The following is a 211278-nucleotide window of genomic DNA, read 5'->3' on the forward strand; positions in this document are numbered from 1 at the left end:
CATTCAGGTAATTGAAATTGATGGAGAAATCATCATAAAAAAAAAATAGACCATGCCGAAATTTTGCTTACTTTTCGCGTAATGAGCGGAATGAAAAATCTGCCTCTTTGTTTATAAACAAACTATCTAAATTTTATCAATTATACGACTGTAGAGTGTTCAGAGACGCTTTATTTGAGCCTAATACGAAGTATTTTCGTTGATTAGTTCAAAAATGAGAGCTGTTATAGTGTTATAGCAAAAATTCAAAAAACTAAAAACTTCTTATCAAAATAGGGCCAGTAAGGGTCAGAGATAAAAATTTGAAAAAATTAGAGCATTTTTTTTGCCAGATTTAGAACCAATATAGGGGGCGTCGCACTCAAATTTCGCCAAAAAGAAAAATAAGAACCACCCTAATATATATACATATTTAATTCATTTTCAAATGGCCAAACCACTTCCGGGAATCGGCATTTTTCCACCCGAACAAATCCTCTTATTATACACATCTTCATTTCATTCCCCTAACTCCTGAATAACAACAAATTCGAAAATAGGATTTCTTTGATTGTAACTTACACACTTTTATTTAAAAAGAAAAAAATAACTCAAACAAAACTAAGTTGGAGTTTATCTTAAGTTATTTAAGAAGATTTCTCCCCAAGGTCACTGATTTATTCATCTAAAAGATGTTTAGTCTTAAACTTTCCCTAGGGTAAATTTATCATTCAACTCGCATTATTATTTTTTTTTTTTTTCATTCATTCTTCTGAGCCTTTGAGAGTTTTTTTTGGGCCTTAAATCAACTATGTTTCTTCATTTTATGATAAGACCATTTTAGAACTTTTATATGCAAGGAACTTAATAAGGGTTGTTCATTTCCTTTATCATAAAATTCTTGAGGGTTTTATGTACGAGTTGATGTGATTGTTAATATAAAATCTCATGTGCAGAAATAATTAAAGTTAATCATTTTTATAACGTGTTTTGGCTTAAAACTTTATAGCACAGACATATTTTTAATGCAGTATATTCTGTCCAATCAAACAGAACGCATTTAATATAATTAAAATAAAGTTGAAGTGGTTTTCTATTTATTCCACTCTTGCGTTTTAAAAAATCAATAAGGCTCTAGATTAGAAGTTAGAAGTAAAAATTATGTAAACTAAATTACTGTGATTGTTTCACCGCAAATTACTGACCTATCGAATATACAACACGATTTCATATTAGAATCAGGATTTACCAACTGTTTGATAAAACAGAACCATGATTTTGCATATAAATTGAAAAAGGTTAGTTGTAGCTTATTTATATTTAAATTTTTTAGTTCATAACCAGCACGCATCCAATTACAGCGGGTGGAAGAAAATAATTACTAACGAAATTATAATTTTACTTTTTTAATTTTAATATGAGTTTATTAGCTATAGCCTATAAGTCTACGGGTAAGTATACTCTATGAGTGGAAAGCCTTACTAATGCATTTGAACACGAAATCATGATAAACGGAATGGTGGAAAAAGTTTTTGCCTTTATTTTTATGTAGGCGTTAGGAGCGTGAAGAAGTAAAACTACTCGAATGACTGTAATGGATGTTAATGGCCTGACTTATAATAATACTTAAGACGAATTATCGCAGAAAGTTTTTAATTGCACACATTGAACAATCCGAACAGTGATTTTTTTCTCGTTCTCTGTTTCAAATGCATACAATGGATTTCCTTAAATGTATATTTTTTTAAAAGGAGTAGAACCTTAAAAATTTAAATAAATTAAAATCTTATATATAAAAAAGAGTTCATTTAGTGTGTGTGGCCGATAAACTCGCGTTTGGCTGGTCCGATTTTGTTAATTTTTTTTTTGTTTGAAAGGTATTAATATGTAGATGGTTTGTATCAAAAAAAAAAATAATACCTTTTCTCGCATCTTTACATAGCTGTCAATTTGTACGAATAAAAAAACACTCTCGCTTTTTAAAAATTTTAACTAAGCTTAATTTGTAAAGCTTTCAAAATATTTAAAAACGCCTGGGGTCGTATCACCGCACACGATTACGATCATACTTTAACGTTTTGACTATTTCTCTCTCTATTTAATCAAAACAAAAAGATAGAGACACATAGCAACCATACGATAACGAACGTATGTCGTAGTTCGACCCCTGATTTGAGTGAAACAAATAATTATTCTTCTTGTGACATTAAATCCACATATCGTGAAACCAGAAAAGTGTGTGTGTATGATGACACCATCAATCAGAGTTATGGTTTGTATCTATTATATATATTTCTCCTGTGCGTTTGTTTGTGACCTTACTCCTAAACGACTAGACAGATTCTTCTGAAATTTTGTGTGAAATGTATGTGAAAGGGTCCATCCGAAACAGGTTTTATTTTATAATTGAACCCGGTAGGTGGTTCTGCTGTCAAGTTATAGGCAAATTCCAAATTTGGGGTCGAATATCTGGACAGATTTTTGTGAAATTTTGTGTTATGACAAGGTTCACTCGGGACAAGTTTTGTTTCATGATTGGACCCAAGTTGGGACTGTTATCAAGTTTTAGGAAAATTGCATATTTTGAACTAACGACTGGACAGATTTTTGTGAAATTTTTTGTGTCTGATAAAATTCATTCGAAACATGTTTTGTTTCATAAATTGGACCCGGTACGTGGCGCTGTTGCCGAAGTATGAAGAGACAAATTTCATATTTGGAGTCCAAAAGACTTGACAGATTTTTGTGAAAGTTCGTTTGTGTGATAAGATCCATCCATGTTTTGTTAATTATAATTGTATGCGGTAGGTGGCGCTATTGTCAAATTATAGGCAAATATTCGATATTTGGAGTTCGAAAGACTCGACGCTGTTGTTAACTTATAGTTAAATTACACGACGGCTGTATAAACTTTTATGAAATTTTTTGCGTTTGATAACAGGGGCCGAATTACGGCACACGATTACGATCATACGATAATGTTTTGACTATTTCTGTCTCTATTTAATTATAAGAAAACGAAAGGGACACATAGCAACCATTCGTTAACGAACGTATGCCGTAATTTGACCCCAGGTTTTGTTTTATAGTTGGACCTGTTACATGGCGCTGCTGTCAAGTTATGAGCAAATTCAATATTTGGGGTTCAAAGAGCTTATATTCAAGGCTAACAAAACAAACATGATTTAACTTTTTAAAATGTTATTTCCTCAAATAAAATTGTTTACCACTAAGCTATCTCACAGTTGAAAATTGGTATGATAAACTGAAACTTAAAATTTGTTTAGGTTGTTTCAACTACCAATTTATTAATACAATTTCCGCATTAATTTAAAATGATTTAATCTTTTTAAGAAAATGTTTAAATATTTAGACGTATGTATAGAATTAAGACGGAATCTTTTCATTTTAAGTCGGTTTTTTTTTTTTAATTTACAAAGAAAGATCGCTACTTTTTGAATTTCCTAAATAGCCAAAAAATATCAAATTTTAGTAGCGATTGCAAGTGATTGAAAGGATTTCGAGGCACATAAGATTTTGTTTTTAAAAACATTTTTTTTACTATTTGACGCAAAAAACTCTTGCCAATAACAGAAAAAAACAGTGGCATGCATACAACATACATATCGCCTGGGAAAGCAAAACTATTCTAACTCAATAGGATCTTTTAAGGACATAGCACCATTTTGCTTTCCCATGAAGATTTATGTTGTTATACCTTAATAATAATAGGTGTGTTTTTTTGTTTATCTATATAGATTTTGTGCAAAAAAACGACATCGGGATTTTTGAAATCCATGCAAACATTTGGCACCACTGTACATATACTTTGGCAGCTGTCTGTCAAAAATGTTGCTTTTGTTTTTTTTTTTATTTTAACTCCGAAGTGGGAAGGCCATTACATCCATGTTGGATGCAAACAAAAATTTTCATATGGCCATGGCATCCATGTTGGATTCAAAAAAATTGTTTTTTCACAAAAAACCAAAAATTATCTGTATATTCTTAGCTACATTTTAAGACCATGACCATTAACATTAGTTGCGTCGTTCTTGTGTTATAAGCGTTTGAAGGTAGCCATATTGAATTTTTTTTCGATTTTTTAAAAATCAAACGTGAAAACTTTTTTATTTTTATTTCTAATTTTTCGAAAAAACTTTGGTAATTTTTTATACATATCTGTTCAACAATCTTATAAGGATCCATTTAAGACTTTTATCTGAAAAGTGCATTGCGTATATCTCGAGATATTAACATTTCAATGCAACCATGTCAAACAAATTTGTAATTATTTTTTTCTATGAGAGTTTTTTTCAAACCTCTTTTTCTCCGCTTTTTTTTTGTTAATATTTTCAGATATTTTTGTATGAACACAACAAATAAAGTACCTTGGCACTACTGTTTTTATCGAGAGAAAGTAAAATCTGGATAATTATCTGGATTTTTCAAAAATCTATACAGATAAAGTTTTTGTTGTTTTTAACACGTAAATTGTTTTGATTTCAAAAATCTCGATGTCGTTTTTTTGCACAAAATCTATATAGATAAACAAAAAAACACACCTAATATTAATGAAACTTCATACACATTCCAATTAAAATTATAATAGCTGTCAAACAAACGGTTTGCTTTTTTAATACTTCATACAATTTTATGTTTGTGCTCCATATATCAAGTTGTGGCCCGATTATTTTGTATTGGAAAAGGTTAACACATTACAAAGCCAAAAATTGGAAATAAATACTAAAAAATGCGGAACGAAGTCCGTCGGGTGAGCTAGTTAAATATAAATACAAAAATTTCAAAAAAAAATTCAAAAAAATTGTGTATATAAAATTGAATATTTTGATACTCCTTAATATTATGGCTAAACAAATGCTTCTTTAAAAACAAATTCGTTGTATTCGGTTATGTTATTTAGGAGAAAGTTAGAAATCAGGAAAACTATTGCAGGTAACCATAATAATATTTAAAACAGTATTTGTTTTTATTTCAAAAGTTAGGACCCTATTGAACGAAGTCTACTGATTGATATTTTTTAATAAAAATTTATAGGGTTGTTTTTGTATGGCTGCTAACGTTAATTTTGGTCTTATAAATTAAATTTCATTTACACCACCATCAAAACTCTTAATTTACAAATTTGAAACAACTCAATTCAGTAAATTGGGCTACAGCTCGAGATAGAGTGATGTCGTGTCTGATTTTTTATCTCAAGTTCGTCACTTGAATAGAAACATGCGTCACTTGAATAGAAACAACAATTTTTCTTTAGAAAATAGCGATTGGCGCTTCGGTAAGGTAACTTAGTAGATTTTTGGTTTTGCATTTTCAAAGAGGAACTTTTAACAAACAATGTTGTAAAAACAAAAAACCCAAAACAGAAACCGTGTGGCTACTAGTTGCGTTTTTCGCATTACTTCACAAAAAACAGTTTTATTTTTGCGTCACTTGAATAGAAACAAGCTCTTAAATTATATAAAAATGATGAAAAATCATGGACAACACTAATTTTAGTAAAGCAGTATTAAAATTTGACATTATTTGCACATTATAACCAATTATGGGCTACGAGCTACCATTAGGCACCACAGAAAATGCATAAATAGAATGAAACATTGAAAATGCACTTCTACTGTACACAATCGTGGACCTACTTGGAGAAAGTGATAAAAGTGTTTGGTAACTTCTTACAAATTAAGAAAATGACATTTTCTACAATTTAAGGTTTGAATAAGTGAAATAAACTTTCGTTTTCATCCGGAATGCATCTGTTTTGTTTCTATTGCGTTGTTTTTTTCTGGAACTATCCTTGTGCAATCTCTAAGAGGGTTGTTTTTCCACGTTCCTAAACTTCCCAAGAGCTTCTTCCATTATTTCTTTGTAAAAGTTTGCATCTTTTTTCGAAGCGTGAAGCTTCAATTTTGCCATTGCACATCATAAAAACAAAGCGTATTACTATAACACATTTTAGTGCAGTTTGGTGGCGTTATTCTTTCATAAACCAATGAAATAGGACTAATATTAACGTGGTCCATATGAGTTGGTATGTTTTCCTTTAAAAAAACACTCTTTACCTCACTTCTTTTCAGTTCGAATGCAATTATAAAATAGTTAACTTTTTTGTAATCTTAGTAGAACTTAAAATGTTGTTATTTTGCATTTTGAGGCTTTTTAAATGTTGTGCACCTTTTATAACTTCCATGATGGAACAAACCAACACATTACCATCGCACTAACACCACGTTTTTGACCGATTTTAGCGGGAAAGTGAAGGAAATTGCTGTTAGTTTTTAAATTATTTTTTTTTCTCTGCTCTTGATTTGGGTCTCAACTGTCTTATTTTTTTAATCACTACTTTACGATATTTTAAAAATGTTCTCATCCAACTACTTTACGATATTTTAAAAATGTTCTCATCCAAATTTGGCAAATTTTCCAATATCTTTCGCGATTTTGCATAGTGCAAGTGCATTTCCAATGCTAGCTGCTATTTAAGCATTTTCTGTGATGCCTAGTGGTAGCTCGTAGCCCATAATTGGTTATAATGTGCAAATAATGTCAAATTTTAATACTGCTTTACTAAAATTAGTGTTGTCCATGATTTTTCATCATTTTTATATAATTTAAGAGCTTGTTTCTATTCAAGTGACGCAAAAATAAAACATTTTTTTGTGAAGTAATGCGAAAAAACGCAACTAGTAGCCACACGGTTTCTGTTTTGGGTTTTTTGTTTTGCAACATTGTTTGTTAAAAGTTCCTCTTTGAAAATGCAAAACCAAAAATCTACTAAGTTACCTCACCGAAGCGCCAATCGCTATTTTCTAAAGAAAAATTGTTGTTTCTATTCAAGTGACGCGAAGTGTATGTAGCACCTATAAATCGTAAGTAAAAATACTTTGCATTTTTGATGAACCAAACTCATAATCAAAAATATCAAAAAAACCACTGATGAGAATTGTGCATTTTTAAGTCCAATTACCTTGAATTCTCATAATCTTTTTCCAGTTTTTTGATATTTTTATTTGAAACAGTGAAAAAATATTTTATGAAATAATTTTTTTCAATAGCCAAATTAATTTTTTGTTTTGTTTTGTTTTTTTTTTATAATTTAAAAGTGTCACTCTTCTTTCTTATTTGTCCTAAAGGCTTTAAACTATTTGCTTATAATTTCAAATTGCTTTTTTAAGACCGCAATAAATACAACCATTTTTTAATAAGATACGATCTTTTGAAAAATTGTTAAAGTTGAAAAAACATGTTTCCAGACTCCAGAGTCCTTTTTAGTAAAATCAATGTGTGTGGTGTAGCGTGTTGTTATTATTTTTAAAATGTATTTAAGTAATTTTAAGTAGGTTATTTTAATTTTAATTTAAAGGTGTTTCATGTTAGTTTTTTCAAATTTGATCATATTACATATTAACCCTCTGTAGGCACACCTCTTTTTTGTGACGTGATAGGCACACGGGTGCGAATTTGGTTGATACTTTTTCATGTCACTAGAACTTTTTTCGGTCACAATATTTTATAGAGAATCAAGTATGAAATTGATTTAGAATATTCCGAGGAATTCGAATATTGTATTCACAATTCCGAAAAAAAATATTTTCACCCTTATAAAGAGACTTTTTTTTGACCACTTTTTTGAAAAATCGTAATTTTTTTATTTTTGTCCTGCCAAATTCGCACCCGTGTGCCGACAGAGGGTTAAAACATTTGATATTTTCTATCGAAATTTACTCTAAAAAACCTTTTTGATCAGCAGCTTGTTATATCGGTAGTGATATCGTCATCACAAGTAGCTTTGCTTTTGGCAGGCACTAATAAATAACCACTTTCATTTGCTCATCATCTTCTTGTTTTTTGATATACATATTTTTTTTAATTTCTCAGGGTGTTCCAAGTTTGTGATAAAGTAGTATGATAAATGTATTACACATACACCATAGAAACCCTTTGCGTTGTAAGATATTAATTTTATATAGAAAACTTAACCAATAAAAATTAGTTTTGGTATTATTCAGATAAACAATTAAGTGAAAATAAAAACTAAAGTCAACTAAATTGCTTAAAATTCTCATGTTATTTCTTAATAGAAATTTTTCATTCATGTCCGCAAGTCGTAGTTTTAAGCCGCAAGGTTAAGATCTACAAAATTAACAACAATAGACGAAGTTAAACCCTTATTTGTTTGGGCTATTAAGAAATTTCTATTTTTAAACGTGTTGTAAAAACAAATTGTTCTTATATAATATGCTAAAAATGACTTTAGCGTGGAATTTTTTTGTTGATAGATTTAATATCGTTCTGCTTTAAGCGGACTTTAACACAAAAACGTTAATGAAAACGTCAAAACGAACTTTAAGTTGCTGGTTGAATTTCGGAACCTTACAAAACTCATACTCTTTTACTAGATGGAAAATACATAAGGCCAATGATAGCTTTACTTCAAGTATATGTATGTATTTCATCAGAAAACATTAAAATTTAACAGAAATAATAGTTAAATATACCAGAAATATTATAGTCATACCTGGCTTATTTTTTATTTGTGTAGGACACAATTTTTTACTTTCGCAACATGTAATTTTTCTTGCTTTGGCACATTAATCTCATTCAACTAAAAATCAAAATAAAAAAAATTACGTATACGCCACAGAGACCCATTTCATGGTGATTATTTGAGTACTTTTCAAACGATAACGAAATAAAAGTACAAATATAGTGGGAACCCTTAAACGATGTGTAAAAGCTTTACGAGCTCGTAAAAGCTTCCATCTCACTCAAAAGTCTTCAATCACTCTAATTTTACTATACTACAATTTACAAGCTACAACTGCCTGTGTGTAGTGTAAAGTGTTTATCATCTTAGGCGGTGTATTCCTATGAGTACCCTTGATGATAAATAATGATAACAGCACTTGAAGTATCAGTTGCATGAAGGAGGGTTGTTGTTCTATAGGAATAAACATGTCTTGTTAGATTCTATTAATTTAGCTTCTTTGTACTATTATTAAAATAAATCATTAAATATTCCGCACACAGAAAGACAGATCTAAAAATAAATTAAACGGCTATCATATAATTTTCAAATACGAATGCCTATCCCACTGGAACGTAAAAGTTGAATTTTCTGAGCAATTTTGAGGGTTGGTTAGAAAACATGCGCATTTTTGTTATCATCTCTGAGAGGAATAAAAGAAAGTAAAATTCTCTCTCTAAACTCTCTCTAATTTTCTCTCTCATTGCGAGCGATGGATAGTGTCGGTATCGGTATGTGATAAAGACAAAAACCCACTTCTTGCAAAATTTTCCTCTTTTATCATTTAAACTGAATCGCTTGTTAACAATTTGCAATTGCTCTTGATGTGTTTTTTTGTTGATGTTTTTGTTAACATTTTTTTCCAATGCCAGGGCGAAATTTTTCTTCTACACTTTTCCACACTCTTCATTCAACAAAATTTTTTCCTTCAATTTTCTTTTCTATTTCACTTTCGGGGTTAGTCTTCTTGCTTGTTTTTATTATTTTCTGGTTCTAGGTTCTGTTTTTCTGTGTGTTTCTGGTGGTGAATATAGCAACTTTTTGGCTTGCGGTAACGTACCGTTAGAAGACTAAAATTCAGTATATCCTTCCTCAGTCGTTGAGAACGTATCGTCGTATCGCGTGCGGTTCGGTGGAATTTATTTTTTTCGATAGAAAAAAAATAAATACTTACTTTTTTTTCACGTCGTTGTCGTCTTTTTTTCTGTGTTTTTTGTTTGTTTGTCTCTCTGTACTTTGGTCGTTCGTTCTTGTGTGTGTGTGTTTCTCTTTGTCTGCATGCAAATGCATATATAGAGCAACTTGCTGTTATTCTTTATTTTTTTTTTTTATTTTTTCGTTCAAACAACAACAACAACAACAATTTGGATTAACACCATCATCATGATGCAGTATGTCCGATCGTCCATTTGTAAGAAGTGCAACCGCTAATCCTGTTTCGATACTTTTTTTTTTAACACTTTTTCTTTCTTTCTTTTATTTTCGAAATTTTATTTTCGTGAGTGAAAGAAACCGTTGTTTTAAATTTTTAATAAATCGAAGAATTATTCTAAATTTAAAACATATTATATATAGAAAACTATATAGAATAATTTGTAATTTTTGAATTATTTTCCGTTCCGCCCGCAAACATATGTTTAGTTTATGGTGCAAATGCAAAAGAAGAAGAAAATAAATAAATATTTTTCGAAGGACGTTATGTGCATAGATACGATACAAGTCGGAATAAAATAAAAAAAAAAAAAAAAAATAACAAGAAGCCCCTTTCGTTGTGGTTCCTAATCTTTTGAAGGCATTTTTTTTTTTTTTTTAGAATTTCGTTATTTTGCTATGCTTTTTGTTGCTGCCATTACACCGTTTTTGTTGTAACTCTTGTTCTTATAGTGCCGTGATAGTATATGTTCTTCTTGTTGTTTATATGCGTGCCGAATGTAATTGCAAATAGGAAAAAAAAATATAGAGGAAATCTAATTTTATATCACCACCGTGTGCCTAGTGAAGCAGCGAGATATCTACGCGAATAATAATATCTTATCCGGCGGAACGACATGCTGAAATTCAATTTACTATCCCGTCGCGTCATTGTCGTATCTACCTTTCTTCACATAAAACAATCAACTTTAATGGATAAAGATAGATAAAATGTTCATTTATAAAAAAAAAAAAAAAAAATATAGAAAACAGGAACATACTTTCTAAGGGTGGCAAGCAGGTACGATGAGTACCAAGGAAATTTTTTGTTTTGGGAGGGAAAGAGTTTTCGTAACTTATCACACACCCAAAAAAAATTACAGTCTTTCGAAATCAGGTTAAAGTTTTTGATATGCTAAGCTCTATAAGGGTGTCACTCGTCATAAAGGAAGCGTTGATAGGCATTAATATTTTAATTGAAGCTTATGTAAAGATTGAAAGATACTACATAAATCATTGTCAAAAACAGACTGGGTCGTGGTAGGGAAAATGATGTTTCATCTTGGAAGGCACACCTCATTTTTAAAGTCCTAGTTTTTTTTTTAACAGGAAAATTTAAATTCATTAAAAGGGAAGACATTTTTGTCACTTGAAATTTAATAGAAAGTTCAACTATGAGTGAATTCTATAAATAAATTAAAAAAAAAAAATAAAACAAAAACTTACAGTCTACAAATTATAGTATAAAGGTTAGAAGAAAATAAGAAGATAAATGAGGAATAATTTGGTGAACAAGACAGAAATATGTGGAGATTATCTTTTGTTTGAATGTTTTTTTTTTACTTCAAACCTACAGTTACTGAAATATTTTCAAATTTTGTTCAAGTTTCACGAAAAATAAAAAGTTATAAATACGAAGAGAAACAATTGCTGATATAAAAAAAATTATTTCATTGCAAGCTTAGCTAATGCATACATATGTTTTGTGTTTTTTTTTTTTTCTTTGAATTTAATGCCATTAAATCTTGAATGTACTAGACAAATTTAAATGCCATTAAAATTAAACTAGTTTTATTATTTGGTCAGCTTTCTTTAATTTTTAATTTTCAAAAAAAAAGTTACGTATACGTCATAGTGACCTATTAAAAAAATTAATAGATGGCAATTTTCTATAGCTCTACAAAATTAGTTAATCCTTGTGTCTCTGAACTATAAACATCAAAACAAAAATTTAGTTGATTATAGAAGGCAAATGGAGAAACACAATCTAGGAATTTATTTTATCAAAAAATGTAGCAATGGCTACAAAAGTAAAAAAAAAATCGAAAAACCTTTTTTTTTCTCTGTTAACATACAGGGTTTTTTTTTTTTGGATTTTGACGCTATTGACATACAAAGGGTTAAATTTAATGTTTAAATAAAATTAGTTCCTAATACCTAAACCGTCATAACTCGAAAACGAAGTGAAAACATGAAAATTACAGTAAATGTTTTTTTTTATTAAAATTACCTCAGGTGTCTATCTGTAATAGTAATAGTGAATGTTTAACCTCCCATAAAACCAATACTGTCTCACAAAAAGCATTTTAAATTAATTTTAGACTTAATTTTCTCAATTTATGTCTGTTTGCAGGGGCGGATCCAGGATTTTTTCTGGGGGGGGCACAAGGGACGGATTGGCAAAAAAAAACAGCAATAACAGTTAGAAATAAAGTGAAGTACCATACGACTGACTAACAAGCAGAAAATTTTAACGACCCACAGTGGTCTAAAACCTGGCCAAAAATATTTAGGCACATTTCCCACATCAAATAGGTACCAAATGACCAAAAAGTTATTCGGAAGGAAAAATTTTCATTTTCTTGTTACAGTAAAAGCCACTTAAAGCTAACCCTCTTACTCCTGGATTAGCCGGAAGAAAAAAAATATAAAAAATCAGAAAATGCACGTACAATTCTTTATTTAATTTTTTGACTTAAGTTGTTTCACCAAATAGTTTTTGAGAAATTAAGTTTTAAAGATGAAATTTTGAAAAAATAATGTTTACGTTTTTTAATTGATTTTGTATAAAATTTTGCAATATTATGGACATAATTATACCATTAGTTAATGACCTAGTAGTTTTTAGTCAAATACTAAAGACTTCATTCTAAGAGCCCCCGCACACTACAAACTTTCTATCGGCCGACAGTTTAGTCGGTCTCTTAATCAGTATAAAAATGTATGAAAGTGCGCACACTACAACGATTAAGTATAGGCCGATCAAAAAGTTTGTTTGATCGAAAAAAAAGTTTGTTTTGCTACACAATTGCCTTCAAACTAAAATGTTTCCTAGCGACCCGACTGTTTAGTCGGTTGCCTGTGCGCACACTAGGAGCCCAACCCGACTAAACTATCGGCCGATAGAAAGTCTGTAGTGTGCGGGGGCTCTAATAAATATTAAAGTTCCTAAGAATAACAAAAAAAACTGAATCATACTTTTTTGCCGGGAAACCCAGTTTTGTTTTTTTATTTGCATTATCCTTTTGTAACCCAAGGTCGTAAATTTAAAAATTAATAAGTCAATCGATTGGCCTTTATCTTTAATAAAACACTTATTTTTTAATAAGTGTCATTATTAATTAATAAAGTCATTATTTACTTAGTTATTTCGATATTTTGGGAGCAAAAAAAAAAGTTGAAATAATTTATTTTTATATAAAAATGCAAAAATTCAAGCAAAAAACTATCTAATATTAATTTTTAGGCACTTTCCTAAAATCCAAAAATAAAACCCCGTGGGGTTTACTAACAAAAACTATTTTTTTTCTGAATTTCGTAGTTTTTACACAAATTTGCTTATTTTCAAAAAAAGCCCAACTTTCAACATTAACTGTCAATTAAAAACTATTGGTGCTATTTATTAGAAATTTGAAGTACTATTTCGATAAAGCAATACTTAAAGATTATAATATTAGAAGCTTCAAAAAAAAAAAAAAATAGTTTGTAGAGCTTTTATGCAATCTTTTTCGGTTTGTTACAGAAATGTCACATGGGGCTACAAGGGGTTAAATTGTTTTATACCTCAAGACTATTGTGTTCAAATTGTAGGTCTCTTGGAGCCAAATTGACCAAGTTATGAGTATTTTAATACTTCCCTTAGGAACGTTTTAGTCTTTTAGTCCAGAGTTCAAAACTTTAAATCGTTATCCCCACAACTAATGTTTTCAACGCCGGTGCTCCTCATAACTTCAAAACTACTGCACCGATTTTTTTGAAATTTGGAACACTATTTTTTTTACATATTTTTAGAGGCATCCCTGGAGAAATTTTCTCAATAAAATAATATTTATAAAAATCTACACTTAGGAGCAAAAAAATGGAATCAAACTTTTGCGTTTTTTTAAAACGTTAATTGGCCAGGATGTAATTGACATACATGAATGTTAATTGCAACATTAAAAAGCTTGAAACAAAGGCTTTAAATCAATACTAGGAACTTTAAAACCCGTTCACTTTATAAGGATCCAATCAACATAAATGAAGCATGTAAGCAAAAAAAGACTGAAACTGAAACAGAGAGTATCTGGAAAATTTAACATTTTAAAAAAATTAAGTGCAATTTATTGACAGATAACGTCAATAGTAACGGTAGGAAAAAAAAAACTGAAATTGAAGCAGAGAATATCAAGAAAATTTAACATTTAGAAAAAAATGAAGTGCAATTTATTGACAGATAGCTATGATACTATCGTATGCATTTTGAAGTTTTTACCAACAATTAAAAGTAAAAAATTCAAGCTTTTAAATGAGACCATAAAACTTGAAGAAACATTATTTTATCCATTGCAATTTTTGTTTTAAATAAAAATTATCTTTTTTGATTCCGTTTTTTTGTTCTTAAGTGTATAAGTAAGGGTCGCTTTTGAGGAGTTTTTTTTTCAAGGGGTCTTTATTTTCGGGGTGCAAACTTGGGCAAACTTCTGAAATGCAAGTTTGTTCTACATATCCAGCAGTTCTATAATATATAGTTTATGCAATTTTGTGACGTGTTCCGCTATTTTAAAAACACTAATGTTAAAAAAAAACAACGAAAAAAGTGCAAATTTTTTGACCCCTCTGTATGAAAAAATAGAGTTGCATATACAATTTTTGTTTTTACATCATTCAATGTCATTCGATGTCCATATCAAAATTTTTCACCAAAATCACTTTGAAAATTCACTTTTTTTTAAATCGAAAAAAAAAAATTCGTGTGTACCAGCCGTTTATTTATTTGTGAGGTGGAGCTATTCATGGGAAAGGAATGCAACAATCAACAAAATTCGCATTTTCAGCCAGAAATAGACAAGAGTTTCACTCAAGTTCTTTCTGTTATTATTCATATATTTTTAAAACTCTTATAGTTTGATTTCCTTTAAGTATGAACTTTAAGTTCTGGGGGGGCACGTGCCCCCGTGCCTCCCCCCCTGGATCCGCCTATGTCTGTTTGTTTTTGGTTTTTTTTTATGCTTAAGGGACCTATGTTTCAAAAAATTAAATTCAATACAACAATCAAAGAGCAGATTTTCTAGTAAACAACTTGGCCCATTTCAGGAAAAAAATTTTTAAAAAAGCGTTTTAGAAACCATAATATATGTATGGTTTGAGCATATTAAAAAATCAAGTGTATGGATTAAAAAAAAATTTTGTTTTTGAAAAATCGTTTTTTGTGATTTCTTTTTGTGTTTCAAATTTGTTAAGATAGACCAGTGCCGATGCTTTTAAAAACATTAAAAAATACAAAAAATTCATAGTAGGATGAAACCCATGGAAAAAGGAGGTGAATATGATAAAAATGAAAGCAAAAATAAATTACGGGCGAACCAAGTTCGGGAAGTGGGTGGATTGAGTTTTTAATGGTAAAAATGGTATATCTCGATTTCCGGCAAAACTACAAGTCCTATAGAAAAAAGTTGTACGGCAAAGTTGTAGGTAATAATAAGATCTCCAACTTTTGTATCAACAATTTTTTCACATAACCTCAAAATTTATGTGAAAAATTAAAAAAACCGAGTTTTTGGTTTTTTATTTTTATCTTTTTCAAAAACAAACATTTTTCTACGAAATTTGGTGAAAACTTGCCTTAACATATCCCAAATACACTGTAATTTATTTGATTGAAAATATTAATTTGTTTACCTTATTTTGACTTAATACCAAACAAAAAAACACCCTAATTTTCAATCGAAAATTCACGTGTCAAAATATCAGCTTTTTTCAAAAAGTTGGTGGGCATTTCGTTCATTAAAATGTCTATTTTCTGATGGTGTAAAAAAAAATTTACTTATTAGTATACTATAGAACATGTTCTCGTAAAATGCAAAAAATGAAAAAACCTTGAATTCGAAAAATTTTTTTTATCATTGCTTACAATTTTGGCCTATTTATTCAAATTTACACTTTAATTACTCAAAAAACGTAAGATTTCATGTAACATTGATAAATCTGACGTTGTTTGAGTAATTAAAGTGTAAATTTGAATAAATAGGCCAAAAATGTAAACAATGATAAAAAAATTTTTCGAATTGAAGCTTTTTTTCATTTTTTGCATTTTACGAGAACATGTTCTATAGTATACTAATGTAAATTTTTTTTACACCATCAGAAAATAGACATTTTAACGAACGAAATGCCTACCGACTTTTTGAAAAAAGCTGATATTTTGACACTTGAATTTTCGATTGAAAATTAGGGTGTTAAAATAAACGGTTGTATAGCGGACAATTTTGGTTCTAATTTGTTTATTTCAAGAGTAGGACACATTTTTTTTATCAAAGTCTCTAGATGTGTTTTTGAGGAATCTTAACTATTAAGTAACTATTGTTAATATAGCCAGTACAGTTAATTTTGATCCTAAGAAATTTTATTTCTCCTTCAAGGTATCACACATTCTCGTAGACAAACTAAAAATAATTCAAAAATTTGAGAATTTTTTTTAAACGATCAAAACAAAAAAGTCCAGTTGTGCATTAAACTTTTTAAGCATTGTACAGTTGTATGTCTAATTATAGAAAACCAATTCTGCCATTTTCTGGTAATAGAAATTGGCGTGAAAATGATTTAAAACACTTTGTTTTCAATAATTCAGTCCTGATGATGATGATGAGTACCTTACCTACTTAAAAAAAAGTCTATGATTGTTTACGTCAAAAACAATACTTATAAAATTGAAGATACTAGGTTTTGTGTATTAACCATAAATGACGAAATTGTGCAACACATGGGCTATGACGATAAAACTCACCTTCCAATAAACCCTCCTCCTACTCTTGTCTATTCTTATCGAATGTTTTTGCTCATAGCTTATTGTTTCTTTTGAGTTGAAATCGACGTCAGTCAATATTTGCTGCTCGTGTTATTAAGATAAAAAGATACTTAATGGATTTCCTGATAGACAGTTATTATTACATATTTTCTCAAAAGCCCCTTTCATTCAATCAATTTTATGACACTTTTACACTTGAATTTACTATCATTTTACATAGCTGTTGATAAACAATTGACTTTTCTTTACAATGTATAGAAGCAAATAATATACTTAAAAGGCAATTAAAAGAATCTTTAAAAATATTAATCAAAGCCAGTGTTAATCATAAGAAAAGGGAATTTTAAAATCTAAGTTGAATTCTTAACCCAGCATACAAAGTCAAGGAAGAAGCAAGAACGTTTTTTATTCCATACTGACTTTTTCATTCATTTACGTATTAAAAACGTGTCTTTTACTACCAACCATACTGAGCATGTCGTTCAGAGGGAAAACACAAAAATGCAACACGATGAATTATATTTTTATTATGATGACATATTCTTGCAAAATTTTTTTTTTCTATTCTATTTTTTTTTGTAATTTGATTTCACAATTTACATATACATCACACTTCACACATTGCTATGTAATACCACACTCAATGTATTCACTTCTGTGTCATTTAGATGAGAAAGATTATTCTATACTGTTTATGTTTGCGTTCGTTTTTGTTGAAATTTATTTTTGAGGATTTATTTTAAGGATTATAATTTATTATTATGGTTCATTTGATTTTTATTTAAATAAAAAAGAAATGTTCTTTCATTAAATTAAATCATTAAGTAAAAATATTTAATTGACTGATAATACAGGGTGCAGACAAATTAATCAATATATTTTTGTTGATTTAAAAAATAATGGTTGGCATTTTATATGAATCTTTTTGAACATGCATAAATTCTTTAGATATTATTATCATTTATAGGGTAAGTAAAACTTTTACGAGAAGGCCTATTTTCCTCGAAACGACTTTATTGACTTTGATATAAATTTGTATCAATTTGTATTTGCTCAGACCAAATCAAATTTTTTTTACGATTGACAATACTTTGTATCAACTATACCTAATATGTACCTAACTGCAGTCGATTCTTAATCCCACTAAAGCAAATGGTCATTGGAACTGTGTCGAAGAAAAAAACTTTCCAATATATATCCTTTTTAAGTATTTTTTAGGAGAGGAATTCGTAGTTAAAAGTTTTAAATAGCTCTGCTTGCCATGAACGAATTTAAAAATGGCCGAATATTCCGCGACATCTCTAGTTTAAATTACTTCAAAGAGTGATAAGTTGGTTGATATAAATTGCGAGCGTTAGCGAGGAAGAAAATTTTTTTTGAAGAAACAAATTTTAACCATTGTTAGGCTTTATACAAAAAATTATTTCGTACAATTTTATATATAAAACATTGAAAAATGGACTTTTTCTCGCACTGAAATTTTGTAGCAGAAAATTGATAGGTACATTCTATCTATTGAGTTCTAAATGAAATTGACAATACTTAAAAACAAAAATTTTTAATAATCCAAGTTATTTGACATGAGCTAATTACACTGTGATAGTTTTTAGAACTTTTTTTTGCAACAGAGCGGAGACACATCGATTCTAGTTAATTCGAGTATGCTGAATTCAGTGGTGGCAACCGTTTTGAAAGTTTGGCTCAAGTTTTCGAGAAATTTCGAAAATAAAATCTTAGGTCGGGACTATTAAAATACTGATAATTTCGAATAATTAAGTTTTTTTAAGCAGTTTTTAGTTTAGGGAAAAGCTATTCCTGTATATAGCTATATGTTTAACACTATTCCAACCTAGATTGTTATGTTTCGGTCGCTTACAAAGCATTTTATAAACAAAAACTTCACTTTTTCATGTTTTTTTTTTTATTTTGTTGACTTTCAAAGCCTTTAATATGGAGGCAATTTGAGTTTAACATTGATTCGGGATATTTTATATTATTTAAATAGCATATCATTCCAAAAATGAATAAAATACTGCAAATCTGAAAAAGTTCACTAGTGAAAATCAGCATACTAAGCTACGGAAATGTATCAAAACCTGAACTTAAGATTAAATTAAGATAGTTTTTGGATTTTTAGCTTAAGCTTAAGATACATATATCAGAAAATAAATTAATGAATTAAACAGTTTTTGGAAGAACAAAAAACGTTCTTATATACTTACATAATGTAGGGATAAAAGCAGTCAAAATAACGTTTTTTCCCTTTTATAACTGTAATATTTAAAAAAAAGGAAGCCAAATAAATATGTATGGCTTCGGATTCGAGTTCAGCACCCCTTTCACCTTCAGAAAAGTATATTTTGGTTCTTGTGGCAAAAAAAAAGTTTAATTTTGCTTACCAGTGTTATTTAATACATTTCCGTAGCTTAATAGACTAATTTTCACTAGTGAACTTTTTCAGATTTGCAGTATTTTATTCATTTTTGGAATGATATGCTATTTAAATAATATAAAATATCCCGAATCAATGTTAAACTCAAATTGCCTCCATATTAAAGGCTTTGAAAGTCAACAAAATAAAAAAAAAAACATGAAAAAGTGAAGTTTTTGTTTATAAAATGCTTTGTAAGCGACCGAAACATAACAATCTAGGTTGGAATAGTGTTCAACATATAGCTATATACAGGAATAGCTTTTCTCTAAACTAAAAACTGCTTAAAAAAACTTAATTATTCGAAATTATCAGTATTTTAATAGTCCCGACCTAAGATTTTATTTTCGAAATATCTCGAAAACTTGAGCCAAACTTTCAAAACGGTTGCCACCACTGAATTCAGCATACTCGAATTAACTAGAATCGATGTGTCTCGCTTCTGTTGCAAAATCGAACTATCACAGTGTTATACTTCACTTTGAAATTTAACAATAAACTGAAATTGTTTAATCTTATAATTTGAAATAAAAAAATAACGAAATGTTGTACATGTTGTACTGCACTCTAAATAAATGGCTACATTTATTTTCGCTTATATACAGGATTTAAGCTTAACATAGAACAAAAGTGGGTAACAATAGGTCTGTTTAGTGAAAAAAATCTAGGACAGAACAAAACAAAGCAGCACAAGTTTGTAAATACTGTCAGAACAAGAAAGAACAGAAAAGTTCAACTTCGTATTTAGCAAGATTGACATGTTGTTTATATCAGTTGTAAAATTTGTAATTCAAAATAATTTCTTGAAATGATTTTTTACTAAAATAAATGATTTACTAGCACTTTTAACATTCCCGTTATCTTTTTTTGTTATTTTTCAAAATCGTTAAGAAATTCGCTTTTAAAAATCTTATTTTCTCTTATTTGTATCACAATCAAACAAACAGCTGACAATTGACACTTTTAACTCACTTGCTCTACCCCAACAATAGGAGCAGAAAAACTTGAACTTTTCTGTGCTGAAAAACTTCATGGAACATAAAATGACAGAATATAGAACAAGTTGGGGTGTGCTTTTTTTCATGAAACACAAAAACTTGTACTTTTTGGATCTTTTCTGTACTTTTCTGTGCGGATCAGATTCATTTAACAGACCTAAAAGTTGTGTTCACCGAGGTTTTTCTAAATCAGAACAGGATAGGACAGCACAGTATCGTGAGAAACGTCAGAACAAGTTAGAACAGTCGTTCAAACATCAGTTGTCAAAATAAAAAAAAAAAAAAAAACAAATTGTAAATTTTATGAATTTTTTGTTTATCGGTTTTCGTTTTTTTTTCTATTTTTTTTGTGTTTTTACTGCGAAAAAAATAATTAAAAATTGTTTTTATTTATAAAAACCACGAGCACCCGAGAATAATTCGCACAATTAAATCAAAACAAAAAGAAAAAATGACAGCTTTGCTTTTGACACTTCTCACGAGTCTGTTCTAACCTGATCTGAATCAAAAGTAAAACAGAAAATCCTGTTCTAAGCTGTTCTAGATTTGTCAATGAACAGCAAACTAGAAAAGTTCAGCACAGAAAAAATCTCAATGAACAGCAAAAGGCTGTACTTTTCTGCCTAGAACAGTCCAGCACAGCGTCAGTGAACACAACTAATAACAAGCAACTGAAGATATCTCGGACAGCAGAAAAGATGTCAGAAAGATTTAAATAAATTTAACGGTAATATTTCAAAAACGAGATGTGATCGAATAAGTCTGTCTTTGGATTCGAGTTCGGCACACCGAAACCCTTTGAAAAAGTATAGTTAAGTCTCGAAAACAAAAACCTTGCATAAACACTTGTGGTATTGAAAGGTACTTAAAGAGCATTTTAAGGTGTTAACATGGTGCTTAAGGAAATGGTGAAAGAGGAAAAAACTTCTTTTTTGAAAGATCCCTTTCCAAACGGTCCATTAACCAACAAATTTTTGTTTTCCTTTATAAAAACTTCATCGACAACTTCTTTAACGATACAAAATTGGTAGAGACTTTAAGAGAGATTTTCAGATATTAAATCAAATCACTAAAATACAAAAACAATCCATTTAGTGCTACACATATTAGACTTGTATTTGTTTATTATATATCTTTTGATTTTCTGAAAAAAAAATTTCGGGGGGGGGGGGGGGGTTAAACCCCATGACTATAAAAGTACTTGTAACCCATTGTAGCCCCATGTGACATAATCTGTTAAAAACCAACAAAGATCCCACAAAAGCTGTAAAAACTATATTTTTCTCCTTTTGAAGCTTATAAGATAATTTTTAAATATTTTTTTATCGAAATGGTACACTATATTTCTAATAAATGCCACCAATAGTTTTTACCGACTTCCACAAAGGAGGAGGTATTCAATTCGACTGTATTTTTTTTTTGTTTTTTATGTTTGTTACCTCATAACTTTGGACTGAGTGAACCAATTTTGATAATTATTTTTGAAAGTTCGGCTTTTTGAAAGTTCGTCTTTTTTTGAAAATCAGCAAATTAGTGTAAAAACTACGAAATTCAGAAAAAATATTTTTCCTGCGTAAACTAATGGAGTTTTATTTTTGAATTTTAGGAAAGTGCCTAAAAATAAATATTAGATAGTTTTTTGTTTGAAGTTTTGCATTTACAATATAAAAAAAATAATTTATTTTAACTTATTTTTTTACTCCGTTAAATTTCGAAATAACTAGGTGTTTTCTTATAGACTTTTTAATCCTTGGTTCTTATCCCAAGAGCAAACTTTTTGCCAAGTTTTATGAGGTTAACAAATTTTTTATTTGTTTATTTATTGTATTATTTTATCTGTTCCACAAATGTTTTAATAAAATTTAAATTTGTATCCGTATTTATCAAAAAACTTTCAATTAAATGAAGCAGAAACTTATCGAAACAAAGCCGCATTAGTTACGATTTGGCAGGATTTATTTTTAAGCCCCAAGGCTGGCAAAAATCTAACAGCTAGTTTAGGGGATGTACAATTGGCTTATGTCAGGAAATCATCGGCAAACAGGAGGTTTTCTATACGTTTTTAGGTCGGGGCTTGTCTGAGGGGAAGATGTTGAAGAGGAAGTGCAAGTCCCTCTCTTATGGTCTGATTTTTAGTTAAAAAGAACTGGAATAAAGAAAGCTGTTTATTATTCTGATTAAATTGTCGGGAAATTGCAGTTAGTAGTGTTTATTAGAATTTATTAGTCCTTGTATCCAAAAACACTTTCGAATGCCTTTTCTTTATCAAAAAAGCATCCAACAGTAAATCCGGTGCTTTTATCGGTAAATTCTATAATGACACTTCTATAGCCCATTACATTTTCTTTTAAGAATCCCAAGTTAAAAAAGTTGTGGGGAAAGAATTTTCAACTGGAGTTGTAATCTGGCAATTTTTCCACCAGTTCTTATCCAGTTCTTTCTAGACTTATCTTGTATTTCAACCAATAACTGAAAAATAATTTGAGTAGTTTGAGCAGTAGTTTTAAAAAACTCCATGGCTCGTTACGAAATTTTAGAAGGTAAATATAAAGTTAAACTAAATTAAAAAAAAAAAAAAAACAAAAAAAAAAACGGGCGATAAAAGAAATTATTTTCACTTATTAAATTCTCTTGGGCAAAATCGAATTAGTACCTAAAACAATGTGGGTGTTCAATAAATTTAGCAAAAAATAGAATTTATCACAATTTTTGTTATACTTTTTTGATATGTCAGTTAGAAAATGACCGGAAAATCCGGTCAATCTCCCACACATATCGCCCACATCACATCTCTCAGAACAAATATTATAAACGTACTCACTCACAATCATAATAAATCTTCAAAAAAAAACTCAGAGAAAAAAAAACCTAAGCAAACAACAATTTTCATTTCCATTATTGTTTCTTAATGTCAACTTAAATTTTCTGATGTTCTGGCACATTTTTGTTTTTGAAAAGCGAAACGAACAAATCCTTTTAAAGAAATAAATACATCTTCGTTTTATTATCTTAGCTGTCACAAAAGACACTCCAATGCTGGAATTTTTGTTTTTGGTTGAAATTGAAGCACACACTCGTCCGTCCATGATTTTCAGTTACAAGAGGGTACGTTTTATTTTTTTGTGAAAATATATGTATTTCTTTTTCTTAAATTTTTTTTTTGTTAAAGTCCTTTTCACATTTCACCCTCTAGAACCAACTCAAGATATCTAAACTGAAAATGTTTTTTTTCCCTCATTCAACATCAAAAAACGAGACCCATGGGTGGAAATGCGGAGAATACGTACATTCTTGTGAGTATGATGATGATATACCGGAAAAGCTGGAACGGCAATTGAATAGCTATTCCATCCAAAAAAGAGAAATCGTATTAAGAGAAGAAGTCAATTAATTAAGTCAGGTAGCTACCATCATCTTTTTAAAAATAGAGTTGCCATTTTGAATGGTTTTATGGTTCTCTAAGGGATAATGTGATCATTATTATACATTATAATTTTGTAGAGAAGAAGTAAGGCTTTTTCTGTGCAAGTTACACTTGAAGGAATTTAAATTACAAAGATAAATTCAAAAGAGCACAGAGGCAACTTCAGGAGTAAAATAGCTTCAGCTCTGTGGCTTTTTACTTTATATAAAATTTTGTCTACACGCTTGAATATTTGTTTATCAAGTTCGTCAGTTTCTTACATTAAAACCGTTTAAATTTCTATTTCTTTATAAAAAAAATACTTTAAACTTTGATGGTGGCAACGCGACAACATACACGTATTTATGTGTGCATAAGGATATTTTAAAGCAAATAATTCCAAATTAAACAATTTGTTCAATCCAAATTGAAGCTTTACAAATTTATTTTATTGATTTTAGCTAAGAAGTTCTATTTTGAAAAGCATGTATGTATTTTATCCTGAGTGATTTTTAGCAATGATCCCAATGACTTTATTTTAGAAACTGATACCTTATTATTTGTTTTCAATAAAATTCCAAAGGATAAAGGTTATATCTTTAATATAACCTTTTTTAAAAAAATATTTAAATGTTCAAAATGTTCTGAACACTGAAGTTCTTGATTTATGAACGTGGGTGTGTTTTTTATTTTGTTTGATTATGTGTATTTTTTTTAAAACACTCTCAGGTTAAAATGTGATAGGGTTTTTTGAATGACAGCTAACTCCCACCAGGATCCTTCAATGTCACGATTGTTTTTCACTTTTTTTGGGGTTAAAAATGAGTACTTTTTGTATGTTTTTTATTTAAATTTCAAAGTACTTAAATGCCAGAGTGTTAATAATGTATTTGACAGAAAAATGTAAAGTTCTTGACGGGTGCAGTTGGAGGTATTTCTGTTTTTTAATGTTTGTTTTATTAGTTCTCCTTGCTAAAATCAACGTAGTCGCCTCGGTTAAGTTAAATTGTTTAAAATTAATCAACTTGTTTATATTGATCAAGAAACTTGCCTAAAATTTGAGATATTAGTAAAATTTAACCGAGAAAGTGGGTAACATTAAACAATTTTGAATAACCGAGTCGACTAGTGTTATTTTAAACCGTTTCTAATTTTAAATAATTCATCGAGCTTCCAGCTACAGCCAATCAAATTGTTTTAGCCTTTATTCATGTGAACCAATTTTATTGCTTACTTTTAAAAATTGTTTATCAAAACTTAGAACAAAAATATAAATATAAACCAAAAAGTTGTTTATAAAGAAGAATGCCAAAAAAACCTCCAACCGCTCAAAATGAAAAGGCATCAATCGTAAATAAGAAATATGAAATTTTTTTCAAATAAAACCTTCCCCGAAAGTTGCTACGATGATTCTTATTCTTCTTCCTTAGCTTTTACCAAAATGTCTGGTTTATGAATGTTTTTTGTGGACCCATCTTGCCAAAATATGCAATTAAAGTATTCGTTTTTAAGTGCATTGCCGGTCAGAAGACAACCATTAAACCGTTTTGAACTTAATTGTTTCGTATTGTGGAAGAAAATTCAATCATATCGTATCGTTTTTTCTGAGTATCATCCTTATTTAAGAAAATTAGTGCACTTTATTTTGGAATCAGCTCACTAGGCTCTGCAAGAATTTTGAATCCTATACATCCGAATCAACAATATCAACAACAGATCCACATAATGGCTGTGTCCATCATGTATCTACATTAAGCATAAAAATAAGCAAACAGCGCAGCGGCATTTAAAAAATAATCTTAGGATGGCGCATCATCTTAGGATATTTTCGATGCTGAATCTCATGGAACTAAAACCGAGACAATCTGAGTTCAATAAAATAGTTTTGTATTAAAAAACACTTAATAATTTGAAATTGATAATCGTGATAGCAATAAAGATAGATGGTTTTATGAGAAAAAAATAATATTGGATATTCAAGATTTTTAGGTATTACATTAAGCATGTAGTATACAGGCAGTTTTTATCTTACATCAAAATTGTTCACCAGATTTTGAACCAAGCCCCCCCCGAAACGAAATCCTGGCTACGTGCCTGCACACAAAAAAAAAAGTTCCATGTACCAGGAACCAGACCTATATTTCTATATGTTTTTGGACTCGCTGAATTCGAATTTCAAGTCCGTTTTGCCCGAACACCCTTCATTTTGAGAAAAATGCAAAAAACTCCAAAAAAGTCATAAAAATCCAAACAAAATGCAGTCACAGCACAAAACTGGAGGGTGACCGGGCCAAACGGACTTGAAATTCGGATTCAGCGTGCCTAAAAACATATGGAAAGATAGGTCTGGTTCCTGGTACATGACACTTTTTTTATTTTGTGTGCCGGTGTATTAACGAGTCACGTTTTTCATTTCTTTTAAATTGGTTTCAATCAATATAAAATACACGAATACAGTTCATAATATTTAAAGTCGTCATTAAAAGTTTAAAGAAAAAAATTTTAAAAATTCCCTTTATAAATGAGGACTCTAAATTAAATGGAGAGTATGCTTAAATTTTTAAAACTTAACATAATAGTAAATAGTTATTTACTATTATTTTTTTTTTAACTGCCTAATCGTTCTTAAATTTGTTTTTATTAATTTTTTTCAAACTAAAATTGCTATGCTCTATTGTAAAAAAATGTTGACCAACACCTTGAACCAAAATTTAAAAAAAAAATTCAATGCCCATTTTCGAAAATTTGATTTAAAAAAACACAATGTTTTTATTCAAAATTTTATTTTGATTCATATAAAACTAAACAAATGCTCTTGTTAAAAACATTTTGATGAAATTGAACTAGTCTTTTAGGAGAAATTAAGAATTTAAACAAAACTTTTTTATGGCAAGTATCGTTAATAAATTATATTCGTAAAAACTTTTTGAATACAGTTATTTTTGGTCCCAGAAAAATAATATAAAAAATCCCTCTGCACAATCGCCAAAAATTGCTAAGTATGCACCAAGTTCTATTCACTAAAACCTTAGGACAGTATACAGACGGCCTTAGCCGACCAATTTTTTTTTTTTGTTTTCTCTATAATAGAAAGGTCATGTTTGTAATCTAAACTTTTATTTTACGAATGCCAAACTTTATACTACGGTTGAAAAAGGATACAATATTTTGTCAATTCATGCTCTCCTTGCATTCTTTTGCAACCATTCGCTTTCATTGGCAGTCTTTGCATTCATTTGCATTGTTTTGCACTCTTGCAATCTTTTGCGTTCATTCGCATTATTTGAATTCTTTTGCATTCTTTATTTTAATTTAAGAATGAATTTAAGAGGTTTAAATCTCTCTCTCAAATTCATTCTTGACCTAAAAACATGTTCCAAATTTTGTAAAATCCATACGTTTGGTATAGGTACTGGTCCATAAAGAGTTAAAGAATTCAAACGAATTGAAAATAATGCGATTGAATGCAAAAGAATGCAAAAATAATGCAAAAGAATGCATCCTTTTGAGACTGCATTCAATTGAATGAGCATCCTAAGTCAAAAAATTCTTCGTAATCATTTCGAAAATAAAACATATTTTGAAATTGTTTCATTTGAAAAACGTGACGTCATAGAATATGCTATAAAAGAATTTTATTACTGTTTTTCTTATATAAAATAATATTTAACGAAAGGAAGTTTAAAATTCCAAATAGCTTACATCTGCATCTGCAGATTACGATAGATTATACAAGTGAATTAAAGTCAATCAAATCAGACATACCTACGTTAAATAACAAATAGAACACCAAAAAATATTATAGTACTTAACAAAATGAAAAATAGAACCGATTTTACAATAAAAATGTCGCTTTTTCTTTGTTTGTTTCCACGTAACAAGTGTTTTTAAAATATAGTAAAATATCCCAGGACATAAATCTTTTATTTTTGTCGAAGCAACAGAGAGAGAAATAATTCATTTCAACTTCACTTGAAGTGGGGACCATTTTTTTAAATATATAAAATAAAACAAATTTGAAACCATTAAAAGGTTTTCTGTTTTCAGTTTTTTTTTTTTTATTGATTAAAGACAAACATCCATTACTATAAAACAGATGACCTTATACCAAAAAAAAAAGGAGACGATGACGATGCTAGGGTTTTGATCTTATAAGACGTGATGATGGTGACGATAAAAAATAAACAATATAAAATACTTTCATTTAATGATTTTGTATTGAGATAAAAATTGAAAAGGGTTCCGATAAAATGAAAATAAAGGGTTTTCCTTTTTATACACAATTATTTAGCCCATAAATTCGATTAGGAATAAAACCTGAATAAAAATAAAGGAGCTCTTGTTCAAGTATATAATTTAAACCCCCAGACAAAATAAAAAAAAAAAAAAAATGTTCTTTGATGTGGCACTTATTTTAATAAGCAATTACATAGGACTTTGATTTTAACAAATAAATAGAAAAAAAATACCAGGGTCAATGAAAGAGGCAGGACTAATAGGTGAGTAAGTGGCACTTAAGGGGAGCTTAAGTGGCCAATTTTGGAAAATTAGATTTTACACTTTCTTATTTTCAATATACTTTTGATTGAAATATAAAAAAAATCCAATTCCAATACTTTTCTCACAAATGTAATTTTTTATTTAGTATTAATAAAAACTATTCAAGCTATTTTTAACATTTTCAAGTCTATTCAAATATGTAATAGTTCATTTATTTTTTGAAAAGAACAAATAATTTATCTGTCAAGCTGTCGCGTTAAAAACGTATTCAATTACTTATTCTTTATTAAGAATTTTACAATTTCCTAAACTATTACTATAACGCAAGACATTGCTCGTCAGAGGGTGACGCATTATTCTCAAGTATTATTAGTGCATTACAGGTTTTATGAAAAACACTCATTCAACACTGTGGGTCAAATAATTTAACACACTTCCTAAATTTATATCTATTAATGAAAGAAAGATGCAAAGTAAAAAAAGTTTAAAATGTTTGTAATTTCGTTCCATTCTTATTGCTTTTGCTTTTAAAAACATAAATAATAAAAAAAAAACATGTGTGCAATTCACACGTCTTAGAAGTGAAACCTTAAAAAAATCATTTTTCTTGAAAAAAAATTACACAAATTTACAAATTTATCTAACGAATAAAGCATACTTAAATTTTTACAATGCGCAAAAAGTATAAAAATAATGTATTCTTTTAACACCAGTAAATCAATTTTTTTTATGACAACTTATAATAAATTTGATATCATCTGAAAGCTTATTTTTTCAACTCAAAATACTTATATCGACCATGCCTGTACAACATCTACAAAAAAAGAGCCAGCATTTTTTGAACCCAATCAGTTTTCATAAAAAAAGTGTTTTGAGGTATTATTCAAGTTTTTCAATTTAATATTTTATAACTTGTATGTGTGTAATATATCAAATGAAAGGTAATATTATCAGAATGCGTATTAAAGTTAAATTTAATTTGTATATGGTCTAGATCAAAAAATATAACGTGTTTAGAAATAGAACACTTTTTCACCGTTATCTCAGAATTTTGAATATGAAATTAATTAAAACATTGTAAAATTATAGTTTATTCTATTACCTATCTACAGTATAAATTTCATTTATCTATCTGTTAAGTAAACATTTTTAGTATCATTTTAAGTAACCATATGACCAATAGTATTATCACATTGCATTGTTGCTGACACGATGGGAAATGATTTCTTACCAGTTCCCACTGAGTGTTCTTTTTAAGTATAATTATGTATTTTTTTGTATTCTATCACCCATTTTTACCTTTCCTACCATATCATATTTCCACCCAACTCCTACTTCTGCGTGAGACCAGACGAAATAAGATCATTTAATAAAAGTTCAATGTTTAGTCTCACGCGCTGAGTGTTCATTATGCTGACTTGTCATTTTTGGCAAAGTACCTTTAAATGATCGGCATAATGGGCACTCGCTGTCCAACCACTTTCAAGTGAACATCAAATAAAAATTGTAATCAATAATAATAAAAAAAGGTGTTTGTATTTTCAAGGTTCTAAAGTTTAAAGAACATTTGGCGACCGTGACAGGACCTACTAAAAGAGTTTAGTGGCCTGTAAATTAATAAAACAAAACAAAATAAAAGAAAACAGTGTTGTGAAGTGAGTCGTTATTAAGAAGACTAAAAAAGAAAAAAAAAAAAAAAAAGAAAAGAAGTTCCTTTCAATTACTAACAATTCAATATAAAAAATAATTAAAATGGTGGCTACAATTGAAGAACTTACCAATCAGCAAGAAGCTGTAGGAAAAGAAATCTGTACACTTGCTCGCAATTACGGAAAGGATGGTCCAGGAAGGAAAACCCTGGATTATTTAAATGCGCGGTGGACAAGATTAAATGAATTATGGGAAGTATTCGACAATGTTGATAGCGAGATAAGAGACAATTATCCGCAGGTAACTGAACACGAATACTTCACTAAAGGTTTTTACGATGGGGTAAAAAAAATTCATGATCAAATGAAAGATGACATCATCAAGCGGTTTGCAGTAGCGGAAGAAGAAAAATCTGATGGGGCTATAGAGGAGACCGCAGCAGTCCATCCTCAGCCGGAGCAGCTAAAAGAAGCCCTCTTAGGACCAGCAGCCGTTAAGCCCCCAGCAGGGCATTCAGAGGGAGTTACCGCAGCAATTTCCAAATTTAACATACCACCAGGGCTGACAATAAAGCCCACTTTAATAGATGACACCAGTGTAAAGGTCAACAGGATGACTACGGATAGCAAATTCCGATTACTCTGCAAAATATTTCAAGGAGGTCTTAATAAGTGCCCATTGAAATTGCGGGAAACTTTACCGCAAGAATTTAACCAAAAAACAAAAACCCTAATGACCAATTGGGATGAAATAACAACAACATATAGACGACTTGGAGGCGATGCAGCTGTAGAAGATATACAGCTTTACTTTGAGCTCCAGGATGAATTAGATTTGAGGATCACCTGGCTACCAACTAATACATTGCCAGCTGAAACAGTTCAAATGAATCAAGGACGAGCAACAACAATCAAGCTTCCAAAAATTGAGATACCCAAATTCGATGGAAGCTATCTTAATTGGCCGCAGTTCTTCGATCTATACAAACAAATGGTGCACAACCAACCAATTGCACCGGCTCAAAAATTATACTTTTTAAAGACAAATCTTACTGGAGATGCCCAAAACCTCATTCAACATTTCCATGCCACTGATGACAATTATGAATTGGCTTGGAACACTCTAGTTGACAGGTTCAACAACAAGCGGTTGCTGTTATCCGCTCAGTTAAGCCGATTGTTCCAATCAAATACCATCGTAGACACTGTCAGAAGTCTCAAGAGGCTGCATGATACAACAAAGGAAGTCATTCAAGCCATCAACAATCTCGGCTATGACACCAGTGGATGGGACCCATTAGTTGTACATCTATTGCTGGAAAAAATGGACAAAGACACCCGAATGCTTTTCGAGGAATCCCTACAAGCACCAAGAATAACACCAACTCTAACCCAATTACTGGAATTTGTCGAATGCAGGTTCCAAGCCCTGGAGACGGTGAAATCAGATGAAAGGAAGAAAGCGGTAACCACCGCATCTGAAAATAGGGAAGTTTCAAATTGTCCATATTGTAAAACTAATAATCATAAGATCTTTAATTGTAAAAAATTTATTAATCTTTCAGTTGAGGATCGCAATCAGCAGGTGCGGAAGCTTCAACTTTGCACCAACTGTTTGCAAGGACATCGTTTCCCATCGTGTCAACAGCAACGTAGATGCAAGGTTTGCAACGGGAAACACAACACTCTACTACACTATCCAAATAAAAAAGATGTCAACGTAAAAAACCCAGCATCCGGTAAGTGTGATAATATTATTGGTCGGGTGGGTGAGTTTCCTTCAGGGTCCCATAATAACAATTCTCTAGGGGTCGTATTAAAGGGTCGCGAGGTATATCTCGCCACGGCGATTGTGAACGTCGTGAGTTCAAAAGGAACGCGTATTCCTTGTCGTGCTATGTTAGACTCGGGATCTCAATTACATTTTATTACAACATCCCTAGCCCAGCAGTTAGGGAGCATAAAGCGAAGAAAGGACATTCCGATTAGCGGAATTGGAGGCAGGGAAAGTCAGGCCAATTTCGTAATAAATGTTCATTTAGAATCCAGAACTTCATCATATAAAAGAACTATTGAGACCAGTATAATGCCAAAAATAAGTGATTATATGGCAACTGCATCTCTGGATAGGCAAACTTTGCAATTGCCCTCCAATATTCTTCTTGCTGACCCTAACACAATTAGTTCCAACCGCATAGACTTGTTAATTGGAGCAGAGTTATTCTTTGAGCTTCTTTTGCCGGGAGAATTTAAAATCTCAAACAATCTTCCTCTATTGCGGAATACTAGATTAGGATGGGTTTTAGCAGGAAGCGCTGTAGATTCTTCCCAAAATTCTCATTGTCATTCAGTGTCAAAACCTAGTCTGAGAACACTAGATAAAATGGTCCGATCACTGTGGGAAAGTGAAAATTTTGAAGTTGAATCGAAGGTCTACAGCGAAGAAGAATTTAAATGTGAAAAACATTTTAATGATAACGTGGAAACAACACGCCAGGGTCAGTACATAGTACGACTTCCTTTTAAGAAAGACCCAAACCAAACATTAGGAGGTTCAAAAGAAATTGCAAAGAAGCGTTTTTATTCATTAGAAAGAAAACTAGAAAAAAATGCAGACCTCAAAGAAAGTTACACAAACTTCATGGAGGAATATGAGCGTCTAGGTCATATGACTGCAATTCAAGAGCTTGACATACCAAAGTCAAATTATTTTCTTCCACACCATTGTGTAATTAAACCCGAGAGCTCATCAACAAAGCTCAGGGTGGTTTTCGATGCTTCTGCAAAGACGACATCTGGGTATTCACTTAATGACACCCTCATGGTTGGTCCAACAGTCCAATCAGATTTATTTTCAGTTATAGCCAATTTCAGATTACATAAATATGTATTCACTGGCGATATTAGCAAAATGTATCGTCAAATACTCATTCATCCAAAGGATAGAGCATATCAGCACATTTTATGGAGGCCAGATCCTAAGAGCACATTAAGAACATACCAGCTCAACACAGTTACGTATGGAATGGCGTCTGCCTCTTATTTATCTACAAGATGTTTGGTCAAATTAGCAGATGATTTTCAACATATATATCCTAATGCATCAAAAATTATTACAAAAAATATCTATGTGGATGACTGCCTAACAGGAGCAGATTCTCTTGAGGAAGCCAAGTTGCTTCTCAATGAAACAATAAAATTATTAAGTCAAGGAAATTTTAATTTAACCAAATTTTGTTCAAATGATCCACGCATTCTAGAAAATATTCCAATGCAAGATCGAGAAAGAATGTTAACAATCTATCAGTCGGAGGTCATTAAAACCCTTGGTTTGGTTTGGGACCCAATTGAAGACACATTCAAATTTTGCTACAAGTACAATGCACCCAATGATTTAAAGATTACCAAACGCCGCGTTCTTGCCGACTTGGGAAAATTCTTCGATCCCTTGGGATTGATAGGCCCAGCCATATTACTAGGAAAAATATTTTTACAAGAACTTTGGAAATCTAAGATATTGTGGGATGAGAATCTGCCTCAAGAACAGGCTTATAAGTGGGTAAACTATTTATCAGAATTTTCTTCTTTGTGTGAAATTAATATCCCACGCCTTATCTTAATAGACTCAGCTACGAAATTAGAAGTGCATGCATTTTCCGATAGTAGTGAAAGCGCATATGGCGCATGCATTTACTTAAAATCTATTGATAATGAAGGGAAAGTTTTTGTTCAATTGTTATGTTCAAAATCTCGTGTCGTTCCCTTAAAGGCGACAACTATAGCTCGGTTAGAGCTTCAGGCGGCTGTCCTAATGGTGGAATTAGTGCAAAAAATCCTTCCAATAATCAGTAGGACGATCACATCAGTCAGTTATTACACCGACTCTACAACGGTTTTAACATGGGTAAAGGCACCTTCCTATACTTGGGAGACATATATAGCAAATCGTGTAGCAAAAATCCAATCTAAATCAGATTTGAATCATTGGAATTATGTAAAGGGAGTATTAAATCCAGCAGATCTTATATCGCGTGGGTTAGGAATGCCCAATCTTGTAAGATCAACCATTTGGTTCAATGGCCCTGAGTTTTTAAGACAAACTTCAAGTATACAAATGGAGTATTCGATTCCAGAAGAAATCTCTGGGCATCGAAGGCCAAAGACAGTGCTAAATATGTCAATCCAAAATGATATAATAAATTCAATCAACCATAAAAACTCGTTTTTTACACTGCAGAAAATTTTTGCACATTGCTATAGATTCATGATGAATTTTAATATTCGCTGCAAAGGAAACAGAAGAACTGGTTCTTTAACCGCGGAAGAAATCCAGAAAGGAACGCATTTGTTATGGAGGATTGTTCAATTAAGTGTTTTTCCCGAAGAGTATAAGGCACTTCAGGCAGGGAAACCTCTCCGCAATACCTCTAGCATAATTTCGTTAAGCCCATATTTTGATAAAACAACAATGTTAATACATGTGGGTGGAAGACTTAAAAATGCTGAAATTCCTTCCCAAGCAAAAAATCAAATATTACTCCCAAAAAATAATATAGTTACCACATTACTCTTAGATCACTTACATAAAAAACATCTACACGTTTCCCATAGAACACTTGTATCTATCTCTCGGCAACAATTTTGGATTTTGAGTGTAGGAAGAGAAACACAAAAGGTACTTTCTAAATGCATCCAATGTTTCCGTGCGAAACCCAAATCCATAGATCAATTAATGGGTAATCTACCTAAGGAAAGAATCGTACCTTCTCGCCCATTCTATTATTCAGGGGTGGACTTTTGTGGGCCAATACGAACACATTATAATATTCGAGGGAAAACTCCAACAAAATCGTATCTTGCAGTATTTGTATGCTTTTCAACAAAAGCTATTCATATTGAAGTTGTATGCAACCTTACTACTGAATCATTTATTAACTGCTTGAAACGATTTATAGGAAGACGAGGTGTATGCCATACTATATTCTGTGACAATGCCACAAACTTTGTAGGGGCAAGAAACCAATTAAAAGATTTTCAAGATTTTCTTGATTCGTCTGAAACTCAATCATCGATTAATTCAAATTGTTTAAAAATGGGAATTAACTGGAAACACATTCCACCACGTTCTCCCCATTTCGGAGGCCTTTGGGAGGCCGCTGTTAAATCCGCAAAAACATTGTTGTTAAAATATTTAGGAGAAGCGTCTTTAACTTATGAAGAGCTTTCCACAGTTGTGATTCAAATTGAATCTATCTTGAATTCACGCCCACTTACACCTAACTCCTCAGATCCTAATGACATGCAGGCATTGACTCCCGGTCATTTTTTAATTGGTGCTCCGTTGACATCGCTTCCAGAACCTGACATAACTGATCATAACATCTCAAGATTAGACAAATTTCGTCAGATTCAGCATATTCAACAGCATTTTTGGCAAAGATGGTCAAATGAATACCTCCATCTTCTTCAACAGAAATTAAAGTGGAAGGTGGAATCCAAAAATCTAGAACCTGGAACAATGGTTGTTTTAAAAGATGCACACCAGCCTCCAATGAAATGGAAGCTCGGACGTGTAATCGAAGTTGTCAAGGGAACAGACGGATTAGTACGAGTGGCATATGTTAAGACTGAAACCGGCACATATCAACGAGCTGTTCAAAATCTTTGTCCCCTACCGATTGACCATAAAGAGCAGCAAAAGGATGCTGCACAAATCCCAATAAAAAAACAACCCCTGATGAGATTAAGAAGTGGGAGATACCTCCTTAACTCTTTAACATCATTATTATGCTTCATGTTGCTATTGTTTCCATTAGCTGCCTCTTCAGATACCGAACCAATAAGAATAACCCAATTTGACCATCCCACAGGGATTTATTTTGAAGATATAGGTAGTGCGAGCACCGTTAATAGTTTTTGGAACATTTATATATTTTATAATTTATCATCATATTGGCTAGAGCTAGGAGAAGTGAAAACTTATTTACAGAGAATGGATAATATTTGTTTAGATGAATTGAAAATTAATCCGTACTGTTTGCCTACAGTAACAGCTCTCAAACAAAGAGTTATAGCAATCGAATCAAACAATGACCTCATTCATAATTACCATACTTCTTACAATAAAAGGATAAGAATTGCTAGATCTCCTTTCGATTTTATAGGAAACGTGGCACATAGCTTATTTGGGGTATTGGATCAAGATGATGCTAAGGACATACAGCACCAAATCTCTTTGGTCAACCAAGATGAACAGCATCTCGTGCATCTCTTTAAAAAGCAGAGCTCAATCGCAGATTCAACCGTAAATCTGCTTAAACGAAATAATCTGCAACTCAGTCAGCAATATCAAGGTTTTAAAACCATGTTCGAAAAATCCTTAAACAGCATTGAAAAGCATCAAGAAATAATCGATGTCAGTCAGCGCTTTTCTGCATTAACTTCATATTTGATTTTGTCAATTTCAAACCTCGAAAGAGTGCAAGACACATTACTTGACGTTCTTCTTAGTCTTAATAATGTCAAAATGAATCCTCATTTTATTTCGCCGTCACAATTTACTAAACAGCTCCAAATTATTCGGAACAACATTCCATCCCATCTTAACATTCCGACAGCATCTGTATTAGATATTTTTAAGCTGTCATCTATTAAAGGACGAAGTCTTAATGACTCAATAGTATTTGAAATGATGATCCCTTTGGTTGATAACCAAGAATTTCAGCTTTTTAATTTAGTTCAGTTTCCTCTATTTCAAAATGATTCAAGTTTCATAATAGAATTATCATCCCCTTATTTAGCAGTCACTGCAACAAGAGATAGGTATTTTGAATTAACAGAAAATCAGCTATCATCATGCCACTTCCTCTCAACGAAAAATTTTGTCTGTAACCAACAACTACCAACAATGATTCATCGAGACAGCGGTATAAGTTGTGAAGTCTCGCTTCTGAATCATTTGAGTAGTGCTTTAAGTCACTGTTGTTTAACGAGATCCATCTCTCAAGATCGATGGGTAAGCCTAAGAAGTTCCAATACTTGGATATTTGCTCTTAAGGAGGCTGTAACTGGTTTATTGGTGTGTGAAGGAATAACAAAAAGTCTTACCCTAAGTGACAGTGGTTTTATAGAATTTTTGATACCATGTATTTTAAAACTTCCACACATAGTGATAAATGGTCGAGTCTTTAGCAATACCACCTTAAAAAACTCATTTGTTCCCTCTATTAAAATTTCTGAGTCAATTAAAGGTAAAATTCCGATGAAAAATATGAACATCATAACATCCCCGAGCAATGAGACTAATTTTAAAGAGATAGAAGATTTAAAAGGCAAAATTAGTGAAGTTGATAAAGACCTAGATAATGATACCTGGGTAAATTCTATAAATACGCACGATTACCATCATTATAGCATGAGCTTCATATTATTCCTTACAATGATTGGCTTCATTATTTTTTATTTTATTAAAAAAAGAAAACCCAAACCACTTCCTAGAAGAAGCGCTCCTCGTTTTGAAATAGACACACAATTTTAAATTTTTTTTTTGAGGGATTAGATCCCTCAAAGGGGGGGAGTATGTTAAGTAAACATTTTTAGTATCATTTTAAGTAACCATATGACCAATAGTATTATCACATTGCATTGTTGCTGACACGATGGGAAATGATTTCTTACCAGTTCCCACTGAGTGTTCTTTTTAAGTATAATTATGTATTTTTTTGTATTCTATCACCCATTTTTACCTTTCCTACCATATCATATTTCCACCCAACTCCTACTTCTGCGTGAGACCAGACGAAATAAGATCATTTAATAAAAGTTCAATGTTTAGTCTCACGCGCTGAGTGTTCATTATGCTGACTTGTCATTTTTGGCAAAGTACCTTTAAATGATCGGCATAATGGGCATTCGCTGTCCAACCACTTTCAAGTGAACATCAAATAAAAATTGTAATCAATAATAATAAAAAAAGGTGTTTGTATTTTCAAGGTTCTAAAGTTTAAAGAACACTATCTATGAAAACAAAAAAGTTATAATCAAATGATTTTTCCTGTAGCTTTTTCGTTTCATCGTGTTTCAAATCACTACGATACTAAAGAAGTTTTCACTTCAATAAAAAAGTTTATTTTTTTTTCTGTGCCTAATCAAATGATCCGGACTGTATAACTGACAACAACTGCATCGATAATAAACAATAATTATTATTACCACATAATAAAATGACATCCAAATCTAACACAAAATTAAAATATTCTCATCTCAATCTCTCTCTCTTTCTCTTTTCTCTCTCTGATATTTTCATCATCATGGGGCGTCTGGTATACTTAATGATTTTAGTGTTTTTGTATTTAGTACTTGTAGTGTAGGTTCCTACGTATGTATGTAATATTGAAATAGACATTGGTACTCAGTAGGTGGGCTGTGTATAGTACCTACGTACTTTTAGGAACCAGCTCTTGCTTACGGCTATAAAATGCAACTGGCGAATTCTTTTTTAATTTCCAAATATATTTTATTTCTCGAAAATTACACAAAAAAGCACCGCTAGTATATTACGTATGTTGATGAGATACTATGTATATTTTGCCGGATATACATTTGTCTATTGTACGTTGTAGAATACCTGAAATATGTTTTGGACAGTGTTGCCAATTTTATGAATTTTCAGTAGGATCTAGTTGGAGGCCAAATGAAAATTTTGTTTTCACCTTTAAAGTACATAAGTGAGCATTTTTTTACAACCTTTCCCGTGTAAATGGGAAGTACATTCAAGTACTTGGTGACACTAACATAATTTTAATAGTTCATAGTATAACATATTAAAATTCCCTTCGAGTATTCATTTAAATGTATTAATAAGTTTGATAAACTGAGTCTATGACCAGGTATATTCTAGAAAATGTAACATCTGTTAATTCACCCATTATTATTACACGGAGAAAAAAGTGTCACCTTAAAATAAGATGATGCGCACATTAAATTTCACCACTTTAAATTAAGTTGATATCCGCTTAAAATAAGGTGATTCCACTTAAACTCAGTTAAATTTAATGAACGAAGAAAACAGACCACATAGAATAAAGCGGATAGCACCTTAATTTAAGCGGATTTCTGCATGGGTTTTTGCTAAGATGACTGTCACTTTAAATTAAGGTGACACTTTTTTCTCCGTGTATATTTAAAGTCTTCATTAAAAATTGGTAAACTGTTTAGGTGAATGCAAATTATAAAATGTTCTTCCTTTTATCGCGACTTTAAATTCAATGAAGTACAACATAAATTATGTTTTAAAAAAAATTAATAAGAACCAGAATTATTACAAAGTACGAATTTTGTCCAGGTTTTGGACATAATACAGTGTAATTAATAAATTTTCGAATGAAGATCAAAACTCAAATTTTTGTATATATAGTTACGGACATGTCTGAAACCATCGATTCAGACATGTCGATTCATGTTCTATTTAACCCAAGATTTTAGCTTTTAGGAATCTACTGATTTCAATCACCGATAACATATAAAAAAATGTCTGCCAAGTGTTAATAGGTATGGACAATGTATTTCAACGAAATGAGATTTTTAAAATGCATTTGCCTTGTATTAAAATCAACAAAAAAAAAAAACAATTTTTTCATAAAATTTTTCGAGCTTTAATTTCACAGTTGAAGAAATAGGTAATGAAAGGCCAAATAACAATGGTCAACAAAATTTGACTTTTTTTTTGCCACAAGAACCAAAATATACTTTTCTAGTATTTTTTTGGGGTGCTGAATCCGAATCTGAAGTCAGAAAAATTTGATTGGCCTCCGTTTTTGAAATATTACCGTTATAAAATGCTAAAAAACGTCATTTTGGCTGTTTTCGAGGTTCTGTTTTTATGTGGGGTAATTCATTATTAACAAATTTGTAATTATAAGAACTGATATTCTACTTTCAAAAACTGTTTAAATTTTCCCCATATCTCTTTTATTGCTCGAGATATCTTGAGTTTCAGTTAATAAGCCAAAGAGAAACTAAACTCAATTTAAAGATTAAGGCCCATTTGCTGAAACGAGTCTTAAATATTTATGTGAAACATAAACCCTTAAGTTCTACATTACGGTTTGCACGAACTTCAAACTGTGTCATAAATTCCTCTAAGTTTAACATAACTTAGGGGGAAGAAATAGTAGAACTTAAGCTGTTATGTTCTACCTATTCACTTTTATTTTATGAAAAAAGCATCAAAAATTGATGTCGGTAGTACAAAGGACATGAATTATTATCAATTTAATAAAAATAAACTTACATTCATTAACTTAAACCATCCACAGATGGTACAATTTACACCACAGTTTTTTGTATGAGGCACTATTTTGCTGTCATATTTCATTGACTAATTTTGACACACCAGCACATTTACACACACACACGAATAATTTTTGTTTAACCAATTAACACTTATTTTTGGCTCAAATATACTTTTTTACACTTTTATTCCGCAAGATAAAGACACAAACTTGAAAATTTAACGATATTGTTGTATATTAATTGCTAAATTGCTCAAAATCTATTTAAATTATTGGACGTTTCTATTGATTTGACTTTTGAATTTGAAGTTCTCAGCGATTTATATCATGAAAGTAAATCATTGCTAGGTTAAACATAAATATTTTTTAGCAACTTAGAATAAACTAAGTAAAACACAAGAGTTATGTTCGACCTAGCTAAGATGAGAATTTATGACTAGTATGAGCAAATGGGCCTAAGTCACTGGTCACAGAATTTTTGCCACAAGAACCAAAATATATTTTTCTGAAGGTTTTTGGGTTGTTGAGCTCGAATCCGCAATCAGAAAAATTCTATTAGCCTCCGTTCTTGAAATATAACCGTTATAAAAAAAAAACCTTTATTTTGCATTTTATAACGGTAATATTTCAAGAACTAAGGCTAATAAAATTTTTCTGATTGCTGATTCGAGCTCAACAACCCGAAAGTATATTTTGGTTCTTGTGGCAAAAAAAGTTTATTTTGGTTGGCCAGTGTTGTTTCTGATTCAAAGACCGCTATTTAAATTTTAAATATCTCGGGCAGTAAAGGAGATATCGGAAAGATTTAAACATTTTTTGAAATAATAAAATCAGTTCTTATAGCCACCGTTACAAATTTATTCATAATGCATTACCCCACATAAAAACATAACCTCGAAAGCAGCCAAAATGACGTTTTTTGACATTTTCTAACGGTAATATTTAAAAAACGGAGGCCAATAACAATTTTCTGACTTCAGATTCGAGTTCAGCACATCAAAAACTACTAGAAAAGTATATTTTGGTTGCTGTGGCAAAAACCCTGTTGACCAGTGTAATCAAAACTGTAAGAAATTTTTTCATAACTTCGATGAATTTTATGTTATTCGAATTTTAAGTTTTTTTTTTCTAGAAACTAGTTTCAAATCGTTGCAATCATTCCGATTATTGAGTGACGCAATGTTTTGAAATAAGTTCCTATACAAAAACAATTCGATGCGTCATCGAAAAACTAGGCAAATTAAAAATCTAGAAAAAGGGATCATAACAGGTATGTATTTAATTTCGTTAGTTGATATTGTTTGTACACAAATTCTTAACTGGCATTTTAGTACTGCTCCCTATTTGCCCAACTTCACATGGCCAAATAAGCAATTTAAAAGGTCGTTGATCTTCCTGAATAGAACGATTTGCAGTAGTTAAAATGTATTATTAAAAAAAATTACGCATACGCCACAGTGACCTTTTTAGGGAAATAGTTGTCTCCTTAAAAAACAGCAAAATACATTTGGTGAGTTTTTCAAAAACGGTTTTCAATTATTCGTTGACTTAACATACAAAAATTGACTACTGTTGGCGATTCACTGACCATTTTGTGTTTAAATTTAAAACTGAACTAAGAATAATTAATAATTAGAATTAATATTTATCAGAAAAAAATAACTAGTTTTTTTTTTTTTTTTGATAAATAAGAAACAAAATAAAATGGCAAACTGGATTTCCTTTTTGATTTTTTTGTGATTCAAGAATATATTTTTAATATTATCTTGGAATGCAATAGTCCTAAGGATAATTCTTCTAAGTGTAATTGTACTTAATTAGAACAAAACCGATCAAGCCGTTCGGAAGATAAATATTTGGAAATAATCCGAGAATTAGACGCAAAGTCCAAGTACACGAATTTCACTTTGATACGGGGCGTGTAAGGCGTATTGATAAAAATCTGAAAAAATAGAGGATTTTTTTTATTTATTTGGACATTAATTTTGTTTTAAAGAATACCCTAATGTGTATGGCTACATCCTTAATTTGTTTTATTTGAAGTATTTGATCCAATTAAAATATTTCTATCAAAATCCTGTGGCGGGTTCTAGATTAGTATAGGTACTGAGGGAAAAAAAACCCTTAAAATCAACGAAAACCAATTTAGATGAAATCAAAACAACTGTCACTGCACAGTGCATTTAATTTTGAGTGCGTTTAATTCATGATTTTTCATCATAGTACCTACCTGTTCAACATTAAGGTTTTCATTTAAAGTTTTGTTAGAAATTCCTTGAAATTTCTGAAAGGCCCTCAATCCCTTTCCAAACTAAACTTTGGGGAACCGAGTAAAGTAAATTTTTACCAACTATTTTCTTGTGGTCGAAGCCACAACCAACGACAAAAAACTATCCCCAATGTTCAATCGTATTGTTTGAAGAGCAATTTTAAAGTATTAATAAAGATTTAATTAAAATAAGATATTTCATTTTCGTGATGTTTTCGTGCATGTTAAATGGCAACCCTAATTTAGTACTATGTTCAAAATTAGTTTCATTTGTTGCTGACGCATACTAGAACAAGCAGACCAGACCAGGCAGGCAAAAGCAACAGAATATAAAGCAACTGTCCGAAACAAAACACAAGTGATGCATATTATTACGGCGGCGATGATTAGATTCCACCGCGCATCGCTAGAAATCTACAAACTCTATCGATTATTTTATATTCCCAGCATCAAAAGTAGTAGTATAGTTGTAGTAGTTGTTGGTGTACGCCGCCGCCGGTTGTCATAGGTACGGCAGATCAAAACATAGTCGCGACGACATTTTTAAATAATGTGAACTTGAAATTTTTGTTTGTTTTTATTTTTGTGATACTTCCGACATCATAATAAATTAAGGCATTGCCACCCTTAAAAGTAACCACCTCAAATTTAGTTAAAAAATTAAATTGACGAAGAAATTAAAATTTCAAAAATATCTAAATGTCAAAATTAAAGTAGAAATGTAGTAGAAGAAATATTGCAGTGTGTTTTTGTTTGCCAACATAAATAAATAAATAAAAATATCAGTCGAAAAAAAAATAATAATAGAAAATACCGCTTTACACGAAAGCTATGTTCGTCTACTCTTCTTCTTTGTAATTCGTTCGGTCTACCCGGTGATCAGTCAGACGGACTGTTGTGTAAACTGTCACTGCCACCGCCACCACCGTCGCCGCCGGGGAAAAATATAGAAACAGATCGGCACGCCTGAACGTCAAAAATACATATTCTTTTTCTCTAGCCGACGACCGACGACGCTTCGACGCGAGATCATCTCTGCTGCAAAAATTGTATCTATTTTTAGCTACCAACGTAAACTTTTGCTGGCAAACTAAATATGGATAATTTTTGGCCCTCTGCCTCTCTTTACAGTTGCATATTTTTATGAATGTTTATGACTTGCACCTGAAATAATCAGACAAGGCCAAAGTCGTCTTTTCGTTTTTATTTTGAATTTTCTTTTATTTTTTCGTTAAGTTTTAGTACTTTTTTTTCTTGCAGATCGATGAAAGTATTTTTAATGGCGGTTATCGATTGGAAAAGTGGTGGGTTATGAAAGTGCACGCGGCAGTCGATTTTTGTTTCGTTATACTATAAAAGATTCAAAAATATAAATGAAATTAAAAATGAGATAGCTGATTGTGTATTAACTTAACGAAAGTAACCCTCAACTGTCAGTTAAAAGTGATCATCTCCTATCTGTCAAAAAAAGAAAGAATTATTTGTCCCTGTCTTTTTACCTCGATCTGTTTGTTTTTATTTCTTTTTCGTTAAGAGAAAGTGCGCACTAATATTTATTTATGTGATTTCGTTAAAAAGTGGCACCCCTTTATTACCATTTCCCCATTTTTTCTTCTTCTAGATTTCTAACTATCTTGTGATCAACTTGAATTCTGTCATCGTCATTAACGTCAAAAAACTAACTAAATTTCTTAACAATTCAAAAATGAGATAACAAAAAGCTGGCAAACTTAACGAAAGTAACAATAACCAACTGTCATCTAAGTCATTGTCGTCGTATAGCTGTCGTCGTCGTCTTGTCCGCATCTCATAATAATAAAATTGTAGTAGAACGTCACACACTTTTTTAGAAAAAAAAACGTCAACAAAAATTCTATTGACACACTTGACTGAATGTCATCACCATTTTCCAAATACTAACTCTACACAAAGCCTAAAAAAAAAAACTTAACGAGCCTCCTCAACTGTCAACAAAAATTTTATTGAAGATGCTGCCCATAATTAGAAAAACAACGAAAGCTTATAGCTGCACTACCACCAGTAAAAACAACACCGACGATACCAACAACAACAACAACAACACCCCCACCACCAAAATGGGATCAATATACTGTAAATCAAATAGAAAAATAAGAAAGTTCACCCTTTCATCGACAGCATTGGCATTTGGAATGGTTGCGGTCTTAATGGCTGTCCATGCCCCCTATGGCTATTGTCAGTCAGAAGAAGTCAACTCGACCTCAACCTCTACAGAATCAACGCCAAATACGACAGTTGCCGAACGGCAAGAAAGCGGCACAACCCTACACTGTCAAGACGGTCTAATGATTAGTGTTTGGCGGCCGCAAGAAAATTTGACATTTGGAGATCGCTTCGCGCGAGGTCTAGCTTATGCATTTGCAATGATCTACTTGTTTATTGGTGTCTCAATTGTCTCCGATCGCTTTATGGCAGCGATTGAAGTGATCACGTCAAAGGAAAAAGAGGTTATTATAAAAAAACCCTCCGGGGAAACTCAAGTAATTGTGGTCCGTGTGTGGAATGAAACAGTTGCAAATTTGACATTAATGGCACTCGGTTCGAGTGCCCCAGAAATTCTTCTATCTGTCATTGAAATGTTTGCGAAAAATTTTGAAGCCGGTGACTTAGGACCTGGGACAATTGTTGGATCGGCAGCCTATAATTTATTTGTTATCATTGCACTTTGCGTTGCTGTGATTCCAGATGGAGAGGTCCGAAAGATCAAGCATTTGCGAGTGTTCTTTGTGACCGCTACTTGGTCTGTATTTGCCTACATTTGGTTGTACTTAATACTGTCGCAGATCTCGCCAGGGCGGGTTGAGGTCTGGGAAGGTCTATTAACATTCATGTTCTTCCCAGCTACCGTGCTCACCGCCTACATCGCCGACAGACGTATGCTGATCTACAAATATTTAGATAAGAATTATCGTATGAATAAACGCGGCGTTATTGTCAGTGCTGAGGGCGATGCCGTCCTGGAGATGAATAACCGCGCAAGTAGTATCAAGATTTTAGAAGAGAATGGTGGTGTGGTCAACGAGGAGACTAAAGAATTCGAAATGGCCAGACGTGAGTACATTTCAACGCTTAGAGACCTGCGCAAAAAGCACCCACAAAGTGATTTGGAGCAATTAGAACTGATGGCTCAGGAACAATTGATAAATAAGGGTCCGAAAACTAGGGCTTTTTATCGGGTGCAAGCTACCCGTAAAATGATGGGCAGTGGTAATATTGTGAAGAAGATACAGGAACGTGCGCAGAGTGATCTGAGCGAGGTGAAGGCTGAATTGCATAAGGTCGATGTTCAAGAGGATTCAGATGATGCAGTGTGCAAGTTCTACTTTGAACCGGGACACTATACCGTTATGGAGAGTTGTGGTTCATTCGAGGTGCGTGTTGTACGACGGGGGGATATATCATCGATTATGACAGTTGAATATGAGACAGAAGATGGTTCGGCTGAAGCTGGCTCGGATTATATTGGCAAGAAGGGGGTATTGAATTTTATGCCTGGGGTAGCGGAACAGAGATTTAGGATTGAAGTGATTGACGATGAGGTATTTGAACAAGATGAACATTTTTATGTGAGACTTAGTAATCCATCGGAACCGGGTGTGTTGGTTACACCTAAAGTGGCAACTGTGATGATACTCGATGATGATCATTGTGGTATATTTGCGTTTGCGAATAAAGAACATGAAGTTGTTGAATCGGTGGGAACGTATGATATGAAAGTGCAGAGGTTTTCGGGTGCGAGGGGTAAGGTTGTGGTGCCGTATTGGACGGAGGATGGGACAGCTAGAGCCGGCAAGGATTACGAGCCGTTGCAAGGAGAATTGGTTTTCGAAAATAATCAAAGCGAGTGAGTACAATTTGTTTTGTTTTAATTTAAACATATTTTAAATATCAATATATATGTATTTTCTCTTTATAAAGAAAGTGATATTATTTAGATTAAAAAGATCTTTTTCAGAAAATCAGCACCCATTTTAAATTGTTGTTATAATTTCAAAATATCTATTTCGAATATCAATTTCTCGATTTTATTTTTTAATCTAAAACAAAAAGAAAATTAAACAATAATTATGAAATGTCAAATAAAACCAAAAGGTTTTAGATATTTTTCTTCTTAAGGTCATTTTATTGCGAAATCAGAAATAACAGGAATATTGAGTTAGGTCAATTTCTTAATAATTTGAATTTAATTTAATGTTTAAAATTACACGCGTGACTACGTAACATAGACTACAGATTAAATAAAGGCTTGAAGAATTTTAGGTTTAAAAATCTGTTTGGATTGGGGGACTTTTTTGTGTAATTACTTTTGTACTGTCATTAATAAACAATGCCCAAGCTTTCTTTCAACGACTTATTGAAAAAAAGTTCAACTTAATCATTTTACCAATAAGCCCCAACAAATAAAAAGCCATCGAAGAAATTATCTGTTAATGGTAATTATTGTTTTTTTTTTTATTGAGCAATTTGATACTATTTTTCACTTCACCCTGGTATTTTCTTTATTATACACAGCTACCAATGTCAATGTATCATACAACTTACTACTATTTTGAAATTATACAAAAAAAAGCATTTTTAATTGTACTCACACGAGTACAGAGAGTGTTATAAGGTTGGTTCACTGTGGTGTATACGTAACATTTTTTCTATGGAAAAACTTAAACAGTTGATATTTAATTTCGATCGTTAACCAATATTTATAAATCAAACAAGTTATCTTATATGATCATATTTTGATCTATTAAATGACTTCCATAACTATTTTTTCACAATCATAGAAACCTAAAGTTCGGTGTATGATTTTTTCTAATTGATTTGTGTGTTTATTGGAGTGTTAAGAAAATAACAATTTTTTGTTTGAAAATTACGCAATTTTTCGCGTACCAGACAATTAGCCCAAGTCTTTTAAAGTTGAGAAATTGATTTTATACAACTGGTTTAAGGGCCAAAATACTTTTTAAAGCGTAACTCTAACTAGGGCAGTTAATTTCGAAAAAAAAATATTAAAATTTTTATGAATATTATTTAATTTTTGTAAATGATACATAAAACCTACAGTTCAATTTAATATACAATAATAACATTTGTATATTTTGAATGATATTTTTATATTTCAGTTTAAACAAAAATCAATTAAATAAACTTAACAATTGCGTTAATTTATTACAAATCTCAGTTTTATTTATAAAATCATGTATGTAAATAAGCATTCCAAGGTGACAATTTAGAAAAATAGTCACAACATCAGTCTACCATGTGCACTAGGCTGGGTCACAAATGTATGGAGAAATTTTTTTTGCTGATTTTTTTACGGCCACAGTGATGAAAAGGTGCCAAACTGTGAATAGAACAATAATATAAAGTTTGAATATAATCAGACTTTATCTTCTGCCTCCGGTTGCCTCCGGTTCTCTATGAACTTTGGTCCTAAAACCTTAGGAAAAAAACTCAGGCCATTTTCGAACCATTCTAACTTTTGTTTAAATAATGTCAAACATTTCACACTCGTTTTATTTGTTAACATAGTCCAAATCAAGCTCCTCAAAAACTTTCAGCTACGTAGGATTAGTAGTTTCTGAGTAAAAGGCCTTAAAAAATCGCAAAAAGAGTAGCTGATTTACTCACTAACACACTAACTAACATATGATAAGAATTATGGCAAACTTCTAGTTTTCATAGAAACTTGTTATGGTCATGGATCTTGAAGTACATACAAGGAAAAAAATCGAAAAATTGAAATTTTACATTCAGGGGGCGTGGTAACCGCCCATTTTGGCAGAATTAATATCAATTTTTAAAAAGTATACTTCTGAATACCCTAGGATCTTGAAACTTGGTAGAATTGTAGTTAATGCAAAGGAAACATATTCAAACTTACGATTTTCTACCTTGGAGGCGTGGTATCCCCTTAAAAATAATAAAAGAAAGATATAATGTTTCATAAATTAACTAACAAGTCTTAGAAAAATGTAGTTTTTTTTTTTTTTTTTAATTTCTCAAAAACGACAAAACATTTTTGCATCCGGTTTTCTCTTTTTGATTACAAACAAATAAGAGCATTGAATTTTGAAAACTTAAATAGTACTTAATCATATAAAATTAAAAAAAAAAATTAGTTCGCAAATTTAATAAAACTTTTTTTCAAAATTTTGATTTTGAAAATTAATTACTTTTTAAAAAACTGTTTTATAAAACAGCTTTATTTGAAAGCAAAATAAAAAAGAGATTTGGGGCTTAACAAAAAGGTATAACATGTTGTTGTAGGTACAACCGTTGATTTTTAATAATAATTTTTCCTAATTAATCCTGACTAAACGGGGGCGAATATTAATCCCCTCCCTTACGATTTTTTTCTTGTCCGGACCCAACCTACACGCTTAAGGTTTTTGGCACATGCTCTTGAATTAGATTTTATAAGAAATGAGATAATAATCAATTAAGCAAAGCATGTGTGGTTTTTAGGCAAAAATCAGCTTTTTCAAAAATTAACCCACAATCCGGAGGCACTTAAAGTTAAAATAATGAAATGAAATTTTACTTATACGCTAACCGAACCATTTAGCACCTTTTAATCGCTGAGCCTTTTTGAAAATCCAAAAAATTGTATTTTGACCCACCCTAATGTGCACATAGGAGCAAAAAAAGGGAATCAAATAAATTATTTATTTTCAAAACAAAAATTGCAATGGATAAAATAATGTTTCTTCAAGTCTCATTTAAAAGCTTGAATTTTTCACTTTAAACTGTTGGTAAAAACATAAAAATGCATAAGATAATATCAACACTATCTATCAATAAATTGCACTTAATTTTTTTTAAGTGTTAATTTTCCTTGATACTCTCTGTTTCAATTTCAGTCTTTTTTTCCTTACATACTTCATTTATGTTGTTTGATTTAGCATTGATTTAAAGTTTTTGTTTCAAGCTTTTTAAGGGTACAATTAACATTCTTGTATGCTAATACAAATTTAACTTTCCTTAAAATGGACGAAAAAACAGAAAACATTAATTCATACTAGGGTTAGCAGCTCTAACTTGTGATGATAGATAGTTTCGTATGGAGCTTAGGCATTTTCAAGTAATCAGAAGCAAAAATCCAAATACTATAAAGAGCTGGTAACAAAACGTAACGCAGTGGTTATCTTAGTAGGTACAAGATTAGTTTAATTGTGTACTTTCACTATGTTGGTACTTTTAGATAAAAGGGATTCAATTAATTTATTATGAAATTTATTGAATTTTATAATTTTAAAGTTGATCTTAAACAACTGCGTTACCGATTTTATCTTTATGGTAACGTTATTGTAAATATCTAATTTTATCGAAAATATAACCTACATTGAAAAACAAACGGCAAAAATGTTGTCATTGTCAAACTTTTAGCATAAAATCTCTGTGTAAAAGTAACAATTTACTATACCTAGGTACAAATTAATACTAATTTCGTCTATGCCTACCTGACAAATGCGTTAACTCAGTGGTCACGCAATAATTACTCGCACCTCTTTCAGTGGTTTTGATTACTACTAATTTGTCTACCATTAACTTATTATTTTTTTTTGCACATAGTAACGCAGGATAATAAAGATTTTGTTCCGTGCCGGGGTCACAATGTAAATATTTTTTTAATATAATGTGAAATAATGTGAAATAAATATTACTTTTATTATAATGTGAGATATAGTTGAAAACTCCTTACTTTGATAACAATCTTAAAATAAAACACGCCATACATGAGATATTGGATCATATACAAAAAGATGAGCTTAAGTTCTTTTCTCACTTTTCAGGACATTTTCTTGAGATGTATGTCAAGAAAATGTTCTGAAAAGTGAGTAAATAACTTAAGATAATTTCATAAGACTGATGCTCTTAGAAAGTCATATTTTGCATGCAAAACCCAAGATTTCAAACATGCAAAGCATTTATTTTAAGGATCGAAGAATTTAAAATTTGGTCACTACGGTGTATACGCAACAAATTTTTTCCATACAAAAACGTAGTACTAATTTATTTTTTATTATTATTTTCTGATCTATTCACAATATAAATCACCAAAGGTCAAATGAATTAAAAACTGTTTTTTTTTCGAATTCTTTTTTTTTCGTACAGGGTACCCCAAAAGAAATGGTCCAAAAAAAAGTCTCTCTGCAATATAACCGTTTTTTGATTTCTGAATATTTCTTATAGTAGAGTAACTTAAGCAAATTATTAGGGAACCCGGCCGAACAGCTCTGATTTTGACGATTTTTTTTTCAAACGTAGGTAATTAAAAATACTTTAAAGTCTATAGATTAAAAATTGCCGGTGTTGCCGTGTTGTTTTTTTAAAATTAAAATTAATTTTTTTTTTTAACAAAACCATTTTTTTTTGCTTAAATTTCATAAAACAAATGATAGCAAAAGATTCTCTAGGTAATTTAAGGAAAATATATAAGAGGCAGTAAGGGAAAATCTTCCATCGTTTAAGCGATAAATGCAATTTTCTAACATTCTGACCTAAAACACAAAAAAAATATTTTGAAAACTACGGCAACACTTACAATATTTTAAAATACATTTTTAAAAAGCCAGAAGCTCATTCTTATCTCTTAAATTTAAATCCACTAAATTTAATCAAGACTTTTTGAAAAAATGGTCCTTAAACTCAGAATAAAAAAAAAAAATGTTATTAGAAAAATTTAAAATAATTTTTTTCCAAACTTTTTCTAATAAAATATGAATTTATTTAAAAAAAATTTTTGGCCATAAATATTATCAGTTGAATTTCGAAGCAAAAAAGGTAAAATATAACACACTTTTGAAAAAATGAAAAATTACTTCAATTTCAATGGTTTTTCTTTATTAAAACTGAATTTTTGCATTGAAATAATTAATTTTCTCAAAGACTGTGGTAAATAGGAACTTTAAATTTTTGCTATTTAACTTTCAACAGTAAGGGTTATTAAATGAATAAAAAATAATTTTATGTTTAGATGTTGAACTTTAAAAAAAAAATAAGTTACATTTTTTTTCAAAACTTTTATTAAAAAAATGAAATACTTTTTAATTTTTTTCATAAACCGTAATACATATTGACATTTCCTTTTATAATTTGAAATCATAATAAATGCGGCCAAAAAAATTTGAAAATAAATGCATTTTATATTACGACCAAGTTTAAAAACGACATGTTAAAATTTTTTCAATAATTTTTTTTTTCAAAAATCTGAGTTCAATTACCATTCTTTTAAAAGCCGTTCATTCAATTTACTTAATTTTAATTTTACATATATGACTAAGCTTCTAGCTTTTAAAAATGTATATTTGAATATTGTAGGTGTTGCCGTTGTGTTCAAATATTTTTTTTTTGTGTTTGAAGTCAATTAATAAGAAAATTGCATCTATCGCTTGAACCATGGAAGATTGTCCTTCACTCCCATATATTTTTTTTCCTTTAATTTCCTAGACAATCTTTTGGCATCAGTTAATTTATGAAATTTAAGAAAAATTTTTGAAAAAAATTTGTTTTTGTTCACAAAAATCTTCAATTAAATTTAAAAAATCAAAACGGCAACACCGGCAATTTTTAATCTATAGACTTTAAAGTATTTTTAATTACCGACGTTTGAAAAAAAGATCATCAAAATCTAAGCTGTTCGGCCGGTTGCCCTAATATTGCCAATTTTTGAGCTTTAGTTACTCCACTATTACACGACTTACCTATTCAATTTCAACGAAAATTTCAATACAAAAACGTTAAAGTAACCATAATATTAAAATTTTAAAAAAATTTTCAAAAAACGCATTTTTCGATGAAAAATCAAATTTTGTTAGACGCGAAAGTGTAATTTTTCGAAATTTTTTATTTTTAAGTGTAGGAAAATTTATTATTTCTTCAAAATGACATGCAAACTTTTTTTTTGAAAAATGTTAGCAAATTTTTATATATAAAAAATTATATTTAAAAAAAAGCTGTAACATTTTATTATTTTATTATTGTATTTTTTTTTTTTTTTAGTTTTATTATTTGCAACTTTGTCTAGTATCATTTAGATCACAATTAAAAACACTCAGATATTTTTATTAGTGCATTGACATAATAAGATATTCATCAGATATGTGTACGAGAGAACATTGTGTGATTTAATCACTTTCAATAGAATATCGTGTCAACATTGTGTTGGCTGTCATTATTCTACGCTTCTGTTTCTGTAATATCACAACTCACTTTCGCTATTAAATGCTTCTATATAAATTCTGTGTGTGTGATGACAAATGCAATGAGAAATATGACCCGGAAGTGGTAGAACAAAATCGTATCTACAAGATTCATATAACCTCATCGAAACTAGCCCCTAGAGCTGAACTATAATGTATTATATTCTAGTTTCAATTTTTATTTATTTTTTTTTCTAAATTAATTTTGCCCCTATAATACTTCTTGTGTTTCAAAGTCCCATCACACAGCACATGACACTGTTTGTGTGTGGTTTTATTTTATTTTTTCATCCACATTCCTTTTGAAGTTGTTGTTTTTTTAACTTTTTTTCTTTATTGTGTGGAGCTTTAGAATCTATTAAATTTCTATTATCGATTTTTAAAGTTAAAGAAAAATAAAAATAAAAATAAAATTATATTCTTCATGGTTTTGGTCTGAATTTTGTTGACATTATTGAAGCACGTTCTATGGTTTCTTTCGAAAGAGGTTTGTTTGGTTGAATGTGATAGAATGGCGGGGGGTGAAATGGGGTTGTATTTATATAGATAAACAAAACTTAAAGAGAGCGAGGAAATATTAAGGTAACAGTATGACATGTGTACACAATACATATACACAAGGCATTAGAGGTTAATGTTTGTTGCATGGAAAAGAATATAGTTTCCAATAAATCGACAAAAAAGGCAAAAAATTATTTAAGCTTTTGCACAAGGAAATAAAATTGATTTGAAGGTTTTTGCAATCTTTTTTTTTTTTTATTAAATTCGTTAATTAAAATGAAAAATCTAAAGCTTTCTGGTTACGGCCGTAAGAAGATGACAACTTTTGCACAGGTAATCAAGCGGAAATAAAGTAAAATTTATTACAATTTTGTGCAAGAATATTGATGCCCTTTGGTGATAGAATTTCAATGAAATTTAATAAAATGGATAAAATAATATGAAATAAGATACAATCAGAGAAAAAAGACATTCCCCAGCCTTGGGGTCTTAAATATGAGTTATTGAGAGTTGGCATAAAGGAGGTGTCTTGATTCATGATACATTCAAAATTAAATATGTAGATGTACTGAATTTTATATAAATTTTTGTTCACAAATTGGTTCATGATGAAATTGTTCATAAATTTGTTACAAGTTGTTCTTCAGCAATACATTTGGCAAACATGAACAAGAACAGTTTAAATAATTCTATTTTAGACCTGTACGCTTATGACATTTATTTAAATGTTTTAAAATGCAATCGTGCAAAAAAATACACGCATACATTTATACTTTATATACAAAGTAGATATACAATGAAATAAAGACAAGAAAAAACGTGGTTTTTGTCGTTATTTGGTTCATTTCTTTTAAGCTTATTGAAAAAAAAAAAAAAAAACAAAAAGAAAACGAACTACACCTACAATTTTAGACAGCTCAATTAACAAGACGCACTATGTATATACGCTATTAGCCACGTTGACTGTTACTACAAAAAATTGAATTCTTTTTGCAACAGCTGATTAGCTTACAGCAGCTGAGTCCTGGTGAATAAAGCCAGTTTTAGCAATCTAAACAATAACCAATAACTTGTTATTAACTTTGATCTGACGGCTGTTGTGGTTTTGAAATTTTTGAAATCGAATCGTTTTTGGTGGACATGATTTTTGAATGATTTTAACACTTTTTTACTTAAGACATAAAATTAGGATGATTTTTTTTTATCAAAAATAACGACACTTGCCATATAACAATTTTAGAAAATTTAAATTTTCTTAAAAACTGCTCCAGCGATTTTGTTTAAAAATTCAAATCTTGTGTTTTTATGCAGGGACTATGTTGAAATTTTGTTTTGTTTTGAAAATCAAAGATTTAAATAATTTCAATACAATAATTCAAAAATAAAATTTAATAATTGGATTTATAAAAAATAAAATTGATTTTTTTTTTAATCTAATTTTCGAATAAGTTACATTGAATTATTTTGCAACAAGGTTTTTGCCAAAAGAATGAATGTTTTCAAGGTAATGTTTTCATATGTGAGGTAATTTATTACAAAGAAATTTCTAACAGTCCCAGCAAGAACTGGTTTCCTTCTTTCAAAAACTCTTTAAATCTTTCCGATATCTATTTTATTACCCGAGATATCTTATGATTAAGTAAGTTATTGGCTTCAAAACAGTGCTGGTCAATTAAACTTTTTTTTTGCCACAAGAACCAATTAAATTTTTCTGAATCCAGATTTGTGTTCAGCACTCCAAAAACCTTTCGAAAAGTATGTTGTAAATTATTATTTTTTTAAATTAGTTTTTTAACGATTTTATTGTAAAAATTCATACTTAGACCAGTGCCAATAATAATCCAACAAGGCATTCGATTTTTTCTGCACTGTTCAATATCACTAGTCAAAAATTTTTTTTTATAGAAATCAAAGTATATTTTTCTAATGGTTTTCTGTGCGCCGCCGGCTCGAATCCGAAGTCAGAAAAATTCTAAATTATCATGCCAAAACATCACAAAAATAGTGTGTTGGACGTTCAAAATTCAATATCTCAAAAACTTGGCACGTTAGAGCTATTCTAATGCTAGATTCAAATTGAGAAGGTGAAAGACCATTAAGAAAACACAATTTGATTTCTATGAAAAATTATTTCTCGCCAATATTGCTGTCATTTACGGAAAAATCAATTTTAAAAATCTTTTTTTTATTTTTTTTTATTTTTTTTTTATTTTTCTCAATATTTTCTCAATATTTTCTAAAACAAAAGTATAGTTTTTCCACACAATCTTTAATGAAAGGTTTTAATCTAAATAATTTCATTTGAAACTTTTTAAAAATCAAAAATTTTTTCGGTAACTTGTTTGATTGAAAAATAGGCTATTTTTCAAATTAAATTCGTCAAAAATCCAAAAATTAACTTTTTGCTCAAAAAACATTTTTAATAGATAGAAAATAAAACAAAGTAACTTTTAACCAAGTTTTGTTAAAATCCAACAATTTTTGTAAAAGATAAAAATACAAAATCAAAAAATCGTATTTTTGCATTTTTTCCATAATTTTGGGGTTATATAAAAAAATAGTCTGAGTAAAAGTTTAGATATTTATACTATCTACGACTTTTGCTTTGATTTTTTTTTTCGATAGGAGGTCTACTTTTGACAGAAATCGTAAAAAACCACGATTTTTGACACCCACCCCACTTTTTCGCCCACCCACCCCCTTTCCCCCAATTTTGTTGTGGGCAATTTATTTTTTGTCCTTTCATATACCATTTATCCTAAATTTTCCCACCACCCTTTTGCTGCTAATAATTTTTTTAACTTTTGCCCTCTGAAAACCGGATTGACACTGGTCTAACTTCTTTATAAAAGAAATTAAACTGCATATTATTTGGAGCTCAAGAGTTTTTTTTTTTTTTTTTAAGGCAGTAAAAATATGCATCCGGTTTAGGACTATTTATAACGGATGTAAACGCCTGCCAATTCGGTGTATGAGCGCCATTATAGGTTACTTAAGAGACGTCTATGATGTTGATGGCGCTTGGTTTTTCTTTTGCTAGGAACTAAATCTTCAATTATTTACTCTTTAAGGAGTCTTAAAAATTGGATTTTCTCTTTGCTTTGTTGCTTAACAGCCTGGTAAAATATTAATAATCAGTTTAAATCAATAAAATAAATAAAAACACATATATGAATATTTATTAACACAAATTCATACTTTTTCTTCCTTCCAAATTTAAGGAAAAAAAAAAATAATATATATTATGTCCTTAGACACTACCTTTCAGAAAATAAAGCTTTCAACTGGTATAACGACGTGAATAGGTCGTCCAATGGTGGGATCTCCTACTATAATTAAAATCTTATAAAAAAGTAGTTTTCCTATTTTTCAAATATCTCGAAAACTAGATGGCACAGGAACATATGGATTTCAGCGTTTGATAAAGAATTAATTTAGGCAGTTTATTTTATTAGAAAATTTTGTATTTACATCCACAGTCTTTACACAAATAATATTCAATGTAATTTTTTAAACTTTTTTTTTCACAAATTTTGACTTTGAAATCAATTATTTCAAAAACTATTGATTGAAATGACTTGATTTAAAAATTAAAATTAAGTGTACAATTCTGGCTTTTGAAAAAAGTATCATTTATTACTGTAAGTGTCGTTTTTTAATATTTTTGTTTTATTTTGAGTCATTTTTTAGAAAATTGTGTCTGGCAAGGTGTTGCAACCATCAAAACTGTCTGGCTCTTGAGGTAACATCTTTTCATAGGTCCCCAAATAACATAAATAAAATTTAGCTGGTATACTATGACGAAAGTAGGGTCATAATTTTTTCAAGTTTAGGGGTGTCTGGCAGGGGGAAGCAACCGTCATAGGTGTCTGGCAATGGACGATGAGACTTCTGAAGTTATCCTTAAGAAAATATATAAAAATGAAGTGGTATACTTTAACGAAAGTAAGGTACTATTTTTTACACCTTTAGTACCGTTTAGCTGCCAAAGCAACCACAACCCAGAACTAAAAAGTCCCTGGTCGTTCTTACCTCTATGGGGGGTATACACAGACAAACTTTCAGCTCTTATAAAATGACGAAGGTCTGGCAGTCGTGGGCTCTTGCTCTAATTCTCACTCATGGGGTTTTTGTTTGGCAACACAAATCAATTTATAAGTAGTCCCAGTCATGGTGATGACGAAAACGAACGTCTGCCAGCATGTTTCTGTGCCTTTGCTGAGAAAAAGTGCATCAAAAGTACATTTTTTCTGAAAATTGATTTAGTGAGGGTAACCACCTAGAAATAATTGGATCCTGACGCCCTCGTCGCCTTGATTACAAAAATACCCATGACAGACGTTTTAACCGAGCCCAAACACCCGACAGACGAACCCAAAAACGCGATATTTTACGCGAACGCAAAGGCTTGGGGTAACCACTTGAAATTAGTCTCATTCTGTTGGTCTTGACTCTCTGAGTACAATAATCATTTTTAGCAAAAAAACAAAACCGACTTCCATGGATCAAAACTGGGTTTTTTTGTTTTTAAAATAGTTCCTATGGCTAAAAGTGAACGAAATTGAAATGGGACCACACTGCACCCACCAGCTTTCCAATACAAAAAGAATTATCAAAATTGATTCACTCAGTCCAAAGTTATGCGGTAACAAACATAAAAAAAAAAAAAAAAAAAAAAAAAAAAAAAAAAAAATACAGACGAATTGAATACCTCCTCCTTTTTGGAAGTCGGTAAAAATAACCATGACAGACATTTTAGCTGCACCATTTAAAATTTTTTAATAACGTTTTTTTTTTTTCCAAATTAAATTTAGTAATTAAATTAGTAAATTTAAGCAAAATTTTTGAAAATTTTTTTTTGTTAACAAAAATCTTTATTTAAATTTAATCGCGTTTTTGGGTTCGTCTGTTTGGGCGCGGTTAAAACGTCTGTCATGGATATTTTTGTAATCAGGGCGACAAGGACGTCAGTTTTTTTAAATCAATTATGAAGGTCTGGATTATTCTTCATCTTTTATGTCGTTTTCCAAAATTATTGAAATTAATCTTTCATTTTCGTTTAATTTTGGAATTTTTCTCGCGTTTAATTTGGTAGTTGGAATGACTTTACGACAAAACCTGCAACGACAGAAAAACTCCAAAGAGTTTAAGATCTCCACAGGTGTTTTGTGGTATTTTTGAAGTTTTTCAATTTAAGATTGTGTAGCTTGTAATAAATGTATCGCTAAGTGTGATATATCAAATGAAAGGTAATATTATCATGCACAATAAGATTATGTGCTCTAGATAAAAATAAAATGCACGACTGGGTCGCACGAACTTGCTCTTAGAGTTAAAGTTGCTTAAATTTTTAAGACTTTTTATATAGAAATTTGGAAAAAAAAAATAAAATTCCTTCTTTAAAAAAATACAATAAAATCTGAAATCAAATTGCCTTCCAAAACAAGTATGCAGTTTTGATAGATATATTAACATGCATTTTTAGAAAAAAATCGTTAGAGCCGTTTTTTAAAAAACAAATTTTTTATAAATAATTTTTTGGAAAAAAAGTTTTAAAATAAAATTAGTATGCCATTTTGTAGAAATCACTAATCAACATCTAAAAACAAAATTTCAAAAAAATTCAATGTCCCGTTTTCGAAAATTTGATTTTTCAAAAACAAATTTTCAAATTTTTTTTTAAAATCCAAAAATTAATTTTGTCTAAATTTTATTTTTGGTTTATATTTAAATTATATAAATGCTTCTTCACAAAAAGTTTCGTTGAAATCGAATAAGCCGTTTCGGAGATAATCGGATTTTAAAAAAACGGTTCTATAGCAGGTACCGTTAATAATGATTTTCAAACAAAAATTTTTTTCATTAGAAGATAGACCTTAGCTTAAAACTAACTTTTAAATTTTTTAAACAAAATCGTTGGAGCCGTTTTCGAGATATTTCAATCTTACTTAAATCGGTATATGACAAGTACCGTTATTTTTGGTCCAAAAAAATTAATTCCAAAAACCCCTCTGGAGAGTCGCCAGATAACGCTACATACCAAATTTGACATTAATCGGTCCATCCGTTTAGGCTGACAGACTGACAGACTGACCTACAGAAGGACTTCCGGGACCCACTTTTTTGGCATTGTCTACCATCGTAATGTCATGTCATAAAAATGTTATCTCAACTTTTTTTTTTTGTACGAATGCATAACTTGATATATGTAATAGTACCTATATCGCAAGTAAAAATAGAATGTTGAAAAATAGAACTTTTTTTACCGTTATCTCAAAATTGTAAATACGAAATTGATTAAAATTTCGCACAAATATAGTCTTGCTTACTATCCATATACAGTATAAATTTCATTCATTTATCTGTTGATGAAAAAAGATAAAAATAAAAAACGGTTAAAAATTGTCAAAAAACTTGGGACAAAAAAACTTTAAGAAATCCAAATGCGTGCGCATGGCCATAACCTATATCTCCTATACCTTTGAGATTTTTTGAAAGCTCCAAAAAATTGCACCCCCAAAAATATCCCTAAATAATAATCATTTTTAGCAAAAAACAAAACCGACTTCCATGGATCAAAACTGGGCTTTATGGTTTTTAAAATAGTTCCTATAGCAAAAAGTGAACGAAATGGGACCACACTGCAGCCACCAGCTATCCAATACAAAAAGAATTATCAAAATTGGTTCACTCAGTCCAAAGTTATGCGGTAACAAACATAAAAAAAAAAAAAAAATACAGACGAATTGAATACCTCCTCCTTTTTGGAAGTCGGTAAAAATTCATATTTCGAAGCGTAGAGACTAAAAAAAATCGTACTACACCACTATTTTGTTTTTTTTTTTCATTATCTTTGGAATGCCATTTTTTAAATTGTAAAAAAAAAAATTCCCTTACCTATAATCATCACCTTGTCAAAGGTCTATAATATGTTTTAGTTTTAAAAAACCATTTATAACTGTGTTTTTGAATTTTTTTAAAATTTTTTCAATGCCTTTGTCAGCCTTAGGACAATAAAGGAGATGGCACATTTTTCTATGGAGCTTGGGCCCAGTGTGTTCACTAACGAAATTGGTATCAAATGAAAGGTGACGGTAAGCACATTACGTGGGTAAAATATTTTCAAATTCGTTAGTGGGGTTTTGGTGATATTTGAGTTTGAAGTTTCGGATTTCACAATCAAGATTTCAGCTAATTTTTCGAACAATTAATCGTAGAATGCGTAATAATGGGTGTACGGAAATAATATTGGTATCAAATGAAAGGTATTTCTATTGTTTATAAATCTGTATCAAAAGTTTTTTTCTTTGTTAAAAAAAATAATACATATTAGGTATTTACTTCTCAAAAGGTGATTTTTTAAGCGAGGCATTTGGCACATCGAAATATCAAAATATTCAGTGGTGACATTCACTTTTTTTTGCAATTTTTCGATAGCTTAATGTGTTACCTTTAATTCTATATATAAAATAGTTCTTTAAAACATACAAAAACCTTATAATAAGCAAAATACACAAAAACGCGCTGAAATATGCCTATTAAATAATAAGAATAGAAACTATAGTTCAGTCAATGGGGAAAAATCTGGAAAAAGCTATGACGTCAGCTAAGTTTGAATGCAGTATTGAAGAGGGGTATATCCCAAGTACAAATCTCAGATTGCGTATTGTTTGGTCTTGTGGGGCGACCGCCATTTTGAAAAACGCATATGTCTCAATATCTCGAGAACGACTGGTCGGACAGAAAACTAGAAAGGACTTTTTAGATTGGAAATTAGTTAATCTTTATTTTTCTAGTACATCATTTTTCTCTAGGAGTTATAATTTCAGAGTTACACTACCGAAAATTGTGTTTTTTTTGATATTTTAAATATTTTAAACAACCCTTAGAGTTAAGTGCGGAATTACTGAGAATGAGATACTTTGCGGTTCTGTTATTCTGAAAGTATAACTCCTAGAGAAAAATGATGTACTAGAAAAAGAAAGATTAACTAATTTCCAATCTAAAAAGTCCTTTCTACGCATTCTACGATTAATTGTTCGAAAAAATAGCTGAAATCTTGATTTTGAAATCCGAAACTTCAAACTCAAATATCTCCAAAATCCCACTAACGAATTTGAAAATATTTTACCCACGTAATGTGCTTACCGTCACCTTTTATTTGATACCCATTTCGTTAATGAACACACTGGGCCCAAAAATGTGCCATCTCCTTTATCAATCGATTAAAAAATTCAATTTCCTACAACATCGCGTTTAGAAAATAGTCACTTTTTTGCATTTTTGTTCTACACAAGTTTTTTGAAAAATTTTACCCGTGTATTTTACGGATACGTCATCATAAAACCTGTCTATATTGATGACGAATCAATTTGAATAGTGACAAATTAAGTGTAGGTTTTCCATATTGCACTTAAATCGAACCATCATGATGATGTATTGCCACAGAATCTCCTGGCCAGCAGAATTACGCATCACAATTGTACGACATTTATAAAGTTCCATATATCAAAACCTAGCCGAGGTATCGCAGACAAAGACCCAATAATTGGGGAAATATCAATGAAATTGATTTTGAATATAGAGACTACCATTGAATATTTCCGGTCCTGACAGGACCGATCCGATGAATATCCTTTATTTATCAGGGAAATATGTGCCGAGTGCGTTGATAGTGTTGCATGCAACATTTTTTTTTCTTTCTCCTCCAGAGTGAGCCATATTGGTTTATATATGTATAAAGGAGCAAGAGGACGCTAGCTAAACTCATCCGTTTGCTTTATAAAATGAAAATCAAATCAAATTTGCATGCAAATTGTGTAATTTCATGGGAATTTCCCCAAACCTAAAACCCTCTATCAGCACTATGCGACTTGCACATGCAAGCCGAAGTGCAAAAACCTAACCTATCATGGGTACCCGTGTGTTTTTTTTTGTGTCGGTGTGTCGGTGGCGGTAGTGGTGGTAAAGGCTTGCAGAGAGTTCGAAGGACTCTGAAAGTGCTCCTACATGATGGAACGTTGTTGGTGGTCAAGCGATGACACTACCCAATACTTTGGATCAAGCTCTCTCTCAACAAAGGTGGTCACTATACTCTGGTGATTGTGTTTTTCTATATTTCCCTGGACTCCTCTGCAAAAGGATTTTTTTTTGAAAAAATCTTTCCAAAGAGAAAAGGTGTGAGTTTGGAATTTTTGAATGCAATTACAAAATATTGATTGCCAAACACAAAAAACAATTTAATATCTTAACGCATTCAATTTTGTTTTTTGTTTTTGGCAAAATTGAGTAGAATTGAATTTTGTGCTTAGATATTGAACGTTCCAGGCAAAGTTTGCTAGCAAACAAAAACAAAAAAAAATATAATAAATCTTTAAGTTCATTATGCAAAATGTGAGTATGGAATTGATTTTGAATTTTTAAAGTGATTTGTTGAGCAGGTGTTGTTTTGTGTTTTGTTTTATGGGTGTTACATGCACATAAGTATATCATGAAATACCCATGAACAGTATTTATATGGCAGGGCTGCCAACACATTAGGTTATTTAATATTTAAAAAGCAATTGGTTTGTTTGAAGATTAAATTTGCTCCAGGATTTGGGAATTTGATTTAAGTCAAATCGACAACATACATATGATTTAAAATTATTTGAAAAATCAATATTTTAATTAAATTTTATGCATTGGGAGCTGGTAAAATAATTTTACCTTGAACTTTTTGTTTCAACTTTATTTACTGAAATGTTTTTGATAGTTAGCTAATCTCTATTGTAAATGAAAAAAAGAATTTATCTCAATTGACTTCGATTTTAGTTTTGCTTTTTAAAAGTATTCACTTCGTAAAATATTGATTATGCAAATATGGGATTAGCTAGAGTAAATTCATTTACACGTTCTAAATTTGTTGTTTTGCTTTTTTGACAATAAAAAAGCATACCTACATAATTAATATTCAATGTGAGTCATTTTAATCTACATTATTTTTATGTTGTTAGTAAGTTAAGTGTATTATGAATAGATGATTTCTTTGAGTTAGTTAATTTATGATTTTGTATGTTTTTTTTTTTTAAATTACAAAATATTTTTGGATTAAAAAAATAACCTGCTTTTATGTTCTATTACAATAATTGTAAATTTTGTTTAAAAAAAGAATTATATGGATTTGCTGATTCTTAATATATCCAGTTTCGCATTTTTGAATTTGAAATTCGAACTGACTGAAAAAGTCAGAATATGTATTCACGTTCAGGTCACATACTTAGATATCACTGGTCACTGGCAAGGAAATCCTCCTTTTAATAAAACTATACTTCTCTAAGGGATTTTTGTATGCTGATTCCGATTCCGTACTCAGAATTGGCTTAGCACGTCATGTTTTTTTAGATATTCCCGTTAGAAAATCACAAAAACCCAATTTTTTGCTGTTTTCGAAGCAATATTTTGGCAAAATGTAATCTTTTTCAACTAAATTTGTTACGGTTTATGAAAAACCTTATTTTTCTTTCAAAATCATTTTAAATCTTCTCTATTTCTCTTTCCTTCTCCGAGATATCTTAATTTAAGTCAGTTTAGTAGGTTTGGCATATCTTACCATAAAGAAACTGATCTTTAAAAATTCATATATTTTTCTCCCTAGATTAAGAGTATACTTTTCTAATGAATTTTAGTGTGCTGATTTTGAATACGAACTCAAAAAATTTCGGTCAGATTTTTTTGAGATTTTCTGAAAAAAAACTTGATTTTGTGATTTTTTAATGAGTATGTCTCAAAATCCTGACGTGATAGAATTGTTTGACTTCGGATTCTAACTCAGCACATCAAAAAACTATAAGAAAAATAAACTTTTGTTCCTAAGAGAAACAAATCTGAAGCTTTACAACGCAGTTTATCGAATGGTTTATCACAAATAAGATATTCCTTATTAGAAAAATAGTATATAAAATTACAAAACACGTAAAGATTTTGTTTAATGTATGTAATGTATTTTATTATAGTTTTCTTTACATATTTGACTTATTTTCCTTGATATTTTCCTTAATATTAAGGTGTTTTTTTTTTTTCATATGGTATTTACTAAAACTGCAGAATTTCGATATTTTTGCTTTTTTTGTCAATTAGTATCTTAAAATGTGTTTAAACTTTTCTAAATAAATACAAATTTGGTGTCATTTGACAGATCATGTTATGACAAATAAGTTCTCCAAATTTGAGCTTACTACGAATAATTTTTTTTGTACAAGGTCAATCGAATTTAAAAGAGTTATTTTCTACAAACTACTCATATTTTTAAAATCATTTAAAAATAAAATGCACGACTGGGTCGCACGAACTTGCTCTTAGAGTTAAAGTTGCTTAAATTTTTAAGACTTTTTATAGGTATAGAAAATTGGAAAAAAAAAATCGTTTTTTTTTTTTAAATAAAATAAAATCTGAAATCAAATTGCCCTCCAAAACAAGTATGCAGTTTTGATTGATATGTTAAGATGCATTTTTAGAAAAAAAATTTTCAAAATTGTTTTTTAAAAAACTAATTTTTTATTTTTGGAAAAAATGTTTTAAAATAAAATTGGTATGCCATTTTGTAGAAATCACTAATCAATATCTAAAAACGAAATTTCAAAAGAATTCAATGTCCCGTTTTCGAAAATTTGATTTTTCAAAAAAAAATTTTCAAAATTTTTTTAAAAATCCAAATTATTGTTTTGAAAATTTTATTTTTGGCTGACAGACAGACGGACTTCCGGGACCCACTTTTTTGGCATTGTCTATCATCGTAATGCCATGGAAAAATTTTATCTCAACTTTTTTTTTTGTACGAATGCATAACCTGATATATAGTACCTACATACACTCCGCTTCAACTGAATAAGCACACAAATTTTCAAAGCTATTTTGTCCATTTTTTCCTAAGATTGATCTTTCATGTAACATTTGATGATGTTTACAGTTAGCTTACGATGTTGAGAAACCAAATCGGAAAGAATAATTCTCAAAGTAACGCTATTTTTTTTCGTGTTCTCTTACAAAGCGTCCCATATGGAAAAATGCAGTTTTTTTTTTGCGTCTTTGCGTCACTCATTTTTCCAGCTCATATGGAGTCTAGAAAATTCTAAACGAATACCTTTTTGTTGCTTGTTTAAAGTTGGTTTCTTTTGGCATTTTAATAGGCTAAAATGATCCGTGCTGTTAATTACTCTGCGGAGTGTTGAAACACTTGCAGAAACACCAGCTTTTTGTTTGATTTTTGCCCCAGAGTCAAATGAATTGGAGCCAGATCTCAAAATTTCTCGTCGATTAACTGCTATTTTTGCCGTTTTTTACCTTAATTCATATTTTTCCTGTACGAACTTTTATTTTTGAGGTACGAATAGGCAACACACTAAAACTCCGATCAATTTTGGTAGCTATAGCAGACCCGGTCAGTACTTGTTCCGTTAACAAATTAATTTTTTGCTCTGTCGACAGTATTCAAAGCTTTTAATCTACTACTTTTTTTTAAATTTTAATTAAATGACAAAATCTCACTGAGAACATTTCAACCTTTGATTTGGTATGCCAAACACCTCAAAACTCTCATAAACAGCGAAGATATTGACCTTGAAAGACCGTGTGTCTATTCAGTTGACGCAAAAAAAAACTGCATTTTTCCATATGGGGCGCTTTGTAAGAGAACACGAAAAAAAATAGCGGTACTTTGAGAATTATTCTTTCTGATTTGGTTTCTCAACATCGTAAGCTAACTGTAAACATCATCAAATGTTACATGAAAGATCAATCTTAGGAAAAAATGGACAAAATATATACCTTTGAAAATTTGTGTGCTTATTCAGTTGAAGCGGAGTGTACATATATCGCAAGTAAAAAATGGTACATGCTAGAATTTTTCTGAAATCAGATATAGATTCAGGGAAGTCAAATTTTTCGTAATTTAAAAAAATTATTTGAAGAAGAAAAAAAAGATAAATTTTGCAGACCAGTGTATTCGTATTAAAAAGTATTCTTGGAATGTTCAATCACACAAAAGTCCTTACGACCAAGAAACATTATTTTCAATAGTGATAAAAGACCCTGTCTTTTTCGTGACTAGAGTAAAACCTTGTACGGAGGAAATATTTTTTTTTTTCTCAATCAAGCTTGTAGAGCGCAATTCGAAGTAGTTACTTGAGTTAAGATTTTTCTCAACTCCAGTAAGTTGAGAAATATTTCAAGCAATCGCTCAAGGGAATTGAAAATAGGGCTGTCACTTGAGTAAAGAAAAATCTTGTCTTGAAGAAAATTTTTTCTCAAACTTGAAAATTTGACTGATTTGAATTAACTGTCATCAAAAAAACATTTTTTTAATAATTCGCACTCGTTTGTCCAACATACTCGTCGAATTCATCGTCCCACTCGTACAACTCAAATCAAATATTCGCAATTCATTTATTTTATTATAAAATTAGTGCAACTTTTAATTGTTTAATAATAAAAACAAACGCTCGCAATGACATTTGCGTTTTAATGTCAACTGACTGAAAAAAAAACTTAAGCGTTTCCTCAAGTAAAAAAGCCTCCTCTCAGACATTCACTTGACGAAAATTTCGACTCAAGTGTTGACTATGAATAAGGATTCGCTTAAGTGAATGCTTAAGATATTTCTCAACTTGAGTGACGACTATGAATTCCGCCCTTAATGAATTTTGCCATACTTTATCTACAACTAAAAAAAAAAGAAATCACCTTTACGTACAAAATAATTTTAGACTAGAAGATTAAGTTTTAATTTTAATAACAAATCAAACAAATTTATTATATTTTTTAATATTTTTGTCAAGAGGGCATTGACGGTAAAGAGTTAACAGAAAATATGTTTTATTAAAAAAAAATAAAATCCATTTCTTACTCAAATTTAGGCGGTTACGCCACTTCTGCAGCTATGTCCTCAAATGTTTAAATGTGTACATTAACGATATCGAGAACGGAAATAAATCTTGACCTTTTAAGCTCAATATAAACTACTTGTTTGATAGGAAAATTACGGGCATTAGTCCTTATGCTGAACGTATTTAAATATTAAATATACGTCTAAAACTGCCATTATGTACGTTTGTTACGCATTGTTGCTTTTTTAATTTTTTTTTATAAAAATCAAACTCACAAAAATAAATGAACATGGGATCTCTTTTTGAAAAATAGGAAACAAGGATAAATATTTGTGTACCATTTGGCGAAGGTATACTTTTCTTTTAATTTATTTTTTTTAGTTTTGCTTTTTGATATTTTTAATACTGAAACTGGCAGTTCCGAATTCTTCATGCAGAATTCCTTTCTCTATAGCAGGGTTAAGTCCCTCAAAATTTCCCTTTTGAAAAATAAAAATCGAATAGGAGAGGGGAGGGGAGTCTGTTACAGTTTTTTTTTTTTACAATATACAAAGATTTTTAAAATATTCATGTTCACTGTGGTGTATACGTATTTTTTTTAAACCTCACTAAAAACACTTAAAAAATATTTTTTTTTTAATATACATACATAGTATTACCGAAACCTTTGCCCAGTATATGTTTTAGGAATTTTTATGTTGTAATCTCGCAGGCACTCACAATCAGATCACTCAAGATGTTTTTAAACATTTTAAAATCTGGTAACCCTGCTATATTACAGACATTGCCGTTCTCCAAGTCCTTAGAGTAAAACAACAACCACGCAACGTTGTAATAAGATATTTATATTTTGAGAAAAGCGACCTTTGACACTTTGATTTACCTCGGTGTTGGTGGTGGTAGTGGTATTTGATTAATGTTGTTGGAATTTTCAAAACAATTATATAATCATGATGTGCATACAATTATATTGATGGTATGCGAATAATTTTCTTTTGTAATTTTGTTAAGTGCATTTGAATATAATACTTTCACTTTAAAATAGGCTTTTATTGTATTTGACTTTGATATGTATATTAGACTCAAATTCAATAAATATTATGTCTTTTTTGAAGAACCTGAATTTTGAAGTGTGAAACAAGAGCAAAACAGAAATGACACTTCAGATATATGTAAATAGATTAAATATTTACTCAAAGTATTATAACTTTTGAAGCTGAAAACACGAGAATTTTCAGAAGATAAAATTAAAAAAATATTTAAACTCAAAATTCCTTAAACAAATTTTCAAATTTTCTGATAAACTTGGATAGATGAATACGTTTTAAGGATGCTTCTTCAAATATATTTAACCTCAAGTCTATATTAACCAAGGAAACAAATAAATTTATTAAATAAGTCTTCCTTCCTAATAAAAGTGTTATAAAACTTAAATTATAATTTTATGGTTACCAAGTATATTAATGATTAAGTCCATCATATCATCATTATGCGATTACAGCCACCTTTTTGTATCTGAAAACTTTTTTTTGTATATTAATATAAATGAGGTACGTAGATAATATTCTGTAATCATTTTCTTTCATAATATTTTTCAATAAATCTTTCATGTCTAGTCCATGTTTTCAGGATAAATCAGACCCAAAAAGAGAGATAAATAGAGTCCAGTTTTTCAAAAGAGTTTTCCTGTATTTATACATAGACTTATTTATCTGTAAGGTATTCATACATTACATGCAAAAGTAATGTATACAATAAACTGTACACCAAACATTTTGAAATGAAAGGATCTCACATTTAGTTTGCATTGAATATAAAATAGTCATGTATTCGACCCAGTGATTAGTGGAATGACTTTCAATTTTTTTTTCTCTTTGATAACAGAAAAAGGTTCTTTCCTCATCGATTGATGAAACCAAATTCATGAAATGCATGTAAAACAACCACATCATGTCTGTTTTAACTATTACTGAAAAAAGAGAAAATAAAACTAACACGAATTTTTACCAGTGGCGTAGTTGAATCTTTCGAGGCCCTTCAAATTTTTGTTTTGATGACAAATTAAATGTTAATACTTAAGTTCTTAGACGTTTTACACGAACCATTGGACCAATTACAGATTTTACTGTCTCTTCGAAAAAAACACCCTTTCACCTAATTTTTTTTTATGAAAACTCTTTATTCTTGCTTCATATCCCAAATTCAATGTTTTTACAAAACTTCATTAGGGTGACCCATCATTTTTGTTTTCACTTAACAAAACACCCTTTTAACCATGATATTTTTATAGACATTTTAGATTCTTGTTTCTAATCTTAAAAGTAACATAGTTGCTGAAATTTAATAGGGTACCGCTAATAATAGTATTACACACTAACCAAACCCATATTTTCTCTACACCTAAAGAAAACACCCTTTCACATGAAAAAAATTTAAAGATTTCTTTTATTAATAATTCCCATGAGAAAGAGAACATATTTAATGAATTTCGCAAGGGAACCTTTTATACCATTAATTTTATCGGAACTATCGCGGATTTCCTCTATCCTCCATTGCCCAAAAAAAAAAAACACCCTTTAACCTAAAATATTTGTATAGACTGTTTATGGGTTCTTCGTTTCTGTTATAAATGAAACATTTTTACCAATTTTAATTGGTGTAACAATTTTTTCCCAATTTCTGTGGTACTAATTCCGAATTTAATCATTTCTTAAAAAAAAAACACCCTTTCACTCAAGATAGTTTTGTACACTTTATAGATTCTTAATTCTCATACTAACCAAAACTTTTTCACCAAGTTTTAAAAATTAATAAAATTTAAGTCAGCTGTTATGATACCTTTCATACACAAAACTCAACCTATCAAAAAAAAACACCCTTTCACCAAAAATATTTTTAAGAACTTTATGAATCCTTTGTCCCTTTGGTTTATCTTAAACCTTCATCCCGAATTTTATCAGTGTAGCATGTTATTCACATGGGTTTCAGTTATATTTTACCTGTTGAAGTCAAAAAAGCAAGCACCCTGGTTTTTAATCGGCAATAACTTTTCTTAGAGCAATCGTATTGACTTTATTTTTATGTCATTAGATTCAGCATCAAAAAATACCTAAAAAACATGTGTCATATGATGATATTCCACACACAATTTATTGCACTATATTCTTGACCTTCACCCCTTCCTTCTTGTCTGCGAAAAAAACACCATTCCACCCAATTTTTTTTATATACTTTTTGTGTACTTGGTTCTTATTCAAAAGGCAAACTTTTTGCCAAGTTTCATGAGAGTAACAATTTTTTATTTTTTAAGATGGGAATGTGATAAACTCAAAAAAATTAAAAATTTGTAGTTTTTGGATTCTTAAGTTTTGTGTAGGCACTAATAAACTGCCAAAGAATCATTGATTTTGATCGTTTCTCAATTATTGAATCTTCGAAGCCTTTGGTACTTAATTTTTTATTCCGGGTACCAATTATCGAAACTCAGACTCAATAAAAGCCTCCATATCCACCTCCTCTTTAGCACATAACTATATTATATATAAATTCATCTACCTAAAAAAGAAAAAAACTCATCATAAAATGAATCTAGGATAATAATTTTATTTCAAGAAACCATTTGCAAATATTCAATTTCTCATACTTGCTTTTCCCACGAGATCTAATTCGCCTGAGGCCCCTAGAGTGGTAAAGATTTCACACTTTATTGTTTCTTCCCTGAAATATTTCTCAAAAAACATCATTTTTATTAGTATTCAAGAATCATTCCAAAAATCCTCCCTTTTTATTCCTTATCAAATGAACGTCTGTCTATATGTCTGTCTGTCTTTTTTTCGAACTGTTTCTTATTTTGTACGAAAATTGTATAAACGTTGTACGTGCTGTGATTACCAAAAGTATTGGAATTCCGTTCATCTCATCATCATCGATACAACACTCTTTATTCGTGTTCTTCGTGTTTCGGAAAAATAAAAAAAAAAAAAAATAGAAAAAACAAGATAAAATCCCATAAATTGGAAATTTAACTCGAAGCAACAGTAAATATACTGTACATCGCTATTTTTTTTTCTATAGATACAATATTCAAAAACACTTCAAGAGATATTAAAAAGTTTGCAGTTGCACACGAAAACTTTTGCCCCACACGAGAGAGCATATTTTTATACATGTCGCTACTGTTTGCTCTAATCGCAGTAAACCCATTTCACCCATTCGAAAAACTTATGTACCTAGCTCGAGTAGTTACCTCCAACTCCTTCATATATCCTTCAAACCTATGTTTTTTATCCTACTATGAACACTTGTTAATTCTCCCCTGTGAAATTTTTGTGATGTTCAGAAAAACGAATTTTCAGCTGTGTCGGTTTCGGTTGTCCCCGCAGGAGTTTAAGCTCTCTCTCTCTCTTACATATAAAATCACACACAATTCCTGCTGGTTGAAAATCTGTCAGGACAATTTGAGTTCCACAACATATAAATATATAAACACACGCTCTTGTTGGGCAAAAGTTACAAGTTTGTTTTTCGTTCTCGCTACTCTGCTTTACTATGTGCAGAGTGACGATGTTCCTGAGGAACTGATGCCTGTAGTTAAGCGTTAACGACCCCAGTGGATTTTTGGATTAAGATTCATGTTTTTATCTGTTTGTTTGTTTTTTGAGGTAAAATATTTACTTATTTGCATTTGATTGATGAGAATAATTTCTTGGGTGTGTGGGTGTAAACATTCAATTAGGATACCTTCTTCGGCTGTGTGTGTAATTGTAGCTTGTATCGTTTAATGAGTGAGGGAGTAGCGTATATTCAAAGGGCAAAGGTGGTTCTAGCTGTGAAAAGCTAAAGTCACTCGTATGTTATTTAAAAGCAGGAGGAAATAATTTTGATGAGAAGAGGTTTTTACCGTTAATATAAAATTATTCATTTATTACAGGTAATTTTTGCACTTCTATACTGCACTTAAGTGGAATTCATTCAAACACTTCGAAACATATACAATAGCCCTACAGATTTTCTATTGGAAAATATTATATTTATTTCATCCTTATGGGACCCAATTATAGAAAGCTTGGAGGAGAAGTTAGGTAATCAATATCAATCAACTGCAAGGATTTTTAAATAAGTTATATGGATAAAAAATTGTTGTTTAAAATTACTTTTTTGTTGCAGGATATTCAGAGATTTCACAGCGTACTTGACCTTTAATAAGCATAGGCTTTGAAATGTAATATGTAAAAAAAAAGTCTGTAATTTTTTTTGCAAATCACTCGCAATTATGCTTGAAGTTCTGAATTTTGCATTAGTTACAAAAATTACAGCTGAACATTGGTCTTAAGGTCGATGATATAAATGCCGAGTAGTTTGTATTCCACTTCAAAAATATTTGAGTGCCACATCATGACTTACTGTGGTATCTTTAACTATTTTAAGATGGAGTCATTTTTAAGCTGAATATCTAAATTTTCGTTCCTATAATTTTTATTTTTTTTTTTTTTAAACTAAATAACCAGCATTGCATTTTATAGAAACAAACACAAGAGTCGTTCTTTTACCTTCTTAAACAGTTTTTGAAGAAGTCACAGAATTCAGTGAATTTCAACATTCATGGTAATAATTAAAAACAAATCGTTTACATATTACCAACAAAAATAATATCGGTCAAAGAATTTAGCCTTGTGTAACTCCACTTATTATAGAGTCTTTTATTTTGGTTTCACCTTTGCTTTAGTTGTAATTGTATTAATCTTTTAAAAAAAAGCCATAAGCCTTTTTTAATTCCGAATAGTCTGGTACCAGTAAATTTTGGCATAGTTAAACCATACAAAAAATTTGTATTCTAAACTACACGTTGAGAAAGAATGTTAGACTGAAAGAACTAAGCATAAATTCATTAAATTAATTATTTTCATTACAAACTTTACATTAATGAAAAATTTTACCATTACAATTTTGATGTCAAGAGCTTAAATTTATGATCTATGATAATGATATGTGCAAAAATTTTCATAAAAAGGTAATAATCTTTTGTTTATCTACAAAAAGCTACAAGTTTTACCATAGTTTCAAAATGTTTTCTTATTTGGGTTAGCATTCAATTCCCAGCTGTTGACCTAGGTGATAAAATTGTCAAGGATTGTTTGAAAGAATTAATAGGATACTGATGCAAATATTTCAATATCTTCAGCAAGAATTTTGCTGACGACTTCTTGCCAAACCAGTGGAAAGATAGTATTTCTTGAACTGTTACTCTACACGTTCTTAGCTTAACTGGTAGACCAGAATGTGTGTATGTGGCTTGTGTCTTGTGTCGCTGTCAAAGTTAAAAAGTATGAAATTAGTATATTGGTGCCAGAATACGTAGCTGTGGCTGTGGCAAAGAAATTCGCTGTGGTACAAGTCGAGTCGACTTTTACTTCAAGCTACAAGCGCAATGACTTTTGACGTTTCTAATGTGGTTGCTCAGTTAATATTATTTTTTTTTCAAGGCAATTGACATTTTAGTGCGCCACATAATTCTGTTCATCTTTTCTACATTTTGAGCGATTTTATTTGACATCTTGTACCACGGCGTTTTTCTTTGCCACAAGCGAATTTCCATTCTGTTCAGCCAGTAAATAAACTACGCATTATGAAGTTCTGACTTAACAGTTAGGTTTTCTCTCTCATCATAACAATTGTATAGCCATCGTTTTATTCTCAATTATTCTTCAGTCCAAATAATCTTTTTCTTGAATTTTCGGAAAACAGTTTCCAGAATATCGATAGAGTACAGAAACATTTTGATTTGAAAAATACTTTTCTCCTATTTCACCTCTACTATATCTACGGTGACCATCCGTCCCGGTTAACCGGGACTGTCCCATATTTCTATAGCTTGCCCCAGGTTTTTATTTAAGAAACCCGGGACGTATAAATGTCCCGTATTTTAAAATTTGTCCCGTGATTATCCCGTATTTGCAAATTTTCTGATTTTTGTACTAAAAATTTTAATTATTTTGTAAGGAAAACAAGAAATCAGTGCTTGGAAAATAAAAGTTTTTCTAATTAGTTAATAAGCATAAGCGTTTTTAAGATTTCTCGTCAATTTTCTAGTTCCAGCTTGAAAAGCTGCACCAGAAAAAGTTTTTTTTTTCTAATAATGAACAACATATAGAAGAGTTAAGTAGGTACCCAGCTAAATTTCAAAACTTCAAAAAGGCATGTTAAAAATTGAATTAGAGATAACACCACTTCAAAATCGTTTTAAAAAAAATATAATTTCAAAAACCAGCTCTCCCGATTTCGACGATAAAATATTTTTTAAAAGTTATTAACAACTATTTTGTAAAACGATTATCGTTAAAACAACTTCGTTTTCGTTGAAATGCGACTACGTATTACGATAATCGTTTAACTTCAACGATACTCGTTAATCTTTACGACTGCCATTTACCTATTGTTTAGCTTTCGTTTTTGTTCAGCTGTCACAAATATTATTGCGTTTACTGGTAGAATTCATGTGAGCATAAAAAAAATATTTTTTTTCGGTCTAGTTTGGCCAAACGACTTTCTCGTTTTACATAATCGCTCTTTGTCGTGACTATCGTTTACTTCAGTATCGTTGACTTGCCGCTCGTTTCATATCACGTAATAGACCCCCAGTTCTTATTATAAAACCATTTTCTCCATTTCTGAGGCGGCTGAACATGTAAACGAAAAAGTACCATCAAGTATTATGTCAAAGTCAAAATAATAAAAATAAAAAAAAAAAAGTTAAAGAAAAAACATCAAAAAATAAGTTTTAAAACAAAAAAAAAAAATAAATTTCGTTCAAGATTTCGTTGTGCTATTTTTTTAAGAAAAATTTGGTTTCGCTTCAGCTTCGTACTAGGCTTTAAAAGTGTTTAAGAAATCTAGACCTCAAAATAAGTATAATTACGATGAGTCATTTTAAAACAATTAATTTTTTTTTTGAAAAATCCATATTTTTAAAACGGTCCAACAAATTTTGTATCTGTCCCGGGTTTCGCTCCAAAACATATGGTCACCGTAACTTTATCATCAGTTAGTGATTCTTTTTTATATTTTTGGCTTTAAACTTTGCGTGAATTCCTACATCTCTGGATCTCCTTGACTGACCACACTGTCTATTCTTGACGATACTATTTTATACAAATTCTCGTCTAGTTTTCTTTTGCATCCACAATCTGTAGAATATCTATTTTTATACCTTATCAAATTCGCATTCGAAGCAATAATTTCCTGGATGAAATTTTATAATCTATCCACTCTACTGACCCTCACCTGAAGCTGCTACCAGTACCTAGGTTTCCGGGCCCATTTCTTCGGTTACATAATTTTTCAAATTTCTAGAGATAGTTTATCACAAAAGTCTGTGGAAGTCTGCTAAGAATGAAATTTTTGTGTAGATACAAAATGAGTTTCTTCCGGATGCACAACATGATCAGTTTGCTTGCATGTTAAACGTGCACGAAAAAGCCTTCTCCCAAGCACACAATTTCTTCCAGGATGTCAACAAGCATGACTCGATTCGGAACAAATACCATTTGGTTTGTGTGAGTTCCAAGCTAAAGTTTCCTAATGCCTGAAGGCAGATTTCTGATTGTTAGTCTGTAAAATAAAGCATTTCTTTTTCAAATAGATAGGACACACATATTCTACCCCTCATATCCAAAAATCTATATCCGCACCTGTTATCTATCATATAGAGAAGGTAAAGTGTAAGTTTTCGTTTGACAAATAAAGTTCATTTGGCAAGCTTCTTGGCTTTGCTTGCTTGTTTCTTTTGTTTTCCATTCCAAACATACACGCTTCTGCTTTTAATCGAATAAAATCGCTTTCAAGGTAAGGTGAGGATTTACTTTTACTAGCAGTAGCAGTAGCAGAGGTCTCGTGTTTTCTGTTATTAAGCATTTCTACATTGTACATATCCAAATGTATTTTTATTTATATGTACTTTATGCTTAGTATGAAAAAGAAAATATATATCTCATATGGTTCTGCTGTTAGTGCGATATAGAAAAAAAAGAATATGTTCTGTACACATTTATATATATACAAAATGAGTATGTCATGCCCCGTAGCAAGCAAAAGGATTAGTCCATGACGTATATACAGAAATACCTTCTCTACCTATGCTCTATATTTTGCTTTTGGAGACCACATATGGTTTAAAGGTGAATGAAAATAATTGAAACATCATATGAAAACTTTCTACAGAAACGAAAAATAAAAGTTTAAAAAACATAGAAAAAAACAAAGATAGAAAAGAATTATTATACAAAAAGGATTTTGAGACGGATAAGCTTTAATTTTTTTAATGCATTGTTTTTACCGAGAAGAAACAACTTAGGTCGCGTGATATGATTCAAAAATTTTCACACGCTAGTTTTTTTTAGAAAAAAAGAGAAGTTTTAAAATAAGAATTTCTGGGAAAAATATTTTCTGAGAAAACAAAATATGAGAAAGAGGATTTGTATTAAGACCTTCAACATCTGTTAAGAAAGAAGCTGCTTTAACTGATTTAGTACGAAGTACTAAGCTGAATTACTTTTGCCACAGAGTTTGTTAAAATTTTAAATTAAACATTAAACAACAAAATGTTTTGTTTGTATTTGCTGAGTAATAATTATTTATTTTAATTACTATCCCTAACTGGGAAGAAGAAAAATAAGAAATATTTCAAAAATTACAATTAAGAAAAAGGCTATGAGGTATCACAGTAGAGTTAATGTAGTGGTTAGGGTGGACCAAAAAAATCATTTTTTCATTATTTTGATTTGGTCTACCGATAACTTGTTTTATCGACACAAAATAATGCTACCCTAATTTTTTCAGAATTTTTCGATGATGTTTAGGGGTTGCGCGCACCCCTTTATTAAAAAAAATAAGCTCTTTTAGTTTTAATTTTTTTAAAGCTTAAATAATTTTTTTTATCGAAAAGCTGTTTGAGTAAAAAGTATTGAGTATCAATAGATCTACTTACATCAATTTTTCTTTTTTCAAAAAAAAAATATTTTTGACTGATTACCAGGCGTTAGAAGTCGAAATTACTGATAAATGCTGGGAAAAAAGCCTTAAATCTTTGTTTTACTGTTTTTTATAACGGTTAAAATTATTTTTATCGTATTCCTCATCAAATTTACTATAAAAACCGTGCTTTTATATTGCTCAATTCTTCTTAGATTGATAAAAGAAAAATAATTTTTAAAAAAGATCGTACCAATACAAGTGAAGGAAAAATAGGGGAGGGTACTATAACTTGGGAGCCGAGATTTGATAACAGTATTTTGTAGAGGAGTTAAATACGATCATTTTTCATTATGGGAAGGGTGGTCTATCTGGCTCCGTTTAGGCGGGAATGGTTATTTTCTAAAAAATGACTTTAAATAATAAAAAAAATATTAAAATACAATGGCAACACTTGCAGTTATGAATGATAGCTTTTTCAAAAGCTAGAACTGTACACTTTATTCTAATTTTGAAGGAAAGTTATTTCAATCAATTGTTTTTGAAATAATCGATTAAAAAAGTAAAAAATTGGGGAAAAAAGTTTTAAAAACACATTAAATATTGTTTTTCTCAAGATTGTGGATTAGAATACAAATAAAATGCACGACTGGGTCGCACGTACTTGCTCTTGTAGTTCAAAGCATCTTTATCTTAAATATCTATTGGAAATTTAAGATTTTGTGAAGAAAAAAAAAATTAAAACAAAAAAAAAAAATCGAAAGTTAAAAAAATTCAATTTTTTAAAAATTTTTTGAAAAACTTTTTTTTTTAATTTTTTTTTACATTTTACACTTCAATACCTATGATGTCTGTAGATTTTGAAAAAATTGACTTATGCTTTGATGAAATATATGGACTTTAAAAACATGTCAATTTTTGAAAAACGGCAACGCCATATTTCCGCTCTTGGCATTTTTTGAGAAAAACTAAAAACGCAGTTTTGTTGGAATCAATAAGAGTACTGCGCACACCAAATTTAAACGAAATCGTTAGAGCCGTTTTCGAGAAATTTGAAATACCTCGAAAACGTTATATGGGAGATATGCGTTAAATTGGAGATATTAAAAAAATAAAAAAAACGGACCTAGGGAATTACGTAAAAATCATCTGTACCAAGTTTCAAGCAAATCCATCCACCCGTTTAGGCCCTAGCTCGATGTACAGATGGACGCACAGACGCACAGACGCACAGACGCACAGACGCACAGACGCACAGACCGACGGACGGCATGACGAAAACCACTTTTTTGATCTTCTCCATCATCGTAATGTTGGTTTTGATTAAAACCTCGATTTTTTTTTTCTACACGAAACCAATACTTGCCCTATTGAGCAAGTAAAAATGGCTGATAAAATAAAGTGTCACAATTGATTCCTTATCAAATACTGAAGTCCATATGTTTTAATGCTTTCTAGTTTTTGAGAAAATTGAAAAATAAAAAAATTCTTTTTTGTCAGACCTACTCGAGATCGTCCTTCTGGTTCCACGAAATTTTATTTTGATAACTATCCATATTTTTTAATGATGTTGTTGTTGATGCAGCGCCTTATAATATTGAATATCGGATACGTTTTTTGATGGTAGCAAAAATATCAAAAACAGCCATAAAAATTATAATCTGATAAAAAGAATTTTTTTTTATTTTTCAATTTTCTCAAAAACTAGAAAGCATTAAAACATATGGACTTCAGTATTTGATAAGGAATCAATTGTGACACTTTATTTTATCAGCCATTTTTTGTATTCTAATCCACAATCTTGACAAAAACAATATTTAATGTGTTTTTAAAACTTTTTTTCCCCAATTTTTTACTTTTTAGAGCCAATTTTTCAATCTTCTAATAAACAGTCAGTTTACTGTTCGACGAATAAAGTTATTAGGCTCATAAACAATCAGATAAAAACATTGAATTTTTCAATCAAGAATAATTTATTCTACAGAATAACAAAAAAAATTGTCAAATTCAAAAATATTTAAAATTAAACGTCATTTTTATTCATGATTGTTTTTGTTTTCTTGTTTTCCACTGTATTTTTTTCAAAATTCTTTCAAAACAGCTTTGACAACTGACACAATATTTTTATTGAGATTATTCCTTAGAATAATTTTATTCGTCTCTGAAAGAAGCAGATAGATTTATTCTTAGGAATAAGCTATATCTGCCTGTTGAAAAATTGATTTTTTCTCTATCCTTAGGAATAAGTACTAACTGACTGTTTAACTGACTATTGAAAAATTGGCCCTTAATCGATTATTTCAAAAACAATTGATTGAAATAACTTTCCTTCAAAATTAGAATAAAGTGTACAGTTCTAGCTTTTGAAACAGCTATCATTCATAAGGGTGATAATATGCGAATAAGCCAAGAAAAAACATTTGTAAAAAAATCCGTAAAATCCGTTTGAGCAGTAGAAATATGTATAAATGGATGTCTAGGCTTTCAGACGCACTCAGCGAAGGGTGGCATGACGAAACTCTATTTATTTTATAAAAATCTCCAAATTTATGTTAATTTCCTTTTGACAGGTAAACAATACTTGTACTAAAGTACTAAAGAGAAAGTCAAAACTAAAAACGCAGTTTTGTTCTAATTATGAATACAAAATTTTACTTAGCTATTTAATTGTGTTCCACAGTTTTCCTAAAACAAAATATATTTATACAAAATAAAATATATATTTTTTTATGTGAATTCAAATAAGATCCTTATTATGAATTTAGAACAAGTGTGAATATGTTACTTTTAACACAGAGAGAACTTTTCAATATTACGCAAATTCTGAAAATAACAACTTCGAGGCTCAAACTGGTCTCTTAGAAGGGTACGGTTCTATATTCCAAAATTTTGTAATTTTATAAAAAAAAATGTGTGTTAACATAATTCTGTTGACATACCATCATTCTGCTTTTCGATTATTCTGTTTTTCAAAATTCTGTAAATAAAAAGTTCTGCAGATCTATTATTATGCTTTTAGAATTTATGTAATTCCCAACCTATCTGTTGAATATTTTTTATTCAATCAACAAATTGAGTAACATAGTCTTTAAAAAAATTTCAAAAACAATAAAGCACTAGCAAAATGAATAACATAATTTAATATATTGTCGCCCTAGTATTGGAGTGCCGTAGGTATACGCCAAATTGCCACGGTGGGCAGGAAGCATTGATAGGTTGCACAAAAATGTCGACAAAAACTGCAAGTTGGGTTGTATTTGTTGATGATTATACGTGCAAAATCCGTTGGAATTGAAATCCTAGCTGCTCCTTTTCAAAAGTTATTCATATTTTTGTATTTCTAATCGGGACAGTTTGGAATAAAAATCAAAAGTTCTTAGGAAACAAGAATTGATAACGGTATTTTGTAGAGAAGTTTAATACAATAATTTTTTACTATGGGAAGGGGGGTCCATCTCCTTCCGTTTAGTCGGAAGGGGCAATTTTCTAAATTATCACGGTAAATACAAAAAAAATTACACTGTGATAGTTCAAAAAACCGACAGAGGGCTCTTATGTCTACTAAAGATAATTCGAGTATGCTGAACACGCTGGCGTTCTTAGTTTTTCTGGATTAGGTCAAATAAGAAAGATTTTTGCGTTTGAAATTTTGTTTGCACATGAGAAAACTGAGGGTATAAAACACCATATATTTTCCAATTTTTGATTTTTATCGATAAAAAAAATGATGGAAAATCTATTTTTTTGGAAGTATTATTCGTAAAAGAAGTTATTTGAAAAAAAATCTGTCGAATAACTATTTAAATCATTATTTTTTGGCAAAAAAACGTCGGTTTTTCTTCAATTTTTCTTACATTTTTTAACTATAAAGGTACAAATGTATGCGAAAACTCAACATTTTTTTGTACACACCTTCTATGTGTTAGTACTCTGGAATATTATGCATATGTAGATGTAGATATTTAATTAAAAAATCAGGCATGGTATCAATATTTTTATTTAATTTTTGTTTAAGTTCAAAAAATCATTTTTCTTTCAATTTGTTTTAAAATTAAAACATATTTACTATTACTTCCATCTGCATTATATGAGCTTACATACACAACACAAAATATATTTGTCACAGTCCCCGTTTAACTGAAGAAAATATTTAAAGATCAGAAACGTGTTTCAGATAAGCGGGTTTTTCTCTTAAGAGGGTTTCTCTTAAGCGGGTTTTTATGCTACTTGAGCCCATGGGCGTTTTGCCCCCACTTCCCCTACATATGTATTGCATTTAAACTTTTTGAAATTTTTTTATTTTATAAACTTAAAAATTAAAAAAAAAATAACAGTGTTTTACTGCTACTTTTTCACTCTTAAGCTTAACCAATATTGTAGATAGGTAGGAACTGCCTTTTCGTATTTGTAAACAAAGCCATATTCTATCCTGAAATACAACATCAAATCGTTGCCACCGAGTGCTGCATTTAAATTTAAGTAATACGAAAAATATTAGAAAAATTGAAGAAAAATCGACGTTTTTTTGCCATAAAATAATGATTTAAAATGTCATTCGGCAGATTTTTTTTCAAATAACTTCTTTTACGAATAATACTTGCGAAAAAATAGATTTACCATCATTTTTCATCGATAAAAAATCAAAAATTGGAAAATATATGGTGTTTTATACCCTCAGTTTTGGCAATTTCAAACGCAAAAATCTTTCTTATTTGACCTAATCAAGAAAAACTAAGAACGCCATCGTGTTCAGCATACTCGAATTATCTTTAGTAGATATGAGAGCCCTCTGTCGGAAAAAAAAGTTCCATTTTCGAACACAGTGTTATTAAAAAACAACGGCAACACTTACAGTTATGAATAATACCTTTTCAAAAGCTAGAATTGTGCACTTGATTCTAATTTTTAAATCAAATTATTGCAATTAATTGTTCTCGAAATAATCAACTTCAAAGTCAAAATTTGGGAAAAAAAGTAAAAAAAAAAACATTAAATACTATTTTAACCAAGACTGTAAATTTAAATATAAAATAAATCAATGAAATAAACTGCCTCAATCAATTTCTTATCAAATACTGAAAACCATATGCTCAAAATTTAAGAAAAAAAAGTAAAAAAAAAAAAACATTAAATACTATTTTAACCAAGACTGTAAATTTAAATATGAAATAAATCAATGAAAATTATTATTAAAAGGAAAATTATATGCTTCTATGCCTTCTAGTTTTTGATAAAATTGAAAATTAAAAAACTACTTTTTATCAGATTTGTATTTTTTAGCTGTTTTCGTGTTTACATAAACATAATGCTTGCAAGTAGTATGCCTCTTTGCAACCCCCCAGCTTGGGCACACTTTTATAGGATTTGGGAAGGGTGCAAGTTTGGGTAAAGGCAAATTTTCTTCAGAATTCTTCAGAATATAAGCGAAAATAGTTAAGAAACTGAAAATCTGATAAAAAGGTAATTTTCTTATTTTCAATTTTCTCGGATATTATAAGGCATAGAAGCATATGGTTTTCAGTATTTGATAAGAAATTGATTGAGGCAGTTTATTTCATTGATTCATTTCATATTTAAATTTACAGTCTTGGTTAAAATAGTATTTAATGTTTTTTTTTTTACTTTTTTTCCCAAATTTTGACTTTGAAGTTGATTATTTTGAGAACAATTAATTGCAATAATTTGATTTAAAAATTAGAATCAAGTGTACAATTCTAGCTTTTGAAAAAGGTATCATTAACTGTAAGTGTTGCCGTTGTTTTTCAATAATTTTTTTTTGTATTTAACGTGATATTTTAGAAAATTGCCCCTCCCGACTAAACGGGGGGAGATGGACCCCCCTACCATAGTAAAAAATTATTGTATTAAACTCCTCTACAAAATACCGTTATCAATTCTTGTTTCCTAAGAACTTTTGATTTTTATTCCAAATTGTCCCGATTAGAAATACAAAAATATGAATAACTTTTGAAAAGGAGCAGCTAGGATTTCAATTCCAATAGATTTTGCACGTATAATCATCAACAAATACAACCCAACTTGCAGTTTTTGTCGACAGTTTTGTGCAACCTATCGATGCTTCCTGCCCACCGTGTTGCATTTTTTGAACTAGGTCTTATGTTTTCGAGGGTGCTCTCTTCAAATCTGATATCCTTTTTTTTTCTATCCTTTGTCGGTGCTGAGATATTTACGCAATTTACGAAAATTGTTTTGACGTACGTCTTAATGCGTTAATGATTTATTTTTTTTTTGAAGTACGTGTATGAATAAAAATAACTTCTGATTTTCATGGCGTATACGGCAAACTCATTTTGAAGAAAAATTTAAATATTTTGAAAACTAAACGAATTTCAGATGTCCAATAACATGTATAACAATATATCATACTAAAAAATTTAAAAAAAATGCCAGCGGTTAGTATTCTTTCGCAATAATCTTCCGAGCATTTAACCCTCTACTGCATACGAAGCCAAATATGGTTTTGTCTGTTTGTATGCACTTTTCTCTTCTCTGTCACAAAAAAATGGTAAACATTAACTACAATCCTCTTCTTTGTGTTTCTGAGAACCCATAGAGATAGTTTTTTCGTGTGTCCGACACAAAATAAAGGTGTATTTTATGATCACAGGTGAGTCGATCAGTCGTGTGCAATGAAATCGAGAGTGTAGAATTTGTTCATACTTTAAGTGTTAATTACTGCGTTTGTTTGGAAAGTAAAGTGGAATTAAAAATTTATTTTTGATCGATTGTGTTATTGTGTATGCTATGAACCAATTTTTATTGAAAAAATATTATTGGCCTGGTCTTGGGAGGGCAAAAAGTACGGAAGCCATATTTGGCCTCGTATGCATTAAGGGATTGTAAATCTACACAATTTGTTAAATTTTGATGTTGGAAAATTTTGTTCTTTACATTTTTATTTTGCTTGGAAGCTATGTTTTATTTCAGAAATGGAGCCTTTTCGCTTTTAGACACATTTTTCTCATGTTAACCCTATTTCCAGCGGCGTAACCACAAAAATTTTAGGGGGAGGGGGCTCACCTATCATATTTTTCAATAATTGTATTACTTTTTAGATTTTGTAAGATCTGGGAGTGGGTGAAAATGTTGGGGCAAGACTTACTTCGACTGTGGAAAGAATGTGAACACGAAAAAATATATATAACGGACAAGAACAAATTGCTTGTATCGGTTCCATGTCTTAAAATGAGCCAAATTTGAATTAATTCTTAACCTTTTGTAATGCAATGTATTTATTTTACTTTATTTTGTTTTTAAATGATAAATATTTATCTTTTGATATTTTTAATTGTATTCTTAACATAATCTGAATAAATTAAATTAACAAAACTTCTTACCCCTTAATGCATACGAAGCCAAATTTGGCTTATAAACAAATTTTTTAAACAAATTAATTTAAACAAATTTTTTTAATGAAAACCGTTTTGAAACAACCCAAAGAACCCATGTAAAGCATTTTTAAATTTTTTCGTCCGCTAATATTAATTCATGCAGTTGGCGTGTACGCCAATATTATAGGGCGACTATATGTGAAGATTCTTGGAAAAATCAGAAAATTAAAAAAAGTGTGTACTTTTTTTCACTATCAACAAAAATTTCTTTAATCATACACAAAATTTTCGAATACAGAATTTTAAATCCATAATGTACCTATAGAATTTCAAAATACCTAATTTTGACTGCATTACAACACCTTCTGGAAATCAAATAAAAAATTAAAAAAAAAAATAGCTCTTCAAAGTACGATATTATTCGAATGAGTGTACAAGAAAAAATTCCTGCTTAAAAAGGCGCTCAAAGATACTGAAACTTAAGTTACTGAACCTTGGTGGTCCATAATACGTTTACCAAAATATTCAAATAATTACACTGGTCGGCAACGAAAATGGAGCTTGAACCAAACCATAATTTTCTAAAAGACTTTTGTGTGCTGATTCCGAATTTGAAGTCAAAATTTCACTGGCACGTCAAGTTTTCGAAATATTTAAATATTATCAGGTCACAAAAACGCGTTTTTGTGGTACTTTTGGAGTTGAATTTCATCACCGTTAAATTTTTTTTTTCACAAAACTACATTTATGCAATATTCAAAAGCCATATTTTTTCGTCTTAAATACGTTTATTTTTATGTTCAAAATTATTTTTTTCTAAAAGATATTTGGTATAGAAAGGTATGATATCTCAAAATCTTGGTGGTTAAGGTAACTTATGGTTTTTGAAGAAGATTTGAGGTAAATTTCAGTTTTCGACTCCTGATTCGGTTGAAAAAATAGCAAAATATTACAAAAAAATAATATTTTTAGATCAAATGTCAAAAAACATTTCATTTTAAACTAGTTTTTGGGACTTAATAGCTAAAATTGTGATGAGCAGAGCTCAAAAACCAGACGTTATGGAAAAAATCTATAAACAGTTTTAAATTCAGCACACTCAAGTTTATTAAAATCACCTTACAGAGTTCTTGCTCCCGACTTTTTTTGTTTTTTTGCCGACCAGTGTTATTGGCATCCTTAAAACACAAAGTATCTATTTCTAATTTCTATATAATAAACAAGAACAACAGTGAATCGAATTATAATTTATTAATTTTCCGACTAAGTTATATTTCCACACCTTTTAAAATACATTCTTCTCCATTTGTTTGCTTTTTTCTCAAAAAAAATTCATATACAGATACACATTTCTGTATTTCTGTATCACAATAAAAAATTAAATTTAATATTGTTCCAAGGACACAAATGTTTGTTTTTATTTGGTGACTTGGTGGACGACATTGCGTAAATTTTAGGTTGACGTAATTTTCCATTGCGAGCTTCTTGAGAAAGAATCAATTTTGTTTGCTTATAATGTATACCTACATTTTTTTAGAAAAACAAAGAAACATCATTATTTACTTTTTTCTTTTGTTTTATTTTTAATAAAAAATGTATCTATACTTAATAAATTCATATCCCGACCCTTTTAGTAAAATTTATTTCAGACCAAGTCCTTGTTTTTAAAACCAATTTCGGTTTAACGTTCTTTTGTCTTTTTCTTTGAATTTTCAATACTCTTCAAGAAATGTAGGTATCCTCAAAAATGAAAAATGTCTTGAAGATCTAAGGTTAAGGATTCCATTTTGACAAAAATAAAAATCAAATTGATGTTAATTCAATTGTTTTTGCTGAAAACCCTTGTCTCTGAGAGAATATTTAACTGACCTCAAATTTTTGACATCAAACTCAAATTTCCATCTTATGACTAAATTCAATTCCAAATTAAATTACTTTATGAATTTCAAGACTTCATACAAACGTAAGTTTGAATGTTGAATCAAAATGGTTGAAGAAAATCATGGTCAAAATCAAGAGGTCAAATGTCCTTCTGCCTTGAACTACAAGTACTCACTTGAATGTTACTATCATCAACTGTATTTTTTTTTTTTTTTTTTTTTCAAACAAAATTCGTTAGCCTTCAGCAATTTCCTGGAAAAAAATTTTATCTTTCTTATTTTTAATTATTGAATAGGTACTTAAATTTTATACTGTAAGGATATAATCATCCTCAAATTTCCACTTCGTTAAATTTTCAACATCTAGAAAACTAGATAGATAGATACTGATTATGTAAGAAATCTTCTTTCATTCGTTATTCTATTCTATACAAATTTTTTTTGCTGATTTAATTGTCTATAATTCATTAAGTTAATACTTTCACAAAGTCATTATACTTGCTATGCTACATTATGCTTTCTAATTGATGTTCAATCCAATAGAAGTCTTTTTCATGTTATAATTGATTAAAAGTTTTAATAAGGCATTTTGGTGGTGGTGGTGGTGAATGGTTCGGTGATGCACTAGATTCCATTAACTAAATAAATAAATCAGAGTGGAGAGTGGCTGGCCATTTTGTTATTCATTGTGACTTTCCGGCTTCCCACACTTAAGAAAATCACAGGAAAATAAATCCAACCAACTACACCAGCCAGAAGCAGAAAGAATAAAAAGAAACTTTTATTAACAAGATGATAATTCAGTTTACTAAGTGCTGACACAACACACATAAGGGCTGAATGCTACTTTAATGAGTTCTGTTATTTTGTCTGTATATCTGTATAACCTACTACGAAAAATTGAATATGTAATGGATTCACTAAACAAGATTGCCAATCTTTGTTTTTATTGTTTCGATTTTATTGTGTATTCAATTCAATGAAAAAACTTATTATTTTAACTTGAATGAAGCACCCGATTACGCAAAATACAAAAAAATGTAAATAAAAATGGAATGTTTTGAGTTTCATAAAAAAAACCTGTGAGATTCTGGTCTAAAACTCCACAATCAGCTTTAAATTCAAGCCTAAGAAAAATAAGGACTCAATTAGTCTTAATTGTCATGGAGTAAAGATTCTGTCGCTAATAGAGCTGTAGCAAATCGTATGTATTCGTTACTAAAATACGGGTATTTGCTTCAGTAACGAGTAACGAAACGTTACTTTCTCAACAGTATCGTTACTCGCATGTGGCATGTTTCGTTACTGGGTACTGAAGTAACGAAACATACGAGATACGAAACATACGAGTAACGACCCCATTCCAATTTCAATACTTAATCATGTGATATATCGTCGCCTGAGAATTGTTTTGTCGTATTTTGAAATTTTGGGAAATCGCATTTTAAGGTTTAAGCTTTTATAAAAAAAAAACTGGCCGATAGATTTTTTTCAATTTTTAATAGAATATTTTGTGCGATATTTTCTTCATATTTATGTTGTCAAAATTGTCACATCTATTTTAGTTTTCAAATTATCAAGGTTTTTATCCAAAATCAGTTTGTCGTAAACGCCACCAAAATCAACTTTTTTTCCATCCCATACACGTACGACAAAAGAAAGAGACGTTTTAGTATTTTCTCTATGTGACCGAAATATACCCATGCCGCAACCAAGGTGTTTATGACCTTTTTGTTAATGGTCTTGAAATGTAGCTTAAGAATGTACAAAAGTGTTTGGTTTTTGAAAAAATTTGTTCATTTTCAGTGCAAAATTTTCAACTAAAAAAAAGCAGAGAAAACGAGGTTTGAAAATCACTCTCAATAGAAAAAAAAAGAAAAATTGTTCGACATGGTTGTATTAAAGTGTTAATATTCAGAAATCTGCGCGATGTACTTTTGAAATAAAGGTCTCTAAAGAATTGTGATAAGATTACTAAACGAATATAAGCAAAAAATTACTAAGTTTTGTCGAAAGAGAAAAAGATAAAAAAAAATGTCCACGTTTGATTAAAAACTCTTATAACATGAGAACGCCGCAACTTTAATTAATGTTTTTGGCTTTAAAATGTAGCTTTATACAAATTGTTTTTGGTTTTTTTTCAAAAAAAAAAATTTTTCACCCTTATACCATCGCAACGTAGGAAACATAGGTACTTAAAATACCAAACATACGAAACGTATCAAAAACATGAAATATACGAAATGTAAGAAACGTACGAAGCATGCGAAAGTAACGAAACATACGAAACATACGAAATATACGAAAAATACGAAGCATACGAAAGTAACGAGTAACGATATTATTGATGCGGGTACTAGTATCAAAAGTAACGTATACATGAGGGTACTCATTTTGTCGTTACTTTTACAGCCCTAGTCGCTAATGAGTGTCAGTATTGTTGACAAGGAATAAAATCTACATTTTTAATCAAACATAGTAAACTCTGTCAATAATTTCACCTGTTTATGATATTATCAAAAGAAACTTACTCTCTCATTTTTTTAAGAGTTCAACAGTTTCTATAGCTTCATATTCTGCCATATTACAATAATTTATTAAATCATCAATTTTAAGAACAAATAAGTAAAAAAAATTTCAAAAAAATTAGTTTGATGGAAATTGATTTTAAGTACTTGTTCTTATGGTAGAAATTGCCTAGAATGTTAAGTTTTTTTTAAGTATTAATAAACTAAAAAAATTATTTAATTTTATTATGAATTATAGACCAGTCAAATAAGAGTTTTACCACGGAATGAATGCTAATAGAATTTTTTTTGTTCAATATCTTTGTTTTGGTACACTAGAAGTTTAGAAAAATTTAATGTCCTCAAGTTGTGATTTTCAAGGTAAAACTGTGAAATGGAGATTTTTTAAACAGACAATGGTAGTATATAGGTACACATTAGGGTGGGTAAAAAAACACTTTTTTTCGAATTTCAAATCCTAATAGCGCGGAAAAGTTGCGAATGGTGATGAGTAAGAAGGATTTAAAAAATAATCAAAATCGATTAATATCTTCTGCCTGCAATTTGGCCTTGAAACTTGATAAAAAAAATTAAAAAATATATTTTTAGAAAAAAGATTTGAAAACCCTAACGCCTTATTTTTTTTAATAAAACAGCTTAAGATAACTTTTTTTATGAGCTAAATATTAAGTAGAAAAAATAAGGACTTCCGGCCTTCTGGCGTTTTGAAATTTGTCAAAATAATGCAAAATTCCTTATTTTAAGATATTTTTTTCATTTTTATGGACCATTTGGTAAATTTATTATTTTTACCAAATAAGAGGTTAAAATGAAGATGACACAATCAATGATAGTCATGAAATTGCTGTAGATTTAAAAAATCTTTTGGTCAAGCTGGCTTTGACTTTTTATCATTGTCCTTGCCACACAGTGGTGCATTTGTTGCTTTATGGCGTCAAAAATCAATCGCACTAAAAATCTTCCAAATTTAATTTTTTTGAAAATGGTGGTTCCAAAATGGCGGACAGAATAAGCGTTAATAGAATTTGCTTTTTCAAACTAGAAACTTAACTAAATGAATGTCAACAAAGATGTTCGCTAATGGACTTATGTAAAAAATGTATAGACTCATTTTATTCGTAATCCCATGGCAAAGACAAAATTTTTAATAAATTTTGTAATGGTACATCTTTAATGTCAATGATTTTTTATTGGACTTTTAGAGGATTTTCCGTGTTTCCCAAAAAAAAAAAACACCCTTTCATCAATATTTGTATAGACTGCTAAGATTCTTAGTTTCTGTTATAAATGAAACATTTGTACCAATTTCATCATTTCTTAAAAAAAAAACACTCTTTTGCTCAAGATAATTTTGTAGACTCTGTAGATTCTTAGTTCTTATAACAAACAAATTTTTTTCACCAAATTAAAAAAAAAAATGTTATGATACCTTTTTCACAAAGTTAAGTCGCATCAACTCTTCAAAAAACCACCCTTTCACCAAAAATATTTTTAAGAACTTTAAGGATTCTTTTTCTTTTTTTTTTAAGTACAAAACTATGTGTTATTTTACAAAATTGAGTATACTATTTTTAATTTGCTCTCCTAAGCAAACAGTACGAAGAAACCCTATTAGTTGATTCAGGAGGTGCATTTGCACAAATGTTCAATAGGATTTCAGTCTAGTTTTGACTACAGCTAAATTCAGTAATAAAAAACTTTCCAGATGAATTCCATCGTTCTTCATACAGTGTAGAACAAAGTGTATAAAACTTACACCACATCTAAAAATATTTTCTTTATTATTTATTGCTCACTGAAAGTGATTTTTTGATAAATAATTAAGTGTGTGACCACTGCAACTGACGCTAACACCTAATAACTATATTCACACCTTAGTTGATAAAAGCTAAAAATGTTTGCTACCCCAAGTTTAATATAGTTTTAACTTTGTCAAACGTTGAAAAAATATTCCAGCTGCTAGAATCCTAGCCAACTCAATTTGTAATCAGATACAAAATTCTCTGTTATCAAATACAATTCTCTATTGAAATTTTGTTTAATGTAATATTCTAACAATTTAAAAATCTGGATCACTGTGGTGTATGCGTAACATTTTTTTCCCCCATAGAGAACAATTTATACAAATTTTTTATTGTATACCTTAAAGGAAACAATTGACCTTTGTTAACTTACAACTGGACTCTTAAATCACATTTTTCATCACTTGAAATTCTGTATGTTATAAATCATTTCAAATATTGTCTAGAAAAATCCGTTACAACTTTTCCACAAATCCCATGTAAATTTTGTTCAAATTTTATTAAAAGAAGTAAAATACTATCAATTACAAATTTAATCAAACATCTGGCAACTCTTTTCACTGGTCATTCTGTATGTTTGTATGTGTGTATGATGTGTGTGTGTGGTAAAATAGTGTTAGGGGTCAGCACCAATTAATTCCTTTCAACACCGAATATGCATGGAGCAATTAACATGACAATCCGTATAACCATATCGTATAGTTGACGAGTATGTGCCTCCACCCTCCCCTCTTTTGCATAGTATTATGCCTTTTTATCTCTTACACAGAATTTGTGTATATCCAAAACAAAATCGCATGTAGACGCATTCCACACAAAAAAATAAACGAGCTATCACAGCAGCACAAGCACATTAATCGACCATCAGCTATATAGCTTTTGGATTCCGTCATCGCTCGGTGCTGCTGCGCCCATATACAACATGTCTGTCTGTTTTGCTGTAGCAATCATCTTCATGCCCATCCACCCACTCACAGAGATTCGCATTCCCTGAAACATGACTAAGACTCTTTTCATAGCTCTCGGCTACCAGCCACTACTTCGATTCTCTTGATGGCGGGCGGGCGTTGTTCTTATAAAAGATTGCGTCATGCCTTGAGATTTTCTTGTTCTTCTTCGTTTTGGCGCTGGCGCTTCGTTCTTCTTCTTCTTTATCGTCTTTGTCTTCTGGCATTTTGAAAAACAAGACAAAAAAAACGGATTGCATATGGAATGAGGAACAGAGCGTTACAAAACGACTGTGATATGTACGTCTTTTTATAGTCTCCGTGCGGGGAGGATGAATATTTGAATTTGATTAAAGGATGTTCGCATAGAGAGAACTAGACTATTTTCAGGGTTTTGTTCGACTCTGTTCGTCCTCGATGTTGTTTGCAGGATTTTGGTGGAAGTATAGAAGAGAAAATGCCATCATCATCATCATCAACGAGGAGAAATCGATGATAACGTGCCAGTGTCGTCGTCTCTCTGCTTTTGCCTTTTTGCCTCGAGAGTCACGAAATACCGAATCGAACCGAACACACCCAATGTATTTATTGAGATGTGCTGGTGGGGTTGATTTCTTGAATGTTCTATGGTTAACTCTGCATATCCTGTGTGTTCATCTTTATTCAACAAAAATAGAAGAAAATAAAATAAAAAACCTCTTTTTCCGGTCGACGGAAAAAAGACATTTACCAAACGAACCTCTAACATCCTTGACAGATCAACTAGTTTCAAGGTATTTTTCACACAGCTAGGTTAGAGGTGTATATCTCCTCGTCATCGTCATCGTCATCTCCCAGGGAATACACACATATTCCCAAAAATAGTGTGGCAGGTTATTTGCGGAAAAATGATATGAAAATTTTCACGATGTATAACGGAAGGACGATATACGATATATAGATAAATTTGGGCGCCACCAGTTACATATAAAAGGGTGATAGTGCGGGTGGTTCCTTTCTATATGATTTATGGTAAATATGGAGATATGAGTAGAGGGATCATCATGTTCATTTAAAGATAGCCTCTTATTTGTAATATTTTTGTGAGAAAAATAAAATAAATATATCGATTTGAGTTCGGTATGGGTTTTTTCGTTTTTTTTATTTTTTTGAGAAAATAGAATATTCAATATCATGGAATATGTATGAACCAAGTATTCTGGACATAAACCTTTTTCAAAAGATAGAGAGAGGTTCTTTTAAATTTGCATTTATCTGAATAAAACTCTTTCACGAATTGAAACTATGAGAAGATTCTTTGTACCTACCTATAAAAAACAAAGATTGAAAAAAGAATAATATTCTTTGAGGTTCTGTAGAATTTTATATTACGACGATGAAATTTGATAAAGATATCGAGGATAGCTTTGAGGAATTCAACTCTATACATAAAGCTTATATTTTATTTTAGGGTTTTTATTTCAAGATATAGATATTAAGAGTATTTTAGTTTTCGCGAAAGATTTGCTTGAATTATTATATAAAAACATGAAATCCTAAAATTCTGTTTAAAAAAGTTTTAATACAAGGGACGGATTAACAAAAAAATTATTAATAGCAGTTAGAAATAAAGTGAAGTATCATACGACTGACTGACAAACAGCGAATTTTAACGACGCACAGTGCGGTATTTTGGTCTTAACCTGGCCAAAAATATTTGGGCACATTTTCCTCATAAAATATGTACCAAATGACAAAAAAGTTATTCGGAAGGAAAAATTTACATTCTGTTGGTACAGTAAAAGTCACTTAAGTTCTTACCCACTTACCTCCCGATTAGACTGGAGAGAAAAAAAAATTAAAAATCATAAAATGCACGTACAATCATGTGTTATAACTTTTCTTAAAGCTAGTAATTTATTCTTTATTTAATTTTTGACTCAAGTTGTTTCATTAAATAGTTTTTGTGAAATTATGTTTTAAAGATGAAATTTAGAAAAAAAAATGTTTCGCTTTTTAATGATTTTGTATAAAATTTTGCAATATTATGAACATATTTATTAGGGTGCTTCTTATATGGTGGAAAAAATCTTTTTTTCGATTTTTTAAAGGGACACCCCTGCATTATGTGTTAACATATAAGCATAGTGTATGGTATTTTTTTCCGATTTTAATATTAAAATTTAGGGGTCGCTACCATTCACTAAAGATTTAAGTAAAAAAAAAAAAGATCAATTTCAACAAATTTTTTTTTTTTTTGTTACAATACAAAGTACGTTTAAGACCCGATTTTTCAATCTTTTAATAAACAGTCAGTTAACTGTCTGTCTGTTTTTCAATTAAGCTATTCTACAGAATAACACAAAAAAATGTCAAATTCAAAAATATTCAAAATTAAACTTCATTTTTATTCCGCTGTATTTTTATCAAACAATCTTTCAAAACAGTTAAAGATTTAATATAAAGTACTTAATTCTCATTACAAATTTTTAAATTTTCTGAGAAAAAAAAAACAAAATTTGGTGTATTTTTCAAAACTTTGAGTTGTGGTAGCGACCCCTAAAACGTGTTTAAACTGGACCAAATTTTTTAAGGCAGAAAGAACAAACTGAAAGGGTGTCCCATTAAAATTTCGAAAATTGATTTTTAAGAAGCACCCTAATATTTATACCATTATTTAATGACCTGGTAGTTTTTAGTCAAATACTACATTCTAATAAATATTAAAGTTCCAAAAAATTAAAAAAAAAAAACTGAAACATACACTTTTTCCCGGGAAACCCAGTTTTTTTTTATTTGCATAAAATTTTTTTATATCTCAGAAATATTGTGTTCAAATTGTAGGTCTATTGGAGCCAAATTGATCAAGTTATGAGTATTTTAATAACTTCAAAACTACTGCACGGATTCTTTTGAAATTTGGTACACTATTTCTTTCCATATTTTTAAAGGTATCCGTGGAGAAATTTTCTTAAAAACATAATATTTATAAAAATCTATAAGTAGAGGTCGCTTTTGAGGAGTTTTTTTTTCAAGGGGTCTTTATTTTCGAGGGTGCAAACTTGGGTAAACTCTTGAAATGCAAGATTGTTCTACGTATCCAGCAGTTCACTAATATATAGGTGATGCAATGTTGTAACGTGTTGCGCTATTTTAAAAACACTAATGTTTAAAAAAACAACGAAAAAAGTGCACATTTTTTAAGTGTGTACTTCAACCCCTCCGAATGAAAAATAGAGTTGCATACTATTGAATTTTGTTTAGAATACTATTTATACCTTAATTGTCGATGTCCATATCAAAATTTTTCACCAAAACCACTTTGAAGTTAAAAAAACACTTAGAAAATTCACTTTTTTTAAATCGAAAAAAATTCGTGTTTACCCAACAAATAGTCGTTTATTTATTTGTGAGGTGGAGCTTTTCATGGAAAAGGGATGCATTTCCAGCCAGAAATAGACAAGAATTTCACTCCAGTTCTTTCTGTTATTATTCATATATTTCAACAACTCTTATCATTTGATTTGCTTTAAGTATGAACCAGTTCTGGGGGGGAGGAGGATCCCCTGGATCCGCCGTTGCTACTATGCCAAGGATCTAGACAAGTTTAACTTGGTTTCTTGAAGTTAAAAGTGTTTTCTCAGAAGTTTTTGTTGGTGGCCAATAAAACAAGCTTTTTTGTAACATCATAATATCCAAAACTCATTTATTAAGTTTTTTTAGCTATCCCAATAACTTTAGAGGTTTAAGCGCACCTATTTATTTTGAATAATTTCACAAATACGACTCTTAAGCGAATCGACAAGAAATTTCAATTTTGATGGTAGGTAGTGCTTACTTCCTTCATAAACTTTCCATGTAAGTTAATCGCACACAGTAACATTGTTCAATAGTATTTTAGAATTGACCTGCAGTCAATGCCACAATAAGCGTCACCAAAATCAATACCCTACAAACAATTTTGCTTTTATAAAGCTTTATAGAAGCTACGGTAGCATCTATAAAGCTTTATAGAAGCAAAATTGTTAGTTGGGTAGAAATCCCACAGATAAACGTAAAAAAAAACTTTCCAACCTCTATGTTCTAGAAAAAACGCTCCCAAATCTAATCCTAATCAACACGATACTACAATAAAAGTTATACTCTAAGCATAATAAAAATAAAAATTCACTCCATTCTTATACTAATCACCTATAAAATTATTAAGTTCAACAAAAACCACATTCGTTTCTGACCCAAAAACATCAAATATTATATGTTTTTCATTACCTTTCCTTCAAACCTTTTTTTACGAGCTAGAAATACCTACCTTCCAAGTTTTTATTTAATTCTATTTATCTGATGAGCTTCTATACCATAAAGTTCTCTTAATTCGAGCCAAACCCCAAATTAAAAATTAGATTAGAGTGAGAGTCTCAGTCTCATTATATAGAAGAGAGAGAATTTACCACGTAGCAAAACCTACTTTGGCTACCTAATTAAAACCCTACACCAGTATGCGGTATCTTGCCGCAAAAAAAACTTTTTTTCTTTTTCATTTTACCCAAAAAAATAACGAAATAATTTTAACTTTTTTTTGAAGAAAAACGTGAGTTTTACCTCTTCCATGGCGCGAGGATAAAATAATAAGATATTCAGATAAGATTAGTTTTTAATTTAATGAAGGATTCAAGGACTCGCACTCTTTTCCACTAAACATGAACAAAACACATTTCATTTTCTTATAACAGCGAATGAATCAGCAGAATTGAGAGTTCTTTATATATGAGGAGTGAAGAGTTATTTTTTTTTATTTTTTTTTGGATTTGAATTTTGAGGGAAATCCAATTCATTAAAAAAGTTTTTCTTTGGAATCTACGAATGAGTTGAATTTTGTTAGTCAAGAGCTTCTCTTGTTTGGACAAAAAAAACCGTGGCTAGGTTTGTGGTTCCAAGGCAACATATTAATTTAATCTAGTTCATATTTTTTACCAAAAAAAAAAAAACGAATATCCTTTTTTAGAAACCTTGGAAATTCCTTTGAGACTAAAAAAAAATCCCACGACTAACCATAAAAAGTAATAAAATTCTTTCCCTTTTCTTGGACATAAACTCTTCTCTGATCCTTTTGAGACATTTATCAAAAACAATCTTGGGACATATCTTTATTCAAAAAGATATTGAATTCAATAATGATTGTGTTCCAGACTATACCCGACAGCGATACCCTTGTCAAAGCTTTTGGAGCATTCAACATGTGGGTTATTTTATTTTTTATTAATTTTTTTCACCCTGAAGGAATTCACACCTCCATTTTTCATTCTTCTAAGTACAAAAATCTCATTTGTGTGAAAAAGCGATTTTTTTTTTCATCAGCCATGAAAACACTTTAACTTATCGTCATTTACATAAGTGCTGAGATATATATAAAAAAAAAAAAAGTAAATAGCTTCTGCACAATAATCATTTGAAAGATAAAAGTTGCAATTTAGAATTCGTTTAGATAAAAATTTCCATTTTAAATACCTTTTTACACACATTAAGGTTCAGTTCAGAATGATTCCCTTTTTTTTTGTTGTTTTTGTTTTGGGTGGGTTTATATTTTTTCTCCCTAATTTAATTTTCAAATGTGCCTTACATTATTTTATATGTGGATGAAAAATGTAAGTTTTGGTGTGGAATAAAATTAGATGATATCACGATACTATTTTTGAATCATTTTAGTTCAGAAGTGGGATCGTCTTTCGTATTGAAGAAGAAGAAGACATTTACTTTATATGAAAAAAGTTATTTAAAGTATTCAATGTTTTTAGGATTTTATTTCATTTTTAAATCAATGAAATTAAATATTGGAATCTTTAAAAAGTGCTAATAAAATTTGCTTCGTTTTTGAACTTTTAAAAATAAGTTAAAAAAATAAAAAAAAAGAAAATATACGAAACTCAGTCTTATAACAAATATTTTTCAAGGTTTTCACTAAAAGTTAATGTGTCTGGACTAGCTTCAAAATCAGAAAATCAGATTTTAAATATACTTTATTATGTCTTAGATTCGACTGTTTAATGTGACTAACAAAAAGTGTACAGATCAACAAAGTCGAAGCACGATAGAACTGATTTTTAAACTTTTGTTAACCTCCATCTCTTTTGTTAATCACTATATATTTCTAAGGACGAAAAAGGAGCTTGAACCAAACCATACTTTTCTAAAGGATTTTTGTGTGCTGATTCCGAATCCGAAGTCAAAATTTCACTAGCACGTCACGTGTTCGAAATATTTTAATATTCACAGGTCTAAAACGCGTTTTTTGGTACTTTAGGGCGTTTAATTTAATCACCGTTAAAAGTTATTTTGGAAAACTACTTATGCAATCTCCAAAAGCCATATTTTATCCTTTTAAATATGTGAATTTTGTTTTTAAATTATTTTTTTTTTCTAAAAGATATTTGATATAGAAGTGTGTGATATCTCAAAATGCTGGTGGTTAAGGTAACATATGGTTTTTTGAAACAGATTTGAAGTAAATTACAGTTTTCGACTATTGATTTGGATAAAAAAAGGAAAATATTACGGAAAAATATATATCAAACGTCAAAAAACATTTCATTCAAAATTAGTTTTTGAGAGTTTATAGCGAAAATAGTGATGAGCATAGCTCAAAAACTAGACGTGTTGGAATAAATCTGGGGTCGAACAACGGCATACGTTCGTTAACGTATGGTTGCTATGTGTCCCTATCTTTTTCTACTGATTAAATAGAGAGAGCAACAGTCAAAACGTTACTATGATCGTAATCGTATGCTGTAATTCGACCCTTGTAAACAGTTTTGAATTCAGCACACTCAAATTAATTCAAATCACCTTACAGAGTTCTTGCTCCCGACTTTTTTTTGTTTTTTTGCGACCAGTGAAAGTGATTTCATACTACCTAGAAATATTTCCTTAGCTCCACTTAGTAGGCTTTGGCTCCAAATTGGGAGTATAAGAAGCCCAATTAAAATTGAAATGAAAATGAGAAGACATCTCATGCAAAATCGCGCAATTTTTGGGTTCGGAATATTAAAGCTTTTAAACAATTAGTAAAAGAATTTTTTTTAGAGAAATGTTCAAATAAAAAACTTAAAAATTAATAAACAAAAATCGGCTTAAAGTAAACCATTTAATTTCTTGTAAAACAAAGAATTTTGATTAATTTTTGAAAATCGTTAGAGCCTTTTTTTTACCGACTTCCAAAAAGGAGGAGGTATTCAATTCGTCTGTATTTTTTTTTTTTTTTTTTTTTTTTTTTTATTGGAAAGCTGGTGGCTGCAGTGTGGTCCCATTTCAATTTCGTTTACATTTAGCAATAGGAACTATTTTAAAAATCATAAAACCCAGTTTTGAGACATGGAAGTCGGTTCTGTTTTTTTGCTAAAAATGATTATTTAAATAATTTCTTTTATATAAACATTTTTAAACCTTTCTCAAAAAAAATTCGAAAAGGACAATATTAATAGACACATAAAAGCATAGTTTCAAGAAATTGATAAAAAAGAACGTTTTTGAGAAAAACAACATTTTCAATTTTAGTCATATAGCAAGTGTCACAAAATTGCACTTTTCGGGTTTGGATGAAATAAGAATAACCTCTTTTTTCTCTTTTATTTGGTATCAAAAACATAAATTTAGAACAACTCTTTTCTATAAAAATAAGAGGATCAATGCTCAAAAATTCATCGATTAGCTCAACTTCACATTTTCTGGCAAACTATCATTTATGACTTAACCCCTTTGTACCCGGCGGCAAAGATATATGTACCTACCGTTAATTTTGATCCTTTAAAACAAAAACAAAAAAAAAACTGGAATGTCATTTTTCAAAGGACTTTATATCTTTACCGATAGATAGATATTGGTATCGATGTCGGTTTCAGCCAACAAAACGAAAAAGTTCAGTGCAACAGTTTTCCATATATAGAAATCCATTGAATAAAGTATCTTTTTCACAAAATTTCTTCATGCGATAACAATTAAATTGATATTCTTTTTAAGTTCAACAGAAAATAATTTATGAGTTCAATATCACTATCGTTTTCGTTTCCATTTAAATTTGCTTTTCATTCCAAAAAATAAAATTCTACATTCCACTTGAATAGTTTTGAAATGATTTGTTTTCACTAGATAAAGAGATATATTTTTTTTGTTGAAAAATAAGTTGTTTTTAAAAAAAAAAAAAAAAAAAATGATAAAAAATACGAGTAGATCCTAGATAGTCTTGAGAAGAATCACAATTTCACAAAAAAGCTTTCAATTAATATGTATGAACTGGACATTGCATAGAGTTGTAGTAGATTCAATTTTGTTAGACCAGATGGATCTTATTGAAGGAAAACTTTTTCTAATAAATCAAGATTTGAATAAATATAAATCATACTGGTACCAAAGATATGATTCACTGCAAAAAAAAAAATGCAGTGCTATTTCTGTAGAATATTGATGTGCTATTATGTATGTCCCTCTTCCAGGAAGATTAGTTGGCATGCCCAAAGGGAATAATTTTCAATTAAACGAATCATAAGGTGTACGAGTATATAATGGCTATTAGTTTATTGGTCAATGGAGATTGGTAATGATTTGTAAAAATTTTGTTCTTTTGAAACATAAATATGCTTCTGATTCTATTATTTTTGATACAGAAGATTTTTCCGGAAGATATTTTTTCATTATAAAGAGTTTTATATTTATCAAAAATTCTAACATTTCAAAATAAAATGCAGGACTGAGTTCTAACAATCAAGCTTTTTATTGAACAAAATTATGGAAAATTTAATTTTTTAAGGAATTTCATTAGTAATGTAAAAAAATAATTTATTAAACACCGTTTTAAATGATTTTTTTTTACACAAAACCAAGTTTGAAAATCGGTTTCTTGTATAAAAAGACATTTTATTAAAAAAAAAATCGACAATCGTTAGAGACATTTTTCAAAAAAAAAAAAACAATTTTTATGTATAAAATTTTTTTAACATTTTTCAAAAAAAAAAGTAGGTACCTACACCAATTTTAAGAAAATATTATTTAACAAATAAAAACGAAATTACGATAAACTTTATTAATCCGTTTTCAAAATATTGATTTTTCAAAAAAAAATCTTGAAATATTTTTTAAAAATCCAAAAATGTGTTTTTTTGAAAATTTTATATAATTATGTAAGTAACGTTTACTTTAACGATTCTGCATAAAAAATTATAGTTGAAATCGGTTTGGTCGTTTACGAGAAATTCAGAAATAAAAATTGGCTCTGGTTGGCTCTTATGTGAATTACAACGTACATTAAAAAAAATTTTACCTAATAAAAATCGTTAGTATTTTTTGAAAAAAAAAATTCCCGTTCCGTTCGTTTTGGTTCTAAAAAAAATTTCAATTTGTCCTGTAGGGAATCACCCAAAACTATTTACTACCAAGTTTGAAAAAAATCTCTCCAGGAGTTTAGGCTGTAACTCGAATTACATAATATGTACATTAGGGTGGGTCAAAAAAATCGAATTTTTTTTTTTTTTGATTTGGTACTCCGAAAAATCGATTGCTAGACCCCTCTAGAATATACACACCAAATATGAGCTCTTAATATTAATGGGAAGGTCCTCCGCTTCGCAATTTTCCATTTTTACATCAAGCTTCTACTAAAAAAAAATAATTTTTTTATTAATTGACTTTTTAGCAAATTTCTTTTCATATTCTTGTAGGAAATTGAACGCTCTACAAAAAAGGTCTTATACACTTTTTTCGTTTATCTAACCGTTGAATAGATATTTGAGGTCCAAAAATCGAGAAAATCTTTAAAAATTCGTTTTTTGTTCTTAATTTTGTAACAAATTGAAAAATTATAATAATCAAACGCGCAAGACATATTCTTGTTGGAAATTGATTGCTCCACAAAAAAGGTCTAGTTAACTTTTTTCATTAATCTAACCATTCTAAAGATATTCGAGGTCAAAGTTTAAAAAAATTATAAAAACATTTTATATTTTAAAAAATTTTCCAATTCGCTGAAACTTCATTAATTTCAAATCAGCAAGATATATTCTTGTAGGGGCTTAAACGTTCTACAAAAAATTCCTTGGCATCAAATTGATTGCTTTAACCGTTTAGAAGATATTCGTATAACGAATTTTTAAAGATTTTCTCGATTTTTGGACCTCAAATATCTATTTTTTCGGAGTACCAAATCAAAATAAAAGAATTTCGATTTTTTTGACCCACCCTAATGTACATACGTTACAGACAGACAGAGAGAATTGCGGGAGGAGAGGAGGTACCAGAACGGGGACATTTGCAAAAGAAGCGTAGAGGTAGCATGTATTGGAACCTAGATTTCGCTGTAACTCAAAAGTGAAGTGCAACTAAGTAAAAAAGAGGTGACATTTGTGATGTTTCCATTAAATGCTGGAAACCAAAAAGTGCTTTCATTATTTTCAAAGTTTTGGGCCTTAAAGTCCCTTAAATGTAGAAACTTTTGAAAAAAAAAAAACCTTGAGAGGAACTCGTCGATCGTTCAATTGAAGGTAAGAGTGCGAAGTTGCTTTATTTTTTTTTTAACTAAGAAAGCATTATGATCTTAAAACGAGGGTTGCCATTGAGATTCCCACTCTGGAATTCCAATTTAAGAATTTTTCGAACCAACCTTTTGGTTTCGCAAAAGAATCCTGTAAAAGTTCTGGTAATGGACACCAGCTCTTTCTTAGAGTTTTTCGTCCTTAACAAATCCTATGGAGTTAGAATTTTTTTTTGCTATCCGCAGCCGAACTATTAATAAGTTTTTTTTTTTTTTAACTACTACAAAAAATTCAATGGTTTCGAAATGTTTGAAATATGAAAAATTAATTACTCCCTTGTCCAGGTCAAGCGTCAACCTTAAGGCCCCACTGTCTATATCAAACATTTGCCCATTAAATATAAATATTTTATGAGGTCCACAAAAAAATTTTATATTCATATGACATCATGCAAAATCATATTTTCCTATGACACAGTTAGCCATTGGGTAGGTACAAAAAAAAAATTCAATTAAAACCGAAAAAAAAAAATTGACACAGCTTTCCTCTTCATTCTGATGATGCATAAAGTATGTATGCAACTGCAGAGTTACGTTACGTTTCATTTCAAAATCAACAAACAATCTGTGATGGTTTCCAATTCACTCTATGGAGAAAAAGAGATATCCTCTCTCTACTGCATTGTGTAAACACTCAAAATGGGGACCAAACAGCTAACAAAAAAAAAAATGACTTCGAAGCCCTCAAAAAATTGATGCAACAACTCGTCCCTTTTTTTTCGGGTAAAAGCGTAAACAAATATACATATTTCGGTTCGGTCGTTTTGGTAAGAACCCCCCCTCCTCATAAAAGCCAACTCGGTTCAAAGAAGTAGGTATAACTTTAAAGTGTTTGATATTTTTTTTTGTGTGTACATTTCTCTTATAGTACGAAACTACTTGGCAGTTGGCACACAGCCATTCCCGATTCCAGGGGACTTTGACCCGGTTGTTGCTGCTGGTTGATATTTTTTCTACTATTTAAGGGGGTCCTCCGCCTTCCTGTTAGTGGAAAGTCTTTAAAGATACTTTTATTTTTCATTAGCTAGATAGTTCCCTTGCCAAACGGACAAACTCCACAAAAATACCTCAAGCCTTAAGCCAAAAAGAGATACATAAAGAATCTAGGAAAAAGAGTTCCTTGCTCGTTGTGTGTCGTCACGGATTGTGATTGTGTGACTGCAAAAAAAAAAAAAAGATAGAAAAAAATACAGCATTTAGCATTTGTGTCGCTTTTTGTGTATCTAATTGTCTGTCTAGAAACTAGCGCCACACATTTTGGATAAAGTGGAAACTTGTAGACTTGGGCTACTTTTGTACCAAAAAGTCTTCTATTTTTTTTTTTTTTTCAATTTTCTTTCTTTTCAATTTCTCTTAAGGCAAAAATTGTGTGTATTCTGCAACAAATAAAAATTTATTTTTTTTATTCTTTTGCTGCAAAAATGTAGACAATATTTGAGATACATGCTTGCGGGATTTTTTGTATATTTTCTTTTTTTGCATTCTGCACATTTTTAGACGAAAAAAACTCACAAACAATTATGTCAGAAGGAGATCTCAGAGCTGCTAGATGTATTTCCCATGTCTTTTCAAATTTCAAAGCTTAGAGAGATGTTATTTCAGAATTTATAAACTTTTTTTTTTTTCATTCTGTCGCTATGTGATAATCATTTGTCTAATAAAATCCGACATGAGGGTAGGCATTGCCATACGAGTTGGTATACAAAGTTGTATTTATATGAGCTTGCATATATATGCTGTCAATTGAGTAATTGCAAACATCTACAATTACACAATTAAGTCAACAAAAATATACACAAATTATATAAAGGGGATGGATGGAAAGAGGGGTGGGTATAAGGGGATGATGGTGATGTTGCTTGAGATATAGTGCCTCTTGAGCTTTTTGAATTTTATTTTTGTTAGAAAAATAATACACAAAATTCAATTATATTTTTTTAGTATAGATAAACTTCGTGCATCATTTGCGAATGAGTAACTTGTGAATTTATTATGCACAGCTAGAGAGAGAATTTTTGTTTGGAAAAATGTTTGTTAGTTTTTGAGGATTTCTAATTTTATAGTTTTAATGTTTTGAGAACTTATATATTCTTACGTGTCCTCTGGGAGAGTCTCAAGAAAATCTATCAGTCATAACATGAAGCGAATTTATAGCAAAAAAGTAGTAGTTGTAGATATCAATCAAGAAGCGATGCGTTACTCTGTTTTCCAGACATCCGGAACTCAAAGTTTTAGCTGCTCTTACCAAAAATTCTGTAGGAGCCACTGTGAACAATGTTTAAAACTAAGATAACGATATGTCGTAATTATACAGAAGTATTTGTTAGAAATGGTCATATCGCAATAATTCAAAAAGTTATTTGAAGAATCTTTAATTTTAAGATAGAATTCTTAGGAGTTCTTTAAAAATGGAACGAAATTTTCCCATGGAAAAGATTAATCCAATAAAGTGAATGTAATAATAGATTTCCAAAAGTCGATCGTTTTTTTCAATATTTAAAAAGATTGACCCAACTTGACTTTCAAAAAGGTAAAAAAAAAAACAATAACTGAAGACGATTCTAGGAAGAATTAAGCGATGTCTTTAGCATGCATCGTCCAAAACTACCTTAATTGAAACAATTGTATGCTTTCTCTATTGATTTTTGAGCGGCTTTTATCATGATCTACAGAAACTTTCTACTTTTAGTTTTCATCTTACACACAAATGTGCTAGGCATATGTTGTAGATAATTTCAAGACCATCAATTTTTATATACCTAACCTCTGATGACCTCCGATCAATAGATCGCGAGATATTTGCGAAAAACTTTTCGTGACCTTTTGACCCCTATAACTCTTAACGCGGACACGATATCAATGTCGATTTTTCACATCTTCATAACAAAGCCGTCATTAAGCTCTATACCAAAATTCAGCCCAGTAGGAATTTTTCCGCAGATAAAACCTAAAATTACTGGACTATTTACAAGCTTTCCAAAATCGGGGTATCAACAAATTAAAAAAAAAACAATTATCAGTCTTTACTTCTTCTTCTTCTTCTTCTTCTTCTTCTTCTTCTTCTTCTTCTTCTTCTTCTTCTTCTTCTTCTTCTTCTTCCTCTTCTTCTTCTTCTTCTTCTTATTCTTCTTCTTCTTCTTCTTCTTCCTCTTTTTCTTCTTCTTCTTCTTCTAGGTTCGGTTTCTTAAGATGAGAATTCGCATTAAAATAAAATGAAGTTTACCTTAAAATTAACAGAATTTAAGCGGATTCCACCTATTTTCAGCAGAAATCGTATTGTTTTGAATTCGTTCAGTTTTGATGATTAAAAATAGTGAACATATAGGAAAAAAGTATCATAGAACTTTAATACTATAATAATTTTTTAATACTGTTCTCATGTTTCTCATGTTGAATATTGAAATGGATAACTTTGAACAACTTTAGACTCTTGTTCAACGAAACCGAAAACTTAAAATAAGCCACTACTATTACAAACAATTACACTAGAACTTATTTCAATAACCCTAGAAAACAGAATTTGTATAGTAGGGAGTGTCAAAATGATATAAAGTATGGAATTTTCAAATGTAATAGCTTTTATAAGTTGCATTGCTTATTAATATCTTTGGATCGCTCAAAATATAGGAAGAAATCGAAGAAATTTGGATTTTTAGAGATTTTTGAAATATATGTTTGGATACAAAAACAAATATATTATATATTTTTAGGTTTTCACATGAAAGATTATTCCAAGAAAAAACTTTTAAGCTTATATTTGTTGGAATTGAACACTTATAAGCACTTAAAAAATCATTTTTTCATATAAAATCGTTTTTTCTTGGCAACTTCAACCGATTTAAGCGAGCCAAAGACGAACGATATTATAATTTTTTTTTACATATTATAAAACCTTAGACCCTAATAAAACTTTTAAAGACAATTACATTGCAAAAGTAGAGTACTTTTTATTGGCCATACAAAAGTGGCACACCCTACTGTATAGCCAATTCTATTTAGCTCATAACGAAGCTACAATAATAATTGTTGGTCTGATTATATTCGTTAATCAATTGTTTCATCTCAATATTTTATTGGCGATGGGTTAGTAGTCATACTTTGGAAACCACTTTCTTTCAAACCCTTTTACAAGAATCACCTTTTAATAGATTATATTCAAATTCTAATTTAACACTATTGTTTCTAAAAATTAACATGGAAAGTGATTTCCCCAAAAATTAATATTTCAATCCTTTTTAAAACAATACAGAGGTCTGTGCGTTTACATGTCAATCAGTCACTACCAAGCCTATTTCCTATTACATATTTATTTCTTTGTACTGATATAGACTTTATATACCACCTACGAGTACGTAGATAGACCACCACAAAGTTTAAGTCAAAATTTAAATATGCTGCCAAGAACATGACGTGAATAATTTCATTTGAGTGTCGGGGGAATGAAGAGAATAAACACCCAAAACCAAAAAAAAAAAAAACATCGCACCACCTGGTTCTCATATGATCTTCGATAAGGTTAAGATGTTGTATATTCTGAAGAAATTACCTCACAGCTGAGCTAAGTTATAAATTGCATTTTATTTATAACGCGCGTTCAAGATGTTCACAGATCTGAATATAAATTAACGACGTGTGGGGTGGGTATTGGTTTGGTGCATCGGTGCATGATGCACTTAAATTTTGTTTCGAAATTTCCGAGCACGTGATATGAGATTTATACGACATCGACATTTTGGGGTAAAGAAATAAAACAAAAACCCGAAAAACCATTTCATGCATACATAATTTACTTTCGCACATTTTTAGAATTAATGGGTCTTTCTCTATAGTTCAATACGCCCCAAGTAACTATAGACGATATACGAAGACCTTAAAGTCAAAGCTCATATCCATGGAATGAATCCAATTAAGTTATCACTTTCATTTCTAAATGTAGCTATACCTAACCGAGAGTATTTAAAGTGGCGCTGAAACTATCTATAAGGCAACTTGCTTCTGATTTAATCTATAGAAATAAAAGCAACAATGCATCTGTTTATCTCTGCTGTGAAGTGTGACTGAGTGCGAGAAGAGTCTGATGTCTGTCAGTGTCGGTCTCGGTCTCGGTTCGGTATTCGAAGCGTTTAACCCTTGTGTCTTGTGAATTCCGATACCGCAAATAGCTCAGTCGACCGATACACCATCACAATTCACAACAAATAGCTCAGTCAACCGATATACCAACAAATACCAATGCAACGTGATTGAAGGAAAGACAACTTGCTTTGCTCTTCCCCAACAAAATCTGAACCGAACCCAACCCAATCCGACCGACCGACAACATCATCAACAACAAAACAACAAGCACAAGTCAAGTGTTATGTATAAAAATAACATTTTAATTTAATTTTCTTAATAAATTGAATGGCTTTCTCGTGCTGAGATCACATTAAGAATACGGCTGCATTCAAAACATTCTAAAAGGAATGTGTAAATTTATTAAGTGTAAACAAATTACTTCGGATTACTTACGATTTGAAGTTTTTACATGACGATTAAGTTGTTTAAAGCTTTAAGGAGTTATGATAAATTTATTATCAATTAATAAATTTATTTTACACTTTTATTGATTTTTAAACGTTTAAATAATAGAATAGGGTATTGTTCAGACACCCTAGAAGTATACAGGTAAAATAGGCATTTAAAAAAAAATTGTTAGGTACACTCATGAAACTGGCAAAAAGTTTGCTTTTAGGATAAGAACCAAGTACAAAAAAGTCTATAAAAAAAGTTGGGTGGAAGGGTGTTTTTTCGCGGGCAAGAGGGAATAGGTGAAGGTCAAAAATATACTGAAAAAAATTGTTTGTCGAATATCATCATATGACACATGTTTTTAAGGTATTTTTTTGATGCTGAATCTAATGAAATAAAAATAAAGTCAATACGATTGCTGTAAGAAAAAATATTGCCGATTAAAAACAAGGGTGCTTGTTTTTTGGCTTCAAAAAGTAAAATATAACCGAAATCCATGCGAAAAACATGCTACACTGATAAAATTCGAGATGAAGGTTTTAGATAAAGCAGGGACAAAGGATTCATAAAGTTCTTAAAATTATTTTTGGTGAAAGGGTGTTTTTTTGATGGGTTAAGTTGTGTGTGAAAAAGGTATCATAACAGCTGACTTAAATTTTTTTAGTTTTTAAAACTTGGTTCAAATGTTTTGGTTGGTATAAGAATTAAGAATCTATAAAGTGTACAAAATTATCTTGAGTGAAAGGGTGTTTTTTTTTTTAAGAAATGATGAAATTCGGATTTAGTACCTCAAAAACTAGGAAAAAATTGTTACACCAATGAATATTGGTAAAAATGTTTCATTTATAACAGAAACCAAGAACCCAAACAGTCTTTACACAAATTTTAGGTTAAAGGGTGTTTTTTTTTTGGAAAATAGGGAAAAATCCGCGATAAGTCCGATAAAATCAGTGGTATAAATGGTACCCTTACGAAATTCATTAAATATGTTCTCTTTCAAATGGGAATTACAAATAATGTATGTGAAAGGGTGTTTTTTTTAGAAGTAAAGAAAATATGGGTATATTTGAAAAAGTGTGTAATACTAGAGTAATATTAGTGGTACCCTATTGAAATTTAGCAATTATGTTACTTTTAAGATAAGAAACAAGAATCTAAAGTGTCTATAAAAATATCATGGTTAAAAGGGTGTTTTTTTGAGTGAAAACAAAAAAGATTAGTCACCCTAATGAAATTTGGTAAAAACATTGATTTTGGGATAGAAAGCAAGAATAAAGAGTTTTCAAAAAAAAAAAATTTGCTGAAAGGGTGTTTTTTTTCGAAGAGACAGTAAAATCTGCAATTGGTCCCAAAAAACCAATGATTCGCGTAAAACGTGTAAGAACTTATCTATAAATGTTTAATTTGTCATAAAAACCATAAATAAAATTAATCATTGGCTTTTTGGGACCAAAAACTTTTTTATAGACTTTTTTTGTACTTTTGCAAAAATTGCTCTGAATTTTTGTTGTTAAGATTTTAAAGAGAAATGTATCTTCAAATTTTGGAGATAATTCATATAATAGGTACCTACATTTGCAAGTGGAAAAAAAACTTTTTTTCAGGTTCAATCAGAAAATTTCAAAATCTTTTCGCGACTTCTCATTTTTAATTGTATTTAAACTATAATGGAAAGTCAATGAAATGGCTTTTACTAACTTAACTACACTGAGAGAAAAAATAAATTGAAGTTGAAACGTCGTTGATTCAAAGTTGAACTACTTTGATTTATGTGACTTTAAGATACGAAACCATCAAAAATTAACCTATTTTCCACGTTGATTTTAAAATGTTCATCTTCAACGCAAAATCATTCCGAATAATAGTTAAATCAATGTGGTTTTCATTGATTTTACGTTGTTTTATGGTGGCTTTTCCCTCAGTGTATTACTATTCGAAAACCAAAAATTTTTAGCTCACACGTTATTATTATTATTGAATTTTCAGATAAGTAAAGTATAAGCAGACAAAATCTGAAATATTTAAGAACAGTAGCTTTGGCTGGACAACTTCAATTTCATAGCTCAATTAGTTTCATTTTTATTCAAGATTCCGCTAAGATATGACTCGTTATATTTGAAAGAGGATTATTTAGTCTATTGAATAGACCCTTTTGGATGGAACAAATTCGTTCAAGAGTTTTTATTGGCGATTATGATTCTTTGGCATACAAGAATACTTTAGCCAAAAGTGCTACTAAATCCATTGGTGCATTTCTGAGAAAACGGCAACACTGGTCGGTTTTCAGTTTTTTTGATTTAACTCGAAAATCAAGCCTGACTTTGAAATGGTTCAAAGACACTTTTTATAGCAAATTAAATTTTCTGTCAAGTTAAGATGGTTAAAAAATTTTAAAAATTATTTTTGACTAATATTCTAACCTAAAATCAAAGAAAAAAAAGTTAAAAAATTGACAATTTTATTTTTTTTTACTAAATCAAGGGGCATTTTGTGTATGTAGCCGGGACGTCCAAACTTTGTACTAATGAAATAAAGTAGAGGTAAAATCCTTTGATAATATGCAATTTTTAATTTTTTTTGTCAAGAAACAACTTAAATGTACCTATTCAAAAATTAGCACTTTTTCTAAATTTTTGACTTTTTTAATTAAAAGCAAGTTTTTAAAACTCGATAAAATCGTATTAATTGGTAACTTTTAGACTTTTAAAGTAAACATACTTCGAGGGAGTGATTTAATATAAACTAAATATGACAAACAAAAAAATTTATTTGCATCCTTATGGCTTTTTGTGCAATTTTGTGTATGTGCATTTTTATAAATTCGGGTCGAATGGATGGACGGAGAGCCATTAGCTTTGGTCTATTGCATAGAAGAACATTTAATACCAACTCTTTTACTGTTTTCAATGGCCTGAAAAACAATTCTTGTAAAATCCGCGACCAACGAAAAGTTTCTCTTGAAAAACAAAAAAAAATACTCTAATGAGTTTGAAACAAAATAGCTCAGGCAAATTAGCAAATCAAATTGCACTTTTCGCGGGACAAATTTTTTTCATGGAACGTGTTTAGGTGAATGTCCTTATCGTAAAAGTGAATTTTTTGGGATGATAAGATATCGGGAACAGCCGCCATCTTGGAAAAGAGGTCGGTGCCGTTTTTATTTTATAACTCCATTTTTACTCATTTAAACCAAAAATGTCCGAGGATAGACTTATATCAATTAAATTATCTAAAAAATGATATACAAATGAATTCCGTGAGTTAGTTAAATTCAATTTTATAGTCGGTCAAAGTCCGGGTTCTTCTCTCAAGGTTAAGATAATATGACATTTTTTAAAATATCTGAAGAACTTTTGATTTGTTTGGGATTTTCTAAAAGAATGAAATATAGCACTTTTAATTATCTATGAAATGAGCCCTTTATCGTTACTGTAACCAACATAATGTATACTTATCTAACGTCGAAGTTCACATTCTACCAGTCAAAAGTGAGAAAATATCAAGTTTTCTTCTATTAGACCGAGCAAATTTTTGAAGTGGAGGTATAACCAAAATATAAGTAAACAGTTTTTTAACTATATTCGTCTAAATATTGAATTCAAAGTTTGAAATCTTTAATGTTAACCTTTATATGGTTTTCGAGGTTTTAAATGAAGTGAATTTTCCAATTAATGTGAATAAGCTAAAGTGACACTATTTAAAATTCTAAATATAAGAACTGATGCCCTGTCATTTTTCCTAAACATGAACACCTCAATCTCAGCATTACGATAAGTATAACTCAAGATATGAGGTGTGTAAGCCGTTATGTTTTCGAGACTATTGTGTTTAATTTTTGATTGTTTATTTGAACTATTGAAATCCCAAATATGTTCAGTTTAAAAATCGTATATCATGACTTCGACGTTTGTTGCTTCTACAATGTGATGGTTACAAAAACAATAAAGGGTTCATATTTCATAGATAATTAAAAATGCTATAATTCATTCTTTAAGAAAATCCCAAACAAATCGAAAATTCTTCAGATATTTGAAAAAATGTCATATTGTCTTAACCTTGCGAGAAGAACCCGGACTTTGACCGACTATAAAATTGAATTTAACTAACTCACGGAATTCATTTGTATACCATTTTTTAGATAATTTAATTGATAATAAGTTTATCCCCGGACATTTTTGGTTTAAATGAGTAAAAATGGAGTTATAAAATAAAAACGGCACCGACCTCTTTTCCAAGATGGCGGCTGTTCCCGATATCTTATCATCCCAAAAAATTCACTTTTACGATAAGGACATTCACCTAAACACGTTCCATGAAAAAAATTTGTCCCGCGAAAAGTGCAATTTGATTTACTAATTTGCCTGAGCTATTTTGTTTCAAACTCATTAGAGTATTTTTTTCGTTTTTCAAGAGAAACTTTTCGTTGGTCGCGGATTTTACAAGAATTGTTTTTCAGGCCATTGAAAATAGTAAAAGAGTTGGTATTAAATGTTCTTCTATGCAATAGACCAAAGCTAATGGCTCTCCGTCCATCCATTCGACCCGAATTTATAAAAATGCACATACACAAAATTGCACAAAAGGCCATAAGGATGCAAATAAATTTTTTTGTTTGTCATATTTAGTTTATATTAAATCAATCCCTCGAAGTATGTTTACTTTAAAAGTCTAAAAGTTACCAATTAATACGATTTTATCGAGTTTTAAAAACTTGCTTTTAATTAAAAAAGTCAAAAATTTAGAAAAAGTGCTAATTTTTGAATAGGTACATTTAAGTTGTTTCTTGACAAAAAAAATTAAAAATTGCATATTATCAAAGGATTTTACCTCTACTTTATTTCATTAGTACAAAGTTTGGACGTCCCGGCTACATACACAAAATGCCCCTTGATTTAGTAAAAAAAAAAAAAATTGTCAATTTTTTAACTTTTTTTTCTTTGATTTTAGGTTAGAATATTAGTCAAAAATAATTTTTAAAATTTTTTAACCATCTTAACTTGACAGAAAATTTAATTTGCTATAAAAAGTGTCTTTGAACCATTTCAAAGTCAGGCTTGATTTTCGAGTTAAATCAAAAAAACTGAAAACCGACCAGTGTTGCCGTTTTCTCAGAAATGCACCAATGGATTTAGTAGCACTTTTGGCTGGAGTATTCTTGTATGCCAAGGAATCATAATCGCTAATAAAAAGTCTTGAACGAATTTGTTCTATTTTTGCTCTGGAGCTCGGGTCTATTAAATAGACTAATTAGTCACATATTGTATTCAAATAAAAAATATCAATTTTTTCAATGAAAAACACAAAAATTTAAATATTAAAATTGAGTAACTAACAACAATTCTGTTAAGTTGCGGTAAGTTTTAAAGATAATAATTTAATGGTTTTTTGCATAGTCATATGTTTTGGTATAACAATCGAAATTTTGAAAAAGTTAAAACAAAGAAAAAGATATTCTTGTCATCATTTTAACACCTGCTAGCTAAATGAACTTATTAAACCTACTTCCAGTTAAATAAAAATAAAACCAACTGCCAATTCAATAAATAAATAAATAAATAAATAAGTAAAATACTTGCCTAAATTATTGGTAACTGTGTACATATTTATAAGTTGGTTAGATTTTACATGGTAAACAACAACAAACGATTGTTATTTGCTAAGTGTAAACAAATATAATTTGTTTGTAGTGGCTTCAGAGTATTTTTTTTTTTTTTTTTTTTTGGAAGCTTACCAAACAATTACTAAGAACGAATAAAAACAATTGCTAAAAAATGGAATTTAAAAGTAATTTTCGAAAAATGGTGGAGTTACGAGGTTTCCTTATGAGGCCGACGATAAATGATTCTTTTCTTTTTTTCTAAAGCGCTAAGGCAACAATTAAATCATCTTGAACTTAACTTTTTCTAAACGTGGAAGAAAATCATGATGATGTGGTAACGTTAATCAAACTGTATACGATATTGGTGTGAAATTAAAGGTAATATTGTCAGTAATAAAAATTCAGAGGTTTTCCGGGTTAAAGGTTGTCAGTTCGGTAATGCAGCCTGTTTTAACATTTAGATACAAAATGATATTTTTCAAAAAGCTTTAGGTATAGTTCCTGAAGAACGACCCAAATCAGAGGTCTTCCAGTCAAAAATTGGAAGTTTGGTCATACAGCCTGATTTAAGGTAAGGAGCTTTCTTCACTTCTAACGTTCCCCCAGGCTTGGGGGTGAAACGCCAAGCTTTTATAATTAAGATCTCTAAATTTTGAAAGAAGACGTTATTACCGTTCTTTTGACATCATTCATCCTTTACAAAACTCCAATATTAATAACAATAGCAGCACACCTTTTGTCTATTTTTTCCTCATATTGAGATAATTTTAAAAATACTTTGAATAGATAAAAGAAAAACTAAAACCAAATACAATGCAAAGCCCCCACCTCTCCCTATTGTCAATGGATATTTTTAATATTCAAGCTGCCTCAAAAGTTAAGCCAAATTAAAAAAAAGACCTCTTAGAAAAATATCTATCACAATTGACTCTGAAATATGTACTTAAATATCACGTTATTTAAATGAAGCTACAAATCCAATGAAATCCTCGAAAAAAATTGAAAATAAATATTTAAAAATATTAACTCATTTGTGAGTAAATAAATTAAATTTGATTGCACTTATGCAAAAATATTTCCACAAATACAATTACTAACAATTAAAAAGAAATAAAATGCCAACTATGAATATTAAATTTATTTTTCTGAATTTATTTTTCCATTGATAAACAAAAAAATACGAAAAATCCCATTTATCTGTAAATAAAATAGTTCCTCTTTTTCGTTCCAAAAAAAAAAAAAAGATTAACAATACAAAAAAAAGAACAAACACACTCACCCACTTATAGCAGCGTGTGTTTTAATTAAGAGCATCAAATTATAAAAAGCCTTGCACTTGTATGCACAACCAACAAGTGAATAAAAGCCAACAATCCACCCACACTCACAATACTTTTTTGCAAATAAAAGAACTTCAACATCAGCAACACTATTTTTTCGTTTGTGTGTCTGTGTGTTTTCGCCTTTGAGAGGTAAAATTTATTTCATTTTATTTTGTTTAATTTCCAAGAATAAATTTACATTCACCTTCGCATTGCAATTAGTGAAATTTATAATTATTCCTTACATTTTCACCCAAAATCGAGGGTCAGTTAAGCGTGATGCTAGGAAAAATTCGTGCAAAGAGTTTATTTTAATTCGAAAATGCAGGCAAAAAAAGAGGCAGACGTAAACGCCAAAATAGTATTTGGATAAATTTAATTATTTTTTCTGATATGTAGCAGCCGGTGCAGTCGGGCTAGCACAGTAATGGCGGGCGTTCCAAAAACATTGATTTATCTATTGAGATAGACCCAGATCTAATAAACACCTCGAAATGGCCTCTATCGACATCCGAACAAATGTTTGGACATCAAGTTAATAAAGGACAATGGTAATTTTGGCCCTGAGACCAATAACGATGAGTCATATGTCATTAAAAAGCTATTTTTGCTTACATCAATTGTTTGTATGGCGACAAACTTCAATTCGCTGTGTGAAAAAAGTTATAGACATAAATGTAGAGCTGGGTAAGAATAGGCAATATTCGGAGAAACGGCCGTAGACTTACTAAGCTCACGAGGTTAGGGGTTCAAATTATTGTCAAATGAAAGGTAAGTTGATAGAGAAAATGAAAAAATAGGGTTACCGCTTTTAAAATTGGAACTTCTAGGTGGCAACCCTATTTTAAAAGGAAAAATGGCATATAACATATCTTTGTAATATTATCAAATAAGAACATTTTTGAAATGTCACACAAAAGCCTTAATAGTGAAAAAAAACAATTAAATAATATTCGGAATGTAGGCCTACAAATTGGCAACCCTATTTAAGTTAAAAACAAACAAAAAATATATAAAAAAATCTTTTTTGAGCAAAAGAATTCAAACTTTTGTTGACATCCTCTTCTACCCTAAAAATGTCGAGTGCCACCTCGAAAATACGGGCAAGTACTTCACAACCCTACGCGAATGCTAAGAAACACAGAAAAATATCTTTCAACAAAAATGTATCGTTTTTGATAGAGTTAAAGGCCAAAAGATAACATATAATATCACACATTTTGAGCCAGTATTTTTACTCTTTCTTAGCATTTGCGTAGGGTTGCCGAGTACTTTCTCGTATTTTTGATGTGGCAACCGACAATCTTAGAAAGAAGGGAATGTCAACAAAAGTTTGTATGTAGGTACTCTTTTGGTCAAAAAAGATTTTTTGATGTGTTTTTTGTTTTGTTTTCAATTTAAATAGGGTTGTCAATTTGTAGGCCTACATTCCGAATATTATTTTATTGATTTTTTCACTTTTTAGGCTTTTGTGTGACATTTCAAAAATTTTCTTATTTGATCATATTACAAAGATATGTTATATGCCATTTTTTCTTTTAAAATAGGGTTGCCACCTAGAAGTTCCTATTTTAAAAGCGGTTACCCTATTTTTTCATTTTCTCTATCAACTTACCTTTCATTTGACACCAATTTGAACCCCTAACCTCGTGAGCTTAGTAAGTCTACGGCCGTTTCTCCGAATATTGGCTATTCTTACCCAGCTCTACATTTATGTCTATAACTTTTTTCACACAGCGAATTGAAGTTTGTCGCCATACAAACAATTAATGTAAGCAAAAATACCTTTTCAATGACATATGACTCATCGTTATTGGTCTCAGGGCCAGCTCCCATACATAAATTACCATTGTCCTTTGTCCAAAAACAACAAACAAACATACTTAGGGGCGAATGCGATGACAGGTATTCAAATTAGGGTAAATAATTACACAGGATATTTAATTTTAAGCAAATAATGAAAAGAATAACTGTTTTTTGGTATGTTTATGGGTCAAATTATCCCTTGGCAAACGCACTTAATAGCATATCACACCTAAATGATGAGAAATAGACTTACCTCTAATACATATCATATTTTTCTTGTTTTGATATAATAACGTACACGATTTAGCCTTATTTTCGTAACTTATAAAATAAAAAAAAATAAAAAAAAAAAAACAAAAAAAATCGTTTTTCAAAGGAATAGGAATAAAACAACATCTTAAATCAAATTGCACTGCTAAGCAAGTATGCAATTTCATTTGTTTTATTAAGATGCATTTATTGAAAAAAAAATTCAAAATCACTACAGCCGTTTTTTTAAAACTAATTTTTTATAAATAATTTTTTTCTAAAAAAAGCTTTAAAATAAAATTCCATTTTGTAGAAATCACTAATCAACATCCGGTTTTCGAAAATTTGATTTAAAAAATAAAATTTTATTTTTTTTTTTAATCCAAAAATTATTTTTTTCAAAATTTAATTTAATTTTATTATTCGAATAATGTTTTACAAAAAGTTCCGTTGAAATCGAATTAGTATTTTCGAAGAAAATCGGATTTAAAAAAATAATTTAAATTTTTTAACAAAATCGTAGCAGCCGTTTTTGAGATATTTCAATTTAACTAAAATCGGTTTTTTTGTATGACCTTTATTCGAATATAAAGTGTGGCTACTTTATTACGCCACTCATATAAAAAGACTTGAAGCATTTTAGAGAAGATTTTCGCTTCTTCCATGGTCACAGGTTTTAATTGCCTTCGAAATTGTTTATACAGTGTGTCCCACAGTCACCACCCCAAACGAAAACCATGGATTTCTGAGGTCATTTTAAGTCGAAACACTTAAGAGGTGATTTTCTTGTTTTCGTCCCGTTTTCGAGTTATGATGGTTTTTATGATTTTTGCTCTCTTTCCTTAACTGGCCTTATCTTTACCAAGCTACGTTTGATTCGAAAGATTTTTTTACAACCAATCAAGAATTTGTTACAGTTTTAGTTTGTACAAAAACTTTATTTTTTCTGTGGGCAACCGTTTCTCCGCAATTTTGCATCAAACCCAATTTTCTTCGTTTTTTAAAGTGTTTTTTTTTTTCACTTTCATATCATTTTATTCAAAAAAACACGTAAATGAGTATTAATTTTGTTCACTTTTTATTAAAGCCCAGTTTATTTTCTTAAAAAAAAATAACTTTTCTTTTAAAAAAAAGAATACACCGAAAAAAAATTTGATAATAACAGGTATCAAATTAACATTTTTGAGTGACAAAAGTCGTCCAACAATTAAAATATCATTATAATCTTTGAACAACAACAACATCTTGAAGGTGCTACCACCAAGTGTTTTTATGGCTAGAGTTACAGTACTGTTTCACGGATCATTTTGACATTTTTTAAGTTTAAGTGGATAGTGAAAATTTCTTTCTTTTTTCAAAACATTACTGAAAATGAATATTCTTTACAAAATAGTGGTGATAATTTTTTTTCTATAATAGGTGATATAATTGTTTTGTTATTTTCTCCCAAACTATGTGAAGTTTATTGCCGATCAAATTTTCTCAGTAAATCATACATTTTACTTCTAAAAAACATAAAGCGCATTTAAATTAGTACACATTAAGAATTTTTTATTTATTATTTTTCAACAATTTGGAATGAGGAATTGAAATGAAAAAATGATAATAAAATATCAAAAAAAAATTTCAAAATGTGACATATAAATATCATAATGATAACACTGGTCAGCAACGGATGTAGAGCAAGAACCAAACCCTACTTTTCGAGAGGAATTTTGTGTGCTGAGTCCGAGTCTGAAGTCAAAATTTCACGGGCACGTCACGTTTTTGAAATAATTGAATATTAATAGGTCAAAAACGCGTTTTTGGGTACATTTGACATCGAATTACATCACAGTTTTTTTGGTAAAACTACTTATGCAATCTCAAAACGCCATATTAATTAACACGTCCTAAAGGTATTTATATTTTTTCAAAATTATTTTTTTTTCTCAAAGATATTGAAAAAAGAAATTTATGATAGATATCTCAAAATCTTGATTATTTTTTTCAAAGTAATGAATGGTTTTTTGAATCAAATTCCATCTTGCGTCTTTTGATTTGGACTTATAAAGAGCAACATATTACGGAAAATATATATTTTTGACTAAACATAAAAAAAAACTCAATTAAAAATTAGTTTTTGAAGCTTTATAGCGAAAATAGTGATGACTGATGACTATAGCTCAAAAACTAGACGTGATAGAAAAAATCTGTATTAAATTTAAAAAAAAAAATAAACAAACTGAGTGAATTAAAAAAAAAAATAATTTTTCAATACAATATTAATTCAAATGAATTAAAAACATTTTCTAAACTATTTTGGTTAAGAAAAGAACAAATAGATAAAGCTCAGAAAAAGTTTTAATTCATTTAAATTAATTATGTAGGTATTAAAAAATTATTTTTTTTTAATTCACTCAGTTTGTTTATTTTTTTTTTAATTACTTTCAGTAGTCTTTTTTATTATTTTGATTATTAGTAGGGCAATTTTCAAAGTTTAAATAGAAATGGTCACTGTGGTGTATGAGTAACATTTTTCTTGAAACACATTTTTTGGTTCAGGTTTTTCAGGGTGAGTGAAGGGCATCATACATACATGAAATAGTTTTCCGTTTAAACAAAAACTTTACATTCTTAACTTGTTTTCAATATTTGTTTACTTTGGTTTGCAATGAAAAAAAAGTGGATATCATAAAGTTAAATTTTGATATGAAATCATTCTTATTTCCCAAAAAGCATATAAATCAAAATTCCCTCAAATAATATGCAGGCCCTCTGAAAACTAACAATAGATTTATTATTGGTTAATATAAATCAAATATGTAACCAATATTGATAAGGACTTACGATAATCATAATGTAAGCATATTGTGTCGATATTAATCTAAAAATAAATTATCATACTCTTCTTGTCCAATTCAATTGCTGTAACGAAACTTTTACTCGTAGCTGGCATGGGCACTCACACATATCATTTCATACTCATCCTTCGGTGGGAGATTATACTTCTTTTGTCGCGTCGGTCGACGTAAGTTGGATTTCTTTATCTTCGTTGTCTTCATCCCAAATTCAGATTAACGTCATCAACATGATTGATAGCTTTGATTAATAAAAGAAACCAAAACCTCTGACAATGATTAAGGAGAACTATATCTGCACACTTGGCTTACCATCAGATTTACATAAGAAAATAAATTTCATCACTGATGTTAACGTGACTTATTCAAGATTAATAATATCTTTTAAGCACAAAATTTTATTTATATAACAGAAAACAGAAGAAAAAAAAATGAAATAATTATATTTCAGAATATTCTCAAACAAAATCTTTCTTGCCGGGTCGTCATCGTCATCAGAAACAGAAAATTTATATATATCTAAGTTTAGAAATAATAATACAACAACAATAAAAAAAAAATACCCTCTCTATTGGTACTTTCACAAAAAAAATAGAAGCTCTTTTATTCCATATACTCTTCCTCGTTTCCGTATTCAATAGAAGGAGATCCTTATAAGTCCTTATACATGTCATCGTATAATCAATTGTTCGGAGAGTTGGAAAGTTCATTGTTATACATACTACTCTTGTACGTTATATCCTATACTTATTTTAAATTGGTCTGTCAAAAATGGTCTGGTGCGTGCGTTAAGGGAATTATCTCTGCCATTACCAGCGCAAAATTGACAAGATGCTTTTTGGGGTAGACTTTATCGTTCAAACATTCATTCAAGCCAATTTTACATATAGATTAAAGAATTTCAACAGTTCATAATGAGAGGGATCCGGATCGGGTGATAATGTTAGGATAAAGGCTAGGGTAATTTCACCCATTTTTGATCCACATAAAGAAAAGTTCAAGTAGCATAAAGTCAGATTTACAAAAAATATTGAAAAAAAAGAATACAAAGGGAAATAAAATTACACCCAAAAATTTAAGCCTTTAAAATTTATTCAACATATTTTTTTTTCCCTTTCTAACTAAATTATTGTTGGATGAGAAATAAATAAATTTGGCATGTTTGTACCTTCTTATCGAGCTTAATTTGTCTGGAATTCAATTACAAAATGACATTTATTAATCGTTATCATTATTATTATCGAAATGTTTACTTTCTATGAAAAGAAGGACCAAGTTTGAATTCCAAATTTTTGTTTTTTTTTTTCTGTTGTTGGATTAAGTTAACTTTAACATTATTTTGTGAATATTTGATGAGAGTTGTATTCGTATTAAAAATGGTAACAGATAAATTAGACTTCATTTATTTTAGTCAAAAAAAGTAAAAAGACGTGATTAAAACTCATTTGTTATGTAAGAAAGTGCCTTTTACTGAAAACGAAAAAAATAATAATTTAGTGAAATTCAGGACTAATTTCAGTTTGTTTAACAAAAAACCAGCAAAGTAAGGTTAAAATTTTAAGCAAAAAAAAAAAAACATGGACATATTCATTTTTTTTTAAATTCCAAACTAAAAATGTTAGTTCTTCTTTAGTTTAATTTAAGTGATTTACAAAATTTGTTTAAATATTCTAATCACGAATTAAAAAAAAAACTCTCTCTATTTTTTAATTTAACTATATCCTATAAAATGTAACTCAAAATTAAACATCATACACAACATATGTTTGTACAATTTCCTATACTACATGATTGACATGCATTATAAAAAGTTAATTCTAACTTCAACTCACATGTTGAAATATATTATTTGCTCTCTGGTTTATGGTTAGATAGAACTCTCTGTCTTGTATGTTCGTGCTGGGAATAAATTGCCATAATTTAAAACAATTTGGGTTTCAAATTGTGTGGTCGAAGGAAGTTCCTTTAATAAAATTTATGATTACATGTGTCGTTATGTTGTATAGTTACGTGCTACATGAATGATAAATTTTTAGCTTGAATTTATTTGCAAAGGAGTTTTTTTTTAATTTGCGTACATATGGTAATATTTTTTTTAATTTTTAGGTTTTTTCTTCATAATATAATCATTAATATTTTTTTAAAATTTTTTTTTTTCAAATTTCGTTTCAAAAATATACGTTTTTAATAAAAAAAAATTAGACACAAAAAAAAACTTAGTCAAGAACCGTATTAACAAAACGTTTTTTCTTAAAAAAAAATTAATAAAAGTTTGTGAGATTATTAATGGGCTTTTATGGCCTTAAAAATGATTTCGAGCAATTGCATTGTTTTTAATTCTTAATTATAACAGATTTTTCTGTTTAAGGAGAAAAAAAGAAATGTGAGACAAAAAAAAATGTATTAATGCAGAGTTGTAAAAATATCAATTGAAAAAAATGCATTTGAAATTTAAAAAAAAAATATTTATTGCAACTGAAAAAAAATGTCCATTAAAACAAATAAAATAAAATGCACGACTGGGTCGCACGTACAGTGACGAGCAAAAGTGGTCAAATGTTTTGCCTTTTTTGAGAAAGTTGTTTAAAACTTAGTGTTCTTTACATGAATTAAATCGTTTTTATTTTATTATTTTTCTATTTTATGCCAGCATTTGTTTTCCTGATTAAAATTTAAAAAAATGCTTCATTGTTCAAAAATGGAGAGTATCATATTGGTATTTGGACTTGACCAATTGTGCTCGTTTTGGAAAAAGGCTTTTGTTTCAATATATTGAGTGTACTAGAATTAATTTTTACCACTTTTAACCACTTTTAACAATGCCGCGAGATAGGATCTATCAATCTGTGAAGAAATAATTTTAAAATTCGGTCGTATTTCAGCTTAATGGAAAGCTCAAAGCTCATCGCTTTTAGACTTGTGTTTTTTTACTGCGCTTACAATTTCTTCAAAAATTTCAACAGATTTTCAGCCAGATTATGTCAGGGTCTTATGCTGACTACGAAACTGTCTAAAATTTTTTATTTCTGAAGCAATATTTGACAATTTTAAAGGTTTTGGTGGGGTCTTCATCTAGTTGAAAAATTATATCAGACAACACGGAGTCTTCTTTTGCCAAAAAAAACTTGGTAAATTGTTTCGTTTTATATCAGGATAGGTTTGCTTGTTCATTATTTTTTCAAAATTAGCTAGCAATCCACAAGATAACACCGGAAAATATTCTTGAGTCCATAATAATTTATGTCCGTTCTATAAACTTGATACTGCTGAAATGTTTTTTCCAGTTTTGGATAGTAACTAGATTTGCATTCTATTTCTTCTGAGTTCTCGTCAATTCAATCTACTTTTCCCATTGGTTATTGATTCTTTTTTGTGGTTATAGTTAAAGTTTTAGTAAAAGTTTTAGTAAAAATTCATCTAACCTAACGATTTTTGACTTAAAAAAAAGGTTTGGTGATGTTCTGTTTGAGTTTTTGGGGGGAGTTCCCGACCTTTGATAAAATTTGAAGATATGATGAGGAGGAGAATCTATCTTGATATAAAACGGTACAATTTAACAAGTTTTTTTTGGAAAAAGAAGACTCCGTGTCGTGTGATATAATTTTTCAACTACATGAATACCCCACGAAAACCTTTAAAATTGTCAAATATTGCTTCGGAAATCAGAAATTTAAGACAGTTGCGTAGCCAGCACAAGGCCCTGACCCATTTTGGCTGAAAATCTGTTGAAAATTTTGAAGAAATTGTAAGGGCAGTAAAAAAACACAAGTCTAAAAGCGATGAGCTTTGAGCTTTCCATTAAGCTGAAATACGACCGAATTTTAAAATTATTTCTTCACAGATTGATAGATCCTATCTCCCGGCATTGTTAAAAGTGGTTAAAAATAATTCTAGTACACTCAATATATTGAAACAAAAGCCTTTTTCCAAAACGAGCAGAATTGGTCAAGTCCAAATACCAATATGATACTCTAAATTTTTGGACAATGAAGCATTTTTTTAAATTTTAATCAGGAAAATGAATGGTGGCATAATATAGAAAAATAATAAAATAAAAACGATTTAATTTATGTAAAGAACACTAAGTTTTAAACAACTTTTTCAAAAAAGGCAAAATATTTGACCACTTTTGCTCGTCACTGTACTTGCTCTTGTAGTTCACAGTATCTTTATCTTAAATATCTATTGGAAATTTAAGATTTTGTTTAGTGTCGAGAAAAAAAAATCAAAAAAAAAATCGAAAGTTTAAAAATTAAATTCAAATTTTTTTTTTCAAAAATGTTTTTAAAAATATTTTTTTTTTTTATATTTTATACTTCAAAATGATTTCTGTAAATTTTTAATAAAATTGACTTATGCTTTGATGAAATATATGAACTTAAAAAATATGTCAATTTTTAAAAAAACGGCAACGCCATATTTCCGTTCTCCGCATTTTTTGAGAAAAACTAAAAACGCAGTTTTGTTAAAATCAATAAGTCCATTACGTATACCAAATTTAATCAAAATCGTTAGAGCCGTTTTCGAGAAAGTTGCAATACCTCGAAAACGTTATATGGGAGATATGTGTTAGAAAGGCGATATTTAAAAAATAAAAAATCGGGTCTTCAAAATAGCGTAAAAAGCATCTGTACCAAGTTTCAAGCAAATCCATCCATCCGTTTAGGCCCTAGCTCGATGTACAGATGGACGCACACACGCACACACGCACGGACGGACGGCACACAGTGGGGAAAAGGTGGAAAAAACCCAACTTTCGGAAGTACGATTTATTTTGATACTGCACGTGTTTCTAACAGTAAATTAGTTGAAGAATCAGAAAATGAAAACTGTTTTTCAAAAAAAAAATTGTGGTCCTGGAGATTATCGCTCAAAGTTGAAAAACAGTGAAAACTGATAAAAATACAAGTAGTTTCAAAATGATCTATTTTCCTTAAAATTTAAAGGTTTGAACCAATTTTTTTTGTAAATAGGCTTGAAATAAATTGACAAACAATATGGTACATTAGTTTAGCGAAAAAGAATTGAATACATTTTTTTTGACAAAAAAAACATTCCATTTTAGTGACCTTTTAGGTTCAAATTAGGTTTTAACTACTGCCTCCGTCTGCCTCTGTTGGCGGATAGGTTTTCCTAGATAGTATCTCACCCGAAGACGCCCGTATTCGGTTTTTATAGCAATTTCAATCTGAAAAAGTCATTCAAAAAACCAAAAAAAAAAATAAGTCAAAAAAGAAATATGCAGCTATTTTCGCCAGACAAATCTTTCTAAATGTATTTTGGTATGCTGAATCTGAATGTGAAGTCCGTTTTGCTAAACAGCCTAAAATTTTTGATAAGATTGCAAAAAAAATTTTTAAACCCACAATTTTAAAGTTTTTCCCAATTTAGTCGCTGTTGGGATCAGGAGTTTGTGTTAATGAAACCTGCATTGCACATTTACCTATTAAAACAAATGTTTTTTTCACTAAGCCACTTTTTTGACTTTATTTATAACTATCGCAATCGGAATACAGTAAAACTGGTAATTTGAAGATTCTCTTATCTTTAGTTCCACTTGTTTCCAAAAAAAGGATGGAATGATTTGATGGAATGTTCCGCTAATTGAAGGAAAAGTTTAGGCTTGGTAGCCGTTTAAATTTTAGAACTAACCAAGGAAAAAAAAGTTTCCAAGAAAGTTAAATTTTGAAAAAAATGCCATACCTACCGGTTTTGGACATTTTTCCTTTTTTGAAAATTTTTGATTTTTTTTTTATTTATGTAAAATTTAAACGGTATTTATTAATAAAATGTTCAAATAAACTCAAAAAAATTTGATTTTTCTAAAAAAGCGATTGGAAGTAAGTCATTTACAGCTGCAAGAACTTGATTTCTGATTTTTTAATATAATTTTTTTCTGAGTGGGCGTGGCAATGGGTGGTCATTGGTGTAGATTTGTCTTGCTATTAGCTACCTTTCCTGCAAATTTCATGAAAATTGGTTCAGTTGTTTAGTTTTAATTGAGTTTTTTCCGGTCTCCCATACAAGTTGCCCCACAGTGCGGCATGACGAAAACCACTTTTTTGATCTTCTCCATCGTCGTAATGTTGGTTTTGATTAAAACCTCAATTTTTTTTTTTCTACACGAAACCAATACTGCACAGAGAAAAATAGACCACATAAAATAGAACAAAAACAATAAGATTTCTCTATGGTTTTCATCCAAGAAGGAAACCTTATTAAAACAATCGGGTTTTCCTTATTGTTTTAAAATCTGCAAAAAAATAAAAAAAACGATGACCAGGCTGGGAATCGAACTGGAGACTTCAAATCATTAGTCGCCCACCTTACCACCTGAACCAACCTGCCATGAAAATATTGATCGCGATTTTTGTTCTAGTGCTAAGTTGCAAAAAAAAATCAACTTTTCAGTCAAATTTTAATAAGATTTTCTCTATAAAAATAATAAGAAATCTCCTTAAAAAAACCTTATTAATCGTTGATTTTAATAAGATTTCCTTATGAAATGTATGGACGGTAAAACAATATGGCAATCTGTTAGTTTTTAGCGGGTCATATTTTTCTCTGTGTGGCCCTATAAAGCAAGTAAAAAAATTTGCATAAAAAAAAATGTTATTGCAATTGAATAAAATAAACAAAATTTGTATTACCAATACCTAAAAATATTTTGCATTAAAAAAAATTGTATTGCAAATGAAATACTTTTTGCATTGAGAAAACAATAAATTCAATGCAATTGAATTTCTTCGAATTTAACTGTTCTTACATTAGGTTCAATATTATAGTTGAAATAGATAATTTATGGTTAAATAGCCAAAATTGTAAGAAATTCGACAAATATTAAAAAAAAAACCTTGAAGGAAATTCTTTGGCAGAACTATTTAGTGCAAAAGTTAATAAATTGAAAAAAAAGATAAGAATTTCTTGATGTTTCTTTCTACGTCCTTTGTGAAACTGTGAGTTATTTCCATTTTATCCCTTCACCTTGTGAGTCATCTCACTTCCCAATTAATGAAATCTATAATTAACTAGCTGACCCGCGGACTTCGTTACACCTCTTCCGCTATTTACTTCCAATTTTAGAGTACGTCAAAACAAAATTTTGAGTGGACCACCCTAATCATTTAGTGGTATGAAAATAGATGTTGGCCGATTCTGAGACTTACCCGATAGGTATACCCACAAAATTTCATAAAAATCGTTCCAAAGGTATATTAAAAAAATTTAGCTTGGACCACCCTAACCATTTTATGGCATGGAAATTATGTTGGTCGATTCTCAGAACTACAGGACAAATTCAAAAAATTTCGTAAAGATCGTTCCAAAAAGATAAAAAAAAAAATGACTGGGCCACCCTAACAATTTAGAGGTATGAAAGTTTCATAAAAATCGGTCCATCCGTTTCGGAGGAGTTTAATAACAAACACTGCGACAGGAGAATTTTATATATTAGAATTAAAATCAAGTGTTTTGATAATAGTTATCCTTATTTGCTTATGATTGTTATCTTTACCAACTCAAAAAATATCCGCATCATCCATAGCCATAACATAGTTCTTCCTTCACTTTCAGAACAATTTATTAATTTTCCCATCATTCTTCCTCTTCCTGTTTCCACAAAACCAATTACCCATAATAATCAATTTCGATGAATGCATTTTATTTCCTTTGAATAAGTTTTCAAAAACATTCATTGAAAATTAATTTTGGTTAAGAAATAACTTCAATAACGACGTCCAACATCGTCTATAGAGACGAACTCTGTTCCCCAACAAAACTTTCACCGTTTACCAAAAAGCTAAACTCAAGTTAATTTGGTTTACAAAAAAAAACAAAAAATCATTAAAAAAAATCAATCTCAAATGTCAGTTTAATATTAAAAATTGAAAAAAAAAAAATAAGAAAAAACTTTTTTCAAACTAACACTAAAGTTCAATTAAGCAAGCTAAGTATAAGTAAGTAAGGCTAAATTTCTTAATATATAAAATCTCCATTGATTTCTGATTAAAAAGAAATTACGAACTACGTCGACGTCGACTTTGTCGTTGTCGTCGTCGTTGGCTTTTGCATAGTTTGCTTGTACTCACGGCCTTGCCCCTTTACACTTTTTTCACAGTTTCACACTATTATCATTCATTTCTATTCGTCTTCCGGTTCGTTTTGCTCAATTATGGTGCACTTTGCCATTAAAATATACATATTTACAGTGAAAGTAAGAAATAGTTAAAAAAAAAATAATATAGAAATTGTATAAGATGAATGAAAGGAGTATAAGGAACTAAAAGAAAACTAAACAATTTAAACTGCTCAGCTCAGTCTGAACAATTTCTTCGATTGTGCGTTTACTTTTAGCAATATCTTTACACTGAAAGAAAGTTTTTGAAGTTAAAATTTCTTTAGTATCGTAGTGATTTGAAACAAGATGAAACGATAACGTGACACGAACATTCAACTTGTTATAACTTTTTTTATTTTTAATAGATAGATGACTGAAATTTGTACTGTAGATAGGTAATTAAATAAATTATAATTATACAAAATTTCAATCAATTTTATATTCAATTAATTTTATATTTCTGAGATAACGGTAAATAGATGTTCTTATCCTACACACGTTATATCTTTTGACCTAGTGCACATACAAATTTGATTTAACTTTAATACGCATGCTGATAACATAACCTTTTATTTGATATATCACACATAACGTTACGTGCTCTACAAGTTACACAATCTTAAATTGAAAAAAATTTTAAAATACCTCAAAACACCTGTGGAGATCTGTTGGCGATGACCAGCTACCAGTGTAGGAAGTACCGTAATCTCAGTCTGGAAATTCGACATGGTTGACTTTAAAAAATTCTAACTTCTCTTGTAGACATCTTTGAAATAAGATTTATACATCATTATACAAGGTGAAACAATGAGCTTTCACATGGTATAAAATTTTGTATAGATTGTCAAACAAAAAAATTGATTTAATAGCATGAGAACATAAAAATAAATGTTTTTTTTGCTTTTTTTGATGAAATTTCATGGAGTTCAAAAAATCCTAGCTTTTTTTGTAGATGTCTCATAGACCTGATCGATATATATATTTTGAGCTAAGACAATAAGCTTTCAGATGATATAAAATTTATATATGTAAGTTGTCATATAAAAAACATGGATTTGAAGGTGATATAATAAAAAAAGGTAGGTAGATTTTTCCTATTTTTTTTTTTGCAAGAAAAATGATTTTTTAAGGTTTCACTTCTACCACGTGTGAATTGCACACATGATTTTTTTTTTTTTAATAGTAAAATTTGTAAGATCCCGGAATCCAGGGAAAGTCGCTGAATGTGTATGAAATCGTTAAATAGGAATTGCTGACTCATTTTAGATTTTGCTCAAACTTTGTTAGGATGTTTTCTAGGACTGTAAGGAAGCACATCCATGATGATTTAATTTTAAGTTACGTGGTTTCCTCGCATTGGAACTTTTGGAAAACGTCATTTTTCAGTTTATTGTAGTTTTGTTTCTAAAAACTTTTGTTTGAAATGGCATTTTAAAGCTTAAGAATAGTTATTTTTAAATAATTACTATAAATTACGTATTAGTTAGCCTTGAATTAGATACAATTTTTGAAAATCGGATAATTTTGCTGATTTCTTATTTTTTTTTTAATGAATAAAACAAAATAAAGCAAGAAAGAAAAACTATTTTATGAAAACAAAAATAATAAATAAGTTTTACAATTATTAAAGCCTTGGTTTACCGATTAGAGAAAGTTTTAAGAACCAATTGAGTTTGTTAATTTTTCATTTGTAAATTTAATATCAACTTAATTGAAATACTACTCTCATAATTCTATTAACTCGCCGCCCGCCGTACAGTGTGACAAAGCGCTCATCTAGCGGAATTTAATTAAAAAATTCACTTGCAAGAATCTATGCAAAAGCCGGTTTTATGTGTATTAAGTAAGTGTGATTAAATTTTTGGGTGGAGAAAAAATAACTGATCTTAAAGTTGGAATTTGTGATTTTTTGAGGTAACATTGAGGTTTAAAGGTGCTTTGATTACTATGGTTTTTTAAGTGTTTTTTAATTTGTTATTGAACATTTTGTGATATTTTTATTAAATATAATACAGGAGCATATCAATTTAAGTAAAATTAAATTTTATATGATGTTCAATACTTTGCTATTTTGCTTAAAAGTTGAAAAATCGTGTTTTTGGGTTAATTTTTACACTAAATGGAGATAATTTAAAATTATTCCGCATTATTCCATTGATAATCCATATTAATTTTAAAGCTTGATATATTAGCTTTCCTTTTGCATTTTAAGTGGCTGCGCATAGCTGCGACACCAATACATTTTTTTTTTTTTTTTTCATTTTCGAACTAGCCTTCCAGAAAAATAACTACTATGTTTTTAAATATTTTTTTCTTTATTTTAAGTAATTTTTTTTTGTAAATTTCCCCTCCCTCTTAAACGGGGGGAGATCGACCCCCTCTCTGGTAGTAAAAAATGCTTGTATTTAACTCCTCTACAAGAATACGTTACAATTTTTCACCTTCTGAGTTAACGAACTTTTGCCCAAAAATGACCCCCATTAAACCTATTTTATTTAAAAATATGAAAAACTATTAACAAAATTGTTGCTAAATTGCATTTAGTATATATTTGTTATAAATTCAACAAAAAAAAAAAATCCTCGAAAAGTTATAATCTGTGAGCGCTATTAATTTAATTCCGCCAGATGAGCGAATTGTCACACTGTGCGCCGGCTGTCTCCTAGAAGGTAGATATTTGAAAATGGGTGGTTAAAAAAGATGGGCATTTAGTATAGATTAAAGGCGAATAACGATTGTACGTATTGGAGCATTAAGCCATTTTGGCTATGGAGCTTTTGGGCTCGGGTTTTTTTTCTATCATTGCTAAAATGGGGAAAATTTATTTTATAGGTACCTCTTTTTTTTTTTAATTTTTAAGAATTTATTTGTTGAAAGATATTTTGATTTATATTTCTCGTTCATAGAAATTCACTTTTATCTTTAAATCTTTGCATTTAAAGTTTTATTTTTGACGTGATAACGTCTTATAAATCGATGAACCATGGCAGCCACTACGAAAAAGTGACACCATTTTCTAACGTTCCACTTGCACGTTTTTGCAGTGCGGCAAAAACATCAATTCGAAATTAAAAATAAACTATTAGAGATACAAAAATTTTCTATAGCTTATTTGAAAACCTAAAGCTAAATAAATTTGAAGGATTTTAAAAAATTAAATCATTTAATAGGGTAAATAGGGGTAAAACAAAATTTCCAAACAATTGGCTATTTTCTAAACGCGACAATGTAAAGAGTTGAATTTTTTTTAATCAATAGATAAATTTATTGCAAAACTGACAATGGTATTGAAAAAATTTTAAAAAAATTCAAAACCAAGCTATTAATGGTTTTCTAAAACTAAAACATGAGGTAGACCTTTGACAAAGTAGTGATTATAGGTAGGTAGGGGAATTTTTGTTTGACAATTTGAAAAACGTCATTTGAAAGATAAAAACTTGCGAAATACCTAAAAACAGCTGTGGAGATCTGTTGATCATGAACAGCCACCAGTGTGGGAAGTACCGTAATCTCAGTTTTTAATTTCGACATGGTTGGCTTTAAAAAATTCTAACTTTTTTTCTAGGCATCGCAGAAATAAGATTGAAACGTCATATGAAAGGTGAAATTATAAGCTTTTACATGATATAAAATTTTTTATAGGTTGTCAAAAAAAAAAATTGATTCAATAGCGTGAGAACATAAAATTATATGTTTTTTTTTGCTTTTTTTGATGAAAATTGATCGAGTTCAATAGCTCTTTTGGTAGATGCCTAATAGACATGATCGATATATATATTTTGAGCTGAAGCAATAAGCAATGATTTTTTGGGTGATGGAAATGATTTTTTCACTTTTTTCATAAGAAATGATTGTTTTTAATAAATTATTTTAATACTTTTTGCGCATTTAAAAATGGTTTTATTATTTAGAAGAAATATTTAGCTTTTTAATGGTTTAATTTTTTTTTTGTAAGCTTTTAAAATAAAAAAAGAATTAATATAATGAGAAAAGAAAAAAGGTAATTTCTTTTAGCTTTTTCTTGTAAATTATGATTGTTTGAAATAAATAAACGATTCAATTGACTCATTTTAAAAGCACACAACATGTTTTCTTACGACGTTATCACGTAAAATCATCGTCCGTAAACCGGCTTTACAGACAACCTCTTTTTTTTAATTACATCTTAAATGTGTTTACTTAGATAAAAAAACATAATTCGAAAAATTCATTTAATAGGGAAGACAGTGAGAGAAAATTGAGAATTCAGCAAATTACAGATGCAGTATTGAAGAGTATTTGCTATATTTAGGTACAACTTTATAATGTCAAAGTGTCTCCTAAAAGTTTTTCTTCTGCAACACCACATGTTCCACATATACAAACTTGAAAAGGGTTAATTACCTTCCAAAACTTTTCGTTAAGTGTACCTTCAGCTTAAAGTGTAAAATTTAGTAAACCACCCAGTCAGTCACCCTTGTGTTATGTGTCTAAATATGACCAAACCCTTGGAAAACTTTGTTAAAGAACTTGTTTCTTTTTTCTTTCATTTATTTTTTTGACTTTCCTCTCTCTCAAATAGGGTTTGCGGGCATGTGGCCGCCTCTAGGGGGTTATAGTAGGTTATGTAAAAAGTGGCTCATCGAAAACTAAATCGATGTCTTTCGTCGTTCGCGTGCGAGATTAGCCTGGTATTGGTGATGGCTGATTGTAGTTGAGAGGAAAATATATCGCACCCCCGGTGGAACAACGACGTAAGTGCAAATTTTGAATTTTCTGAGTTAAGTATGCCATAGTTTCAAGAAAAGGTATTTCCTTCCGATGAAACAAAGACCCAATTGAAAATGTTCTATTTGTATCCAGGGGGCAGAAATGTCTTTGGACCGTTACATTGTTTTCAAACGTTTTCAAAATGTTTAATCGAGTTTTCTGAAGAATCAACATTTTTGCACTTACGTCGTTGTACCACCGGAGGTGCGATATAAAGTCGAAAAGTTTAGACGAAGCAGCGACGTGGTATAGTGGTTTTGGTATTGATAGTCACACCCCGGAAATTTTGCAAAAATTACAAAAACGAAAAAAAAAAATAGAAAAAGAAAATTATCCAGAATGTGGTATAGTTTGGCTGACGTCTTCGACAAGGTTGCTCTTGGGTCGATATAGAAGGCAGAGCGAAAGATACTAGAATATTAACCGTATAAGGTTAGGTATACCATTTCGCAAAAGCTAAAGCACCAAATCATGAAAACCACACCTAAGAGGATAGAAGAGGGTGAGATGGATTTACTCTGATTTAGTTCGATCTATCCTCCAAAACGAATACAAAAAAAAAAAAAGGAAAAACGAAAACTTAAAGAATCTTTAAGTGCCTCGAGAAAGTTTCCAGAGGATTTTAACAAGCTAACTGTAATTTGAAAAGTCCTCTATATGAAATGAGTTAGGAGGTTCATCATCAAATATAGCGGGCGGGCGGTTAAATATTTATTCAACATACACGAAGCAGGTTCGTCAGAGGCAAAAGGGAAGACAACAAGAAATCAATATAAATTGGCTCGACATTGGCAACAGAACAACAAGGGTTGTAGAATATTATTCTTTGCTTGTTTGCCTTTCCGGGCTTAAGAAGGATATAAGGTCCTTCGTGATATACAAAAAGTCAGAAGGCTGATGAGATGGGCGCGCTTTTTTGAATGAAGGTTGAGAGGGTTGTATTGGCATGTTTCTCATAAACATTCTACAGGTTGAAAATAAACATCTCGTTGGGTTTTTGTTTGCATGTCGTTGCGCTGCCATCAAAAATGAACAATCGAATGTTCAATTTAATTTTTGTTGCCTCGAGACGACGAAATCCTTTTTCAAATAAACTTTTGGATTTGTTTACCTGTGCAAGTCGAGTAGGTATATACAGAAAAATTGTCTTTGTTTACTTTTATAACTTTTCTGGATAAAGAATGTCGGAAATGAAAGTAATTATTGTTTTAATTGCGGCAATTTCACAGGGTCTCTTGCATTAAAGTCCCATCACACTTGACATTTAAAATTGAGATAAAGTCATAAAGTCGCTGTAATTGACTTTATTTTTAAACATCCAGAATGTTATCAAAATGGTTTACTTTTAGCTTTTATTTGAATTTAATTGTTAAATTGTGATAGGAGGTACTATATACAATACAATGACACAATAATTCTGCGAATGATAAAATGTAGGTAACAAAATTTATTATTGAAGATTTCCTTTACGATATTTGGTTTTTGGTATCCAATGTGTATCTTTAGTGAACTTAAAATAAATAGACAGATGGGTGTTTTACTGCGGGGAAAAGTAAGAAATACAAATTAAATTGTGATGACGATTGAGGTTTTGAAGCTTTGTATTTTTATGGAAGCATACTAATAAATGTGATTGTTTTTTGTGTGCCTCTCTTTTTGTTAAAGATAAATATTTTATGAGGTTCATCAAATAAAACGTAAGTGGATTGACGTGTTTGATGGCATGGTGCAGTTAAGTAAGTTGGGAAATGTTTATTTTTAAACGTAAATACGGTACTAATAAAAATTATCCTTTTAATGATTAAAGACGATAACGTCTTTAAAAGTGTTTAATTCTTAATATTTTTTAATATTTGCATTATTAGGTAGTTTTAAATCTGAAGTTATTTAAAATATTAAATTAAAGGTTATGAGTCTATACTATAATTGAAACGAAATTCAAGCATTTTGAATTTCAGCTAAAGTTTGTCATCCCCACTGAGAGAAAAAACAACATTAATTCACTTTGAATTTACTATTTTTTTTTAAATGTTTTTGCGTTGAAGACGAAAGTTTTGGAATCGAAGTAAAGCCACGTTAATTTCTTTAAAATGGATGTTTGAATTATTTCATCTTTTTTTTTCCAGAAAAATATATTTGGATAAATGTTTTGAAACAATTTAAAACTATGGAACATCCATACAAAAGCGTTTTACAATCAAATTGACTCTGGAACCTTTTCGTAAAAAAATTACGAACATACGACTATTGAATGGCTTCTGCACGTTGCGATTAAACAAAAATGATACAAAGTAATCAATAGTCGTTTAATTATTCTAAGTAGGTACACTGAGGGAAAAAACAAACTTAAAGTTGAATCAACGAAAACCACGCGTTGATTCAACTATTTTTCGGAATGATTTTGCGTTGAAGACGAAAATTTTAAAATTAAAGTAGAACATCGTTAGTTTAAAGTGGTTTACCGTTATAAAACATCTTTAAATCAAAGTTGTTTCAACTTTTAAAAAAAGCATCAATTTATTAAAAAAAAAATAGAAAAAATGGGCAGCCGCTGGGGATCGAACCTACAACTCTTGGGTTACTAGGCGAATGCTTTACCACTGATGAAAATTAGAGTGATAAAATGCAACAAAAGCTGAAGTCCGACAAAAATAAAATTTCTTACGTTGTTTCAATTTTATTTTGAAGAAGTTTCATGTTAATTTTTTCAACATTAAATCAACGTTGAACATTTTACATTTTACGTTGCGTTTTTTCCCTCAGTGTACCACTACCAATGTGAATTTTTAAAAACTATCCGATATGAGCCCAGTTAAAAGTTCTTTGACCAGAATATCTGTTGTTATGATATTGAGGCAGCTGAATCCACATTTCACAAAAAGCTATAATTTCCCACTTCAATAAAAAAACATTTTTCCCATTTTTCTATAGTTACACCGAAAATAATAAGGTACAAAGAGCGCTGAAGCCGCAAAGCCTTTAAGAGATATTTACAATTGTCCGACTGACTACAAATATTACTCAGTTTGTCCAAAAAAGTATGTTAGATTAAATTTTATCTTTTTTGACCAGAAATTTAGGTAAGATTTGTTTTTGTTTTGATAAAAAATTTGAATTTCTTATCAAATAGAAATTATTAAACTTTATTATTTTGAAATTTTGATAAAAACGAAAGTCTTTTTCAAGACTTCAATTATTGAAATTTTAAAATATTAAAAACAAAATAGAGCAAATTTCAAAGCAGTTTAAAACCTTAGTGGTTAACAAAGATTTAATATATTTAACACCAATATTGTAAGTATAGATTATTTATTGATTTTCCAATATTTTTAAGACATTTTTTAATAGAGTCCTGAAGAAGGGTATAAGCATACCCGAAACGTCGACTGGTATCTACGAATTTGAATATATTGAAGAATGACCTATAGCCCACGAAAAGAGTAAAATTTGTTTATAAAAAAAGGTTAAAAAAAACACAACAATCATTCTTCAAAAGGAAAACAGTGAAACTCAGCTCCAAGAAAGTATGCAATTTCATTTCTTTGATTAAGATGTATCTTTAAAAAAAAATATTTTCAAAATCGTTTTTTTTTTAACTATATTTTTTATAAATAATTTTAGAAAAATTAATATAAAGATGGTATGTCACTCTTAAGCAAGAAATAGTCATTACCTTACACCAAAGTTTAAAAAAAATTCAATGTCTCGTTTTCGAAAATTTCAAAACTTTTTTTAAAAACTCAAAAATAATTTTTTTTTTTTCAAAATTTTATTTTTGATTTATGTATTCTTAAACTATTTAAATGCCTGTCAATGACATGTACTGTAAAAAAAAAAAAACTAATGAAAGATAACCCTGTTTCAAAACTAACACTTGATTTTTTTTTTAGAATAATCATCGGAACCGGTTTTGAATAAAATTAAATTTCCCGAAATTTGTATATGATACCGTTATAATATGGTATATTTATTTTTAGTCCCTAAAATTAAATTTCAAAAACCCATTCTACAATCGGATCTTTACGTACGGCTCAATCCTCAATCGTCAAACAAAAATAACTGATGTACTTGACAATCAAACACTTGATCAAGAATTGTAACAAAAAGTAGAATACTCAAGACTATTCCTTGTTAAACACCTACTATTTCGAAATCTTCAAAACAGATAGCTGCTTTTAAGCTAAGGTTTTTAACATTTCATGTCGTTCATCCAGTTCTTTAAAATTACTGCCCAAACAATCATTAAGAAGCTGTTATTTCATGCATTTGACTGATTGATCAAAAAAAAGTCTTTCATTCTAGAGATTGTGAATGTCAAAAACCCCAGAATATAAAATAGAAAGGGAATACATTTGACCATAAGATAATTGAGCATCTGATATCACATCTTTTACACAAATTATATTGGTATACATTATACAATTATGCCAACACAAAAAAAATCTAGTAGGCATTGCTTTAAGATTTCTATTGAATCATCATTTCGATAAAGGTAGATGGTACCTCCCTTAATCGAAAAAAAGATTACACTCAAAAACTTTAAACACTTAAGTTTTCTTCAAAAAAAGTTAAAATTTTTAAACTTAAATCTTATCATTAAATAGCAAATTTGTTAGAATTAAAGGATTTCAAAACTTTTTTTTGTCTTTTACAACAAAATCACAAGATACCGAAAACAGAAAAAAGAATAAAACAGAAATACCTTTATTAAAGAAAAAGTCCAATTGTTTTACCCTTCAGGCCTTTTTCCAAACAAAATCAAAAAGGGATTTCACATTCAGTCAACAAATCATGTTCTTGTTAAAAGAAAAAGTTACTAAAGTACAACAAAAAAAAAACTTCAAAACAAACATGAAACGAAACAAAAAAAAAAAAAACAACTTTTAAGTTACCCACAGCGCAATAAATGGCTGTTTCAATTTGTGTTTTCTAATTTTTTTTTTCTTTTTCGAAGGCGGAAGCTATTAGCAGTAATAGTCCCCTAGTTATCCGAAGTTTAAAAAAAAAGTTAACGTCTAACGGGCTGTAAAAAAAAAAAACAACTTTAACGTGAAAAAAAATATTAATGTATATAGATAGGTATATTAGGGTGGGTCAAAAAAGTCGAAAATTTTTTTTTTGATTTGGTACTCCGAAAAATCGATTGCTAGACCCCTCTAGAATATACACACCAAATATGAGCTCTTTATATTAATGGGAAGGTCCTCCGCTTTGCAATTTTCCATTTTTACATCAAGCTTCTACTAAAAAAAAATAATTTTTTTATTAATTGAGTTTTTAGCAAATTTCTTTTCATATTCTTGTAGGAAATTGAACGCTCTACAAAAAATGCCTTATACACTTTTTTCGTTTATCTAACCGTTGAATAGATATTTGAGGTCCAAAAATCGAGAAAATCTTTAAAAATTCGTTTTTTGTTCTTAATTTTGTAACAAATTGAAAAATTATAATGATCAAACGCGCAAGACATATTCTTGTTGAAAATTGATTGCTCCACAATAAAGGTCTTATTAATTTTTTTCATTAATCTAACCATTCTAAAGATATTCGAGGTCAAAGTTAAAAAAAAATATAAAAACATTTTATATTTTTAAAAAATTTCTAATTCACTGAAACTTCATTATTTTCAAATTAGCAAGATATATTCTTGTAGGGGCTTAAACGTTCTACAAAAAATTCCTTGGAATCAAATTGATTGCTTTAACCGTTTAGAAAATATTCGCATCCAAATCGCAATGCATACGGGTCATAAGAAAACTATTGAAATCATTGAGCATTGGTTTGGATACGAATATCTTCTAAACGGTTAAAGCAATCAACTTCATTCCAAGGAATTTTTTGTAGAACGTTTAAGCCCCTACAAGAATATATCTTGCTAATTTGAAAATAATGAAGTTTCAGTGAATTAGAAATTTTTTAAAAATATAAAATGTTTTTATATTTTTTTTTAACTTTGACCTCGAATATCTTTAGAATAGTTAGATTAATGAAAAAAGTTAATAAGACCTTTTTTGTGGAGCAATCAATTTTCAACAAGAATATGTCTTGCGCGTTTGATCATTATAATTTTTCAATTTGTTACAAAATTAAGAACAAAAAACGAATTTTTAAAGATTTTCTCGATTTTTGGACCTCAAATATCTATTCAACGGTTAGATAAACGAAAAAAGTGTATAAGGCATTTTTTGTAGAGCGTTCAATTTCCTACAAGAATATGAAAAGAAATTTGCTAAAAAGTCAATTAATAAAAAAATTATTTTTTTTTAGTAGAAGCTTGATGTAAAAATGGAAAATTGCAAAGCGGAGGACCTTCCCATTAATATAAAGAGCTCATATTTGGTGTGTATATTCTAGAGGGGTCTAGCAATCGATTTTTCGAAGTACCAAATCAAAAAAAAAATTTTCGATTTTTTTGACCCACCCTAAGGTATATATTTCAGTTAAGTTACTTACGAAACATCGTTCCTCTGTTTCTGAAAAATTCAATTTTGGTTTTTTTCCATTATAAAGTTTTTCCTTCTAAAAATTCCACCCATCCACCTAAACAAAAAAAAAAAAAAAAAAAACAACAAAAACACAATAGAAAACGAAAAATCATAAATCACTGAATTAATTTTTGTTTTGTTATTCTTTTTTGGAAAATATCAACATAACCATTTTTTGAGACCAAAACATCAACAATGAACGTTCGGTCATAAAATACAAGTATACACCATCAACAGCACTGAAAGCAATATTCAGACAGTAAACCCTCAGGCCTAGATTCATTCTTGCTTATTTCACACGTAATGGCAAACAGTGGAACGAAAAATTTCAAAAGTTGGATTTTAAAAATAAATTGTTTTTCTTTAAAATTAGAGTCGTACAGATTCATTATGTAAATATTCCACCATAATTATTTATTATTTAATAAGGAAGGGTTTCAGACAATATTCAAGAAATAATACAACAAGTGTTTTAAAAATTTCTGAGTTAGATGCAATTAACACATGGTAGAAGTAAAACCTTTAAAAATCATTTTTCTTGAAAAAAAAATCGAAAAAATCTTACTTTTTTTTCTTCTATCACCTTTAAATCAATTTTTTTATATGACAACCTATAATAAATTTTATATCATCTGAAAGCTTATTATTTAAGCTTTAATATAATGTTTTAATCATGTTTGTACAACCAACCAACTATGTCGAAATTTATACCTAATTGAGATTACGGTACTACCTACACTGGTGGCTAATTTATCGGCAACAGATCTCCACATGTGTTTTGAGGTATTTTTCAAGTTTTTTAATTTAAGATTGTGTAAGGTGATATAATCAGCATGCATATTAAAGGTTAAGTTATGTGCTCTAGATCAAAAGATATAACGTGTTTAGAAAAAGAACATCTTTTCACCGTTATCTCAGGATTGTGAATATAACATTAATTGAAATTTTGTACAAATATAGTCCTGTTTATTATCTATCTACTGTAGCCCTTCGAGCCCTTCCCGCCAAATTATCGTAAGCGCCAAATTTAACTATGAATTATGGACAGCATATAATTGTATTTTTCGAAAACTAAGAACGAATTAAGATAAAACTTTTTTTGTGTTAATTTAATCACCAATTGTTCAAGAAAACATTAATACATTAAAATTGTCTCCAATAAGTCTAAAAACAGAAGAAAATAAAGATTTTTCTGTAAACAAAAATATCGTAAGCGCCATGTCGCACAATGGGCCCAAAGGACCATTTGCGTCTCAAAAATGGTTTTTATGAAAATTAAATTTTTGGTAATTTCTTTACGGAAATGAATCAAGGGAAAGTCAATCTATATGTTTTTATTGAAAATTGATTTTTAAAATTAGTTTCTCTATTACAAAATTGTATCTTAAGTCTCCACTTGAAAATACTTTGTTTGAGTAAAAAAATAAAGCAAATCTTCACGATACGTTTTCAAAACTATATTTGAATAAATTATATAAGTGTTGTATGTCGTTGGAAAGCTTATTTTAACTGCTATTTATATTAATTTTTTAAAATATATTTTTAATTAATATTATTTTTTTCACACAATAAGCTTTTATTTGCAGTTTTTTAATTTCGAATTGAGTTTTAAATGTTTCCGCTGTCTTCCGCTGTCTACTTTTTTTCACAATTTTGTTCTTTGGTTTATGTACTAAAAGATACAAAAAGAATTGGCTGCTTTTATCTGCTTTTCTTTGATAGAGAACGATATATCTTTCGAAAGACATAGTACAAAAATACGTATTTTGGTGCATCCTGACCTGTTTCAATACATATCTTGAGTTCTATTGATCGCACTGTCAAGATTGATGTCTTCAGGCTTTGTGGAAATGACAGAGCATCAGTCCTTATATTCAGAATGTGATTTTGTGTTAATTTAGCCTACTCACATTAATTGGAAAACTCGCTGTATTTAACCCCTCCGAAACCATATAAAGCCGCGATTTAAAGCTGCCAGACTTTTGAATTCGTTATTAGAACGCATAAGGCTATAAAACTGCATACTCACATTTTGGTTATAACTCCACTCCCAAAATTTGCTGTCTGCTCTTAGACTTAGTATATGCACCCGAAATTGAATATATTTGTATTTTGAACAATGCTGTTATTTTACTATTAGAAAAAGTCTTAGGTAGCAGAAAAATGTTAAAATGTAATATTGTAATTGTTGAAAAAAATTTCATCTATGGAAAAAGTTACATAAAGATTTTATTTACTAATTTTGATTTTACTCGAAGATTTTCAAAAGAGCCGTTTAAAGTATTTAATTAAGAAGGATTTTCGTGAAAAATGACAGCCAGTTTTTTTTTTTGTGATTTATTTTTTTGCTCTTTTCTCAAAAGCGTAGTTTTTCGACTATTTCACTTTACCTTACAAACGACTTTATTTAAAATGAGTATAATCAATATTTTTCTTATAATTTTTCAATAAAATAGCTTTAATTTCAAATAACGTAACACAAACAAACTACATTAAAATGTATTTTTTCTATATTTTATACTCATAAAAATAATTAAGTAATTTTAAGACACAAAAGGAAGGTCTTTATAAAATTAAGAAACCAGTTTTATCTTATTTTGCAAAATTTCAGAAAATAATCTTTTAAGATACAGATTTTTGAGACGTTCTAGCCTAGTCAAAGTCGTATTTTTTTTTTAGCTTTGAATAAACATTTAATACTTAAATAAAAATTTTAGCTAATAAAACAGTGGTCAAATAATTTATTAAACATTTCAGGTAATATATTCCTAATTTGAGTTAATTATTTTCAGACTCGAAAAAATGACAGATTTTTGGAACGCCATAGTCGAGCCAAAATTGTACTTTTTGAACTTTGCCTAGCTTTTCAAAGCTCAAAAATAATTTGCATTAAAAAAAAAAAAACTACGCTTAATGATTTCTGATAGGTACATTAAAAATTATATGTTCCACATTTGGTTTAATTATTTCAGGAGACAAAAAAGTTACAGATATTTTTAAATACCCAAATCAAGCGAAAATCGTACTTTTTGAACTTTGACTAATTTTCAAAAGCTTAAAAACAATTGTAATTTAAAAAAAAAAAGTAAATTGAATGATTCGTTATATATCAAAGGCATTATATTCCAAATTTGAAGCAATTATCACAAAAGTCAACAAAGTTACAGAATTTTAAGACGCCTAAGGCCATATGGGCCCACTGTGTGTCGCTTTGGGGTCTGTGACTCAACTTATTAACCCTCTACTGCATGAATTAATATTAGCGGACGAAAAAATTAAAAAATGCTTTACATGGGTTCTTTGGGTTGTTTCAAAACGGTTTTCATTAAAAAAATTTTTTTTAATTAATTTGTTTAAAAAATTTGTTTATAAGCCAAATTTGGCTTCGTATGCATTAAGGGGTAAGAAATTTTACAAATTTTATTTATTCAGATTATGTAAAGAATACAATTAAAAATATCAAAAGGTAAATATTTATCATTTAAAAACAAAATATTGTAAAATAAATACATTGCATTACAAAAAGTTAAGAATTAATTCATATTTGGCTCATTTTAAGCCATGGAACCGAGAAAAGCAATTTGTTTTTTCCGTTAAATATATTTTTTTCTGGTTCACATTCTTTCCACTGTCGAAGTAAGTCTTGCTCCAACATTTTCACCCACTCCCAGATCTTACAAAAGCTAAGAAGTAATAAAATTATTGAAAAATATTATATGTGAGCCCCCCTTTCCCTGAAATTTGTGTGGTTACGCCGCCGGAAATGGGGTTAACATGTGAAAAATGTCTCTAAAAGCGAAGCGACTCCATTTCTGAATAAAACATAGCTTCCAAGCAAAATAACAATGTAAAGGAACAAAATTTTCCAACAAAAAAGTTTTACATATTGTGTAAATTTACAACCCCTGAATGCATACGAAGCCAAATATGGCTTCCCTACTTTTTGGCCTCCCAAGACCAGACCAATAACTTTTTTTCAATAAAAATTGGTTCATAGCATACACAATTAGACAATCGATCGTAAATAAATTTTTAATTCCACTTTACTTTCTAAAGAAACGCAGTAATTAACACTTAAAGTATGAATTTATTCTACACTTTCGATTTCAATGCACACGACTGTCCGACTCACCTGTGATCATAAATTACACCTATATTTTGTGTCGGACACACGAAAAAACTATCTCTATGGGTTCTCAGAAACACAAAGAAGAGGATGGTATTGAATCTTTACCATTTTTTTGTGACAGAGAAGAGAAAAGTGCTTTCAAACTGACAAAACCATATTTGGCTTCGTATGCAGTAGAGGGTTAAATATTTAAACAACAATAATTGACAAATAATTTAAAATAACAAAATATCAATATTTGAAAAGTAAGTAAATATTAGATATGAATATCGTCAGTGTTTTAACAAAGTCCTGAGAAGGCAAAGTAATAATAACGTTGACTATGTATTATGTTTGTTTGATAGAACAATTGAGTAAACGATCTTCGAGTGGGAACCACTGATTCCTTAAACTGTTAATCGAATCTTATTACACGTTTAAAAATGTTGGTGTTGATTCTACAAAAATTTAGGTTAAATATGAGGCAACACCAAAACTTTATTAAAATTTAATACTTTGAATTTATTACATTTTTAAGTCTAATACAAAATTTATTGACATTTATTTTTTTTTTTTGTATTAAAAATCAAAGACGTTTTCCTTCAATTTAATGTTTCAGTTTATTAAAATGATATTTCTTTCTTTTTTTTATTATTTTTTTATTCTTTCTTAATTCTTTAAAATGAAACAAAATATTTCTGAAAATAAAATAATGGTGATGGTATTAAATACATGTATCTCTTTTATGTTTTTCACAAACTATGTGAAGTAAAATCTTATTGCCGATCAAATTTTGTCAATAACTCATACTTTTTACTTCGAAAGAGCACAATGCGCCTTAAAAATAGTGCAAATTCAGATTTTTTGTTTTTTTTATCAAAAAATAAAAATAAACGTTACCAAATGCATTTTTCTGAACTAAAATAGTTTTATATAGGTACTTTTTCAGGTAGCGATAACCCTAAATCAAGAAACAAAAAAATGTATTTCTTTTTTAAAATGACTTCCATTTTCGTTTACGTTTTTAATACTGTTTGATTAAAATTAAATTTTCTTGTATTAAAAAAAAGAAGACGAGTATTTAATTTCAATTCTTACCCAGATAAAAAAGGCCTAATTCCAAAGGTTGTCTTAAAAACTACGACAGAATTTTTAACCGTGCATCCCAACGTAATTATTCTGATCAATTATATTATTTATTCAGTTTGAAAAAAAGGCTTTTACACAATGGAATGAGACTACAAGAGAAATAAGTAGGTCTCGCAATTCTGCCTATTTGTCTCTATCTTGAACCGCAGCCCAATCCACTAAAACTATTTGCTGCAAAAATAGAAAGTAAAAGTTTTTTTGATTTCTGACTTTCTCGAATAAACCGATTAAAACCAACATTTTTGGCAAACATCTTTATAGTAAATTAAATGTTAAAACTAAAATAAAATTAAAAAAAAAAAACAAATTTTGGATTTAAAAATAAAAAAAGTTTTGTTTGAAAATATAACTCAACTTGAGTTTACCAATTGTTTTTTTTTTTTTTAATTTTTTTTTTTTTTAATTTATATTTATGTAAATCTTTTTTTGTTTATTTATTTTTAATTTTTTTCTAAAAATTCTTTGATATAAAAAAATTTAAATATGAACTGGCTAATATTATTTAAAAAGATTATTTTTTAATAATTAAATCAAATATTATTTTATTTTTTTTTAGTATTTATTAATTTTATCTTATAAATAATTAAATTAAAAATATTCCTTTATAAGCTACTTTTATCATACAAAAAAGCATGTTCCTGTGACCGGTCGTGCATCTTATTGCATATAATTTGGGGCGTAATTAGCACCAATCACAGCCAAATAGAATGACTATTTTTGAAGGGTTTGAAATGTATTAGAATCCCTGCACAAATTGCTTATTCAGAAATTGTTCGCATTTAATCCCCTATGACTAGCAAAAAATAATGCAATTCAAATGAAACCTGAAAAAAATACTTTTACCGATCAAATGCGCTATGGTCGTATCCACATTCCAGTTTTTTTTTTGTGTTTGTTAAGTTGGATCATTGACTATAATAATATTTTACTGTATTGGTTAGTTATACTGTTGTCACATCAGAACACACAAAAAAATGTTTTAAATAAAAAAGTAACGTATACGCCACAGTGACCCCAACATCAATTAATCATCAAATATGATGGTAACTCGGCAAAACTTTTTAAATCTTAATAATTACGTTATCAAAGCAAAAAGTATATAAAAAACCGTAAGTCAAAAATCAACAAACGGAATCTCTATTCAAAATTCTTATCAAATCGTTCCACTGTGCATCATATATCCGCGATTTACTTTTAATTTATTACCACTCTCTCTGTACGATCTTTTTTAATGGTGGTGGTAGATAATTTCGGCCTCATAAATCCATTTGCACTTCTCGAGCGCGTTCTCCTCTCAGTTTCCCCAAAATATAAGTATAAACTTGCTCAAATCACCCATGTGGTGTCAATGGCAATTAATTAATTTGCACCAATATTCCTCTTTATCGATCCAAAAATGTGGCAGCAATATGAGTATAGAGAAAGTTTAATAGCTTGTCCTGCCCATGACTATGTGTGTACATTCTCATTTATTTCACTCTACACAGGGAATATAGACTTTTGACGGTAGCAGTGGAATATATGGGACACAACAACATCATAGGCAACACCAATAAACAAGTCAAACGGAAAAAATGGCTAAGAGAAGATATCAGTTTTGGTTTGAAAAGAAGAATTTAATGAGAATGAAAAGAGAGAAACACTCGTGGCTTATACACCGAAAGTTTAATTGCAAGGTGTGAAGTAATAAACGCGTGGAGTGGAAAATGTAGAATGAGGATGTTAAGTTTATTAAACTTAACTAATTTTAGGTCTAAAACAAAAAATAACAAAAATAAGTCATTGAACAGAAGTGCAACAGCATAAAAGTATGCAATTATTTTATAATTTAAAAAAAAATCCATTTCCTATTGCGAAGCCATAAAAAAACTAATAATAATGATGGATTGTAAGCTTTATAAGTTCAACGTCATGTTGCAAATGGATACCAACAGTTTGGTATAAAATTTATAAATACAAATAAATCCCACATGTGTGCCTGCTGCAAGCTGCAAGTCTACAATAAAAATCAAAAAAGAAAACAAAGTTAGAAGCAGAATACAAAAAAAAAAATATTAAATGACCATACATTATGCGATGCGACACTATATAAAAGAGGATAACAAGGCATAAATCTGTGCGGGACAAAACTAATTGGGTGTCAGGTCTCAGCTCTCAGGTATATGCGCTAATGTGCGTTTGTTTTTTTAATTAATCGATTTATCGGATCATTTACTTCTTTGTATGGTTGAAAATGACACCGTTATACGACGGCGGCGACAATGACATCATGTACGCGTGCAATTCATCCACATAGTGAGTGGTCGATCAGGGCTGGACTAAGTTTCTTAAAAAATGGATGAGAGAATAGTTTCCTTTTTTTTGCATCTTTAGTGCAATTTTTTTAAGCCCTAGAACTAATACCTTCACCAATATTACTGTCATCATTTACTGATTTTCAGTTTATATTTATAAGAAAATATTTTTTTATAATTTTGTATTTTCAATACAAGCTCAAAATGATGCTTCGTTAAAAAATACATTTACTTACACCGTCTCTTGTAAAGCATTCTCATTTTCTTGCTTTTGTTATTCTGTGTACTTGTACTCCTTTTTTATACCTTAATATTGGAGTTTAAAATTGCCTAATATACCCCATATTAAATGTATTATTGGGTCACTGTGGCGTATACGTAATATTTTTTTCGTCAATTTTATCTGCAGTTCTTACTGAAGTTCCTACCACTGACTCATTTCATATAGGAAACATGTTCATAGTGTTATTTTGTTATTACTAAACCAGTCCTTACTCTGCAGCAGTTTTAAAATTAAAACTTTTTTTCAATTTTTTTATTTCAAACTAAACAAATATGGCCATAAATCAGAATTAGCTTGAGCGAAAAGATCTACACCAGAATTATATACGAGTACCTATCATGATCAGTCAAAATAAACTATTATGTCAATGAGTTATGACTCACACAATGTATCTATTGTGTCACTGTTTACGAGGGTGCATTGAATATAATGGTCCCCTATCTTTCAACTTAAAGTGGTCAATGATGCTTGATTTCGGTGATATATCTGGAACCTATATTTTTTTTTTTATTGAAAGGTAAGAAATAGGTACCTCAATTTTTTTTCTATTAATTTTTATTTTTCATAATTTTACAAAAACATTTAATGCCACTTTGAAAAATCGTAGAATGAATTTTGTCTTTAAAAAAAAAAAAAAAAAAAAATTTTCAATTTTTATTTTTTTATAAAATAATTTTTATTTGTAATGTTTCTGTATAAAAAGCTATTTACGAAAATAAGTAACATTTTTGCAGTCGTGAATACCTTTTACGTTTTAACTAAAACAGTTTTGGGTGCACCGATCTATAGGAACCTAAACGGAGAAAAAATTTTTTTCATTAAATACTTTTATACAGATACAATCGTTAAGTTGATGGTTATTAACTTATTAAGTATGTTATGTAAAATCTCATGGTGGTAAAAGTATAGACCAGTGCCGATGCCTTCAAAAACATTAAAAAGTACAAAAAAATCATAGTAGGATGAAACCCATTGGAAAAGGAGGTGAATATGATGAAAATTAAAGGAAAAATAAATTACGGGCGAGCCGAGTTCGGGAAGTGGGTGGGTTGAGTTTTTAATGGTAAAAAATGGTATATCTCGATTTCCGGCAAAACTACAAGTCCTATAGAAAAAAGTTATACAAAGTTGTAGGTAATAAAAAGATCTACAACTTTTGTATCAACAATTTTTTCACATAACCTCAAAATTTTTTATTTTTATCTTTTTCAAAAACAAAAATTTTTCTACGAAATTTTTTGAAAACTTACCTTATTATGTCCCAAATATACTGTAATTTATTTGATTGAAAATATTTATTTGTTCACCTTATTTTGACTTAATACCAAAAAAACACCCTAATTTTCAATCGAAAATTCACGTGTCAAAATATCAGCTTTTTTCAAAAAGTCGATGAGCATTTCGTTTGTTAAAATGTTTATTTTCTGATGGTGTAAAAATAAATTTACATTAGTATACTATAGAACATGTTTTAGTAAAATGCAAAAAATGAAAAAAGCTGGAATTCGAAAAATTTTTTTTATCATTGTTTACAATTTTGGCCTATTTATTCAAATTTACACTTTAATTACTCAAAAAACGTAGGATTTCATGTGATATTGATTAATGTTACGGTTTTTGAGTAATTTAAGTGTAAATTTTAATAAACAGTCCAAAATTTTAAATAATGATAAAAAAATTTTCGAATTCAAGCTTTTTGCTTTTACAGAGAACATGTACTATGGTATACTAATGTAAATTTTTGTTTACACTATTGGAAAGTAGAGATTTTAACGAACAAAATACTGAAAAAAGCTGATATTTTGACACGTGAATTTTCGATTGAAAATTAGGGTGTTTTTTTGGTATTAAGTCAAAAAAAAGGGTAAAAAATAAATATTTTAAATCAAATAAATTACTGTGTATTTGGAATATAATAAGGTAAGTTTTCACCAAATTTCGTAGAAAAAAACATTTTTTTGAAAAAGATAAAAATAAAAAACCAAAAACTCGGTTTTTTGAATTTTTCACATAACTTTTGAGGTTATGTGAAAAAATTGTTGGTACAAAAGTTGTAGATCTTTTTATTACCTACAACTTTGTCATATAGCTTTTTTCTATAGGACTTGTAGTTTTGCCGGAAATCGAGATATACCATTTTTTACCATTAAAAACTCAACCCACCCACTTCCCGAACTCGGCTCGCCCGTAATTTATTTTTCCTTTAATTTTCATCATATTCACCTCCTTTTCCAATGGGTTTCATCCTACTATGATTTGTTTTGGTTTCAAAAATTATCGACCCTGGTCTAGTACCTAAGGCATATGAATGAAATGAGGCAGCTTTTTTTGTGTTAGAAATGCTATTTCTTAAGTGGCAAAAGTATTTTGACCAGCATTCTTTTTCAATTTTGGTAATGAAAAGTAATACTTTTTGAATATTTTAAGCATGTATCATACTTTTGAACATGTTAAGGCTCAGATTCAGAAAAAATAATCATTGAAAGTATGGTATTTATTGTTACAAGTTAAAAATTCCGTTACCTGTTCAATCTAGAACTGAGTTGTTTGCCTCAAATTATGTACCAACTAATAAACAAACAGAAGAGTATGAGGACTGAGTAGAATTTACCATTAAATTACCATTAAATTAAAAATTAAACACAAAAAAGACAAGCATCTTTTGGCGCAATTCATTTTTAAATCCAAGATTGAACCCTAAAATCATGGAACTGGAAATGAAATCCCTAAGGAGGAATTTCGTAAATGAAAACGGTCAATAATTTTTAAATAATTATAGGGGAGTAACTAAAGCAAATTATTAGGGAACCCGACCGAACAGCTCTGATTTTGATGATCTTTTTTTTCAAACATCGGTAATTAAAAATACTTGAAAGTCTATAGGTTAAAAATTGCCGATGTTGCAGCATCGTTTTTTTTTTTTTTTTTTTGAATTTTGAAAATTAAATTTTTTGAACAAAACCATTAAAAATTACTCCAATTTCATTGGATTTTTCGATAAAAACTGAATTTTTGCATTGAAATAATTGATGTAATCAAAGACTTTGGCAAGTAAGAACTTTAAACTTTTGCTATTTTACTTTTAACAATAGCTATTGAATGAAGAAAAAATAACTTCATATTTAAATATTGTACTTAAAAAATAAATTAGTTAATTTTTTTTTCAAAAATTTTATTTAAAAAAGTTCTTCGAAAATGAAATACTTTTTAATTTTTTTCATAAATTGTAATACATACATATTGACATTTTTGTTATAATTTCAAATAATAATAAATGTGGCCTAAAGAATTTGAAAAGAATACGAAAAAGTTTTTTAAAGGACATGTTAAAATTTTTTCAATAATTTTTTTTTTTTCAAAATCATTTTTTCAAAAACCCTTTCCTCAATTTACTTAATTTTAATTTTACAAATATGAATAAGCTTCTAGCTTCTTAAAAATGTATATTTAAATATTGTAGGTATTGCCGTTGTGTTCAAATATTTTTTTTTTTGTGTTGGAGTTAATTTGTTTTAATTTAATTGCCTAAACAATCTTTTGGCATTAGTAAATTTATGAAATTTAAGCAAAATTTTTGGAAACAATTTTTTTTTGTTCACAAAAAAATTCAATTAAATTTAAAAAATCCAAACGGCAACAGCGGCAAATTTTAGTCTATAGACTTTAAAGTAAAAAAAAGATTATCAAAATCAGACCTGTTCGGCCGCCATTTTTTGAGCTTTAGTTATTCTACTACTATGACTTCGTTAAAATATTTCACCATATTTCTAATAAATGGCACCAATATAGTTTTTAATTAACAGTTAATGTTGAAAGTTCGGATTTTTTTTAAATAAGCAAATTTGTGTAAATAAATACGAAATTCAGAAAAAATAGTTTTAGGAAAATGCCTAAAAATAATTACTAGATAGATTTTTGTTTAAATTTTTGCATTTATGTACAAAATATATTATTTAAACATATTGGGGCAAATTCAAAGCCATTATTAGATCCCAGTTAATCTTAGACTGGGGTTTTTCCAATTTTTTTTTGAATAGGATAAACTCCAGTCTTTCTTAGAAGCGAATATGGTCCATTTTTGTACACCGTGAATTAAAAAAAAAAATCTGTGATTTATTATAGTTAAAGGCAAGTCGTTTGACATTATTAATTTTAAAGTTTACAATCTTTATTTTCAAGGGGTTAAAACAGACTGAGTAAATAAAATAAAGTAAGTACCAAAAAAACAATGAAAAAATTATGTAACTTCTGAAAAACTCTATATTCGTAGGTTGTATATTTAAACTGGTGGTCTTTTTAACTTATAACTTCTTTAGCCAATTCCGATTGTGGCTATAAGCTTGAGAGAGTTGTTCTTGTTTGTCCACATATTTGTGTAAAAGTACCTAAAAAAGGAAAAATTTCGCATATAAACATTGTGTAAAAGTACCTACTTAATACAAAAATAATATGTGTATTTTCACAAATCTTCTGTAATTATCTTAGGGGTAAATGTGGTATCGCAGTTTGACAATACCTGGTTTTTTAGCTAAGATATTAAATAAATTGATAAATCATAAAAATTCTTACAAGTTTTGATTAGACTTTAATTTAACATTTTATCATGTTGTTTTGAACTACAAATCAATTTGTTTCGTGTACAAATTAGTTTCGGCCAATTTAAACTAACAACATTCCTACCTTCATTTTAGAATCTAGTTTGACCATTTCAATCGACCGCAATCCCTATGATTTTTGGAATCTCTTTGAACTATCTCCAAAACATTTACCTTCAATTGATTACGTGTAACGTAATTTGTCTTTCCCCAAATTCATCTTCCAATTCCAAATTATCTTCCAAACTCGACATAATTGAGGTCGCCTTAAACGTTCCCTCATTTCGCCTTTGAGATAATATGGCACTGACGATATGGAGACGGAAAGGTACTTTATCCTTTCAATTCGTTATACAACGTTTTTATGCTCACGTGTCCACACGAATAGTGCGGCTTGTCAATATTATCGGTTATCGGTTGTTTTGCTCTCCATACTCCCCAAATAAGCTTATATAGCTTACCCTCTTTAATGGTCCATAAAATGTTATAAATAAATATTTTGTTATTATTAATAGTAATAATGCACCTTTAAGGCTCAGTTAAGGGAAGTATACAGGAAGTGTGAAAACAAATCGTTTTGTTGATGGGTCATGGACTTTGAATTTCCCCCCCTAACCTCTCTCTACTTCGTGACTAAGCAATTTTGTATGTGTGTGTGTTATGTATTTTGATGAAAACATTACAATAATTTTCCGGTCAACACTTACTTTATATGGAAGGCTTTTGCCGGCCATTCCGGACATAAACACAAAGTTATGATATGATGGTAGTTGTGGGATTATTTTGGATATAATTTTATGAGCATGAGATTATAAAAGATTTGATGTCGGACAGGCGTGAGTCGTGCTTTTTCAGACTCACCCAACCATCAACTAAAAAGAATTGCATACTTTTTAAGGGCTTTTTTGTTATTTGATTTATGAAGTAATTTCATTTTGACATTTTATTGGTTTTTTTACGAAGGGGAGGAGGGGGGAAGATTGGCAGTTATGAGTGAAGAAAAAAAAGGAAATACAATTGGTTGTTAGTTGGAAATTGTTTGCCTTACAAATAAACACTCATAAACTGGCTGCATAACACATATCATTGAGTCCTTTTTTTTAAGTGAGAAAGTTGATATCCTTGAAACCTGTTACCAAACAAGAGTTAAAAAAGTTTCTGTGCAAAATATAACAGTTTGCTGTTGAAACATTAAGAAAATACAGTTTTATTGCTTTTTTTTATATTTTTTGTCTCCAGTTGTTATGTCCTTCTTCCAATACATTTATCCTTAAAACCTGGATGGAGCTCAAAAACCCGTTAAGACTCTTCCGTACGTACTTTAATTATTTTTATATATTTTGTTTTGCTCCCAAATTATTTCCAAGTAAACAACTTAGACATTTTGCAAAGGTCAACAATAAATAAAAGTTCTCTAATATCCTAACCTAGATGTTGTTAAGCTCTTAGTTTACTAATAGATTGTCCATTAAGCCTGTTAACGGAGTATCATTATCAAAAAAAAAAAAAATTGCCCATTTCCAAAATAGGTACACAAAAATAAAACAAATGCTTTGGATTAATTTAACACTTTGTTTGTTGTTAGTTTTTCTTTTTTTTTTTTTTTTTTTGTTTCCCAAAAAGATCAAAATAAAAGATAACAACCTTAACCCTGCTCCTTCCGTCCCTCCCACAAACAAAATAAAATTAAAATGTTAATAAGATAAACAAGACAAGTAAATCCTGTGTCGGTGTTCATCGTAAGCCTATTTGGTTTTCCACTTTAATTATTCCTGAGGGAGTTTTTTTGGTAACAAAAAAAAAAAGGAAATTTTTTACACTTGCCACAGAAGCTTACGAAAAGTTAATGTATTTGATTATGATATGGTCTTCAGTAATGGGGTGGTATTTTTTGTTTCTTCTCAGATGGGATATAAAAGATATTTTTGTACTAAAATATTATTATGATTTATGTTATGATACAGGAGGAGGTAAGAAATGTCTTTATAGCAATAAGGGACCAATTTGAGTATATTTTCAGTGAACACATCAGAAATTCAAGGGATCAATTTTGTTTTTGCTACTTTTAGAATTGGTTGTATCTTCTATGAATTTTTGCAATTCAAAAGGTATTTTAAGAATTTGATAAACAAAGTTATCTTTGAAATACCTTCTATCTATTTTATTGTAATTAACACCTTAATTTTAACTAATAAAATGATTTTCGTTGCACTTTGTAGTTTCAATTCTGATTGATTTTGTTAAAAGACAGATGAAATCACGAGTAGATCTAAAATGTATATTAACTTTCTCATAATAGTTGAGTGAAATCTGTTATTAGATTTTTTTTACTTGTTTTCCAAAACTGTTTTTAACGAATTCATTAACGTATGCAAAAGAAAACTAGGATCACAAAAGTCTTGTCCAAGAAAATAAAACAAAATCATTTTTTCTTAACAAAAGAGCGCCGTTAAAATTATGTCAACTTTGAGTGATTTCAATTAGTCACTGAACAGTAATATTTCGGCTAAGACCAAAGTTTCTGCTATTTTTAATGAAAGCTTGATATGCAATTGTTAAAAATAGCTGTTAGCAGCAACACGGACATATGAATTGAAAAACCGGTGAAGATGCGCTGCCAATGCTTAATTTCACTGGGCAAGTTTTTTCAAAAAAAATTTGACACCTGTGCGCTGTTGACTTTTACCCCCTATTTTAGAACTGAGTAATCGATTGGCAGTATTAGTTTTTCGATTTATCGGTACGTCTTCGAACAAAATTTTTTTCGGAAGTTTTTTTTTCAATCATTTTAAGAATTTTGCATGGTTTAAAGTCATTTTTCTTGTTTATATTGCTAATTATTCTCAAACGTTATATACTACCAGCAATTTCGAGCAATTTATTTAATGACACAGGTCGACAAAAATTAAAAAATTGTTTGTGCTTGGGTTTAATTTGCATAATTTTAGATAATCACCCTTTCCCCTCCTAAGATTTGCTTTTGTAGTGTTGGGAGCAAAAATACAATTTTCATACCCTGTGAGCCTAACTCGAGTCTTATGAGCTATATCGCAAGAACCGTGCATTGTACAAAAAAAACTGTTAAGGTATAAAATGTAGATAATTCAAAGTTCTACATTTTTGCTAAAGCAATTTATTAGACTTAAATTATAAGAAAAAAGTTATGATGAATACAAGGGTTTTTTGCTCCAAAAATCCTGTTTTGTTGAGTTTAAACTGTAATATTTTTTTATCTAACTTCAACTTTTATACTTTTTTAAAAACTGCAATACCGGGACAAGTTTTAAAAATAATAAACCAGAGTCACACAATACAAATTTCTGTCGTCTTGTTGCTCTGAAATAAAAGTAAGAAATTTTTATGAAACTCGGAACTGTTAATTAATTTGCAGAAAAATGGCGTATGAAATAAAACATATTTTTATTAATTAATTGTTTCTTATTATTAGGCAATGTTTTAGTGAAAGAATTGTAAAAAACAAAAATCAATTATGGGCAGAGGAAGCAAAATACTGTTGCAAAGTAGAGGTTTTTCAAAATTTCACAAGAACTGTAAGTACCAATTTGGGATGAACAAGTTACCAAATTCTGAGAGATCTTAAGTTAGCCTATGAGCCCATTTCGTTTAATCCATTATTTTTAAAACACCCTGTATATTAGGGTGTCCGTTATTTCCCAAAGTGACGTTTTCGGGGGTGACACCCCCCAGATCGAAAGTTTAAGCCCTAAATACGGGGAATTTAGACGGGGGTCATTAACCCGTGCCTCTAAGGTCATACTTTCCCCATACAAATTTGTATGGGAAATTTTTAACTCATACATAAAATTTTTTTTCTCTCGAGTTAAATCATCTATTTTTAAAATGTTTGTTGATTCTGGTTGGAAAATAGTTCCTTTAAAAGATTACATTCAAAATTTCCCGTTAAAAATTTTTTTTATATTTTATTTCGGTTTTTGAAATTAATAGCTGTTTTCGTAGTTTTTGCTTTCACCTATCACACAATTTTAAATGCAGTTTTATTGGTTTTTAATTCTTTTCAAATATTGCATTAAAAAATTTGTGAATAAATCAAAAATTTCAATTTTTTGAAAATTTTTTTGGAAATTTTTGCCGTTTTTATAATAAAAAAATATTATTAAATACTTTACCCTTTCTTGTTTGCAACTTTTTTGATGTAATTTTTTAGGTGAATAATTTTTAAACAAAATTCAATAAAAATATTGTAAACATATCTTTTGTAGTTCGAGAAAAATAAATTTAAACGTATAAAAACGGCAAAAATTTCAAAAAAAAATAAAAAAAAATTAAAATTTTTGATTTATACACAAATTTTTGAATGCAATATTTGAAAAGAATTAAAAACCAATAAAACTGCATTTAAAATTATGTGATAGGTGAAAGCAAAAACTACGAAAACAGCTAATAATTTCAAAAACCGAAATAAAATATAAAAAAAATTTTTAACGGGAAATTTTGAATGTAATCTTTTAAAGGAACTATTTTCCAACCAGAATAAACAAAAATTTTAAAAATAGATGATTTAACTCGAGAGAAAAAAAATTTTATGTATGAGTTAAAAATTTCCCATACAAATTTGTATGGGGAAAGTATGACCTTAGAGGCACGGGTTAATGACCCCCAAAAAATTTTTTTTTGCTAAATTCCCCGTATTTAGGCCCTAAACTTTCGATCTGGGGGGTGTCACCCCCGAAAACATCACTTTGGGAAATAACGGACACCCTACTGTATATGCAACAAAATAATAAGAAAAAACTATGCAAACAAATTAATTTAACTTTTCAATAAATAAAGAATATCAATATGAACTAGTTTGGCTACTGTTTGGATACAGTTATTTTTGTAAGCAATTATTTTTGTATAGTAAAAATACCATCAAAGTGAATTACTTTTACCATAAATATTGAAAATAGAAGGTATCAAATGATGCCTCAAGCTCCCATTTGATAAAAATTCGAACAAAACGAAAATTTCGATTTAATTTTTCTTTTTTCTTCTTAAATTTCCCTTTTTTTTTATTTTTCTGCATATGAATATGAAAACAGCATTAAAATGAAGAAAACAAAACAAAAATCACCCAAATCGGTTAAGACATTCTCGAGTTTTTGCCAAAATTACGCACGACAATTTTTGTAAAATACAGATTTACTTAAAAACTGGAAATTGCTCTGCTGACCTCAAAAGCAAATTAAAAAAAATATTTTCCAGATGAGTATCAATATATCTATCATAATTTCATAGTCACAACCCAAGCACAAATTTCGTGTTGACCTGTGTAATTTAGCGATTTTTTTTTTTTAAACAAATTCAAGAAATTATGATTTTTTTTTGCATTGTTATCGTTTTATTATGTTTTAGTGGAGTAACTTAAACAACTTACAGATCCAATTTTAAAGATTTCTGATCTAAAACGTCGGTAATGAAAAATACCTAAACATCTAGGGGTTAAAAATTTCCAGTGTTGCCGTTTTACTGTTTGAAACTAAAAATAAAATTTTTTTTCAAAACTTTTTTTTTTAATTTCAGAAATTAAATTATGTTAAACGATTGCTTAGATTATCATTTAGGCGGTAGAAGCAATTGTCTCACAAATCGACTTCAAATGTAAAAAAAAAAATGTACATATTATAACACATCGGCAACACATAGGTATATTATTAACATATACTTTTTACAAATAGTTTATTCCTATCTGTAAAATTAAAATCAAGTAAACTGAATGAGGTGTTCTTGAAAAAAAATGGTCCTCAAACTCAAAATTTTGTGAAAAATTTAATTACAAAAATGTATCTTGTCTTTTTTCAATATTTTTCTCAATAAAATATTATTTTATTTTTCAAAAATTTTCGGCCACTTTTATTGTGATTTGAATTCAGAAGGAAAAAATATTGATAAAATACGAGTTCAAGTTTTGTAATTAAATTTTTAACGAAAATTTCATTTGATGTTCCTATGTCTCGATGTGTTACACCAATATGCCATTGGTCCCATACAAAAGTGGTCTAAAAACCGAAAAATTCATTATTTCATGGGTAAAAACTGGTGATGGAATAGCCCAATTGAACATCCAACACAGTTATGTAGTGGTTTTGAAACAATTTAATCTACCATCTAGTCAAAATGTATTCTTTTCTAAATTTAATAACCTACATTTTTGAACATAAAATGCATCACTGCACTTTCCCTGCAAGACATACAGACTTTTGCCCATATAAAAAAATAATACACTCATCGAGACCTGTCATTTGATGTATGAATCAATGTGTTACACTAATGGACCATGTCTTATACAAAAGTGCCCAGTCTCCTTTATCAATAAATAATTTCTTTTTAACAAATCCTTAATCATGAAGCATCATTAAGCGATGGTTGAATTACTGACGTATAAAAAGTTTTCTTTAAAAAAAATGACCTTGCTTCGGAAAAAGCTTTTTCTTTGCTCGAAAAATTACTTCTACCCAAAAAATATTTATAGAAACTTACTTCTTCATGGTATGATTAAACTGGAATAATAAAAATACGTTTCCAATGTTAGATATCTCCACCAAAAAATATGCTCCTCTATTTGTTTTTTCTTAATTCCACAATCAAAAGTTTTTTTTTTATAAATGTGAATAGCCATTTTCCGAATTAATTTACACACAATAAATTCTAGATTAATATGCCTCAAGAAAAAATGTTCCTACATAACCTTGTAAAGACTAATAAATATACTGGTCAGCATATTTCAGAGCTCGTGGGAATTTCGCACACGCAAATATGTTAAGGGATAGTACAAAAAAAAAAAAAATTGTTGAAGAACCAATATGACCATAAATTCTGGTTTGAAAAAAAAAAACATTGATATTTACTCTTGTTATTAATTTTTTTTTCATGATAAATGAAAACCTTCAAGCGTTTTCTAAATGAAAACGAACCAAAAATGCTCACAATGGTCATTCCCTATAGAATAAACGAATATAATCGAATTTCCAGAAACAAAAAAAATTCCAATTCTTAATTTTCCTATGAAAAAAAAGACAAAAAAAAATAATAATAATATCCAAGGGAACACTGCGCGCCTCGTTGCCGTTGACGCTAAAAAATCAATACACGGCATTGACATCGTTGTTGATGTCCACGTTTTGTATATTTTTTTTTTTTTTTTTACAAAATACAGAGACAAATAGGTTTCAAACCCTTGTCCGATATATTATTAAATCAGATTCAATAGTTAGCCAACGAATTGATTTGTTGACTGTCCTCCCTCAACAATAGTCGCCCATCAGTCAGCTATACACACTCTTTTTTTAGTACAGCCAGAATGAAAGCTTTAAATTTTTCTCTCCTAAATTTTTTGTATTATTTGGGTATATTGAAGCATTTTGGTGGCACAATTGAATTGCCTTTGATGTTGGATGAATACAAAAGTGACATTTCATTTAACGACCATTTGGCAGGCATTCACATTGTGACGATATCTACCATTGTCGAACGTACAAACCCTAACCACAGCCCACAAAAAGATTGATGAATGTGATATAGACTATAGCAAAGCTATGTTGGGGAGAGCTTGATAAGAGTTGGTTATAAGCGTTAGGGCCATTGTCATTTTGAAGTGGGGTGTTATTTTCAAATTAACTTAGTCGCTATCTAGGATCGCGATAAGCTAACTGGCAAAACGCAATGTTTAGCTTATATTCCCCTGAGTCTATAAACAAAAAAAAAAATTAAGTGAAAGCTTTGGTGGGTAGTTACCTGTTGTCTGTAATAGTATTTGCTTAAAAGGTAAATAGGGGTCTTTAGACGATTATACACTGTGAAATAAATTCTATAAAAAAAAAAAATAAAGAAGACAAAAAAAGGAATAGGAATAGGATAATTAAGGTTAATAATGGGGTCTTGGGAATTAGTACTTTTGCCAAAAAATGCTCAAACAATATTCAACAAGTCTTAAAAATATGTAGTTACTAAAATGTTTAAAAATATGTTTTTTTGCTAACATTTCTTATTGAAAGTTTACTCTATTTTTTGAACTATCTTACACATGCATTTACAAAAATGTATTTAAAAAAAAAAAGAGGTTGTCTGTAAAGCCGGTTAACGGACGATGATTTTACGTGATAACGTCGTCAGAAAATAGGTTGTGTGCTTTTGTTTAAAATGAGTCAATTGAAGCGTTTACTTATTTCAAAATTCAAACAATCATAATTTACAAGAAAAAGCTAAAAAAAAATACCTTTTTTATTTTCTCATTACATTAATTTTTTTTTTTTAAAGCTTACAAAAAAAATTATGCCAAGTATTTCTTCTTAAGAATAAAAACATTTTTAAATTTTTACAATGCGCAAAAAGTATAAAAATAATTTATTGAAAACAATCATTTTCATCAAGAAGGCAAAAAAAACATGAATTTTTATTTTCTCACGTCATTAATTCAATTTTTTCTATAACAAGCTATAAAAAAATTTATACCATCTGAAAGCTTATTGTCTTAGCTCAAAATATATATATATCGATTAAGTCTATGAGACATCTACAAAAAGAGCTAGAATTTTTTGAACTCGATCAAATTTCATTAAAAAAAAAGCAAAAAAAACATTTATTTATTTTTATGTTCTCAGGCTATGGAATCAACTTTTTTTGTTTGACAACCTATAAAAAATATATACAATTTCAAAGATGCCTACAAGAGAAGTTAGAATTTTTTAAAGTCAACCATGTCGAATTTCCAGACTGAGATTACGGTACTTCCCACACTGGTGGCTGTTCGGGGGGCAACAGATCTCCACTGGTGTTTTGAGGTTTTTCGCAAGTTTCTTGATTTAACATTGTGTAGCTTGTAGTTAGTCTACCGTTATGTGTGATACATAAAATGAAAGGTAATTGTATCAGAATGCTCATAAAAGTTTAATAAAATTTCTATCTACTCTTGGTCAAAAGTTATAACCTGTTGAATTCTAAAATTTTATTTTAACGTTATCTCAAAATTGTGTTTACGAAAATGATTGAAACACACATATAGTTGTAGTCATGGTCTATCATTACTCCATATACTTTATTCCTGTATATATTAAAGAAAAAGAGATAAAAATAAAAAACGATGAAAATCGATTAAAAACGGTCAAAAAACGTGTTTTTTAGAAAATTGTTTCTTCCGTTATTCAGTCAAAACTCACTAAACTCCAAATTCTTGCACATGTATGTATATAGCCTAAACCTACATGTCCTATAAGTTTGAGATTTTTTGAACGCTCCAAAAAAAAGCTAAAAATCAAAAAATACCCAAAAATACCCCTAAAAAACAAGGTGTTTTTCAAAAATTCATATTTCGAAACGCAGAGTGTTAGAAAAAAATTCGTATCAGACACCTAATTTTTTTTCCTCGTCTTTCACCTGGCACCTTTAGAATTGTCAAAAAAAAATTTCCTATACCCCAAATCATCATTTTTTAATAGCCCCAACACGTGTACAACATTCAAACAAAACTTTATACCTTAGTTTTAAAATTTTTTAGATTTTTTTCTTAAATGCAGTTATTCTTAAATTAATCTCATCTGTCTATAGAAACAAAAATTAATTCTCTACGACTTCGCGTTTAGATTTTAGCCCAAATTTCATCTTTCCGTTTTACCCCTGTTTACCCTATTAAATGACGGAATTTTTAAAAATCCTTCATTTGGATTAAGCTTAAGGTTATTATCTTTCAAATAAGCTATAGAAGATTTTTGTATCTCTAACGGCCATATTATTCACTAGTTTAAAAAATACATCTGGGTGTAAAATTGTCAAATGTCAAAAATAAATCCACATCCAAAATAGTTATCCCGATTTTAACTATAAAAATAGTTGAAAAATAGTTAAAAATGACTATTTTTTTCTCTGTACGATAGTGAATATCATGGATTTTGATTTATTTTTGACATTTCAATTTCTTTACATCCAGATGTATTTTTTTAAACTGGTGAATAATATGGCCGTAATAGTTTATTTTTTTAATTTTGAATTGAAATTGTTTGCCGCACTGCGAAAATGCGAGAGTGTAACGTTAGAAAATGGCGTCACTTTTTTGTGGTGGCTGCCATGGTTCATTAATTTATATGACGTTATCACGTCAAAAGTTACCGAAATTTTTTTTGAATTTTGAGCGTTTTGGAATGCAGTTATTTAGATTAAAACCTATTATTGAAGATTGTGTGGAAAAACTATACTTTTTTTCAACTTTTGCCCTCTGAAAACCGGATTGGCACTAGTCTATTATTTAAGCAAAAAAAAAAAAAAACACAATTTTACAGCATAGTTAAATGTAGCAATAAACTATTTTATGTGCACTTACAACGAAGTTGTTGCATTTAAAAAATAATATAGGATATGACAATTGTAAGGACAAGGGTGGCAAAAACTTTACAGCCGTACAGCCTATACCTTGAAAATTTGTAAATCCGCCACTGACTTTCGCAGCTGTTCCAAAAGTTAATTTCAATTGTACTTCATATCTTATTTGTATAAAATCAATCTAAATCTTCCAAATAAAACCTAATAAAAGATTTGAAATGATTGGAGCTTTATAATTTTAATTTTTTACAGAATTACAGAGATACATTTTTTGCGAATTCGAACACATTTTTTGTAGAATCGAATAACATAGTTGGGCCCCTGCTTATTTTTAAAATATTACAAAACCGAGTAATAAATAAATTCAAACCTAACAAATAAACAAAATAAAAATTGCTTTTTTATTAAACTTTTGGTGACTTAGTAACCAAAAAGTCCTTTTAAAAGATTTTGTTGGTAATTGAATACACAATCCTTTAAAACGACTGTAGCGCATCACCTTCCTTATTTCACAGAATATAATATATATAAATATTTAAATAGACATTTAACATTTTTATCAATTTTTTTTTTTTTTTTTTTTGATACCATTTTGGTCAAAGTTTTTTTGGTACCATTTCTCAATTTTATTTTTTCTCAAAAAAAAAACACCATTTTACTAAAGATAATTTTGTAGACTGTTTAAATTCTTAGTTCTTATAACAGACAAAATTTTTTCACTCAATTTGACCCTTTATGTCTCTATCTTTTTCTTCTGACATTTAAAGTATTAAAAGTTTTTTTTTATTCATACTCATTTTACATGAAGAAAAAACTTTAAGTACTTCCAAGTAAGTTTTTGTTGTTGGACTCTGTGTTAACTTTTTAGTGACTGAACAGAGAGACGGCTATAATTATAATTACCATACTGATACTGATAACGCTTCTGAAAATTTAAGAAATAAAAGTTAATAATCGTGTTTTTTTCTCAGTGTATTATTTGAACTTTCTGTTGAACAAAAACTAGCAAAATATCTTATTAACCTTGAAACAAAATTAAGTGTAATATCCATTTGTCATGACTGTTAAAATGCTGTGACTATAATAAACCTAATTGAAAAACCATGCAATTTCAAAATAATTTGTTAGAATAAATGACACTAAAATATTAATAAATTAATGGTCTAAATTATAGAAATATGTATGTACCAATTAAATATAATTTTTATTGATTTTTATTTTTATTCCTTGTTGGTATCTTTTTACATATTTCTAAAATAAATATAATTGACATAAATATGCTTTCCACTCTATGAAACTATTTAAGATAGATACAATATTCCGCCCTCAGATGTCCATTAAATATAATATGGATGTGGGAAAAATCATAATAAAAGTGAATAAAAATATTGAACAAATATTATATTTTCTCAGAACTGAAGCATGATGACATGACACGAGAATGAATGATTACATCACACTTCTGAAATCACTGAGTGTACAAAAGAAAAAAAAAAAGAACGTTACTGTAACGTGAAGTGAATATGTCAATGATGGATTTTTTTTAAGCATTATCATCGATTTATTGTTCAGTTGACAGTTTTGACAGTTTTCAATTCACGTGTTGGTATGTGTCAATGTGAGAGCCCGCCTGACATTAAAGTGTTTTTCTACTTTAGATTGATTTTCGATGGTTTTTTTTTATTTCAACTAGGACTATTAATGGTTTGTTTAAATTTAGTTTTAAAAAACTTAACTATATTCGAACCTTTAGAAAATAGTTACTCTTGCATTAAAAAACAAAAAAAAAATAGGATTAAAATTTCGTTAAAAATATGCAAATCGAAACAAATCCTTTGGTGGATTATTTATTAACATAATCTTAACTAATGAAAACTTTATCCTTTTGCTCTCTCTCTCTCTGTGCGTATTATGTACATGTAAATTTGGTTTGATTAAACTTTTCATCTCATTCGGTAACTTTTGCTCTGCAAAAGTTATCATCATCGCATTGAAATAAATTTGAAATGCATATTTCTCTGAATTCTTGAATATTTATTTATTTTCTTTTTTTTTTTGTTCAACATTGCGGAGAAAATATGAAACAACAAATAAAGTAACACCTTGATGATTGTCCTTCTTTTATTTTTCAAGATATATGTACATTATACAATCCAGTTAGGTTCTTATTAGTTTTATTTACTTTTTAGAATGATGAAGAAACTTATGTTAGGAAGTCTCACTATTTTCTAGGATCATTACTACGTAAAATTGTCATTGTCTTCTTTTTTACTAAGTTAATTGAGAACCTGAGAGAATTGAATTTACTGGCAGATAATTAAAAAAAAAAACAAAGATTGTTAGCTTAGATTTTTTTAAGACGTTTGTTTTCTTTTTGATTAAGTTAACGCTTCATGGTGATACAAAACTAGTAAGCTTGAAGTTTTATTTTATAAATATCTATGTACATTTTATCAAAATCCTTTCTTGCATATTTCAAAGGATTTTTTTAGTCCTTAACCAAAAATGATAACCGTTGACGTTTATCATCGTTCGAAATATTCATTGAATGAATGAAAACATGATTCAAAATATGAACAAAGCCAGATAAAGGTTAATGGCAATTTTATGGTGTTTTAAAAAAGTTAACCTTTAATAATTACAGTTTCAACTGCTTTTTCCTCAATCGAAACAGTGAAACAGTATTAGCCTTTAATGAGACAGGAAGCATTTTATTAGGGTATAGTATTTTCATTAAGAAAATACAGTGTTCTAGGTCATTAACATTAACGAAAGCGTTCGGTATATCCAATCCATCGACATTTCAAAAAGAACAAAAATACTTAACGTTACATCAAAAGTAATAAGAATAAGGTACTATAGCCTGTAGTTGAAACATAACCCAAATGAAAAAATTATATTTTATATTTTGTTTTGCTGAATTATAATAGGTATTATTATTTCGTGGTTGTATTTCTTCCCTTATAATTCAAATAAAAACGCCATTTTTTATTTTAAATTTGCCAATATATTTCGAGGTTCATACCTCGAAATTCATCGGCTCACGATGAATTACTGAACTTTTTTTAAGATAAACATTTAAATGCGCCTTTAGTAATAAGTGTGAATATGCCTTTAAATTTTCTGAACACACCCCTGGAAATTCAAAATATCCCACTGGAAGTATGAAGCGCCCCTCCTGGAAAGGAAGTCTCGAGAAGCAAAAACGAAAACCTTCGAAGACATTCTCGAATTTCGAAATTCAGGTATAAAACGGCAGTGGGGACACCGACCGGATATAGTTTAATTTTTAAAGTGACAGAATAGAGTACAACTTGAAATGAAGTGTTGGAAATTGTTAGTAGTAAATAAAGGGATTTAAAAGTGTAGTTACAAAGTAAATTGAATTGAAATTAAGTGTGTTTTTATTTGAACAAAAAGATGAGTGGAAATTAAATAAACGAAATAAGTTTTATTGCGAACCTGAATAAAACGTAACAATAGCTTAAAAAAATGCCTGAAGAGTGCTTCCTAGTTTTAAGTACTGTTCTTCTCTCAAATGTTGTACTTCTCTCAATGGTAGATTTCGGCACGGTTGTTCTTCTGCCATATTAAATATTCTTGAAGAAAATAGACCAAGATTACGATAAAGGTAATTCATCCCTTATTTTCAACTTGACTTTTCCAAAGCATTCGATAAAGTTGCCGACAAGATTTTATTAATTTCAATGATAATGCGGTTGTTAAAGTTATTTGAAAAAAAAAAAAAAAATGCCAAAGTTATTACAATAAAATGCACGACTGGGGTCGCACGTACTTGCTCTTGCAGTTTGAAACACTTTTATGTTAGTTTACTTGTAGATTTTAAGAGCTGGATCTATACATATAAATTTAAAGAAATTTTGTTGATGTTGGGGAAGAGCCGACATTTAGGGCAAAATTTTGTTAAATGAATAAAAAAAATATTTTTTTATTTGACTTTTTTTGAAAAAAAAAATAAAAATGCAGTTTTATTGCAATTGCTTCGAATATTACGTCTGCAAAGTTTATTCAAAATCTTTAGAGCCGTTTTTGAGTTACCTATTTGGTTTGAATTGAAAAATTTGTATGGGAGGTACACTTTCTAAGCAAGATATAAGAAAACAAAAAAAAACCAACTTTCAGAATTCCATTAAAATCATCTGTACCAAATTTGAAGAAAATCCGTCCACACGTTTAGGCTGTGGAAATGTGTACAGATGGACGCACAACCACACAGACGCACGGACGGAAATGCGAGACCCACTTTTTCGGAGTTCTCCATCATCGTAATGTTGGTTTTGATTAAAACTTCAATTTTTTTTTTCGACACGAAACCAATACTAGCCCTATAGAGCAAGTAAAAATATGTCAATGGAGGAGTACCGCAGGGTTTAATTTTAGGTCCGATTCTTTTTTTGTATTAAAGGCCCCAGTTCGATCCCCGGCCTGGTCATCTTTTTTTTTTCCTCTTAAAACTCTACAAGTGCAGATTTTTAAACAATAAGGAAAACCCGATTGTTTTAATAAGGTTTCCTTCTTGGATGAAAACCATAGAGAAATCTTATTATTTTTGTTCTATTTTATGTGGTCTATTTTTCTCTGTGTACAACTTTGTCATATAAAATTTTGTTTTAGAATTACTCATTTCTGAAATAACACGGAATTAAGACCGAAAAAAATCATGAAAAAATGGTTTTCATGACCTGTTCTTTCTCACTGGTGGAAATTACAGTAAAATCACCTGTAACATTTTTATAGAACGTTCAATTCTGAGTAAAATGCTTTTTAATTCATTAAGATAGCATAAAATTCAGCTGACCTGTATACCTAAATTAAAAAAAAAAATCACTAAAACTTATGTAGGTACGTGTATTTTGTATGGGAAATCTTCAAACTCAAATGGCGAGTGCTAAATCTTAGTTTTAAGGGCTCAAATTTTTAGGGAATTTTTTTTTTGGGCATTTCCAAACGAATTTTGAAATGGGAGTGACACAAATCGATGATCACCCTGATGTATATTTCTTACACCGGTGTTAATTTTGTACGGATTGTCAGAAGCATGTTTAAGAATAAATTTGAATTCTCTTTAAAACATCAAAATAAACCAAATTTTCAACAGAACTGAAAACAATTCAAAAAATATACGCACAATATGTAAAAATATTTACAGAATCCCCAAAACAATGAGAACTCAGAAGCTTACTTCTATATTTACTTAAAAAAATTTCAATACCAAAGGCATTGCTATTTTCGCAGTAGGTATATTAAATTTAAACCTTAGAAAATTCCTTCATGTTGCCACATCCTAAAACACCCCATTAAGGATTTTAAATATCAAATAAAACTCACACAAAAACGCAGAGAAACAAAATATTATTTACAAAACGAGTCATGTTTCTGTCTACTTTTATCGGTTTCATATACTTAAGCCTTAAAACATAAAGACAAAGAGTATTATTTCTTCAGAAAAAAATAACAAGAAAAATACAGAATTAGTAATCCAAACCATTCCAATGACTTAACATAGTCTTCCTTTTCAACAATAAATACACAACAACTTGCTAACAAGACAATATTATATACGAAAACAAAAAAGACAGATCCCTTAGCAAAAAAAAGCACCCAAAGACTCAATACAAAATATATAAAGAATATAGAAGAAACAAGAACAAATTAACGTTCAGTGGTTCGAAAACAAGGCTTTTCCTATCTCATAGATAAATTCATCTGTGTCAATTCGTTCAGCCTTTTTATGAACGCTAGAATGGGTATTCGCATTATAGGCATTTTATGCTCATCACAATGAAAAGAATACACAACACACACATAAAAAGGAAAAAACCATTTTCGAAATATACAAAAAGGCGAAGAAAGTCTAAATGGAATATGTCTGTGACACCGTGAGGCAAAAAATTTATGCCAAGCTAAAAGAAAATTTGAAGAGGCTTTCCAGGGAATGCATGAGCGAGCACACATGTGGGCTTTAAATCATCTTAAGTTTTGTGCTATAAAGGTTGATGGGACAAGCAACGACGTTGTCGACGTCGACACACTGCCACAGAAGAACCATACTATCAAGGTAGCAAGTCGTAAAAAAAAAGGTTTTTCAGTTTTCACACAAAGCTTTGTAGTATGATTTGTGGACGTTTGAGGAGGCGCCCGCCAAGTGGCACACTGAGTGAATGGTGGATGGATCCCTGAGAAGGCTTGAAATTGCGACAACTTTGTAAATTAAACGTTTATTAGAATACCAACTTGGCTAAGCAGTTTTTTTTTTTTTTTGCTTTGTTATTTCATTGTGGTTCGTGGTTTTTACGCTTTTAATAGTTATGGTTATTCCTATATCCAATGTGTATTTGCAAGTATTTGGGATAAACCCGTTCCGACTGTATTGAACGAGGTTGTGGTTAACAAGGCCAAGGGTGGAGTTACGAATCAATGCCAAAAAAGCATTCACCACAACCGCAATTGATGCGGTTAGTACCTATCTAAAGGATTAAAATTAAAAAAGGCTTTGGTAGGTGTTATTGTGCATTATAATATTTGGTTTTGAAAAGTTTAAAATTGGAAAAAAATGTGTTAAAGAGATAACAATATACAACCGCCCTTTCAGTAGTTAGCACAATCATTTTTGAATGTAAAAATAATTACACTTCTAGACAAATTCGTGTGAATATAATTCTTCTAATTGATTTACCCAACAGAATGTGTGTCTTGACAAACAAAGAAGCGTGTCGAAATCATTTTAAACAAATTCTGACTTGGCAAAAGTGAATTCTTTTGGAAATTACTTTGAACACGCGATAAGGAGTTTTTTTTTACTCATTTGTTTTAATAAAAAAAAAAAAAACAAAATAAAGGGCAAAATGCTTGCTCAGGGGTAAGCCAGACTTTTGCCTGTGTAATGATTTCTATCAATCAAATAGCAATGTCACACGGAAATTAAATAATTAAAAGATAAATTATTAACAAATATGTTTTTCGTTTATGGAAAATATTATAGGTAGTTTGGTAAATAATAAGGGATAGGTTCAAATATTACGATCAATATGTGTAAATGGGTGACCTTAATTATAAGGATTTACCTACATTTTTCTGGTGAGAAATGGTTTAATTTATTCCCTTTACTAAAAGTTTTGCTAACAAAATTGTATGGAATAGTTAACATTTTTTACTTGCGATATAGGTAATATTATGGCAAGTTTAGGATTCGTAAAAAAGATTGGAACTCGAAATAGCAATGAGACATGACATTACAATGATGGAAAATGCTAATAAAGTGGATCTCGCAATTCTGTCTGTCTCTATCTCTACTACTACTGAAGCGATTTTCTTCAAAATTGATAATAAAGACTTTTTGGTGATTCCCTATCCCTTGGGCAAATAAAAAAAATACTTTTTCAACCCTTATTAGCGGTACCTGCCATAGAACCGTTTTCTTGATTTCTGACTTTCTCATAAACCATTCAACCGATCTCAACGAAAATTTTTACAAAGAAGCGTTTGAGTAGCCGTAATATTAAAATGTCTTCAAATTTTCAAAACCCTCACTTTTGGATTTTTTTTAAAAAATTGTAAATTTTTTTTTGAAAATTCAATCTTTTGAAAACGGGTCGATAATTTTTTTTAAATTTTGTTTTTATGTGTCGGATAATGATTTCTTCAGAATATACTCAGTTTGGAGTTGTAAACCTTTTTAAAGTCTGTTTTCTAGTTATTATTTTAAAAATATTTTTACATTTCATATAAAATAAATAAATAAAATAATGTATTATTTGAAATAAGTTTATATAAAATGATTTTAACTCTATCAGCATAAAAAAAAAATAACGAAAACCATTCAATTTCATTTTCATTTCATTCCAACTCAAAAAAAGGAGATTTTGTTTAGTTTAATTAAAAAATAAAATGCACGACTGGGTCGCACGTACTTGCTCTTGTAGTTCACAGTATCTTTATCTTAAATATCTATTGGAAATTTAAGATTTTGTAGAAAAAAAAATCAAAAAAAAAAATCAAAAGTTTAAAAATTAAATTAAAAATTTTTTTTTTTCAAAAACGTTTTTAAAAATATTTTCTTTTAACATTTTTTATCTAATGATCTCTGTAAATTTTAAATAAAATAACTAATGCTTTGATAAAATATATGAACTTAAAAAATATGTCAATTTTCGAAAAACGGCAACGCCATATTTCCATTCTCCGCATTTTTTGAGAAAAACTAAAAACGCAGTTTTGTTGGAATCAATAAGAGTATTCCGCACACCAAATTTGATCAAAATCGTTAGAGTTGTTTTCGAGAAATTTGCAATACCTCGAAAACGTTATATGGGAGGTATGCGTTAAAATGGAGATATTAAAAAAATAAAAAAAACGGGTCTAGGGAATTACGTAAAAACCATCTGTACCAAGTTTCAAGCAAATCCATCCATCCGTTTAGGCCCTAGCTCGATGTACAGATGGACGCACAGACGCACACACGCACACACGCACAGACGCACAGACCGACGGACGGCATGACGAAAACCACTTTTTTGATCTTCTCCATCATCGTAATGTTGGTTTTGATTAAAACCTCGATTTTTTTTTCTACACGAAACCAATACTTGCCCTATAGATACGGTGACCATCCGTCCCGGTTTACCCGGGACAGTCCCGTATTTCTACAGCTTGTCCCGGGTTTTTATTTAGGAAAACCGGGACGCATAAGTGTCCCGTATTTTGTTATTTGTCCCGTGATTGTCACGTATTTGCAAATTCTCTGATTTTTGTATTCAAAATTTTAAATAGCTATTTTGTAAAAACTATTGGTTAAAAACTAAAAGTTTTTCTAATTTTTCGGATAAAATCATTAAGCCTAATACGCTGCTGAAGCAAAACGAAAATTTTTCTAACTCTCCAAAATCAAAAAAACTCTTTTGGATCAGAAAAATTTACCAGGACAATTAAATGTGAGTGACAATCGATTGAATACACTCCAAATATTCTAGCACGGGTAAGAATTTCGTTGGTTAGGCAGCGTAATGTGTAACGAAAAGCAAAATTTTCGTTTATGATTTCGTTGAGTTGGTTTTGTAAAAAAGGTCGAAAAGTTTTTTTTTCGAATAATGAGCAACATATATGAACCTAGCTAAATTTTAAAACTTTTAAGCATGTTAAAAGTTGAATTAAAAGATTATAAAATTTCAAATCTTTAAAATAAAATGTTAGAAAACAGCTCTTAAGATTTTTAAAACATATTTTGTTTTGAAGTTATTAACAATATTTATCACCTATTGAACCGTGTTCTAGATTTCTGATTTCGTAAAAGATTTAAATGATTTCAACGAAAATGCTCCTATAAAATAGTTTAAGAAATTCAATATTAAAATAAGGAAACATTATGAAAAATTATTTTAAAAAAATTCAATTTTTTTATTTTGAAAAATCATTTTTTTTTCAAAAATATCCAATGAATTTTTATCTGTCCCGGGTTTCGCTTCTAGAAATATGGTCACCGTACCTATAGAGCAAGTAAAAAATGACAGACAATTTATTTAAATGAGAATGCACCTAAAATTAAAATGTCTTCACATAAATAAATCTGTTTTGGTGTCTACAAATACAATAATGTTCTTATAAAATTAAATGATTCTTTTAAATGCAAACTTTAAAGAAATTAAAAAGATTTGACCATTAATATTTGAAAAAAATTGTATTGAATTCACAATCCATAAAAACCAAAAGCTTACAACGCATTTATGAAAAATTATGAAATTTGTACACTGTGGTGTATGCGTAATATTTTTTTTTGAATGCGTTGTTCTTTAACCTACTGCCAATAATACCCTGGAACCAACTAATTTTTTCGTGCATTGTTAAACTCCTTGGCCTGGGAAATCGCATTTAAAAAATACGGTTTCTAGATATAAATTTTTAAAACTTGTTTGAAGTTGTTTTTCCAAGCATGTCGGGAGCAGGATTGTAAAAATATCAATATACAAAAAAAAATTCATTTGAAAATAAAAAAAAATATTTATTGCAAATAAAAAAAAATTGCATTAAAAATAAATATTTATTGCAACTGAAAAAAAAAAATTCACTAAAAAAAATGTATTGCAGGTGAAAAAAAATTTGCATTAAAAAAAATATTTAAATTAAAAAAATATTTAATGTACCTACAATCTTGCATTCAATATTTTTTCGATGCAGAACATTTTTTATTTGCAATAACAATTTTCTTACAAAATATTTTAAATTGCAATAAAAAATTTTTTTAATAAAAATTTTTCATTTTTTTTAATGCAAATTTTTTTTGCAGCAGGTATTTTTTTAAATTATTATTAACGGAAAGCAAAAATAATGATTTTTTACAAGCCTGGTTCGGATTATTGATTGAGTAATAAACGATAAATCAAAACAAAAGAACCGCCACCTGAATGCTAAATAAATATTCAAAAAATACTGGAATAACTTTTCTGGATCATCACAGAAAACAAAAACGAAGACATCAATTCAATCAAAAGAATAGTATTTGAGACTCCAATAGGTTTACTTTCTACGTTTCGTATACCGAAAATAAAAAAAATTAAATTTTTATGGTGCTTTAGATTTAAAAATAAAAAAAAAAAAAAACGAATAAGTAATAAAAAAAAATTATTATTTCTTTTATTTTAGAAAATTTCTCAACCTTGCCATCATTGAAGAGGGTGCATATGAGAAGGATGTTGTATTCTATGTTAATATTGGTGAACCCCAGATTGCAGCAGGTAAACATTCATTATTATATTTTATTTTAAAAATAATTTATTTCATAATAATTATACGTAAAAATTTGAAGAAACAAATTTCGATAATTTTCTTATCTAAAGTAAATACAATTATTTTTTTTTTATATTTTGCTTCTAGTCTCTACCACAAATTTCAGTAAAAATTAAATTTTTATAAATTTATTTTATAATTTTTATTTTATTTTTTTAAACACAAATTATGATTGAAAGAACGTAAAATTAATTTCGAAGATAAAAAAAAATTTAAAACATAAGACACAGTCTCACAAAAATATTTATATACAATAAATAGAGTGCGACAAAAAAGTGCAAATATTATTATATTTTTTTATTTATTTTTTTATTTTGTAAATTTTAATTTAGATGTATTTTTCATGTAGTTTTTTCCCTTTAGTTTATAGGTTTTGTTTTTTTAGTTTTTTTTTCCTCTATAAATGATTTTTTTTTTCAAAATTGCTTGATTTTCTTTATTTTGTTTTTGACACGTAAATAATAATTTTTAGGGGTAGTCGAGTTTTTTTTTATTTTATGTTTTCAAGTCACTAATTATAATTTTATTTGATTTCAAATATTCCAAAATTCAACCATTTTGATCAATTTTTTAGTTTAGATTTCAATCAAAACACAAAATCCAGTAAACAACAACAATTAGGGAACAGTTTTTTTTTTTAGTTTTCTTAAAGTCGAAAATTATAAATGCAAGAAAATTAAATTCAAGCACATAAAACCACTTGAAAAAAAAAATAAAATAATTTAAAATGCACTCTAGGCTTTTTTTCTGGCAAAATGTTAAGTTTTTTTTTCCAACCGCACCTTAAAAGTTTTGAAATGTTTTTTAAATAAAAAATTTCTCTTATTTAATCTTTCCTATCAATAATTTTTGGTGGCGGTAAATTTTAAAACATTCAAATAAAACTAATTTAAATTTTAAGAAATTAAATTTAAATTTTATTTCTTAAACAAAAAAAGTGATATACAAAATTTTTGAACCCACAGACACGGATAAAAAATCGGATCCATTTAAATTTTTGACTAAATATTTTGGTACGTAGTGTAACAGTGTTTGTATAACAAACAAACAAACAAAAAATTCCTGTGTCGTTTATATGTGTGTTGACGTTTATCCACTTATAAAAAGTGTCTATATATTATTATGGAGACGGTCTATATCACAAAAATTTTAAATAATTAAAAATTAAATAAATAATTAAAAAAAAATTTTAAATTATTTTTCTCATTAATTAAACAATAATTTTGTCTTTCAATGTTTCTCAACTCACATACAAAAATAAAATTATATGCTTTGTATGTATTCGATTTTACATTATGTTTTCGTATATTTACTCTTTTCTTTATTCATTTATTTTTTCTCTATATAAAAAATTCATAATATTCTAAAATAAAAAATTTCATTGCGCTTTTTCGTCATTTATATTTACAAAATACAAACAACAACAAAAATTTACAAATTTTCTTAAACAAATTATTTTTTTTAATTTTATTATACAAAATAAAAAAAAAAATACGATTTAATTTTTTAACTGAAATTAACATTTTTGGAACATTTTCGGACTGTGAATGCTTGTTGCGCTTGTTTCACTATGGGCTTCCGACTACATATATAAAAAAAATACTATTCGTACATAAATCGTGTGTGTATATATAAATATATATGACAACTACCATCGTAATGATTTATTGTGTATTCATAAAAAATCTATTGAATCTATATTTGGCACACTATCAATCAATGTATAATTAAAAAAAAATTGCGTTCCAACATTACATAATTTGTATAAAATTTTTGTAATAAAAAAAAACAAACAATCAAAACTATCTACATAATTAAAAATAAAAAACGCAATTTTCCATGTCTACGCTTCTATAAATCCAATTTGTAAGTAAATTTCTTAGATGAAGAAACATACATATAATAATGTTCAATAAATTAGAGTTTTGTTGATCGTTACGAATTTTTGCAAAAAAAAAAAGTTTTTTGTTCAACGTTTCATTCGACAGTTCTATACACTCATATTCTAAAACCAAAATCAAATAACTATTATATTAACTATAGTCTAGTCACTTGAGTTAGATTTTTTTTTTTTTTTTAATTTATAATTCAAAAGGGGTTTTGTAAAAATAAAAAAAATCTTTAAGTCGATTTAGAGTCAATTATTTTATCAATTATATTTGAAATTTTAGAATCTTTATTGTCTAGAATCCAAATTTGCAACTTCAAAACAAAATCATTTACATAGGTGGGATAGACTTATGGTCTTTGTACCACTTAAAACTTCATTCAACATTTTTCTCCCTACATGTAACAAGGGTATTTTCGAGACAAATTGCAAAAACAGTGCAGTTTTTTAAATTATAAAATAAAATTAAATTATTGGCACGACGATTCTTTGAAGGGGAAAATCCTAGTAGTGACTTAAAATGCACAACAATTATTTTAAGTGAGACGCACTTACAACAATGGTACTCTTGAGCCTATTATATTGTAGTTTCAAAATCTTTTTCCTTGCGCTAATTACACTGGTCAACAAAAATTTAACTTTTTTTTGCCACAAGAACCAAAATATACTTTTCTAGTATTTTGCTGAATCTGAATCAGAAGTCAGAAAAATTTGATTGGCCTCCGTTTTTGAAATATTACCGTTATAAAATGCAAAAAAACGTCATTTTGGCTGTTTTCGAGGTTCTGTTTTTATGTTAAGGTAATTCACTATAAACAAATTTGTAACTGTGATTATAAGAACAGATATTCTTCTCTCAAAAACTGTTTAAATTTTCCCGATATCTCTTTTATTGCTCGAGATATCTTAAGTTTCAGTTAATAAGCCAAAGAGAAACTAAACTTGGTCTAAAGTTTAAGTCACTGGTCACAGAATTTTTGCCACAAGAACCAAAATATACTTTTCTGAAGGTTTTCGGGTTTCTGAACTCGAATCCGCAATCAGAAAAATTCTATTAGCCTCCGTTCTTGAAATATAACCGTTATAAAAAAAAACCTTTTTTTTGCATTTTATATAACGGTAATATTTCCAGAACGAAGGCTAATAGAATTTTTCTGATTTCGAATTCAGCAACCCACAACCCCAGAAAAGTATATTTTGGTTTTTGTGGCAAAAAAAGTTCAATTTGGTTGGCCAGTGTTGTTTTTGATTCAAAGACCGCTACTTAAATTTTAAATATCTCGGGCAGTAAAAGAGATATCGGAAAGATTTAAACATTTTTTGAAAGTTCTTAAAGGCACCGTTACAAATGTATTCATAACGAATTACCCCACATAAATACATAACTTCGAAAACAGCCAAAAATGACGTTTTTGACATTTTCTAACGGTAAAATGGAGGCCAATAACAATTTTCTGACTTCAGATTCGAGTTCAGCACATCAAAAACTACTAGAAAAGTATATTTTGGTTCTTGTGGGAAAAACCTTGTTGACCAGTGTTATTAAAGGTGTAAATTTCTCATGATTTGATTTTTGAAGTTTTTATTTTTCTGTTTATTGTTGGTCCCTAGCATTTTTATTAAACACTTTAAAGATCTTGTATATTCCACTCATTTTTGCTTAGTAATTCATTTGTTAAGTAAGCTCAGTTGCATCGTAAATGTTTATTTCCAGTCAGCGAATGAGTTCCATCGGGCTTTTGAGATTTTGATGATGATCAATTTAACGCAATTAAATCTAAATAAATTCAAGATTATACAAGATGAAGTGCCAACGAACAATTACCTATTTTATGATTTATAATTTATTCTAATTTATTAAGAATTCGAATGATTTAAACTAGGAAATAGATATTTTAAACATAACTTATAACTTATAGACCAGGGTCGATAATTTTTGAAACCAAAAAAAATCATAGTAGAATGAAACACATTGGAAAAGGAGGTGAATATGATGAAAACTAAAGGAAAAATAAATTACGGGCGAGCCGAGTTCGGGAAGTGGGTGGGTTGAGTTTTTAATGGTAAAAAATGGTATATCTCGATTTCCGGCAAAACTACAAATCCTATAGAAAAAAGTTGTACGGCAAAGTTGTAGGTAACAAAAAGATCTAAAACTTTTGTATCAACAATTTTTTCACATAACCTCAAAATTTTTTATTTTTATCTTTTTCAAAAACAAAAATTTTTCTACGAAATTTTTTGAAAACTTACCTTATTATTTCCCAAATACACTGTAGGTAATTTATTTGATTGAAAATATTAATTTGTTTTCCTTATTTTGACTTAATACTAAAAAAAACACCCTTATTTTCAATCGACATAGACATGTTCTCGTAAAATGCAAAAAATGAAAAAAGCTTGAATTCGAAAATTTTTTTTATCATTGCTTACACTTTTGGAATATTTATTCAAATTTACACTTTAATTACTCAAAAAACGTAAGATTCAATGTTACATGAAATCTTATACGTTTTTTGAGTAAATTTGAGGGTAAATTTGAATAAATAGGCCAAAATTGTAATTGTAATTTGTTTTTTTTACACCATCAGAAAATAGACATTTTAACGAACGAAATGCATACCAACTTTTTGAAAAAAAAACTGATATTTTGACACGTGAATTTTCGATTGAAAATTAGGGTGTTTTTTTTGGTATTAAGTCAAAATAATATAAACAAATTAATATTTTCAATCAAATAAATTACAGTCTATTTGGGACATAATAAGGAAAGTTTTCAAAAAATTTCGTAGAAAAATTTTTGTTTTTGAAAGAGATAAAAATAAAAAAAACCCAAAACTTGGTTTTTTGAATTTTTCACATAAATTTTGAGGTTATGTGAAAAAATTGTTGATACAAAAGTTGTAGATCTTTTTATTAACTACAACTTTGCCGTACAACTTTTTTCTATAGGACTTGTAGTTTTTCCTGAAATCGAGATATACCATTTTTTACCATTAAAAACTAAACCCATTCACTTCCCGAACTTTGTTCAAACGTAATTTATTTTTCCTTTCATTTTTATCATATTCACCTCCTTTTCCAATGGGTTTCATCCTACTATGATTTTTTTGTACTTTTTAATGTTTTTGAAGGCATCGGCACTGGTCTATTATTTATATGAGTAAATATTGCTAAATGATAAATCGACTTAAAGATTAAAGTTATCTTCCAAAGTTCTCAAACTCACCCTTTCATTATATTTTTGAATAAAATTTTTTTGTAGAATCGAAGCCCGTCTTTGTATTGCAAAATATTTTTTTTCAATTGCAGTTACTGCAGCTTTTCGTTTCGTGTATAAAACTAGTTTTGACCCATAAAACAATTACTCACAATACAAATTGTATGAACAAACTACTCAAGTGACTGAACTAATTTAATATAACTATCTAGAATTCTTAACTTAACAGTTCTGTTAAATGTTAATGGCTTAGTTTTCTTTGGTTCTTCTCATCCAACTAACATTACATCGTCGTTGTTAAAATTTGATTTTCATGATAAAGAACTTAATAACTTATTTTCTGAACTAGTCTAAGCAAAGGTATATTATATTAAAAAAAATAATTATTTAAGTCTTAAATTTTCCTGAGGTAATTTAAATGAAATTAATAACATTACATGCTTAAAATTGTACTGTAGTCACTATAATAGTCAGTGCACCAAAGTTACTTTGAGTCTAAATGACTCATTCCAAATGAAAAATACTTATAATTTTTTAAAGTAAAACAACATTATTTGGCTTTTGTGTACAACTTGACAACTTTTTAATATATGGATTTATTATTATTGTTTTAAATTTTTTAAGTGCACTTCATTTTTACTCGCAAAAGGAAACAAAGATGGACGAAAAAATTCTGTCCAACAAACAACAGCTTTGACATACGTTAACGAACGTACAGGGGCGTATACAGGTTTTCTTCTTGGGGGGGGGTCATGCCAAAAATTTTTTTACAAAAGTTTTGATAGTAGGCATAAACTTGAAAATGTGCTATTTAAATTAAATATATTAAAATTTGTTCGTTTTGCATTTCGAATCGAACAGTTCCGAAGAGTTATAAGAATAACCAAACAAAAACGTTGCGTGATTCGTTTGCTTTTATTTGTTTAGCCTTAAATCTTCACCAATTAAGACCATCCTGTCCTTAAAATACAGTGTAATGTACAAGTCCTTCGATTGAATAATTTGCCTTTAAAAAACTCTGCATTGTTTTCCGGTAGTCCAGAATTATTTTACAAGTTAAAATAAAATCTTTTTAGTTTAATAACACTGATAACTTTCGAATTAATTGTCTTCCTAACCTCAGGCAAACGAATCGTAAGGTTTTGCAAAAAAAAATTGCATTTGAAAATACAATTTTTTTAAAATTTTGTTTTTAAATTTTACGCGATTTTTTTTTTTTCTTTTAAGAAGATACAGGGTTCAAATACCTCTGTCAAAATAGTAAGGACAAAAAAATATTTTTGGCGTAACAGAAAATATCAAACTAAATTATGCTAATTTAGATATTTTTTCGAAATTTCAAACGGCAACAACTAATTAAAGAAATGCTTTTATAATATTTTATAATATTCGGCTCGCATTTAATCAGCTTTCACGTATTTATCAGCAGTTTAAAATATAAAACATATTCAGTTATATTTATTAGATTTTCTTAAATTGATTTCGAAGGATATTTTAAGTGCCCTAAGCTTGCTTAAATATTTAATTTGCCTTTAGAAGAGGTTGCCTATATTCTTATCTATTCTCGGTTCAGTCAAAATTAAAAAAAAATATTTGGATTTTAAATATATACAAAGCTCTACTACAACACAGCTTAATTTGTAGCCTATCAATGCCTTATATTATCGAACGAATCAAAATAATCCTAATCCAGCATAGCGTTCGCTAAAAATATGACCACATCCCCAGATATGTTCTAAAACTTCGACATTTTGAAAATCATCGTACTCAAAAGCATTTAGTAGCACACAACAATTTCTTGTTTAAGTTTTGAGTTCTTGGGTTTGGTCATGACCCCGTGACCCCCCCCCCCCCCCCTTCCCTGTATACGCCGTTGCGAACGTATGCCGTAACTCAGCCTCAGATCTAAAGAACTCTTAAGTAGATCCAGGTAGAGCTGTGTCAATCGTGATTGATTCGGCCTTTTTGACCCGTTCACCGAAAATTCTGAGTGATTGCAATCACTATAAACCAAATCAATCAATCCTTATATCAATCTCGTTCATAAAATAAGAAAGTACGAAGTAGAAAAGTACGTTTCGTTCATCCAAATCGTTTACAATCAAAAACCACGAAGTGGAAAAGAACGTTTCGTTCATCCAAATCGTTCACAATCAAAAAACACGAAGTGGAAAAGAACGTTTCGTTCATCCAAATCGTTTTCAATCAAAAACCACGAAGTGGAAAAGAACGTTTTGTTCATCCAAATCGTTCACAATCAAAAATCATTAAAAAATCTCTTAGAACTCGGATTTCGTTCATTCCATTCATTCTCAATCATCATTTCGATTCCATGCATACAACTGATACAAGTTTATATAAGCAGGTTCAGAGTTTGAATTGAATCGGATTCGATTTTGAATTTCTATCGAATATCTGACCTTGACTTCTTTTTGTTTTTGATGTATCTATTTCGACGTTTTGAACTTGGCGGAGACATAATGCCTTACTAATAATCAAATTTACCGTTAAAATTTTCCAAAAATATATTTTCAAAAAAAAAAGCGGAGATAATTAAATTTTTAAAAAACTCTCATAGAAAATATAAACGAAAAATTGTTTTATATGGTTGCATTGAAATTTTAATATTTCAGGTTATACGCGATTTCTTGTTTTTTCTCTCATTTGTCAGAACGAAATGAGTGAAAAAGAAATTGTTTCGATTAAATGAACGAAAGAACGATTGATAGAAAAGACCGAATCTTTGGTGAAATCAATCTTTGAACGATTCGATCTTTTGAAATGAACGATTTGCCCAGCTCTAGATCCAGGTTATACATACGCAAAGTTTTAGCAATAATCTCGAAACATATGGCATATTTACGGCATCCAGAGAATTTTCTAGCCATTATGCTCAGAAATGAAGTGCAGGACGTTGTGTTAAAGTCATACTTGTTAGATGGACGCAATGAGATTTTTTTAAAGTCCTACTAGAATGTCCCTGTTCTGCGTTTAAAATTTAAGGTGACGGTAATTTCTGCGCTTTTAAGGCTACACGGCTTAAAAATAGGTCGAAGGAGGTCCAAGCTTTTTTTGCAATAATTGGCATGGGCCCTCATCAAGCAATGCCTTGAATTCAGTTCTTCGATTACACTGGTCAACAAGGTTTTTGCCACAACAACCAAAATATACTTTTCTAGTAGTTTTTTGATGTGCTGAACTCGAATCTGAAGTCAGAAAATTGTTTTTGTTTTTGAAATATTACCGTTAGAAAATTTCAAAAAAACGTCATTTGCCATGACAGGCTGTTTTAAAGTTTATGTTTTTATGTGGGGTAATTCATTATGAATTAATTTGTAACGGTGCCTTTTCCATTCTTTCAAAAAATGTTTAAATCTTTCCGATATCTCTTTTACTGCCCGAGATATTTAAAATTTAAGTAGCGGTCTTTGAATCAGAAACAACACTGGCCAACCAAATAAAACTTTTTTTTACCACAAAAACAAAATATACTTTTCTGAAGGGTTTTGGGTTGCTGAACTCGAATTCACAATCAGAAAAATTCTATTAGACTTCGTTCTTGAAATATTGCCGTTATAAAATGCAAAACAAAATTTTTTTTTTATAACTGTTATATTTTAAGAACGGAGGCTAATAGAATTTTTCTGATTGTGAATTCGAGTTCAGCAACCCAAAACCCTTCAGAAAAGTATATTTTGGTTTCTTATATTTCTTATAATTACCGTTACAAATTTGTTTATAACACAGCCACACAAAAAAAAAAATAAAAGTTCTGACCTGGGTTTGCGACTAGGTTTTTAATATAGTTTTTAGGTCGCTAAAACCGAATCCGAACTCAGTTTAGCCCCATCACGTCAGGTTTTCGAGATAACCTCAAAAAATGTCACGAAAAAAAAAATATTTTTTTTCTTTGATCTGGATCATATAGTTTTTGGTTCCAGATTCGAAGTCAATTTCATCACGTCAGGTTTCTGAGATATCCTCAAAAAATGTCAAAACCAAAAAAACAAAAGTTCTTATCTGGAGTTCCGACTAGGCTTTTCATATAGTTTTTGGGTCCCTGAAACCGAATCCGAAGTTTATTTTGCCGTATCACGTCATGTTTTTGAAATATCCTCAAAAAATGTCAAAACTCAAAAAAAAAGTTCCTATCTGATATTTTTTGAGGATATCTCAAAAACCTGGCGTGATGGGGCAGTTCGGATTCGGTTTTAGCGACCCAAAAACTATATTAAAAACCTAGTCGCAATCCCAGGTCAGAACTTTTATTTTTTTTTGTGTGGCTATGTAATCAATTACCCCACATAAAAACAGAACCTCGAAAAAAAGCCAAAATGACGTTTTTTTTGCGTTTTATAACGGTAATATTTCAAAAACGGAATCCAATCAAATTTTTCTGACTTCAGATTCGGATTCAGCACCCCAAAAACTACCTACTAGAAAAGTATATTTTGGTTCTTGTGGCAAAAAAAAAGTTAAATTTTGTTGAATAGTGTTATTTTTGAATAAAAGGACCTTTGCCATCCATTCTTCTATGTCACTTTTATGACTAGATTACTTTTTAAAATGGAATACTTCATCTTTTACTTTGGCTAAACTTAACTTCAATTCATTGGGTCACATTTTCCTTTAGCTCCCTCTTCCTCTGTATATGCGAAACAGAACTTTAGCAACGAGCAAAATTTTCAGTTTAACTCAAAACATATTATACAAATTAGATAAAAGAATAACCTCATAAAAAGAAGTCCAGAATGCATCCTTCTGAGTCTCAAAACTTTCCTTTTTCATGAAACAACTTTACCTGATTTCAAGGAACTCAAGTTGTTCACCATTAGAATTTTTTGTTTTTTTTTAAATTTTGACATTCATAGCAAACTTCTAGAACCATAACCACAAAACATCAACTTTCATTTGCGGCAAATGAAATGAATTTTCGAAACTTTTTGAATTTTATTTTTTTTTTTTGTATTTTCAAAACTTCATACAAAAATAAAATATTTTGCACAACTTAAATCCTCAAAAAAACAAAAATAAAAAAAGTATAAATACAAAATTCTAAAGGAATACCTCACAAGCACCAAATAGCAAAAGTTCAAATATTATCAAGGAGAACTCAATCTTCAAGGATATAATTGTTTTGTTAATCTCCACTACCACCACAACAACAACCCACCTGTAGTAGTGTTTTATGCTTTAAGTACTTGTATCTCGTATTCCTCCTCGTACCATTCCAATTGCAATCCACCTGTTTAGGATTTAGAAGACAGGAGAATCACCCCCAAATCACTCACTCATCGTGTTTAAGCATTGAATGTCCGCATGCAATCAAAGAACTCATTTCCTTCTATTAACCCACACACACACAAACAAAATCATCTAGGTATTAAGTGCTTGTCATTATGTGTTGATGTGTGGCCTAGTCTAGTAGTAGTTATTAGTCCTTGTTTAGCAAAAGGCTTTTAATTGATGTGGATGTGATATGAATTGTTTGAAATTGAAAATCATAAAAAAATATAGTAGAGTTAAATTGTAGATATTTGAATGAAGCACGCACCTTTGTGATGCACACAAAAACACACACGCAAATTGCATACATTTGAATCTCATTTTGAAAATGGGCATAAATCATGATGGGATTAAAAGCTCCTTTAGTGCGGAAAATCTCATTTCACCTTTGGCTTCAAGCATTAGTGCAACTCACAGCTTCTTTTTTTATAGAAAAAAAAAAATATAGCAATTATACACAATGTTTTCTTTTCACAAAAACAAAAAAAAATAAAAATTTTTATTCCCAGAAGTTTAATATTAATTCAAATTTTCTTATTTTTTTTTTTTACTTTATTTTGAATACTTTCTTCAAAAAAAAAATTAAAAATTCAAATGACATGACGACGCAAAAACACAAAAAAAATTTAAACAAAACTCATCAGACGATGAACTGGCAGGACTTATACAAGCAGCAGAAGCCAAACGCCCAGAGGAGCTGACAGAAGAGGATAAATTGGCTCTGTTAGGGCGGCCAAAACCAGGAGACTGTGTTCGTGCTGAATTGCGGATCAAAGAAAGTAAGGAGTTCAAGGTAAGCTATGCATTAAGACATGGATACTTTAAATTCAATTTTAATTAAAGAGCTCTCTGTTCTCTGAGATTAAGGTAATAATAAATAGAAAAAGGACGAACCGGAAAAGGGTGAGCAATAATGGAAAAGGAGTGTTTTTATTTTTTTTTTTTTTTTGTGTTTATTTTTTTGTAATGTTTTTCAACACAAGAAGCACAAGTCAAGTTTATTTTCTATAGTATTTTCACTTAGCAGAAACGTATTTATTTGTTGGGGTAGTTTTGTGCAATAAATGGTGTATATGCAATTTATTATAGAAAATGGTTACAAAAAGGCGTTAAAGAATATAATTACCATTTGAAGAGAAGTTCAGTTAACTCTTTCGGAAAGACAAAAATTAAAAACAAATGTTTTTTCGATCAATCTTACCTTCTTTTAAAGTAGATACTTAGGTTAATTAATCTTGCACAAATAAAAAATAACATCATATGCACTTGGCTAATGATATTACGATCACAACAAAAACATAAAGGTAAAATAAGATTCAAGTTCTACTGTGCTGAGATATAAAAGTGTACCAAGTTCTTAGGTTTGGTTTTAAATTTGTGTCAATTAAATTTTGATTGTTTTCTGTGGGTTCATGTTCATTATAGAATTATCAGTTCATCGAAATGTTCTTTCGAAAAGTTAACATGCTGATCAGTCTGAGTTTCAAAACGGTATCAAACAACGTATTTTTGGAAATGTGCAACTCCATTTCAAGTTGAAGTCTTTTCAACCGCTCCGCTCCGCCCGCTCTAATGAATAATTGCTCGCTAGAAACCCTGACTGGTGAATTTTAAATTTGTCTCGATAAACAGTCAACCATTTAAGAGGATTTTCATTTGCAAGTACATGTACAAAGAAATGTTTGCCTACAATCGATATTTTCAGAGCTTCGCTTAATCAAAACCAGATCATTTTTATTGATTCTCATACAATATGTTGTACTTGTACACCTGTAAAATATGCTTGTACAACTGTACAATATGCTTGTAAACCTGTACAATATCTTGTACACCTGTACAGTATAGGGTAGAAGGGGGAGCATTTGCCAGTGGGGTACCTTTGCCAGTCCAGGTTTTTTTCCAAACCAAGAGAATATTAAATACCGAAAAATCATTTTCTGTTGCACATTTATGATTGAAAACTTTGCACAAAGTTTGACAGCTTTTGGCTGGACACGAAATAAATTAAACGCTTGTGTTACTTTTTTAATGTTGAGAACCAAAATATGAAGGTACATAACCGTCGTAAATTGTAGGTATTTGTCATGTTAAATTACTTTTTGATACAAATATCTTTTCAAAATTATGTGTACTATGCTGTGTAGAAGCGATTTTTTTACTGTTTAACTTATAAAAAAGTTATAAGTAAATTTTTGAAAGATTAGCTTGTGGGGTGCATTTGCCATTCGTTTTTGGGTAGGTTTTGCTCTGGCAAATGCACCCCATGGGGTACATTTGCCAGAAGCAAGCTTCCTCAAAAGAGGATGGCAGAATCTTTTAAAATCAGTCCCTTCTTCGTATTTTCCGCTAAAAAGAAGTTTTGTTTATGATTATTGGTTTTATTTGTATTAACTTTGATATTTAGGTAACTGGCAATCCCTCCCCATCCCCGTGGCAAAGCCTCCCACCTGGGGAGGCTTTGCCACATCACTTTTCATTTTTTTGAATAAATTATTAAAAATAGAAATAATTAATATATCAAGATGAAAAAAATATTTAAGTGAAGATAATAAAGTCAATAATAATATCAGATATAAAAAAATTAAAAGAAACGTAAAAACTTTGCGTTAAGTCAATTTTCCTAAATCCTGGCAAATCCTCCCCCTTCTACCCTACTTGTACACCAGTACAATATGTTCTACAATATTCGTGTACACCTGTTCAATATACTTGTACAATTGTACTGTTGTACACCTGTACAATATGTTGTACACCTGTATAATATGTTGTACACCTGTACAATATGTTGTACACATGTACACTATACAATATGTTGTACACCTGTACAATATGTTGTACACCTGAACAATATGTTGTACACCTGTACAATATGTTGTACACCTGTACACTATACTTGTACACCTGTACACCTATACAATATGTTGTATATGTACACCTGTACTATATGTTGTACATCTGTACTATATGTTGTACACCTGTACACTATACTTGTACACCTATACAATATGTTGTGCATGTACACCTGTACAATATGTTGTACACCTGTATAATATGTTGTACACTTGTATAATATGTTGTACACCTGTACAACATATTGTACACTATACTTGTACACCTGTACACCTATACAATATGTTGAACATGTACACCTGTACAATATGTTGTACACCTGTATAATATCTTGTACACCTGCACAATATGTTGTACACCTGTACAATATACAATATGTTGTACACCTGTACAATATGTTGTACACCTGTACAATATGTTGTACACCTGTACAATATGTTGTACACCTGTACACTATACTTGTACTCCTGTACACTAAACTTGTACAATATACTCGTACACCTGTACACCTATACAATATGTTGTACATGTACACCTGTACAATATGTTGTACACCTATACAATATGTTGTACACCTGAACAGTATGTTGTACACCTGTACACTATACTTGTACACCTATACAATATGTTGTACATGTACACCTGTACACCTATACAATATGTTGTACATGTACACCTATACAATATGTTGTACATGTACACCTGTACTATAAGTTGTACATCTGTACTTTATGTTGTGCACCTGTACAGTATACTTGTACACCTTTGCAATACTACTTGTACATGTACAACCTATACACCTGTAGTTGTACAGGTTTGCACATGTACATTATAGGCTTGATTCTTGACTTGAATAAAAAAAATATATATATCGCACCCTCAGTGCAAAAGAGCGAGAACTCATATACAATATGTTGTACATGTACACCTGTACTATATGTTGTACACCTGTACACTATACTTGTACACCTATACAATATGTTGTACATGTACACCTGTACGATATGTTGTACACCTGAACAATATGTTGTACACCTGTACAATATGTTGTACACCTGTACACTATACTTGTACTGCTGTACACTAAACTTGTACAATATGTTGTACATGTACACCTGTACAATATGTTGTACACCTGTACAATATGTTGTACACCTGTACACTATACTTGTACTCCTGTACACTAAACTTGTACAATATACTCGTACACCTGTACACCTATACAATATGTTGTACATGTACACCTGTACAATATGTTGTACACCTATACAATATGTTGTACACCTGAACAGTATGTTGTACACCTGTACAAAATGTACACTATACTTGTACACCTGTACACCTATACAATATGTTGTACACCTGAACAATATGTTGTACACCTGTACAATATGTTGTACACATGTACACTATACTTAACCACTTGTACACCTATACAATATGTTGTACATGTACACCTGTACTATATGTTGTACATCTGTACTATATGTTGTACACCTGTACACTATACTTGTTCACCTATACAATATGTTGTACATGTACACCTGAACAATATGTTGTACACCTGTACAATATGTTGTACACCTGTACACTATACTTGTACACCTGTACACCTATACAATATGTTGTACATGTACACCTGTACAATATGTTGTACACCTGTACTATATGTTGTACACCTGCACTACATATTGTACACCTGTACAATATGTTGTACACCTGTACTATAAGTTGTACATGTACACCTGAACTATATGTTGTACACCTCTACAATATATTGTACATGTGCACCTGTACAGTATACTTGTACACCTTTGCAATACTACTTGTACATGTACAACCTATACAATATGTTGTACACCTGTAGTTGTACATTTTTGCACATGTACATTATAGGATTGATTCTTGACTTGAATAAAAAAAAAATATATATATATCGCACAATCAGTGCAAAAGAGCGAAAACTCAAAAAAGTTCATTTCGAGAAAACGCTTCCGCAAAATACATACTGACTCTAAACTTTCCCCTATAACTTTCCATGGGATAGCAATTTCCATAATGTCAAAGCTCTATTACAAGAACCATTATGTTTATTTTGTAGTTTTAATAAATTTATTTCTTAAAATTGTTTAAATTAGAAAAGAGTTTGACTTTTAATATAGTAGGAATTGGATAAAAACAGTCATAATTGTTCGAATTTTTCGTTTACGTTAACAACAAGCCCTTCAAAAGAAAGATAATTTAAAAAGCAACATTTCCTCATCATTATCTCAAAAATGTCATTTTTTGACTTATCGCTCTTTTGCACTGATAGTCCGGTCAAATTAGACTAAAATAAGGGGGTGAGGTTACATTAATTCCCAGCAAGTTGAAAATTGGTAGGATTGTTGGAAACACCATCATAAATTAAATTTAAAAAGTCCTCATCGATCCGAGGTGTGGAAAAAAACTTACGGGGGGTCAAAGGTCACAAAAACTGGTTTTTCACGATTTTCAGCAAAACGGTAAGTCTCATCAAAAAATTTTCAATACAAGAATTGTAGACCAGATTATTATATATAAAAAGTGTCATAACACTTTTTTTCCTAAGACCCACCGTTTCTTAGGTATAACGATTCAAAAAGTTGAAGTTGAGTTGTAATCGTCATAATCAGGCCTATTTTGAAAAAAAACTCCTAACTGAAAAGTTCCTGAAATTTCATTATTTTTTAAGCTTGAATTTCGTTTTTCAATGGTTAAGAATATAGGAAAGCAAAAAAAAAAATGGAAATTTTTACCATTTTTCCGATTGGGGCCCTTCTCCCGAAACCATTTCCCTGGGAATTTTTGTTTAGAATATGTCTGAATAAATACAGGGTGTGCAATAGAGAATGGACAACCCTAAAACGGCTGATATCTACACTTATGGATGTTCTAAAAACAGATAGAAAAAAGTTCTATCGCAACCAGTTCATAAAATATTGGCTTTTTTTCGTTCAGTGTATTTTAAATTTTAACATCTTGTGTTTTCGTTCACTACAACCACGAATGAATGAATTTTATTTATTTCTTTTTTTTATAATTTTCTACAATAATTGTATGAGTACATAAACTCTTTAAAAACTTCCTAGCTATGGCACATTTTCCTTAAAAAAATTTTGAAATCTGTTTTTTGATGCAAAATGTAAAAAAAGTATTTTATGAAAAATTTTAAACACCTGTGGTATAAAATAAATCTATAGAAACCTAGGTGGCCAACTTTCTTAAAAATACTCCCCTTAGACGAGAATATTTTTAAGTAAGTCGGCCACTTAGGTTTCTATAGATTTATTTTATACCACAGGTGTTTAAAATTTTTCATAAAATACTTTTTTTACATTTTGCATCAAAAAACAGATTTCAAAATTTTTTTAAGGAAAATGTGCCATAGCTAGGAAGTTTTTAAAGAGTTTATGTACTCATACAATTATTGTAGAAAATTATAAAAAAAAGAAATAAATAAAATTCATTCATTCGTGGTTGTAGTGAACGAAAACACAAGATGTTAAAATTTAAAATACACTGAACGAAAAAAAGCCAATATTTTATGAACTGGTTGCGATAGAACTTTTTTCTATCTGTTTTTAGAACATCCATAAGTGTAGATATCAGCCGTTTTAGGGTTGTCCATTCTCTATTGCACACCCTGTATTTATTCAGACATATTCTAAACAAAAATTCCCAGGGAAATGGTTTCGGGAGAAGGGCCCCAATCGGAAAAATGGTAAAAATTTCCATTTTTTTTTTGCTTTCCTATATTCTTAACCATTGAAAAACGAAATTCAAGCTTAAAAAATAATGAAATTTCAGGAACTTTTCAGTTAGGAGTTTTTTTTTCAAAATAGGCCTGATTATGACGATTACAACTCAACTTCAACTTTTTGAATCGTTATACCTAAGAAACGGTGGGTCTTAGGAAAAAAAGTGTTATGACACTTTTTATATATAATAATCTGGTCTACAATTCTTGTATTGAAAATTTTTTGATGAGACTTACCGTTTTGCTGAAAATCGTGAAAAACCAGTTTTTGTGACCTTTGACCCCCCGTAAGTTTTTTTCCACACCTCGGATCGATGAGGACTTTTTAAATTTAATTTATGATGGTGTTTCCAACAATCCTACCAATTTTCAGCTTGCTGGGAATTAATGTAACCTTGGATGTCTAAATTGACCGGACTATGATGTATTCATGTGGATTGAGGATTTTCTGAACATAGTAACACCATTGAAGGTATTTCAACAAATATCATGAAAACTATTGTTATTTACTACCTAAAACTTTTTTATATTTGACTTTCATCCAACATTTTTTTACTGTATGTCCACGATAAAAACATTAATTTTTCCAAGTTCATTAACAAAAGACCATTTATGATAAAGGAGATACTTATTTTCCACTTTTGCTCTCCTTAAAATATACTAAGCAAACACTAGAATTAATTACCACTTTGCAAGCAAAAGCCCACAACCATCATCATCATTACCATCCACTCTTGGTGTGTTCTTTTCTTATATATTTTATTATTTGCATTACAAATTCCACCATCTATTTTTAATGTCTAAAGCCTCCACTCGTTTAACAACTTCTTCTCATGTGCACATGAAATGTGCCTCTGTGTAGTAGCATATTCTTAAAGTTACACTCTCTCTCATCACATCAGCACATACACTCTGCTCTCGTAGAAGTATTTAAAGTTTTAAATTTCAATTCCTGATGGGTGTTATGAACAAAAACCACTTGTTAAATTACATGCTTAAGCTCTCAAGTGTTCTTATTATTATATGACAAAAGGGTGCAAAATGGGCTTAAAGCCTTCCTTTGCTGTATACCACTAACAAGTTAAACTTCTAACTCCTACAATAACACAAACAATAGTTACCTACCTATGTGCAATATTAAAAAAGGTATATCTTTTCTGGATGGTGTGAAGAGTTCTGAGGGAGATGTTCTCGGGGAACACTATTTAAAAGGTAACTTCTTTGGTAAAATGGGATCACTTTGTAGGAAATGGATATTTATTTTTTTTTTTTTTTTTGTATTTTAATCAGCAAACGTTAAACCATAGCTAAGGATTGTCCTCACAAACGTTCTGTTGCCTTTTTTTTAAGTGTAAAATTGTTACTTGAAAGTTATCCCACATCCACTCAAACGAGAAAAAAAAGGATATAGGGTAACTTCGGGCATTATGGCGCACCGGGCATTATGGCGCACCTCTCAACTACCATACTTCCAATACTCGCATTTAAATAAAACCAATGCAGAAACTTTGACCTTCGTCGAACACTAGCCTTGTGACGATCGCAGGTCAGTGCTTTTATTTTTGTGCCAAACAAAAAAGAAAACAAAAAAAATATACCGGTTCTGGGTTCCAATATAATATCGCTTTGTTTTTGTTTGTGTGTATCTCGGTAAGTATACAGTGCACGTGTTTGTTGTAAAGAGTGAAACGCAGAGTACAGTTTTGGTTTGGTTATATCACTTGTTATATTTTAACTGAAGTAAGAATTGTGTTTAGTTTTTGGAGTTTTGTGAACATGTGTATATTTTGCAATATGGCGCAGATGTAATAAGGGCATTATGGCGCTATATTATACCCGACTGCGCCATAATGCCCTTATGTAAAACTAATTTCAAAAGTAACTCTGCATTTTTTTAAATTTGAAAATAACCTCAATTTAACGTTAATTTTATGAAACTTATTTACAATTATATTTCAGAAATGCTGAATATACGTAAAAAAAGTAAAGGGTTCCGAAGTAAATGGGGTTCGCCATATTGCCCGTACATAGGGCAATATGGTTTTTTTTTGACTATTTTTAATTTAATTTATTTTTTGTTAAAAAGCTTGAATTTTTATTCTTAAATAATTTATTTATGTTACGTTTTTATGAAATTTAATTAAAAAAAATGATTGAAGTAAAAATTGTAGTCCGTAGTAAAGTTATTTGAGTTTGTGCTTAGGTATGCCATAATGCCCTAATTTACCCTAGTATACATTCACTCTAATATAATGTTCACGGTTCAGTTATAGTTGTTTTGGGGGCATGGAGATGTCGAATTAAAAACCTCTCAGGAGTTAAATTGTCTAAGAGGTAGTGTTGCTAATTTTAAAGTAATTTTGTAGACTAAAAATAGATATGAGGTTTAAATAGTTTGCCCTTCTGTTTTATATAGGTATTTTGTCTGCTATTTTGGGAATATAAATAAAATAAATTCAATAGCTGCTTATTCTTAGATAAATGTACCAACACATTTCATTGGATAATTTAAAATAGTGTTAATTCTGAAAGACGGTAAAGAAAGTCAATAATTTAAAAAGGATTTTTTTTGCTTTTTAGCCTTAAATAAGAGAATAAAATTTCAAAAGTTTTTAAGGATCTTTGGCAATCATTATGGAATCATTCAAGAGGTATTATGGCAGTTTAACTTAAAAAAAAAACTTTTTTCCACTTCGTATATCTAAAAATCCTCTAATTTGCACGATAAACAACTAATCGGCCATTCCAAAGTAACGGACAGCACATAAAAACGCTTGTTATCCAGTTTTTCTCGTTGAAAAAGCATAGCGAAAAACTAATCACAACAAAAACATTATTGTTAAAAAAAAAGGTGATTTTAATTAATTGAGTGTGCTGAATTCAAAACTGTTTACAGATTTATTCCATCACGTCTAGTTTTTGAGCTCTGCTCATCACTATTTTCACTATAAAGTCCCAAAAACTAATCTTGAATAAAATGTTTTTTGACGTTTGATCTGAAATATATATATTTTTCCGAAATATTTTGCTTTTTTTATCCAAATGAGGAGTCCAAAACTGGAATGTACTCCAAATCTGCTTCAAAAAACCATAAGTTAACTTAACCCTCTGTTGGCACACAGGTGCGAATTTGGCAGGACAAAAATAAAAAGTGGTCACAAAAAAGTGTCTTTATAAGCGTGAAAATACATTTTTGTGGAATTGTGAATACAATATTCGAATTCCTCGGAAAATTCTACATCAATTTCATACATGATTCTCTATAAAATAGTGAGACCGAAAAAAGTTCTAGCGACTTGAAAAAGTATAAACCAAATTCGCAAAAAAGAGGTGTGCCTACAGAGGGTTAAACACCAAGATTTTGAGATATCATTAATTTCTATACCAAATATCTTTTAGAAAAAAATAGTTTCGGAAAAAAAAATTAACATATTTAAGACGATAAAATATGGCTGCAGGAGATTGCATAAGTAGTTTTGCAAAAAAAAATTTAACGGTGATAATACAACGCTAAAAGTACCAACAAAATGTGTTTTTGACCTGTCAATATTCAAATATTTTGAATACGTGACGTGCCACTGAAATTTTTACTTCGGATTCGGAATCAGCAAACAAAAATCCTTTAGGGCCAGTTGTACAAATATTTAATCCGTGGATCAGCAACTTTTATCTTCTGAAAGATAAAAGTTAGCAAGGCTGAAGTTTAGCACTGGTTCAAAGAAGTTGACCCGCAGCTAATCCGCCGAAATCGGTATGTTAACTTCCTTAACCAAGGCTGATCCACGTTTGTACAACTGGCACTTAGAAAAGTAGATATGGCTTGGTTTAAGCTCTATTTTCGTTGCCAACCAGTGTTATTAATTTAAGACAAGAAAAACAAGAAGAAATAGAAAACTAGAACATTAACTAGGAATTATTTTCTGGAGCCATGTTTAGGAATTATTTGTTCACATTTTTGTCCCCTTCGAGACCTCTCACACGGAGGCAATTAATCCAATATTCTTGTTATATAATACCTATATCGTCGGTCTCATGAGAAAACTTCGTAACTCACAAAATCAAAATTTTACAGGAGAGACGAAAGAGTAAACAAACAACAGAGTAGTTGGGAAAAAACGCGCTGTGCAAAATTTGAATTTAAGTCTATTTAGAGTTTTCGGAATGACCCCAAATTTTCTGGGTTGCTCCGCTGACATACTTTCTAAAGAATGGCATTCAAAAGTCATTTTTGAAAAAAAGTGGAGTTACGAGGTTTTCTTATATGAGACCGACGATATCTAAGTTTTTCTCCCTCAGAAAAACTCTCAGGTTATCCGAAGTACATTTTAAAGTGCTTCAGATTAACCTTAATTGACGTGCTGTTTTCTAACTCTGTTTAGATTCCGCACAGCCAAAAACTAGATCAGCCCAACCTTTTTGGGACATCGTCATTTCTAATGCTAATTCCGCTTTCTTAAGACCAACTCCTCAATCCTTATGACAGCCCAGTTCTTTTCAGAAAGTTTGGCCTCGATGGAGTTCCACACAGAAATCAGACCTTCATAAGATTCTCTTTTCTGCTAGATTCGCTTCCCCTTGAGACCTATAATTCCTATTGGTGGTCTTCTATAGTTCTATCTTCTATGTTAAGATTGTTGTACTCTGTAACGATCTTTTCGTATTTGACATTATAACCGGCTTTATGATCAGGAGACCTTCCGGCTTTCTCATTTTTCACAATCTTTCCAAGAATGTGGGTAGCCTTGCTTCTGGAACTGCAATTTCTGATGAGAAATCGCTGAGAACTCTTCTTATGGTTGGTAGCATACCATCGCTTTTGGGTTTTGAATGGTTGAAGCCAAAGCACAAGGGTAATATGGCTGGTACCGTCTGCACTTCCAAGGTATGTACTTATGTACTACCCACGATTGTCTCTCGGCTTGAGGTCAAAAGTTTTACCTTCAGATCAGATAATGCAAAGGTATAGTCTATCTTGTCTTATAAATAAAGTCGGAAAGGAAAGGTCAGCTCCGGCAGACATAATTACCGTGGTAAGGGAAGATTATGAAGAATCCTGCCAAGGTATCCGATAGAACTTGTTGGCGGCTGGCTTATCCCCCGGCCTTCCATCTCTTCTGAACGGGTTATTAAATCGTTCACAACAACACTGAACTTTGTATTTTCAGAACAATATTTTTATACTTTTCTGAAGGTTTTATAGGTGCTGAACTTGAATTCGAAGTCAGAAATATGTTATTGGCCCCGTTTTGTGAAATATTACCGTTATAAAATGCAAAACAACAAATTTTTGATTGTTTTTGAATTTTGTTGATTGTTATTGCAAAAGTATATTTTGGTTCATGATTAATTTTGTTGACCTGTGTAATCGGCCTAGAAGTCATTTGGATCATTTCAACTTATACATATTTTTTTGAAAAGCTCAAATTTGTATCCAACTCCCATACTTCAACTAACAGTCCCTCACTTATTCGTATTTATTTATCAGTAAAAAAAAATATTTCTCAAAATGCAACACTACTTCTTCGACTATAAGGGTTTCCCTAATCTTCCTCCTGGGGTACTTCTTGTATAGTGTAAAGTTTCTAGTATACTGAATGATAAAGAAAATTCCTTTCTTTTTTGTTTCTTTTTTTTCCGTTTTTTTAGAATACTGTAGATAAACTTGTCCAGAAGGCTAATGCGTCGCTACTCCTGGGAACCTCAAGTTGGAAGGAACAATTCACGGAGGCACTCACTGTCAGTGCGGGTAAGGGAAAAACTTTGAACTTACTTTTCTTTCTTTTTTTTTTTTTTTTTGTTCTTCTTATTTTAACCAAACCTAGAACATGAACTAATTTTCGATAAAATTCAGGAGACGATGATGATGGTGAAGGTGGAGGTGGAGGTGGCGAAGATGGTGAAGAGCCCTCACCAACATGCGGCGATTATATCATGCATTTTCTAACGGTCTTTTGGAAAGTCCTTTTTGCATTCATCCCACCAACAGGTAAAAATTATTTCTTTTTTTTATAGATAAATAACACTTGTATCCTGAAAGTGTAGCAAGTAGAAAAAAGCTTGAAACGTTTCCAGGATAATAATTACAAGACATCTTTTAAGTATTTTAGTTTTTTTATGCTTTTGCTTTTACTTTTTTTGTATCAAAGAATGTTTTGTAAATACCTTTGACTCCTTGTTGAAGTAGTTATTTTATACTCTTGTTTACTCTTTTGTACCTGTTTTTTTGTTTTGTATTTTTTTTTTATTTCTAGATATCGCCGGAGGATATTTATGTTTTGTCGTATCAATTTCGTGTATAGGTGTAGTTACAGCCGTTATTGGTGATGTAGCATCACATTTTGGCTGTACTTTGGGAATTAAGGACGCAGTCACTGCCATATGCTTTGTTGCTCTAGGAACAAGTATACCTGGTGAGTATTTAGCCTTTAAAATTAGTGAATTCTAAGAATTTACTGTTGGGGCTGATTTCAACGTGTTTTCCGATAGCAAAATTCTTTGACAACATAATAATTCAACAAAAATTTATTACACATCTTTTCATCGATCTTGTGTATTTATGACAAGTGTCTTTTAATATCCAAGCTCATATCACACGCGCCAGATTCTCCCACCACACTTTATTAGGAATGTCTTTACTATTTCTGCCAGCTGTGCAGAAATATTTACGTTTCTTACTGATTTCTTCAAAAAAAATTCTTCCCCTTCATTTGTCTAACAGCAGCATCTTTCAGGCCGAAAGGCTATAGCAATCGAAGATAACGTAAACGTGTATCTACCATGACCATCCTGTCATTTACGTGCTTCGAGTGGATAGAGCCAACTTGTCGTGAAATGTACTTGATTAATACTTATTAGTATCACAATCCAATAGGTACTGTAGTTTGAAAAGACTATAACAATTTGTGCATAAGTTGTAACATAAGCAGGAAGTAATGTTTCATCTTGACAAATCTAACATATGTTATTAGCTTATAAGAATGTTCTCGTTTAATAACTTCTTTGAAAAAAGTCATTAAAAAACCCCTTCGTTGCTACTTTTTGCTGACTTTTTTACTACTCGTGTATTTAACCATTTAAACTATGATTATTTTGTTGAATACTTTCAAAAGCTGTTTAACATAACTACATTTTAATAAACACTATAGAAAGTCTTAAATGAAAAATACACATTTTGGTAGTTATCATTTTTATACCATAAACCAAACACTACAAACATTTATTAAAATACACCAGGTTTCCGAGGATGTATTTCAACTTTTTCTAGCTCTTCCCTGATGACTCTTCCTCGACTTTTCTCCGCCATGACTATCTCAGTCTTTTCACTTAGAAAAGCTTTACTTGAATTTTTGGACCAAGATTTGGTGGCAAGTACTTGCTCTTTTTTTTTTTTTTTTTTTTTATTGTATAATCTTTTTTATCAAAAAAACAAAACCGACTTCTATGGATCAAAACTGGGTTTTATGGTTTTTCTAATAGTTCCTATGGCTATAACTGAACGAAATTGAAATGGGACAACATTGCAGCCACCAGCTTTCCAATACAAAAAGAATTATCAAAATTGGTTCACTCAGTCCAAAGTAGTTATGAGGTAACAAACATAAAAAAAATACAGGCGAATTGAATACCTCCTACTTTTTGGAAGTCGGTAAAAAAGTAGCTCTTATCTTAAAGCTTTCTATGAAACAAAATAGAGAACAAAATTATAATTTAATTTTAAAAAGAATTTCACCTGTATAATGCAATAAAACATATTAAATATCTTTTTTTTTAATTTATGAAACACCGTTTTAAATGATTTTGATCACAATAAAGAATGCCAACTGATTTCTTCTGTGAAAAGGAATTTTTAGAAAAAAAAAAAAAACATTTGAAAATCGTTAGAGCCGTTTTTTTTAAAAATTATTTTTATTATATAAAAAATTCTAACATTTTTCAAAAGGAAAAAAATTGGTGCTGTGTAATTTTGAAGAAATAATTAATTAACGCCTAAGAATCTAATTTCGAAATATTTCACTGACCCGTTTTCAAAAAATTGATTTTTCAAAATAATATTTTTTTAATATTTCTCAAAACTTGTGAAACCTATGAGTTATAAATGGGTTAATTGGAATAAAGTGATTTCAATACATAGGGTCAATGTGGGTAAATGTAAACAATTTCATGTCTTTTTTTTCTTTTGACTTTAGATTTTAATATGTTTTCACGGAACAACTTCACAGGTATCTTCAAATGCAAATATGAAATAATGGCAATTCTTCTTTATAAATATAAACAAATATTTCCCAAATTGTTGAAATTACTGTCAAATATGGCATGTTTACAAATACCCCACCATGTTTGTGTTTTTTTACAAATTCGGGGTAAATGTGAACACTGATTTAAAATTTAGAATTTCCTCTTTATCATATGGATAACGACTTGAAAAACGTTCAAGAAGGTACATGACAAAAACTTTTTCAAATTCCAATAAAAGTTTTTGTTTTCTTCCTTTGATTCTTTATATAGGCACCCAATATGCATCCTGAGCAGCTCTGAACATCATATTTTTTTTGTTTTTACGTCAAAGACCGATTTTGCAACATCATCCACTGAAAATGATGGATTTGGCTACTTTAAAATGTGACTCCACGGCACTTTAGCAATAGTAATTGACTAAAAATACTTAAGTTTTATTAAAACAAATAAGTTCAACAAAAATATATGTTTATATTTACCCCCAGAATACGTTGTTTACATTTACCCATTATGAAAAATATTCTGGGGTAAATGTAAACACATGCAAATCGACATAAATGTCCTGTATTTTAAAATTTGTTTGTTTCACATAGAATCTACATCAAAATTCAAAACTAAAAAGTATTTGCAAATTATACTGACTTAATTGAATCTGCAAAAATATTTAATATATCTGAAAGACTAACGACTTGTTTGGCACTTTAAATAAATTGCACGACTGGGGTCGCACGTACTTGCTCTTATGCTTAAAGTAACTATAATGTTAAAGCTTATTCAAGAAATTTAAAATTTGATATTTTGAAGAAATTTCATAAGTAGTATAAAAAAGTTAAATCTGTTTTTATAATTAATTAAACTCCGTTTTAAATTATCTTAAAAAAAAAAAAACAAATATGCCATTTTATTTCTTGTATAAAAAGGTATTTTTAGAAAAAAATTTTCGAAAATTGTAGGAGCCGTTTTTTAAAAAAATAATTTTTTATGTATAACAAAAAAAGTTGGTATGCCATTTTGAAGAAATAACTAATTTACACATTAAAACTAAATTTCAAAATTTTTCATTGATCCGTTTTCAAAAAATTGATTTTTCAAAAAAAAATTTTGAAATATTTTTTAAAAATTTAAAAATGCGTTTTTTGAAAATTTTCTAAATTGTTAATATTATCTTTACTTACACACGTTTGTATAAAAATTTTCATTTAAATCGGGTTAATGTTGTACGAGATATTCAGAAACGAAAAAAACCGTTCTATGACAGGTACCGTTAATAACGGTACAAAAAATATTTTTTTAATTTAAAAAGTTGGCTCTTATGTGTAGTACTACACACAAAAATTTTAATCAAAATCGTTAGAGTCGTTTTTGAAAAAAATTAACTTTTCTATTTCCGTTATATGGCAGGTACCGTTAGTTTTGGTCATAAAAAAAAAATTTCAATTTCCCCTCTAGAGAATCACCAAAAACTGCTAACTACCAAGTTTGAAGAAAATCACTTCACTCGTTTAGGCTGCAGCTCCAGATAGAGACAGACACACAGACAGACAGACAGACAGACAGACAGACAGACAGACAGACAGACAGACAGACAGACAGACAGACAGACAGACAGACAGACAGACAGACAGACAGACAGACAGACAGACAGACAGACAGACAGACAGACAGACAGACAGACAGACAGACAGACAGACAGACAGACAGACAGACAGACAGACAGACAGACAGACAAACAGACAGACAGACAGACAGACAGAATTGCCGGACCCACTTTTTTGGCATTCTCCATCATCGTAATGTCATGTAAAATTGTTATCTCGAGTTCGATTTTTTTTACGAATCCTAAACTTGCCCTATAATACCTATATCGCAAGTAAAAATTATCTTTCACGGAAAATACGCTCGTCGAATGAATTCTCATTTGACAGCATTGAGTTTGACGTATAAGTTAAAAGATGCATGCGTCCGCGATTTGTACTTATGTATGCGTCAAAGAGACTTAACTGAAGCTTGTTATGAGCCATGTTCTCATTTACCCCTGTTTACATTTACCCACATTGACCCTACGAGTGTTTAGGGTAGCCTAAAACCACTTCGTTGCATTGAGGAATGAGATCAAGTCTTTGATCTTTAATTCTGAGATGTTATTTATATCGTTGAAAAATTCACTACCCAGAGAGAGCATTCTACTTCTAGCAAGGGCAGGACGTTAGCATAGGAAGTGGAATACCAAAAAAAAAAAAATGTCAACTCAAGTGAGAAAACTCTAGCTTTAAATACAAATTATGGTCTCCTGAATAGAAAAATGACTGAAAAGTATTTAAAAGGTATTGACAAAAATTTATAAGAAGTTTAAAAAATTGTGTAAAATTGATTATAAGGTTATGGGTAAAAATTAAAAAAAAAAAATCCCATGACCAATAGTGGCATATGCATAAACTTTTTTTAAAAAAAATTTCTTTTAAAGACTTAAAGGCGAATGCAAAATAAGCACTTTCACACAACTACACACTGTGCATAAAATTCAAAATAAAACAAACATATCGAATTCGAAAAACTATGAATATAAAAAAGAACAAGCCCTACAAAAACGTATACTTGGTCCCAAGGAAAGTATTTTTTTAAGTATTTTTTTTTTTTTTATTTTGTCAAACAGTGTAATTAACGGAACTTTTACATAAAACCTTCCTTCACTATTGTATCATTTGTGACTAACTAAAGGAGATGCATTAATACGCACGAAATTCTTAATTCTGAGAACACTGTTTTTTTAGGTGTAATTTCTTTACCAATGTTCTTTCTAATCTGGCTCACCACTGCACAAAAAGTATTCTTTTCGGGCCTCATTCCATTCAGCAGTATAAAATATTTAAAAATTGACCAGATTGCATTTACATAAATTTTCTAGCTTGATCAACCGTCTTCTTCTTCCCGCAAATGCGGTAAAAAAAAAAAAAAAAAAACAATAAAAAAAAGAGCACGTATACGCCACAGTGCACTTGTACTACACTTGCACTAACAATTGAAAACAAATTTCATCTAAGAAGATGAACATTTTGGCCAGTTCTAATAAAAAAAAAAGCAAAACAGAATCCTTTCAAATAAGAATCAAAAATTTAAAAAGTTTACTTCAGACTCGTTAATTCTTCTAATTTTAAAAATGTATTACAAAAACAAAAATAGTTTGCTACCTTCTTTTTCTGCCTTGCAGTTTTGATTATTTAAAACATACTCTCAATTTTTTTTCTAGATACGTTTGCTAGTAAAGTAGCAGCTATACAGGACAAACATGCCGACGCAAGTGTCGGCAACGTAACCGGAAGTAATGCTGTTAACGTATTCCTTGGAATTGGTGTAGCGTGGACAATCGCAGCAATTTATCATGAATCACGTGGACACAGTTTTTACGTTGATCCCGGAAGGTATAAATAATTCTTTTAAATTTTACAAATTTTTTGTTTGTTAAATAATTACATAACTATAATGTGAAAAAAAAATAAATAAATTATTTTTTTTTTATTTTATTAATTAAACTTTTAGTCTAGCATTTTCTGTGACATTATTTTGTACAGAAGCATTAATAGCAATTGGTATCCTTATGATAAGGCGAAGCAATGCCTTTGGCGGAGAACTCGGTGGACCAACAACGTGTAAATACATAAGCAGTGGAATATTATTTTCACTTTGGATCATCTATGTTGTTCTTGGAAGTTTAGAGGCTTACGGTATTATTGAAGGATTCTAAAAAGAATAAACAGAATTAAATTTATAAAAAAAATAAATTAAACAAAAACTAATGCAACAAACAACGAAACAAATGATATAAAATGATATTGTTGCCCATCTGAAAACAACAACAACAACCCAACATAATGACTTTGTATTATTAAATGTAATTTTTAATTTAATTTAAGTTCCAAAATATTTTTCTTGGTTGTTTTTTTCTCTAAACAAAAAAAAAGTTAATTAAAGATCCTCGATAGTATTTATTTATTTTTTTTTATTTATTTATTTGATTTTAGTTTTTAAAATCCAAATATAAAAAAAAAAAAACAAACAAAATCTTAAAATAAATCTAAGTAGTTTCTCAGGCAAGATAAAAATGCCTCCTCTACTCAAGTTTCATTTAGTTTGTTAAACTGTAAGATTTTTTTACATAAATAAATAAATGATAAAAAATTAAAAACAAAAACATAAATAAAACCCAATAATCAATAGCTATAAATTAAATTCTTCGATGAATGAAATCGATGAAGTATGGGAGATTTGTTTGAAAAAAAAAAAATACTTAAGTGTATAAAATAAAAAACGAAAGAAAAATGCATTAATTTAAGAACCAACATTTATTTTTAACATAAAAAGGAGTATTTTTGTATTTCCATAATGTTGTTATTTGTTTTCCAAAACTTTTGTATATTTTTTATTTTAACTTTCTGTTTTGTCAATTTTTGTTGAAATACATAGAATATGTTAGAATACGTTAAACTCGCAAGAGCTATAAATTTTTCTTTTCACTGTTAAACAATATAATTTAGCTGAAAATATAAATACTGAATATTAATTTTTTTTTTATTTCTATAATGTTTTTTATATTTTCATATTTGTCATTCATACAATCTCTAGCGGCAATAACATTAAAATAAAAGGATGATTTGTAAGGAATTTTTTCTATAAGCATGTACCTAATTTTCATATACACATGTAGACAAGAAAATATTTGAACATTTTCATTTATTCTTTTTCAAAAATCTCAAATTACCCTGAAAAAAATTAATTAGTTTAGCGTACCTACTTTAAAATTTTAAAGTTTATACAAAAAAAATTTTGAACCAATCAAGAGAATTTAAAGCTATAGGAAAGTTTGTTTTCCCTTATTTTGGCCATTGTTAATTTTGATATATAAATATTTTGTTTATTCAATAATAAAATAAAATGCACGACTGGGGTCGCACGTACTTGCTCTTATGCTAAAAGTAACTCTTATGTTAAAGGTTTTTATTCAATTCAAGAAAATTAGAGAAAATTTAAATATTGATATTTTCAAGAAGTTAAAAAAAGAAGTAAAATCTGTTTTTAAAATTAATTAAACACCGTTTTAAATGGTTTTCTTCTTATTTCTTATATAAAAAGGAATTTTTAGAAAAAAAATTTCAAAAATCGTTAGAGCCGTTTAAAAAAAAAAATAATTTTTTATGTATACAAATTTTCCAAAATTTTTCAAAAAATAAGTTGGTATGCCATTTTTAAGAAATAATTAATTTCAATATAAAAACGAAATTTCAAAATTTTTCACTAACCCGTCAAAAAATTGATTTTTCAAAAAAAAATTTTGAAATATTTTTTAAAAATCTAAAAATGTGTTTTTTGAAAATTTTCTTAAATTTTAATTTAACCTTTACTAAAACGCTTTCGTTCAAAAATTTAGTTTAGTTTTGTACGAGATATTCAGAAACCAAAGAAAACCGTTCTATGGCAGGTACCGTTAATAATGGTCCAAAAAATATTTTTTTTATTGCAAAAGTTGGCTCTTATGTGTAATACTACACACAAAAATTTTATTCAAAATCGTAAGAGCCGTTTTTAAAAAAAATTAACTTTTCTATTTCCGTTATATGACAGGTACCGTTAGTTTTGGCCCTAAAAAAAAATTTCAATTTCCCCTCTAGGGAATCGCCTAAGACTGTTAACTACCAAGTTTGGAGAGAATCGCTCTAGTTGTTTAGGCTCTAGCTCGAGGTGCATACAGACGGACAGACAGACAGACAGACAGACAGACGGACAGAATTGCCGGAGCCACTTTTTTGGCATTCTCCATCATCGTAATGTCATGTAAAATTGTTTTCTCGAGTTCGATTTTATTTACGAATCCTAAACTTGCCTTATAGTACCTATATCGCAAGTAAAAAATTCTTTTAGGTATACGAAAGTAAATGTTCTTTAGTTTGTTGTATTTCCGTGAGACTTCGAATTCCAGTGGGAAAAAACTTACACATCCCAACAACAAAAATTTACTATGGGAATACCTTCACCTTTGATTCCATTAAAATTGGTGGAGGGATATAATTCCACGGGAATTAGCTTCACATGGGAATTTATTCCACATTAAGTAGGAATCTATTCCACTTTTTGAATTGGAATAAATTATCGCCGCTATTGAGAATTTATTACACTTTTAAGTGGGAAACAACTTCACCACTTTAGCTGGGATAAATGATTAGAACAATTTGAAACTATAGAACTACATATTCAAAAAGAACATTAAAGCCGAATTGGCTTTAAAGCTTTTCGTGAAAATATTTTGGGCATACTTCTCACGAAAACACGGGTATTGAAAAGCTCCTTAACTATTTCCAATTTCCGATCCCGAAAGGCATGGTTGGCATTATTTTTGAATGATTTCAGAACTTTTTATTCAGTTGCAGTGCATTTGTTATCGGAGGTTGCTAACAAAATAATTTTTATAAGAACCGAGAAAAACTTAGTTAGGTTAAGTTTAACTTGGTCCTTTCCTGATCAACAAGCCTTTGACATTTTTGTATTCCTGATTTCCGGATGATTGTATAGTTCCTTTATAACAATTTTGTTTAGTTTACCATTCTGTAACAATACAATAGCTCTATTACTATTGTCAATTAGGATTGATTTATTTATCAACCAATCAGCCGTTGAATCTATAAATTGGAGGAATTTTGTTATTGCGAGATTGTCAATAGATTGAAATTTCATCACTTGATGTCGTAGCTTAGTCGGAGCTTAATTTCAAGTGAAATCAACCAATAGCCTCAATAAAAATCTTAATCAATTAGGAATTTTTAATTGAATGAAAATTTGATAAATACCAATTTTTTGACAACCATAATATCAAGTTTTTAAATGAAACTTTTCGAAATAGTTCTCAAATGTCAACAAATTTCAACATTAAACAGTTGAAACATCAAAAATGTGTTTTGAACTTCGGGCAAGGATGCGAACCTTCGCATTTACTCCTGCTTTTATAAATCTTTAAAACTTAAAATCATTTGCTTCCACCATGGATAAAACTAGAAACTTTAAATCCATGGACTGTACTGTACAAAACCAACCAACCTACCAAGCAACATTCTAAAACCTTACCACAACCATCCAAATAGGAAATATTCTATTTTTGGTCTGGGTATTGATTTTCAAAACATTAACATCAACATCATTTTCAGTCCATGGGGTAAATTGTAGATTTTGATTTCTAGATTTCTAAAAATAACCAATTTTAATTATTCAATGCCATTATTCCTTTCATGTGGTTTAATGTTCGGTAATAAATCTCACTATTAATTTTGTATTTCAATACGAAATTCAAAGTTTTCAGCTAATTTATTGTTTATTTTTAAACTTTATCTAACAATTTCAAGAAGTCATGTAAATATCATTCTTTTAAATAGGTAAATCTATAATACACTTAATGAGCCAAACTTTATCACATTTACATACATTTACTATAGAATAAAATATAAAATAAATAAATTATAAAATAAATAAAAATTAAAAGCAAAACAAAATAAAGTAAAAATACAAACACTTTTAAATCTTTCTGTAATGTCATGTCATTTTAAATCTTAATCTTAACATATTTAAGAAAAAATAAAACAAAACAAAAAAAAAACCAAGGTGAGTGTGTTCCTTAATTAAAAAAAAAAAATTAAAATATTTATACAAAAATAAAAAACCTACTAAATTTTATCCTTAAAGAAAATATCCTTTTCATTAACATAAACCAGATGAACGAAAGATTTTGTATTGAAAAAAAAAAATGAAAAACCCATTTTCATTCAAATCTGTCCCATTAAAATTATAAATGTTAAATTTAAAAATTAAATTAAATAATAAATCACTCATAAAATTGTCATGGATACTCATTAAAAAAATAAATTAAAATAAAAATAATTCAATTCCCTTTGTACATAAAATAATATTAATTTCAACAATATATTAACTTAAACGGAAAAGACAATACAATTCAAACAAAAAATGGTAAAAATACAAACTTAAAAAAAAAATGAATTAAATAATTTTATTAATTTTAAAAACAATAAAACAAAATGGCAAAACTAATAACCTAACAATTTCTGTTATTTTTTTGTTTTTCTTAAATTTCTTAAGTTTTATTTTAAAAAATAAATAAATTTTATAATTTTAAGTTAACTCTAGTCAATAAGTAAGATATTTAATACCTAATTGTTACTTTAGTTAATATTTTATTTTTAAATTAAAAAAAAAAAAAAATAAGAATAGAAAAAAAAATTATTAAAGTCTTCGAGCATAAGTTATATATATTTTGGAAATTGTTAAGAAAAAAAAATCATATATATGTATTGGAAAGGAATATAAATCCTATATATAGCAAATTTGTATATATAATTTGAATTTTTATTAGATAGAGCTTCCAAATTAATAAATGTGAATATATATGTTTTTCGTCCTATAAGTCCTTAATTGTTATTAAAAACGAAACAGCTAAATATTTTACCACAACAATAAGCATAATTGGTATTTAAAGAGAACTAGAAAAAAAAAATAAAATATTTTAGTTATACAATAATAAAAAAAAAAAACACTGATTTCTAATAAATATTTTATATTTTTATGAAAGCAAAAATCTCGAGATATAAACAAAAAATATAAAAAAAAAAACTAAAGAGATATAACGTACAATGTAGTGCTTTCGTTTTTATTTAGAAAAATAAATAAAAAAAAAATAAGAAAAAAAAACAATAGCAAACAAGCAATTATTAAAAAAGTGAAATATAAAATTAAAAGGAAAAAAAAAAAAACAAAAGATAAAACGTCCTAAACCAGCCATATAAGTAAATGATATTGTATTAAAAAAATAAAAAAAAAAAACAGAATAATTATTTAATTGATATATATTTATATAATTTTTATTTTATAAACAATAAGTGAAACAGTATAAAAAGAAATAAAAAAAAGTATATATATTTTTGATTTGTAAAATCTATAGTATCGTTATTATTATAAAATACCATGTTTACATGTTGATTTGTAAATTGCATAAAAAAAAATGTATAATGTATTTCAAAATATTTAACATTAAGTTCAAAACATAAAATTAATATGTATGTAACGATGATGTGTACACACAAAATTTTGTGTAAAAATTGGAAAATGAGAAGTACTACATTAAAGTAATTGTTTTTGTTTCAAAAATCGAAAAAAATTAAATGTGTTTTATTTTCTTGAAAAGAATGGAACTTCTTTAAATTAAGAAGATAAGCTCCATATTGCTATTCCTTTTTATATCGGCAGAGTATGCCGATATAAAAGCTGAAACACAATCACGCTTTGCCGTCGATTTTGACAACTGCGAAAAGTTCAACTATAGGAAATCTGTGTATCCTCACACAATGACGCTTTTCTTACGTACGCTTTTTTTGACAAACGTAAGGAAACGTAAGAAAGCTAGCAAAAGTTCAACCAGACTGAACTTTTGCTCGCTTTCTGACATTTAACAGACATAGTTACAGTCACCCACATTATTATTGCGCCAAATGTGAATAAAAAAAAATAAATTATTGCAAAACTATATGTGTTTTTTAATTTCTCTATATAGATTTTCCACAATAAAAACGACATCGAGATATTTTAAATCAAAACAATTTACGTATTAAAAACAAAAAAAATTTAATGATGTTTTAGACTGAGTTTTATTGTTAAAAACAATATATTTTGATTGGTTTTGTTTTTATAACTATAGGATTAAAGAATAAACAAATTTCTATGCATTTTTTAAACACATTAATATCCTTTTTCATTTTTCACAATTAAATCAAGATAAAGACTTGGCTTAATAATTTTGTGAGTGACTTTGTTTTTTTTTATTTGACAGCAGATTTTATGTTGCAATCAGCTGTTCAAAGTCAAAGTGACAGAAGCGCGCTTTGAGGATTTCTCAACGTAACGCAACGAAGCGACGCCCTAAAGCGTGATTGTGTTTCAGCTTTAAAAGTCTACTTGATTTTTTGAGATTATATTTAACTCTTTCAGTGGTTACTTCATCCGTAAAAACTCTGACTCTTAAAATGAAAGATAAAGCGATAGCGAAAATGAGAAAGAAAGTCAGTACAGTCACATAAGACAAAAAAATGGTAAACCTCGGAATGAATGCTAACAGGAAAAATTTTTGACCGAATTTTGACATTCCATAACTTACCTTAAGAATGTAAAAAAGTCTCATACCCGAAAATTTCATCGTCAAACCGGATGCAAATATCTATCTCAATTGACTGTTAACTCATTTTTCTCCAAAAGTGCACTTATTCCACTTTCAAAAATTTGCAAATTAAAAAGAAATAATTATTGAAAATTAAAAAAAAAAATGCATTAAAAAAAATTTTTATTGCAGCTGAAAAATATTTGCATCGAAAAAAAATATTGCAAATAAAAATATTTTGCATTAAAAAAAAGTATCGCAAAATGCATTAAATATAAAATTTTTGTATTGCAAACATAAATTTTTTGCATTGAAAAATAAATGCAGGGGAAAAACGGCATGTGTCCACTTTTTGTCAAAAATAAACTAATGATGAGGTCTTGTAGTACCTATTTACGGAGCACTATCTGATGACATCATTACTTTTATAAAACAGATTTAAGGCTTGCTGAAAAAATAAATAAATTGTAAATAAAAGCTTAAGGCCTGGTTTTCGGGACGCCCGCCAACCCCCTGGCGAAATCCGCCATTTTGGAAAACGCGAATCGCTTTTTATCTCCAAAACTATTTGTCCTAGAGAAATTGTTATCAGACAAAAGTTGTTGGAAATTTAATTATATATTATTTGTAAAACATTATTTTTTTGAGCGGGCAATAGTTTTTGAGGTTATGATGTTTTAAATTATTTTTTTTTATGGTTTTTCAAAGTTTTTATCAATCCCGGTACAGTACAAGTTATAGACTATCAAATTTCCAATAATTTGATATATTTTTGAAAGTCATGCGATGTATGAGTCGAAAGTTATTAATCTTAAAACTATAATTTTAGTACAGGAAAGTTAGTAAAAAAACAGGCATTTTTTGGAACGAAATATAAGAAGGCTGATTTTTTTCAAATTTGAAAGAAGGGTATTAGAAAAGCTTAAGTGCTGGTTTTCGCGATGCCAACCACCTGGCGAAATCCACCATTTTGAAAAAAAAGGCGAATTGTTTTATATCTACTAAACTATTGGGTTGATTGAATAAGTTACTTAACCAAAGTTGTAGGTAATATAAATATTTTTTTTTTTTAGCATTCACTGTTTTTCAACGAGGACAACACTTTTTAGGTTTTTTTTTTTAATAATTAACGCGCACTAAAGGGAGTTAAATACCCTTAATATGTTAAACACAGTGCGAGCTTCAGGAAAATAGGGAGGGATTCAAAAGGAGAAACCGATGCACATTAGTTTTAAAGCTCTGGACATTAAAATGGCAGGGAAAAACAGAGGCGGGTAATATATTCCACATTCTTTTGGTGCGGCTAAAGAAAGAATCTCTGTATTTGACGGTACGTCCGTAGTTGGGCTCAAGGGTAAACTGATGAGCATTTCTAGAAGCGCGAGTATTACGGTTAAATTGTTTCAGGGGATAGGGGATGAATGCAACTAGCTATTTCATCTGAACATTGTTTATAAAAACAGCTATGAAACAAGGAGAGACATCGAATATGTTGTGTTCATTCCACAGAAGGTGGTTTGTTACACTCATACCGAGAATGGAAAGTTTCTCAGTTTCCTCGATGCAAGTGGCACTCATTGATAGTGGCATGGGGGGAAGGTTCCGTTTTAATGATAGTAGGCAGCATTGTGTTTTTGAAGCATTAAATTCTATTGACCATTTCGCGTTTTTCAAAATGGCGGATTTCACCAAAGGGTTGGCTTTTCTAAAATCCTTCTCTCAGATTTGAAAAAATCAGCCGTCCTATATTTCGTTCCACGAAAAAGTCTATCTTTCCTGTACTAATAAATATTTTTTTCTTTCAATATTCGTCAAATTTCTTTCGATTTGGGCTATTACACATTATCTATTTCAATTTCAAATTGTAAGAAGTTCGAAAAAAATATGTACCTAAGAAAATTTGTTTGCACACATTTTGCATTGATTTTTATTCAGGAATTTTTTTATTTGCAATAAAAATTTAATTTTCAATGCATTTTTTTTTTGTTCATTTGCAATTAATTTTTTTAATGCAAAATATTTTTATTTGGAACAAACATATTTTTTAATGTAAATATTTTACAGTTGCAATAAAAATATTTTTTAATTCAAACTTTTTGTATTTGGAATAAATATTTTTTTTAATTGATATTTTTACAACACTGTTACCATATTTCTGTTTCTTTACCACTAAGCTGGATGTTATCGAAGATGGATGTTGAAGTTCGAGTAGTCGGAGATTTTGAGAATGCTAGTGCTTATTTTTGTGTGTGTGACGTCCAAGCCCGAAGATTTCCATTAATGTGGAATACATACTAATTATGTTAAAATCGCAGCTTTGTTAAAAATTGGTAAATTTCACAGACATGCCCAGTGTTAATTAACATTTTACTGTTGTTTCAGAAGTTAACAAGAGAGAAATTGTTATAATATTTATACAATATACATGTTCACCAAAAATGTAAATTCCCAAACAACGGTTGGTCAATTTATTATTCAAACATATCTTTAGACAAACATTTTTAGTATTAATTTGTCCACCACGTAAATGTAAATTTCCTTTCCATTGTTTTTAAAAGATATTAGCATTTTGCTTAAATCTGTTACTTACCACAAACTTCCTACATTGAACAAAAGCCCAGTGAAAGAAAATCAGGATCCATGTATCTGTCTGTTTCGAAAATAATAAACACATACAAAAAAAATAAATAATTTTAATAAATTATTCGGAAGCAAAACCACAAAGAAGCCACTATGCAATGTGTAGCTCCTCTGAAATGTGTTTATCCTTACATTCCATAAACAGGAATATATACCAACTTTTCCTCCTTTTTCATAAGGCTCCATACTAATTGTCAACATTTACATTTGCACCATCATCCACAGAGCCCTTTTTGAAATAATCATCATTTTTGTGAATAGTGTTTTTTCAAACAGTCAAAGGCAAATTTGAAGTCAATGCTGTTTTTTGAAAGCTTTGTCAGATCTTCTATAAAAAGGGCTTGATCTGAAAAAATACTCCTGATTTTCGAAGGAAGTGGAAATGGGATGGAAATGGAATGGAAATGGAATGGAAATGGAATGGAAATGGAATGGAAATGGAATGGAAATGGAATGGAAATGGAATGGAAATGGAATGGAAATGGAATGGAAATGGAATGGAAATGGAATGGAAATGGAATGGAAATGGAAATGGAATGGAAATGGAATGGAAATGGAATGGAAATGGAATGGAAATGGAATGGAAATGGAATGGAAATGGAATGGAAATGGAATGGAAATGGAATGGAAATGGAATGGAAATGGAATGGAAATGGAATGGAAATGGAATGGAAATGGAATGGAAATGGAATGGAAATGGAATGGAAATGGAATGGAAATGGAATGGAAATGGAATGGAAATGGAATGGAAATGGAATGGAAATGGAATGGAAATGGAATGGAAATGGAATGGAAATGGAATGGAAATGGAATGGAAATGGAATGGAAATGGAATGGAAATGGAATGGAAATGGAATGGAAATGGAATGGAAATGGAATGGAAATGGAATGGAAATGGAATGAAAATGGAATGGAAATGGAATGGAAATGGAATGGAAATGGAATGGAAATGGAATGGAAATGGAATGGAAATGGAATGGAAATGGAATGGAAATGGAATGGAAATGGAATGGAAATGGAAATGGAATGGAAATGGAATGGAAATGGAAATGGA

General features: G+C 29.5%; 1 protein-coding gene across 12 annotated transcripts; it reads left to right on the forward strand.

Moving 5' to 3' along the window:
* The first annotated feature begins 9594 nt into the window (after positions 1-9594).
* On the forward strand, positions 9595-201158 carry LOC129916017 (sodium/calcium exchanger 3). Of its 12 annotated transcripts, none has more exons than XM_055995770.1 (11): positions 22796-23252; positions 23317-23547; positions 43882-46143; positions 171983-172074; positions 173092-173139; positions 183165-183313; positions 194795-194894; positions 195000-195134; positions 195400-195558; positions 200631-200802; positions 200921-201158. In XM_055995770.1, exons 3-11 carry the CDS (start codon positions 44249-44251, stop codon positions 201123-201125), a joined length of 2955 nt encoding a protein of 984 aa, XP_055851745.1. In that variant the 5' UTR covers positions 22796-23252; positions 23317-23547; positions 43882-44248; the 3' UTR covers positions 201126-201158. The 12 variants fall into 12 exon arrangements, with proteins under 12 accessions (XP_055851753.1, XP_055851743.1, XP_055851748.1 ...); XM_055995774.1 differs by having other exon boundaries at positions 23317-23440; XM_055995769.1 differs by having other exon boundaries at positions 23341-23547.
* Positions 201159-211278: the final 10120 nt, after the last annotated feature.

The sequence above is a fragment of the Episyrphus balteatus genome, chromosome 3 (assembly GCF_945859705.1).
Source record: "Episyrphus balteatus chromosome 3, idEpiBalt1.1, whole genome shotgun sequence".
Taxonomy (NCBI): Eukaryota; Metazoa; Arthropoda; class Insecta; order Diptera; family Syrphidae; genus Episyrphus; species Episyrphus balteatus.

Bases quoted from the DNA above. Each gene is read 5' to 3' on its own strand.
- LOC129916017 (XM_055995768.1), top strand. From the start codon at position 44,249: ATGCTGCCCATAATTAGAAAAACAACGAAAGCTTATAGCTGCACTACC. The intron at 172,075-173,091 runs GTAAACATTCAT...TTGAACCCACAG, and splicing joins TGAACCCCAGATTGCAGCAG to ACACGGATAAAAAATCGGAT. The intron at 183,314-194,794 runs GTAAGCTATGCA...CCGTTTTTTTAG, and splicing joins AAGAAAGTAAGGAGTTCAAG to AATACTGTAGATAAACTTGT.